Source organism: Eublepharis macularius, chromosome 7, assembly GCF_028583425.1.
Source record: "Eublepharis macularius isolate TG4126 chromosome 7, MPM_Emac_v1.0, whole genome shotgun sequence".
Taxonomy (NCBI): Eukaryota; Metazoa; Chordata; class Lepidosauria; order Squamata; family Eublepharidae; genus Eublepharis; species Eublepharis macularius.
Genome location: NC_072796.1, coordinates 65902469 through 66190826, shown reverse-complemented (window position 1 = coordinate 66190826; position 288358 = coordinate 65902469). Strand labels below are relative to the sequence as shown.

The window sequence follows — 288358 nt, the reverse complement described above, 5'->3', positions numbered from 1 at the left end:
GGACTTTTTAATGTTTTGCAACTACTGACTAACATGGCCAACTCCTCTGGATCCATTAACAAAGGGTGACTGTTTAAAATATTTTTATACATACCATCATGGCAATCAAAGCACAAACATAACTTTGTTTCATAATAAAATGGAAAACTGTGACCATCGCATGAACTTTAGAATTTTTTTCTTCCTCAATATTTTCTTCTTCCTCTTCTTCCTCCTCTTTCTTTTCTAAGAAGATAAAAAGGATTTCTCAACTCATGTAATAAATGACTCTCCAGAACCCTTCATATTATTTTATGATACATCAGCAATTGATTCTCTTTACAGGCAATTGACATACTTTCCTAGCATATATAGTGCTCTAAAGTTTTGGAGAGAAAGATTAATGGATGTAAAAAGAGCAACAAAAGGAATCTAGATTCCTCTCCACGCAATTCTCACTACTACCTGAGTCATCATCTGTTGGTTCCAATTTGTATTGTGGTGTTGAGTACATATCTGTCTTAGAAGGCCCATTTTCTATGGGCATGAGATAATTAACAGGTGTACCATTCACTGTAACCAACAGAACCTGTTGAATGAAGATTAGAGAAAGAGGAATGTTTTAAAATGGACACTTGCTAGACCAAACAACTAGTGCTTTTGTAAAAATATTAATGATATGTGATACTAATCATTCAGGTTTATTTCCAGTCACTTGATATTAAATAGTATATATATATTATTAGCAACCATCCAGATGCACGTGGCATTTTCACACATACAAAATTTTCACAAATACAAACTTCTAGCTTGGTCCTAAAGCTGGAGGTAAATGCCACTTAAATCAATAGGATCTACTTCCAAGTAAATCTGTTTACAAACAGAATGTAAGCCCTGAAGAGTAATTTACTTTAAAATGTCAACAGTTTAAAAAAAGAGCATGTTTTGTCAAAGTTTCTCTCTGGATAATATGTCTATAATTTTTTCCCCTGATGGATAACCATGTTGGTCTGCAGTATAACAGCAAGATTCGAGTGCAGTAGCACCTTAAAGACCAACCAGAATCCCAGGGCATAAGCTTTCAAGATGCAAAGCTCCCTTCGTCAGATGTTTTGACTCTCAAAAGTTTATACCCTGGACATCTTATCAGTCTATAAGGCGCTACTGTACTCGAATCTCGCTGTATATATATTAACATGGCATGCTGTTATTTTTTTTTTACATTTGCCAAAGACCTGTACGAGGAGCTCTGTTGGTAGAATGGATCTTCTGCAGCCCACTTCTGCACCTAAAAGGCTTCTCCTGTTGATCAGGAAATCCATGGCAACAATGTGGGCTGCAGCTTCAGAAGAAAATCCATAAAAATCATGGAACCTCTCTCCCTTCAGTGAATGAAAGTGCCTTCAGCTTACATAAGAACACTTATGGATCCAACCCACAGATGTTTGTTTTGATGCATTCTGGAGTAATTTTTGATTATGAGAATTATAGCTATTAAATTATATCCATAAATTCTCTAAATCCTTATTTTAAAAAAGTGGTCAGTCGTTTGGATAATGAAAAGCTATTTCAACAGTTGAAAAAGAATTGCATAAAGGTCTATTTGTAAAGCAGTGATGAGTCATATATGTAACCATTGTTAACATACAAAGAATAAGTTTGATAACTACAGGGGATCAAGAATCCAGGAAATACTACGTGGCTCAGTTCACAGGGCAAATGACAGCTGGTTGGATAGAAACCATCTTTTGGCATTTCTATTTGCATGCACTATTGTCAAAAAGAAGTCGTGGCAATTGGAACAGTCACATGAACAATAAAGAATAGAAATATCTGATTGCTCATTACTAGAGATGGGCATGAACAACAATATGAACTTTAAAAAACCACGAATAGCCCAATCTGCTGTTCGCAAACAAGCTGTTTGTGAGGCCCCATTCTAAATGAACAGGAGGTCGTTGCAAGCCTTGTTTGTTGCTGTTCGTCAAGCCAGACAGTCTGGCACCTGCAATCAATTCCCTTGGCAACTCAGGCAGGGATTGTCTGAACTCCTGCTATTGCCCTGGAAACCCCAATCTAAGCCCAATTTAGCTTGATAGGCTGGTCTTCCTTCCAAGTGTGGACTGGAGCTCCAAATTTGTTACAAGAGGAAAAGACCAAGGGGGAGAGGGGGCTCCCAGCTCTGGCTTTCAGGGAGAGACAGCTGCTGTTAGAGAGACAAGGTAAGTGCATTGAAGTTTGAAGTTTCTTTGTGTGTGTGTGATAGGGATCTACCCCTTCAGGTTCCAGGGCTGCTGCCGGGCTCTGGGGCCAAGCTATTATTTATTACTGGTACCTTTCCTGCTGCCTGCTCAGGTAGGGTTTCTGAGAGTGGTGCAGTAAGGGATCTTGATGGCTGGAGGAAAGCCTGCTGGCCCCCAAGAACAACGAACAATGAACATGTTCGTGAACAGGATCATGTTCGTCAATGTTCATTGTTCGTGAAAGGCAATGAACAATGAACACCATGTTCATTTTTTTTTCTGTTTGTGCCCATGTCTACTCATTACTACTCTTTCCAAAGGTCTTGAGGAGGCCTGGCAGGAAGCCAGGTATCTGTCATTATTTCCAATTGATTTGAAAGCAAATAATTATATCAGTGAATTCAGGTATCTTTAGCTGTTCCAAACAGTCCTGTTTCTACATAAATCTATCAGGAACGGTCAGCATCTAAACAATATAACCATATTTACAAATGTGCACATAAACTTGAAGAACTAGACAGTGTACTAACATCAGATGGCTTGTGTTCAACTTCAGTCATTGATAGAGGCTGTAAAAGCAAGGTAAGAATGGTTTATTAGTTGGGAAGCATAGGTGAAGCATAATATATTCTTGTAAGATACTGGACTTCAGATCGACTAGTTGCATTTGATGTTATTACTATTTTTCTGGAAACATATAGAATTATACAAGTTTCAGTAAAATTATATTAATAATGTAGTACAATTAATATACACTTCTAAATGACAAACATATAACAGTTAAGGTTATAATGACATCTGTGGAAATTAGCATTAACAAATAACATCAAATCTGGAAGTTAGTGACGTAACTATTCTATCTGATAAATAATTGTTTCTTGTGGTTTTCTGTGACTAAAAAGACAAAAAGTTCAGTGATCGATTTCTGTGGGAAGCCAAAATCGCAAAAAGTCTATCCTGAAATGTTTCATGTAGGTGCTTAAGTTTGCACTGCAAAACAAAACAAAACTAAGAACCCAAAACTTATCTTGTATCATCATATTTAGAAACAAGTAAAGTTTCTAGAAGCAGTTTCTAGAAGCAGTTTCTAGATCACAGAATGTTGTCTATTACATATCACAAACGTTTATTGGGAATACCCTAATTTACAATTTCCATGCTTTTTGGTACATTTGTGAATTCATAAGCACCTCAACTTTTTCCTTAGAGCTTTCTAACCTTAGAAATTCCACTATTTTTGAAAAGATGGTAGGATAGAGACAGAAAAAGGGGCTTCATCCACTACAGGATTTTGGAACTTTCTGCTGCAAGCTGGGGAGATGGCCAGTAGTTGGCTTTAAAACAGGGTTAGACAAATTCATGGAAGAGAAAGTTCTCAATGGCTACAAATGACAATAACTCAGTAAAGCCTCCATGTAATGGGATGGGCATAGGGTTCCCAGTCCCCCAGTGGGAGAGGGAGATCGCCCACTCCCAGCCTCTAACCCATACTGCCTCTTACCTGGCTGATGGCGGTGGGGGAAGGTGTGGGGAATGGACCCGGGGCGCTGGAGCATGTGTTCATTCCTAATGCAACAATAAAGGGAAGGCTCCCGCATAGGGGTATTTTCCTTAAAATCAATTGAAATTGGCTACTTTTAAGAAAAATACTTGTCCGAAGGGGTACATGTACAGTAAGTACCCTGCCGAGGCTCCCCTCAGGACCCCCCATCTCCCAGTTTAGACTCCAGGAGACCTGTCAACCCTAAATGGCCATCCCTGTTGTGCCCTGCTTGTGAACTTCCAGTAGTATCTGTTGCAAATGGAATGCTGACTTCAGTAAACTTTTCTCATTTGATTGCATGAGTCTTCACAGAATGAAAATCATGAAAATCCATGTCACAGATCACAGAACAGATGAGATTAATTATGGGTGCACTCCTCAGTGGGTCTACTCAGAAGGAAGTCTCATTTTATTCAATGGGGCTTACACCCAATAAAGTCTTAGGATTGCAGCCTAACTAAGTCATACCATATATTACAACTGAAATTATAAGTGGGGACCCATAAGGACTGGACTTGCAGGGAGCATTTCATTTTCTCCTCTTCCACTATTTTCTTTTTCCCTTCCCTGAAAGACCACCTCTTTTCCTGCTTCCTTCTCTACTTCACACCCAGCAGCTGACCTATCTTTATCTGCCCCTCATTCTTTAGAGTTCCCTCCTTCCCTCCCCTGGCAGCATCTCCCCAGAAAAAGGCTGGCCCAGCTGTGCAATGACTATCTGTCAGCCTAGGCCCAGGTGTATTGTGCTTACCAGGCGGGGCCCAGTTGCATAGAAAGGAACTTGCAAGGACTTGCAGAAAGCACTTTACTTTCCCGTGCATCTCCTACTCACACTATTCTCTCCTCCTGGCAGCCGACAATATTCTCAGCTTTCCCCATTTCCTTCTCTCTTTCCCAGCTACCAATTAATCTACCTTTAACTGTCCCCCACCTTCAACTATATTTATTACTTCTTTATTTCATTTACAACTCATCATTCTCCCCAATAGGGGCACAAAGTAGCTTACGTCATTCTTCTCTACATCATTTTCTCTTCATAACAACCCTGTGAGGTAGGTTAAGCTAAGAGAACGAGTGCCTGGCCCAAGGTTACCTTGTGAACTTCCACAGAAAAGTGATGATTAGAGGTGGGCACGATCCAAAAAAAATAGCGATCAAGCTGTTCATGGATCAGCGCTGGCGACGATCCCAGATCACTGATCCACACCGAACAAGTCCTGTTTCCAATCAGGGATCGGAGAGGCCAAAGCGGAGGGGCGCCCCCCCCACACTTAGAGCAGAGGGGGGGAGTTTTTAACCTGGCGACGAGCCGCCTCCCCTCAGGGCGGGGACGTTTTCACACACACACACACACAACACACACACACACACACACTTAGGGAGGGGTTGTTTTCACACACACACATGCACTTAGAGCAGGGGGGGGGAGTTTTTAACCCGTCCCTGCCTCTCCAAATAGAGAGGGAGAGACACCCCGTCAACATGTTTCAGCCAGCTTTTTTAAAAAAGCAGGGATAGAATCCTCCATTCCTCCCCACCCGATTTTAAAAGCAAGCAGCCAGTCTTCCAAAAGCATATTTTAAACAGGAAGAAAGTAAAACCAGGATCCACATGGATCCTCGCGGATCCTATGGTTTTTTAAATAGGAAAAACACAAATGAAACATCAAATCACATATCACAGCCAGGTCCACAGACTGAAATATAAAAAAACACAGATCCAAAAATATTTGGCGCTGCCACGGTGAAAAAACATGAATCTGAGACACAGATCCTCATGAATTCATATGATTTTTACATTGAAACAAAACAAAAAGGCTGTCATATTTTAGATCTTTTGGTCCTGTTTGTGGCATTGGACATGATCTGGGACAGTATACTGGATTTTGGGTGGCCTCATGTAAAAATCAAGAGGATCCATGAGGATCCGTGTTTTTAGACCATGTTTTTGCACCGTGGGAGTGCCACGAAGCGGTAGATAACTGATTTTTTTGCCCCTTTTGTGGCAATGGACATGATCTGGGATTGTATGGTGGATTTTGGGTGGTCCCATGTAAAAACCTAGAGGATCCATGTGGATCCGTGCTTTTGAACCGTCTTTTTGCGCAGTGGCGGTTCCACGAAGTAGTGGATGGCTGAATTTTTTGGTCCCATTTGTGGCAACAGACATGGTCTGTGATTGTGTGGTGGATTTTGGGTGGCCCCACTTAAAAATCAAGAGGATCCATGCGGATCCGTGCTTTTTTAGCATGTTTTTGTGCTGTGGCAGCGCCACGGATTAGTGGATGCATGATTGTTTTGTTGCTGTCTGTAGACTAGGACATGATCTATAATATGACAGCCTTTTTGTTTTGTTTTGTTTCAGTATAAAAATCATATGAATTCATGAGGATCCATTTAAAAGCATCTGGATCCAGCTTTTATCCACTCCCTTTTAAACACACACACACAGCCGTGAATTAGGTTTTCCCAGAAAATACAGTGTTTTAAAAGCAGGTTAAAAACAGAGAGTGACAGACAGAAAAACAGCCATTCCTCCTATAAGCCCCATTTTTTTAAAAAGCAAAAAACATTTGGCGTGCCCGTTGTGGCTACAGAACACCCCCTTCCCCCTCCCTCCCCTCTCTTCTCCCAAATGGTGATGCGTTGCTGGCTGCTCTGTGGTTGGAAGGAAGCCCTGCTGATCAAGGAAAGCTGGGCTTCCATTCACGTTTCCAGGGCGACAGAAGGAGGGCAAACACAGCTCAGGCATTCCCCTGGCTCCGTTGCCCCGGGAATAGATTACTGGCGCCTGAGTGTCTGCAATCCTGAACAGAAACCAATCAATCCGATCAAGCCCCGAACAAGCAAACCTCCGACCGCTGGATCGGTTGCCGTGGACAGCTGAGTCCCGATGGCGCGAACGCCATTATCCGTTTTTTTTTTCAAATCGTTATGCTGATCGTGCCCATCTCTAGTGATGATTTGAACTTTATATCTTTTAAAGCCATATTTGAAGATCATCATATTAATGCAGCCTTAGCTCTGACAGTTCTGTTATTTGAGCAATTTCTTAAATTGGACTAATGGTATTACAAAATTGGTTTGCATTAGACCCTGATTACACCAGCCAGGTTGTAGCCAACTACGTTAAGCATATAGTTGTCACTGTACATTCAAACAACCTACATGACCGTGTACCCTATTTGGTAGAAAACTTGTGCACCTCTTTTATTTTATTTATTTATTTTATTACACTTCTAGACCGCCCTCCCCGTCAGACAGGCTTGGTCATCTCTTTTATTCTCAGGCATATGTCTCAGATATATTGCCTTAGATACAGGATGAGCTACACAACGTGAAATTATAGTGATAGCATTATTAAGACATTTTTGAGTTTGTGGAAATCTTGGCCAAAATTTGGAGAGACATTTTTACCTGGCCTGGCTATATTCACCTAGTCAGATAGTGCCTGAGTTGCCATAATTGTTGCCTCTGCACTATGGGATGCAGACCTGCCAGCTTTAATATGGATAAAAATATATGGATTGGCTTTGGCCTATGGCTTTTTATTCCTTGTGCAGAAACAACTAAATTGTTTAGGAAACAGCTATTTTAAAACTCCATGCTGTGTTTAAAACTTGTGGCCAAAGATTCAACTACAGCACTAACAGCCATATTCTCCTAACAAATTAGACTAATGATATAATGGTTTGCCCTAGACTTTGTCATAGCTTCAAAGGGGGTGTATGTGCTTTAACTGGATCTGAATGCTGTGTTCATGTTCATGACACTAGTGAGTTAGTAGAAAAATTACACCAAACACATGACTTCCAGTGCACATTTTGACAATGGAAAAAATCCAACATGGGATAATTTGCTTTGCTCATGGCTTCCTGACCTTCCTGAATAGGCTCAGGCCTGCCTTAAGGGTCTTGTTATTGCAGGTGGAGGCCTGTTGATTTTACTTATGGGATTTTGGCATTTTATTCGTTGTTCACCTATGCTGCATGGAAAATTACAGAGATGTTTCCACCTGTCTCTGGAGGTTCCACAGAACTGCAGTAATGACTTCTATGCTTTGAGCTAGAATGATGCTCAAAGGGGGAATCTGTTAAAGGATTTTTTAGACCTTTTTCTAAAGCATACATCCCAGCTAAACGCACACAGACATATAAGGTAGCCTTGCTCTAGTGTTACAGTTCTTTCTGAGATACCCTGCAGGTCAGCTAGATCTCGGGTAGGTGAGAAGGGTCACTGAGCAAAGTATAAACATCCTCTTGTTATGATTAAGATTTAACCTCGAATAAGCTTCTTCCCAAAAGTATAATCAGAAATATGGCTTCAGCTTTTCAGATGTTTGTATAATTTTGTCACTCAAGTATGTCAGACGCCATGCATTCTGGGAAATGCATCATTTTGCATCATTCTGGCGGGGTGTTTATATTAACCTTTTTGATCTCTTATTCTGTAAAGATTAGCAATTATTCTGTAAACAACTAGCACTAAGGGTATGTAAGATCCCCTGATCTAATTGGTCTTTACGCATATGATCCAGAAAGAGACAATATGCATCTGGGTTATTTATAAACAATAAATGTCTCATATTTCTTTATAGATTGTTGCTTTGGTGTCTTAATTCTGTGCAAGGTTATTCGCTGAAGGAGTTTGAATTAACACACCGAGTACTCTAAATTAAATCCCCTTTCAAAGGCCCCTGACATTTCCCTTACTATTTACTAACAAGAAGGCTTGCAATACTGTTGTTGTTATCTAGGAACAGCCATCGACAGCATCAAGTTCTTAATGCTACAGATGCTGCTTCTATCATTTTGGGGAGATTTAAACATCCCCAATGTACTTTTTTAAAATTTCAGATTTTTCTACAAACCTGGGGCTTTTTCCAGATTTGTAGAAAGATCTCTCTTGACTATCCATGACCCTAACCCCTGTATTTAAGTATCTATAGATTTGACCATGCTGAGAATGAAATATAATGAAAAATGGGGGACTGCAAGAACTTGCAGGGGGAATCTCATTTTCCACTCCCTCACTATGCCTTCTTTTCCTTCCATGAAAGCCATCACAGGCTCTCACCTTTTCCCGTTTCTCTCTCTCCTTCCCACCCACCAGTCAACATACTTTTATCTCCCTGCCCCAGATCTTCAGCTTTCCCTCCCCATGGCAGCATCTCCTTGGGAAAACTCTTACCCAGTTGCAGGAAGGGGAACCTATACAAATTTGCAGGAGGCACCTCACTTTTCCCTGTATCCTCTCCACATATTATTTCTTCATTCCCTCCTCCTGGTAACCTTTCCCTGCTTATTTTTCTCCTTCCTACCCGCCAACCTTTTGTCTGTTCCTCTATCTTCAGCTAAATTTGTAATTTACTTCTAGGGGTGCCATTGTCTCGCCCATGGATCCCCTGCTCCCACCCTTCCCCCTCATGCCCACTTACTTGGCTGGTGGGAGGTGCTCCCCAGGGCACCTCCCACAGGCAGTGTGGTGTGCCCCCAGGTGGTGTGATGCGCCCCCAGGTGGCACAGCATGCCCCCACACCCACAGTGCCCCGAATCGTGCCCCGCAGTGGGCCGGTTTGTGACCAAATCATGCCCATCAGGGAGTGCAGGGAGCACCCTTTTCTCCTGCTGGGGAAGATAAGGGACCTGGCAACCCTATTTACTTCATTTATACCCCTCCTTTCACCACAATGAGTATACAAAGCAGCATATATCCTCATTACCTTCATTTTATCCTTACAACCCAGTGTGGTAGCTTAAGCTGCAAATGTGTAACTGGCCCAAAGTCCCCAAGTAAACTTCTGTGGCAGAGTGGGTATTCAAACCTGGGTCTCCCAAATCCAAGTCTAAAACTCTAATAACTTCACTACACGGGTTTTTGTGGGGTGGCTGTTGAAGAACAGTAGCATGCAGCCTATCCAGGGTGAGTCACATGATATAAAGTTGCTGGAGGATTCTAGTGGGCCTGGCTCCAATGAATCCTTGAAAGGCCAAAGCAACTCTGAAAAAGGCCCTGTCCCCACCCCCTGTCTTTTACTGACAGAAACAAGGCTTGAAGGCTAGCAATACTGTTGCCTAACAACCCCTACAGTGGCCACTGCAGAGGACATTCACCTCTTAAAGGTATAGGCACCATTTCTATTTTAGTTGTTTTTTAAAAAAAACAAAACATTTTTTAAAAAAAATTACAGATTTCTCTGGATCATTTTTCAGGTTTGCCGAAAGATCTTTTTTGTCTGTTCATGGCTCTAAAGTCTACATTTGTCCATGCTGAAAATTAGATATATTGATAATGATATATATGCATTGATTGATGTAAATTACAGTAATAGCTCTATTCTCTCTCATACAAGCATGCAGCAGCATCATTCTTGCCTCCATCACCCCTATCAGAAACAAATATAAACCTTTGAAATAACAATTTCAAAATAATTATGTTAAGACATGGAAAGAAATTAAAAAAGACATGTTAAGATGTCTTAACAGTTGTCTTTGTTGGGGAGAATATCTGTTATGAAGATGAATATTTTATCTAGGATGTTATTCCTCTTCCAGACAATACCTGTGTTAACTTCAAATGCACCATTTAAAGAGTGGGAAAAGGATATTTCAACATTTTTATGGAAAGATAAAACATGAGTTATCTACCAAATTTTACAAGATGTGAAGGAGAGGGGCAGCCTAGGTTTTCCGGACTTGAAGGTGTACTGGCTCATGTCTAATGTGGATGAAGGAATGGATGCTTCTGAGAAATAAGAGGCTCTTGACATTGGAAGATCGTGACTTGAGATTTGGATGGCATGCTTATTTGTGGTATGATAAAGTAAAGGTCAAGGTAGACTTCAAAAATCATTATATTAGGAGAGCCATCTAGAAAATTTGGAAGAAATATAAACTGAGATTATCCCAGAAGACACTGCTTTAGATTTCTACACAGGAAGCATTTTATAGAGGTGAAATGACTACTAAACAGGGATGGTTGACTTACAGAGACTTGCTAGAATTCTCACAAGGAGATTGTAAATTGAAGACAAAGGAAGATTTAATAGCTAGAGGTTTATAAATGTCAATGGTTTTTCTATGCTCGACTTCTAGAAAGGTTTAAATGAGATAAAAAATTAGGCAGTTTTGGTTACGAAAAGACAGTTTGAAAAAGAGCTTTGTACAAATGGTGAACGTTATTTAAAAAAATGTATAACATTTTGTTGAAATTTGAAACAGAAGAAGAATCTGTGAAAGTTTGTATGGTAAAATGTGCTAAAAATTTGGGGTATAATATACCAATGGACCAGTGGGAAAATATGTGGGTAAAGGGGCTCAAATTCAGTTTGAGTTCCACACTTAAAGAAAATGTCTATAAAATGATGTATCGGTGGTATATGTCTCCTGAAAACATGAGTAAAGGTATGTCAAATGAATGTTGGAAATGTGAGCAACATGAAGGAACATTTTATCATCCTTGGTGTACTTGCCCCAAAGCAAAAAAAATTTGGTCACAAATTCAAATAATAATACAAAAAATGTTGAAGATCAATGTATAATTTAAACCAGAAGCCTTTTTGTTAGGACTAATGGATAAACAGTTAGAAAATAAACATGGTATCTTATTTCTATATATATGACTACGGCGGCTAGGCTTTTATATGCGCAAAAATAGAAAAGTATAGTATTGCCTTCAATCGAAGACTGGATTGTGAAAATGACAGTTAGCGGAGATAGCTAAACTTACAGCCCTGATCAGAGATAAAACATTGTCTACTTTTATGGTTAACTGGAAACCCCTTATTGACTTTCTATGTGAGATGAGGAAAAATGAATTGATGGTTTGTGGTTTTGATTTTTAAGAAGATAAATTTGGAAAAATAAATAGAAGGAGGCAGTATCGAAATGTAAATTTTGGAGATATTAAAATTAAAGTATAATACTTATTAAAATATGACAAATGTAGAGAAAAATGGAAAATGAAACGTATTATTTTTCCTTGTTATTTTCAATCTTTGTTCTTTTTCTTTCTTTGTATTCTTTTTTCTTTATTTTTTTCTTCTATTTTTCTGCTCTTTATACTGGGCTTTTAATCTTATTAATAAAATAAAAATTTCCTGAAAAAAAAGACATAAACATAAACCTGCCTGTCTTCTGGAAGACTGCTCCATTTACTAACAGTCATTTTACTTTGGGACAGTTTCAGCCTGAAAGAGTTAATCAGATGTGCTGCATTTGCCAGGACTTCCACTTTCCCTTTTTGTCTACAGGACTCTTGACATGTACTGCACAAATGCAAATAGATAACTTTCTATTTATAATAAAAATATTTTGAAATTTCATAAAATTAGGAATATACAACTGATTTTTACTATAACAAGGTGAGATTGAAGGCAATCTCTGCAATATTTTTGGATTTTTGATACAATATAAATTGGCGAAGAAATAGAAGCTATGTTCAGATACAAAGTGGAGAAACAAGGGGACACTCTTGAACTTTTATGACGAAAACACTGATACACAAACATACTTTAAAAGCTGCTCTCATGGCAGTATGTTACTTTATTATTGACATAATTAAATAGATTTATTTCTTTTTATCTTACTTCTTCATCAGTTGGGAAGCGACCTGTACGCCACAAAATGCGTCTTGTATCTGCAGTCATTGGAAGTCGGCTGCAATCTGTTTCTTCTTCTCTGTTATCAGATTTGTCATCATCAGGTGCTTGCTAAACAATGAACAAACAAGTCCAAAAAATAGCTCTTGAATAATTCTAAAAGACAAGTTATATAATTGCTGGGGGGAGGGAGTGGTTGCCAAAAACGGGGGAAAAAATCCTTATACATGGAATAAACAGGACATTAGTCACTAGCAGAAGTGGGCTCAGACCAGAAAATTGACCAAAATTTAACACAAACCGGGCTGGTTTGGCGTTTGCGAACTGGCAGGTCATGGGACACCCATGTTCCACAGACCCCACGGACTTTTTGCCAGTCTGTTGGTCCATGGTTCATTAAAGCCTTCCCGTCCCACTGGCAAGTGGCGCTGGGAGCGCTTTAACATTTAAATTCCCCCTTGCTCCAGCTGACTGGTGGGCTGCCAGTCAGCTGGAGCAAGGGGGGTTAGAATGTTTCTGGTGCCACTGGCAAGCGGCGCTGGGAGCACTTTAACATTTAAATCCCCCCTTGCTCTATGAGCTCTATAGCCTTTTCAGCATCAGTGTCCACCTATTGGCATAGTCTTCCAGAAGATGTACAAAGAGCACTTTTGTGGATTAGATTCCACAAGATAAGGTAGCTTTATTCCAGAAAACCTTCAGTTAAAACCTTGTGGTTTGTTGAGTTCACTGTATTTTGTGTCCTTGAAAACATCCTACTAAAATGGTTGTGGTTTGATATATTTTAATAATTTTATTGTATTTTAATTGTAAGTGACTTCAAGAGAAAGAGTAGCAAGGTATACAATTTCTAAATAAATAAATAAAGTCGTTAAACCCATAGTGAAACAATAAAGTTCAGAGAAACAACATTCTATATGTAATTAAAGCATGAGCAAATGAGATGGATTTCAAATTTTATCTGAAAATATTAATAGGTGTATAGGGGAATCTGCATGGGGAACAAGATGGCCTTGTCTCCAACAGCCACCCATCTAAGCTCTGACAGTAGAAGCATCCAAAGAAGGGGCTGCTAATGATCTTAATTAGCATTTGATTAAATTGTTTCCAGAAACAAATGGGAATCCCATTAAATTCTTTCAAAACTGGGGAAATATAATTACAGGGAGAACCCTAGTTAATAATGTAGCTTCCATATTTTCTTCATAAACTCTCTTGGCCAAGCTAATGTTATGGTTCTAGCAGAGGGAAAATTTGAAACAGTGTCAGTAGGGTGTCAGAGCTTTGCTTACTTTCTCCTATGCCTGCTGATTCTCCTCTACAAATACTATTAGGGAAGCATTTGCAGAGGACAATTGGGACTAACTACTGATTCTAGACAGCCAGTTCTCCCAAGCAAACATTTCTATTCTCACATTTATCTTTCAAGGAAAGTACTGTTCTGGGAACCAACAATTCTGTCTAATATAACAGCAAGAGGTCTCCCTTTGGCCATTCATGATGCACATTTATTCACTTATATGCATATGTCTCATACAGCCTGAAGCAGTTTCTATGTTCCACTCTAACAGGTCTCATGAACAAACAGGAAAAAGAAAATTATTCTACCTGATCAATTGGTTCATGTAGCCAAAGTCGAATGAGAGTTGCTAGAGTGTAGTACAATACCAATAGCAAGATGGGGTTGACATGATGATACCAGACCAATTTTGGATTGGTGATGATTTTCCAAGTGCTCGAACAGTTGGTCTGAATAACTGAACTGACACCAAACAACCTGTTGAAACAAAAAAGGAGCCATTAAAGAAAAAAACCACAGTGGAATATCAATATTTAAGCCATAGTTATCCAAATCTGTTGATTATATAGCCCTTCCCCATAGTTCAAAGTCCCTGTAAAATTTGTGACACTCCTTTTCATCAGGTTTCTTACGCAAAGACTTGTTCTACTTGGGCATAAAACCTCTGAAAATACATTTCAGCACAAAAATATCATTTTTTCCTGTTTCATTGAGGAATATTTTTATAGCTTCCTTTTATTTGAACTCCAATTGCTATTCTAAAAAACATGGGTACACTTACTAGACTTCCAGTAGTTCTATGCAAGCAAGTGATCCAATGTGTGTATGGTACCAACATATATACATTGACTTCTATAAAACATCAATGCATGTCTTTCATTCTATTCAGGAAACTGAATAAAACACTTTATGGAAAACTGAGGGCATAAGATTTGCTCCAGAAGTCTTTGAAAGAATTTTTCTTGTTGCTCACTTGGGGCATAAATATTCACTACCAAAAATTTTCTTTGGCCTTTCGGGAGTTCAGTCATTAGAATTCTTCCCTGGTCACAGGAATAAATCAATTTTGGGTTCAATCTTCCCTGTATATATGTTACTAGACCTCTTTTTTTTTTTTTACTTTGTCTGCTGCAATGAATGGGTGTCCCAGGTTCTTACAGTTCAGGAGCCTTTCCTCTTTATCTCTGATATGGGTTTCTTGAAGGCATATAATCTCTGCTTTAAATTTTTTCAAGTATGTAAATATTCTTCTTCTTTTTTGAGGGGAATTCAATCCATTAACATTCATTGAGAGTATTTCTAGAGAGTTACTGGCCATTACTTCTTGCCTCTCTTACTACCTTGTTTGTTTTCTTCTCTGGTTTGCTTCCTGGTCTGTACTCCTCCTCTTGCTCCATCTTCTATTTCTGGTTCTGATTCAGACTGTGGTCTTACGTTTTCTTTTTCTCCCTTGCCTTCCTTGGATTTCTGGCCCGCCATCAAATTCTTTTGAACAAACGCTTGTGCTTTAGGAATCGAGTTGATGTTGAACCTTTGTCCGTTGAAGTTAAAAAGTAGTCCCTCTGGTATCAGCCATCTATATTGTATTCCATTTGTGCGTAGTAAATCCGTCAGAAATCCATATTCCCATTGCTTCATCTGCACCTCCCATGGGATATTTCGTAGGACTATCACTTCATCTTGGCACTTCAAGGTAGTCTCTCGTGTTGCTTTAAGAATGTCACCTCTGATTCTGTGTCTGATAAATCTTGGATTTCCGGTGGTTTTTTATTCTTTTTTGCATAGGATGAACTTATCCTATAGACCGTGTCTATCTCTGTTTCCATTTCTTCTGGTTGGATATTTAGTGCTATTGCCAATAGCCCTGATGAAGGTATTTTCTCCTTCTTCCTCCTTCACATTCTGCAGACGCAGCATCAATGCAAAGCAAAAAAGAAGCAAAAATCACACTGTAATCCAGAGAGTCTTGATCAGTAACTCAGAGGTCTTTTCTCTTTTTCTGCCAATCCCAAAACCTTTCTAAAAATTGTCAATGTAGATCATATGCTGATGTTACTAAATATCAATTGGTGGCCATATAGAAGTCTATTGAGCCTCTTCTTCTCTTGTTTTAAATGTAGTCTTAATTGCTCACTTAGTATAAAATAAGCAAAAGTCTCTCCTTATGGTACCTTGGATCTTAAGCAGTTAGTTTCTTCTCCCTCCCCCATGATTCAAACAAGGTAAAAAGAGAAGCACAAAAGGAGAAGGGGGGGGGGAATACTTGAAATTTCTCTAGGTTGGTGGCCACTTCAGTTAAGTTGAAAAGAAAAAAGATTAGATCTCACCCATACATTCAGAACGTGTTAAAAACGTTTGCTGCTGCAGATTTGTGGTGCTTGTCAATTTCACCGTGCTAGGTTATACAGAGTTCGGGATTCCCAGCTTGTGAGCCACACGGCTTCCTCTTCCACCCTCCGCCAAACGAGCAGGCTGGGGGTCGCAAGCCGAGCCGCCGCTCCACCTGATGACCCCCACCACGCTCCAGCTTTATCCCCCTCTCCGGGGAGGGGGACTTTAGAAGCTCGAAAGCCAAGCCTCAAAGAGGGTGCAAGGATTGGGTTTCTGAGCTGAAGCTCAGCAAGCCCGACCGGGCTGCGCCATTTCCCGGAAGTCCGGATTCGGGTTTCTAAGTCACTCTGGTACGCTCCGTAAAAATTTGGAGCATACTGAAGTGATGGGGGAGGGGAGGCCCACCGCCACCCTTAAACTCCCACTCTCATGCTTTAATCCCATCCCTCATCCCCCACTCCACTTACCTGGTTGGGCGGAAGGCTGGAGGCAATGCCGTGCTGGCCAGCGGAGAAGACCTTCCCTGCTGCCACCGCGCAGCCACGGCTGGTGCGGCTGGCTGGCAGAGAGGGCCTTCCCTGCCACCGTCGTTTTGCAGCCATGGCTGGTGCGGCTGGCCAGCAGGAAGGGCCTTCCCTGCTGCTGTCGCCGTGCAGCCACGGCCGGTGCAGCTGGCTGGCAGAGAGGGGCCTTCCATGCTGCTGTCATTGCACAACTGCAACCGGCACGGTCAACTGGCCAACAGAAAGGGCCGCCGCCACCACCACTGGAGGCCAGCGGGGAGGCAGGAGGGCCGCCTCCTCCAGCATGGTGCCAGGTAAGTGTGTGTGGGGGGGTAAGGGCGGGGAATGGGTAAGTTTAAAGGGCCCTACTTCTTGAGAAAGGTCTCTTTAAACTTAACCCCTGGAGCCCGGAAGCATTATGAATGCTTCAGGAAGCTTTGATTCGGTATTTCCAAATAGGGGCCAACATTCAGAAATACCGAAGCTTTCTGAATCGGGCCTGATTCAGGTATTTTACACGAATCAGATACCCGAAGCGCACAACCCTAATTGGAAGGGAAATTGTCCAGGCAATCAGTGCAGATTCAAAATGAAACATGAACTCGTGTTGCATTGCTGGTAACCCCTGGAACTTGAAAAGAAATCACACATTTTTCAGGGAGGGGGTTTCATGATTTTAGTTACATACACTCCTGCTAGAGTCTACACTACTTTGTTTTATCTGTTGATGTAGATATGCTGCTATTGGATAGTTTCCACATTGTTTAATATGTCATGTTCACATTATGTATGTTTCATCTCTGCATTCCCATATTTGAATTTATTCTTCTGTATTTCTGTATTTGAATTTATGCTTCTTTTCAAATTTCTGCAGTGCCTATCCTGTTGTATTGTTTAATGAACATCTTAGTCATTTTGACTTACACTGTGTAATCCACCTTGAACCTCAGTGAACAAGTCAGACTATAAAATAAATTAAAAAAATAATAATTTCTTTAAAAATGTGTTGGATGTTTTCTGTTTGGTTTGTTGTGAAGGAAAACATATGTAGTGAGTTCAAGGCAGAGGCAGAGCAAGATTCAGGTCCAGTAGCACCTTAAGGACCAATTGGATTTCCAGGGTATGAGATTTCGAGAGTCAAAGCTCCCTTCTTCACATACATTTAGAAGTGGAAGTATGTAGGAGTTTATCCAGCCACATGGTAGTGGTGCTGTTACTATTTAAAGTAAGGGTGTAAGGTATAATATTATAATTAGCTTAATAGATTTGAGGTATGATATTCTGCCAGTGTAGTGAGAGAAGATGGTTTCAAGTGGGTTGCTGTGTTCGCCTGTGAAAACAGAATATTTTCATTTATACTTAAGAACTCTTTATTTATCCCTTTTCAACAGAGGTACAGTGAGCTGAGGGAAATGGCAGGTATAGATAAACATTACTTTACATTACTTTATGTTTAGGTAGACACAGCAGGTATATACAAGCTTCTTATTCTTCTATCAAAATCAGGAAATATTACTCTGAGTAGAAAACCATGGCAAAGCTAAATGTAGTAAATATCTTTGTAACAGTCCAATTATCTCTGCAACTAGCTGCACTACATGAGTGGAAGCAGAAGGAAATTCCTGTTTTTCAGATAACAGCACTATTTCCACTCTTACATCAGAAGGTTTAACAATACATCAATAGCATTTATCAGGGTCATAGGTTGTGACTGCCAGGAAGAGAGGATCACAGTGCATATACACCAGAGACATGATTTCATTAATTCATTAACTTTTTCTGGGAAAAGGGATATGCAGACAACACTGGACAACTACCTGTTCCTTTTGAGTTTTCAGCATACTATATGTATGGTGTTTCTCAGAACAGTAATAAAATTCTTCTTGGGTTGCATGTGCACACACACACACAGACTCCCGTGTATTTCTCCTTGTTCATTTGCACTCCACTCGATCACATATTTATTTTTATTTATTTTATTTTATTACATTTCTAGACCACCATCCCCGTCAGACAGGCTCAGGACAGCTTAACAACAGTTTAAAACAGTACGAACATTATAAAAACATTAAAATATTATATCATAAACAATTAAAATTGGCGGGTATAAAATATTAAAATACAGCATTTTCCTGCATGGGTGGTGGAAGGTCTTCAGTGGTATGGCCGGCGAGTGGACAGCCTAGCCCCCACCAAATGCCTGGTGGAACATCTCCGTCTTGCAGGCCTGGTGGAAAGATAACAAATCCTGCTGGGCCCTAGTTTCCTCAGACAGAGAGTTCCACCAGGTTGGAGCCAGGACCAAAAAGGCCCTGGCTCTGGTAGAGGCCAGGCAGACCTCCCTGGGGCCAGGGACCATCAGCAAGTGCTTAGTGGCTGATTGAAGCGACCTCCGGGGAACATATGGGGAGAGGCAGTCCCGAAGGTATGCTGGTCCCAGTCCGCATAGGGCTTTATAATCAAAGTCAAAAGTCTATAGCCATAGGCCATCACAATTCACCAAACATTGACTAATAAACAATTAAGTCCCTTATCACAGTTTATATAAGTTATTAAAAATAAATTAAAACAATACAGTATGTCAAACTGTCCCAGGGATCATGAAGCAGCCTCATTCAGTACCACCTTAGATCTTATCTTTTTGGCTGCGAACGGAGAGACTCTATAGGACACATGATTATCAGTGTCGGATATCAAAAACACAATCTTCTTGATTTCAGAGTATGTGTTTGTCACTGGTAGGATTCTGGCCAAAAATTTAGCTCTGGGTACACTATATAATGGACAATAAAGTAGGTAGTGGGAAAGGTTCTCCACTGTAGGTAATCCACAAATGCAGGTGTGATGTTCCATAGGGGTGTGAGAATAATGGCCTGCCAAAAGAGCTGTCTGTATCATCTGGAAGTGCAGAGCAGTTAAAGACACTCTGAGGTTGTAATGAGAAATACTGGCTAGGTAGGGAGATCTTGAATGGTTAAATTTGATTAGTTTATACCAAGGAGCTGCCTTAGATTTTGATATTGATAGCCGATCCATCACTGCATCTGACTTATAGATCCACTCCTTAAGTGGGAGGTTGTTGGTTGAGACCCCTAACAGGTCATCCAGGATTGTATACCTTTGGCAAATGGTGGATAGAAAGCCAGGGCGTGTGGGGTCTTTGGATAGTAAGTAATTTACTGATTGGCAACTCAAGGAGTCAGAACTGGAAAATTTGATCCTTTTCCAGTATTTTAAAACTGCAAGGTGTACCCACACCCTAAGGGAGGGGAGTCCTGTTTCGGCCCTCATCAGGGTGGCAGGAGCACCTTTGGGTAAAGCCAAAATCTGTCTCAAGAACTGGTTTTGGATTACCTCAAGGCTGGTTAGAATGTCTTCCTTCCAACCCCACACTTCAGCTCCATATAGGAGGTGAGGGACTACCTTGCTCTTAAATAATTTCAGTGCTGGATCTATCAGTTGACCCCCTCTTTGTATAAAAGAAATGTATGATTGACCCTACAATCCTTGATGCTGATTTAACCGACGCAAGATGTATCTTCCAATTCAGAGTCTTTTTAAAGGTTACCCCTAAATATTTAAAGGAGCTGCATTGTTGGATTGGGTTGCCAAGGATGCTCCAGCAGGAGATTTTTGGCTTTCTCCTGAAAACCATTACTTTTGTCTTTGTGTAGTTGACATTGAGAGTTTCTTCATTACAATAATGGCCTAACTGGTCTAAGAGTTTCCTCAAGCCGATCTTGGTCAGGGAGGTTAGGACCATGTCATCTGCGTAAAGGAGAACTGAAATCTTCTGTTGTATATGGCTTTATAGGTCAACACCAAAACCTTGAACTGGACCCAGTACTCAACCGGTAACCAGTGCAGCTGATGGAGGATAGGTGTTATATGAGTCATGACTGGTGCTCTGGCAACCACCTGTGCAGCTGCAGTTTCTGGATCAAGCCCAAGGGAAGCTCTGCGTAGAGCGAGTTGTAGTAGTCTAATCTGGAGGTGACTGTTGCCTGGATCACTGTTGTAAGGTCATGGGTCGATAAGTAAGGGACAAGTTGTCGAGCCTGTCTTAGATAGAAAAATAAGGATCAAACAACCGCTGCAACCTGTGTCTCCATAGACAAGGAAGCATCCAGGACCACCCCCAGGCTCCTCACTCTCGACACCGGCATAAGTGGCGCTCCATCGAGAGTGGGGAGCCGGAGTCCCGCACCCATGGACCCTAGACCCACATGCTGGACCTCCGTCTTTGAGGGATTCAGCCTCAGCCAACTCTGCTTCAACCATCCAGTCACAGCTCTGAAGGCACGTTCCAGGACATCTGGGGCAGAGCCAGGCCGTCCGTCCATCATCAGATACAATTGGGTGTCATCTGCATATTGATGGCACCCAAGTCCGAAACTCCGTACCAGCTGGGCAAGGGGGCACATATATATGTTAAATAGCAGGGGGGAGAGTATTGCCCCTTGAGGGACACCACACACCAACGGGTGGCAGGATGACAACTTCTCCCCTAGTGCCACCCTCTGTCCCCGACCGTGGAGAAAAGAGACAAACTACTGCAGAGCTGTCCCTCGAATCCCCACATCGGCAAGGTGGTGGATCAACAGGTCATGATCGACCGTGTCAAATACTGCTGATAGATCTAACAATATCAGCAGCGCCGACCCACCTTGATCCAGCTGTCTACGGAGATCGTCCATCAGGGTGACCAGCAATGTCTCCGTCCCATGTCCCGGACAGAAGCCAGAATGGAAAGGATCTTGGGATGAGGAATCATTCAGGAAGACCTGCAGCTGCTCTACCACCACCCGCTCAATCACCTTGCCCAGGAATGGGAGGTTCAAAACTGGGTGGTAACTGATCAGGTCGGTAGGGTCCAAAGATGTTTTTTTTCAGGAAAGGCCTAACCACAACTTCCTTCAACGCTTCCGGAAAGATCTCGGAGCTCAGAGACATGTTGACAATGGCCTCCAGGGCATCCTGTAGCCCATCTACGCTGGCCTTCACCAGCCACGAAGGGCACGGGTCCAAGGAGCATGTGGTAGACCTAACTGCTCACAGGATCCTGTCAATCTCATCCCCAGAGAGTGGACTGAAATGGTCTAATATCATCTCAGAAGGCGGCCAAGGGGTCTCCAGTTCGCACACTGTATCAACTGTGGCTGGGAGATCACAACGGAGAGACAAAATTTTATCAGCAAAAAAGCTCCCAAAAGCCTCACAGCTAATATCCGAATTTGAATTTTGACATTATAAGACTGTAAGCAGTTATAACAATAGTAATAAATAAATACCAAGATAGCAATAACCATTGCTATAATTTTTAGGTACTATTAAACCATTAAAAAGCAGGGTGGTGGTGGAACATCTGGTGGGGAGGGTTAAAACATTTATCAAAGAAGGTATCAAAAGTGTCACTAAGATCCTCACAGTTTAACAGCCACAATAGTTTTATGATAAACAATGGGGACCCACAAAGACTCGGAAGAGCCACCTAATTTTCCCCTCAATCATTATTTCCTCTTCCCTTTCCTAAAAGACCCCATAGCATCTCCTCATTTCCTTCTCTCCCTATCATCAGCCAGCCAACCTACCTTTATCTCATCTGCTGTCTTCAGCTCCTTCCCAGCAGCCTCTCCCTTGAAAAATGCTGACCGAGATGAATGGGCCCAGTTGCACAGGGCTGGGCTATGCTGGGCCCAGCTGTTGGTGGGGAACCTATGAGGACTTGAGAGAGGACTTTCCCCTGTATCCTCCTCCCTACACTATTTCATTTTCCCCTCCTCTAGCAGCCCCCATATCTTCAGCTTATTCTCTTCCTTTTATCCTTCACACTTCCCACCAACCTACCTTCTATCTACACTCTATATTGGGCTATATTTCTTATTTAAATACTTGATTTATACTTCACCTTTCTCAACAATTGGGACCCAAAACATATTACATCCTTTGCTCCTCCATTTTATCCTCACAACAATCCTCTGCAGTAGGTTAGGCTGAGATGTATAACTGATGCAAAGTCACACAAATAAGCTTCCACGACAGAGTTGGGATTTGAATCTGGGTCTCCCAGATCCTACCATGAAACTACCTATTGCACCACATTGGCTATCATGGGTTGGCTGCTGTTGAACAGTAGCAAGCAGCTAGACCTGGGAGATCATGCAAGTCACATGGTAGCAAGTTATCTAGGTGATGCTGATGGACCTGGCCCCGATGAGTCCTCTTTTAAAGGCCAAAAGAGTCCTGAATGGGCCCTGCCCACTCCCTTCGCCTTTTATTGACAGAAACCAAGGCTTAAAGGCTGGCAATATGGTTATGGTTGCTTAACAATGGCCACTGAGGGCCTTTGTTTCTTAAAACTACAGGCTTCTATCAATTTGGAGGGCTTTCACCTCCAACATTTTTTTAATATTTAGATTTCTGTTTTTTCAGTAAACCTGATTTCCCCCCCTTAGGTTTGTAGAAAGAGCTGTCTTGTCTGCCCATGTTCCCAGTCTTCAAATTTAAGTATTCACAAATGAGGCCATATTAAAAATTAGATATATTGTTCAGTATAAGTAAACAAATTAGCCAGTTTGTATGTGAACAAATTAGCCAGTTTGGTGTAGTGGTTAAGAGCAGTAGGACTCCGGAGAGCCAGGTTTGAGTCCCCACTCCTCCACTTGCAGCCAGTTGGGTGACCTTGGGTCAGTCACAGCTTCTTTGAGTTCTCTCAGCTCCATCCACCTGAAAGGGTGATTGTTGTGGGATAATAATGACATATGGTTGTTGTGGGTTTTCCGGGCTGTATTGCCGTGGTCTTGGCATTGTAGTTCCTGACGTTTCGCCAGCAGCTGTGGCTGGTATCTTCAGAGGTGTAGCACCAAAAGACAGAGATCTCTCAGTGTCACATTCTTACAGGATGACTCAGCTCAACCCCACCCCTCCTGAGTAGATATAAATGACCTGCCAACATCTTTTCCACACTGTGACACTGAGAGATCTCTGTCGTTTGGTGCTACACCTCTGAAGATGCCAGCCACAGCTGCTGGCGAAACGTCAGGAACTACAATGCCAAGACCACGGCAATACAGCCCGGAAAACCCACAACAACCATCGTTCTCCGGCCATGAAAGCCTTCGACAATACATCAATAATGACATACTTTGTAAACTTCTCTGAGAGGGTATTAAGTTGTCCAGAAGGGCAGTATATAAACTGAATGTCATTGTTATTATTTATTTATTTATTTATTTTGCATTTCTACTATTATTTATTTATTTATTTATTTTGCATTTCTACTTCATAATTACATCTATTCACTATCCTAGCCAAGAATTGTTGCTTCTTGTACAAGCCATCACAGTATACTAATAATTAAAAGCACATTATTTTATTCTCTTTTCATTATAGCTTGACAACATGAAGAAGATTGCTGTCCTTCACATCAAGTGTAAACCTTTCAGCATCAGTTCCAAATACTCAGCAAACCTTTCCCTTTCATATTTTCCACTTGCTTATTGTGTTGGCAGTACTACTACTGTTCCCACAACAAAGGAAGCCAAATTTGGCAAATTCATCAAAAGCAAAATAAATTATGCAAGTATTATTTAATGTAGTAATTTAAACAATTTGGATTGAAATCAAAACTCTTATTATTTAAAATAAAATCCAGAACTGTAGGGAATCTAGAGGATGTAGACAATACCACAAGAAAAACTATATACTGTAAGGCACAGAATTATCACAACTATATACTAAACAATTGTTGCTGTCAAGAGCATGTCAACCACTTGTTGGCTTTTAAGGCATACTTACCTTTAGTTCCCCTCTCTTATTGCTAAAAGCATGTGTAAGAATACAATCAATTTACAAATCTGGCTGAATTTTTTTCTATTGCCATATTTACAAGAAACTATAAATTAAAACTGCTATGAAGAAAACAAATTGCACGGCAGGTCCACATATGAATGAGCGCCGCTGGATCTAGTATTTTTGTACATATTGTTAATATGGTTAATATGGGCCACAAAGCAGGTAGAAAACAGAAGAGAGCTATTCAAAATCACTTGCACACTGTGGTCAATAAAGAATTTACATTTATATTTACAGACCAAGGAAATGCAAAAAAGGAACTCTTTCAGGACTGGACTGGGATTGCGACACCAAATCATGACCTGAAGGGCGTGTTCTCTTGCTCAAGGTTCATGAGGTTAATGGCTTGAGATGGAAACTGAAGCCTAGTTAAATAAGCAGAAAGTATACGAGTGGAGGCAATTTCTGCTTGCACCCGGCACACTGTATCCCATCTATTGACATCAGTGTTCAGTACTCAGTTCTTTAGTCCTGATAGAGCTCTGATTTCTTATGAAAGCAAAGCTTTTTGACCAAATCAGCTTCAAAAGTAGAATACAGTGAACTTTTTGTTAACAAAACAGCATCTCTTCCTCTGGGACAAATGTATAAATTAAGGGGAACTCTCAAGACTGGTGGAAAAATAAAAAAACTCTCAAGACTGGTGGAAAAATAAAAAACTTACTTTTTAAATATTGTTCAACAAAAGAAAGCATTCTTCTTCATCATTAAATTAATCTCTTGCTTTGACTTTTCATTTTTTAAATCAGAGGCAGCCCAAGACATGAGACATCACTGTCAAGACATTTTGTTATAGATTCTCTACAATCAAGCTAATTAAAAACACAAGCAGTATTATTCTACGCAACAAATTAAGAATACACGAAGTATTTCCTTATCCTCGTTGCTCATTTTTAAAGTATCTTTGGTTTTTTGACACTAAGCCCATGTACTTTCTTAAAGAAATTTGTCTTGATTTCACTTTACTAATCTGTAACAGATGAGATCCAAAAGTTTACTAGTTTTATTATTTGAGGAGGCCCCAGAAAACACCTATCATCTAAAAGAGGTAGGAGTCAAACAAATTTTAGATGATCTAAACAAAGCTTATTCCAAAGTCATTCCACTGAACTTATTAGGACTGTTCTACAGGTTTGAAGCCAACCCCAACGCAATTCCTAGAGCTTATCTAATACTTAAACTGAATGAGAGGTCATGAGGATAAGGAGATTATGGCATAAACAAATATATGATTAAGCATTGTATGAATTTGGTGTAGTGGTTAAAAGTGGCAGGACTCTAATATGGAGAACCAGGTTTGATTCTCTACTTCTCTTGAAGCCACCTGGGTGACCTTGATACAGTCACAGCTTCCTGGAGCTCTCTTAGTCCCACCCACCTCACAGGGTGATTGTCGTGAGGATAATAATAACACACTTAGTAAACTGCTCGGAGTGGGTGTTAAGTTGTCCCGAAGGGTGGTATATAAATTGAATATTATGTTATTATTATTATTAATTCTATGAATTCAAATGAATTAAATTGTTCTAGTTACATTCCACCTTGGAAGGAAGCTCACTTTCCTAACACAGGTAAACAACTCCTTTAAAAGATCAGGAAGCTTTGAGTACTATTCCTACTTTCAATGCTGTTTATCTTTTCACTGTATGCACTGGCTTCAACATCATTTTATTTATTAATTATTTTGTTATTAGATATGTCATAACTCTATTATTATTGTTGTTGTTGTTATAACTATTGATTACAAATACAATATAATAAAAATAAAAAATATTATTCAGAATAAATGAGTATTTGATTACAGTGATCTGTTAATTAGTATTAATTCCAACATTTCCTTTTTACAGCAAAACTGTATAATTAAACAATCCATAGATAATTGTAGTTCCTTACACAAAAATTCATAAACTGTGGTCTTTCATACTCAGCCAATTTAGAGTCAAGCTAGTCGTGCAGGCCGTTTGAGTTCTCTTTTATTTTTTAGCAGCTATTTCCCCCCCCCCTCTGCCCGCTACTGTATGGTTCCATGGAACATGAATTGGATCCAACTCAAACTTGAACATCTGTCTTGATCTTTAGATAATTTTGCTTTTTGTCAGATTTTATATGGCCATGATTTAATATTCAGACATGTAGCAACTTCAACTTTTGGTAGTAATTATTTTAGCAGTGGGGGGTGGGGTGGGGATCTCAAATTGCACTTCTGTGGACTGGTGGTACACAATTTATTAGAAAGGCTAACAGGAGGATCTTAGAATAATCTGACATCTTAAATCCCATCACTTGATATATTTCTACTAGTATTTGTTTCCAATACTTTTAACAAGTAGGTATGTCTACAATGTGTTTAAAATCTGTATATTTCATTCCATATTTTCAATATACATATTTATATACAGATTTTATTGATCTATCTGGGGGTCAAATATTACATCTGCTTTGTAGAGATTTTCTTTCACAGTAGTATAGATAACTGATGTAGAGCTAGATTAAAACAATGGTTTGCCATTCTCTCTCAGAAATAGAATATTTTTGTTAGATTTGTATAAGAAATATACAACTTATCCAAACGTATATTTAAAAACTTGTATATTTGTTATTTGTCCAAATATACAACACACAGGGGGTTTTTTCTAGGAAAAGAGGTGGCGGAACTCTCAAGAAGAAAATGAGGGAGAAACACACGGGATTCTTTGAAATAATATTATTTTCACGTGCTATTGCTGAGTATTTTCAAGAGGTCCCGGAACTCCGTTCCACTGTGTTCCCGCAGAAAAAAAGCCCTGACAACACATATCTACAAATGAAGTAGATACTAGTAGCATAACCTTTCATTCAAATTACTGATTTATTCAAAATGTAACAATTGATTCATTATTGCTTTAGAATTTTAAAACTTGGATGAAAAAAATAGGATAAACACATGAAATAAACACATGAAAAGGAATAATATCAGCTGTCATCAAAATGATATTTTTCACTCTGGCCTCTAGATGGCAGAAGCGAACCTATATATTTAGAACACCTCTAATTCACAGAAGAAATAATACAAATACCTACAAACACAATGATATTTAGCAAGTTCAGGATCCCATAGCACCTTAAAGACCAACCAGATTTCCTAGGTATAAGTGTCAAAGCTCTCTACATCAGATATTTAGAATACAATTAGTAATTTCTACAATGGTTGTTGTGGGTTTTCCGGGCTGTATTGCCGTGGTCTTGGCATTGTAGTTCCTGACGTTTCGCCAGCAGCTGTGGCTGGCATCTTCAGAGGTGTAGCACCAAAAGACAGAGATCTCTCAGTGTCTCTCAGCTGGCCTACTAAAGTGACACTGAGAGATCTCTGTCTTTTTGGTGCTACACCTCTGAAGATGCCAGCCACAGCTGCTGGCGAAACGTCAGGAACTACAATGCCAAGACCGCGGCAATACAGCCCGGAAAACCCACAACAACCATCGTTCTCCGGCCGTGAAAGCCTTCGACAATACAACAATTTCTACAATGTTTTTGACAAATGCAAGATAAAAAAACCAGAGAAAAATTATGACGTTAACTCTAGAGAGAAAATTGTTTTTCTTTTTTGCTAAAATAGCACAAGCAGAAAAATGATTATTTATCATAATGTTGTTCTTTCAGTTGTCAGATAAGCATTCACACTAATGTGCTTTTTCCCTGCAGTCTCAATTTAGAATGTCTAGATCTAGCATGTAGGCATGAATCCTGTTCCATCAATAATGCCATGCCAACTGAACATGCCCAAGTAATAGTTGTACATTCCATCTTAGTTCCTTCCAAAACGGAGCATGCCACAATTAAAAGCACCTGTTGCAGAAAAAGTGGGTAGAATACGTGAAGAACAACTACAGGTAAGCAACCTTTTCTTACGTTTTCACTGCCATGAGATTTAAGAGATTTTGGATCTTGCCAGTTGCAATGCAGTTCTGATGCAGAGTACTGTGAGTTCATGCCCTAGTCCTGGGTTTCAGAGAGGTAATGTGAACCATGCGCAGTGTCATATTGCATGGTATCTTCTACAGTCTTAATCCTACAATCAGCTGAATGCTTCAATGTCACCAACTGCTGCCATGCAAGACATTGTTCTTCATCCCTGGAGACTAGAGCAGTTTGCTTTACCTTCTTGAGAAGGGGGTCAAACACTAGTGGGATCTCCTACAGAAAGTATTGATCATGCAGGCCAGGGTCACTTTGACACTCTGAAGGATAATGCAACCAAGGGGTACGCTGTCTTCCCATTCCATCTAGCTTTCTTCCCTTGAACTGTCGGAGATGAATCAGAAATGAGAAGGTATAATTGGAGATTCTTTGATTTACCCTTTCAACACTAGAACAATGGGCATCAGTGAGTTTTCCGTCATGGGTGACGAGGGCAGTAGATGTTGTCTCTAAGATTGGTTCTAAGCAGCCACTTCTATGCTTGGTACTAAAGATGACAGTTGGGCCTTGGACTGGTGATTTTTTTGGTTTCTTTGCCTTGACTGGAGATTGGGATTGATCCTTCCTCTTGGAGGCCTTATAAGGCCCATGTGAAGCTGGCCTCAAAGTCAAGTCTCCACTGCCAGGCTGCTGAAAAGCTGCTGAGGTGGGAGAAGCCAGTAAAGAGGCAGCAGAGCCTGCCAGTTTATTGGCTGCCATTAGGACTTCCTTCCAGAGGTCAGTCCACAAGCACAACATCCAGTTCGTAAAGTTCTGGTATTAGATGCAGGTATTGACTTTGTGTTGTTCCTCTCAGCAGAGGAGACAACAACTATGCCCATCTGAAGAAGAGTTTTCTCTGCTCTGTCAACAGGACTGAAAGAAGGTCTTGTGTGCCATGGGCACCTAAGCAGTGCAGCACACTGTGAAGAAGACTATATATACTATAACTATTTACAACTACTAAACAGAACAAACTATCTCTGAGAGAAAGACTTTCATGGTGAAGTTTCCCGACTGCTGCTGCTGCTGCTGCAGTAGACAGAAAAAAACTGAGAGGGGCGGCTTGATTTGGGTACTCATAGCCCAAGTCACATCTCTTCAGGGAAAGGATTTCGGCACCTAAGTACTAGCTCTAATTTCCAAGGAGAGGCTGTGTACAGGCACAACACCATCAGTGTGATGCCCACAGAACAGAAATAATATATATTTATTCACTGCCATAAACTAAACAGTTCCATGGGTATGAGAATTTCTACCAGCAGTGCACAATTTTCCGGTCTCCCCTCTCCCACAGAAGCTCACAATACCTCCTGAAATCCAGTTCCTGGGATTCCCCTCTCCCACAGCAACAAAATTTTAGGGGGGGTGGGGGGTGCAGAAGCCAAGGCAATTGTGCCTGTCATGTCTTTTTGTAATACATTAAGGCTGAAGACGGACATAAACCAGGTTGGTGTGATAGCCAACTTGGTGTAGCGATTAGGTGTGCAGTATTCTAATCTGGAGAACCAGGTTTGATTCCCCACTCCTCCACTTGAAGCCAGCTGGGTGACCTTGGGTCAGTCACAGCTTCTTGGAGCTCTCTCAGCCCCACCCACCTCACAGGGTGTTTGTTGTAGGGATAATAATAACATACTTTGTAAACCGCTCTGAGTAGACATTAAATTGTCCTGAAGGGCAGTATATAAATAGATTGTTATTATGTTGTTGTTATTATTATAATGTACACAGAGCCTCACAATGCATTCATGGTTCTATGAGCCTGCCTTTATAATTGAACTGTCAGGTGAATGTATTGCAAGATGGGTACAGAAGCAAACTTTACATTGGTAGACGCTTGCTAGTTCATTTTCTATTGCCTTCTCTTCCAGCTGGGAAACATGGATATAACACCATTAGTTTGGCACCTGAAATGGCACATAATTGCACCACAACCCAATCGAACTTTCCTCATCTGGACATGGCTACAGTAGTGAGGGAGAGAGCAAGCAGGTGGGGATTGGTAAATTGGTGAGCTTGAACCAGCATTTGATTTGTTAGTGTGGTCATCTTGTAGTTTAGCCATGAAAGTAGACTTGTAGAATGGCTGCATTGTAAGGCATTGTATTGTACTGTGCAGTTCTATCAAACTAACGGACTTCCACTTGCCAAAAATTAGCTCTGGATTTGCCATTGAGCTTAATACACACATGGAAATGATTTCCCAGGGCAAGCTGTATCAGAGAGCTGCTATCCACTTCCCATTTTAACTTGTTGCTAACTGACAATGTCCTCAAAATGGCTAAGAAACCCCACATTGATCATATAGAAAATACCTTTTGGATGTTCAAAATTCTAATAAGAACACCTCTGATGATTTTAATATAAATCTATCTCCTGGAAAATCTGTACACTATTTAGGAGGTTCATGTTATTTATCAACACAGCACAGTACTCAATAGCACCTGTTAAGCTCTTTTGATTCATTATATCATGCTGTGATAATGGCTTAAGATACAACACATATCTTAAAAATTTGTTTCCTATTTAGACATATTTATAATTTCTTCTTCTAACTGTGGAATCAATAATAAATATGGTTACAGAAGCTTCTTCTGTAATAACAAATGGAAGGGGAAACAGGCCAACTAGAGTTTGTCCCAATTTCTTAAAGATGTATAGAAAAAAACTCTTACCTGGCATAGAAGTCATCTGGTGGAATAATTTCCTGGAAGAATTGTAACTGGTACAGGTAAAGTCCAACTAAGTGGCCTGCGCTAAATATAGCCATTAGTACACAAAGACAGCTGAATATCAGCGGATCAAATACTCGGCAACAGGACCACCATGTACACAACCCCAAGAATACAAAGAAATATACAGCTGAGGTCAGTGATGGCAACATCATTCCTATAAAAAAATTAAATGAAGGGCAATTAGCATTTTATGTAGTCAAGATATTTGTAATACATGGAAACAGAACAAGATGATTTTAAAAATTAGGCAAAATCAGTTATTTAAAATAATCCAAATTTACTAATTGAAATCTGTTTTTATAATCTACTGCATTATATTGAAAACTACTTATGGAAAAATACATTTTGTTCACAATTGGAAAGTTTCAATCTTCATAACCATCTTAAATTTCCACCAAAAAAGGAATTTCCATAAAAAATGGAAGCTTCCTGCCCACCCCATCTACAGTATTATGAAATTCAAGAGTGCGTTTCAGTCATAGCATTCAACTTAATTGATTAATTCAATCGCAAATACTGAGGTACTTTAATACAAAAAAATACAATATTTACATTCCAAATCTTAAACTACCTTTTAAAAAACAGAAATTACCCTGAAAGTATTGGCAATCCTGCTACCTATTGTTTATAAAAGAGATGGGAGCAGGCGTGAAATTGCTCTATAGGTTTTACCCCAACAAACTATGACTTGGATTAATTTTCACTACTTATTTTAAGAACAGAATATATACCATTCTCAGTATATTAAATTACAGATATATGACTGCATGTTTGTCTGAAACAGTTAAAGGGCCTTTACTTATCAACATGCCAGCTCATTGCGTAATAAAACAGAAAATTTATATGAGAGGTCCACACACCACGGTCCATTTCTGACAGCTTTTCCTGGAAATCACATTCACTATTTGTAGTTTTGAGGAAAATACTTTTAAGAATTTTCTTAGAAAAAAATTAGCGTGCACACATTTTTTGATGCCTGGCCCATTAATGCATAAATGAATGGGTTTTTAGCTGTAACTGTTTTATAATAAGTACAACCAAGCCCACTGTGAAATTAAGGTAAAGGCAAAGGTGCAAGCACCGAGTCATTACTGACCCATGGGGGGATGTCGTATCACAACGTTTTCTTGGCAGATCTTTTATGGGGTGGTTTGCCATTGCCTTCCCCAGTCATCTACACTTTACCCCCAGGAACCTAGGTACTCATTTTCCTGACCTCAGAAGGATGGAAGGCTGAGTCAACCTTGAACTAGCTACCTGAACCTGGCTTCCGCCAAGATCGAACTCACGTCGTGAGCAGAGCTTGGACTGCAGTACTGCAGCTTACCACTCTGTGCCACGGGGCTCTCTACTGTGAAATTAAACATCCTATTAAACATTTTGGAAGCTACTGAGACAATTCTGCATAGCAAGGTTTAACAGTGGGGTACATATTTAAAATTAAAATTAAAACAAACAAATAAAAATGACACCTGAGTAAAGTAACACCTTTAAGACTAATGAAGTTTATTATCTGGCAACCCTGGGTCTCTTTCAATCCTGGGTTTATGCATAAAAGAGGCTGGCCACACCTTGGCCTTAATATTTTGCATTGCACCTTCATGAGAAAGTCTTCTTTCAGCCTTGGAGATTTTGCTTGAACCATGGTCAGACCCCCATCTGCTGAAAGCAAAATGGGGGGTGAGAGTTAAATGGCCCCAACACCCTGAAAAAGGGGAAGGCAGTTAAAATGATTTGTCCACAAAGCTTCATATATCCTTCTAGATTCCAAAATGCCTTGGGGAATTTTATCATTCCAGACACATGTTCCATGGAAGCAGTTGTAGGAGCATGGAATGCAAAACTCCTGTAACTTCTTGACACCATTACTTCTTTTCAACCCTTTTGGCCTTGGAACTGAAGCCAGCCCCGGGGTTTACCACTGAGCTGGGTGACCTAAAAAAGGTTGGAAGATGCCTGAAAAGATGCTGGCAGAAAACTTGCACAGAAACTGATAGAGCATGCTACAGAACCCACTGGAGGACCTATGAAGCAGAAATGAAAGTGGCAAAGAAACGTTATTTTTCAGCAACTATTGCATCAGCTAGTTCATGACATCCCAATGGTTTACTATATCCCGACATCTTCTAATCCCTAAATTTCAAGGCCAGACAGCTAATTGTCTCAAGAATGGACAATTAGCTGTATGGCCTTTGCTGAGTTTTTCGTCGAAAAAGTAGCATGAATATGCTCTGATCTGGATACTAGATGTAATACAGACGAGATGGAAGAAATACTTAATATACCGTCTGGCTCACATATGGACTGCCTTGAACCAGTTACAATGACAGATCTTAACAGGATCCTGACAACTATAAAAGCTACTACTTGTGCACTGGATCCTTGCCCATCTTGGCTGTTAAAATCAAGTAAGGACCACGTAAGTGAACCCCTGAGGTCTATTGTAAATCAATTGCTAACTCATCATGGCACCTTCCCCTGGCTGCTCAAACAGGCAGTTGTCCATTCACTAATTAAAAAACTATCCCTAGACAAAAAGGACACGGTCAGTTATTGCCCAGTCTCTAATCTGCCCTTTCCAGGCAAAGTGATTGAGAGGGCAGTAGCTGACCAATTCCAGGTCTTCTTGGATAACTCTAGTGCTCTAGACCTTTTCCAGGTTGGATTCAGACTATGCCATGGGACAGAGAGGGCTCTAGTAGCTTTAGTGGATGATCTCCATCTGAATATAGACAAATTGCTTTTATTGCTCTTTCTGGATCTATTTGTAGCCTTTGACACAGTAGACCATGCTATCCTGTTGAGGTGTTTAGAGACAGAAGTGGGCATCAAAGGGTGTGTCTTGGATTGGTTTAAATAATTTCTCATGGAACAGACTCAAAGAGTTGCCATCGGAGATCAGCTATCCCCAAAATGGAAATTATTTTGCATGGTTCTGCAGGATGCAATCTTATCTCCCATGTGATTCAACCTCTATGTAAAGCCTTTAGGAGAACCCAACAACCCAAGAGAACCCAGACAAGACAAAAGTGATGATCATTGAGAAAGCAGAGATCTTGAAGGAAATTGTACTCCCCACTTTGATGGAGTTCGTCAGACCCTTGAAGACTCAGTTAAGAGCCCAGGCGTTATACTGGATCCAGCATTTCTACTAAAAAAGCAAGTTAAGGCAGCCACAAAAAAAATACTTTCTACATCCTCACTGTAGCCTGGAAGATGGCTTCCTACCTCAAGATGGCTGATCTGGCCATCTGGATCCATACTATGGTAACATCAAGACTATTGTAATGCACTATATATAACTCTCCTCTCTAAGTTAACTAGGAGATTCCATTTGGTGCTCAGCTGTTGTCAGGAGTGTGCAGGAACATGAATACTCCCATCCTGTAGTCACTCCATTGGCTACCTATCAGTTACCATGCTCAATGCAAGGTATTGGTTATCACATACAAAACTCTTCACAGCCTTGGTCCTGCACAGCTATGGGATCACTTCTCTCCTTGTGTTCCTCCATGGCAGCTTCGCTCATCTGAACAGAATTTCCTGCAGGTGCCACCCTGCACAACAACTGCCCATACACGTGCATTCTCTGTGGTGCCCCCTGCCCTGTGGAACAGTCTGCCTGAAGATGTCAGGAGAGCCCCCACTCTCATGGCTTTCTGTAAACAGTGCAAAAGTGAATTATTCAAAAGGGCTTTTTCACAGAGAGAAGGGCTGTACAGTTGGGAGGTGGTATCAAAAACAAGCTTCAGTAATGAGAACAGACCATTGAGTTCACCACTATGTTGCTGTGACGGATCTTATGACAAGATCTGAAATCAGAGTCTGACAAAAAAGTCAGACAGGTTCACCTTTAGAGTGACAGAAGGAGACTCCTTTGTCTTAACTGTAGTATTATTGTCCCAAGGAAGAATTTTATCTAAGAATTCAAAGTCTAAGTGTCAGCATAAGCTGAAGTATGCTTTACACAGACACTAGAGAACTGGGAGTGTGTTTTAACAAGAGTAATTGGGTTGGGCAGTGGGTTGAAATTCTCTTTCAAGCCAAAAAGGGGTTATATCTTCTGAAAAGAAGATTAATTCCAGCCCAGTTTCAAAGGGGTTTGGCTCTAAGGAGGACCTTGGGTCTGTTGTGGAAAACAGTTTTAGCCTACTCAGGAGATAGAAATATTCTCTAGTTTCAAGAAAGGAGCGAGTTAGGTGCAAAGGAAAAGTGACTAAATCCAGAAAACCTAAACTGTCATAGGAAACTTCCTGAAGAAACGTTGTTGTACCTAAATTACTATGTAAAACACCTTTCACTGTTAAGAACCAAGAAGATATGAAAATAAGCTTCAAGGATACTATTTTGCCTATTACATAAAGTGTATTCTGTAATACCAACAAAATTTTAACTCCGCATTTCCATCCCATGTGTACACTTATATAATCCCTGCCTATTAAATAAAGTTGTTGTTTCTTTTTCAATATTATACAGTATCTGGTGCCTTTTCCAACAAAGAGGAAAAGGGCTCCTGCTTTTCCCCATCAAGTTCCTGGGCTGGGCTAAAAAGCCAAAATTATATCTGCATGTCAGGGTGAGAGAAACAGACTTTCAAAACCACATATATTAACACGCTACTTGGGGCAGCTGAGACAAAGCAGGGAAACTAAAATTGGGTGGAAAAATCTGCCTAATAGTGGGGAGAGTGAAAAGGGGTTTATTATAGTTGCCTTATAGCCTATCTGTTGCTTTATGTATGTGCTCCTATGCACTGCTGCTTTAAATATGATCCTACTGGGTAGTTCTATGTTTTCTAATGTCCTAGAATTGCTTGTGCTCTGTTTCAGCATTTCTTCAATTATATATTAGATTTTTGCTAATGTTATATCTTTTAAAACTTGCATTTATATACCCTATGGTATTGTTTATTGAAATGTCCTTGATATTGACTGTACTAATCTCACATTCTGTAATCTGCCTTGAGTCTCAGTGAGAAAGGCGGACTATACACGACATAAACAAACAAACAAACAAACAACAGCATAAGCCTTCATGTGTCAGAACTCACTTCTTTTGCTTTACTAAACGACTAATCATTGGTCTCAATTTTATATAAAGCAGGAGGCAGAGGGGATGTTACAAAAAGAGGCCACTGTAAAAGATATTACACTGACTTGTTGATAGTTTTAGTATAGTCAATAAACATACAGCAAAAGCCCTCAGACATGTGGGAGGTGATATTTAGGCAGTTATATCCTATCCTTGATATAAGACAGGGATGTCTCTGTCAAGGATGTTCCCCTAGTTTATCCTTGAAGTGTTGAAGAGTACTGATGATGAAATTCTATTTCAGAGATATCATATAAGATTTTATCAGAAAACTGCCTGTGAACCATGAACACCAGCCATTTACAATGACTGAACTTCTCACCATGTATGTCATTTCTGTTGAAAGATTCTGCCGGGTGGGCTCTAATAGCAAAGGTAGACTGAGCTGGCCAACAGTTAATTCTAAAGGTACGTTCATATTAGGGTTACTTCCTATATGCACTAAATTACCCTATAGCTTATTAGTACTATCTATATTGTACTTCTCATTCAAAGTTTAGACTACTTTTGCTTTCTCAGTCTGCAGGCAACACATTAAGAAACTGAATATTATTAATGTTCTTGGAGTATTCTCATGTGGTCAGAATCAGGGTTAAATTATCAGCAAACGGTACATGTCTTGATTCTCAGTCTGACAAAGAGCAAGAAAATGTTATTCTGTAGCACAAAATCAGCTCTTACGGTGATCTGTCCGGATTTAAATACTACCAGATGGTTCATGAACAAGCACATTCCACTTAGGATCACACTAATTAGGATTCCTAACTGGGCTAAAAATGCTGAGGATAATGGCTATTAAACTATGCTTAATATAAAAAAATAAAGTAACTAAAATATTAAAATGTACACTTAAAGCAACTGATATATATATTAAAAGGGCTATTTGCCAAAGCTCCCAAGCACTAAAAGCTAATTTGTATCTTTAATCGGCTTTTGAGGAATTATTCAAAAGAACCTACCTGTTGAACCAAGTAAAATTGTAACAACAACTTTTCCAGCTGTGGTTATAATGTTGCCAATAATCTCCTTTACTTTGGAAGCTATTGAGGCAATTTGGCGTAGCAATTTTAGTTTGGTGGTTTCTTCTTCTTCCCTGCATTCTGCATCATCAAAATCTTCATATATCAATGCATCATCTGCCTCTATTCCCTCTCCTTCATTCTGCAAATGAGAGAAAAGTATAGTGGTATACAGAATTCATTTAATGCAAGAAATTACTTCACTTTTTAAATATTCATTATTAGTCAATGTCCCAGTATTAATTCATAAATATTCTTCTTTATCCTAAGCATGCACCATAACCACCATTTTTCCGTTCTTCCCTTTTCTTGTAACTGCAATATTATTTATTTATTTATTTATTTATTTAATCACATTTCTAGATCGCCCTCCCCGTCAGACGGACTCAGGGTGGTTTAACAACAGACCAAAAACAGTAAAAACATTATTAAAACATTATAAAAACATTAAAACATCATATCAAAACAATTAAAATTGGCGGGTATAAAATATTAAAATACAGCATTGTCCTGCATGGGTGGTGGAAGGTCTTCAGTGGTATGGCCAGCGAGAGGACAGCCTAGCCCCCACCAAATGCCTGGTGGAACATCTCCGTCTTGCAGGCGGGGTGGAAAGATAACAAATCCTGCCGGGCCCTAGTTTCCTCAGACAGAGAGTTCCACCAGGTTGGAGCCAGAACTGAGAAGGCCCTGGCTCTGGTAGAGGCCAGGCGGACCTCCCTGGGGCGAGGGACCATCAGCAAGTTCTTAGTGGCTGATCGAAGTGACCTTCGGTCCCTCTCCCCTTCGGTCCCTCTCCCCATTGAACATATGGGGAGAGGCGGTCCCTCTCCCTATTGAATATTCCTTCAAACTATCCTGTAGTCATACACTGCTAAAATTTTACACTCACTTGACTAGAACACAAACTAGTATAAAGGTTCTTGCTGGCTCTGTCCCCACTAGGGTTGCCAACCCTGGGTTGGGACATTCCTGGAGATTCAGGTGTGAAGTCAAGGGCAGGAGGAGGGGAGCTCAGCAAGGATGTAATACTATATAGTTCAAAGCCACCATGTTCTCCAGGGGGCCTGCTCTCTGTAGTCTGGAGAACAGTTGCAACTATAGGAGATCTCCAGGCACCACTCGGAGGCTGGTAATCGTTCTCCCTACTAGAATCTGTTATCATCAATCCTTTCAACCAAGTATACATCTGATAAAATAATCTCTATTGCTGTACTATCCCTACCATTCCTGACAAGATACTGCACTGCCTTTGATCAAATCCATTCCTTCTTTTAAACTGGCCCTCATATAGCAGTCACCGTATCACTAAGACATCAATATGACATTTGCCATTATTATACTACACTCTTAGTGAGAATTAGAGAGGTATATCTTCTGCTTGTCATAAGGTACACAGATTACAGGATTTTGACACCATACCTGGAGGGCGGGGTTTAAGACCTTGAAGATTTATTTTGTACTGGACCTGCGTCTAACAAAATCTGTGAAGTTCCAAAATAAATCTGGAATATAACGTTGGTCTGCTTGGAATGCTTTTGGCTCTACTGCATTCCATAAAATGCTCCACGAAGTATTAGACCGCCTAATCTTCCCCATTCATTCCAGGAAGTTTCCTGGCACACAGGAACTACATCAAGCCATCATGAGGTCTGAATATGCTCAGAAGCTTCAAAGCTTCTGAATATGCTCAGAAGCTTCAAATAATGCAATCTTTGGCGTATCAGTACTGGTTAATGGTAATTAATCCAACAGCCAATGATGCCTAGATTAGGTACTATTGAATGTGTATACCAATATTACTATTTGGGTCCAATAGCACCTTAAAGACCAACTAGATTTCTAAGATATGAAGACAGCTTTGACTCTTTAAAGCTCATACCTTGGAAATGTAGCTGGTCTTTAAAGTGCTTTTGGACCTGAATGTTACCTTTTGCCTACAGACCAACAGGTCTGAAAATATTAATATCAACACTCCATCTAATAGTAAAGTGGCATCTCCTAACATCTGGAAGGCAGCAAAATGGAGCTGCCCACACACCAGGCAAGGGATTCTATATACTCTAAAACATAAGAAGAGCATTGTTGGATTGGACCAGTGGTCTATCTAGTCCAGCGTCTTGTTTCACTGTGGCCAACCAGTTGGCCTAGATGCCCAATGAACAGGGTATAGAGATGTTGGCTCTTAGCTCTGGAATTCAGAGGTTTGCTGTGTCTGGATGTGAAGATTCCCCTTTAATCACTATGACTAAAAGCCACTGTCTCCTCCATAAATCTTTCTAATCCCCTTTTAAAGCCATTTACACTCGTGGCCATCCCTACACCTACTGACAGGGAATTGCACAATTTAATTAGTCACTGAGGGTCAAACTAGCCATCTTGGTGTTCCTGATGATGACCTAGGGACACTACTGCCATTTTACTACCGGAATTCCTTCACTTTACAATGCTACAAGGGTCCAGTTCTGCTCAGGACTGTGCTGTGGGGAAGGAGGAGTTTCTGTTCCCCCCTCCCTGGCACTATTTTTAGGAGCCCAAATTATCCTGTGAGGGGGGCAGGAGATCCCCCTCCTGCACCATGGTCCCAAGCAATATCAGGACCTTGCAGCACTGTAAGCCAGAGAATTCCAGCTGTAACATGATCGTGGCATCACTGGACAGACTGTATTGTCTTGTTTGGCCCTGGGAGAGAGGAAGTGAGAGTAGCTTGTCAAGACACTGAATGCTCTCTGAATCCTCCTGGAGGGGGAGATTTTGGGGTGGGTGGGGTAGGATTTTAAAATCCTTCATCGTGTGACTACCTGAATGCTCCTGTTATGTAGTAACTATATTCTAACGTGACATAACTCTGGGCCCTCAATATGTCAGCAAAAGAGGCTGTTGGAGGATGACAGTTTTCATTTAGGTGTTGTCTCAGGATGAACACCCAGAATTAATCATGGGTTGTACGTTCAACTCTGTGTTACATGAGTGGTTCCCTGTAATTTATGTTCTCCAAGACAAAAGATCTATTATTGCTGAACAAACACCTAGGAAGTGATAGCATGTAATGCATACAGAGAACCTGTAAACTAGTATTTTATAATTTGTTCTTGCAGAGTGATACCTATTAATCTGTCCAAGAACAATGGAACAAATTGATGTCTTATCCTTTTGGTGCTGAGAAAGTAATTTCATGAGGAAGAGAGATTTGTTTCCCCTTTCACTAACATCTTTGTTCACCAACTGTATCTTTCTCCTTCAGATGATCACATAGTGGCCGTCAATGCTCAGAAAAATACTGGTTCTCCCAGATCCTAGTCCAACACTCTAACCACAACAGAAATGTGAAATGCTAGGCAGTACTGGGGGGAAATAATAAGAGTAATGAGTGAGATTTTACAATTTCAAGTTAACAAGAACCCAGAACTCCTGCTACTGAACTTGGGAATGGAAGACATCCCAGCACAACATAGGACATTGATATTCTATATGACGGCAGCAGCCAGACTTTTGTATGCGCAGAAGTGGAAAGTACAAGAAGTGCCAACTACTGAGGACTGGATTTACAAATTGCTGTACATGGCAGAGATGGACAAAATGACAAGAAAACTGAGAGACCTTGATCCAGGGCAGTTTAACACGGACTGGGGAAAGCTGAAACAATATTTGGTGAAAAAATGGGAGGTGGGAGGAGAACTGTGGCAGTTTGAAAATTATTGAGGTACACAGGAGGAGAGAAGTGACTATACTGAGGGGGTGGAGAGTTAATGGAAAAATTCTAAGCAACTTTATATGATTTTTAAGTATTATATTAAGTAGCAATAGCGTTGATACTATGAGAATTAATGGGATAGAAATTAACTAATCTATATTTTTTGGAAAGATAACCGTATAACATAGAGTGAATATATACATACATACGTAAATTCAACAATAAGTGTGTATAATAAGTATGTGTATAGAAGTATTGGAATTGATGTATAAAGGGGGGCAAATTGTTTGTCCCATATTGAAGAGAATAGAAGGAGTAAGATAAAACACAGGTTATCAAAATGAATATTATTAGTAGTTTTAATGAAGAAGATAGATTAAGAGGATTTTATTTATATGACAATTTATATGACAATTTATATGTGAAAGGAAGTGGAAATAGTGCTTAGAAGAATCTGAAAGTATATTATAATAAACAAATAAAATAAATATGAAGGAGTAGAGCGAAAGTGGATAGGGGGTTGGAAAACTGTTGGAAGTCAATAAAAAGGGGGGGGAAAGGGAGGGGGTTAGAATTAGAAAAAATTAAAGAATGTGATTATAATTGTTATTATATGTTTCTAATCCAATAAAAATTCTTAAAAAAAAAAAAAAAGAAATGTGAAATGATAAAGAGTCAGTCTGACTACTTTCAGTTACCTCATTAAATATTACTATGCCAAACAGAATGGCCTCATCACCAATGAAAACTTTTATTTTTCCATAATTTCAATTCATTTCCATGAATTTCAATAAGTAATAGATTTCAGACCACAGTCAGCAGGGTATAAACTCAATAGGCACATCCTGAAGAGATTAATGCTAATCAGAAGAATTCTACTATATATGAGGGGTTGTTGAATATCATTGCTACATAATGGTACTTTGCTTAAACAATTAACCATAAAAATGTTCTTACTCTTATTACAGCTAGAAATACATCAGTGGGAAAGTCAGGGGGGAAACAAACTACACAATTTAGCAATGTACTGCAATTACTGGAATATCTTGGGATTCCAATGGCCCAATCCCTTTGATTTCTCCCTCCTCTCCTAGAAGTATGATGGTTTCAGTGGGCAACCTGAATATGGCTTCAGTTCTTGCAAGCTTTCCGATGACAGGAAACCAGGGCTTTCTGAATTGCTGCAACATGCTGTCATGATACAGACAATCCTCATCACGGTTTGGAAAAGAGATGTGGGTTTGCTCATTCTCTGCTTCCCTCCAATATATGGTTTTCAATTTCCTTTTCATCACTAGCTTTGCTGTGATGCAAAAATTAACAAATTAAGATTTGTATTTTCGTTCAACATCAAAACTATGAGACTATTTACTTCATTTATACCCTGTCTTTCTCCCCGATGGGGCTCCAAGATGGTTTACATCACTCTCCTCCATTTTATCCTCACAACAACCTTGTGAGGCAGGTCAAGCTGAGAGGGTGTGACTGGCCCAAGGTTACCCAGCGAGCTTCCATGGCAGAGTGGGGATTCAAACCTGGTTCTCCCAGATCAAACCTGGTTCTCCTAGTCCAACACTCTAAGCACTACACCTCACTGGCTGTCTGGATTACTAGCCAAAATATAGATTTCCCTTGTCTAGGATTATGACCTGCACTGCCGTGGTTTACCCACATGTGTATTGAAACAGCTGCTGACAAAAGCCTCCAACAGCCACCATACAAAGTTGGTGGCTACCTCTTCAATACCAGATTTATAGGGGGCACAAGAAGATGGCAACACCTCAGCCACACACAAGACTCTCAGTCTCATGAATCCTACAAACCAGCTATTAGTGGGATGTGCAAAGAATGAGAGATCTAAAATTAAGAGAGGAAAGGAAGGAAGAATAAAAGAGAAAACAACAACACGTGCCCAGAACTAGGGGAAAACACAACATTATGGCTAAAGTCTTTCCTGCAAGTGTAGGGTTGCCAAGTCCCCCAATAGGGTCGGGGGATCCTCTGCTCCCAGTCTATGACCCCTGCCACCACTTACCTGGCCAGCCAGGGGGAAAGGCCTGGGGAATGGGCCCAGGAGGAAAAAACCCTCCCAGTCCAGCACGCAGTGGGCATGCTCTTTCCAGCAGCGCCAATATCACCTCCTTAAGTGATGTCATTGCACCCAATGATAGGCATGCTCCCGTGCTTCACAGGGGCCCAAATTATGGAAGTGATGTCATCGTGCCTGCTGGGAGCATGAGTGCTTGAACACTGGTAAACCTATGCAAGTGTGACCACTTAACACAGCTTGCGAGTGCACTCATTTAACTGCTCAAGAAATGAAATGAGAAGTGAAAAAGAGACAAGTGGCCATCAAGAAACTAAATAAAAAGAGAAATAAGAGAGTGGAAGAGCGATGGACTTTTAATTGGTATTTGGCTGCTCCTTTTTGTTAGGCAGATAGAGGGCAGCTATGCTGTGCTGCACCAGACATGGCAAATGGAATATTTGCCTAGATATAAATAGAAAGTGGGCATGCTTCCTCTCTTTTGTTACTATTATACCTCCACGTTCTGGGCCTCTCTCTTCCCCTTGGCACTGAGACCAGCCCTCCTTTGCTAGACCAGAAACCAAGTTTTGTGAATTTTCTAATACGGAGGCTATGATCCAGCAGAGAAGTGGCAGGATCAGGTGTAATCTCATCATGTTTCCTTGAAAAAAAAAATCAGTATCTTAGGAAAACATACTTCTCCCTTTGCCTAGCCTTTGATTATTAATTAGGTCCTCTCAGTAATGAATCAAGATACATTTAGACACTACAGTCCTGATCCTTAACTAGCAAAAGGCACTGTGAAAGGAGAATGAGTTGCAGAAGGGGAGGAAAGGAGAGCCATTGGCCAACTGAGACCGAATCCTACGAAGCCAGAGGATCTGCATCTGGGTCGGGGGTTGTTAGGTTCGGGAATCCGGTTCCCAGCCTTAGATGGAGTGCCTTTGACACCTGCGTTGATGGTGAAGAGCCTGGGTGTGACTCTACATGCCTCCTTATCAATGGAGGCTCAGATCTGCGTTATCAATGGAGGTTGCCAGATCTGCGTTTTTCTATCTCCGAGAGGTCAGGCAGCTTGCTCCCTATTTCTCTGCCCATGACCTAGCTACAGTGATCTATACAATGGTCACCTCCAGATTGGGCTCCTATAAAACAGAGTTGCGCTTAGTGTAACTACTGTTCATTGACGTCTTCTGTGCAGTCCCACATGGGGACTGCATCTGCGCAGGCCTGCCGACCGGATTTTTCTTTTCTAGCTAACGTCCACTAGGGGGCGCTTGTACGCACCAATGCGCCTGCGCGGCTTTTCCCGCCCGAGCGACATTGGGCGACATCGCCCCCTTCACCCTCAGTTTCTCCTTTGCCGCCGAATGCCTTCACATTATCTGGAAGAACACAGCGAGGTAGGAGGGAGATTTGTGTACCTGCACAGAAGACGTCAATGAACAGTAGTTACGGTAAGCGCAACTCTGTTTTCACTGTCCGTCTTCTGTGCAGTCCCACATGGGAGACTCACAAGCCACTTACCCAGGAGGCAGGCATGTGTTCTCATTGAAAAAGAGACTGAAGTACTGCTTGACCAACAGCAGCCTCTTTCCTATCCCACACATCTAGAGCATAATGTTTAACAAACGTGTCGGAAGACGACCACGTTGCAGTCCTGCAGATGTCTAGCAAAGGCACTCCCCTAAGCAAGGCCACAGAAGAAGCTTGCGCCCTAGTGGAATGAGCTTTCACTTCCAAAGGACAAGGTAACTTAGCATGTAAGTAGCAAGCCTTAACAGTCTGAGTAACCCAGCGAGAGATTGACTGAGCTGTAGCAGCTTTTCCCTTCCTGGGCCCATAGTAGCAAACGAATAGTTGTTTGGCACATCTAAACTGTGAGGTACGTTGAAGGTAAAATAAAATAGCCCTTCTCACATCCAAGGAATGTAGGCCCTTTCAGAATTATTAGTAGGGTCAGGAAAGAATATAGGCAGGACAATGTCTTGCGAGGTATGAAATTGAGTAGAGACTTTGGGTCTAAAATGAAGGTCAGGTCTCAGAACTACTTTATTTTGATGGACCTTCAAAAAGGGAGGATCCGATCTTAAAGCTGCCAACTCGCTAACTCTGCGGGCAGATGTAATGACGATCAAGAAAACCACCTTACAGAACAACCATTTTAACTCACAAGTAGCCAGAGGCTCAAAGAGCGATTTCATAAGCCCCGCTAACACTACCTGCAATGACCATTGAGGAACAATTTCCTTGACTTGTGGGAACATGTTATACAACCCCTTTAAAAAGGATTTCGAGAGGCTGTAGGAGAAAACCGTCTTCCCATCTATCTTAGGGTGGAAGGCCGAAATGGCCACTAGATAAACTTTAACAGAGGAATTAGAGAGTCCCCCATCTTTCAGAGACAGAAGGAACTCAAACACAGATGACAATTGGCAATCCCAAACATTCACTCATTTGTCACTAGCCCAGGCCTCAAAACGCTTCCATTTAGCAGAGTAGAATCTGCGAGTAGTGTCCCTACGTGCATTAAGCAAAATCTCAGCTACTCTGTCAGACATTCCTTCCGACCCAGAATATGCCAAGCAGTGAGGCTCAGTTTGGGTAGGTTGTGATACCAAACCCCTTTGTCGGACAGAAGGTCCGGGTTCAGAGCGAACCGATAACATGACCCCTGTGAAAGCTGCATGACATGTTGGAACCAAGCCTGTCTGGGCCAAAAGGGTGCCACTAGAATTATGTGAAGCCCATCTGAATTTTGCTGCCGATTCGAGACAACAGTGGGAACGGAGGGAAGGCATAAAATAGGTGCCCTGTCCAGCGCATTTGAAACGCGTCCCCTAGGGAATGGCGACCTAGGCCTCCCCTGGAGCAAAATTGTGGAGCCTTCTTGTTGTCCTTTGACACAAAGAGGTCTATCTCTGGGAACCCCCAGTCCAAAAAGATGGCATTCAGTTGTCTGCTATGGTCCAATCGTAAACCGCATACGACTCAGTTTGTCTGCAATCACATTTGTGGTGCCAGGAATGTGGACCGCATGAATAAACACGTTTCTGTCCATGGCCCATTCCCAAATCCGAATGGCCTCGTCGCAGAGTGCCTGGGATATAGTGCCCCCTTGCTTGTTCAGGTAGAACATCGTGGTGCAATTGCCCGTGAGCACCTGAACGGATTTCTGCTACAGCGTGTCTGTGAATGCAATAAGGGCATAATGGGCCGCTCTCAATTCTAACAGGTTAATGTGATCTTCCCTTTCCTGCTCTGACCAAACCCCATGTGCCCTAAGGGCCCCACATTGGGCCCCCCATCCTATAGTGGAGGCATCAGTCGAGATAGTGATCTCGGTTTGGATGGACTCAAATAAAATACCCCCAAGGAGATTAGTTTCACTAAGCCACCATCGTAAGGAACGAAGAATCCCTCTAGGGATGGAATATCTCTTGTTCTGAGATTCGTGTTCAAAATCATGAACCGAGAGGAACCACAGCTGGAGAGGTCGCATATGCAACCAGGCCATAGGGGTAACTGCTGTAGAAGAGGTCATAAGGCCAAGCAGTCTCTGGATAGCAGTGACCGACTGGAATCTACATCTCGAAAAAAGATTCACCATCCTGCCAATTTTCAATGCACGTTCTCGGGGCAGGAAACCTGTTTACCTCACCATCCAGTATCATACCGATGAACAGTATTCTCCTGGATGGGGTAAGATTAGATTTCTTGAGGTTAACCAACAGTCCTAACCGGGAGCACGTAAGCATCACCTTATTAATTTGGACGAGAAGTGCATCAGCAGAGGGTGCTGCCAAAAGTCAATCATCAAGATAGGGATAGATCGTACAACCCTGTTCTCTCAACCATGCAACTACAACAGCCATACATTTAGAAAAAACTCGGGGGGCTGTTGACAGTCCAAAAGGGAGTACCTGATAATGGTAGGCCTTACTGTTACAAAGGAACCTAAGGTATTTCCTATGGTCAGGATGGATGGCAATATGGAAGTACGCGTCCTTGAGATCCAGGACGGCGAACCACATGTCCTCGGGCATTAGCTGGAGGACTGTATTCAAGGTAAGCATTCTGAACCGTTTAACGAGAACAAACTTATTCAATTCTCTCAGGTCTAAAATGGGCCATACACCACCATCCTTTTTGTCTACAAGGAACATCCTAGAGTAAAAACCCCAGGAGGGGTCTTGAGGGAGAACCTCCTGAACCGCTCCCTTCTGCAGAAGCGCTATAACCTCCGTCTGTAACTTATCAGAAGAGGATTGCACTGCATAATCAGGAAGAGACAACACCGGGTAAACATCAAACTGAATTTTATAACCAACTGTAACAACGTTGAGCACCCAACTATCATGGGTAATCTCTGCCCATGCAGAGACAAACTGAGCCAATCTGTTTCCAAAAACGACAGATGGTTCAAATTCTAGTCAGAACTGTTTAGGTTGAGTTGCTGACTCTTTGGCATCGTGGCCTTGTTGATTGCGATGTGGGCGGTAACTAGGTCTCCTGCACTGGAAGGCATTCACAGGGGGCTGGAATTGCCTGTAGGAACCATAACGTGGATATGGTTGATATCTTTGCTGTTGACCACGATAGCTCTGAGACGAACGATATTGATACCGATTGTCGGTGAACTGCTTGGATGGGAGAATCCCGTAGGAGCGAGCCGTCAGTCGATCTTTACGCTTTTGCAAGAGGTACTCATCCGTTCTGGTTGAGAATAGAGATTGACCCTCAAAAGGTAGATTCTCCACCTTGCTTCATGTTTCAACAGGCAATGCAGTTGTGCGGAGCCACGAGTGTCTGCGAAGCACGATAGAAGATGCTAGTGCTCTTGCAGAGGTGTCAACTGTGTCGCGACCCGCATTAATCTGTTGTCGTGAGAGTCGTAAGGCCTCATCGAGTATAACTTTAGATAACACTTTCTGGTCAGCAGGAAGCTTCTCCATGAAGACCACCATACGATTCCACAAAAAAATCTGATAGGCTCCCATGATAGCCGAGTAGTTGCATATTTTGAGCGTCAGGGCAGCAGATGAATATAACGTTTTGCCCAGCGAATCCAACTTCCTGCTTTCTTTGTCGATGGGTACGGCATGGGACCCTTGGCATTGATGAGCCTGCATCTCCTCTGTAATGAGGGAAGAAGGTGGTGGATGTGCAAAGAGATACGTACAGACGTCATCTCTAGTTTTATATAGAGCTTCCAGTTTACAAGATGTCGGGTAAACTGATGCTGGCTTCTCACAGATAGTGGTAATGATTTCCACTAATCCCTCAGTGAACGGGAATGCAATGGTTGGAGGATTCCCAGACTGGACATACTGCAGAATTTTATCCTTCGGTTTCGGATCTACAGCCGAAATCTCAATGTCCAGGGAATGGGCCATTCGGACCATCTGCTCTGTGTAGAGCCGGTAGTCTTCCGATGGAGAAATACGACCAGTCCCAATAATGACGTCCTCAGGTGACGGGTCAGACGGAGGGCTAGGGCTTGGATCTTGGTAAGGCCCAGGCTGCTGGTAAGGCGAACCATGCCCGGGAAAGCCATAGCGCGAGAACTCACTCCAAGTGTCACCCCAATACTTTCTGCCAAGAGATGGGGAATAGGATCGGTGAGACCTTGCATAAAGGGAGCCTTCCTGTTCATAAACTCTCTTTGACGAGTGATAAGGTAGATTCTCTCTATCAGCATAGTCACCAGCAGACCATGCATGGGCCACAAGAGGCGGAGCGTCGGGCAGGTCACCACCATCAGCAGAGGAATGGCACGATGGGGAAGACAGGTGCGGAGAAGGAGTCTTGGGCTTCTCCCAGAACACCTCATCAGTTTGGATGGAAGTCGATTGTCTGTGCTTCGACTTCTTTTTTGCCTTCTTCTCACCATGAGAGGCCAAGACACGGTCGGTGCCACGACTCTGGCCCACCGGATCCGGTGTAGATAAGTCAGGCATCGGATCCGAAGCTTTGGGTTCCGACCTGGCACTAGTCCTTGGACCGAGGCTAAGGCGAGTCGACTCCGTAGGCTTCTGAACCGATGGTGTCGGTTCTGGTGCCGGATCCGACGACTTCGGAGCCGATACAGTTGGGATGTTCGGATCCGATGAAGTTCTCCGTACTTTCAGAGTCGGCGTAGAGGGCGGTTCTGACCTCGCCGGAGACTTGGAGCGGTGTTGTCGCTTCCGAGTCGGATCCGACTTCGGAGGATTTTTGCAATCCGAAGTGGAGCCCGAGGCGTCTTTTGGATCCGAAGTCGGAGTCGGAGTACGTCGGAACCGATCTGGTGAGCGGGGGCGAGAGGTGGAAGTGGAGCTACGGACAGACTGTTCGACCACCGAGGGAGGTTCAACTGTCCCGCTCACTGGTGGTGGCCCTTGAGGGGTATCCGTGGCTCCCGATGCCCACATAGCCCTTCTCCAAAGTAGGGCATTCAATCTATTCGCCCTCTTAGCCCTGGCCTTAGGCGTGAATCGTTGGCAATGCTCACATTTCTCGACGATGTGTCCTTCACCCAAGCACTCAAGACAGACGGAGTGGCCATCCGTTCTAGTCATCTTCATCGAACAAGTCGAACAGCGTTTAAATAAAGCTTTCTCAGCCATCTCTGAAAAGACGAATGATCTCCTCACAAAATGGCATTTCTTCACAGCGGACAGCTAGATCTTCACCGGTTGGCGGCAAAGAAGAAACTGAGGGTGAAGGGGGCGACGTCGTCCAATGTCGCTTGGGTAGGAAAAGCCGCGCAGGTGCATTGGTGCGAACGGGCGCCCCCTAGTGGACGTTAGCTAGAAAAGAAAAATCCGGTCAGCAGGCCTGCGCAGACACAGTCCCCATGTGGGACTGCACAGAAGACGGACAGTGAACTCACTCTGCCCTTGAAACTGACACAGAAACTGCAATTGGTCTAGAATGCAGCAGCATGTGTCCTTACGGGAACCCTGTTTAGGACACATATTCGACATGTATTGCACCAGCTGCACTGGCTTCCAGTTGAATTCCAAGTCAAGTTCAAGGTGTACTTGAACTTGGGGTTAACCTTCAAGGCCCTTAGCGGACTGGGACCTGCATATCTACAGGACCATCTCTTCCTTTATGTTCCCCGGAGGGTGTTATGCTTTGCAGACCAACATTTTCTAGTGATCCCTGGATCTCCCAGTTGAGAGCCATGTTCTGTGGGACTTATTTCAGTTCCACCAAGCCTGCAAAATGGAGATGTTCCACCAGGCCTATGAGAGTGATTGAGGAGCTGGCAAACTATCCTGCTGATCACTTGCCTGCTCCGCTCCGCTCCCAAAGACCATCTGAGATTTCTTGTGCCTATCCATGGTGATATGTATTTGAAGTTACCACTCTGCAACATCTTAGAAGTCCTTATTGGACTGTGTTCTACAGCAGTGGTTCTCAACCTGGGGTCATATGCCCCCCCCAGGGGGGCCCAGGATATTCCAAGGGGGCCATGGGTAAAAATTGCATAAATGGGGGGCCATGGCAAGAGACTAGGGGGCCACAGAGGGAAGTGAGAAGTGAAGAAAACAGAAAAGTGACCGAGAAAAGAAAACAGAAAAGACAGTATGTGGGGTGCTGTTTCTTCATGCAAGTGTAACCCTGAGTCCACTAGGAGGAGGTAAAAAGCAGGGGTATTCCATATAAGGAAGAAAAAGTGCAATTTCCCCAGAGTTATTGGGAGGCCTGAAGGACTCCAGATTTTGTTATAAACCTACATATTTGATATTCTAGGCATGAGAATTCCTATACTTATGTTGATTGGCTATCAGTTTGTATTTTGATTGTTGTTGTGAATGTTTGTAATTGATATTATATGAATATTCTGAGAGTTATTGGAGGGCCTGAACTGCCCTCCAGCTTTATTAGAAAAGCTTGTATTCATAGGCCAGGGCTACATGGAACTCTTGAAAGGAGGAACAGACAGACCAAGACAGCGCAGAGCTGCAAGTGTGTTCACCTTCAAGGGACTATAGAAGTCAGGAAGGACTGAGCCCCTGGTCTGGCTGAACACAGCAGGCCTGAACTGTTACATGTTAATCAAGGTGGGATCACATTGTCAAAGACTTGAACTCCCTTAGTTCTTAACTGAAAAGAAAAGCTTTCTTTGGTACCCCTCTTTTAATTAAATTAGAGTTACACAAGTATTACTGTGAGAAGAGGTATGCTGCTGCATGCAAGAGTTCTGCATGAAATCTTCAGGTATTTTTAGCCATTGTGTTGCCATTCCTTTCGCGGTTGCCACGTTCAGTTGCTTCTCATTGTAAAGATCTATTGGGATCAGACATAATTTTTCATTTGTGTTTGTTCAGATTTAACCTGCATTTTGAGTGTCTGTTTATGCTTATTTGTTCCTTGGCTATTTACAAACAAGACATTGAAATAGCTACCTTCAAGTACAACACCTTTATTGGCATATAAAATAGCTAACTTTATACCGGTAAGACGGGGGGCCACAGGAAGGAAACAAGGTCAGAAGGGGGCCACGGTCGGAAAAAGGTTGAGAAACACTGTTCTACAGTTTTATATGGTTTTAAGTTATATTTTATAGTATTTTATGGTATTTATGTATTGCAGCAATTGCTGCTAATATGATGATATGACCTGCCCTGACTCCGCTTGTGGGAAGGGTGAGATATAAATCCAATATATAAATAAATATAAAATGTAAATTTATGATGCTCTGTCTCTGTAATGGAGTTGGGGGTGGGGAAGGAAGGCCATAAAAGGCGCTAGTATCTTTCAACCCATTCTTGCCCCTTGCTGTTTTGGCTGGCAGACACCAGCACAGATCTTGGCAAATGCACTTGGCAGAGGCAAGAGGTCCCTGCAAACATTACCATGCCAGATGAGTTGGCATGCAGGGTCATGCACAGATGGGGGCTACAATATTCTCTGGGAGATCTGTAGCAGGGCCTCCTGAAAGCTATCAGAAGTAGATGGGGAAAGAGTTGACGAAGCAGCAAGCTGGTCCCCCCTTGTGGTGGTAGCAGTGTGGGTCAAGTTGCCTGAATGGTAAACTATGGACTAGTTGAGCACCCTATGGCATCGTTTAGATTATGAAGGACCCCAGGCTTCTCAGCCTTTATGGACCTGGGACAAGAAGCCCTTGAGTGGTGTCATTATTCTTAACCCATAGACCCTACATCTAGGGGTACAGAAAGTGGCACACCTTCCCCAAACATCACGAAGGCTCGGCAAGGCGGACCCTAAGCCATTTGTATGTGATAGCTCAAGGTTTGGAGCCAGGGTAGACTTACCCGTACGTTCAGGGATGCACACACAAGAAGTGGCCTGACTTCTGCATCCCGCCAATGCCCTGTGCTGTATCTAGGTTTGGAATGGGGTTTGGCCTGTGGGTGCATTAGATTCGCTTTGATCAGTGTACAATAAATAAAATTGACCCTTTTAACTACCCATCTGAAGGCATTGGAACTCCTTATTCTGTGACTGTAGGCAAAGGATCCTGCTGCGTCAACACTACTGCCAAAAGACCCAGATTCATATTATTGTGCTCAGCTATAAAGTAACCCAATCATAACTAGGTAGCTGAAATCCTCACCAAAAATTCCATTCCAGCTCTATACTGAAATAATGAAAACTGCCTTGAAAATGTCCATCCATAGACCCCTCTTCTCATTAGTTATTCACAAATGTTGCCAAGGCCTCCCTCTCACATTCAGACAAGCAGGAAGTATATCTGTTTCACCATCAAAACTCCATATACTCCTAAAGTCTATGCAGCCAAAAGTGTGGGCAGACTCCATCTCAGATCAAACCAGAAAATCCTGACAGGAAAAATGCAATAAAACGGCCCCTTGGATACTCACCGTGAAGGGTCCTTCTCCTCTGAGGACAGGAGGACATCTTGGGTGATTCCCACCATCCAATCGGGGAGGCAGGAAGTTGATAAACCTTCTTCCTCTTCCTCTGGAAGGTGGGACCACCCTCAGCTTCTCCAGTTCGGGTGAATCCCCTCAGCAGTACCTAACTATGCTCTTAGAAAAAACCCATTGTGTTAGAAAAACTTCAACAGCAAGGAAATAACAAACAGGCATGCGAAGAACAGCAATAACATATATACAACATAACTGCAAAAAACAGCGTCAGTTATGTGACTGGTCACCTGGACCCCAACTTAGGGGGGGGACTTCAGGCGATCACACACACAAGGAGGAGTAGGACGAAGATCAGGGAGGGCAAGATGTCCTCCTGTCCTCAGAGGAGAAGGACCCTTCACGGTGAGTATCCAAGGGGCCGTTCTCCCTCTGAGGCGGAGGACATCTTGGGTACTCCCAAAGCTGTGCCTCATATCCTGGGTGGGGTTGTATCTTCGTCTCCTATGACGTGTTGTAACACCCTGCGTCCGAAGGCCGCATCAGCTGAAGCACTTGTGTGTAGCCGGTAATGTTTTATGAACGTTGACACAGAAGACCAAGTAGCTGCCTTACAGATATCTTCCACCGACGCATTTCCTCTCAAGGCCGCGTTGGTGGCCGCACTCCTCGTCGAATGTGCCGTAATACCTGATGGGACATCCATCCCGAGGGCTTTGTAGGCCTCTATGATGCAGGACTTAATGCTATATGCTATAGCTGACGGAGACATACGGAGTCCCTTCTTTGGCTGTGAGATGTTGATGAACAAGGAGTCCGTTTTCCTGAACTCCTCTGTCCTGCAGAGATACGTCTTGAGAGCTCTCCTCACGTCCAAGTTATGCCAATCCCTCTCCCTAGGATGCCGAGGTTCTGGACAGAACGATGGAAGGTAGATCTCCTGGGAGCGATGGAAGTTGGAATAAGCTTTCGGCAGAAAGGTTGGGTCTGTTCGTAATACCACCTTATCCTTATGAAAAACGCAGAGTTCTGGTCGCGTCGACAGGGCGCCCAGTTCAGAGATCCTGCGTGCTGAAGTGAGTGCCACCAAGAAGATGGTTTTGATCTTCAACCATCGGAGGGGAACGTACCGTAGTGGTTCAAATGGAGGTTTAGACAAGGCTGTCAGGACCACGTTTAGTTTCCACATGGGGAGACGATGAATCGTCGGTGGTTTTAGCAGTGTGGCACCTCTGAGAAACCTCCTAATTAGCACGTGAGACGTGAGCGTCGCACCGTTCCTGTCCGTCCAGACCGATCCAATCGCTGCAATCTGCCTCTTAAGGGTCGCTGGACTCAGGCCCCTGTCCAGGCCTTCTTGTAGAAATTCCAGCAAGGTGCGTACAGACATGTCCAGAGGGCTCACTTTTTTGCGCCTGCACCACCTATGGAAGGCTTTCCAAGTGCTGTTGTAGATCCGCACGGTGGATTTTTTGCGGGATGCTAGAAGGGTGTTGATGACATCGGAATTCAGACCCTGGTGTTGAAGGTGGTTCCGCTCAATTTCCACCCTGTCAGCGCCCACCACTCTGGGCGTGGATGCCAAATCGGGCCCTGCTGGAGCAGGTCCGGGTAATTCGGCAGGCGAAGAGGAGGGGCAACCGACAAACGTTGAAGAGTAGAGAACCACGGCCTCCTGGGCCACCAGGGGGTGACCACTATCACCGTGGCTCCGAGTTCCCCTATTCTCCGGAGTAACTTGGCAATCACAGGCAAGGGAGGAAAAGCGTACAGGAGGGTCTCTGGCCATGACGCCGTAAGCGCATCTGTGTCTTCCGCCAGTGGGTGGAAATATCTGGAGTAGAACCTCGGTATCTGTCTGTTCTGGTGAGATGCGAAGAGATCCACCTCCGGACAGCCGAAGCTCTCTGTCAGTAGCTGGAAGGCTTCCCTCTTGAGTGACCACTCTCCTGGGTGAAGCGACTCCCTGCTCAGCCAATCCGCATGCGTGTTCTGGACACCCCTGATATGTTCTGCTTGAATGGATGCCAGGTTGTTTTCTGCCCAAGACATGATCTTGACCGCTTCCGTCTGCAGACGGGATGATTTGGTCCCCCCTTGCTTGTTGATATATGTCTTGGCCGCTACGTTGTCTGTCCGGACCAGAACATGGTCCCCTGCCAGCATGCCCTTGAAGCGGATCAGTGCCAGGTAGACCGCCCGCATCTCCAAGACATTGATTGGAAGTAAGCTCTCCTGTTCTGACCAGGTCCCCTGAGCCGGAACATCCCTCAGCGTTGCTCCCCAGCCCCTCAGACTGGCGTCTGTGAAGATCTGAGTGAGTTGTGGTGAAAGGAAGCTCCTGCCCTGGCGCAGGTTGTGGTCGACTGTCCACCATCGGAGACTTTCCTTCACTCGTTGAGGGATCTGAACCTTGGTGGTTGACTTTTGGGCTATTTGCCACTGGTAAGGGCGTAAGAAGGTTAGGAGGGGTTTGGCATGGAATTTGCCCCAGTAGATAGCCTCCGTGTTGGCCGTTAGAAGCCCACTGAGCTTTGACAGCTCCATCAGTGACGAAGATCGTTGTTGGATCGTTTGTAAGGTCAGCTTTCTGGTCTTGGCTCTCTTGTCCTCTGGGAGGAAGAAGGCCCCCTCTTTGGTGTCTATGATTAACCCCAGATGTTCCAGTCTCTGGGTTGGGGTTAGTGAGCACTTGTCTCGGTTTATAAGAAAACCGTGAGACTCCAGGAAGTCTATCGTGTAGGCCGTCTCCTTTTCTGATGAGGCTTTGGAGGAGGATCTTATTAGAATGTCGTCCAAGTACGGGTGCACATGTACGCCCCTCTCTCTCAGTTGGACAATGGGCACCACTAGGAGCTTGGTAAACACTCTGGGTGCGGTAGCTAACCCAAAGGGAAGTGCTCTGAATTGAAAGTGGTCTGTGTGGATGGCGAATCTGAGGAACTTCCGATGAGCTGGTGCAATCGGGACATGAAGGTAGGCCTCGGTCAGGTCGATAGACGTCAAGAACTCTCCCTTCCGTAGAGCCTCTGCAATGGAGCGGAGTGTCTCCATTCTGAAGCGTCTCAGTTTGATGTGCTTGTTTACGTATTTGAGATCGAGGATGGCACGCCAGTCCCCGTTCCTCTTGGGTACCGTGAAGAAGATGGAATACACACCGTGGCCCTTCTCGGCTGGTGGCACCGGTTCGATTGCTCTTATTTCTAACAGGTGGTGAACGGCTTGCAGGGTAATGGTCCTTCTGTGTTGGTTCCTTCTCAGTGGGGAGATGATGAAGCGCTCCCGTGGAATGGAGGCGAACTCTATGGAGTAGCCCTTGGAGACAACCTCCAAGGACCACGCGTCCGCTTTGGAGTCCGTCCAAGCCTGGTGAAATAAGAGCAGTCTTCCCCCCACCGGGGTTCGAAGATAGTCAGGGTTTGTGACCCTTGTCCTCCTGATCTGGCCTGGTGCCTCGCATGCCCTGAGCCCTGTTGAATCTGGGGTGAGGGTTGGACCTTCTAGGTTGGTTTCTGGTCACATTCCAGGAACGTCTTTGGTCTGGTCTGTTCCTAGGAAGCGTATGCTGGGTTCGGAAGGGATGATAATTGTAGGTTTTCCTTGAGGATTGCTTCAGAGCCTTGGGCAAGGCCTTCTTCTTGTCCCTTGTTTCAATCAGAATTTTTTCCAGTTGGTCCCCAAACAGTTTTCCCCCTTGGAAAGGGTACGAAGCCAGTATCAGCTTTGCCTGCAGGTCAGCGGGCCAGGCTCTAAGCCACAGGAGCCTTCTAGCTGCTACTGAAGATGCCATGGCCCTGGAAGACAGCGATAGTGCGTCCAGTGTGGCATCAGAAACGAAGGTGCACGCCTTCAGAATTTGGTTGGCTCCCTCCATGAGTCTTCTGTTGTTGTCTGGAAGCAACTGCAGTAGCCTTCGTATCCACACCACCGAGGCCCTGGACACCATGGACGCGATGGCAGAGGCTTTTATGGAGGTAGCCATGCTCTCATGAGCTCTTTTTAGGACGGCTTCCCCTTTTTTATCCAGACCGTCCCTGATGTTGCCTTGACCATCCTCCGATAGTAGTCCTTGAGATTGTAATGCGGCCACTGGTGCATCGATGGCAGGGACCTGTAAGAACTCGTCCACAAAATTAGGCAACACATATAGCTTTTTAAGATAATTGGGCACCTGCTTTGTAGCTGCCGGTGCAGACCACTCTGCCCTCAGCTGGCGCTCAAAGTACTCTGGGAATGGAAACACTTTGGCTCTGGTATCAGATCTAGGGAAAAACTCCTTGTTTCCCTTGGGCCGGGATTTGTGGCCTGATGGTTTTGGAGCCTCCTCCTCCCCCTCTACTGGGTCTTTTAAGTCTAAGGCAGATAGAGTCTTAGCCAGTAGATATTGATAGTCTTCCATCAGGAAAAGTCTATTAGATTGCTGTGGAATATTGGCGTCAGCCTCCTGTTCTTCCTCAGAGAGGAATTCTCCCTCCTCAGAAACCTCACTGATGGACTGTTCCTCGCTGACCCAGCCGGAGGGCTCCCTGGTAGAGCTTCGGGTTTGTTTTTTAGCTGCCTTGGTGGGCCAGGGTCTATTCGGGGAGGGGAGGCCTGAGGGTCCCTGTTGTGCAGGGAAGGTGGTGGGAGAGGAGGGGTCAGGAAGGTGCGCCTGACTCAGAGCCAGGATTTCTTCCCTGAGGGACTTCCTGATGGCTGCCAGGACCTGGGGAGACACGCCATCCGATGGATCACTTACTTGTGCTCCTGAAGCCTCTGCGGAGTGGCCCTGTCCGCTGGAGCTCGTCCCGGGTCCAAGATCTCCCGCCGGGAGGTTGGGAACCGCGTCGTTCGTTTTTGGCGGGAAACCGCGGCTAGCCGCGTTTGCCGCCGAATCCGGACCTCCCTTCTTGTGGCCACCCTCTCGGCTCTTCTTCTGAGATCCTGCCCTCTCTGGCTTCTTGGAAGGCAGACGAGGGCGTTTCTGGGGAGGCTGCCCGGTCCCTGCAGCTTCTTCACCGGGAAGCCGATCGTGACTGCATGGCACGTCGGCACCGGCAGGGCTTTTTCCCGCCGTCGGCAGAACGGCCCCGGGAAGGCAGCCCTCTGCCTTATCCAAAAAGGAGTCTTCGGAGTCGGAGTCTGACCCCCTTGACATCATCATGGCTCCTGGCTTGTCTCCTCTTCTGATTCCCCAATTAGAAGGGGACAGTAGTGAAGACACAGAAGGGAAACAGGAGCACAAAAACACCAGAAAGGCTGAATCAAGGAAAGGCAATAGGAGTAAGGGTAATAGGAAGAGGTAAGTAGAATAAGAAGGAAAAAACAGAGAAAAAATAGCAAGGATAGCCTAGCTAGCCTAAAGGCAACTGCTCTCCCCTGAGGCAGGAAAAGAACTGGAGAAGCTGAGGGTGGTCCCACCTTCCAGAGGAAGAGGAAGAAGGTTTATCAACTTCCTGCCTCCCCGATTGGACGGTGGGAATCACCCAAGATGTCCTCCGCCTCAGAGGGAGAATTTATGTTTCATGATGAGATGGCCTGGGAGAAACTGTCATACTCCATCAAGGGCTTGTTTTGTGATTCCATGGAATCTCTCTAAACCATACCAAACTGAATGACCAATACTTGTGAGTAGAGATGGGCACAAACCGAAATACAAACCAAAGTTCGTGATGAACCGGGCCGGTTCGTGGTTCACGAACCGGTGGTTTGTCAGAGCCCATTTCTGACAAACTGCCACAAACTTTAGGCTGGTTCTTTTGGTTCGTCACTGCAGATAGCCTGGCACCAATCAGATAGCCTGGCAACAGGGGATGGACTTCTTGAAGACCTTCTACTGACCCGGAAGTGACTTTCTACTGACCCGGAAGTGACAATTTGCTGAGCTGGATGTGATGTTTTCACAAAACAAATGAACCATTTCGCAAACCGGGGAACGTTCATGAAAGTTCATGGTTCATGAATTGCGACGAACCACATTCATTTTTTTCAGGTTCGTGCCCATCTCTACTTGTGAGACAATAACATCAACTTCCATTTATCTGAAAGAGTGTCCCAAATAATACAGTCCTTCCTGGTAACCCAATTATCTTCAGTCAGGAAGATAACTTCATCTACTGCCCCATCAGTATCCCCTACTCAGAGTAACTCAAGAAAGCCCTGTTCTGCCAGTTAGGAAAAAGTGTGAGTTTTAGTTATATCATGGTATTTTAGGTTCTATTTCACTCAGCCCAGGTCCTACAATCTCACTTCCAGCTCCTTTGCATGCTCTCCTTCCTCTTTCCTCTGTTCTGTCTCCTCTTCTCCTTTTCATTCCCAACTAGCTCCTGCCACTTCTCTTCCTGACTCTTTCCTAGCCTTGTCCACTCAGTCACAAAGTTCGATCCTGCAACTACCTGCTTTTTCTCTTTTCAGCTTCCATTTCAAGCATGGTTTCTTCACTCCACAATCTGCAAAACTTCCTACTCCCTATATTGTCGAAGGCTTTCACGGCCGGAGAACGATGGTTGTTGTGGATTTTCCAGGCTGTATAGCCGTGGTCTTGGCATTGTAGTTCCTGACGTTTCGCCAGCAGCTGTGGCTGGCATCTTCAGAGGTGTAGCACCAAAAGACAGAGTGTCACTGAGAGATCTCTGCCTTTTGGTGCTACACCTCTGAAGATGCCAGCCACAGCTGCTGGCGAAACATCAGGAACTACAATGCCAAGACCACGGCTATACAGCCCGGAAAATCCACAACAACCATCTTCCTACTCCCTCTCCTTTCCATTGGGGATGCTATATACATCCCCATAGCTGGGGTCCACTTGGACTAGTAATGTGCTCATCCAGTTTAACCTAACTGCTTATTCTAAGAATTGTTTAATTACTTTTAACTGTATTCTTTGAATCACACATTGCATTTTAAAAATTTCCCTTCCTCTCATATTTTGCTATCTCTGTACCCAATAAAGATTGAATTAAAGGTCTTGGTGTCTCTTTGTCTTATTTTTCCAGATATTACCCAAAGTCCAGACCTGTGCATACACAGAGTGGATCCAACATGAGGGTTTGGAGGGTGTATGTATATAGGCCATGTATATGTATTCTCCCTAGGCATTCTGGGTAACACCTGTTGGCTCACTGGATTTCCCTCCTCTTTCTCCAACCCTGAAGGAAATGAATTCAGGCATCAAGCCCTATAACTAATGACAGAATATGTCTCAAATTGTCCTCAGCATATTTGCACTCTGCTGTTACTGTATGCCTGTCTTAATCCTTCCTTGAAGGTTCTGCGTACTTCTGCTGGTTTTAATCTTGAATATAGCCACAGAAGTTTTATAGCCATTTGTTTTTTTCACTGAGACTGGGCACAGCAGCAAACAAGAGTGGCTGGCCTGACATGGCTGTGGAGGACAGAGCAGGGAAAGGCCTCTCGAGGAATCCACAATACTTTACTTCATGGGAAAGTGAGAAAAAATGAGGCAAGTTGACTGCCTGGCTCCCTGGTTCCTCAGAACAATCCACACTATGGAAATTTTGTACCTCTAGCCTCCTCCTTTTAGTTCTCTTGTATTAACAAACGGAAATATGTCTGCAATTACTCCAAACCAGGTGAAGCCCAGACTTACTCAGAGGTGCTTCCATAAATCTGGAAACTGATGATTCTAAGTGAATTTTTAAAATGAAAGATGGATGGTCTGTACATGAAACTGCCAGTGTATCATGTATACTGATCACCATCAGATTTCAAGTTTAGGTTCCATTACACTATAACTGTCAATCATAAAACATCATCAAGCTTGTAAAGCTTGTATTAGCCTGCATGACTGATTCTGTGATTTTTTTCTTTTTCTGAAACAGCATAAGCATCCCTTCTCCCAGGCTACATGGCAAACTGGTTTTGAAATCCACCGGGGTTTCAGAAATTTGTTGCATGTCACAAGTGATTGCTTCAAGAAATGAGAGAAAAAGATTTTACTGAAGGAGCGTGCAAGCTGTTCAGCATTTACGTGTTTCTTTGGATCCCAGCCCTTGAACATAATTAAGGGGGAAAACAAGAATTTTTCACCCATAGCAGGATGACTTATTTTGTAATTGCAAATCTCTGGGTATACTTATTAAAATCAAATAAACATCACAAAGCTTGTAACATTAGTCAAGTAATAACATTGCATTGCTATGACCTTTTCTAGCATCTCTGTGATGACTTTCTAATAAAATTAAATGTAGTATAAGATTCTTCAGACATTTTGGGTTAGCTCCCAAAACTCACCATTAAATAGAGTTTTTTAAAAACTGCCAAATGCAGATAAAACACAGGCAGGAAGCATCAATGTTTCTACAGCAGCTGTGGCTGCTACTGCTGTGTTCAGGGCCAGAATATCCATTAGTTATGTTTGAGGTTGCTTTATTAACATCCAGCTTTTAAATGTTTCCTCTGGTATAGTATAAACATTGATGTACTGAGATAGCCTCTCAGATCTCATTGACACATGCACTAACAAGCTGCCCTGGTCAGAAATCCATTCTTACAAGAAAGCAATGCATTCATAAGCATGCCACATGTTAACCATTAAGTAATGCTTGGATTTGGGAAAGAATGTGAGACCAGATTGTGATAGGAATGTCAGACAAGGACTGAGAAGGCCAGGGTTCAAGTCCTTATTTACCCTCATTCACGTGGACCAGCCTCTCTCTCACACACTCATACTCACAGACTAGCCTACCTCACAGAGAGAACTTTCAATTCCTTTGATAAAGGAAAGACAAAATGTAACAAACAGGTAAGTAGATAGGAGAATAAACATGACTGTTATGATTTAGTATTTTAATTACTGTTTGAATCAGCTGACTTGCTACAATTTATTATTTATTTATTTATTTTGTATATTTTTATTCTGTTCTTCCTCCAAGGAGCTCAGGGTGGCATTCATTGTTCCCCTTCACTGTTTTATCCTCACATTCTCAACAACCCTGTGAGGCAGGTTAGGCTGAGATTAAAAGACTGGTTCAAAGTCACACAGAGAGCTTCCATGGCAAAGTTGCGATCTAAATGTCATCTCCCAGATTCTATAACACTTTAACTGCTATATCATACTGTAGTACATATGAGACTTATACTAATTGTCTTAACATCTAGGTGTTTACAGTTGGTTTACTAAGCTTACAACAGGGTTTGTAGGGATACAGATACCACCTTCAGGTATTTGGACAATCCAAGTAAGATGAAATGTCTACTTCAAAGCCTCTGTGAAGCTCTGTAAATTTCTCTCCATTCAGAAATCAGGGAATTGAATTTTAAAAGAAACAGCTCTGATACATTTATTTTATTATTTATGTCACTTACAGTCTGCCTTTCTCACTGAGACTCAAGGCGGATTACATAGCGTGAGATCAGTGCAATCAGTAGCAAGGACAAGGGTAGGCATTTTCATACAGTGTCAAGGACATTTCCATAAACAGTGTCATAGGGTAGATGAATACAAGTTTACAGAGACATAGCATTAGCAAGGATCCAATACAGGGTTAAAGGACTGTTGAAACAGAACATAATCCATTCTAAGATTGACATGAGACAACATGTAGCACAAGCAGTATATACAAGTACATATTCAAAGCAACAGATAATACGTAAAGCAACATAATGGTGGAGCCTGTGGTTCCCAACTCATTGGCAAAACATCCGATACCCCCTCCCTACAATACCGCCCTCCTATCTGAGTAAAAAAGCCTTTTTGAATAATTCAGTTTTGCATTGTTTGTGGAAAGCCAAGAGCGTGGGAGCTCTCCTGACCTCCTCAGGCAGGCTGTTCCATAGGGTAGGGGCCACCACAAAGAAGGCCCATAAACGGGCTGCAGTTGATTTTGCCCATGTGCGGGCTGGCACCTGCAAGAGACCTTGTTCGGATGAGCGAAGCTGCCGTGGAGGAACATAGGGAGGGAGCAGGTCCCGTAGGTATGTCGGGCCAAGGCCATGAAGAGCTTTGTATGTAATAACCAGTACCTTGAGCTGAGCACGGTAGCTGATAGGTAGCCAATGGAGTGACTGCAGGATGGGAGTGATGTTCATGCTCCTGCTTGCACCTGCTAACAGCTGAGCTGCAGCATTTTGCATCGATTGGAGCCTCCTAGTTAACTTAGATGGAAGATGTATCCTGGTTAGAGGTGGGCATAAACTGAATTACGAACCATCCCCCTGATCCTTGGGCTGGACCAGGCACTGGCCAAAGAACTGGAGCAGTGGGAAGCCCTTCTCCCCAGGGTCAGGAACTTGATGAGGAGGTTGCAGGCAGGTGTGGCCGCTATGGACGCAGGACCTCCACAGAGAGGTGCGCAGTTTCCAGGAAAAATGATCTGGCCAGAGGAAAGAGGGCATGAAAGAACTGTTGGCAGCAACGGCAGAGGAGATTGACCAGCTCAGTGCCCCAGGCCATGAGAGCCCACCCAACAACCCCCCTACTGGTCCTCAGTGGTTGGTGGCATCAGGGAGCCCATGCAGGGGAGCCCCCTTGTAGAGGACTTGGCGGAGGTGACGGTGCAAGAGTGCCTTGCTAAGCCCCACCAGCCCCATGACTCTGATCCCCTGGAGTACTGGGCATGCAAAGCTGACATCTGACCTGACTTGACATCTGTGGCCATGAACTTCCTCTCTTGCCCCCCCACCAGTGTCCAGAGCAAGTGGGTATTCTTCCACCTGGGAGAGCGGCTCACGCCTGGCCCTGGCGGTTCAAACTCCCCTGCTGGGCTACCCCTCATTGCACCCTGGGGATTGAAGATCCAGATTCCCCCATATTGGAAGTTAACCTTAGCCCCCCACCAACAGCTGTCTGGGGGTACCATGGCTCCGACTCCACCCCAGCCTCTGTTCCCTTGTCAGGCTTAGGGGCTCCTCATTATGGAATGCAATGCTGTTCCCCCAAGGTCTGCTTCCCCCAGGATTAACCTCCCCTCATGAATCTTCTTTTTCTTTTCCTGTCAAATATCCTATCTCCCCAAAGAACATCTTCTCCTGCCCCCCAAGATTTACCTCCTTTCATAGACTGTCTCTGTCCTCCTCTCCTTGAAGACAATATTCCTGTGTCCCCAAGAACATCTCCTTGCCTGGGGGAGGGTGCCAAAGGGGGCCTTTAAAGGTGGGCAGGGACAAGTTGCTGGTGATGAGTAGTTGGGAGCAAGCCAGTGAGTTGGAGAGAGAACATGACAAGGTCAGAGAGAGAGTGGGAGCGACACTGGCCATCCCAACAGAAGGAGAGAGGGATCCAGGGTGTCTCCACCTCCCCTCCTCCCTCCATATCTGAGGCTTTTCTTGAGCCTTAGCCACTGCCCAGGCCAACATGGAGGGTGTGCCACCTCCAGGCTCTGACAAACCTGGCCAGGAACCTGACACAACTCAACTGGCATTTGTGGCTGGCTCCCATTATATCTAGTGGACCTGCTCTGTGCCTGCTGCTCACGCCTTGACCTGGACTCAGCCCTGGTGGATCAATTGTCCTTCATAAGGTTAACTTCCCCCTGCTGGGCTACCCCTCCCTGGACATTGGAGAGGTAGCAGGGCTCTGAGCCACCCCAGTCTCTGTCCCGCTGCCAGACTCAGTCGCCCACCCTCAGGCTCCCTCGCAGTCACCCCATCGGTGAGGTGGGTTTTGGCTGATCTGAGGTGGGGGACCACCCACAAGATCTCCTTTTCCCCTGGGCTACCAATTACAGCCATTTCCGGCTGCATCTCAATTGTGGGAGTTGCCTTCCCCGTCAGGGAATATGGCATGGCCATCAATACGCCGTGGCCATCAGTGCTCCATATGTCAAGGAGATCCCGTGAGGAGAGGGCGGCCACTGACAAAACTCAATGTAATGAAGTGGTGGCCGCCCCAAGGCACAAAGGGGTTGCTATGGGCCACCCCCACCCCCAGAGACCATGGCCCCTGGAGGAACAGAAGGGAAGCAGTCAGGTCCATTGACCACTTCCCGGGTCTGAGAGGAGACGGCAGCCCCCGTCATAACCCACATCTGGGGGCCGTCATTCCATTCTCAGAGGAAAATTCTCTTAACTCTGTCACATAAGTTTTGGGTGCTGCCTGCAATATATTCCAAAGGAGCCAATGTAAGTCAATTGGCATTCATGGGTCCCATTATATGCAATGGGTACTTTCCTGGGGGCACCAGCGTTGGGAGGTCTATAACTTGGAGATCCGAAATGCAATCTTCGCCAAACTTGGAGGGTGGCTGGAGGAGAACTTGCTGAAGAGTCCCTGCGAGTTTGACATCTGTGAGTGTGAAGGGGGCCATTCTAGGGCCTCGGGAATGGAAGATTTATTACTTATCGAGAAGCTTCCTTTCTCGGTGGTCCATGAGTGGGGCAGTCAAGACGCTGGGTAGCTTCTCCTCCTTCTTTGCAGGGTCAGATGAAAAAGTTGTGATCCTAAGGGGGAGGGGCTCCCAGGCTCTCCAGTTCCTTTCCAAGCCCTCACAGTTCCCCAACCAATCAGACCAGGCTCTCACCACCTGAATAATACAACTATAATACCAGCAAGATGAACTTTATTCATTGTTATATAACGCAAGAACATTTCAACCATCAACGAAACACAAACTAGTTTACTTGGATCTATTCTCTCAACTGCTCATCCCTTCCCTTTCCATGACTGGGTGGGTTACGACTGCCCCACTCATGGATCACCGAGAAAGGAAGCTTCTCGGTAAGTAATAAATCTTCCATTCTCCTGTGGTCCTGAGTGGGGCAGTCAAGACGCTGGGATATATTCCTAGCAGTGAAACATAGGGAGGGTGACTAAGCTTCCAGGACGTGTTGGAGCACTCTTCTGCCGAAAGCAGCATCTGCAGAAGCAATCTGATCTATTCTATAATGTTTGGTAAAGGTGTGCACTGACCTCCAAGTTGCTGCCCCACAAATTCTCTCCAAGGAAGGGAAGGACTTATATGCAGCCAAGGCGGCCATTCCTCTCAGAGAATGGGCCATAATCCCTTTAGGAGGGGTTACTTTCCTAGCCTTGTATGCTAAACCTATACACTCCCTGATCCACCTGCTGATGGTCGAAGAGGTCACCTTGCTCCCCATTGCGCTCTGTTTGAAAGAGACAAACAAGTTTTCTACCTTACGAAACTGCCTGGTTCTATCAATATAGAAACTCAAAGCCCACCTTAAGTCCAATTTATGCCATTCTTTCTCCTTCTCATGCTTAGGGTTGGTACAGAAGGATGGCAAGACTATAGCCTCCCCCCTATGAAAGGCAGAGTTTACTTTAGGAATAAAGGAGAGGTCCGTTCTAAGGACCACTTTATCTTGATGGAATGTACACAGTTGCCTATTTACTGATAGGGCTCCTAACTCTGACACCCTTCTCGCCGAAGTCAGGCCCACCAAAAACACTGTTTTAAGAGTCAATTCTTTAAGGGAACAAGTAGCCATAGGTTCAAACGGTTCTTTTGTAAGTGCCTTTAGTACTAAGTTTAAGTTCCAAGTCGGGAAACGATGCACTTGGGGCGGATTAAGCAAGGCCGTCCCCCTCAAAAAGCGTTTCACGTGAGGATGCTTCGTAAGAGAGGTCCCTCTTTTGGATCCCCTGATGGCTGAGATGGCTGCCACTTGTCTCCTCAATGTGCTTATACTGAGTCCCTTGTCCAGTCCATCCTGTAGGAATAGAAGGATCTGTTGTATAGGTGCTGATACAGGGTTCAATCCTTCTTTCTCACACCACTCATGAAACACCTGCCACGTCCGGTTGTAGCTGTGATTCGTGGAACCTTTTCTTGAAGCCAGCATGGTGCAAATCACCCTCTCAGGGTAACCTAGGGCCTCAAGCTGTCCACGCTCAACTTCCAGGCAGTTAGCTTTAGCGCCTTGGGGTTCGGGTGTAGGATCTCCCCCTGAGTTATAAGATCCTCCCTGCAAGGAAGAGTCCACAGTTCTGCACATGCCAGTCTCATTAGTTCCTGAAACCAAGGCCTCCGTGGCCAGTAAGGGGCGACTAGTATGACCTCCGCCCCCTGATCCACTATCTTCTGTATTACCCGGTGAAGAATTTTTGTTGGGGGAAAGGCATATAGAAGACCCCGAGGCCAGTCCTGTGACAGCGCATCCACTGCCATGGCCCTCGGGTCTCTGTATCTTGACATGAATCGTGCCACTTGGTTGTTTTGGGCCGAGGCGAAGAGGTCCACTTCCGGCGCCCCGAACCTGTTGCATATCTGTGTAAAGACCTTCTCATTCAGCTTCCATTCTGACTGGTCTATCCTGTTCCTGCTCAACCAGTCGGCTAGAACATTGTGTTGCCCTGCTACGTGGCTTGCTTTTATGGACCTTAGATTTTCTTCTGCCCACCGAAAGATCTTGTCTGCCTCCTTGCTCAGAGTCCTGGACCTGCTGCCTCCTTGCCTGTTTATATAGGCCTTTGCCGTCATATTGTCGGTGAGGACCATCACATGCTTCAGTCTCAGACTGTCCGCAAATTCCAGGAGCCCGTTCCGTATTGCTCTGAGCTCCAGGAGATTTATGCTGACCTGTGCCTCTTCGGGAGACCACTCCCCTTGAGCTATCTGCCCTTCGATGTGAGCACCCCAACCTTTCAGACTCACGTCTGTAGTGAGAATCACTCTCTTGGGTTCCCTTAGGAGAGCGCCCTCTGTGAACCTTCCCGGTTCCGTCCACCAAGACAGATCCTGCGACAGTTGGATAGGAACTTCCACTTTCCTGTACCACCTGTGAGTGATGACTCTTTGAAAGGGTCGCAAGAACCTCTGTAGAGGCCGGGTATGAAATCTGGCCCATTGCAAGACATCCTGACACGACACCATCATTCCTTGTAATTTGGCCAGTTGCATAATCTCCATCACTTTCCTTGTCTGGACTGTCTCTAACATAGTCAGGATCTTTTGTTGTCTTTCTGGAGATATAAACATCTTGCCCACCATGGTGTCTATTATTACCCCCAGGTGAGCGATTCTCCGCGTCGGGGTGAGAATGCTCTTCTGGCGATTGATGATGAAGCCGTGACTCTCCAGATAGTTCATGGTGGTCTCCACCACCCTCAGGGCCGACGCCCGAGACGGCGCCTTTATCAAGATGCCGTCGAGGTAGGGCGACAGGGCTATCCCCTGTACTCTGAGGAAGGCCACTAGGGTCACCAGGACTTTTGTAAATACCCTTGGTGAGGATTTCAGATCAAAGGGGAGGGCCCTGTATTGGTAATGCTTCCCGTTGTAGGCAAAACGGAGAAATTTCCTGTGCGAAGCCCTGAAGGGAATATGCAGATAGGCCTCCGACAGATCTATGGAGGCCAAGAAGTCCCATTGCTGTAGGGCCCCTGCAGTGGACTTCAGGGTCTCCATCTTGAACCTCCTGGATTTTATATGAAGGTTCAACCATTTCAAGTCCAGAATGGCCCGTATGTCCCCGTTCTTCTTTGGAACCAGAAAAAGGACCGAGTACACACCCTGCCTTTGAGAATGTGCAGGTACCAGTTCTATCGCTTTGATCCGAAGGAGATGCCTGATCGCTTCCACCATTTTCAGGTGCTTCGTCTGAGATGGATTTGTGAGGACTTGAAGAAAGTGCCTTCGTGGCACCCTCTCGAACTCCAAGGAGTAGCCCTTGGATACTACTTCCAGTACCCAATTGTCTGAGATTGTGATACTCCACTGGGATATAAAGTCCTGGATACGGCCCCCGACCTGTCCAAGCATCCACCTTGTCGGATAGTCATGCTTGGCCGCCCTTCTTTTGTCCTTTACTCTGAGTGGACGACTTTCTGAAGCTGAAGGATCTGCCATCTGACCTAGGCTTCGGTTGCCATCTGCCCTTAAATGGTCTGTCATTAGTTTGCCTGGCAGGTCTTTTATAGTCACAAAAGGAATGTTTCCCTTTGAACTTGGAGTCCCTTTTCTTAGATGGTAGAACCTTCTTTTTCTCAGCATTCTCCACCAAGAATCTATCCAGGTCTTCCCCGAAGAGTTTAATGCCGGAAAAGGGAATTGCTGCCACCTTACTACAAGCTGGAGGGTCCACATCCCAATTCCTGAGCCACATGTTCCGTCGTGCTGCCACGTTTTTTTTTTTTTTTTTAGAAAAATTTTTATTGGGTTAGAATATTATTATTTTTACATTACATTCAATTTTCCCCAAATTTTTCATTTCTAACCCCCTCCCTTTCCCCCCCTTTTGTTGACTTCCAACAGCTTTCCCCCCCTCTGTCCCTTTTCCCTTACTTCTATTAAATTCCTCTATCTAAAACAGATATACATTCTCCATTATATTAAGCAGTACATCTTTAACTCCTTTACTTACTATACACCCAAACTGTACGTCCTTGGATAAACAATTTATCCCCTTTTCCCATTTTGAATATTTCTATATATCATAAACCTATATATCATAAACCATAAAAATTTCCCACATTTAAATCAAACAAATCAAACAATTTGATTTGTTCTCTATATGTTACTCATTTCATCTTTTTATGGTAATTCTATATAGCTCATCACATAGTCAATCAATTTAACTCTTCTGTACATTCAGTTTGGTGCATATAAATCTTATCAAAGAAAGAAAATATTGTTAGTTACTCAATCCTCATGTTTAAACCTTATCATTAATTATTCTCTATCAATGTTCTATCAATTAACCTATACATATCTATATATATATATCAATCTATTAATCTAACTGCTTATAAGTTCACTTTTCTCTTCCTCCCCCGGTAAAGTCACCCCTCTCTTTTATACTTATATTATACTTCAGTAGTTCTCAAACTGCCACAGTTTTCCTCCCACCTCCCATTTCTTCTCCAGATGTTGTTTCAGCTTCTCCCAGTCCGTGTTAAACTGCCCTGAGTCCAGATCTCTCAATTTTCTCGTCATCTTGTCCATTTCAGCCATATACAGCAATTTGTAGATCCAATCTTCAATAGTTGGCACTTCTTGTACTTTCCATTTTTGCGCATACAAAAGTCTAGCTGCTGCTGTCATATAAAATATCAACGTCCTATGATGGGCTGGAATTCCCTCCATTCCCAAGTTTAGTAGCAGGAGTTCTGGGTTCTTATTTATTTGAAACTGTAAAATTTCACTCATTTCTCTTATTATTTCCCCCCAGTACTGCCTAGCTACCTCACACGACCACCACATGTGGTAGAGGGAGCCCTCATGTTTCTTACATTTCCAGCATTTATTAGAAGTATTCAAGTTCCCTAGCGCAATCTTCTTTGGTGTCATGTACCAACGATAAATCATTTTGTAAATGTTCTCTTTAATATTAGTACATGTCGTTATCTTCATTGTAGTTTTCCACAAGTATTCCCATGCCTCCATTGTTATTTCTTTATTAAAATTTATAGCCCATTTCACCATCTGTGTTTTAACTGTCTCGTCCTCAGTATACCATTTCAGCAGTACTTGGTATACCTTGGATATTCTTTTCTTATCTTCTTTAAGAAGGGTCTGCTCTAGTTCCGAGTTCTCTGTTCGTATGCCCCCTTTTGCAGAGTCCGAATTGTATAAGTCTCTGATCTGCCTATACTGGAACCAATCATAGTTAGGTGATAGTTCCTCTTGCGTCTTTATTCTAAGTTTAGATACTTCAATTTTAGTTATTTCTTTGTACGTTAAGCATTGTTGTTCATTATCAACAGCTCTCGGGTCTATCACCTCATATGGAACCACCCACAAGGGGGTTCCTTCTTGTAGATAAATTCTGTACTTCTTCCAGATTGTATATAAACTTCTCCTTACAAAATGATGCAGGAACATCGAGTTGACCTTCACTTTGTCATGCCATAGGTATGCGTGCCATCCAAAAATTTTTTTATATCCCTCTAGGGCTAATAGTTTCTTATTCTTTAATGTCATCCACTCTTTTAGCCAAACTAGGCAGATTGCATCATGATAAAGTCACAGGTTGGGCAGTTGCATTCCGCCTCTTTCCTTTGCATCTTGTAAAACTTTTACTTTCACTCGAGGCTTCTTGCCTGCCCAAACAAAATCTGATATTTTCCTCTGCCATTTTTCAAATTGTTTAGAGTCTCTGATGATTGGTATTGTCTGTAGCAAAAACATTACTCTTGGTAACACATTCATCTTAACTGCTGCAATCCTGCCCAGCCATGACAAGTTCAATCTATTCCATTTGATCAAGTCTCTCTCTATCTGAATCCATAATTTTTCATAATTATTCTTGAACAAATCTATATTTTTTGCAGTCAGCTCAACTCCCAAATATTTCACCTTACTAGTTACTTCACAATCCGTTGTTTCCATTAACAATTGTTGTTTCTGCTTAGTCATGTTTTTGCATAGTATCTTTGACTTCTTTTTGTTAATGAAGAAACCTGCCAAGTCTCCAAACTCCTTAATCTTATCTATCACTTTTGGCATGTTCTCCAGTGGGTCTTCTACAATTAACATTATGTCATCTGCAAATGCTCTGACCTTATATGAATAGTCCTTTATTTTTATTCCTCGTATTTCCTCGTCTTGTCGTATTTGTATCATCAGAATCTCCAATACTAAAATGAACAACAATGGAGATAACGGGCAACCTTGTCTTGTTCCTTTACTAATCGTCAATTTCTTGGTCAGTTCATCATTCACTACAATTGCTGCAGTCTGGTCTCTATAAATTTCCTTAATTGCTTTGACAAATCTTTCTCCCAGTTGTAGCTTTTCCATAGTGGCAAACATAAAGTCCCAGTTTAAATTGTCAAACGCTTTTTCAGCATCTACAAAGAAGAAACCAACCTCTTTGTCACAACGCTTGTCATAATATTCAATAGCATTGATCACTGTCCTTAAATTGTCTCTTATTTGTCTGTCTGGCAAAAAGCCTGCTTGTTCCTCCTCTATAACTTCCGAGAGCCACCCCTTCAATCTCTCCGCCAATATCTTCGCAAAAATTTTATAGTCATTGTTAAGTAGTGATATAGGTCTGTAATTTTTCACGTTGGTCAGGTCTTGGCCCTCTTTTGGGATCAATGATATATTCGCTTCACTCCAAGTATCTGGAATCCTTTGATCCCTAAAAACTCCATTCATCACCTCTTTTAGGAATGGTGCCAGTTCATTGGCCATTATCTTATAAAATTTAGCCGTAAGTCCATCTGGCCCTGGCGCCTTTCCTAGATTTGCGGATTGTATTGCCTTACTTATTTCCTCATCAGTTACTTCACTGTTCAACTTATTTCTCCAAGCTTCCGAGATTTCTGGAAGTTTGGTTTTCTCCAGATATGATGCTATTGATTCTTTGTTTACTTCTTTTTTATTATACAGCTTAGCATAAAATTTATAAAAGGCTCTACTGATGGTAGTCTGCTCCAAGTACGTTTTATTTTCTTCACAGATTTTATTTATTGTTTTCTTTTCCCTTTTCTTCTTCAATTGCCATGCCAAATATTTCCCAGGTTTATTGGCACCTTCAAACGCTTTTTGATTCAATCTTTTAAGGTTCCACTCCAATTCTTTATTACTCATTGCTGTTAGCTGTTCTTGAAGAATTTTGATTTCCTGGTATATTTTCTTTTTTCCTGGTCTCTTTTTTAACTGTGCTTCTTTGGCTTTTATTTTCTCCTCAATCTCTTGTCTTTTCTCCTCTTTCTTTTTCCTTGCTCTACCATTTAAGTCCATTAGTATGCCCCTTACAACCGCCTTGTATGCATCCCAAACTTTGTTGGTTGGTACTTCTTTGTTCACGTTGTATTGTATGAAAAACTTTGTCTCTCTTCTCAATATTTCCATATTCTCTCTTTCCTGTAACAAGTCCTCATTTATTCTCCAGGCTTTCCTTTTTCTCCTTTTTCCAAATTTCCATATAATTGGGTTGTGATCTGAGCCTACCATCGGCATTATTTCTACCTCCTTAGTCCATAACGCTAAGTCTTTTGAGGCCCAGATCATGTCAATTCTTGATAATGTAAGATGCCTTGCAGAATAAAAAGTAAACTGTCTGGTTTTAGGATATTCTCTCCTCCATACATCTTCGAGAATCTCTTGTTGAATCAACTCAAAAAAAAGCTTTGGCAATAGTCCTCTTTTCTTTTGTGCTGTTGTAGTCTTTTTGTCTAATTCCAAATCTGTCACTCCATTGAAGTCTCCAGCAAGAATTATCTGGTCATATGCAAGATCGTCTAAATGCTTCCTTAAATCCTCAAAGAAGCTTTCCTTTGCACCATTAGGTGCATAAAGTCCGACTACCAACACTCTCTTTAAATTCCAATTACATTCCACTGCTACAAATCTAGCTTCCACATCTCTCATAACAAATTTTGGCTGCAGCTCCTCCTTTATGTACAACACCACTCCTCTTTTTTTCTTGTTGGAGGCCGCTACAAATTCTTTGCCCAATTTTCCAGATTTTAAATATTTTACATCCTGTTTTCTAATATGGGTCTCCTGCAAACAAACAATATCACATTTTTGTTTTAGTAGCCAATGAAAAATATTTTTCCTCTTATTCGGTGAGTTTAGTCCATTTACATTCCAAGATAATACTTTACACTCCATATTCATAGTTTTGTTGGTAAGTCTTTTTCATTGTCCTTAATAAATCGCTCCATCTCCTGCTCAGATCTGATGCGTTTTTTTGCCCCTCCAAACTCAAAGGACACTCCTTCCGGTAGCTCCCATCTGTACCTAATATTCATGTCCTTCAAAGTCTGAATTAGCACTTTATATTTTTTCCGGTCCAATAACACTGATCTGGGCAGTTCCTTCATTATAATAATCGTCTTGCCATCAATCTCCAATGGATCTTGAAACTGTTTTGTCACAATCCTCTCTTTCATGTTTCTAGTTGTAAACTGCACAATCACATCCCTTGGTAATTTCCTCTGGGTTGCAATTCTCGAGTTCACACGGTACGCCACATCTAGGATAGCCACAACTTCCTCCTCCTCCTTCCCCAGGTATTCAGCCAACACCTCAGTCATCTGTTCTTGCGCTGACTTTCCTTCCACTTCTGGCAAGCCACGAAAACGTAGCTGCTTCTCCATATGTTTAGTTTCTGCAACTGACATTCTCCCCTTCACCAATCTCATCTCTGTTTGTTGCGTGTCTGCTAAATTCTCCATCGCGTCTTCTACTGTTTTAACTCTCTGCTGCGTTCCTTGTAGTTCACTTCGTATTGTTTCCATACCTTTTTTCACTTCTGACAGCTCCGATTTTACTGTCTGTGTAACCTCTTTAACCTCTTTTATCAGCTCCAATTTCGTGTCCTTAAGTTCTTTAATCATATCTAAAAGTTTTTTGTCCAGGTTTTTATCCAGGTTTTCTATTGCCGATTGCCACTCTTTTTTTGACATCGTGGGGCTTGCTTTAGCTCGCTCCCACGAATCCGCTCTCTTCCTTAACTCCGTGGCGTAAAATTTAACGTTTTTCTATTTTAAATGTCCCGGTCTTCTTATAGAAATTAAGTTTTAAAGAGTCCAAAATGTCGGGCGTCTTTTCTCTATGGTTTCTCTATGATTTTGTAATCCAAGATGGCCTACTTCCTCTTCCGCTGAAGCCGCGACCCTTCCCCTTTCAAAAATGGCGATTCCCTACTTCCTGCCCTCCAGCAAGGGCCGCTTCTCTCCAGCCACTCTATTGTTATTACGCACTTCCTGTCTCCCGTCTTCCCACAGCAGATCTCGCGATGGTGTCTTTTTCTCACAGCTCCAAAGCCACAGGTATTCAAAACAATAGTCCCATTTCTTTAATAACTTCTTTAAACTTAGTCTCTTTTTAAATTCGATTCCTGCCGAGTCTTCCCCTCCTTTTCACTAGTCTGTTGCAGTTTAAAAATCTACTTTTTTTCCTCTCTGTTTTTATCAATCTGTCCCGTCTCAGAAGATAATGATCTTTACCTTCTCTTCACTTTTCTCGGGTTGTAATCGCTGTTTCGATTTTAAGTTCTCCTCTCAGCTTCTTCCCCCAATCGATGCTTGGGTATGTAGGTCTTATGCCAGCCGAATTGGCCCCAAAACTGCCGCAGAGATTATAGCCGACCCGTCGCAAGGTGGGACCTCAAGGATCGGGGGGAGACTCGCTGTGTAGAGCCCCCCCTCGTCCGAGATCTAGCTCACCCTAGGGTCTTGAGCGTTCTTTGCCTGCTCCCCGCCTGAGAGCAGTCGGCCGCGGGCTATTTTCACCCCGCCGGCCGGTTAAAACGGCAGTCCGGTCAGCTCCGCAAGTGGAGCTGCGTTAGACCTCCATGGATCCCAAACAGGAAGTCCGTCGTGCTGCCACGTTAAGACCCATGGCCCTGGAAGACATCTGAAATGAATCCAGTGTGGCATCTGCAGAGAAGGCCGCCGCCAACACTATTTTCTTTGCTTCATTCCTGATTTCCTTTGGTACCTCCTTACCAGCAGATGCCAGATCTGATGCCCACGTAAAGACTGCTCTTGCGAATAAGGATCCCATCGCTGAGGATTTTAGGGAAGCTGCCGATGCTTCGAAATTCCTGCGCAACGCTTACTCAATCTTTTTATTTGAAGGGTCCTTGGGCATACCCTCAGCATCCATAGGTAGTACCGAAGATGTTGCCAAGCTGGCGATGGGATCATCTACTGTGGGAAGTTTGATCTTCTTGGAGTCGTTAACTGACGAAGAATAGAACTTATGGAAAACTGATTGATACAGCTTAGGTTTTGCTGGGTTATCCCACTCTGTTTTGAGAACATCATGGAAAATAGCTGCTTAGGGCCCCCTTTAGGCAGGGCTCTTTCCAGGCCTTGGGGATATGAGGGTTCCACTTCTGTAACTCCTGTAGCAGAAGGAGAAATTTCTAGAGTTCTCAGCACCTTTGCCAGCAGCTTAGAAAACATTTCTGGAGGGAAAAGCCTGGTTTGGGACTGGTTAATTTCCATAACTTCCTCTTCAGACAATTCTCCTTCTTCAGCATCAGAGGAATGCTGAGACACATCAGAACCCCAGGGGGATTCATCAGAGTCACTGGAGATGTCCTCCAACAGGGGGTCCATTCTCCTCTTTTTTGGTTTGGTCTGGGTAGCTGGATTTGCAGGCCTTTTGCCCTTCAAGGTGCTAGGCCGCTGCTGGCTTTGTTTCTGAGGGACCAACTGTGTCTTAAGATCTTTTACTGCTGAGTCCAGACCTTTCTTGATCTCTGTGCTTAGCCATGCTAAAACGTTGGCTTTGGCCTCTGGCCCAGACAAATCCAGATCACCACTCCCCAGGTTCTCCCCTTGATTGGAGTAGGCAGGCCTTGATGCCATCGCAGACTCTAAATTGCTGGGCACTGAATGAGCCTCCCTTGCCTCAGACATACTGGCCTCTGAATTCATTCCCGCCAAATTCTTTGCGCCTGAAAGTGAAAGTAAGCAGGAGCTGTTTTAAAAGAGAGGCCCTTTCGCTCTTTTTTTTTTTTTACAGACGTTCCCCAAACAGCGCTACTGAGGACCCAGAAAAACAAAAAAACTCATCCCCTGGGGGAGACTGTGGGCTCCTTTAAGCCAAGAGGGTAATTCAGTCCTAGACCGATTAGAACCCTGTCGCGACGATCAGGGCAATATCTGGCTTCACTCGCACTTTCCAGCCCTCCCAATTCATATACCCGTGGCTCCCCCCACCCCTGCTTTTTAGCCCCTTCGGAGGCTTTGAGCAGGCGAAAGCCTTAACTCACAGTTTCAGCGCGGCAAGCGAGGCTTCTGCCGCTTGGGAGATGATCGCCTTCCTCCCCGGTTGCAGCGGCGGCGGCATTCTTCTCCCGCTCTCTGTTGCCTCAGCAGACGCCGGGACCTAGCTGGCTAGGTTCGTCGGCTCTGCAGCTTGTTCCCCGCAGCTTCTGCCACAAATCCAATGCTGGAAGGGGGGGAGGGGAAGGAGGAACCAGTCCTTCCTTTATTCCCACGAGCCTGTGGCTTTTTTTCCAAACATCCAAGGATCGCTGCTCACGAAGAGCAAGAAAGATACGTCCCCGGCTGAGCAGGGCCGGACAAAAACTGGAGAGCCTGGGAGCCCCTCCCCCTTAGGATCGCAACTTTTTCGTCCGACCCTGCAAAGAAGGAGGAGCTACCCAGCGTCTTGACTGCCCCACTCAGGACCACAGGAGAATTGATGAACCATGAACTGAAGGAACTAGTTCACGAACTAGGGCAAGTTCATGAAAGTTCGTGGTTTGTAGTTCATGAAACACAACAAACCATGAATTGCATGGTTCGGTTTTTTTTCCAGTTTGTGCCCACCTCTAATCCTGGTTATTTAAGTATATTCATAAAAATTAGCCATCAGATTTAATAATGGTTTTGTATCACCTGTCCTCTTAGAAACGTTTTATAAAATGTTAATAGATATGGGATTTATACAAATACATATGAATTCTGTGTGTAACTGCTTGAATTTGGAATGAAACATTTCTGTGAATTATCAAATTGTTTTAATAAAAATACATTTATTCATAAATTAGGATACCTATAGAATTCAGCAGAGAATTGTATGCCTGCTATATAGAACTATATAGAACTTGCAGCGAAGACTGACATGCAAGTATTTCAACAGACAGGAGACAATTTTCAATAGTTTTATATCATGATGAATGGCTCACATTTCCACTGCAGACAGTTGGTAATTAAAACACTCTGAAAAGCAGTATGTTATTAATTAAAACGGATTAACTGTTAATGTATTTCAAAGGAGAATAAGATTATTGTATTTGTTTTCAACACCTCTCTTTAAAATTATAAATTGGACATACAGGGACATGAAGAGCCAAATTATTCCCCAAAGGTAAACGAATATTTAAATCTATCACTCTACCAAATAACTCCCAAAGGAACTTGACATAGGCACTACAGTGTTTCCCCTCACATCACTTTTTGTACTGAAATAATAAGGAATGGACATGATTAAGTGAATATGATATTTCTGAAACAGCATAAAGGTCCTTTTATACTAGCACCATGTGCAGCTTTGTTTGCCGATTCCTGACTCTCCTCCCAAATTTAGCAGCAATGTTGTAAATCACAACTGGAACAACGGTCTCCCATACTGCATTAGCAGCCTCTAATGCATGTTTGTTTCAGAACCCAAATCAATTAAGGCCAACCATAGGATGCAGGGCATACATCAATGCCAAGCTTGAATACAATATTTATCAGTTCCACATCCTTGCTCAGTGGAACAGCTGCTGAAGGGCAATTTTTTTTTAAAAAAAGGCACTCTTTTGCAACTCATTAATATACTTTTGTTATTTTTAAAAAATGGAATTGAATATAAAAATATTTTAGCATTTTTACTTGGTGACTTTTTTATCGTAGAGCTGGTTAGGAACTTATCTATAATTTTAGACACTTATGTTTCTTTGCTCAGGAAAGAGCCATACATACGCTTCTATGTACACTATCTCTTTTGTAGAACATGGTACAAGTACTACTAGAGTAATGAATTTATGTAATTTTAAATTGCATTTTAACTATAATTCATTATAATTATAGTTAAATTTTAGAATTTTATTTGACACTGAAATAATAGCTACTGCATTTCCTGGGGATTAGAATGAATAATTTTTTCATGCTTCTTATCACATTTGTGAAGAATATGATTCAATTCAGTTTGATCCAGCAGAAATAAAATGTACCTGGTAAATACTGGAGATAAGAAAATGCTGCATGTTTCAACAAGACCCTAATAATTAGGTAGGTGCAAATGGTTTGGTTGGGCTATTTTGCATATTTTAGAAGCAGGTGCTGACCAATGCTCTCTCAAAACCACTTTGTGTTCCAACCTGTTTAGAAAAGATGTGAACCTGACTTTTTTAGGAAACAACCAATAAAGGAAGGTATGCTAGCCTATATTTTACAGTTACAAAGATCAAAATCCATGGTTTACATATTCAGCATTAGTGGGTTTTAAAAAAAATGTTAGTGCTGTTGTTAGTTTATTGTTAGTTTGTCCTTGATGTTAAATAAACACTTCAAAGCATTTAACATATTTGCCTTGATATTGCAGAAACTGAACCATACCTCTAAATAAAAACTGTCTACCTTACTAATTTTCAAGAGAGTAGAAGAGTAGGTGGTACAGAAAAGGTAACTTTCACTGAGATTCATCACAAAGATATTTACGTTTGGCCCAGGAATGTTGGTTAGAAGTGGATGGGACCTTTAAAAATCGGGTGTATTAAGAATTTATCCTAAAGGAATATCAATTAACCCAACAAGATAGATGCATAGGCACTCTGTGACTTACTGCTTGCGTTTATTTTCCTTATCATCTGTCAATCCTGAAGGATTTAATGCAATGTTAATTTTTTTCAGTGAAATCATTTCTTGTTGTAATTATCACAGAGCAACTACTCACACAAAGATTTATCACATGCTGATTGTTTATCTGAGACTGCCTTCTCAGCACCTAAAATCATTGCCCTTTCAATGGTCTGGAAGATTACTTGAAACAATCTCAGTATAACTTTAAAGTATCATTTAGACAACTTCCCAATAGACTACAATTTTAAAACCTATGGGAAATAATGATGATGATAATAATAACAATGACAATAACATTCAATATATATACTGCCCTTCAGGACAATTTGCCCACTCAGAGCAGTTTACAAAGTGCGTTATTATCCTCACAACAATCACCCTGTGTGGGGCTGAGAGAGCTCCAAGAATCTGTGACAGACTCAAGGTCACCCAGCTGGTTTCAAATGTAGGGAATCAAAGCCGGTTATCCAGATTAGATTCCTACCTCTCTTAACCACTACACCAAACTGGCTCAAAATGTATGATTTGACAGTGGCAAACCTGTTTGAAAGAACTGCCCACAATTTCCCAAGAAACACAATGGAAGGATGAATTTGAAGAACAGAATAAGGAAGCCTAAGTGGGCAGGAGTAAGTACTGAACTCTTTCCCTGTCTGTGCTATGCTCATGATGAAACCACATCTCCCAGCGCCGTCTTCTCTTTCAAGCCTAACACATGATGCAATCCCATCTATGAAAAGGAAAAGCAGCTGGGAGAAGGTTTTCTTTTTTAGGAAGGACAGCATAGAAACATGTGGCACTTCTGTCCACCTATCTCTGTGGGCTTTAAATTGCTCCTCTACAAACCTTGTTTACAGGAAAGCTGGCACACAAGTAATGCCACTGTGATAGATTCGTCCTTTAAAAAGCATGTGCAAGGAGTGGGTTTGAGAAATAACGGTGACAAATGGGGAGTAAACATGCAATGGAAAACAAAAGCAGACATTACCATTAAAATCAGCAGGTTTTAGAAGTTAAAGCTATGAAACTTTATCATATAGATTGTACTTATTTCTTTATTATCAGGGTTTTTTTAAAAGACAGCCAGTTTGGTGTAGTGGATAAGAGTGCGGAACTTTAATCTGGAGAACTGGGTTTGATTCCTCACCCTCCACAGGGTTGCCAGGCCCCCTCAACCTTGTTTTGGGCTGCTGTGGAGCGCAGGAGCGCTCCTGCCCTCCACAATGACCCAAAATGAGCCCAATCCATGCCAAAACAGGCCCCAAACAAGCCCATTTTGGCGTGGATCGGGCCCGTTTTGGGCTGCTGCAGAGTGCAGGAGAGCTCCCCCCCTCTGCAGCGCCTAAAATGGCCCTATTTGGGCGCATCGGGCCCATTTTTAGCCGCTGCGGAGTGCAGGAGTGCTCTCGCGCTCTGCAGCGGCCCCGATCCGGGCCAAACTGGGCCGATCCAGGTGGCTGCTGCACATGGAAGCATGCAGCGCCACAGGGGAACGTGCACAGAAGGCATGCCCCCCCACCGGCCAGGTAAGTGGGGGCGGGGTGTGAGGGATGAGGGCAAGGGATCCCCGCCCCCACTGGGGGTATGGTATCCCTACTCCTCCACTTGAAGCCCGCTGGGTGACCTTGGGTAAGTCACAGCTCATCGAAGCTCTCTCAGCTCCACCCACCTCACAGGGTGATTATTGTTGTGGGGATAATAATAACATACTTTGTAAACCACTCTGAGTGGGTGTTAAGTTGTCCTGAAGGGTGGTATATAAATTGAATGTTGTTGTTGTTATAAAACCATGCTATTTTTCCGTACAGCCTCAAGAAAGTTATGTTCATTCCAAAGTCTGTTCAACAGTTAACTTGGTAGAGAATGTTTAGCCTCAAAGCCAAAAGGCCTACTACATCTGCATTCTGTCTCATAAAAATGGCCATCTGTGCCACATCAATACCTTAATTCTTGCTTGCAGCTGTGAAGTTAACTGTTCTCTCTTTTGCTTTTTTCACCTTTTACACCTTTGAATCTCATTGTACTTCCCAGAGTCTGCAGTCTGGGCATTTCTCCAGATGAATTCACCTGCTTTAAATTTTCTAAGCCTTAATAAAAAGGGCCTGCAGACATGTTTGCTCCAAGTGTGTAACCATTTAAGGGTGGTAATGAATTGGAAAGAAGCCTAGGAGCATGCAGATCTTTTTTATAATTCAGTACTAATTAAAAACACACTCTTTGCTCGTTACTGGGGCTGCATTACTTCTATCTTCTGATTTCCCTGGCTACAAGCAATTCTCTCATGTATATTTTCTTTTGTTCTGGGTGGAGGTATATTTTACTTATGGTTGTATGAAGTACTATGAATGAAAATGTCCATATTCCCACTGAATGTCCACTAGAGAGCTTGGGCTTCATATCTATGAACAATGGCCCTTCTCGTATCCTGTCACAATCCACAATACACTCTTGATTCAGAAGAAAAGAATGAGGAGCTCTGAATAACCATTACTTTTGACCTCTTTTCCCCTGGAACCTTGTCAAAACTTGAATAACTTTTTGATACACTACAAGAACTATTACACAAATTAAAATATTCCTACTCAAGAAGACTGCCCTCCATACAGGAAATTATAAAAAATCTTAAGTGAAAGTCACTACAAGCACAAAGAAGTAGTTCACACAGTGTATAAATTAGAAAGCCTTCACTAGCTGCCATTTCCCATGTATGGGTTTAAAAACCCATGAGCGTGATCATCATGCATCACTTAAAAGTAAGTTTCATGTACTTCGTACAAAGAAAAACATGTACAAAATGTTTAAATGTCTGGAGTCTAGTAATAATATAAAAGGAAATATTTAAACTGGCTTTGAGTAAACAGGATATCATTAGTTGGGATTGTGAGGGGAAAGCAGTGGAGAGATAGCAACAGAATCTGCCAAAGTGTATAAAATTTTGCATTCATGCAGTTAATGGGGATGGGAGAACGAGAGAACTTTTCCTCCCATTTCAATAATACCACAACTTGGGGTCTCCTAATAAAATTGATTGGTTCAAGACAGCCAAAAGAAAATATTTCTTCAGACTGTGCATAATTATTATAAAGTCTTTGCTGCCACGAAATGAGGCAATGGTTGCTTGCTTAAATGTCTCTGAAAAGGAATAAAATAAAATAGAGGACAAGAGACCTGTCAAGGGCCTTGGGCCATGATGGGCAAACAGAACTTCCATGTCACTGCAGGTAGCAGCAGAGGCAATGCCCTGCTTGTGAGTTTCCTCAGAGGAATTTTGATGGCCACTGTGATAAACTCGATACAGGGGGGGGGGGTTAGTAGGTCCAATCCAGAAGCGCTTTTATTACATTATAGACTCTCTGTTTATATTGTAATTTAATAGCCTATTTTGATGAGCTGCTGCAACGAGACCCCAGATCATAAGAGCAGCATGCTGAACCCAGCACATAACAGCAACAACAGCATAATTGCTGTTACATCAGCATATCCCCTTATAACACTTTTAATTAGGTTTTATGAAAGAACCCAGAGAACGTTTTGTACTCAAAAGTTTTTCCTCATTCATTCACTGAAATGTCTGCATAGAAAAAATTATCCCATACTATACTAGACCAAAACATGGTAAAAAGAACATATAAATTACTTACAAAAATCCTGAATTAATTACTTGTCTTTTGAAACTAAGCTTTATTGTAAGGTTAAGATAAAAGCTTCTCTTGTACAATGTCCTGGCATTTATTAATTTGCACAATGCTTGAGGAATTCTCATGAGCAAAAGATAGAAAAGAAACCACAGGCTCTTCCACTTTGCAATAAATTCTACTTTACATACCAGACAAGTGTCTATGCAATATTTGTAATATGGTCCTGTTACTATTTTCAAGATTCATGGATTTCCTCACTTTGGATCCAGGCAGGCCTCTTTCTCCACTTCTCAAAAGCCAGAGACTGTGATGATGATGTCAGGGACAGAAATTATACTTTGTACTGTCATCTGGTACTGTGCTCGCTTACCTTGTGTAATTTCCTGCTGTCCACATTCTCTAACAGAACAATACTAAGTAGAGATACACCCTTTTAAGTCCACTGAAGTCAATGGGCTTAGAAGAGTGTAACTCTTAGAATAGTAGCCTAAACATTCCATCAGTTTCTCTCTGCTGCTGCAACCACAGCAAGGTAGGGCTGTACAAATGCAAAGCAATTAGTATTCTAGATCTGGCCAGATTTAGGCTTGTAGGTATGCATTCTATTAAAAGAAATGCTATTTATCCATGGTCTGTGGTAGCGAAGTGCCTCATAATTTTATGGTATGATAGAGATTTTCAGTGCAGTCCTCAGGAAAATTACTCCAGTTTAAGTCCATTGAAGTCAATGGGCTTAGACTGGAGTAATTCTTCTCAGGATTGCACCCTTTGTTTCCTTATTACTAAGACAAGATTATACAGTAGGTATTGCAAACCAAAGATATGTAACACTTTGCACACTGTGTGTCCTGGCTTTTTTGCCACATAAAATTCTTTTGTTTCCTGAATGCTTTCGGAGCCATGTTCTATTGTATTATAAGACTAATCCAGTTTTCTCAGTGTATTTTATATTGAACTTTCTAGATTAACTGTTGTTGGATTGTGTATTGATTCATTGATTGATGTTTTTTAAGTGACCTTGTGTTAGAAAGACAGGACAGAAATATTTTAAAGCAAATAAGGTATTTTATACACTTACGTGTCTGTTGAAAGAAAACCACATTTTATCAACACAGTACAGAGTTCCTGGGAAAATGTTATTTTACCCCATACAATCACAACTGCTAGGAGTATGGATAATTTACGAAAATGTGTTGAATGGATGGGATGGATGTGGATTTTCCCCTTCCTCCGCTTCCCCCAGCAGTCCTTCCCAAGCTGGAAAAGTTGGCTCCCAAGGTCACAGCACTCACATCATCTCTTAGCCACATAGATCAGGGCTACTACTGAGAAAGGGGGGAGGGTGAAATCATCCTTCTTATTTCTGGCAGTGGAGCTGTGGTGATGGGACGAGGCGGAGAGGGTGTTATGCCCCTTTCTCCCCTTCAGTTCAGCCCTCTGATATGTGTGGCTATTATTCCACACAGGAACCACAGGCCTGGCACTCAACTTCCCCAGGGTCAGAAAGGACTGCTGGGAATAAGAGAAAGATGATTCGGTTTCGTTTTCCCGGCCATGTCGGACGCTCCTCTCCGCAGGTCCGGGAGGAACCGTCTGAGCAGCCTGACCGGGCAGTTGACCCGCGAGGGTTAACCCCCAGGACTCCCAGTGAGGGAGCCAGGGTCCGGGGCACCGCGGGAAGAACCCCCTGGAACCAATGCAGGGGGTAAATTGCCCGTTTGCTCCAACGGAGGCCAGCAGACTTGCGCTGTACTCCGTGTGCTGCCGGGCCATGGAGAACGGCAATAAGCAGATTTAAGGTGAAAACCCGTAAGTAAGCGAATCCCTTCTGATTTTCAAGCGTATGTGAAGGATTGGTGGGAGTTGAAGCTAAAAAGGTGCGGATTTCTTCCCCTGCACCGAGTTTCGGAATTTAGTTGGCGTCCCCCCCCCCCCCAAGATGGCGACGAGAAAGCAGAGCCCAGCAATGAGTAAATCGGTGATGGCGACGTTACAGGGGAAGGGGGAAACTTTAGAAGAGATGGTGAGACGAGCAGTGTTTGATGCTGTGCAGCCCTTTGTTGCGAAACTGAATGAAATGGGGCAAAAGGTTGATTCAGTGGAGAGCGAAGTGAAAGCCATTAAACGAACAGCGACCGGAGCAGAGCAGTCTGCACACGAGAACACAGTACTCATGAAAGCAACAAGTAAGGAAGTGAAGCTTTTGGAGAATCAAATAATAGGATTACAAGTGGACCGTGCCTAAACGGTACTACGTCTTCATAATGTAAAAGAAGAGCAAAGTGAAAATTTAAAAGACTTGGTGTCTGGACTTTTGGCGCCATTCGCAAAGTCAACTAAAGAAGAGCTAAAAAGCGATATTTTGGAAGTCCGGCGGACATCTTCAAAGTATGTAATGAAGCGTCAGCTGCCTCGCGAGATTATTATTGACTTTTCATCTAAGAAGATTCGGGACACCATCTTATATAATTCGTACAATGTGGACTTGGATTATTTGGGCAATAAGGTTAAAATATTGAAGGATGTTCCATTTTTGGCTCGTAAAAGAAGATTCAAGTATAAGGGACTTGCGGCTTTCTTGAGGAAATGTGATGTAAAATATAAATGGCTGTTTCCAGAAGGCGTCTGGTTCAGATATAAGGATCAAACTTACAAGATTACATCAGACGCGCAGCTGACAGACTTTTTGTTCAACCATCAGGAGTTTCAGCAAGAAGGAAGTTCGAAGTCTGAAGGGGAAAGTGGGGGGGAGGAAAGAACGGGCGCAGCTGTTCCAGCTGCGCAGAGAGAACTGAGACCGAGACGCAAGGGGGGGGGGGAAGAAGCCCTGATCCTGAATATAGTCTGTATTGTATAAGATCTACCAACCTGATAGCATATTAGAAAGTTAATTTTAAAGAAAAATTGTAGCATGAAGGGAATACAAGACACGTAGTGTAGCGTTTGTTGTTTGTATGTTGCTTTTCCCTTTTCCCAGTCCCCCCTCCCCTTTTTTCCCTCCCCCTTATATTTTTGTAGTTTTTTGTAGTTTTTTATGTTAGACATTAAAAATAATTTAAAAAATTTCAAAAAAAAAAAAGGAACAAGAGAAAGATCTGGAGTCCTTGCAGGCATGGATCCAACACAGTGATTGCGCTAATATAATGGCTATATGTTGGCTGATGCCCATGACATCATTGGTGATAAACACCAAAGGGGGGAAAAACACTCCACCCTCACCATGCCTTTGCTCTGAGTTTATTTTTCTTCAATTTTACATTAATTTCTGCCCACTCACCATGGGGCTCAGCACTTTCTTGCTATGGTATTTGAGGAAGGTTGTACTATCCAGTCCTTATAAAAAAAACTAGACAAAATTGCCCACTATTTGGTAGGCCTTATTTCCTTTAGTAGATATTTTAGTCACATTTTGGCATTTACCAAGTTTACAAAAAAGGCCAGGAACAAGAAGAGCTAACACAGCAAGACTTACTCCAGCCATAAATTAGGATGGAAAATAGCACAGATGGGGTTGTTAATTTCTATCTGAAAATTACAGTAATTGTTAAAACACGTTATTGTCTGAAATTTCATAGTTCTGTATTTAACAGGGCCTCAAGGGAAAAATCCTTCTTGTTCAATGGGTAAATATGCACACATACCATTTCTTCTCCTTCAAACTGCTCATTGTACTGCCCAGAATCTTCTTGTACTGCCTTTTGAACGATGTTTCTGCAGACGAGCCATATGGTCAGACTGGCAATGAACATACCGATATCAGGAACAAATATTCTAATGGCATTGCCAGCATCTGCCCCTTTGACACTGAAGGGAATTAAAAGAGAGAAAATCAATGTCATTTTTCATTCCAATATTTAAGTCTAGCTTGACAGTACTTTTTAATAGAAAGAATAATTGAAATAGTATTTGTGCTTTTCTCTGTTATTATTTCTATCTGAGTTATACTTGAACTGTGCTGCTTCTACTGGAATATAAATTAGAGAAGGGCAAAACAAATGATGTTATAGTACAAGAGCTCACAAACACAGTACCATTTTTATGCAAACAGGTTGAGTGCATACTCATGTGAGTAAAAATGTCTGAACCATAAAACATTTATCTGCAGCAAAGTCAAAAATCAATATCCAACAATCACTGACTTGGTTCCATATGTTGGCAGATTTTCCACAGAGTCTGAAATTACCACCTGTGTGCACGTGAAGCGTGATCGCTCTCTCGGAAATGCATGATGATGTCACTTCCAGAAGTGATGTCACTCCTGGAAGTGCTGTCATGCCCAGAAGTGGCGTCACCCAGCACAATGCATTATGACAAGATAAATGTTAGTAAGCTTGGAAAATTACACTATTATGAGAAATGTTTTTTTCCCTTTCTGTATCCTCTAAAAAAAGTGAAATCTTCTATTTCCTTTCCCAAACATTTCATTTCTTTGGAATCATATTTTAAAATATGCAAGGAGGGGGCCTCTAAAAATCCAAAACCCATCTCACAAATCTAAATTTTAACAGATTCCCTCTGCCAGCGTAGAAATTATTTTCCCAAAAATTCTTTCTCAAAATTCCAGAGTCTGAAATTCTTAATCTAATGAATATTGAATTTTCAAATTTTCAAAACAATGAAAGCAACACACACGCACTCATACATGCACTGCCCCACCCACCCACCCCCATGAAAAGAAAGCAGAATGAACTCAAAGCAGCACACACACACACAGCCCCACCCCCCATGAAAAGAAAGCAGAATGAACTCAAAGCAGCAAACACACAGCCCCACCCCCATGAAAAGAAAGCAGAATGAACTCAAAGCAGCTCACACACACAGTCCCACCCCCAAAAGAAAGCAGAATGAACACAAAGCAGCACACATACACACACAGCCCCACCAACCCCCAATGAAAATAAAACAGAATAAACTCAAAGCAGCACACACATACACAGAAACCCCTGAATGAAATAAAAGCAGAATGAACTCAAAGCAGCTTAACCTCCTCTGGAGAACTGGCCACAGCAGCTCTGCTTGTGCACTCTCTCTCTCTCTCTCTCTCTCTCTCTTTCTCTGTCACTCATTCACTCACTCACACACAGAGGAAAGAAAAGAAAGCAGAATGAACTCAAAGCAGCTAGCCTCCTCTGCAGAGCCCGCGCTGGGCCCCAGCTCTCTCTCTCTCTCTCTTACTCACAGAAGAATGAAAAGAAAGCAGAATGAACTCAAAGGAGCTTAACCTCCTCTGAAGAGCCTGTGGGGCTGAAGGAGGAAAAAATCACATGGGCAGATTCCAGAGCTGCTGGAACACCATTCCAAGGCGTTCCCCATCAAAAAAAGCCCTGGTACTTCCACTGAGAACTTTGCTTTGGGTCACACTTTCTTGGGGAGAAAAATCCAGAGCATAGCATTTCGAACATATGCAAAGTGATTTATTGTTAATGACTGACGTTAGAACTGAGTCTTTATGAAGTAGGAAACTCAACAAAGATTACTCTTTTAAAATATGTACTCTGCTACTAGGATTGCGAGCCTCCAGGTAGGGGCTGGAGATTTCCCAGAATTACAACTGATCCGCAGCCTACAGAAATCAGTTCCCGTGGAGAAAATAGCTGCTTTGAAGGGTAGACTCTATGGCATTATAGCCCACTGAAGTCCTTCCCTTCTCCAAGACCCACCCACGTCAAGGCCTATCTCCAAATCTCCAGGTATTTCACAAGCAGGAGTTGGTAACCCTATCTATTACATATCATAACATGATTTTGGGTATCCAAGATCTCATTGGTACATAGTCCATATGGTATTTACAGTTGTGTAAACTGGCGTTTAGTTTCATGCTGTGCAGTAAAAATAGAATTCAAAGGGGGGGAAAGCCTTCTGATCCCCCTACATTTCCACGGTCAGTCAGTCAGCCAGAAGCCAATTTATAAGGTGGGGGGGGAATCCCCTGCATTCTGCACTCTACAGGCATGCCAGATCTAGGCACCTCTGATGTAAGGTCTCAGGTTTCATTGACTAAACTGAAGCTTGGGGGCTGGGAGCTGAAAGTAGGGGGCTTGGAGCATAGGGCTCACACCTAGTGAACCAGCTGACCCAGCAATGTAGCCTTCATGCTGTGCCCAGTTCAGGTTACCAAGGCCTACCTCGCCCACAGCACTCAGGCCCTCTTCTCATATATGCAGACTGCCCCCTCCAACGCAATCCCAGTTCTCCAGTCTTCTCAGATTCTGCCTGGCAGCAGCCAGTTTTCCACCCAACAAGTTTAGAACCCAATCCTTCAGATGGCTTTGGTAGCTGGGGCTGGATGGAGCCATCAAAGTTACCTGGATTGGCATCAGAGGAATGCTTTGGGATGCATTGGTGCCAATGGTTTATCATGGCAGGCACTACAGCCCCCCAGATGCCCTGGTCATTCAGCTGGAGAATTGGGTTGCCAACTCAAGATGGAAAATTCCTAGAGATTTTTGGGGTGAAACCTGGGGCAGGAGGTGTTTCTGAGGAGGAGGGACTTTAATAGGAACTAGAAAAGTTCCTTTTGGATAAAATTGTGTCACTGGGGACAGATATTAAGATAATTCACACTATGGTATTCTCCATTACTATATATGGATGTGAAACTTGGACAATAAAGAAAGTTGACAGGAAGAAAGATGATTAATTTGAAATGGGGGCCATTTCCACACTATTCGCCTTCAATCGGAACGCCGTAGAACATTGCAAAACAAACACGGAAGATAGCATTTTCTCGCGCGAGTTTTGTGTGACATCGCGCAAAACTCGCATGTGAAAACGCTTTCTTCTGGGTTTTGTTAACGTTCCGCGGCATTCCGATTGAAGGTGAGTAGTGTGGAAATGACCATGGTGTTAGAGAAGAGAACAGAGTTTCACTTGCCATAACTGCTGTTCATTGACGTCTTCTGTGCAGGCACACGCGCAGGCCTGCTGACCAGAACTTTTTTCTCTAGCTAAATGTCCACTAGGGGGCGCTCAACCGACTAGTGTGCATGCGTGGCATTTCCCGCCAATACGACATCCGGTGGGCGCCCCCTCACCCTCCAGTTTCTCCTTTGCTGCCGAACCCCCAGAGAACAATTTCCAGGACGAAGCAAGCAGGGTAGGATTTGTGTGCCTGCACAGAAGACGTCAATGAACAGCAGTTACGGTAAGCGAAACTCTATTTTCATTGTCCGTCTTCTGTGCAGTCCCACATGGGAGACTCACAAGCCTCTTACCTTGGAGGTGGGTCTGCTTCCTCATTGAAAAAGTGATTTTAGAACAGTTTGACCAACAGCCGCTTCCTTGCGCTCCCGCATATCCAGGGCATAGTGCTTGGTGAATGTCTCGGAAGAGGACCAAGTAACCGCCCTGCAGATATCTCTGATGGGAATCCCCCTCAGGAAGGCCGCTGACGAAGCCTGCACCCTGGTCGAATGAGCTCGAATCTCTAGAGGGCAATCTACATTAGACTGTCTGTAACAGGTCTTTACAGCCATGGTGACCCACCTAGATATAGATTGTGAAGTGGCAGCCTTCCCTTTACGGGAGCCAGCATAACAAACAAACAAATTATTAACCTTCCTAAAGGGACTGGTTCTCTGAGGATAGAAAAGTATGGCTCTACGCACATCTAAGGAGTGCAGAGCCCGTTCAGAACCTCCTGCAGGAGAGGGAAAAAACACGGGCAGAACAATGTCCTGTGAGGTGTGAAACTGTGTAGAAACCTTGGGGCGAAATCTAAGATCCGTCTGAAGAACTACTTTATAGGGATGAACCTTAAGGAAAGGAGGGTCGTGCCGAAGGGCTGCCAACTCACTAACTCTGCGGGCTGAGGTGATAGCCACCAAGAACGTCACCTTAAAAGATAAGAACTTCAAGTCACAGGAAGCCAATGGTTCAAAAGGGCACTGATGAACCAGTGCATGGTTCATCAGTGCAGCCAACACCAGTTTAAGAGACTACTGAGGGACAATTTCCCTTATGGAAGGAAACATATTTTGTAACCCCTTGATAAAGGACTTAGATAAACTATGGGAAAACACCATTCTATCGTCAATCTTAGAGTGAAAAGCAGAAATGGCCGCTAAATAGACCTTTACTGAAGAATTCGAAAGGCCCTGATCCTTAAGATTCAGCAGGAAATCAAAAATGGCCCCTAGCTGGCAGTTCCAAACATCTGGTCCCTTATCCGAGGCCCAAGCCTCAAAACGCCTCCACTTAGCTGCGTAGGACTTACGGGTGCTATCCCGCCTGGTATTAACCAAAATCTCAGTCACCCTGTCAGACAACCCTGGTGGCCCTGAATGAGCCACGCTATCAGTCTCAGTTTGGGTAAATCGTGATACAGAACCCCGTTGTAGGAGAGGAGATTTGGGACCTGCTTGAATTGATAAGACAACCCCTGAGAAAGTTGCATCACTAGGTGAAACCAAGGCTGAGGTGGCCAAAAGGGAGTGACTAGGATCACGTGTGTCCCGTCCCGAAGGATCTTGCTGATTGTCCTGGCAACTAGGGGAAAAGGAGGGAACGCATAAAAAAGACAGGCGACCTGAAAGGCTTCCCCCCAGAGAATGTTGTCCCAAACCTCCCCTGGAACAGAACTGAGGGGCTTTCCTGTTGCTCTCTGACGCAAACAGATCCACCGTGGGAAAACCCCAAATCCGGAATAACCCGTTTAACTCTGAGTCTGCAACTGTCCACTTGTGGTTGTCTGCAGTCAAACAGCTTAGCTTGTCTGCTATCACGTTCGAGGTCCCGGGAATGTGAACTGCTTGCAAGGAGATGCCCCTGTCCAAAGCCCATTCCCAGATCCACATTGCTTCTTCGCAAAGGGTTCAAGAGGTGGTGCCCCCTTGCTTGTTTAGATAAAACATGGCCGTGCAATTGTCTGTGAGAATTTGCATTGTCTTGTGTTGTAGAGTATCTGCGGATGCGATAAGGGCAAAACGAATGGCCAACAGTTCCAACACATTAATGTGAAGTTCCCTATCCTGGTCAGTCCAAGTCCCATGGGCTCTAAGAGGGCCACACTGAGCACCCCAACCAATAGTGCTAGCATCAGTGGATATGGTGGCCTGACATTGAATTGCTCCGAAAGCAACCCCTCTAAGGAGTTTATCCTCAGAAAGCCACCAAGTAAGGGAACGAATTACTCTGCGAGGGATAGAATAGTTCCTATCCTGATAGGTAGATTGAAAATCATGGACTGAAAGAAACCACAACTGAAGGGGTTGCATGTGTAATCTAGCCATAGGGGTCACAGCTGTGGCAAATGCCATCAGGCCCAATAGAGTCTGGATAGCAGGCGCAGATTGAAAACGACATCTAGAAAAATAAGCTACCATACGTCTGATACATAAGACACGTTCATGAGGCAAAAATCCTCTGTTCAGTACCCCATCTAATATCATACCGATAAATTTTGCTCTTTGTGAGGGGACCAGAACTGACTTCTGAAAATTAATTAGGAGGCCCAAAACGTGTGCAAGTACGCACTACCAGTCCTACATGTTCATAAAGTAGGTCCAAGGACGGGGCTGCCAAAAGCCAGTCGTCCAGGTACGGGTATATGGAACACCCCTGCTTTCTAAGAAAAGCAACCACTGGAGCCATACATCTAGTAAAGACTCTGGGCGCCGTAGATAGCCCAAACAGCAATACCTGATACTGGAACACTTTCCCATAACAAACAAACCTCAAGAACTTCCTATGGTGAGGATGTATAGAAATGTGGAAATATGCGTACTTGAGGTCCAGGATGGCAAACCACATATTCTCCGGCATTAACTGAAGGACCATGTGAAGGGTCAACATCCTGAATTTCTTATGTTTCACTGACTTGTTCAGGCCTCTAAGGTCCAAAATGGGACGTAGTCCCCCATCTTTCTTGTCAACTACGAACATTCTGGAGTAGACCCCTGAAAGGACTCCTCCTGAGGGACTCCAGTAATTGCCCCCTTCTGCTGTAAAGCCAACACAGCAGCATGAAGCTTTTGTGAAGGGGAATCGAGAGAGAAATCAGGGAGAGACAACTCCGGATAAACTTCAAACTCAATTTTATAACCAAACTTTATAACATCAAGAACCCAACCGACAGCCTGAATGTCAACCCAGGATAAACTAAACTCAGCTAATCGGTCTCCAAAGACAACTGATTGTTCAACGGCTAGTCAGAACTGCTTAGGCTGGGCAGCCCGTTCCTTATTAGCCGGACTCCGACGACTCTGCCGTGGACGGTAGTTGGATCTACGTTGTTGGAAAGAGCCCAACTGGTGATGGGGCTGTCTGAAAGAGCCATAAGGAGGATACGGCTGGTACCTCTGGTTCTTGTTCCGATAATAGTAAGAGGAGTGGTATGGAGGGCGGTTGTACTGAGGCAGTTTTTTGTGGACAATGCCATATGAACGAGCCGTCAGGCGGTCTTTTCGTTTCTGTGACAGATATTCATCCATCTTGCTGGAGAACAGGGTCTTCCCCTCAAAAGGCATGTCCTCGACCTTGCTCTGAGTTTCTGGAGGCAGGGTGGTCGTACGTTGCCAGGCGTGCCTTCGTAGAACGACAGCCGAGGCGAGGGCTCTGGCAGAAGTCTCCAGAGTGTTGCGGCCAGCACTAATCTGTTGTTTGGATAGGCACAGTGCCTCGTCCATGATCACCTTTGCAAGGACCTTCTGGTCATCAGGGAGCATGTCAAGGAAGACAGCAATTCGATTCCAGAGAAAAATCTGGTAGGCACCCATTATCAAGGAATGATTAGCAATCTTCACCGTCAGTGCTGCTGAAGAGGAGATCTTCTTTCCCAACGAGTCTAACTTTCTGCTCTCTTTATCAGCAGGGACAGCCTGAGAGTCCTGTCTCTGACGAGATTGCATCTCCTCAGCAACCAGAGAAGATGGAGGAGGATGGGAAAAGAGGTAGGTGCATATATCATCCCGGGTCTTATATAAGGCCTCCAACCTGCGTGAAGTAGGATGGATAGAAGCAGGTTTCTCGCACACCGAGGTGATAACTTCCTCCAGACCTTCGATGATTGGGAAAGCAATAGAAGCCGGATTGCCAGAATAGATATGATGTAAAATCTTATCCTTGGGCTTCGGGTTCACTGCTGACACCTCCAACTCCAAGGATCTTGCCATCCTCATCATCTGTTCTGCATAAAGGCGGAAATCCTCAGTTGGCGAAATCCTGCCAGAACCAATAATGATCTCGTCAGGTGACGGATCCGATGGAGGACTTGGACTCTGGTCCCGTTCAGCCTCGGAGTGCTGGTAAGCATATTCGCGCCTTGGATAGCCATAACGGGAGTATTCACTAACTGGTAGCTCCCAATCCTCCTGAGCCGAGGTGATTGAGTAGGCCCGGTGAGGACGAAGGAGGTCGGAACCGAAAGCCTCAGAGGAACAACAGTACTGGTGAGGTGAACCCTCCTGGGAAAAACGACGGCATCCCACTCGAGAGGGTGAGCCAAGCCAAGGCACCTCACGGAGATCCCCTTCATCAGCGGATGATAGGTAGGAAGGGGATCGGATCCGAGGGGAAGGTGTTTTAGGTCTATCCCACTTGAATTCAGTCTGAACAGAGGCAGCATGCTTCTGCTTGCTCTTCTTCTTGGATTTCTTAAGAAGTGGTTCTGCCAGGTCCTCATCTCTGGTTTGCTTCCGTGCCTTCGGAAAGGAAGATCTCGGATCCGAGGAGTTTGTTGTTCTTGTCGGATCCGAACCCTTAGACTCCGACTGAGTGGGCTCACCCGAGGGACGATCGGCGCATATTGGTTCCGAACTCTTCGGTTCCGATGCTCTCGGTTCCACTCTTTTCAGTTCCGACTTCGAAGTTGCCGGTTCCAAAGTGCTCCTCGGACTCGGGCTCGGAATCATGGGAGATTTTGGAGTCTGGATCTGAGGAGTGCCCACCGATCTATCCTCGACAGTCGGATACGAAGCGGCGGTCTCTCGCACGCGTACTGGGGAAGTCAATCTGGCTGTGGAGGAGGCGCTTTGGGAGGACTTCCCGTTCACAGAAGGGGGCTTAGAGGGGGTCTCAGAACCGTTAGTAGCCCACATCACCCTCTTCCATAACATCGCCTCCAGCCTGGCCTTCCTTTTGGCCCTGGCCTTGGGAGTGAACTTCTGGCAATGTTCACACTTAGGAACGTTATGCGTTTCTCCCAGACATTCAAGACAGACCAAGTGGCCGTCGGTCTTCGTCATCTTAGTGGAGCAAGTCGCATGCCTCTTAAACAAAGCCTTATCAGACATCTCGTCTGAATAAGGTACACTCACAGTTCGAACAAAAAACAAGCACTTTCACTTTCTTCTTTCGCAGCGGATGAGCTAGCTCTTTACTGGTCGGCGGCAAAGAAGAAACTGGAGGGTGAGGGGGTGCCCACCAGATGTCGTATTGGCGGGAAATGCCGCGCATGCACACTAGTCGGTTGAGCGCCCCCTAGTGGACATTTAGCTAGAGAAAAAAGTTCCAGTCGGCAGGCCTGCGCATGCGCAGTCCCATGTGGGACTGCAAAGAAGACGGACAATGAATTTTACAGATACTATGGATGCCCCCCCCCAATAAGTGGGTTCTAGTTCAACTCAAGCCTGAATTCTCCCTAGAATGAAACTGGAGTTATTGTTCTTTGGTCACATCATGAGAAGACAAGACTCACTGGAAAAGACCATAATGCTAGCAAAGGTACAAGGCAGCAGGAAAAAGGAAGACCTAAACGAGATAGCATGTCTCAATAAAGGAAGCTGAAACCTCCAGTTTGCATGATCTGAGAAAGGCTGTTAACAATAGGATATTCTGGACGTCATTATTCATAGGGTCAACACAAGTAGGATTGCCAGGGCCCATTAACCTCTTGGCAGGAGGAAGGGGGGCCCAGCACTTACTCCCATTATCTTCTCATGTGTGTGTGCACCTAACAGCTGCAATGACATCATTTCCAGAAGTGACTTCATCATGTCCAACAGCAAGCATGTTCCCACCATTTCACAGGGGCCAAGTGGGGACAAATTTTGGCCCCTGTAAAGAGCAGGAGCATGTCCTCTGTCAGGCACAATGATGTCACTTCTGGAAGTGATGTTATTGTGCCCGGCAGGAACATGCCTGCTGTGTGCTGGCTGGCCTGTTCTCAGGGACCTTCCCCCCACTGGACAAGTGAGTGGCGGTGAGGGGCAGAGGCTGGGACCCCGCCCCCACTAGGGGACCAGCTGTCCTAGCCACAAGTTAGAAACAACAACAAATACGATAGAGTCCATCTTTCAAAACAGCTGTTATTTCTAGAAGAACTGTAATATGCAGATCAGCTGTAATTCTGGAAGGTCTCCAGGCCCTACCTGGAGGTTAGCATCCCTACACTTGGGAGCACCTACAGGTGAGGTCTCAGGACATATGACAGGAGAAGAATGGAGAGGAGACTACATTAAAGGTCAGCACTATTGCTTCTAATCAAGTGGCCTGTGAGGTACTCTAAGGAGGGGCCTGATCAAGCTACTGCATGTAAACAACGTGAGAACATGGAGCTTCTTTTAAAATGTTGGTCACTATTTTAAGACCAAAGGATGGGAAAAGAGGCCCTTGGGAGCAGGGCACATTGAACAGCAGCCCTAGTCTACTAGTGCCGGCCACCTGAGAGAAACAGTTGCTGGTGCTGGAATAAGAAATATCTGAAATTCCTGCAGACAGCACTTTCAATACTTCACACCTTCTTTCCTGATTTAATTTGAAAAAGCCATATATCAAATATCAGTTCCTGTATGATCTTCAATCAAAACAGGCAATAAAAACAGAACAATTTTTCTTTGGATATATTTCCATTAGATCTCATTATTCTCTCTTCAATCTTCAATCAATAACAAATGTTCGTGCAGTACAGATGTAAAATACAATCTGATTTAGGATGTCAGAAGGTTTAGTCAAGTGGAAATAGTGGCTTAAAGTTTAAGGCAATAGATAACCATGACCATTGGTATCAATAAGGGTTTTGCTGAAAGTAGGGAGTAGTTTGGAATTTAAAGATAGATCAGGACAAATTCTGATAAAGGGGAAACCACATCCTCGATATGCTTATAATCCAACAAAGGCAACCCTTAAAAATGCTATTTGAAATTAATGTGAGTTTGCCAGGACTCACTCTTGGTAGAAGTACATGCCTAAATTTTCTTTCTTAGGAATGATATGGGAAAGGAAAGGAAAGGAAAGGAAAGGAAAGGAAAGGAAAGGAAAGGAAAGGAAAGGAAAGGAAAGGAAAGGAAGGGGAGTATGGACTGTGTTAATGTCATTTCACTTGGAAAAACTGGTAATTTTTCAAAGTGATCTAGAAGTGATTTGTCCCACAGTCTTAGTAGACTCTCTCAAACATTACCTTCTCTAGGTTTCTGAAATGAACATGCACAACAAAATAATTATTTCTAAATGTAGATGTCTGAGTCTTTAAGATTCAACTCCACCTTTCAAAGAATGGTTCCTTCTCCTCTCTTTTTCCACCACAGCTAACTAGTTAATAAGTGGTGGCTGCTAAGAGTAATAATCCCTGCTCCACTACCTGTCAGTGCCTGTCTCAGCGTGATATTTTAGCAACCTTCATGCTATATGTTGTGAAAGGACAATCTGAGAGAAGGCCATGACATCTTCTAGAATTCCCCCTCTGGTAAAAGGAAATGCTTTTGCCTTTCATGTGGTTCTGACTCTGGCCAATGGCCCTGAGGCCTCGCCCATAGCTGTTCCCAGGTGCCTGTTAGCTATTCTGAAATCTAAGTAGGAGATGTCATGCCAGTAGCTTCAGAGCACTCCATGTAGGCTACTGCAACTGTGTTAGGATGCTGATATTAGGTATTGAGAAATTGATGGGACAGCAAGAGGTACTCCTTGCCTGGTGAAGTGGATAATCAGGAAGTCTTGTCTCCGTTCCTGCCACATGAAACTACAAGGCTATCCTTCAAAGGCCCTGACAAGGATGGTGGCTGCCAATCATTGCCGCACGTGGCACGGGCTATTTGTCACCCCAGGCAATGACCACTGATATTATTTATTTAAACCCTTTTGATTTTGTCAGCCATGCCTAAAAGGTCTGCAGAGAAAGGGTCTATACATTTCCTAAATAAATACATAATTTAAATTTACACATGCACATCTTTCAATAGCTCAGAGTGGTTTACAGCAAAAAAAAAAAACCCCAAAAAATTAAACACAATAATATACTAAAGGGGAAGGATGTCAAAACAAACATCAACTTGATTATATGACAACCATTATAAGTACAGCAACAACAGTTAAAGATTCTCAAAGAGGATTGGTTTAAAGGCCTAAAGAGCTGCAGAGAAGGAATCTTCCTTACCCTCTCTAGGAGGCTGTTCCACAGTTACAATTACTTAGCTGACATGGCACACACAATCATTTTGTAGCAGTTGATCACCCAAACAGAATCCTGTAGAGGGATCAGAAATGAACAGAGCGAGGAGACTGTACTGGAGCCTTGCAATACTTGCACCAAGTAATTACTGGGGAACATTACAGACCTGTAAAATGTCTGATCTGTAGCTATCCAGCTTTATGGCCACATATTATGTGCTGTGCAATGGAAGTTGTTTCATGGAGTTTAACCCTTCACCGAGGATGCCTCTGGTTTTTCTACATGGGCCTTCTGCTTAGCACATCCTAGCACTGTGAACAACGGGGGAGGAGGCTATGGGTCTTTCCTACAGCCTGGCTGTAGATGGAGAATATGTCTGTACTGGATTTGATGCCTATTTTTTAGACAATAGAGTGCAATGCTATGATTGGTAGAAGAATGGCCAGGACTGTTGTGAGTGTGTCTGTTGGCATTGTTATGCTGGCTTTAGTTTCTTCAGCTGACATTATAGTGTTGCTTCCACAAATACATAGGAATGCAATGTTACACTAGGATTAGCAGTCAGCACATTAGCCAGCTGGCAGAGATGGGCCATAGCACTGCTTTTGGCACAAACCAGAGATGTGTAATGACAGAATCCTTCCTTTGTTCTTACTGAGGTCCTTTGATGGTGAAAAGCAGAGAAATCACAAATTTCTTCTTTCAAGTGTATCATATCTGCTGATAGAAGTGTGGTGGAGGAGAGTGCCCTCAAGTCATAGCTGACTTATGGTGACCCCTGGTGGGGTTTTCATGGCAAGAGACTAACAGAGGTGGTTTGCCATTGCCTACCTCTGCAAACCTTTTCTTCATTGGAGGTCTCATCCAACTATTAACCAAGGCCGACCCTACTTAGCTGCTGAGATCTGATCAGGCTCACCTGGGCTATCCAGGTCAGTGTGCTGCTAGAAATACTGGATTATATTTATAAAAGGATTCAAGGCACCATTTTCAAAGTAGAAGTCTAAATTTTTAAAAATGTATAGGAACACAAAGTTGCTCTGAATTTTACAGCAGTGCTCACTTTTGAGAGCAAAGAGAGAGAAGATTCAAACGGAAGACTTTGCCAGCTAGTTGAACAGGGTCTAAAACATAATGAATCTGTTCATTTTTTCACATTATGTGCACAATCTCAATTAAGAGTTCATCTCAAAAATGTACTTTGTAATTGAGATTTCAAAATTAAATGCACATAAAATGCTCAACCTGCAAAGTTTTAAATCTTCAGTTTTCATTCTGGCTGTATTCCAACTTCATGACAACTTCTAGTTAAAAGAGGATTGTTGACATCCGGAATTATCATTTGCTATGACCAAATGCAGGAACTTCAGTGAAGTGGAGTATTTTTCCCTCCACAAGCCTAGATTCCAAATCTTAGTTGTATCCCAGTTGAAACTCATGGTCTATTTGCTGAGGTGGCTGAATTAAGATATCTTGGCAATTTAGAGCTTATTCAAAAAAGGAAATGTTCCATCAGGCTCCATAGATGGGAGAAGGAGGAATGTGGGACGAGTGAAGGAGGCATGCAGGCACAGTAAACCAACTGGGATTGTGCCTGATGCTGACAACCTTCTGTTTAATTAGAGTTTGTCATGACATCTGAATGCGGGCACTGTTTAACAACCAGTTAAACAGTAGATTAGTAGAAGTACTCTTCTTCTGGCAAGTGAATTAATTGCAAAATATGATGGGCTTCCAAACAGAATGAATCACTTACAATTTTACCAAATGAGGGCTCAGATACATGTTTTGTTTTCAAACTCTGGTTCTGAAAACCGTTTTCACTAAGCCTGATTTTCCTGATGACCTATTAACTTCTCATTTGATGACGCTGGATGACATAAGCAAGCCAGTACATAATGCAAGTAAGGAAAAATATGTTCCAAATATTTTACTAAAGTGACATACTGACCAAATTTCTGTCTTCATTAAATTAAGATCTACTTGTCAGATTCATGCTATTAATTGCCAACAATTAGCTTGCTGAGCAATATATATCTCTGGCACCAAAACTATCAACTAGAAAAAAGTCAATGTAATTTGATTGCAAAGAAGCTGTTTCATCAGAAAACTCAACCATACTGAAGACTCACTAACATCATAGCCTTTCTAGAGACCCCTGGATGGCAGAAAGAGAAGCTTGCAGACTTATTGCGGCCTGTGTTGGCACCGAGGGCTGAGGTGGAGGCATGGCCAGTGATGGAAGAGGAGGGGCTGCCAGAGATACAGCGTGGTGGGCATAATTCCTGGAAGAAGATAGGCAGGAGTATCCATGCTGGAGAGGAACAGGAAATCTTACCAAAGCCCAGTATGTCCTTTCCCAGCAGCCCCTCAAATCACATGATGATAGAATTGCATATTCACGGCTCTTTTAAAATCCTCCCTCCCCCTCAGTGAGATAGTGGACACTGGAAGGAAAAATTTTGTTGAAAGGAGGGGAGTTCCAGCCTTTCTCTGTTCCTGAAGTTCTGCACTTCAAAATTCACAGAGTTTGCTGGAAAATCTCTGGAGCAAATCCCCAGGAGCAGAGAGGAAGTTAACCCCAGATTTTCAGATCTGAGCATCTGAAAATATGTGCCACTGATTCCGATAGATTGTGTCAAAATTGCAGCTAATTTCTGTAGTTCCAATACATGTCCATTTTCAATCAGACCAAGATAAAATTCTTAGCTGTTACCCAACATTAAACCTTCCTGTTCAAAAATTTCTCAGATTATTTTACTGTGAACATGATTGATTTATAAATGGAATAATATATGAAATAAGTGAGTTGAGTAATATATTGTCAATGAAAGTAGAATATGCTTTGATGTGCTTGTGCCAATCATACTGGGAAAGAGGAGAGCAAGATGGTAGATTATTTGGCCCATCGCTTAAAGCAAAGAAAGAACAAGAATTAAATTACTATGATTGAGGATGAGGAGAATGTAATGCATACTACCTCAACTGAAATAAATTTGCAGTTTCCAAAGTTTTACTCTGAATTGTATAGTAAGGCCAAAGAACCATCTGAAGTAGACTTGGAAATGTTTTTCTCTTACCTTGATCTTCCATATTTAGATATGGCTTAGCAACAGCTACTTGCTGAGCTTTTGCATATGGATAAAATTAAGGCTGTGATAATGAATATGAGCACTGGTAAATCTCTTGGACCAGATGAGTTCCCTATTGAATGGTATAAAAACTTTTCAGATTTTTACTTCCAAAATTATATCAATTGTACAATGAGATATTTTAATCTGATGTATTGCCAGCATCACTGAAGATGTTTATATTACTGTCATTCCAAAACCAGACAAAGACCACACTCAATATGCAAATGTTTGATCTATTTCTCTGATGAATGTGGATGCTAAGATATTAATTGCCATTTTTGCTAACAGACTCCAAGAGGTTATTAGAACCTTGGAGCATGTAGACCAGGTAGGATTTATACAAAGTAGGCAAGGAGCTGATAATCTTAGATTGGTCATTAATCTGATTGTATTAAATAGAAAGAGATCTGATCAAGTTGCTGTTCTTTCACTTGATGATGAAAAGGTGTTTAACAAAATATATTGGAAATTTATTTTCTCTATATTGACTAAATTTGGCTTCCCTTACAATTTTTTAAATATGAATTAGAATTTTGTATTCATCACCTAGATCTAGGGTACACACCAATGGTATTTTTTCTATATCATTTCCTCTTGAAAGATGTACTAGGCAGGTTGTCTTTCACTGCTCATTTTTAATTTATGTTTGGAACATCTGACTTGTGCTATTAGACAAAATAATAATAATCACAGCTTTATACATAATTATTTAGAATTCAAAATTATTTTATATGCAGATGATCTTTTATTATTTATTTCTAAATCTGTCTTCCATTCTTAAATTAATTAGTTTGATTAATAATTTTGGTTATCTTTCTGGTTATTCAGTTAATTGGACAAAATCAGAATTGATGTCATTGGGAGACAATATATCACAAATAATGAAATCTTAAGCAGTATTACTCCAGTCTAAGACCATGGATGCTATTAATTATCTTGGAATATTGATGCCAAGGAATATTAAGGGCATGATTTAGTTGCATTTTAATAAACTGATCTCTGTAGGCTTGTCAGTCCCCTGGTGGGGGATCTCCTGCTCCCAGCCTCTGCCCTCTGCCACTACCCATGTGGTCAGCAGGGGGGAAAGGCCCAGAGAATGTGCCCAGGAGGCAAAACACCTCCCAGGTTAGTGCGCAGCAGGCATGCTCCCACTGAGTGTGATGATGTCATTTCCGGAAGAGATGTGATTGTGCCTGGTGGGTGTGCTCCTGTGCTTCACAGGGGTCCAATTTGGCCCCTGTGAATTGTGGCAGCATGCCCACCACTAGGGTGATGACATTGCTTCCAGAAGTCATGTCATTGTGCCTGCTCGGAGCATGTGCACCAGAAGATCTTACAAGTATGTGCCAGGTCCCCCCTCTCCCACCGGGAGGGTAAGGGGACCTGGCAACCTTAGATGTTGGGTATATCCTTGGATTTGGATAGATGGGCAACCCTAAACCTGTCATTATGGGGTAAATATACTCAAAATGAATATTATGCCTCAAATTATATATGTTATGCGTGCAATCCCTTTTTATATACCTTGCAGATATATTCATAAAATTAATACTTTGTTTCGGAAATTTATGTGAGAGTCAAGATTTCTTTAAAGAGGATGCAACTTTCAATTAATAAAGGAGGATTTGTTCTTCCAGACCTTAGTGCTTATCATCAGGTATATTTGTTAGTGTGTACAATTTATTGGGATCCCTCCCCTTAATTGATCTCTGTAGGCTTGCCAGTCCCCCATCTTGGGCTCTTTTGAAGGCTTCTTTTTTGGAACTACTTTTTAAGTGGAATGAATTAGGGTCTACTTATATTAAAAAGTGTTTTCTTCCTCCAACAAATTTTGCAGCTAGAGAAGTATGGCACATAATATCACAACAATATATATTAGACCCATTAAGAACATAAGAACATAAGCAAAGCCATGTTGGATCAGGCCAGTGGCCCATCCAGTCCAACATTCTGTCACACACAGTGGCTAGAAATCCAGTGCCATCTAAAGGACTGTCAGTGAGGCCAGGACACCAGAAGCCCTCCCACTGCCTTCCTTCCAGCACCAAGACAACAGAGCACCACCTCCCCACAAAGAGAATACCATCTATCTCCTGTGGCTAATAGCCACTGATGGACCTCTGCTCCATATATTTGTCCAGTCCCCTCTTGAAGCTGGCAATGCTTGTAGCTGCCACCACCTCCTGTGGCAACGAATTCCATGTGTTTATCACCCTTTGTGTAAAGTAGTATTTTCTTCTATCTGTTCTAACCCGACTGCTCAATAATTTCATAGAGTGCCCACGAGTTCTTGTATTGTGAGAAAGGGAGAAAAACACATCTTTCTCGACCTTCTCTAACCCGTGCATTATCTTGTAAACCTCTATCATGTCTCCCCTCAGTCGTCTTTTCTCCAGGCTAAAGAGCCCCAAGCGCCTCAATCTTTCCTCATAGGGAAAGTGTTCCAACCCTTTAATCATTTTAGTTGCCCTTCTCTGTACTTTTTCCAGTGCTATGATATCTTTTTTAAGGTGTGGCGACCAGAACTGTACACAGTACTCCAAATGAGGCCTCACCATCGATTTATACAGAGGCATTATGATACCGGCTGATTTGTTTTCAATCCCTTTCCTAATAACCCCTAGCATAGCATTAGCTTTTTTTATGGCAGTCGCACACTGTGCTGACGTTTTTAGTGAGTTATCTATCATGACTCCAAGATCTCTCTCTTGGTCAGTCTCCGCCAGTTCAGACCCCATCAACTTGTATTTATATTTTGGATTTTTGGTTCCAATGTGCATTACTTTGCACTTGGCTACATTGAACCTCATTTGCCACATGGATGCCCACTCTTCTAGCCTCGACAGATCCCTTTGGAGTGCCTCACAATCCTCTCTGGCTTTCACCACCCTGAACAATTTCGTGTCATCTGCAAATTTAGCCACTTCACTGCTTAATCCCAATTCCAAATCATTAATAAACAAGTTAAAAAGCATTGGACCCAATACCGACCCCTGTGGCACCCCACTGCTCACCACCCTCCACTGTGAGAAGTGCCCGTTTATGCTCACTCTCTGTTTCCTATTAATTAGCCAGTTTTCGAATGCTTTTAGTTAAGCATTCTCACATGCTTAACTAACATTATGGTCAAATTCAGGCTTTTAAAAATTGGGAAAAAATCATTGACTTGGACAGATAGGGAAATTTTTAGTTTAGATCAATTGATAGGTAATGAATTGATGAATTCTTGCCTTTTTTTCAACTGAGGTCTAAATATGATTTACCAACTTTTGCTGAATGGAAATATTTATAATTGTAACATTTGTTGGTGTTGAAATATGGTCTGGCAGCTTCAGAATCTCTCGCATTTGTGGAAATTCTTATTGAATCCATACAGAAGATGAAATCTACAATATTTGTATATAAATATTTGAAATTGGTTAATAAATATGATACACAGTGCCTTAGTGATGAATGGAATAATGATCTGGAGCATCCAATTTTGCTAAAGCGATGGGATAAAGCTTTAAGTCATATACCTGTTATTTATTTATGTCATTCATTTATATTATTTACTACAATAGATCTTAAGTTGTGACTTATTCAGCAAAAAAATTATGTTTAGGGTATATTGGACACCACAGCATCCTTTTACTAAAGGCTTAAGTACAGTGACGAACTGTTGACAGTTAGCCATTCAGCCCTTTTGGGAGGAGGTTACTAGACATATTAATTTTGTGTTAGAAAACTCATTTATTTTTGAGGATGTTAATGTACTGTTAAACTACTTGCCTGTCTCTTGGAATCTAACCAATGGTCAACGAAAATGGACCCTCCATGCCCTTATAGTTGCTAAAAGACTTATACTTCAATATCGGAAAGACAAAAGCCTACTTCCTCTAAATCACTAGATTGAAGACCTTATAAATGTATCAGCATTTGAACATACCGCATATAGAAGGTATGTGTATGGAGATTTGGAGATTTTTAGAGATTTTGAAATCTTTTATAGATACCTATATAATGACTTGCCAATAGTGTTTTTGTTCCTGGTTGCTTTTTTTTCTGTTTTGCACTAATACAAAATATTTTTTAAAAAAGGGATTGATTTAGGTGGGAGAGTAAGGATCCTTGTGATAGATTTACTTCTGTTGTTGGTGAGATGGGCTGAAGGAGAACAGTAATTAACTCACATGAATGCATGTTACCTTCTGCTGTACTAGTGTATTTGACAGTTTACAGACAATTCAAGCCAATGTAGCCAAGAATCAAAAAGCCTCTTCCATTAGTCAAGTGAAAAGAGCAATCTGGAAGAACGAATGACTCTTGTGGTGCATTAAAGATGGCAGATGAATACAAAATTCCATTGATATAACCCTACCTTTAAATCAGGAGGTTAGTAGGGTCTACATCCCTCTCCTGAACACTACTGAGCCATCTTCTCTCCCTCTTTCAGCAGTTATTAATCACATTTAGAAGAGAGAGTGCATTATTAACATTTTGCGTTTTGGTGGTAGGTTTGCAAATGGAAAGTTTCTGGCAACAAAATCCACCATCTTGGCCTGTTTTGTTGCCTGCTACAGAAGTTGCCCAATTTCTTTCTGGAATTACTCTCCCAAGGTCAAGGATGGCAAGGATGGGAAATGGAGAAAAAGGCAGATGAAAAGGTGTGCCCTCTTCCCAGATGTTGGCAGGCAGAAGCAGACAAGAGAAATATGCCATAGATATAGTGACGGGGCTTTACATTAACCTAAAAGAAACTTAAGAGTGTGGGAAAAGAAAGAAAATGGGCGGCAGGGTAGGTGGGTGGAAAGAATGCAGGTTGAAGAACTAAGAAAATTGCCCTTGGGAGTGGGAAGCCAGAGATTAAATTCAGATGCCAGCCAAAAAGCAGAAAAAGTCACTTCAGTAGAGAAACTGCCCTTGTCTGGGAACTAGGGAAAGGGAAAACAGTCTGGGAAGAAAAAAAAAGAGGAAAGGCACACAAAGCCAAGTGCAGCAAGCTCCCCAGAGCAGAATGTCCTCCAGTAAAATAAATCTCTCTGATTGGCCTTGTCTATATTTACCTGTATGAATAAAGATTATTTACCTGCTGGAATGGTCCTTTGTCTTTGTATAAACGAGTGAAAAGAGAAGCAGGAAAAAGAATGGAGCATGCAGGGCTCATTCTTACCATAATCCCCACTTTAACTTCATGTTCTATATATGTCCCAGGGTATGGCTAGAGAGCACTTGATACAACAACCTTGCCAGAACTAACCAAATATGGGTCTGGGCAGCACCTGGATGTGAGACCTCCTGGGAATCCTGTGCTAGCCACCTTAACTTCCACAATGGTGAGAGGTCTGGAGAGTCCTATGAGGAAAGGTTGAAGGAGCTCAGTATGTTTAGCCTGGAGAAAAGATGACTGCAAGGTGATATGATAACCATATGTTTATGATAACCATATGATACTTGTATGTACTTGAAGGGCTGTCATATAGAGGATGGTGTGGAGTTATTTTTCATTGCCCTAGAAGGTTGGACCAGAACCAACGGGTTGAAATTAAATCAAAAGAGTTTTTGGCTAAACATTAGGAAGAACTTCCTGACAGAGTGGTCCCTCAGTGGAACAAGCTTCCTCAGGAGGTGGTTGACTCTCCTTCTTTGGAGGTTTTTAAGCAGAGGCTAGATGGCCATCTGACAGCAACACTTATTCTATGAACTTATGCAGATCATGAGAGGAAGGTCAGGAAGGGTTACACCAGTGCTTAGTTCCTGTGATCCCTTCTTACGTGCCCGGGGTAATGCCAATTGCCACCGTGGGGGCAGGTAGCAATTTTCACCAGGCCAGTTTAGCTAGCAATCCTGACAGTGTTTTGCCATCTTCTGGGCATGGAGCAACGGTCACTGTGTGTGCGCGCAGGATGGAGAGGTAGTTGTGAATTTCCTGCATTTTGCAGGCAGTTGGACTAGATGACTCTGGAGTTCCCTTCCAACCCTATGATTCTATAATTCTATAAATGGAAGAAAGGTGTGTTATAAAATGCAACAAATAAAAAAATGTGAGAGCACTGACTAGTAACTCCAAGATGGTCAAGGTAAGGTCACCAAACAAAGCAAATGGAAAAAAGAAAGAAAATGACACATCATCGTCATCTCATACAACACTAACGCTATCTCTCACACCACAGATTCCATGAACCCATTCCAACAAGAAGAGAGCCAGCCATTTCTACATTAAAAGCATGTTTTATCAGCTGAAGTAAACTACCAGGGACGTATAAATGCAAAACTTTTTTAAAAAATCTGGCACAGGACTCAGCAAGAATAAAAATTACAAGTCTCCAGAAGAATTTGCAAATCAATAGTTATTCACATACTTTGAAACCAAATGCACAACCAACTCTCTGGACAGCTACATTGTGAACTTTAAAAAAAAGCTGTTTGGCAAAAGTTCTCACCTACATATCAACCAAACATGTGCCAAATGTTTGCTTTCCAAACATCATTATGCAGAGTACTGCTATTTAACAACTTGAATGCACGTGCCAAGTTTGGCAGCCTCGTTACTGACATAAAGCATGCAACATTTATAGGGTTGTGCTGCACACAAAAAACAGATTCATGCCAAACTTAAATTCAGACACTCCCTTCCATAATATTTCTCAAGTCTTATTTGTTTTTCTCTTCTTGAAAGCCAGGTGTTAATTGCAGTATTTAGGAATAAAAATTAATATACCTCATGTTGAACAATGACTGCTCTAGCACTGTAGTCCTGGAAGACTGAGGTACCTTCTGTTGAAAGTCCTATACTCAATCAGCTCTTCGTAAACAGAGGAACAACATTTGTATCTGTGCAAAAAGTATAATTAGTTTCTCATGTGCCAGCAATGTGCTTGATGCTCTAAAATACAGTACTGAAACAAGGCAAGAAAGAGGACAGGCAGAGCGAGAAGGAAATTAGATGTCATCATAATTGCAAAAATTATAGCTTGCAATTAAGAAAACAAGTCAAAGGGGGCTGGATAATTTTGGGAGGAAAGGAGCAATGGAAAAGGAAAAGGGATCAAATTTTAAGAGATTTGAAAGAAATTGTGACGAGGCACTTCTAATGTGATTTGGAAAGGAGTTCCAGGAATAGAAATAGAGACAAAAATGCCAAACAGCTACAGTTGAAAGGAGAAGCCATACCAACATCATAGACATCCAGGAGGATGTTAGACCTCTGAAGGAAAAGAGCAGAGGGCAGAGGCACAGCACAGAGAACATCCAAGTCTTGGAGAAGGCCACAGATGAAAGGAGTGAGAAGTGCGTTTCTGTTGAGATTTACAGCTTAGTGAGAGCCAGCTCTTTCAACGTTGGCAAAAGCTAGCCAATATGAGAAGCAGTTTATATCAGAAGTAGTTGGAGGCTTGGACTAGGTTGAAAAGGTGATACTTGTTCAGAGTTTCTTGATGTGGGATCTTATCTGCTAAGAAGATATTTGTTCTTGCAGCACTGAAAACATTTTTAAATTCAGAAAGAGAGAGAGAGAGACCCAAATAGGTCCCTAGGGTGAGTCCTGGTGATTTCTGGCAAGCACAGAGGTAGAGCCCAGCACAGAAGATCCTGACTTGCTTAAAGCATGCTTTACAGGATATTTGCTTCAAACAGTAACATCCATATCTGCACTTTGTAGTGCATGGATCAAATATAGTGCAGACTATAGGTGGGTGCCAATGATAGGACACCTTCCACTTATTTGCATCTACCTGATTAGACGGCACATGCAGATCAGGCTGCATGCAACCCACTTGGGCAAGTAGCCCTGGTGCTAACTGCACCAACCCAAAAGTGGTGCCTTTACTGCCTTATGTTCTGCATTAGCACTATACAAGTAAGGCACTACAGAATAAGCAAGTTGGCAGCTGGGTGGTCAGGCTAGCTCCACAGGGTTTGATCTCTTCTTATTCAACCTATTCTGCAAAGGCCAGACAGACCAATATCTCAGGCTCTGGACTATGCACCCTCTATATAGAAGCTGCCCTGATTTACTCAGCCTGAACACCAGCATGAAGCAGAGAGGAAGCAGTGGTTTTTAACAGCACATTCTTGCAGCCAGGACACACATCCTGCTGGAATAATTTAGGACATATGTATGCACAAAATAGCTGTGTTGAAACCAAAAACTGTTTTAAAAATATTTTAGTAAATAAAAACTTCTCTCCTTTGCTTTTCTGGAAACCACCTAGACAGAAAAAAACCCAACTACATTTCCCCAAGTGATGTAACATAGGTGAAGACTAGAGTTCTCCCAGAATTACAACTGAGCTCCAGATTACAGAATCAGGTCCCCTGGAGAAAATGGCAGATTTGGAGGTTAGATTCTATGGTATTACATTCCTGCTGAGCTCCTTCCACTCTCCAAATGCCAACCTCCAGAGCCTTCACTTTCCCATCCTGGAGTTGACAGCTCTGCTTGGCAATCCTAACCCATATAAGGAGCTGGAACTAGTTCTGAGGATGAGCTCCAAGAAAGGCCATTTCCGCACAATCTGTTGTTTCCGCCTTTTTTCTGTTTAGGTCTGTGTTTTTCTGAATCACCCCAACAACTCCTCCTCCACATGCCATACCCACAAGCACTTACCTTTGGTTAGCAGGAAGACCTTCATATGCACCCCCCCCACACACACAAAAGTGATTTTGGAAGGAAGGTAGGCGCTTTCATCACCATTGACAAAAGGTGCCCTTCTCCTTTTCACTTTTTTGTTTTTGCACGTGTTATTGTGCTAGAATGCTGAATGAAAAATCAGAAAAGGGGAATGAGTGCAGCTACTATTGCAAGCAAGCTTCTGCAACTGGACAAAAATGTAGAGGAGGAGGGGCAAGAGCTTTGGGGGAAGAACTTGGCGTAGACTGAATGAGTAGGGAGAGATTTCTTCTGAAATGCTTTATACTGTCATATGCTAGAAAGTGCAACAACAACAAAAAAGCCACCAGAAACCCGCAACAACAACAACAAAAAATTGGTGCAAGCGCATTACCAGTAAATCCACGGAAAACTTGGCATAAAAACACTATGCACATGGCTGGCAAACAATAACATGTGCATTCTTGGAAAAAAGCCGCCACAGTTCTGTAGGTGAACCACACCCCTAATGACATGCAGAAATGACCAAAGTCAAACTTCTATTTAAAATTCCTTTTAGTGAAATATCTGGTAATCTCTAACTGGGACCTCACAATCATCTGAAAAATTAACATGGGAGAATGAAAGTTTGAGTCTTGCAGAAAGCTATTAACATAAGGAAATGAATATTCTGAATTAGATTAATACCAAATGAGCTGATATAGAGGTGTAAATGAAATATAAGTTATTCCACAACACAAACAAATCCAACACACACAGCACTGTTTTCTTCAGAAGCTTCACTATTGTAAGTCTACTGTTCTAAAAAAAAAAAAAAAAGATAATCATTATATTTTGTGTGCCAGTTCTTTTGAAACCTTCCATAAACAAATTATTAAGACCAACAAAATTAAAAAGACAGTAACATCTATAAAAATAAAAACATTTGCAGTTACTCCAGGTGAGTTTCTAAATTCAAACAACAATCAGTTACATTCTCCTGTGATGACTGTACCCTGGATGTTCCCAAGCTACTGTTGTTCACAGGCGGAGAATATACCAACAAAAACATTGGCAAGAGTCAAACAATTCACTGCTCAAACAACAGCAGCAATAAAACAGCATGTATCAGATGCTTGTTCTTTCCCATCCAAGCCTGTGCATTAGATGTCATACGGAAAACTGAAATGAATTTAGTTGAAAACGAAACAAGTTCATCCCTTAGAAATCCCATGCAAATATTTTGTCAAATGCATCACTAGTACACAGAGGGTAGTGGTAGAAGCTCTATTTATTACATAAGCCTACAAAAACTGGTGCACCAGATTTGACTAATGTCTCATCTAGTCTAGTGTGTGATATCTGACAACAACACCACACATCTAATTCTTGCAAGTTACTTAAACTCATAGCCAAATTACAAAATTAACACATGGCAGCATATTCATTTTCTCTGCTTTGCATTTTATATGATAGCCATGAATGCACTACACTTACATTCTTAATTTTTGACAATATTTCATATTTGACTACCATATTTTGCATATTATATAAATATTTACAAAAATAACAATAAACAAGTGATAGTTCTTAAAGACATCGCACTTTCTTGGTGCCACTTTCTGCAGGGGTTTTTGGGAGGGGGGCTGGTTGGTAGTTTTGTACAAGGTTTACAGCAGTAGTATATCAGCAGGCAATACAGAGAAATATTTGTAAATATTTTACAAAGAAACTGAAATTATCTCTTTTGCAAAGTCTTACGAATTCAACAAAACCATGATGTCCAAAATATTTCCCTCTTTTGTTTAGGACTTGAACAGAAGAGACTCGAAAGAGCTAGAAATGCCACTACTAAAAAAATTAGTACTGGGTGAATAGTCACTGGGGTACATGCAGAAATCAGCCACCACTTTTCTGCCTTTGATATGCCAGAAATCCCTACTGACTTGATCTGAGCAGCAATCTAGACAGGGTATGATAAGAAAGGACCTCAAATGACTCCTGTAGCATCTAACACCCTTTTAAGTGCCACATATATCTGAAGGTATACCAAAATGCTTGCAAGTGTCATGCCATCTTCTAGGCCCTGATTCCTTGATACAAGACGGCAATTTCATTGCCCCCCTCCCCCTGTAACCCCCCCCCATCCCCTCACAGGACCTAGCAACTCTAAACCTACGTGACTGAAGCTATGTTTTCTATGGAACATTGACTGTATTACATTTGTTCCACTCTTGCACCTCCTACAGATGTGAGTTAAAAGTTATATGAAGTCTAATATAAGCAGACACAACTCTATTGGAAGAGACGGAACATTTGAATGAAGAGCTGGTTTTGCCCAGTGGGTTAAAAAGTGCCTTCAGGGGAGGGTTGCCAGCCTCCAGGTCGTGGCTGGAGATCTTCCGGCATTACGACTGGTTTCTAGGCCACAAAGATTAGTTCACCTGGAGAAAATGGCTCCTTTGGGGGATGGACTCTATGGAATTATGCCATGCCAAGGTCCTTTCCCTCCCCAAACCCCGGTTTCTCCAGGTTTCACCCCTTAGATCTCCAGGAATTTTCCAATTTGGAGCTGGCAACCCTACTTCAGAGGCCTGCTCCAGTAAGTAAGATATTGCAATAAAAGCTTGGAAACAAGTTATGAGCTGTTTTGCAACATCTACAAGCATGGTGACATGCAAAACTTAAGTGACACACATTGTATGCCAAGATTGTTATCCTTAGACATGCTGTGGCTCTCTTGGCAGGACCTCTTCTTTATGTCATCTAAAAAGATGCATTGTGAATCTGGAATGTTAAGCTAAGATTCTCAAGAGCTAATATTTCTGTTTCACTTGGCAACTGATCTGCTATGTTTAAATTGCTAATGACAAAAATATTAACTGACTTTAGCAGAGGACAAAGAAAATGCCTGACCAATGTACTTACTGTACAAATATAAATTTATTTATTTAAAATATTTGTATTCCACCTTTCTACCCAAAATAGGATCCCCAAGGCAGCAAACATTAAAACACTCCTAAATCTGTAACATACAACTTAAAACAACATTTTAAAACAATTTAAAACAACATTTTAAACATTTAAAATGTCTTGCCACCTCAGTGGGGCAAACTGCTGGACACCTGAGAAGCCTAGGATGTGTCCATGGAAACTGTGTCCACACATACAGTGATGGCGTGGAAGGCCAGTTCAGGCTAGTTCACACCAGATTGCTTCCATGCAAGGACAAGGTGCCTGAAAGCAGAGGGATGGTTTGTGTGGATCCATATGGTATACTTACTGTTACGAGCAATATGAACTGGCCCACAAGACTGTGATGGTTCCCTCCATTTTTGCACACAAAAACAGATGGGTAGAGTTTGCATGAAGAATGTAGAAATATGGATAAAATTACAGCTTGTAGGTGAAATACCACATCCTGTGTCACTAAAACTGGGGAAACAGCAAAAGATTTTACAGGGGTTCTGCTGACCTTCCTGTTTATATTGATGTAATCCACTTAATATAAACATTATATCCCATCCTTCCTCTAAATATGGTCATACTCTGTAGAGTTACTTCACATGTCCCTTTAATTATACCTTCTACAAACTTGTCAGGGTAGCACTAATCAGTAGTAGAACATAGTGATAGAAACAAGGGAAAGTCAATGTGTGTGGTATGGACTATGATCCTAAACAATCTTATAATGTTATGCATGTAAATAAGTTTGTGTTTTATTTCTGGTGGTTAATGTGTGGTTCTTAATAAGGAGCCTGGATGGTAAGTGAGGTGTACTGTGATTAGTAGCTGTACCACAGGGGAACAGAGTGAATTGTAGTTTTCAGTCAGAATGCTGGCAAAAAAGTATTCATTCTGTCAAGTTCAGTAAATATTTGTGGAGTTCTGAGAAATTCTGCCTAAGTCAGGGAAACTGTGTGTGAGCCTGGGTCAGCCTGTATGTATCTCAGAGAGAGGTTATTCTATCTAGGTCAGGCAAGCTGTGTGGAAAAGCTGGAGTACATCTATCTCACTGTGTTACATAAGATATTTGAAGGAAAATTAATCTTTGTGATTGGGTCTGTGAATATACTTTAAAGAATATATAACTACAAGTGGGAGCCTGTGAGAACTGTGCTGGGGGGAGGGGGAGGAATTGCTGGGAACCATTCCAGGCTCCCCTCTAAATTTATAAGGTATAGCAATGGTGGGAGGGAATCCCATTCTCCCGTCTCCCCCACCCCTTATCTCTCATTGTACCCACTTCCTGCTACCATTCCTCCTTTGTCACTTTTAATACTTATTCCCCCACCCCTTCTGTCACTGTTCCCCTCTTAAGTCCCCACTTTTTCCAGTCTCTGTTCCTCTTTCTCCCCTCACATATTCTCTATCACTCTATCGCTGTCCCCAATCAATTCTCTGTATTTCCACTACCCCATCTCACCCACCCCTTATGTCTTTCCCCTTTCACCTCCTCACCTTGTCTTCTCCCCATTGCTCCAGTGCTTATCTCTTCCTCCTCCCCCCTTATCTTTTTCTCTCTCTCAGCACCCTGTTGGTCTTTCTGACCTTTGGGCAATGAGGCAGGAGGGAGGAGGTGCCTGTTCCCAGTATCCATATATTACTTGGCCAGGTCATTGGGACGTGGAAGGGGCTTGTCTTGGTGCCCGGTAGAGGTGAGTTTCCTATGGCTCTTGGGCTGTGGTTACTGTGGCTTGCATTTGGTGTGGCAGGACTCACTGCCTCTCCCAGCCTCAGGGCTGTTTACTCCAGCCACACTCGGCCTTGACTGGACTTGCTGTGGCAGTGCCTAGGCGAGGGAAAGGTGAGGGCCAGTGGCCTGGATAGTTAAATCTGTGGTAAGCCCACCTCCTATGCCTCTCAAGAACATTGTGCTTGTGTAGTAAACACCCCTTTTTCTGCTTTCAGATTTGTTTGCAACCCTGGGGATTTTTTCAGATGTGTAGGAAGATCTGTCTTGTGCATTCATGGCTCCAATTTTCAGAGCTAAGTATCCACAGATCAGGGCCACCACTACCAGTATATAAGATTCTGAACTCAGTATGCTTATCAAGACTGCAACCATCATGTATACGTACGTATAAATAAATTCTACTTTTGGTTAAGCAAGAAAGATCCCTTTTTTACCTCACAGGTACCTTCATGTGCTGACTTTTCATACTGCCTTCTGTTAATACCAGTTAACAGAACAGATCTAAAGCAAAAGCTTTTGGTAACGGCAAAAACTTTTTGGGAAGCAGCAATATATAGATCACACAAACAGGGCAAACTGCCACAGATGGTATTAACAGTGGGATTCAAACCCTAAATGGAAGGTGTTCTCAAGTTAAAGTGGAGAACACCTGAAGCTCTGTATGTGTAGAAGGAGCATTGGTTGTAACGCTCCTTCCACACTTTTACCATGAGGTAAAAGTTTAAGGTAACATATTGAGAAGCTGAATTGAAGATCCAAGGCAAGATTTAAAAATAAACAGAATTCTTACAAACTTTAAATAGTGAAATTCCTCATGTCATGGTATGCCAAAAGGAGACCTTATACCAGTTATGTACTCAGACCATACAATGTAACTATGTGAATGGTGGCATACACTTGTTAGGCAAAAAATGCCATATCCAATATTTTACTACACTGACAGTTGTAGGTATTTTCAGGGCAGTCAATTTATTTACTTCCATTTATCTTATCAGAAAATGTTTCAGCTGTCTGAATACTTTTCTATTTAACAGTTCCAAAGTATCGTTGTTCTTTCCTGTTACTTAGATGCAGTGCATTACCTTCCGCTAAGATGAAGGGCCGTTTTAGTAGAACTCCTCCAGAGAGGATCAACTTGATCTTTACATTTAGCACCGAAATAAGATCAAGTTGACTAAATCGTCCATATCCTTTTTAGTTTCCCGTTATATCTCACTTCATAACCAATAGGACTGACTGGCTACAGAACATTTCAGAACAGAAATTAAAGTTCTGTAAGGCAAGATAAAAAAAAAGTGCACATGTGATTTAGCATATTTACCTATGCAGTTATAAATTACTCATAAAATACTTTGATGTATGGCTTGCAGGCTGTTAAGTTACAGGGAAAGGAAATGGTAAACAAACATAATGGTAGATGCCAAAAACCAACTACAGTGAGATAATGCATCTTTTCTATTATAATACTAATACTGTTTCTGTAGTCACTGTTCTTAACATGTTACGAAATGGATTGTCACTAAAATTAGAAAGCTATTTATTGCAGTAGATATACTGCATTGTCACAGAATGCACTTAAGGTCCACAAAAGTGTTTAATTCACGTCAGATTTCATGCTGCTGGCAAAGCATCAGTCCTAACAGTGCCCCTTCCTGATCTCTGCAGAAGGGAGCGGGAAATGGAGGAGAAGCTGCATGCAGCTTTATATTGTCAATCCAGGAATATGCCTGGTGTATGATAAATACACACACAGTTAAATGTTAATGTTATTGCTAATCTTATATATTAATAATCAAGCGCCCCTGGTCTTGGATACTTAAATTCAGAGACTGGAGCCATGAATAGACAGACAGATCTTTCTACACACCTGAAAAATGTTCCAGCTTTGCAGAAAAAACATGAAATCTAAAAAGAAAAGGACTGGGGTTAAAAAAAACCTCCCAAAACGATAAAAGGAGTATCTCTAGCTTTAACCAGATGCCCTCAGTGGCTATTGCTAGCATCTATAACAATTTAGCCAATATCCCAGTCTTGGTTTCTGTCAGTTAAAAGATGATGGGGCAGGAACCTTTCTAGGGCTGTTTTGGCTTTTGAGGGACGGGTCAGGCCCATAAGCAACCACTGGGCAACTTGACAAGATGATTTGCATGACTCACCGAGGCCTGGCTACTTGCTACTGTTCTACAGCAGAAAAGCCAGTTAAGTGTAGTGATTAGAGTTTCAGAGTAGGATCACCACTCTGCTGTGGAAGTTCACTGGTTGACTTTGATCCAGTCACATACTTCCAGCCTAACCTACCTCTCAGGGTTGGTGTGAGGATAATATGGAGGCAAGGAAAATGATGTAAATTGCTTTGGGTTCATACTAGAAGTGGGCACAGACCAGGAAAAAACCACGGGCCATTGGGCCTTGGTCCATCACAATTCATGGACCATGGACCACAAGCTTTTCACAGACCTGCCCCAGTTCAGGAACCGGTTCATCGGTCTGTGGTCTGTCACTTTGGGTGAACTGTCAGCTGAAAGCTTGCAAGTAAGGGGCATGGAAATGGGTACTTTAAACCCCGCGTCTTGCTTCAGTTGGCAGGTGGGGAAGTCCCCACGGGTCAACTGGAGAAAGCCGAGGGTATTTAAAAGTTAAAGCACCCCTTACCATGTGACTTTTAAGCCATGGGGAAAGGGGTGCGTTGCAACCCCCCTGGACTTGTTCCAGCTGACCCACGAGGGAGTCCCCATGGGTCAGCTGAAGCAAGCCGAGGGGGGTTAAATGTTAGAGCACCCCTTTCCCTGCAGCTTGCAAGTCACGTGGAAAGAGGCGCTTTACAACCCCCCCTTGACTTGCTCCAGCTGATCTGCAGGGACTCCCCCGCGGATCAGCTGGAGCAAACTGAGGGGTTTAAATGTTAACGCACCCTTTCCGCACAGCTTGAATGCTTTGCAAATCCAGCACGACTTGCTTCAGCTGGCTGGCCAGGGAGGAAGCTCCCCCGCCTGTCAGCTGAAGCCAGCCCTGTGAGGGAGTGCCCGTTTCCATGCCCCTTGCAAGCAAGGGGCAGGAAAACAGGCGCTTTAAACCTCGCGCCTTGCTTCAGCTCGCTGGCGGGGAAGTCCCAGGGATGGCACAGACCAACGGACCAACAGACTGACCCAAAAGTCTTCAGGTTCATGGAAAACGTGCATCCCACAATCCTCCGGTTCGCGAACACTGAACCAAACTGGTCTGTTTCAAATTTTGGTCCATTTTCCGGTCTGTGCCCACCTGTAGTCCACACTGTAAAAATTAAGAAATATAGGTGAAAATTGGGGGGGGGGAATAAAATGTAAGTTGTTTACTGGGTTTGAAGAACAGGACTTGTGAACATATGGAGGTTGCCAGAAGGAAGGAAAGAGGAAATAACGCACGGGAGGCGATAAGGGAAAAGTGAAATAATACCCACAAGTCCTTGCAACAGGATCCTGCTCAGCCAGCAACATACAAATGGGCCATAATGGAAAGGCTGCTGGGGGGGAGGGAAAAGGTGAAGACAGGAGGGGCAGACTAAGGGGAGTGAGAAAGACAGAAGGAAGGAAGGAGGAGACACTATGGGAGGATGGTGGGTGAGGGTAAAATGGAATGCCCACCACTAGTCCTTGCGAGTTCCCCACTTGTAGGAATCTAATTGCAAGACTGAAAAAATTTCCCCCTTACTTGCCTTGGAATTGTAGAACTTCCTTGATTCTGCAATTCAGAAAAGATTTTTCCTAAACAGGCTATTAGTAAACATAGGGTTTTTAACAGCTGCATATTGTACTTTAGAATTATAAAACTGCTTTATAGATGGTGCATTTCACTAGTGTCTGAATAAGAAATATGTAGCAGTTATCTTAAAGTAGCATAATACTGTTCATTTAAATTTAATTTAATTTAACTTATTAGATTTATATTCCGCCCTCCCCACACCAGCAGGTTCAGGGCAGATTACAATTTGCATACAAATTTAAAAGACATCTAACAATTCATAAAATTTAAAATTACAAACTGTAAACATCCAAAGATAGATAGATAGATAGACAGACAGACAGACAGACAGACAGACAGACAGACTGACTGACTGACTGACTGACTGACTCAGCGGCACGATAAAATGCACTATACACATACACAAAGGCACCACCCTTTCGCCTTCACCAGAGCATTTTCAGGGAATATTCAGCAGGTGGAGGGTCACTAGTGGGGAGGGCACAGACCATGCTTGACTGGACGGGGAGGCTCCACCTAGCATCAACCATACACCTGGCATATGATAAGAATCTTTTTAGTTAGTTAATTATGAGGGAAAGGGGGAATTACAACTCATTAAACATTCTTACTCATGGAATATATCTTCATAAGGAATTTTAAGTATAACCCATTCAGTCTCAATTATGTAATATAAACTTGTTATCTAGGAATCTGAGGACACATCTGCTCAGCTCCTATCCTCATTGTGTCCCTTCTATCTACTATCCTGCCTCCAATTCCCCATTAATGCGACCAGCTTACACACTACTTCTCATGATACATCTCTTTCCTAGCTCAGGCTCATCCACTCCACTATTTCATTTCCTGCACAAAATAACAAGACATGTATTGTCAGGGACATGTAACCATACTCCTTTATTTCAAGCACTCTTGGTGTAGATGTAACCGACATTTTAGTAAACTATGAAGCCTTAACTGTTTCTTTAGTCTTATGTTATGACTTGAAAGAAACAAGAGGCTTGGGGTTGATGATCATTTCTTTGGCCCCTGCTCCACATGTAATTCAGCAGACATACCAAATCTTAATAACCACTTCTATTGATCACCACTGCCACTGTATATTATTCACAATCCCTATGAATGCCAACAAATACTTAGTCATCCTTCAGTTTTTGTCTGAACAATAGATTAATGCTGTAGCCTGAGCACTTTCAATTCTTGCTGTTATTACTCTTTTTGTTACATAGTTTGTCCTGCCTGATTCTCAATTCCAACTACCAGATTCTCTACTTAGAGGGAAGAAGATTTGCTTTCTACTGTTCTTCTCAGTACATAATACAACTAGAACGCACACAGTTTCTTTGACTACCACCACTTTAGGGTACTTTAAGAAAATCAAAACGCTTAATTTCAAGTACAAACCAGTAACACTTGTATGTTCTTTCCTAGAGATCAACAGGACCATATTTCTGGAAATTACAACATATCAGAACCATAAAGACAATTGTATGATTTTGTTCATTTTTGTATCTATAGCCTGCCTTTTAGTTCAACAGAAATTCTCAAGGCGGGCCCCAAACAATCATTGAAACACACTGGACATTCACAGGCTAGCCTTTTAAAAGTCCCAACGGAACAGGCTGGCAGGCTTTCCTAGAGGGATGAATTCCACAGAGAAGGCTCCACTCTAGAAAACGCCCTTGATGCTTTCCATTGTGTATAAAGTATAAATGGATGTTACATTCAGCAATGTAACAGGAGGCAGGAAGTTTCCTGGCACATTTTTACAGCCTATAGGGAACAGCAATAGTCTGTATGATTACTTTATCTAGAAACTGTTTACATTTGATATTCCTTAGACACAGGGATAGTTTCAATTGCAGACTGGAAACAAATCAAAGTCTCACATCCTGCTCTCTTAATAGCAAAGTCATGAACGTCTATCAGCCATAAGTTAGTAAAACCAAATAACCTTGTTCCTAATAAAGTGTGTTTATTTTCAGCAGAATGAAATCATGGATATTTTAACTCAGACATGCTAAAGAGGCTGAGATATGACCACTTTAAAAAAACTTAGGCCAAAGAAGATTTGGCAATTTTTTAACTGAGTCTCATATTCTGTTTTTCAGTGATCAAGAAAGTAAAAGCATTTCTGGATGGTACATCTTTCGATCTCCTTTTCACTCTCACTTTCTACTGGTTTATGGTGCTGGGAGTGCATTAGTGGTGCTTCTATATCATCTCTCTCAAAAGAAACAAAGGGGGAATACTACTTTGCTGATCTTGCTGGAGCTCTCAACAGACTTTGATACAGTAAACCATTTTGGGTCAGCTTGCAAAATTTGTTAGGTGTTTCCAGAAGTCTGACCCAATTGTTAATTTTTAATATGACTTTAGGGTTAAAAACACTGAGCATCTATTGCTTAACTGCCAGATATACAGCACTTGTAGAATCATGTCCACTTTATCTGCATCACATATTCATCCCTTGGCACCAGAAACTCTATTCTATTTCCTTACTGGTATTTATTTGTTTGTTTGTTTGTTTTCAATTTTTATTCCGCCCTCCCCACATTTCCAGCAGGCTCAGGGCGGATTACAAAATACATAAAGGTTAAAATATATAAAACAGTTATTATAATTAACAATTCTAAAAACATCCAATTTACACAGTTAAAATATAATTATAAATATCAACATAGCGGCACAGAATCCCACTGATCAAATTTAAAACAACTTCAGAGCACCTCTGCATTAAAGAGTTTTTAAAAATGGGGATATTGGTGGTAGGGAGGGCCCACTCCCTCATCAACCGGCCAGGGGGGCTCCGCCTAGCACTGCCCATATGCCTGGCAGAACAGCTCTGTCTTGCAAGCCCGGCGAAAGGATAGCAAATCTTGCCAGGCCTTAGTCTCTTCAGACAGAGCGTTCTACCAGGCTGGGGCCAGGACCGAAAAGGCCCCGGCCCAGGTTGATGCCAGGTGGGCTTCCCTGGGGCCAGGGACCTTTAGCAGACGTTTCTCACTAGAACGGAGAGTCCTTTGGGGTTCATATGGGGAGAGGCGGTCCCGCAGATACGCTGGTCCCAGTCCGCATAGGGCTTTATAGGTTAATACTAAAACCTTGAACCTGATTCGGTACTCCACTGGTAGCCAGTGCAGCTGACGCAGTGCCCGTGTTATATGCTCATGCATCGGCAAGCCCTTAATAACACGTGCCACTGCATTTTGCACCAGCTGTAACCACCAGATCAAGTTCAAGGGAAGCCCTGCGTAGAGTGTGTTACAGTAGTCTAACCTAGAGGTGACCGTTGCCTGGACCACTGTAGTCAAGTCGCGTGACAAAAGATAGGAGGCAAGCTGCCTGGCCTGTCGACTCAACTTTATTTTGGAAGGGCCTTCTTCAAACTGGCCTGGTATGACCCAACTTTATTTTAGAAGGGCCTTCTTCAAAAGAAGGTAACTCAAGAATACAGTCAAACAAGCTACAGATAGCAAAGGCTTTCATTCATCTTTTAATGGCCTGTAACTAGTGAGTTTGAATTCAAAGATTACATATTCCGTTACTAAGCAATTTCTGCACTACTTTTGGAATGCAATTGTTAAATTAGAGAATGCAGGAAACAAGTTTCTCAATGATTCATTTGATGTAGACTGCTTAACTGCACTGCTAATATGTAGGGTTACCAACTTCCTATACTCTTCAAGCAGGAGAGGGGGAGACCTGGAACTTACTTTGTGCCAGTGGTGTCCATGCATGCATTCTGGCGCCTGCATGATGACATCACTTCTGAAAGTGATGTTGTCGTACTGGTGACAGGAGCACTCCTGCACTCTGTGCGGGGCTGATTCAGCCCATTTAGGGCCAAAATTGGCCCCAGCTGAAGCACAGGAGCACTCCCGCGGCCAGCATGATGACATCATTTCCAGGTGTGATGTGATCATGCCACCTGGGCACATGTGCCGCACGTGTTCCTGGGGTGCCTGCTGGTGGTGGGCGACCTCTAGGGGCTTGCTACCTCCCATCAAACACTGGTGGATCAACGGGCAAGGGGGCAAGCCCCAAGGAGTTTGTCTGTCACCGGCGGGCATCTGGGAATCCTACTAACATGCTAAGTCACTTGGAATAATTCTTGAAGAAATCAGGGTATACTTTAGTTCTCTAAAGATATAACAAACCTATTCATGTTCTAGTGGTAGTATCAATAAGATTCATGGCATAAGTGCATGTTACAATACAATAATTCCAAACTATGACAGTACAACGGTCTCCCATCACAATTTTCTAAACTCTTTGAAATTGCACATGTAAGAGATTTTTAAGAGTGATGACTACTACATTGTATTATCTTACTTCTACTGTCTCAAAAAACAATCAATAAATATAAGAGCTTCATTTAAATCTCTCAAACCCAGATACATTCCATTTAATTGAAAGGCTCTTAACGCTAGCCATTTCCTGGATATGGAGCTGCTGTGCTCAAGCTCCAACATTTTTAAAATTTATCTCGTGCAAGGAAGCATGCTGGACTCAAAGAGTGGGCTTACATAAGGGTTCAGACAACTTCACTGTCAGTATTACTGGTTTCCAAAATTAGAAATTCAACAACAACAAAAAAGAAAGAACCAAAGAATAAACATATAATATAAATAACAACAAAACTATGATGGCAAGCCTACAGTATAAATACTGTTGCATTTCCTGAATACTGTAATCATACGGATTTATATTTCTTTCTTTAATCAATCACTTTGAAGAGACCTTGGGAGGGACAACCGTCTTCTTCTTTATGTGCTCTGTTTCTCAAGCTTCAAGCACTAGAGTCCATGAAATAAAGCTATAGTTCTTTTGTGGTTCAGTTGGGGTCCTTCACTGTACTGCTCATCAGATCAAATCCCAGCTTCTGAGAACTGAAATGAATTTGTAGGTTTGTTTACCCATTGTTGTTCAAGTACTATAAGCATGCACTTTAGCTAACCTGTGATTTACAATTCATAGGGAAAAGTACCTTCATGTCACGCTTCTAATGTTATAAACAACTACAAAAAGCACTGAGATAATTGCGCTAAACACAATTGAAATTCACTTTATCCAATTATAAGTGTGTATATTAATGTAAAAATTGATCCAACAAGCAATACATCCAATACAATCCACAAATATGTTTAGATACTAAGAAGTAACCAATAAATATTATAACAAAGTAATTATAACCCATATACAATCAAATACATTTCATATTGAGTCCAAATATTCCAAACATATACAAGAATTTTCCTTTAATCTTTCTTCTTCCTGACGAGCTTCCAGATTAATTCTCATTTTGGAGTCTTCCTCAAAGGAGGAGTAAATACTTGTAAATCATGCACAGAGAGTCATGAATATTAATAGTCACAATGATTCTTTCTTAAAATTGCATAGAAATATAATACAAACACAAAGAAGATAAGCCAGACAAACAACACTTACCAAACAACGTAATCAGGAAAAAATAACTAAATCATTACACGTCAGTCTCAGCTCTGGGGACATCGCCACCTGGGAGGTGGACCTTCCAGGATGGCCTCACCAGCGCCTCAAAACAGGAGGGACAAGGGGGGGCACCTTAGAACAGGAGGGAGGCGGGGGTTTACAGCACCCATGCCCCTTTCTCCCTCTGTCATATAGATAGTATTCCCCTGGCCTTTTCTCTCAGCTGGTCTCACTTCCCACTTCCCACTCATAAGGTTGGGAGACCTTATCTGTCTCCCAACACTCCTCATCAGCTTCCCCTTCCTGCCTGCTTTTATGGGGCCATCCCTGGTTGTGGTTCCTGCCCTCCCCAGGTGTTGACCTGACTTTGACGTTCACTTCCTCCTCCCTGCTGTATTGCCAGCTGAGCTGGCCTATCCCAGCACACCTCCTGATTCCCTCTAAGCCCTGGCCCCATCCCTGGCTCTCTCCTTCTGCCTGCCAGGTGGGGCTGGCTGATTCCTGGCTGGCATCTCTTGAGAGTCTTGATGCCGCTGGTCCACCTTCTGGAGGTTGGTGGGCCCTGCCACCCATTCCTGTTGCCTTCTGAGCTGCCACCGGGCTGGTAGGTGCATCAGGGGTCTCCCGAGCTTCTTCTGCCGTGCTTGCGGCTCCTGAGGCTGCCCCAAGGTGAGCTGCCACTCCTGTGGCCTCCTGGGCTTGACCCGCCTCTTCTGCGACTCCTGGTGCCATCACAGGCTGGGCCATTGCGCAGGCTCCCGTCACCACCCCAGAGGTGGCTGTGAACCAGGCTGCTGCACCGGTTGCCTCTCCAGTTCCTGCCTCTGCTCCTGTAGCTCTGGAGGTGGCTGCAAGCTGGACAGATGAGCCAGCTGCCTCCCTGGCTCCTGCCACCACTCCTGCAACTCAGAAGGCTTTAAGCTGGGCCACTGTGCTGGTTGCCTCCTCGGCTCCCGCTGCCGCTCTTGCGGCTCCAGATGGGGCCATGAGCCAGTCCGCTGCGCTGGCTGTCTCCGTCTAGGGCTGCGCTGGTGATTCTGGGCAGGGGCTGGGGGTTCAGCTCTGGACAACACGGAAGGCACCAATCAAATCTTCTTCCAAAGACGCAACTTCAAATATTCATTCAAGTATATGTTTGGAATGTTTGGACTCAACATGTATTTGATTATATATGAGTTATAGTTACTTGAAGTATCAAATACATGATGTGTATTTGATTGTAGATGAGTTATAGTTACTTTGTTATAATATTTATTGGTTACTTGCTCATAACTGAACATATATGTGTATTAGCAAAGCGTCCAATAGCATCTTTATGACTAACCAACTTTATTGTAGCATAAGCTTTCAAGAGCCACAGCTCTCTTTATCAGACGCATCTGATGAACAGAACTATGGCTCTCGAAAGCTTATGCTACAATAAAGTTGGTTAGTCTTAAAGGCGCTATTGGACTCTTTACTATTTTTCTATTGTAGACTAACATGGCTAACTCCTCTGGATATATGTGGATTGTATTGGATGTATTGTAGTACTGGATTGTATTGGGCTGTACTGGATTGCTTGTTGGACCAATTTTTACATTAATATACACACTTATAATTGGATAAGAATGAATTTCAATTGTGTTTAGCAATCCTTATTTTTTGTAGTTGTTTATTTCAAACACTGTGCTCTCTCTTGACTGTTTTACCTCTAATGTTGTCTGTTGTCTACCACATCTCTAGAGAGATGTTTTTAATATCAAACCAGAGAGTCACTAAATTCACAGCAGCAAATCCTAATGTACATGTTTTAAGAAATCCCATAATAGTGAAAGCACTGAGATCTTACTTGGTGGACAATGCAGGAACCTGAGAAGAAAAATATAGTGGTGATTTTCAGAATCACAGAATCACAGAGTTAGAAGTGGCCATACAGACCTTCTAGTCCAACTCCCTGTCCAATGCAGGATGAGCCATTTTACAACAATCCCTACATCAGAAGATCATAGCAGTACACACACAAGGCATTTTAAAGAAATTCTAGGAGGGTGAGAGAATGTGGCATCATTTAAAAGTCTGATGAGAGGAGGGGACCGTTATCTCTTTACTTCTCAGAGCTTGTGAACATTGGTAGAAGGTAGCTGGAAAGAATCCTTGCAAGTAGAGATTGGCTGTAAGTTGGACAGGGCTCATCCATTCATCTATCTTCATAGTTATTTAACAATTTGACCTCATTCTGAAATGATGAAACACTTTAAGAGTCATGGCCAATATTCCTAAACTGATAAACAGTTTTACATCAACAGTCTGTAAGCTGCTAAACCTATTATATTCTGCTAGCTTAAGGTATGCTTCAAAAGGGATGCTTCTGTAAGTACTATATTCATCATAAGGCATGCAAGCATGTATAGGAAGGACTATATTTTATAAGAAGGTCTATAAAGCATAGGAAAACTTGAAATTTCCTTCAAAGCACGTGCCTTGGGTATACAGCTATCCCTAATAAGTATCATTAAGTATAAGACAAAGAAGTATAAGTATCATAAGTATAAGACAAAGAAACATGTCCTTTTGCTGATTCCATCAAAAATGTGTGTCTTAACCGGGATAGCCATTCTCAGTCATACAACATCAGGCTTCTGCACAACCTGATATTTTACGTAAAGATTCACCAGGAGGTATATATTCTCTGTATTTATCTTCAAAACGTTTCCTTTAAAGTAATACACTCTCTTCAGTGACCGCAGATTCATTCTTTAGCAATATACTGGGAATATTTGCAACTTCCTTACAAAGGATTGGCTTCAACGATTAATCTATATATAGTAATTGTACATGCAAAAAACTAATGCATGGAAGTAACAAAGGAAAAACTGAAAATTGCAACAGTGACATCCTAAATTAAATCTTATCAATAACTAACATTTCTGTTAACTATAATAACATTATAAGGGGAAACTACATAAATTTCAAAAGAATGAATTAAGAAATATTTCTTTATTGTTAAATATGTCATATGCACAAAAATGAAGAAAGAGGGTTGACCTGACAAGAGTTTAAAAAATAATAAAGTGATGCCCTTGATACTATTAAGTAGAGATGAGCCAAAATGGGTTTTGGGTTCTCTAAAATGTATCACTTTTTCTACAAAGCTCAGCAAGAAATTCCACTATGGCACCCGCCAGTACCTTTCTTGGAGCTTAATGTTTCTTGAAAGTGGGTGGAGACAGGTGGGTCTCTTGCCCAACATGGCTTCAGACTGGCCACTGAAGATCCAATTAGCTAGGCAGATTGAAATATTGTCTCAGCAGCAGCTGCCACCACAATCTTTATTTTCTCTCACTTCTGTTTCCCAGTGTATCTTTTTCTACTTGTCACAAAATCGGTAATAAAACTGCAATCCCATAGATTGTATAACCTAGCAACTACTGTAGTGCGTGGTAAATAAATTTGCCTTTCAAAACAGTCTGTAACTTCTACCTGGCATAGAACATGATGATCTTCACAATATACTATAGCTCCACTACGTTCTACAGTAGCTTCAAAGAGCCTTCTGGGCAGTTATGCTTTAAACCTAAAAGTGCCAAATAATTGGGGCCAGAGATACCTTACGGACTACTAAATTAATAATTCCTTGGTATAGAATATGAACCTCAATGGCTCATACTACACTTATTTAATACAAGGTAAGCACTACAGACTCTGAATGTAGAGCTCAGGCTTTAATTCAAGCTGGGGGGGAGGGAGGGAGGGGGGGAGAGAGAGAGAGAGAGAGAGAGAGGTCTGTCTCCTCCTTCTTTGCAACCTGTGGCTGCAATATCATCCTTAGCAGGAGGACAGGGAAGAAAATCTTTTTCTTCATCTGCCTACCTGAACACTATTACAATTGTGTTAAGGGAAACGAGAGCCCAGGAAATTTAGTCTGCCTCCCCCTACACACAAGATGTATAATGTCCATAACAGCTTTCAGGGTACCAGGAAACAGGACAAGGGCAAGGCAGAAAAAGATCAAAACCTCCTTCCCTCTCCACCAAGGCCATCTCTGCAACATCAATGATGTGGCCTCAGGGAGTGGGGTAAGGGGAGAGAGATTTGCCTCTTTCATGTCTCCATTGGTGAAATAGCAGCAACCAGTGGGAGGAGGCTTAGATGCTCAGGAAATCATGAGCAACTTTAGAATTCTCAAAAAAAGATTTTTCTTCCTGAGCATTCTCTGGTATTGCTTGCAATTGTCAGGGCTTACCCAAATTGAGCCCAGGAAAGTTTGCCCATCACTGGATAATGCCTCCTTTTCTATGCCCATTCAGAGTTTCTGGTCAACAGAAAAAGCCATCTTGGTCTCTATGTGGCAAGTTAAAACAGAAAAAGAATGTGAAGCAAGCACCCTTATATGATTCCAACCAACTAAAGTTGGTCATAATGACTCTGTGAAACAGCCACCACAAATTAAACAGCACCACCAGAGATTCCCATCACCTTCAACACAATACATTTCAATAATTTCATAGTCAGCTGTGAGTTATCAGATGTTGACTGATCAATTAATTGAAATGCATATGTAAAATAAATCACCCTTGCCATTTTTCAGCTTTGCAAGACCCGTTCAATAGATGTTCATTAAAGTTTTCAGGAAATGATGTAGCTCCTTCAGTTTACAGAAACATTTCATGACTAGGAATGAAAAAACTCACTTCATTTATATGAAAAACCATATACTTCATTTATCTTCTAAATGCATTTCAAAAAGTTCTTTTCCCTTCCCAAAGCTTCAGGTGTCTGACATCATAGAAGTCTAAATTCATTGAACTTATTTATTCATTTAAAATACCTTTAACCCACCAAAAGCGTACAAAGTAAACTCTTACAGGATGACTCAGCTCAACCCCACCCCTCCTGAGTAGATACAAATGACCTACATCTTTTCCACACTGTGACACTGAGAGATCTCTGTCTTTTTGGTGCTACACCTCTGAAGATGCCAGCCACAGCTGCTGGCGAAACGTCAGGAACCACAATGCCAAGACCACGGCAATACAGCCCGGAAAACCCACAACAACCATCGTACAAAGTAAACATGAGATATGAACATTTACTAATTTTTATATGTTTATTCACATTATCAGTTCAAGCATAGGAGTGGATCCAGACACAGGAGATCAATGTTTGATACTTACCTTTCAAAACCAATTTGCCGTAGTGTTTTTTCCCATGTTAAACCTATAAAGATAGAAGAAAACTTATTAAAATGTAGTTTTCTATTTACCTATCATTCTTCTACAGAGAGGCTATTTAGACCCAATACATACAAAAGTCCACATTTGTGAAAGTGACAGCACTGAGAATGTCTCATATTGTTTAGTAATACAACTCCCCCCATCATGTGGCGGGGGGGGGGAGAGCAATCACACCTTGCTTGTTCCAAAAACTTGTTTAGTTGTCAAATAATTCCCATTGCTTTTTTGTGTCAACAGAATGTACCATTCCGTTGACACAATGGCTACATTCAGTTGTCACAATATACTGTTATTGGTTTAACCTACACCTTGTTGTTAGGGTTGCCAGGTCACCTTACCCTCCCAGCAGGAGGGGGTGACCTTGCACTCACCTTTGGAATGTTCTCACTTGAGTGCTCCCAGTGCGGTGTGATGATGTCACTTCCAAGAGTGAAGTTATCACACAGGCCACAGAAGTAATCCTGCACTTCACCCCAATCAGCCTGGCGCGAAGAGCAGAAGCACTCACGCAGCCTGCGCAATGACATCACTCCTGGGAGTGATGTCATCGCACCTAGCCAGGAGTGCACCCCAGGAGGCCCATTCCCACCCCTTTTTCCACACCAGCCAAATGAGTGGAGATGAGAAGCAGTGGCTGGGAGCAGGGGTCCCCCGCCCACACTGAGGGACTGGCAACTCTAGTAGAAACTATGGTTTAGAATCCCATTTTACCACATACAATCAAGTCACAGTTTGTTGGGCCACCTGCATGTGCACACTTTAATCACACCATGCCTAAAAACTATGGGTTATCATGACTTCTGGATGAAGCTTGTATGTAGAAGTAGGCAAAACAGACCTTGCAACTCCAGGCTTCTCTATTCCATATGCTTCAACTTTACCTATTAGCAGACACAAGTCCTATTTTTCGTCCCTAATTAAACACTGACTCTGTTTTGTTCATTTATTCAGAAACAGTAATTTGCTTCTCATATAATTAAAATCAAACTGGGAAGTCATACCTGAAAAACAAGGCTCAGAAAGAGCCTATCAGGTTTAATTGGGACCAAAAAGGGCACTGAGTCATGGGAAAGCATTTTCAGTATTTTATCATCTTAAATCACCATAAAATGGCTTTTAACAGATTGAAAGCTTATCATTAACTGTTATTCCATACTCAGTGGAAACAATTCAAAGCCTTTAAAAACATCTGAATAAAAGCATTTTTTCATTCGTTGGGCAGTACATGGCCTTTTAATGTAGCACAAGTACCATTGCTGTTTATGCTTTTGTCCACTTTGCTTAAGATGCACTAATTTTATCTGAATGCATAGTCAAAGGCACAGCTACCAAAGCCCACTCAGCTGTCCAATTTAGATTAGCTTGGCCTGACCATTCTCTTTGTAATTGGACAGGAGGGCAGTTCCCATCCAGTCTGGCTGGAAATTGCTATAGAAAACTTTTACCAAATATTAATGACTTCCATTAGAATGCAACAAGCATCACAACAATAGTTAAGCGCATTAAAGAAGAGTAGTCAACATTTTTCAAACTGCCTAGAAATTCTGTCTTGCATGCTTTAGTCAGCAAAAAGGCTTTCATTAGAGTTGTTTCCAGTAAAATGTCTGCAGATTGCATACCTGCACAAAATAGACAGATTGCAAGAAACACCTAGAATTAACCCCTTCTCAGTATACTTGTATGTGGAAAAGTACATACAAAAAACACGGGCTTTGTAAATTCATCCTTATTTACATGGTGAAGAAGTTCTAACTTTGTAATATCTGAGAAGTTTTTATTGTATGCAGTGTTTTAAATTTTATTGTAATGTTTTAGCTGCTTTTATGTGTTTTTGATGTAAATTAAAATGTTGTGCTCCACCCTGAGCCCGCTCAGCGAGGAGGGCGGACTAAAAATTCAATATAATAAATAAAATAAAAATAATTAACATCTGCTCTAGTAAAGATTCAATATACACATTATTTTCAAAGCTCCCTCCCCAGTTGTTTAATTTTTCTAGATCCACAAGCTGCAACAGAAGTTCATTCAAAAATAGTTCTAAATGTCTTATCTTCCAAATTTCATTGACAACTTTAGGAACAAATTAGTGATGACACAATCACCTTTAGACAATAAGTAGGAAACTTAAAATCCAGAGTAACAGCTATGTAAGTTGACCACATCAAAAAACCTTAAAGATGAACAAATTCATTATGGAATAAACATTTGTAGATCATGAAAGCTCATGCCAATATGACTCTCATGATTCACCCAGGCCTGGCTGCCTGCTGCTATTCCACAGCCCTTCCCCCAAGCCAGTGCAATGTAGTGGGTAGAGTTTCAGAGTGGGATCTGGGAGACCCATGTTCAAATCACTGCTCTGCTGTGGAAGCTTACTGGATAAATTTGATCTGGTCATACATTCTCAACCTAACCTACCTCTCAAGGTTGCTGTGAGGATAATAGGGAGGCAAGGAGAATGATGCAAGAGTCTTTGGATCCCCATTACATAGAAAGGCAATATATAAATGAAGTAAATTAATAAATATAGATGAAGATTAATAAATATAGATGAAGTAAGTTGTTTAGTGGGTTTGAAGGAAGGCAGGACATAGGGAAAGGTGAGTATATGGAGGCTGCCAGGAGAAGGGAAAAGTGGAAATAATGTGGAGAAGGTACAGGGAAAAGTTAAGTACCCCTCACAAGTCTTTGCAGGTTCCCCATTATGCAACTGGGCCAAGCTGAACTGGCACCATGCAATTGGGCCATAGAGGAGAGGCTGCCAAGGGAGACAGGTAAGGTGAAGACAATGGGGCAGACAAAAGGGGAGGGGAAGGAGAGAAGGAAGCAGGAAAAGGGGGAGAGGCTATGGGGGACAGGGAAAGGAAAGAGAACATGGTAGGGGAGATGAGATTTCCCCCACAAGTCCTTGCAAGTCCCCACCTGCCTTATATACTATTAGCTGAGTGGCCCTGATCTATGGATAGTTAAACCCATGGATTAGGACCACTAGGAAACAAAAGTCTGTTTCTACGACCTTGGGGAATCCCAGAAAAATCTGAAACCTGGGAAAAACATTGGGGGCAGTGTTAAATCCCCTCAAAACACTTCCCTGAGGTCCACACATGCACAATACAAAGTTAAGAGGATTTACCACATAGTCAGCATCACTGTCTGGCATACACAATCCTCCACTGGATGACCAGACAGGCCCCACTGAACGTGGTGCACTATGGTAGCCACCACCAGAGGACCAGAACTCTTCCTGGCTACCAGCTATATCAAAAGCCAGCAGCCAAACCGGCAGCCTTATGGTCTGAGAGCGGGCCTTGCCTCTTCTTGGCCCAGGCGCCACTTACCTCTACTGTCATTGACATTGGCAGCAGCAGAAACAAGGAGATGCTGCCCCAGAGAAGACTTTGGAGAAAACAGCCACAGATGTACCAAGATGGGGGGGGGGGAAGCAGGGGGTGATTGAGGGAGAAAAGAGATCGCTGCAGCCACACTGAGAATGGGGGAGAGGGTGGAGACGAGAAGCTGCTGCCACTGTGGTAACAGGAAAGCTTAAGTCTACTGGGAGAGAATAGCCTCAGCCATGCCAAGGATGTTGGGGATAGGCTGAGCTGGGAGATGGGTTGAGGGCAAAGCCACTGGAGCATCCATGCCAAGCCTGTGGGGAGGTAACGAAGTGAGACCACCTGATGAGGGGACAGGGAAGCCTGGTGTGGCTCCCTGCAATCCCATCCATGATTTTTATAAATGATCTGGACAAGGATGAGAAGGGATTACTCATTAAATCTGCGGAGGACACCAAACTGGGAGGAGTAAAAAACACCCTTGAGAATAGAGATGGAATTCAACGAGATCTGAACACAATAGAAAATTGGATGGATTTCAATAAGATACAGTTTAACATGGATAAGTGCCAGGTTCTGCACCTGGCTAACAAAAATGCAAAGTATGCATACTGGATGAGGAATACACTTCTGGGTAGCAGCATGTTCGAACAAGATCTTGGGATCCAGGTTGATGGGAAGCTAAATATGAGCAGACAGTGTGATGCAGCAGCAAAAAAGCTGAATCCAATCTTGGGGTGTATCAAAAAAGGCATAACATCCAAATCACAGGATGTCATTGTCCCACTATATACCACATTGGTCGGGCCCAACCCTGAGTATTGTTTGCAGATCTCACTTCAAAAAACAGGACAACCAGGATGATTAGGGGCCTAGAGACAAAGCACTACAAGGAAAGACTGAGGGACTTGGAAATATACCGTTTGGGGAAGAGGAGGTTGAGGGGAGACATGATTGCTCTTTTCAAATATTTAAAAGGCTGTTACTTAGGCGAAGGAAGACAGCTGTTCTTGTTGGAAATAAAGGATAGGATAGGACTCAAAATAATGAGTTTAAACTACAGGACGGAAGGTACCAGCTGGGCATTAGGGAAAACTTCACATTAAGAGTAATTCAACAGTGGAATCAGCTGCCTAGGGATGTGGTGGGTTCTCCCTCATTGGCAGTTTTCAAGGCATGGCTGGACGAATACTTGTCAGGGATGCTTTAGGCTGTTGCTGCATTGGGCAGGGAGTTGAACCAGAATTCGTCTGTAAAGCCCTTTCCAACTCTACGATTCTATGATTCTCAAGGGAGCCTGCTTGTTTGCTTTTATTAATTATATGTTTATATTCTGCTTCATCTTGCACTCGAGGAACATTATAACAATTAAGGAGGGTGACAGATTCAGTCACTAGTGAGAGGTTAAATTACCAGAAATGTAGTTATCTGCAACAGATGCTATTAGTACATATTTATTTGCCAACCTGATACTTTGGTTACTGTTATCTCAAAGCATTTAAATTTACTGGAAAGAATTCAGTTGTCATAGGGCGGTGGGTAAGGTACTGTGGATATTTGAAATGCTTGATGAGGTTCATGAGGAAGTTCAAGGGCAGCACCTCTCTGGAAACACCAGAAATCCTTCCTGTCCCACATACAAAGCCTTCTGAGAGATCAGCCATTCTCTGCCCAAATCTAGCAATCAATGGAGATTGAGACAAGAAGTGCTACTGGACCCGAAACTTGGAAGAGAGGCCTGATATCCATTTGTATAAGAACGGGAACTGTTACTTGCTAGTACTTAAAAATTATCATATGAGCTGCTTTAAAACTGGCTTCAGGAATCGAAGGAAGAAAACTCATGTCAAACACAGGGATGACAATAAGGCAGACTTAGAACTTAAAATTAAACTGTGTTACCTCGGAAAGGAACTTCAAATACATAAGAAAACAGAATAATGAGAGGTGATAAGCTATAGCTCAAACTAAACCACTGGATTAATAAAAGTGTAGCTGGTATACAAAGACTGCATGCATATGGGCAGTCAAAGTTACAAACAACCTATGGCAACCCCAGCAAGGGGTTTTCAAGGCAAGTGCAAAGCAGAGGTGGTTTGCCATTGCCTTCCTCTGTCGAGTCTTCCTTGATGTGGTAGTTGCCTATCCAAGTACTGACCCTGCTTAGCTTCCGAGATCGGGAAATACCATGCTGCCTTCCCTCAGTACACTCATCCAGTAGTAAATATATCATTAACCGGGGGAGGGGAGAGGCCAGGATGGCTTATAGACAGAATGCTGAGCAAATAACTGTCGGTATACCGAACATGAGAACTGCTGTGCTAACAATTAGAACAATCAATAATGAATGTATTCAGTATGAGACTTCAGGATTTATAAATTGTTAACAACATATATGATTCATAGTATCCTGGCTGCATTTGTAGATTGTAAAACAACAACAACCACAACAACAATAATGGAAGAGAACAGAAACCTCAAAACACTCTGCTTTCATAAGATCTGTGTAAAGAAAGGATGGAGAGATTATGAGAAACATTTTGTTTACTTAATCTTCAACTAATATTAATCGTTTTTAAACTGTTTGTTTAATGTTCCATGCCTAAATCTTTTAAAAACCCTGGTTTAATTTCCTGCAAGTGCAAAAAAAATTCTCAGTTTTTGCATGATGCCAGACAGAACAGAGCTGCCGCATCATTCAGATCAGCAGGAGACCGGCCGGCAGCAGCCCTCTCCCCATCACTCGATGGGTTTGGTGGGAGGAGAAATGGGGGTGATTAACATGGCTGGCAATGAAGTGACATCACTTCTGAAGTGATCCATAAGTGACAACATCACATAAGGGTGAGCTCTAGCATCTGCTCCAAACTCTATGGTTAAGCCACAGAATTTTGGGGGAATGCTAAGCATCACCCTTATATGATGATGTTACTTCCAGGCTATGCTGGAAATGGTGTTGCCAGCAATGTCAGGATGTCAACAGAGAGGCCCCTCAAGCCAATAACTCTCCCTCTGGTTAGCAGCCTCAGGCTGGCAACCTCTGAGAGAACCCTTTAAAATATTTTAGATGGAGATGACTGCATCTCTGAAGGATAATGTCACAATCCATATTATGAGGTAAATATCTGAAGTATATTAATCTCAAAAAAACAATGTATCAAATTCATCAATTTAACTCTGTTCTCTGTTTCTTAAGTGCAAGTAAAGATATGCCTTATAGGAGGTAAAAGAGCAACCTGACTAGCAACTACCTTGAGACAGCTGTGTAGTGGTGTAACAGAGTCAGGACTTCATCTTAAGCTCTTTCCCTATTTCTCTAAGCAAAATTATTAAAGAAGTCCTAACCTTCTTTGTTATGTGCCTTACAATTATAGGAATACTACTAAGTTTCTGCACACTTCAAGTAATTCACTTAAAGATCAATATAGTTCAGTTAGGAGAGCCCAAGAAAGTCCAATCTCGCCAGATCTTGAAAGCTAAGCTGGGTTCGCCTTGGTTAGTAATTGGATGGGAGACTTCCTACAAAGGGTTCCAGGGTTGCAGAGGCAGGCAATGACAAGCCACCTTCTGTTAGTTTCTTGCCTTGAAACCCCACCAGAGGTTGCCATAAGTCAGCTATGAGTTAATAGTACTCACTACCACCAACTTTGTGATTACATTGTTATTGAAAACAAAAATAAATCAGTAGTAGGTGGAAGGATTAAGCTATATATAATTTAATGATATGACAAATAATAAGAATAACAATAAGAGAATGATTAGCAATTTGGGAAATCCATTCTGCAATTAAACAAAAACTACCTGCTATTGGAATCTTTTTAAAGTTTTTTTGAAAAGCAGCCTGGTTATTTGATTGTGGCTCTAATTTTGAATAAAATATTAATTATATTAAGCATTCTAGTACAGAAATGGCTTCTTGAGCCTTTAATAACACTCAGAGTTGATTCTTATGGTAGGAGTATCAAGGATACGATAAAAGTTCAGTATCCTTAAAATTCATGGCAGATTCTCTAACCTGGTTCAGTAGAATTAGAGAATTCCAAATTTATCTGGCATTATTCCCTATGGGAAAAACTATCTGGGAGGCTGAGGGGCATTTTTCAAGAAAACGCCACCAAAATTTGCAGGGATCCTTTAAAAAAATTCACATTTCAGGAAGAGTGGACTAATGGACAAAATTAAACTCCTTTTAATCTTGTCCATTAGTATATGGCTTCCTGCATCTAATCCAGGGCCCTCCATTTTGAACTGGCATAGTCAGATTTTGCCAGATTGGCATAAAGCTGGCTAATTAACTGATTTATAAATGCCAGATTGCACACCTCTATCCTATGTAATCTCACAGATCTCACAGACCTCTGATGCATTTCTTCTCCTCTGTCCAAAATGTCCTAGAGACGGATTAAAAATACAAAATTGTTAAAAACTTCCTTATGTTAACTGTTGCATCAACATAAAGTAATTGTGTTGTATTTAAAGAATTTTCATCTAGATAGCGGATACTTTGGATGCAGAATTTTTTTTTGCATTCCATTCCCTTTAATTTGGGTCTGTTATCTGAATAATGTTTTAGTGAAAGCCTAAAATTAAATCATGCATACAGATGCATACGTATACTTGCCCAGGGATGGAATTAAAACACTGCCCTCAGTCCTTTGGGAGAATACGTGAAGCATTATATTTTTATACTCTTTTGGGGTCACTTACAACCTCAAAATGTATAGGCAATCATTAATGTTTGGTTCGCTTCTCACAGTTTCTCAATTTTGGTCTCTGTCTTGTTCACTGAAATCCTATTCCAAATGGTTTACTAATTCTAGGTTGGCGTACTTGTGAGTTTCAAGTGTAATATTTTTAATTACATTTCATTTGAACACTTTTCCTCATATCCATTTTTGAAGAATTTGAATGGGATTCAGCCAATGAACTGCTGCGTATATACATTCTTACTGAACAGCTAAATCAAAATCTTGATTATTCATTGTCTTTGGCTGTGAGCATTAAACAGCTGCTGACCATTATTCATTGCCTTAACTTTGAAAAATATATTATTGGTAGCACTTTTTCAGAAAATGTTTGGCAACTGGAAAATAAGTTCAGCCATTGGTCACTGGCTTCAAAATGCAATGTATTTTATTCCCTGTGTTTTCAAAAAATGTTTCATATATTTAAAATCTTTTTTTTAAAAAAAATGAGTTGAAAGCTTTGTACTTCTTTACATGACTTTTTTATATATATATTTTTTTATTTTAATTTCTAACATAGAAAACTACAAAAAACTACAAAAATATAAAGGAAAAAAGGGGACTGGGGAAAAGGGAAGAGCAACATATAAACAGAAAACACACACTACATCTACATGTCTTGTATTCCCTTCATACTGCAATTTTTCTTTAAAGTTAACTTTCTAATATGCTATCAGATTGGTAGATCTTATAAAATACAGACTACGTTCAAGATCAGGTCTTCTCCCCCCCCCCCCCTGCGTCTCGGTCTCAGTTCTCTCTGCGCAGCTACAATAGCTGCGCTCGTTCCCTCCTCCCCCCCACTCTCCCCTTCAGACTTTGGACTTTCTTCTTGCTGAAACTCCTGATGGTTAAACAAAAAGTCCCTCAGCTGTACTTCTGATGTTATCTTGTAGGTTTGATCCTTGTATCTGAACCAGATGCCTTCCGCAAACAACCATTTATATTTTACTTCACGTTTCCTCAGGAAAGCCGCAAGTCTTTTATATTTAAATCTTCTTTTACGAGCCAAAAACGGAACATCCTTCAATATCTTAACCTTATTGCCCAGATAGTCCAGGTCCACATTATACGAATTATATAAGATGGTGTCCCGAGTCTTCTTAAATGAAAAGTCAATAATAATCTCGCGAGGCAGCTGACGCTTCATTGCATATTTTGAAGATGTCCAACGGACTTCCAGAATATCGCGTTTTAACTCTTCTTTAGTTGCCTTTGCGAATGACGCCAAAAGTTCCGACACCAAATCCTTTAAATTTTCACTTTGCTCCTCTTTTACATTCTGAAGACGCAGTACCGTTTGGGCACGGTCCACTTGTAATCCTATTATTTGATTCTCCAAGAGCTTTACTTCTTTACTTGTTGCTTTCATGAGTACTACATTTTCGCGTGCAGACTGCTCTGCTCCAGACGCTGTTTCTTTAATGGTTTTCACTTTGCTTTCCACTGAATCAACCTTTTGCCCCATTTCATTTAACTTCGCTACAAAGGGCTGCATAGCTTCAAAGATCACTTGTCTGACCATCTCTTCCAGGGTTTCCCCCTTCCCCTGTAACATCGCCATCACCGATTTACTCATCGCAGGGCTCTGCTTTTTCGTCGCCATCTTAGGGGTGGGGCGCCAGCTAAGTTCTGAAACTCCGTGAAGGGGAAGAAATCCAAGCCTTCTTAGCTTCAACTCCCACCAATCCTTCGCATACGCTTAGAAATCAGAAGGGATTCGCTTACTTACAGGTTTTCACCTTAAATCTGCTTATTGCCGTTCTCGATGGCCCGGCGGCACACGACGCGCTGCGCAAGTCTGCCGGCCTCCGTTGGAGCAAACGGGTAATTTACCCCCTGCATTGCTTTCAGGGGGTTCTTCCTGCCGTGCTCCAGACCCTGGCCCCCTCACTCAACCGCCCGGTCAGGCTGCTCGGACGTTTCCTCCCGGACCTGCGGAGAGGAGCGTCCGACATGGCCGGGAAAACGAAACAGAACATACTTCTTTACATGACTAATTGCTTTGAAAGCCATCTGTTAAGACCCCCTTTCTGTCATGTAGTTAGATTTTGCCTTTAACCGTTTTCTTCTTGCCCCCTCTGGGTAGATTGCTGCCACCAGGAATTATCTTCCAAACTAGTTAATTTAAAATTCCCCCTGAATAACATGCCCAAGCATCAGACTCCTTCATGAGACTATGTGGCCCTGAGGCTAGGAATGGGATATATAGGAATAACATATACTCTGGGATGGGGGGGGGGAAACAAAATAAACTTTTATTTTTACATGAAGCATATCAGTTTCACACTATTACTTAAGCTTGATGGTTTCAAAGATAGTTATCGGTTCTTAAAGTTTCTTTACATAGGCTCAATCACACAGATACACACAAACTTTCTCTCTCAGGCGCACACACAGTTTGCCTGTCTAAACCAGAATCAATGTTCTCTCTCAGAAATACAGAAACGCTCTCAGGTTGCACACAGCTTGCCTGTCTAAACCAGAATATCTCTTTTTCTCTGTGCTCAGTAATTAAAAACTGCAGTTCACTCTGCCCCTAGAACGGCTACTGTTCAACTCTACCCACACTCTCAATTATCAATCAGTCATCTCACTCACTCATCCTTTTCTTCCACCCCCACTCTTCATCTATATCACACCAATCATTGAAAGAAACACACTTAAAATCATTACAAATCCCAGCCCCTTGTCCTTAAGCAGAACGCATCTCTTTTCCAGAAGAGTTGTGTGCAGCTTCCTCTGGCTTAGGGAATATTTTATAGTCTTTGCAGTTTCTGTCAAGTTCATTTCTCACTCTTCTGTGTTTTTTACTTTAAAGACTTTGGTTTACTTTGAAGTCTTTAACTTGTGTTCCTCCTCTGCTGAGGTGTCATCTTCCTCTTTGGGATGTTCCATTGCTGGGCTGAGATCATCTTGACTTTGGCCTTCTCTATTAAGTTGTTTTTTGCTTCTACTGGACATTCCTCTATCAGTATTCTGTTCAAGTCTGGTTTCACATCTAGATAAGGCATCGGCTCCTACCTTATCTTTGCCTTTGATGTATTGGATGTTGATATTAAATTCCTGAATGTTACCTTTGTAACCAGGTATTGGTATTTTTCATTGCTTGAAGCCAAGTTAAAGAATGATGGTCTGTTAATAGGGTGAATTCTTGTACCCATATGTAACTTCTCAACTTGTTTAAAGCCCACACTATTCCTAGACATTCATTCTGCACTGAGGAGTAGGTCCTCTGTCTGTCAATTTCCTGCTTTAAAAAGCTACTGGGTGTTTGATATCATCTTCTTGTTGTAATAACACTGCACCTAATGTTCGTTCTGAAGAGTCTGTGGCGATGAAAAACCTTTTTCTGTAGTTTCGTGCTCTTAAGACAGACTTTATGTGAGTGCTTGTTGTAGAGTGGTAAATGTTTCCTGGCATTTTTCATTCCAAACTATTCTGTCTAAGTTATGTTTCTTGGTCAACTCATGTAAGGGTATTGCTATATCACCCAAATTAAGAATAAAGTTTCTATAATAGTTCAACATTTTGAGAAAACTTCATACTTGTTTCTTTGTCTGGAGAATATCTAAGGGCCAAGCTACAAGTGACAAATAACACTTGCATGGCAAGTGAACAGACTCACATGTATTCCTCTCTGTTCACTTGCGCTCCACTTGCGCTCCACTTGATCACATGATATTATTCTTGTTGCTGTTATTATATGGATGATCAAATATCTATTTTCCCTATTTAACTCCTCCGGTATTATATTCAGTAGGAGCATTTCCAGTTTAAAGGGTATATTTGTTTCTAGCATCTCTTGCAACAATTCATGTATCCCTTTCCAGTATTTCTTCGCTTTTTTCATAGCCACCATATATGGGAAAAGGTGCCCATTTTCTCTTTACACTTCCAGCACTTATTGGGTACCTCGGGATACATCTTTGCTAATTTTTCTGTGTCACATACAACCTATAAAACATTTTATATAGGTTTTCTTTAAAAGTGGTTGATTTTGTTATTTTGATGTTTGCTCTCCATGTCTGTAGCCATTGGTCCAGATTGATGCTGTGCCCCAGATTTTGTTCCCACTTTGCCATATGGACTTTTAAAGCCTCCTCTTCTTTCTCCAATTGTTTCATGAAGGCATATAATTTTCTTATTAGTTTTCCATCTGTTTCTAACAGCAGCTTATCAAAAGGGCATTGTTCCATGTAAAATCCCTGTGTTTTATCTTTAGTAAATCTGGATTCTATTTGCGCTCTTAGCCACCATCCTGTCTTTATGCTCTGTTCTTTTAGTTATTCAGTTGACTTTAGCTTGCCATTCTCCCCCAATAGCTGTTCATAGGTGTACATATTCTCCCACCTTAGTAAATTTGGTTGGGTGAATGCTTCCACTGGTGGTATCCATCTTGGTGTTTTGGTATATATTTGGGCTTTTATTTTCTCCCAGACATTCATCAGGGATTTTCTTATTATGTGATCCTTAAAATATTTATGTGTATCTTTTTTTGGTACCAGAGGTAGGCATGCCATCCCAATTTAAGGTCATGTCCTTCTAATTTTAAAAGTCTTGAATTGCACAATAAGATCCATTCCTTTACCCATACCAACGTACAAGCCTTGTAGTATAACTCCCAGTCAGGTAGGTCACATCCTGCTTTCTCTTTGGAGTTCTGTAGGACTTTGAATCTTATTCTTGGTCTTTTACCTTGCCATATGAATTTTGAAGTTATTTTATTTAATTCTTGAAAATATGATTGCTTTTTTATAATTGGAATAGTCTGAAATAGGAACATGAGTTTTGGTAGTATGTTCATTTTAATTGTAGCTATTCAGCCCAAGAGAGAGATATGCATGTCTTTCCATTTATTCAGATCTTCCTTGACTTCTTTTAGTAATTTCTGATAGTTGTCTTCCATTAAGGAGGTAACTCTATTAGTTATGTGGATTCCTAAGCATTTCACTTTTTTCCCCATGGAAAACCAGATTTGTCCATTAACTTCTTGATTTGTATTTTTGTCATATTCTTGGTAATTATTTTTGGGTTTTGGTAGTTAAGTTTCATTCCTGCCATTTCACCAAATCTTCTTAATTTCTCCATCAAGGGATCTATTGCTTCTATATGTTCTTCCAAAATACATATCAGGTCATCTGCAAATGCTTGTATCTTACATTCTTCTCCTTTTTATTCCTTTTATTGCTTCTGTCTTTCTAATTTCATTGTTTAGCACTTCCAATGTCAGGATGAATAGAAGTGGTGATAGAAGGCATCCCTGTCTTGCTTCTTTTTCTATTTTTATCTGTTAAGTCCCCATTCACACTTATTTTTGCCATTTGTTCCATATATATCATTTGGATCATATTTACAAATTTGGCTCCACATTTCATCTACTTTAGTTGTTCTACCATAAACTTCCGGTTAACGTTGTCGAAGGTTTTCTCCGCAACCAAAAAAATTAAAGCCACTTGTTTTTCTGGATGTGCTTCGTAATATTCTAGGATATTTAAAACTATTCTAACGTCGTTTCTTAACTGTCTTCTTGGTGGAAACCCATTTGGTCTTGGTGAATTATTTGATTTAATATCTTTTTCAGCCTAGCTGCTATTATTGTGGCAAATATTTTATAATCCACATTTAACAATGAAATGGGTCTACAGTTCTTGATTTCGTTGGGGTCTGTATCTTCTTTATGGATTAGTGATATAGTTGCTTCATTCCATGAATCCGGAATCTTCCTTCTTTCATAAATTTTTTCCAACAGTTGTTTAAAGGGTATTGCCAAGCATTCTTCAAATGTTTTATAGTATTCCGATGGGAGTCCATCCGGTCCTGGTGTTTTACCTCTATTTTGGTTTGCAATTGCTTCAGTTGACTCCCTTACAGTAAATGGGTCATTTAATATTCTGCATTGCTCATCCATTAACTTCGTATTTGTAGTTAATTTCAGATAGTCCTGTTTTTCTGGGTAGATTTCTACCTTCTGGTATAGTTTTTAATAAAATTTTCCTATGATCTTTTTAAAATCTTCTTTTCCATATTTATCTATTCCTTGTTCATCTTTTAATGTATTTATTATTCTTTTCATTGATTCTTTCCTAATTTTATATGCTAACCGCCTTCCTGGTTTGTTTGCATTTTCGAAATAATTTTGTCTTGCAAATTTAATCTTTTTAGCGATTAAATTTTTAGCCATGGCAATTTCTGGTTGTTTATTTAGCTTGACAAATACTTAAATTTCTTTTTTTGTTTCTTCCATGAAGTTTTTATTTTTCAACTGGAATATGTTCAATCTCCAGTTATACTTTTTAATAGTTCCTATCATTGTCACCATTCGTGGGTTGTGGTCTGCAAAGGTTCTTGGCAATATATCTACCTCCATTACATCCTTCATCAGGGTTGCAGAAGCCCAGCACATGTCTATTCTTGACCATGATTCATACCTCTGTGAATAGAAGGTATAGTCCCTTGTTGTTGGATTTTTTGTTCTCCAGACATCTACCAAGTTATATTCTTCAGCCATTTGTAAAAAATTTCTTGAGAGTTGCATTGATCTGCTTTTTGTCAGTTTGGAAACTGCTCTGGCTATTGTATGTAAAAAGGAGGCCTTCTGGCATGAGCCATCTGTAGGTGATTTCATTTTGAGTCAATACTGAGGACAGAAAATATTCTCTTCTCTTTTGTCTCATACTCCATGGTACCTCTTTAAGTATCTTTATTTCATTTCCTTTTATATTTAAGGTTTTGTCTCTCATTTCCTTCAATATTATTTCTCTCATCCTCCTTGTAAATTTCACATGCACCTCTCTTGGTAGCTTGTTTTCCCTTGTAAAGGTTGAGTTCACTCTATAGGCAATGTCCAGTTCTTTTTCAAGTTCTTCATTTTCCATGCTCAGTATAGGGGCAATTGCTTCACTCAGTACATCATCTAATATTTCCTCTTTATTCTCTGGAATATTCTGGAACTTCAGTATGCAAGCTGCTCTTTCCATTTCCATTTTCATTATAGTTTCTTCTGAAGCTCTTTGTCTATTTTCAACCTCCTCTATTTTTTGATTTACTGAATCCACTCTTTTGTCTACTTTAACGATCGCTTGTGTCAAATTGGTTATTTCCTGCTTGTTTTCTTTCAGCTGTTCCTGTAATTCATCCATTTTTCCTTTAGTTCATTAATTTGTTCTGATACCTGTGTAATACTGTTTTGCACCTGCACTATACTTAATGTAAATGTCTGTTGTAAACTTTGTCGAAGCTCTTTTATAGCTTCTTGTGTCAACATTGTGCCTATGGATTTTGTTTGTCCTGGAGAAGGATTCGGCTTTGTAGTTTTACTCATTTTTTAATCTCCTCCTTATATACGTTGTTACTATTAGTACTTTAAATTTACGCTACACGATTATTGTGCCCTCCTTATTTTGTCTTTACTTGTTAGATTGCCTTGTTAGAGCCTTCACCCTTAAACAATAGTTGCATTACATTCAATAGTACTAACTTCACTAACCTCTCATTATCTCACGCATTGGGAAAGATTTCTAGGAACAAGCACAACCAAACTCTCACATTTTATGGAGCTCATAAGACCAACTTTCTTTTTGTTTAGCACACTTTAACACACTTTAGCACACTTTAAACTAAATAAACTAAATTAGTTACCCAGACCTCCTCCTCCCCTTTCTTTCCACCCTTTCTCCCTCCCTCCGCTCATCCCTCTTTAATCCAAATGACTGTTTGTCTTTGAGTAATCACTCCAAGGAGGGGGAGAGATTTCCCTCCAATGCTCTCTCTCCGGTCTGTTTCATATACTCAGTGTCTTCACAGTCTCTTTCACTTTCAGCTTCCAACTCACAGTTAAGTCGTCCTTGCGCCTTTCACATGAGTATTTTCCTCTGCTCTCCTTCTTTAAGTCCTTAATATATTTTCTAACGTTGCGGACTTTATTTTCTCTCTCAGCAAATAATTTCCGTCTTGGTAATTTTATAGTTCCAAACAGATTTTGCCATCCCTTTTGGAAGCCTCTTTTAGACTTGTAAGCTCCCGGCAAGAGTTATTTCTGAAGAATTATTTCTTCAGGAGAGGGGGAGAAATCCAGCCCCACCTTCCCACTCCCTATCTTAGTCCTTTTCAGAAGACCGGTTCTTGGTCTCCTTTCATTTACCAGGCACTATTCTCTTTGTTTCATCGGACTTACAGTTTAGTCATATCATCCACTCTTGTTTGTAGAGGTATTTCTGTTGTGTTCTATCGTCCCGGTGTTTGCAGCTTGATGCCTGAAAATGGTGTCCTCCATGATCTGTGCTGTGAGGCAAAACTCCCAGGGTTTCAACTCCAGCATCTGGAATGCATCCCCCCGGTTAAGCCCCTTGCTTCAGAGGCCCCTCTCCGTGGGGTCTCCCTTGAACTCAGAACCAAGCCCCCAGACCACAGTGTTCGACTCTCCTGACAGAGACAAGTCTCTCGGAGCAGTCAACCTCGCTGCACCATGCTGCAGCTCCTCCAGTTTTACTAATTCCTAAATGATTTGCACATGGAAAGTCATGTGCCAGCTCAATCAAGGATTGTCTGTATATTTTAGGAGTAACCAGCTATTTTACAGGCTCCCAATTTTACTTGGTCCCTCTTTGGTTTCCAAATCCTTTAAATTAGCTCATTTTCCCACACAAAAATGTCCTTTTCTGTGTTCATCAATTTCTGCCTGGCTTTCTCTCTTACGTCTTTTAACTCAGGGTCTGTCATAATTTTTTTTAATGTTTCAGAGTTTTAATTTATGCCTCTTCCTTTTTCATAGGACATTTCTGCAGAACTGAAAGGAGTTTATATGTTTCTTTTCCCCTACTGCAATGTATCAATTGCGTCTGTTGCTAAGATACCTAGGGGCCTGTTTTCTGCTCCCCTTGGTTCAACTTTTAGCAATTCTTTTGAATCAGTGCATTCTTGCCTTTGCTCCCAATACATCTCTTCCCAATATTACTGGTATTTTCTGTTCTTTAGAGAAATATTCTTCTTTTCCTCTCTAGTTAATTTTCAGTTGTGCTAGTGGCACCCTTTTAGGATTTCTCCACATACCTTGCAAGGATTTACGCTTATCTGGAATCAGATTTTCATTGTTAACCAAATCATCCCTGACCAGTGTTACTCATACTCCCATGTCTAGAATGGCTAAAGTATCTCTCACATTTATTTGTACCACTTCTTTCAGTTCAGTATTCTGTGCAACCTTATCTATCTTTACCCCACACAAGTAAACTGTTTCTTTAGTATTTATGGGTAAGGGAGTGCTTTTACTGGATTTTTAATTTGTGTTTGTCAAGCTGTTGGATTCTCTAACTCTCATTCTCTGAGTTAGTTCTAGTGACCCTTTGTACATGCTCAAGTGTTGTTTGCTTGGGTTGGTTCTTTAGACATTTGTAAGCTCAATGTCCCTTCAGACCACATACAAAATTTTTTCTATCTTTCCAGTATCCATCTTTGTTTCCTTCTATACTTTTACTGTCTTTTTGTAATCTCAGCTCTCTCATATGTTCCTTTCTTTCCCCCCTCTTGTCCTCTTCTTGATTTAAAATCTGGTTTATAAGGATAGTCTTTCATTTCACAGCAATCCCAACACCCTCTATTAAGTATTAATCTATCAGCCCATTCTGATGTTTATTTGACATTCTCTGGAAGCTTATTTTTAACCCAAAGTCTAATCTCTAAGGGAAGATGAAATAAAAATTGATCCAAAATCATTAAATCCCTTATTCCCTCTTTAGAGTTCGCTTTGGCAGATGAAATCCACTTATCAAAATAGTATGTTAATTTGGTGTTAAAAGACTTAAATGATTTCTCTTTTTGAGATACTAGGCTTCTAAACGTTTTTCTAAAGTAATCAGCACCTAAATCTGTCATATAAGGCCTCCTTGTATTCGGGATAAACAACATGTTTATCTGAGGGAAATGTGTTGTAGATCTCAGCCAATTCCCCTCTAATTAAGTTGGGTAAATACTTCATATATTGTGTCTCTGGCATTCCCCAGTTCTGAGCAGACCTTTCAAAAGTTGACAGGAAGATTTGTGGATCTTCTCCTGATGCATACATCATATCTTTTGGAGCAACTCTAGGAAAATCAGCTCTGGGTTCAGGTTTCCCTCCTTTTTATCCCCACTCTCAAGTCTCTCTCTTTCTAATTGTAATCTTTCTGCTTCCAAACTGGTTTGTCTTTACATCTCTTGAGTTCTAAGTTCTATTTCATGAGTTCTAAGTTCTGTTTCAACTTTCCACTTTTCCTTCAGAAACTCTAAATAATCTGGGCTAGGGTTATATACTCCCTCAGTTTCTTTCAGCTGCAGTTCTATTAGGCTCCATGTGACTTTGTATTAGTATAACTCTGTTTTTCTAAACTTTTCCCCTCATGAGGTAAATTTAGCTCTTTGCATTTCCGAATCACAGCCTCCTTTTTCATCCACAGAAACTGCAATTTTTCTCTTTTAATTGTATTTCCTTCTATAATTTTACTAAACTTCACCAGATTATGTTCTCTCTTATAAATCAAACTAGATTCTCTGCGTCTCTTTCCTTTCTACCAATTCTATTCTCCTCATAGAATTGGATTGAACTCTCTGTCTCCTTGGCTATCTGTCCCCTCAGAACACCTTCACTCAGAATTAGAGATGGGCACGAACAGAAAAAAAATCAAACATGTTTGTCGTTCGTTGCTATCCATGAACAGGGACTCACAAACAACCACGAACATGGCCCTGCTCATGAACATGTTCGTGGTTGGCTGTTCATGGGGGCCAGCAGGCTCTCCTCCAGCCATCATCCAAGTCAAGATCCCTACTGCACCACTCCCAGAAACCTGACCTGAGCAGGCACCAGGAAGTTACCAATAATAAATAAAAGCTTGGCACCAGAGCCTGGCAGCAGCCCTGGACTTGAAGGGGTAGATCCCTATCCCACCACCCACAAAGAAAATTCAAGCTCCAATGCACTCTCTCCATCAAAATGCCAACAGCAATGGTCTCTCTCCCTCTCCACTATCTGCAAAGTCAGAGCTGGGAGCCCCTCTTCCCTCCTGCTCTTTGCTCCCTTGTTGTAACAAATTTGGAGCTCCACACTTGAAAGGAAGACCTGCGTATCAAGCAAAATTGGGCTTCGATTGGGGTGTCCAGGACAACAGCAGGAGTTCAGACAGAGTTCAGAAATCCCTGCCTAAGTTGCCAAGGGAATTGATTGCAGGTGCCAGACTGTCTGGCTTGACAAACAGCAACGAACAGCAACGAACAAGTCTTGCAATGACCACCTGTTTGTTTAGAATGGGGCCTCACAAACAGCTTGTTTGTGAACAGCAGATTGGGCTGATCATGGCTTTTTTTTGTCGGTATTGTTGCTTGTGCCCATCCCTACTCAGAATGTACCTTCCTTGCAGTGATCAATTTTTCTGATCACTTCCTTGCAGTGATCAATTTTTCTGATCACTGCAAGTTTTCAGTTGTTCTTGTCAATACTTTTTGTTCTAAAATGGCGTTTGAATAGGAGCTTTATTGCTAAGCTCCACAGCCTACTCTCTTTTTGGGCTTTTAGCTAAGTAGAATGCGAAAAAACAACCTGAACCTGCCTATTACAGATAAGAGGTACCCAAGCTGGTGCACTGGTCTAATGGAGAGGGGTTATTGGGCTGTTTCTATTGAGACAGCTGGATTTCTGCCCCCCAAATTCCACAGCCACGGTGACATCTCAGCATAGGAAAGCAATATAGGCTGCCAGATCACTTAGATTTTTTTCAATATGTTTGAAGAAGGAGTTTACAATCTCTCTCTGGATGTAACTGCTTACATATATAGTTTTGAGCATTTCCTTGTGTGACTGCAGATTCGGTTTATTATTGACTTGCCTTAATTGGAAAAAACATTGAGACTGAGACTGAATAAACATTGCACTAATTGGAATGAGCTTATCGGATCCAAAAAGCAAAATATGCAGTGAACAATTTGAGGAATTGTTGGAGATATAGCCAACTACTGACACTTTAAAACTTGCTAACTTACCTCGTTCATTAAGAGGATTTTTTTCTATCTTGCTTGTTTTCCCCGGGATCTCTGTTTGGCTTCATTTGTGGATTTTATTTTACCTCTGATGGATTAAAAGACCTTTCTCTCTATCTTGTACTGGGAGTTAACTGTTAATGGATTACAATAATCGCCTGATCATCTGGGAGATTGGATTATTGGGGACTTTGGATGATAACATTGACATTACTTAATACCTAGAACGGATTTAAGGTAAAATTTTAAAAAGTCTACAATTGTCTTCCTGAAACTAAATATAGTTAATGAAATGAAGCAGACAACATGGCCAATATTAAGTAAACATTCAGTTAATAAAAAAACTGACTGCTGTTCTTCAGTCAGGTGCTGCCATCTGCTGGTTATCTGAAGAACCTCTAAATTAACTGCTTATCACCTCCTGCTTCTAGAAAGAAATTTCCACTGTCATCTGATATATTATTGTGTCTATTCAGTATTTAATTTATTATTATATATTCTGATCTTTTATATGTACTGATATCATTATTATATAAGACCAGTTTTTAAGAAGATTTTAATTAATGATTTAATTAAATATTGAAGGATTTAGCATCTCTTTGTTTAATTGATGGACTGTGGGTTGGTGGGATTGAAAATATATACTGTTTCTGTTGTATGGATTGTTAGCAGCTGTCAGGAGATGAAGGAGGTTGGCAAAACTTAAGAGAATGGCCAATGGTAAGAGAAAAGGCAAATTTGAACTCTATTCTGAAGATGAAATAGAATTAATAGCAGAAAGGGTTTTATCTTCACTCTCACAGCAACTTCAGGCCCTAATGACAGACCTGTTACAAAAGACCAAAGACACAATCAGAGAGATCCAGAAAGAGGTTCAGGAATTGTCAACACAACTGCAAAAAACAGATGAGAAAACAATAGACTTTTTTAGAAATCAGGAAGAACGTACAAAACTTAAAAACTGAGGTCTCAACTGGATTGCAAGAAATAACTAAAAAAATTGAGCAAAACAAGCAAAGTATTCAAAAAGTTAAAGAATATAAAGAACTGAAGAATTCACAAGACCAAATCGAAGCATTACAACTACAACAGTCACTGTCCCTGACAGATGTTGACCAAAGAATAGAGACGTTTGAAATACAACTTAGGAGTAAAAATTTGAGATTTCATGGCATTTCAGAAACAATTGGGGCCCAAGATCTTGAGAACGAATTTCAAAAGTTGATCCAGAATTATGTGGAAGTACAAGGAGACTTTCCAGAAATTGAACAAAGCTTTAGGATTAATTTCAAATACACAACATGATATAAGCGCCTAAGAGATATATTAATCACATAAGAAAACAAAGGACATTATTCTCCAACAACACAGGAAAGAACCACAGAAAGCAGAAGGAAAAGAAATACAAATATTTCAAGACCTTCCAACAAAAACAATAAAAAACCAAAAAGAATTTGGGACCCTGGAGAAAGTTTTGCAACAGAAAGAAATAAGGTATCTTTGGAAAATGCCTTGTGGATTGGAAATATTCTTCAGTCAAGGCAAAAAAAAACAGTAACATCAGCTACAGAAGCAGAGGCTTTACTACAAGACTTAGAATTGGACCATACTGAACAATCATCGAGCTCGGATGACGTTAGTTCTCCATCTAGAGACAAAGAAGGAGCAATAAGCAAGTGGAAGCAGAAAAAGAGGGAAAAAAGAAGAAAAATGAAAGGACAGGATAATTTCAGTAAATGTGAATGGATTAAATTCCCCTTCTGAAAGATCAAGAAGCTTTCATCAACTGAAGAAACTAAAAACAGATATTATATGTACTCAAGAGACTCACATCAAAAAAGACCCAAGAACACTTACTAAACTGTAAAAAATTGGGCAAAGTTTATATATCGTCATCTCAATTGAAGAAAAAAGGTGTGGCTTACTCATTCATCCCCTTCTTTCACCCTCACTCTTCATCTGTATCACACCAATCATAATAAAGAAACACATACACATTTAAAATCATTACATCTTATTTGATACCATTACAAAATTGTTGTTTTATCTTAAGTTAGCAATGAAGCCAACTTAAAGGAAATAATTCTCCCCTTGCTTAAACTATTTAGTAGTTTGTGCATCTTCATCTTCACACCTTATTTCAATACATGGCACAGGACTAGGTACTGTTTGTGCTAGCTCTGCTGTTGACTGTCACATGGTTATTCAAGGTGCAAATAAAATACGTATATACAATTGTACACATGCAATGGACTCTCTGTGGGTTTGGGCATCCTCTTTTTCGTGGCTCACATGGAGAATCCCCTATTAAGATAGGTATTTACTGTATTATGTTAAAGAGCAAGCATAAGGTAAGCAAACTTTGCTATTGATCCAGATATTCTATCTGGCAGGAACAGATCAAAATATTTGACAGGGAATTTCCCCTCAATTGCAGCCATTTTTATAAGTGTACAGTATATTTCCCAAAACAGAACCACGTGAAGCAGATAGAAAACCACGCTTGTTTCTTGGTGACTTGATTTACCTTTGTAATTAAACTAGTATCAATAGTTATACAGACATATTCACCAGTAGCCACAAAAGCTACACCAAAATATATTTATAAGGCAATATTTTGATGTTATGAAGCTAAAATTGAACACATTTAAATTCCATTTGTATCACTGACAAATATGATCACATGTATAACACTCTCATTGAAATCAATGAGATTTAAATGTACTTACATTTGACAGGATCATGCCATTGTATTATCTATTAAGAAACTAGTGTACTGGTACTTGCTCCAATACGTGTTATATGAGGAAATCAAATTCAAACTAAAATAGTTTCATTTTTGATGCTTTAAAAACATTAATATGTTATCCTTGGTCGAATCCACATTCACCCATTACCCGCATGTTTATTGGATATCTTCCGTTTGCCTCCAATCCGTGATTTTTCCCTCTTCGTTCACATTCCTGCTTCCAATCCGTCTTTCTCGCGCGTCCCTCAGGTCACACGGCTGCTCGAAAACCGCTTTTATGGGCAGGACCTTTTTTCCCCGCCCATTTTTTTTTATTTTTTTGAGCACACTTTTCCATTATTTCGATCTTGCCTTATAAAGAAACATCATTGAAGATAATGATGCCTCTCTTTCCCCCACTGACAGCACTGATGGCTCTCTCCCGTTTCTTTTTTGGAAATTTGGAAGCATGTGGGAAGCTTTCGTGGGCATTTCCTATGCAGGACAGTTCAGTGCCTGAATTTTACTGAAATTTCACTTCCTTTGAGTGTCATTATGTTCCCAGTAGTCACCGGCCGAATCCGCATTCACCCCACACCCACATTTTCCGCTTTTGAGGGAGGGAACAAATCTTCCCACCTTTTTTTTTTTAAATTACTTTTCCGTTATTTCGATCTTGCCTTATAAGGATATTGTATTTCCTTATAAGGATATTGTAATTTCGATATTACAGTAATATAAAATAAAAAAAAACAGTTAAAAAGGAAGTTTTGCGAGTCCGTTCTGAGGATGGATTCACCCCAAAATGATTTTTCAAACTACCAGATTTGATTCAGAAACAGCATAATCAATAAATCCAATGCTATGAAGTCAAAAACAGTCTTTTGCAGACTACGGAGCACTTGCAAGTTGAATCAGCCAATAGGAACGCTCGGAACGGCCGGAGAGACAGGAAGGGGGGGTGGTTTTTAAAAAACCCGAGTAAATTGCGCATTGGCCCATTCACGGCCACCGTGAAACTGCCGTTGAAAACCTGTGACCACATATTCGGGAGAAATGCGAATGAAATGTGTCTGTTTAATGAGGTAATGTGACCGGCACTCGGGATTGCGTGGGGAATGCAGGGAACATGCGACTTAGAATGAGTAATGTGGATTCGCCCCTTGTATATATTTTGAAAGGTAAATGACTTTTTTTGCAAAGAGGCTTAAGAGTAATTGTTGGCAACTCATAATTTCAATTAGAAATAGCGCATATAAAATCTTTAAATTATGTTTTACTCCTTTACAATGGCAAGATTGTAGCTGTTCTCTGTGTATATACTTTGATATGATTAAAAATAATTTAAAGTTAATAAACTGAACAGAAACCCACTTTGATTTCATGTTTCTAATGACTGTACTCAGCCTTTTCTTGCTGTAGCTAGTGCAGTAGATTCTACCACATTGAGGCATATGTACTGGAAGCTCCGGATTCTGAGCCTGTGATTAAAAGTGTTTCCTCTTAATTCTGACATTTTATCTTGTTGGATTGCTGATATCCAAGTTGTGCAGGTGAGGGAGATAAGGCTAAAATAGAATATTCAATTTTATCAATAACGTGAGGATGGGGGAGTACAAATCTAAAGTGGCCCATATTTTCTAAATTCTGAACAAATTAGCATTGACTTCTGTTGTTCATGGTCACAATCTCATACTGAGTCTAGCATACTTAAGTTAATTAGCCCCAGATGTCCTGGAACATGCATTTGCAGCAGTGACTGATTGGTTGCAACAGAGTCGACTGAAACTGAACCCAACAAAGACGGAGGTCCTATACTTGAGCCATGGGGGACTGGATTCGGGACTCCGGCTCCCGACCCTCGATGGGGCACAGCTTGTGTCTGTTCCAAGGGTGGGGGTGATCCTAGATGCCTCCCTGAAAATGGAGGCACAGGTCACAGTGGTTGTCAGGTCTTTTTTCCATCTGCGGCAGACCAGACAACTTGTCCCTTACCTGTCTACCTGTGACTTAACTACAGTGATCCAGGCAACGGTCATCTCTAGGTTGGATTACTGTAACGCGCTCTACGTGGGCCTACCCTTGTGCCTGACCCGAAGATTACAGCTGGTGCAAAATGCAGTGGCGCGCATCATTATGAAAGCACCAAATAGGGTGCATATTACACAAATACTGCGCGAGCTGCATTGGTTGTCAGTGGAGTATCGGATCAGGTTCAAGGTTTTGGTGTTGACCTATAAAGCCCTGTGCGGACTGGGGCCAGCGTATCTGAGGGACCGTCTCTCCCCGTATATTCCCCAGAGGACCCTCCAATCAGGAGAAAAGAAATTACTATCAGTCCCTGGCTCCAAGGAGGCCCGCCTGGCCTCGACTAGAGCAAGAGCTTTCTCAGTCTTGGCTCCTAGCTGGTGGAACACTCTGTCTACCGAGACCAGAGCCTGGCAGGATTTACTATCTTTCAGCCGGGCCTGTAAGACAGAGTTGTTCCACCAGGCTTATGGCTGAGGCTGGGCCTCCACTGGCTGGAGGATATAACATCTACTCCCCTCCCTATGAGAGCTGCCCACCACTGTTCTGACAAAACGAAGTATATAACCGCACCCTACTAACTACGCTGTATCAATAAAGAACTATTCAACAGTTTTTTAATCAAGAGCTTTCATGAAGCAAATTGTGCCCAATTGATACAAGTATATACATAATACAATTTCACATCACCTGAGGATAATCATCTATCATAAGAAACTTCATAATATGTATAAGTATATACAATTGCTATCGTGCTACAAAAAACTTAAATACAATGAAAGTAACTGCTGACGGGTCGCCAGCAGGAAGTTCCCATTCCGGAATCCCCTTTCTCAAAGCAGTTACTTCTGTAAAATATATACAAAAACAGTTTATAAAAATTCATACACAATGCACAATAAATTACATACAACTACATTGCTATATACTCATATATATATGCTATATATTTGCTTCATGAAAGCTCTTGATTAAAAAACTGTTGAATAGTTCTTTATTGATACAGCGTAGTTAGTAGGGTGCGGTTATATAGTTCGTTTCACCACTGTTCTGAAGCTGCTGCCATGTTTCAATTGCATTGCTGCACTTTCTGTAATCGCCACTAAAAAAAAAAGAGTGCTGCTATTTTTAATATCTTTATACAATGCTTTTAATGTTTTATGATAATGTTTAATGAAATGTTTTAAATGTTTTTAATGCTGTTATCCGCCCTGAGCCTGCTTGCGGGGAGGGCAGAATATAAATATGATAAAATAAAATAAATAAATAATAAATAATAATTGAAACTAATAGCTTTAAGCATCCTTATACTCTGCACAAGTCTCTTGAATTGTACGGAACAGTTAAAATGAAGTGTGAATAGAATGAAATGAAATAGAGATGGAAATACAAGCCTCAGGATCTGAATAACTGTCTGTTGGATTGTTTGTAGTCTGCTTAAATACTACAACAGACACCTCGACAAACATGTTCATTTGGAATTAAGTCAATGATGTCAATGGAGATTACTTCCAAATGTCCCTCCTTTGGACCACTGCCAAAGGAGGATATGAAGCTCCTGTAGTTCTGTTTGTAGATTTGCCAAGATTTAGGGATGGCACATTTCAATTATGGTATAAAGTGGAAACTGGAAGAAAATTTCCCTTTTTGTTCTTCACTTTATTCTCATCTTTTTGGCATGCTGTTTTTTTATAGAGGTGGCTTATGCAGAAGTGATTGTATTCATCATTGCTTTTTATTTATCCAATTACTCAGTATGCTTCCATGATCTGGAAATCAGCAGCCACAGTGAATATTCCTTCTTATTGCACCTTGAGAGAATGCCAAAGGCTAAAAGCAAAATGTCTCATTTTCTGATCTGAGTTCTGCAAAATATACTTTTTACACATCTGGTAAACTTTTCTTTAGAAAACAGTGGGCCACCCTTGTGATTTTTGTGGCTCCTTGATTCAGAGTTTCTATATCTGGGTTTTAAATATACAACCTCTCTAGTCAGAGAGTCTGGCTTCTGTACTGCTTTCTATTAAAAATTCTACTGAAGTCATCCTGGGAGTACAGGATGCAGTAGACATTCCAAAGTGAACTCCTCCATTATAAATTTACCAATGGTTTATGAGCTGCAAAGTCTGAATTATGGAAAAGGAATTGGGGTCTTGCAATTTCTAAGTCCTGATGCAAAATCCATTTCTGTGTAAAGAAATAAACCTGCCAGACGCACTGTAACCTTGAAAACAGAGGTTCCCAAGTGTTTTAATAAAGCATGTTTTAATAAATAAATGGAATGTTGTCCTGCTCTCAATTCTAAAAATTTAATTTCCACTTTATCTTTTGTTCCTCATAGCATTTATCTTGCTACTCTTGAATCTAGTCGTTGCTGCATTCATAGTAGTAGCCTTCTAAACCTGTTGGAAAGCTGTATGATGTGATGGAAAGTAAACAAGAAAGTAGAATTGATAGAATCACCCCCCCCCCCCTGCAAGTTATTGCTCCATTTGTGGTAGACCTTGTGCAGGAAAGAAAGAGGGTAATTTCTGCCAATTTCCTTTGTATCACTTTGCGTTGTATCCTGTTCGTGATGGTCTCCAGTCCTCAGGAGCAACTTCCTTGGAGTGGGAATTAGGGAACTGCAAGGAGAAGAGATCCATTCTGAGAAGGTGGGCCATTCAGTTCACTGGATCCAAACCTAGGCATTTATTTCTGACTTGGTAGTGGTAGCAAGTGCCATCAAGTTATAGCTGATTTACAGTGACCTATGGTGGAGTTTTCATGGCAAGTGACTAACAGAGATGGTTTGCAATTCCTGCTTCTACAACCCTGGTCTTTGTTGGAGGTCTCTCATGCAATTACTAGCCAAGGCCAACTCTGCTTAGCTTCTGAGATTTGATGAGATTGGGCTTGCCTGCGCTATCCAGGTCAGGGCCACATGCTGAGTGGAAAATGTCTACCCAGGTACCCAGCATCATATGCGGTTATAGTATCATTACTTTTTACTTTATAAATATATAGTCACATTATATTTCATATCTGAGTTTGTTGGTCAAAGTTTGTTATAAACAACAAACACTCAGATTGCAGAAACTCCTGATTAAAGGCCTTGCTTTTCAAGACCTCAAAGGTTGTTGTATGACAAATCTGACATTTCACAGAACACAATCATGATCCTTACACCAGTGAAGAGTCTTGAAATTCACAAATAACAGACAAAGAGTTCAGTAATTTGCCAACATTCTTTAAAATACAGGCCTTAGTTAAGGAGTCAAAGTCAATTTTTAATGGTCCCTCAAATTCTTATTTCCACCTGGTAGGGTGTGGTGGTCTAATATTTAACTATACACAGCTGTGACATAAAACTTGTGTTTCTACAAGACCTACTATTTTACATTTTATTTCCATGTCAGGCTTCTTTACACCCCAGTGTTTATATAAAGAATGTTTTTTAAAAAATGTGTGCCAAAGAAGATTTTTAGACAACTAGCTATTTTTGTAACAATACTGCAACTCTATCCTCATGGGTGTACAAGCAAATGTAAAGCAGCAAATATTTGTACTTGGAAAGTATTTTCATGGTTCTTTCACTGCATTGTGAATTTATCTCAAGAAAAATCACTCTGGAAATCTGTTGCATATGTAATTCTTTTCTGTCTTTACAAAGATCTTACACAGTTATCAGAGGATTTTGGATCCAGGTACACATGAAATAATTTTAAGACCTTCATAACTGACTTTAAGGCGGTACACTGAGAATATCTTCTAGAACCCTATCAAAGCATATGCCACTTCCTAGCATTTGCTGAATGGCTTCATTCATTACAGAAAGAACTTTTTGATATTCTTGCGTTCCTGCTTTGAACACCAGCCTGACTGAAGAAGTATGAAAAAGCAGATCAGGTTACCTAATTAGTATTAGTAAATAGTAACTATGTAAGTGAGGGACTTTCACTGTTAAGTAATTAACTTGTCTCAGTTGTATACATACTTAACTGCAAGAACAGATTTTGTTAGAGCAAATGTGCTTAGAATGGGGTGCTGGCTTTAAAAAATGCTAACAAAAAGCAATATTTGTAGAAAGACACAGCTTCTGGTTCAAAAACAGAGTGCATACACTTTAAAGCAAGCACAATATATTGCCCCAAAATGACTTTTACTCATAATGTGTTGGGCATGCAATGTTTTTATTTTGCCAGAGTAATCCTTAAGTACCATCTTGAGATCTGTCTTGTTTTCTTTTCATCCAGAATAGCTTCTCTAAACACTGTAGCTTCCCTTAGCAGCCTTTCCTGCTTCCTTTTCCCTCTGGATATCTCCCGAGAAACAGAATAGCACCACTACAAAAAGTATTCTACTTAACCTCTGCTTTTGTACTATCCAGTAGAGAGTTTTTCTTTTAGCCTGAAATATTTGATACTGACTAAAAAGTTTTGGTCAGGAAACTTCAATGAAGTTATATCTGATCATATGCATATTTACAGCGAAGCAAGTCCTATAGGATTTAATGGGGCTTACTGCCATACAGCTGTGTTGAGAGGATTGTAGTCTCAAAAATATGAAGCTAAGTCAGACCACTACTCTATGTAGCTCAGCACTGTGTATTTTGACAGACAGATGGTTTCAGGAAAACAACTACTAATCATTCCTAGCCTTGCTATTGAGGGTCCATTTACCTGGGGTTTCCCAGAGATCAGTTCACAAAATTGGGAATACGGCCCTCCCGGCTAGCAACCTCCACTTATAAGGCCGGGGGCCGCTCTTTGCCTCCCTTGGAGGAGGAGGAGACAGAGCATTTCCATGGTATCTGGGTATCAGGCCGGGGGGCGGAGACAGGAGCCTTATGAGGCAGCTCCGCCCAGCTGGCTGGCAGTTGCTGTCAGTCTATGGAAGACAGGATATGTTGAAGTTGACTCCTAACCCTTGTAGCAAGAAATCCAAGCTCTCTTGAGTAAATGGGTCTTTATTGAGATATCATAGGCTTCGCCATACATATGTCCATAGACTACACAGAAGCAATTAAAGGCGTCTGGCTGTACACAGGTCTCTTGTTAAGAATGATACATTGAGCACAGGATACATTATATCAACCCATTCACATTTTCGCCCATCCCTCCAGCTCTCCCAGCCAAACACAATCAGTAGCGGGACGGAAGGAGCTGTCCCAAGGCCGTTGCGGCAAGCCATCCGAGATAAGGGCTCTCTCGTCTCAGAATCTGGAAAGCAACAGGGAGCAGGTACAAGAGGCTATTGCAACATATCATAAACTGAATAACGAGATGGAGGGGCAGTGGGCAACAGACCTGACAGCTGCTCTGCATGCTTGGCCTGAACAGAGCTCATCTCAAGCTCTCTCAGCCAAGCTCCTCTGAGGCTGTTTTACTGAAGGCCCTCATGGTTATGCAGTGATAGCTGCCTTGGAGAAGCTGTGATATTCCCCTGCTTGCTACCTTCAAACTCCAGGAGGAGAGTCAGGGCCCAGTGCCAGGCTCATTGGTTTGGCAGCGACTTCTTCTTATTTACATTTGGGACCTGTTGTCTGTCAGTCAGGAGGGCTAAAGCAGGATTATAATCAGCCCTTGCAGGCTTCTGGCCTACCTAGGCTCCTCTTCCCTCCCCTCCCCCCATTTTACTTTGTTGTGAGATAGTACTTCCAGCAGCAGCAACAGACTTTGCTGTAGGCCACAGGGGTGAGTTGTAGCCATCTGAGGGGTGGATTAATTCATACTTTATTGCTACTGGCCTAGCAGGGTGGATGCTGGTAGCCACCCTTCCTCCATTTAAGCTTTTACCTCTCCTGCCATTACACTTACTTGGGAGGGAATATTACCAGCAGCAATAGCTTGGCTTAAGGCCTTCAGGCAACAGGGACCATTTTGTGGGAGGGCTTGGCAGTTTATTCAGTTGGGTATGACCATTTTGAGAGTAGACCTGGGGGCCTGCTTAGCCTCCTGGCAGTAGTGGCCATGTTGTGAGAGCATTTACAATATGCACAGCTGTGGGGGTGGCCATCTTGAGTGTGGCATTTGTGTGGCCTGATTTGCCTCCTGCTTACTGGCAGTAGTGGCCATTTTTGTGGGGCTTTTGCAGCTTATCCTGTGCTAGGGTGGCCATTTTGAGAATGGCACCCAGTGGTCTGCTTAGCTTCCTGGCTATGGTGGCCATGTTGTGAAGGCATCTGCAATATGCACAGCACCAGGGGTGGCCATTTTGAGTGTGGGCTTTGTGTGGCCTGATTTAATTTCTGCTTACTGGCAGTAGTGGCTGTGTTTGTGGGCTTTTTGCAGCTTATCCTGTGCTGGGAGTGACCATTTTGAGTGTGTCTCACGGTAGCCTGCTTAGCATCCCTGCACTGGCAGACATTTTATAGAGGCTTCCGCAGCCTATGCAGTGCTTGGGTTGCCATTTGTTGGGTGCTGTGTTCCTATTGGGCTTTGAAGCTCTAAAAGCAGTCATTTTACAGTACATTACATTACATTACTGTACATTTCCATCATGCCACCCAGAAAGGGTAGTAGTCCTGCTAAGGGCAAGCAGCCAGCGAATACGCCTCCTGTAAAGTGGCCCTGCAGACTCTTCCTTTGAGGATGATGAAGTGGTCAAGGGGAGGAGGGAAATACTGCTATCAGTATCTCTCAGTCAGGAGGGCTGAAGCAGGGTTAGGCCCAGCCCCTGCAGGCCTCCAGTCTATCTAGGCCTCATTCACTGTTTTCACTTTATTTGGACAGAGTACTTACAGCAGCAGCAGCAGTGAAGGCCTGACTGAGGCTTGGGAGTGGGGCTTGCAGTCATCTGAAGGGTGGTTTGTGGCACACATTATTTCTACTGGCTTAGCAAGGATCTACAGTCCCAGGGTGGTGGCTGGTTAAACCCTCCCCCTTTTCCCTGCTCAATTTGCAGCCTTTGTGGGCCTAAAGAGCTGTTTTCCATGTTTTGACACACAGGCCACCTAATGGCATGCTGAGTTATTGCATCTGCTGAAATCAGCAAAGCTGTCATGCAGGGCACCGAAGTCCAAGATGTTATCCGATCTTTCTACCAGATTAGCACAATTGACAGCCGGTAGTGGATCTGGCCTAGGCTGCTGTAATCCAGTCATGTTGAGGTGACAGTGGACCTGATTGACAAGGTAGGTAAGTCCACTGGCCTCTAGTGCCTGGCTGTGGGGGCTCCAGGGGGTCAGGAGACAGCATTTCGACTCCCATGTTTAGGCTCCTGGGTTGTATCATCTTGGGTCTTGCCTTTGGGTTTTGCAGTCTGGCCACTGGGTTACTTGACTCAGTCCTAAAGAGACAGTCATAAAGGGAGCAGCATGTTGGGGGTTAACTTTCCTCTTCAGGAAGCAGAGGAGAATGATGAACTGGACCTGAGGAGGTGACAAGTAAATGAGACTTAAGAAGATTTACTGCACCTGGGCCAGTCGGCTGCTAGCCAGCCTTCTTGGCCGAGCTGCTACTTCTGTTTGATGGGATGTGGGGTCCTTTGCCTCACTCCTGGTCATTCACCTGGGGGCAATGAGCTGGGCTTCCCAAGAGCACAGCTCTTCCGTTAAGGGCCCCACAGATGTGCATGCATAGGCAAGGTGGCCCAGTGCGCTCAAGGGGAGGAGCAGTCCTCCGCCTCACATACTGGTCATTCACTTGGGTAGTAATGACCTTGTCTGCGGGGCATGGCCATTCCGATATAGGCTCATGCAGATTTGCACACATAGGCATGGTGGCCTCGTGAGCTGGAGGGGAGGAGCGGCCTCCATTTCATGTTCAGATCATTCAGTTGGGTGGTATGACCTTGTCTCCTTACAGGCTCACACAGGCTTTCAGCACCCAGGCAAGTAGTGGCCTGATGGTTTGAGGGGAGGCGCAGTCCTCCGCCTCACATCCTGGTCATTCGCTGTGTGGTGTTGACCTTGTCTCACAGGAAATGGCCCTTTCTTTACAGGCTTGCAGTGCCCAGGCATGTAGTGGCTTGATGGTTGAGGGGAGGTGCAGTCCTCCACCTCACCTCCTGGTCATTCACCACGTAGTGTTGACCTTAGCTCGTGGGACATGGCCTCTTTCCTTACAGGCTCACACAGGCTTGCAGCGCACAGACAAGTAGTGGCCTGATAGTTTGAGAGGAGGTGCGGTCCTCCACCTCACGTTCAGATCATTCACCACATGGTAATGACCTTGGCTCACTGGGCATGACCTTGGCTGCAGCGCATGGCCCTTTTGTTACAGGCTCACACAGACTTGCAGTGCATAGGCAAGTACTGGCCTGGTGTGTTGATGATTGGTCCGCAATGCTTCCACATCAGTGCAGCAGGAAGCTTGGGACTCGTTAGCCCCTGAGAGGGCCAGGTGAAAGGCTAACAGAGCCATAAAGCTTTGGGGGATGGTCTGGGCATTTATTTGCCACACCCCTACATACTAGGCTGAATTTGCCAACCTCTACCAAGGTAATGGAGGTTCACCTGGCCACTAAAAGCAAAGACATCTTCCTCAATGACCTACGGCAAGGGCTGAGGTTGACACTAGACCACCTGTGGGGCGCTAGGGCCTAAGAGCCGAAACAGACGTGACGAGTTACCTCAATTCAACCTGGGTTGAATTGCCTCAAGGTTTGATGGGAAATGTAGGCGTCCTTGCCTTTCCTCCCGCTCTGCCGGCGCAGCCCGGTGTTGCTCTGTGGGGGCTGGCCCAGGGAGGGAGGGAGAGAGGAATGCATCTCAGGGTGCCTCCTGAGCTTCGCCTCCTCCGCTTCACGGGTCCAGCCTCTCCGAGCTCTGGCGCCCGCCGCCGCCGCCGCCCTCTTGCCCACAGCAGCGCCCAGCCACACTCCCCGCGGCGGCATCCGTTCCCTCCAAGCCTGGGCCCGCTGGGCAGCAGCCGCCCCCTGCCCCAGCCTCTTCCTCTTGTCCTCCTTCCTCTCGGCTTCCTTCTCCAGCAGTGAGAGAGGCGGCGGTGGCAAGCGGCAGCAGCAAGAGCGCCGCTGCTGCGCCCTGGCCTAAGAGCATCCCCCAACGACTCAAAACAGAAATGTAGGCATTTCTCCTTCCCGTCGCTCAGAGGAGGAGGGGGGAGGAGGAGGGCTCATCTCACCCGGCCTCCGACGTTCCCGAGCACAAGGGACTTGAGGAGCCTGGAAAGTGGAAGGGGGATGTTCTTAGGCCAGGGCGCGGCAGCGGCGCTCTTGCTGCTGCCACTCGTCGCTGCCGCCTCTCTCACCGCTGGAGAAGGAAGCTGAGAGGAAGAAGCTGGGGCGGGGGGCAGGGGGTGGCTGCCGCCCGGCAGGCCCAGGCTTGGAGGGAACGGATGCCGCCACGGGGAGCGCTGCTGGGCACTGCTGTGGGCAAGAGGGCGGCAGCGGCGGGCGCTAGCGCTCGGAGAGGCTGGATTGGTGAAGCGGAGGAGGCGAAGCTCGGGAGGCGCCCTGAGATGCATTCCTCTCTCCCTCCCTCCCTGGGCCAGGCGAGGGGGGGAGATGAAGTGATGTTCAGTGCAATGGGGGGAGGCAACTCCCCCCCTCACATGGCCCAGCCCCCACAGAGCAACACCGGGCTGCGCCGGCAGAGCGGGAGGAAAGGCAAGGACGCCTACATTTCCCGTCAAACCTTGAGGCAATTCAACCCAGGTTGAATTGAGGTAACTCGTCACGTCTGTTTCGGCTCTAATCAGAGGCTTGGCCCTGGTAGTGGTAGGATAGAGTTTGGGGATAGGGAGCGGGCCGGTGTGTATCCTTGGCGTTTCCCCATTGGTGGGGAAATGGGGTATGCAAGGAGCAACTGGTACTCCTTGTGACGGCTGCCAGCTGCATAGGTGGACTGCCTGGGGGAACCCCACATGCAAGTCCTTCCCTCATTGCTGTACAGCTGAGGCGTTAGGAGCTTGAAAGGGGGGACTCAGATTTGCCTGGATGGCTTGCACATGGATGGATCACACCCAGGGCTTTGGGGCTCACCCAGACAGATCAAGGCAGACCCCGTAGCTTGACTTGTACTACTAGTTGGCCCTTGCCGTATTAATGGTTGATGTTATGTTTAATAAAGTGGTCCTTTAGTTCCAAGTCTTGCGTCTGTCTCATTTTTATGACTAGGGTGGCAATATTCCCTGCTTTCCCCTCCCTCCAGCAGCCATTTTTTATCTCAGAAAAGTTGTGAGATCCAAATGGAGTAACAGCTGTAGCCATAAAACACTAACTCTGCTCTATAAACTCTTGCCCTCCAGAAGCTGTTAAGTCTTTAAGGAATCACAGAACTCCTTGTTCTTGGAAAAACTGCCAGTCTTCTCCAATTCTATAATAAATTCTTTTAGACAGAAATTTGAATAGTATGCTAGCACCTATAACAGAAAATGCTTAGTGTTTATAAAAAACCCCAAAACATTTCGTTGTATTAGCAAAATCTGAAGCATATAGAACTTATGGATTGGTTCACAGTTCTTTACATCTTGTAAAATAAAAATTATCCTCCCCAGGAAATGTATATGATGTGCTGTATTTGAGCTTGTTGTAAATATGAATTTGCTTAAAGAAAACCTTGAAAGTGTAAGATGTCTAAAGTTACATATTTTATCAGACAATGGTAAAAAATAATTTGATACACTCATGAAGTAAGGTAAGATTGAAGATTATGAATAATGAAGATAGTGAGTTTAGTAGAAAAATAACAGCAGGGTACCAAAGTTCAGTCCAGTTTTGAGGCCCTTGTCTGGACCACCATGGTGATGTGCTGACACAATGATTAATACTGGGACTTATGAGCATGTATTTAATCCAAGTAGATGGTACGTAGGCAGAACATTCAGCCTGTCTGCCCTGCTCCCAAAAGTGCTGCCAGCTCTACCAACATCAACACTAGATACAGTTAGCACTGCAAGTCCAGGGGAAAGATTGTTATGTGTGGATTTTGTGTATTTGTATGTGTCGTGGGCCAGCCTCGGCCTGCCTCCTTACCACTCGCCAGAGAGTCCTCCACAGAAGACAAGGGACTAGGGGAGCCAGCAGAACCAGCAGCACAGCTGGCTGCGGCACCAGAGGACCTTTTGATGGAGTGGCAGGCAGTGCGGCCGGGAGCCTCTGGAGAAGCTTTTGGGGGTGAGGGCTTGTGCAGAGAGGAGGAGGAACCGGCACCCAGGAGACCCAAGCCTCCCAAGCTGGCCTCAAGGTGGAGGAACTGGGCAAGGGAGGTTGTATGGGAAAGGCATAGGAGTGTGTGCTTACAGGCTCAGCATTGGATAGACCTGATCTCGGAGACTGGTGAAGAGGAAACACCTGCCCCTTGCTCTCTCACCCAGACCTGAGCATAAAAGGAAGATGCTGAGCAGAGTTCAGTGTGCGAGCAACTGTTCACCACTCCCTGCGACCAGCAGCTCTGTGCCTGGAAGCTTGTGATCCTGCCTTGTACCTTCCTCCAAGAAGCAGGGATTAACAAAAACGAAAGCAGATTTTGGACCCTGCTGATGGCTGGTTTTGAGAGTGAATCTATAGGCTCAGAATCTCTTATTCAGGTTGACTCTTGGTATAATCCTTTTTTGTACAGCTGTGAGTACAGGAACACGATTTTATGCGATTTATTACCAAGAGTGCCGAATTGGCCCCTTGTGTCAGAATCTGAAGTGAGATCCTTGGTGGAATCTTTGCCAAGAGGTAAATCCTCAGGAGAGGACCTGATTTTAGCAGAATGTTTTAAAATGCATATCGATTGGTGGGTCTCTCTGTTGTCAAAACTTTTTTGTCAGATTAATGACACGGGTAGACTTCCTAAAGGTTGGACTACAAAGGCGATAGGAGCAACCTTCATAATTTTAGGCCGATTAGCTTATTGTCCATCGCTTCTAAATTGTATAGTAGATGTTTGAAATTAGAGGACAGTGTTACTGAGAACAACTTAATTCATCCCCTGCAGATAGGGTTTAAAAAAGGACACTCTACAATTGAACACTGTCAAACATTATATTCATTGGCTGTGGATGAAATTAGAGGCCCAACAAAAGTACTTTCTGTGACCTTTATAGACCTGGCCTCAGCTTTTGATTCTCTTGACAGGGATAAATTATGGTGGAAACTGATTAAACTTAATATTGATCCCAGGTTGGTCTACTTGATAAGTCAACTGCATAATAACACTATTGTTAAGGTTAAAGTTGGAAAGGAAGGTGTGTTAACCAATGATATTCCAGTACAGAAGGGGGTAAAGCAAGATTGTATCTTGGCTCCTACCCTGTTCAATCGGTATATTAATGACATAGTATATAGTTGTGAGGGCATGGAATTTATGCCCTCGGCAATGGGTCGAACTAAGGTACCAATAATGTTATATGCAGATGACATGGTTTTATTGTCACTGGCCAAAATTGGCCTGAGAAGGCTATTGGATAGAGTGGGTCAGTATTGTAAAGAAGGCCTCAGTATAAATTATGCCAAGTCTAAGATAATGGTTTTTAGGAAGCGCCCTAGGAAGTCAGTTTGGAGAATTTTAGATGTACAGATCGAACAGCGTAGTACATAAAAATACTTAGGAATAACCTTTTCAGAAACTCTCTCATGGTGGCCTCATTTAACACTCTTAAAGTCTGCTTCTATGAAGACTGTGGGGGCACTAGTGAATTTTTTCTTTTCCAAGGGAGATGGTATGGTTGATCCTGTTATCAAGCTGTTTGAGAGTAAGGTGATCCCCAGTTTGTTTTATGGGAATGAAATATGGGGCTGGGAAGGAAAGATTCTGGATCAATTGGAAACAATTCAAAATTACTTTATGAGATGGATCCTCATGTTGCCAAAGGGTTCTCCAGTTGCACTAATGGGGGCTGAGCTTGGTATTCCTTCTCTGAAAGTTAGGGCAAATTTTAGAGTTCTATCTTACTGGAAGAAAAATCTAGAGTGCCATCAGGATTTACTGGGAGGCCAAAGTTTCTATTCTCTTTTGAATCATGTTAAAACCTGTAAGGAATATCTGGGATTTATAAAGTCCAAGTATGTAATACTGAATGACCGGATCAGCTCTAATAGATCAGGTCATGAACTGAGGGACTGGGTCTTTAAAATGGATGGGAATATAGATAGATAAGCAATTGTTCAATCTAAAGTGGCCCCTTCTTTCAAATTTTTTTTAAAAGATCATACTAGGTCACCATATCGTAGGGCCTTAACAACAATGAAATTAAGGATGGCCTTTACCAGTTTAAGATTTCAAGCTATGCCTTCTGTGGTACGTATGGGCCGCTTTTTAAATGTTCCCGCCCCTCTACGACTTAATTTGTGTGGTATGGGAGAAGTAGATGATTTGATTCATGTCCCGAGATGCCCTCTCCTTTTGGACTCCAGAAACAAAATTATTTCTAATATTTTGTCCTTGCAGGAAGGGGTTTCAGATATGGAAAAAGTAATATTTTTGTTAGCTGATGAGGACTCTTATGTTTCTAACAGACTTCCTTTATATGCATTAGCAGCCTTTTGTGGGAGCTGTACCCGACAATTGAGTCACTGTTGTTTGAATAGGATGTGTTTGTAATGGTGTAAATGACATGGGCGTGATAACCATCTTTGACAAAGAAACGGAAACGGGACCTCCCAAATGAACCGGTCTGCCCATTAGATGGTCTACTGCACTCTGCACAATCGGACCTATACTTGGATTTGATCTTATGAACTTTTTGAATGAATTGAAAATTGTCTTGACTGACTTTTTGAATGTTGTATTAACTTTGCTCATAGGAATTGCACTACATGCACCAGCACTTTATGTATAGGTCTGGATATGAGGCTTGCATGTAGTCTTATTAACTGAAGGCAATTGGATTATATTGTGAATATATTAGTAAACTGGATTTGTAATGGATTTGTAATTAATTGTATTGTCGAAGGCTTTCACGGCCGGAGACCGATGGTTGTTGTGGGTTTTCCGGGCTGTATTGCCGTGGTCTTGGCATTGTAGTTCCTGACGTTTCGCCAGCAGCTGTGGCTGGCATCTTCAGAGGTGTAGCACCAAAAGACAGAGATCTCTCAGTGTCACAGTGTGGAAAAGATGTTGGCAGGTCATTTATATCTACTCAGGAGGGGTGGGGTTGAGCTGAGTCATCCTGTAAGGGTTTCCCAGGGTGTGGAATGCTAATAGCGGGAGGCTTCACTGTATCCTGAGGAGTTCTTTTGCATATGGATTGGTGCTTGATGTGCTAATCTTCTCTTCAGGGCTATTGTCGGGTGTCGAGTGTTTTGTTAGCCTGGTGTTTTTCAGAACTGGAAACCATGCTCTGTTCATTCTTAAGGTTTCTTCTTTCCTGTTGAAGTTTTGCTTATGCTTGTGAATTTCAATGGCTTCCCTGTGCAGTCTGACAAAGTAGTTGGAAGTGTTGTCCAGTATTTTGGTGTCCTGGAATAAGATACTGTGCCCTGTTTGAGTTAGGCTATGTTCAGCCACTGCTGATTTTTCAGGTTGTCCAAGTCTGCAGTGTCTTTCATGTTCTTTTATTCTTGTCTGGATGCTATGCTTTGTGGTCCCGATGTAAACTTGTCCACAGCTGCAGGGTATACGGTATACTCCTGCAGAAGTGAGGGGGTCTCTACTGTCTTTTGCTGATCGTAGCATCTGTTGTATTTTTCGGGTGGGTCTGAACACTGCTTGAAGGTTATGCTTTTTCATAAGCTTTCCCATCTGATCAGTAATTCCTTTGATATATGGCAAAAACACTTTTCCTGTAGGAGACTGTTTTTCCTTGGTTGTTTGATTCATCCTGGGTTTGATTGCTCTTCGGATTTCATTTCTGGAGTAGCCATTTGCCTGAAGTGCGTGGTTTAGATGATTAATTTCCTCATTGAGAAAGTGCGGCTCACATATCCGTCTTGCGCGATCCACTAATGTTTTCATTATGCCTCTTTTCTGTCGGGGGTGGTGATTGGAGTTTTTGTGTAAGTACCGATCAGTGTGAGTTGGTTTCCTGTAGACCTTGTGACCTAACTGAAAGTTTGCTTTGCGGATGACCAAGGTATCCAGGAATGGGAGTTTTCCCTCAATTTCTTTCTCCATTGTGAATTGTATGTTCTGGTGGATGTTGTTGAGATGATTCAAAAACCCCATCAATTCTTCCTCCCCATGGCTCCAAATGATAAATGTATCGTCCACAAACCGGAACCATACACTAGGTTTGTGGGGTGCTGATTCTAGAGCTGTTTTTTCAAAATGTTCCATGTAGAAGTTTGCTATAACTGGGCTGAGAGGGCTCCCCATGACCACCCCATCCATCTGTTCATAGAATTCGTTATCCCATTGGAAGTAACTGGTTGTCAGACAATGATGGAATAAGGCTGTTACATCCTCTGAGAAAATCTGATTAATAAGTGCAATAGTGTCTTTTACTGGAACCTTGGTAAACAGGGATACAACATCAAAACTGACAAGTATGTCTTGTGGATTGAGTTTCAGAGAATTGATTTTGTTGATGAAATCTGCTGAATCTTTGATGTAAGACGAGGTTTTCCCGATGTGGTCCTGCAGGAGATCGGCCAGATGTCTAGCTAATTCATATGTCGGTGAACCAATGGCACTCACAATGGGTCGGAGTGGGACTGAATCCTTATGTATTTTAGGGAGTCCATATAGTCTGGGTGGCTGTGCTTCTGTCTTGCATAGTTTTCTGTGCGTATCAGGATGTAGTGAGGAATTCTTGATCAGCGCATTTGTTAGCCTGGTGATTTTGCAGGTGGGATCTCGTTTTAGTTTTTTGTAGGTGGAGGGGTCCAGGAGTTCCTTAATCTTCTTTTTGTATTCCTCTGTTTTCATGATCACTGTAGCATTGCCTTTATCAGCTGGTAGAATGATGATGTCTGGATCTGCATTGAGGGTCTTGATGGCATTTCTCTCCTTGTGTGTTATATTGCTGGTGGGAAGCTTTGCCTTTCGCAGACTACTTTGTCAGACTGCACAGGGAAGCCATTGAAATTCACAAGCATAAGCAAAACTTCAACAGGAAAGAAGAAACCTTAAGAATGAACAGAGCATGGTTTCCAGTTCTGAAAAACACCAGGCTAACAAAACACTCGACACCCGACAATAGCCCTGAAGAGAAGATTAGCACATCAAGCACCAATCCATATGCAAAAGAACCTCCTCAGGATACAGTGAAGCCTCCCGCCATTAGCATTCCACACCCTGGGAAACCCTTACAGGATGACTCAGCTCAACCCCACCCCCCCTGAGTAGATACAAATGACCTGCCAAGATCTTGTCCACACTGTGACACTGAGAGATCTCTGTCTTTTGGTGCTACACCTCTGAAGATGCCAGCCACAGCTGCTGGCGAAACGTCAGGAACCACAATGCCAAGACCATGGCAATACAGCCCAGAAAACCCACAACAACCATTGTAATTAATTGTTTGTTACTTTAATTCGTTAGAATTCACGATAATTGACTTGGCTATTGTATGCATTAGTGGCAAGAAAGATTAGATTGAAATGTATAGTATAATAGTACAATTGTGTTGTGAATATGTTTTAATCTGGTTCTGACCCTGTCCTGCTATGTTTTGTATTTTGTTGTATTAAATTGTTATGACCTATGGTCGATAGAATAAACTACAACTACTACAGTAAAACAAAAAAATAGCCAATACCTTGAACTGAGCACAGTAACTGATAGGCAGACAATGGAGTGACTGGAGAATGGGGGTGATGTTCATGCTCCTGTTCACTCCTGATAACAGTGTTTTGTAGCGTTTTGGAGTCTCCTAGTTAACTTAGATGGGAGACCTATGTATAGTGCGTTGCAATAGTCAAGTCTTGTTACTCTTGTAGTACACAGCTACGTGTTCATTTTTCTTGTCCCCTTCCTTTGTCCTTCTTTTTTAACTATATCCCCTTTTCTGTTCTAATAAAATAAAATACTATTTTTTTTAAAAAAAAGTCTTGTTGTTACCCATAGCATGGATCCAGGTGGCCAGGTCAATCATGTCGAGGTAAGAAGCCATCTTCCGGTTTGGGATCTATGGAGGTCTGAAGCAGCTCCAGTTGCGGAGCTGACCGGACTGCCGTTTTAAGCGGCCGGCGGGGTGAAAATAGCCCGTGGCCGACTGCTCTCAGGCGGAGAGCAGGCAAAGAACGCTCGAGACCCTAGGGCGCGTTGATCTCGGACGAGGGGGGGCTCTGCGCAACGGGTCCCCTCCCGATCCTTGAGGTCCCACCCTGCGACGGGTCGGCTACAATCTCTGCGGCAGTTTTGGGGCCAACTCGGCTGGCATAAGACCTACATACCCAAGCTTCGATTGGGGGAAGAAGCGGAGAGGAGAAGTTAAAATCGAAACAGCGATTACAACCCGAGAAAAGTGAATGAGAAGGTAAAGATCACTATCTTCCGATACGGGACAGATTGATAAAAACAGAGAGGAAAAAAAGTAAACTTTTAAACTGCAACAGATTAATGAAAAGGAGGGGAAGACTCGGCAAGAGTTGCATTTGAAAAGAGACTAAGTTTAAAGAAGTTATTAAAGAAATTGGACTATTGTTTTGAATACCTGTGGTTATGGAGCTGTGAGAAAAAGACACCATCGCGAGATCTGCTGTGGGAAGACGGGAGACAGGAAGTGCGTAATAACAATAGAGTGGCTGGAGAGAAGCGGCCCTTGCTGGAGGGCAGGAAGAAGGGAATCGCCATTTTTGAAAGGGGAAGGGTCGCGGCTTCAGCGGAAAAGGAAGTAGGCCATTTTGGATTATAAAACCATAGAGAGACCATAGAGAAAAGACGCCCGACATTTTGGACTCTTTAAAAACTAATTTATGCAAGAAGACCGGGACATTTGAAATAAATAAGGTACTAAATTTAACGCCACGGAGTTAAGGAAGAGAGCGGACTCGTGGGAGCGAGCTAAAGCAAGCCCCACGATGTCGAAAATTGCAATCGGCAATAGAAAATCTGGACAAAAAACTTTTAGAGGTGATTAAAGAATTTAAGGACATGAAATTGGAGCTGATCAAAGAGGTTAAACAGACAGTAAAATCGGAGCTGTCAGAAGTAAAATCGGAGCTGTCAGAAGTGAAGAAAGGTATGGAAACAATACAAAATGAATTACAAGGAACGCAGCAGAGAGTTAAAACAGTAGAAGGAGCGATGGAGAACTTAGCAGACACGCAACAAACAGAGATGAGACTGATGAGGGGAAGGATGGCGGTTGCGGAAAGTAGACACATGGAGAAGCAGCTCAGATTTCGCGGTTTGCCGGAGATAGAAGGAAAGACAGCGCAAGAACAGATGACTGAGGTGTTAGCTGAGTACCTGGGGAAGGAGGAGGAGGAAGTTGTGGCTATCCTTGATGTGGCATATCGCGTGAATTCGAGAATTGCAACCCAGAGGAAAGTACCAAGAGATGTGATTGTGCAATTTACAACACGAAACATGAAAGAGAAGATTGTGACTAAACAGTTTCAAGATCCATTGGAGATCGATGGCAAGACAATTATCATAATGAAGGAATTACCCAGATCAGTGTTACTAGATCGGAAAAAATATAAAGCGCTAATCCAGATGTTGAAGGACATGAAAATCAGGTACAGATGGGAGCTTCCAGAAGGTTTGTCCTTTGAATTTGGAGGCGCCAAAAAGCGCATTAGATCTGAGCGGGAGATGGAGCGATTTATAAGGGACAATGAAAAGGACTTACCAACAAGATTATGAGTATGGAGTGTAAAGTATTATCTTGGAATGTAAATGGACTAAACTCACCGAATAAGAGGAAAAATATTTTCCACTGGCTATTAAAACAAAAATGTGACATTGTTTGTTTGCAAGAGACTCATATTCGAAAGCAGGATGTAAAATATTTAAAATTGGGAAAATTGGGCAAGGACTTTGTAGCAGCCTCAAGCAAGAAAAAAAGAGGAGTGGTGTTGTATGTAAAAGAGGAGCTACAGCCAAAATTTGTAATGAAAGATGTGGAAGCCAGATTTGTAGCAGTGGAATGTACTTGGAATTTAAAGAGAGTGTTGGTAGTCGGAGTTTATGCACCTAACGGTGCAAAAGAAAGCTTCTTTGAGGATTTGAGGAAGCATTTAGATGATCTTTCATATGACCAGATAATTCTTGCTGGAGACTTCAATGGAGTGACAGACTTGGAATTAGACAAAAAGACAACAACGGCACAAAAGAAAAGAGGATTATTACCAAAGCTCTTTTTTGAGTTGACTCAACAAGAGACTCTCGAAGATGTATGGAGGAGAGAATATCCTAAAAGCAGACAGTTTACTTTTTATTCTGCAAGGCACTCTACATTATCAAGAATTGACATGATCTGGGCCTCAAAAGACTTAGCGTTATGGACTAAGGAGGTAGAAATAATGCCGATGGTAGGCTCAGATCACAACCCAATTATGTGGAAACTAGGGAAAAGGAGAAAAAGGAAAGCATGGAGAATAAATGAGGACTTGCTACAAGAAGGAGAGAACATGGAGATATTGAGAAGAGAGACAAAGTGCTTCATACAATATAACGTGAACAAAGAAGTACCAACTGACAAAGTCTGGGATGCTTACAAGGCGGTTATAAGGGGCATACTAATGGACTTAAATGGTAGAGCAAGAAAGAAGAAAGAGGAGAAAAGACAAGAGATCGAGGAAAAAATAAAAGCCAAAGAAACACAGTTAAAAAAGAGACCAGGGAAAAAGAAAATATATCAGGAAATTAAAATACTCCAAGAACAGCTAATAGCAACGAGTAATAAAGAATTGGAGTGGAACCTTAAAAGACTGAATCAGAAAGCATTTGAAGGTGCAAATAAACCTGGGAAATACCTGGCATGGCAATTGAAGAAGAGAAGGGAAAAGAAAATAATAAATAAAATTTGTGAAGACAATAAAACGTATTTGGAACAGACTGCCATTAGTAGAGCCTTTTATAAATTCTACGCTAAGTTGTACAATAAGAAAGAAGTAAATAAAGAATCAATAGCGTCATATTTGGAGAAAACGAAACTTCCAGAAATCTCGGAAGCCTGGAGAAATAAATTGAACAGTGAAGTAACGGACGAGGAAATAAGTAAGGCAATACAATCTGCAAATCTAGGAAAGGCGCCAGGGCCAGATGGACTTACGGCTAAATTTTATAAGACAATGGCCAATGAACTGGCACCATTCCTAAAAGAGGTGATCAATGGAGTTTTAAGGGATCAAAGAATTCCAGACACCTGGAGTGAAGCGAACATATCATTGATCCCAAAAGAGGGCCAAGATTTGACCAACGTGAAAAATTACAGACCTATATCGTTACTTAATAATGACTACAAAATTTTTGCGAAGATATTGGCGGAGAGACTGAAGGGGTGGCTCTCGGAGGTTATAGAGGAGGAACAAGCAGGTTTTTTGCCAGACAGACAAATAAGAGACAATTTAAGGACAGTCATTAATGCTATTGAATATTATGACAAGCGTTGTGACAAAGAGGTTGGTTTCTTCTTTGTTGACGCTGAAAAGGCGTTTGACAATTTAAACTGGGACTTTATGTTTGCCACTATGGAAAAGCTACAATTGGGAGAAAGATTCATCAGAGCAATTAAGGAAATTTACAGAGACCAGACTGCAGCAATTGTGGTGAATGACGAAGCGACCAAGAAATTGACTATAAGTAAAGGAACAAGACAAGGTTGCCCGTTGTCTCCACTGTTGTTCATTTTAGTATTGGAGATCCTGATGATACAAATACGACAGGATGAAGAAATTCGAGGAATAAAAATAAAGGACTATTCATACAAGGTCAGAGCATTTGCGGATGATATAATGTTAATTGTAGAGGACCCATTGGAGAACATGCCAAAAGTGATAGATAAGATTAAGGAGTTTGGAGACTTGGCAGGTTTCTATATTAATAAAAAGAAGTCAAAGATACTATGCAAAAATATGACTAAGCAGAAACAACAATTATTAATGGAAAGAACGGACTGTGAAGTAACAAGTAAGGTGAGATATTTGGGAATTGAACTGACTGCAAAGAATATAGATCTATTCAAAAACAATTATGAGAAACTATGGACTCAGATAGAGAGAGACTTGATTAAATGGAATAGGTTAAATCTGTCATGGCTGGGTAGGATTGCAGCAGTTAAGATGAATGTGTTACCAAGAGTAATGTTTTTGCTACAGACAATACCAATCATCAGAGACTCTAAACAATTTGAAAAATGGCAGAGGAAATTATCAGATTTTGTGTGGGCAGGCAAGAAGCCTCGAGTGAAAATGAAAGTTTTACAAGACGCAAAAGAAAGAGGCGGAATGCAACTGCCCAACTTGAGACTTTACCATGATGCAATCTGCCTAGTGTGGCTGAAAGAGTGGATGACGCTAAAGAACAAGAAATTACTAGCCCTAGAGGGATATAAAAAAATATTTGGATGGCATGCATACCTATGGCATGATAAAGTAAAGGTGAACTCGATGTTCCTGCACCATTATATACGGAGAAGTTTATATATAATCTGGAAGAAGTACAGAATTTACCTACAAGAAGGAACTCCTTTGTGGGTAGTTCCATATGAGGTGATAGATCCGAGAGCTGTTGATAATGAGCAACAATGTTTAACTTACAAAGAAATAACTAGAACTGAAGCATCCAAACTCAGAATGAAGACGCAGGAGGAACTATCACCTTATTATGACTGGTTCCAGTACAGACAGATCAGAGACTTATATAATTCGGACTCTGTAAAGGGAGGTATACGAATAGAGAACTCGGAACTAGAGCAGACCCTTTTTAAAGAGGACAAGAAAAGAATATCCAAGGTATACCAAGTACTGTTGAAATGGTATACTGAGGATGAGACAGTAAAAACACAAATGGTGAAATGGGCTATAAATTTTAATAAAGAAATAACAATGGAGGCATGGGAATACTTGTGGAAGACTACAATGAAGACAACGACATGTACTAGCATTAAAGAGAACATTTACAAAATGATCTATCGTTGGTACATGACACCAAAGAAGATTGCGCTAGGGAATTTGAACACTTCTAATAAATGCTGGAAATGTAGGAAACATGAGGGCTCCCTCTATCATATGTGGTGGTCGTGTGAGGTAGCTAGGCAGTACTGGGGGGAAATAATAAGAGAAATGAGTGAAATTTTACAATTTCAAATAAATAAGAACCCAGAACTCCTGCTACTAAACTTGGGCATGGAGGGAATTCCAGCCCATCATAGGACGTTGATATTTTATATGACAGCAGCAGCTAGACTTTTGTATGCGCAAAAATGGAAAGTACAAGAAGTGCCAACTATTGAAGATTGGATCTACAAATTGCTGTACATGGCAGAAATGGACAAGATGACAAGAAAACTGAGAAATCTGGACTCAGGGCAGTTTAACACAGACTGGGAGAAGCTGAAAAAATATTTGGAGAAGAAATGGGAGGTGGGAGGAGAACTGTGGCAGTTTGAGAACTACTGAAGTACAATAAAATGTAGAGGGGGGTGACTTTACCGGGGGGGAGAAGAGACAATCGTGAACTTCTAAGCAGTTAGATTAATAGATTGATATATATACAGAGATATATAGACGAATAAACAGAATATCGATAGAAAATAATTAATCATAAGGGTTAATTATAAGGACTGATTAACTAATAATATTTTCTTTTTGGTAAGACTGGTATAATGTAACAAACTGAATATGTTTATTTGAAGATATATATGAGTCAAACTGATTGATTATGTGATGATAGTTATATAGAATCATTATTGAAGGGAAGCAGAAATATTAAAGTAATTATATATAACTAAAAGAATGAGTAACATATAGAGCATAAGTTAAATTGTTTGATTTAAACGAATGTATGATCTATATGGTTTATGATTTATAGAAATATTTGAAATTGGAATTATGGAAATTGGGATAAATTGTTTATCCAATATGGAAATAATGACTCATAGTTTGGGTATAGAGTATTAAAAATAGTTAAGAATGTATTGCTTAGAACAAATGGGAGACCATATATTTGTTAGATAGAGGAATTTAAAAGGAGTAAGGGAAAAGGGACAAAGGGTTGGAAAACTGTTGGAAGTCAACAAAAAAGGGGGGGAAAGGGAGGGGGTTAGAAATGGAAAATGGGGAAATTGATTGTAATGTATAAATAATTGATCCTAACCCAATAAAAACTTTTCTAAAAAAAAAAAAGAAGCCATCTTCTAGGCAAGAGTGAAGTTGTAGAAAGCATTTTTTGTGGCTGCCTTAACTTGTTTTTCTAGTAGTAGCACTGGATCCAGTATAACCCCTAGGCTCTTAACTGAGTCTGCAAGGGTCAAATGAACTCCACTGAAAGTGGGGAGTACAATGTCCTTCAAGATCTCTGCCTTCCCAACAAGCATCACTTCTGTCTTGTCCGGGTTCAATTTCAATTTGTTTGTTTTTAGCCATTTTACCACAGCTGTCAGGCAGCAATCCAAGATAGTCAAACATGTTCACAGCAAAATTCACAGCATCTCTAGTGTGGGATAATTCCTGCATGGGATCTATCCTATGGATGCACGTAGTCTGTGGTTTGGGTTGCTTTCTAAGTGATCTGTTTTGCCTGGCTTTTGAATAATCTTCCATAGATTCAGTTCTCGTCCTGCACGATGGTTTATTTTTTTGAGAGATGTGTTTTGAATCATCGATTCATTAAACATTGGAACTAGAGATTCTGAGTCTCAGTGTTTTTTCCATCTGTAAAACTCATGGCTTTTTCTATGTTGTAGATGCTTAATTCCTTAATGATATGCTGCATGTGAGTATTTGCATTGACCTGTTTGGAGAGTATTTATTGTTGGGCCTTGCAACTTGCATGTGGAATAACTATCTGTTCACCTGAGATGAGCAGAGCATTTTCTGTTCTGTTCCGCATCTTTTAGCACTCAGTTCTGTCTCTAGGTACATGGTTTCCATCCAATGACCCTACTTATCTCACTATTGGGCCCTGTCAGATTTATGCCTTCCAACTTGACAACTCTACCTGAATGCAGCTGATAGCTGAGTCACAGAATCACAGAGTTGGAAGGGGCCATACAGACCTTCTAGTCCAACCCCTGGCCCAATGCAAGATGAACCTAAAGCATCTCTGACAAATATTCATCCAGCCTCTTCTTGAAAACTGCCAGTGAAGGGGAGCTCATGACCTCCCTAGGCAGCTGATTCCACCTTTGAACTACTCTAACCGTGAAAAAGTGAAAATATCCAGCAGGTACTTTTCAGCATGTAATTTAAGTCTGTTGCTTTGGGTCCTATCCTCTGCTGCCAGTTGGAACAGCTCCTTGCCCTCCTCCAAATGACAGCCTTTCAAATATTTAAAGAGAGAAATCATGTCCCCCCTCAATCTCCTCTTCTCCAAACTAAACATTCCCAAGGCCCACAGCCTTTCCTTGTAGGGCTCAGTCTCCAGACCCCGATCATTCTCGTTGCTCTCTTCTGCACCCTCTCAATTTTGTCCACATCCTTTATGAAGCTGGGGCCTCCACAACTGCATACAGTACTCCAGGTGCAGCCTGACCAAGGCAGTATAGAGAGGGACTATGACCTCCTGTGATTTCGATGCAATGGCCCTTTTGATACAACCCAAGACTGAGTTTGCCTTTTTGCCACCGTATCACGCTGACTGCTCATATTTAGTTTATAGTCCACTCTTACCCCAAGATCTCTTTTGCATACACTACTACCCAGAAGTGTATCCCCCATCCAGTATTTGTGCTTCATATTTTTGTGGCCCAGATGTAATACTGTGCACTTATCTATGTTAAATTGCATCCTGTTCACAACCACCCACTTCTCCAGGGTATTCAGGTCTTGTTGAAGGAGTTAGAGGAGGCGACAAATGTGCCATATCTATATGTGCTGTTTTTTGTGCAATCAGGGCATTAAAGAGATAATTTCAGTCCACTGAATACTACATAAATTTGAGCAATTTGCTCCATCACATATTTTCCCAGAGTCATATCTGTGCACACAAGCCAATATTGTATTTATATTGTCCTTTATATTATTCAACAAAAGATGTTAAAATAGTGTGGTGTACATGTAGGTCAGATATCCCTTCTGTACCAGTAAGCAATCTATCTGGTAGGGTTGAGGAGGAAAAAAAAATCTCTTTTGGCTACCATATTTTCAGTTCTTAAAACTTCCCCTCCTCCTTTCAACAAGTCATCTTCCTGAAAGTCATTTTGATGAGGGCATTCAAATATTTATTTAATAAATATGCAGCCTGAAATGTTGGCTGAAATCTATGAAAGTTACCTAAATAAGGAAATTGATCAGATATGCAGCTGCATAAAAGAAAGCCAGAATGTGAAATTAGTTCCTCTGCCATCTGGCAATGTTAAAGATGTGTTCACACATGGATTTTATGTCATTTTAGATAACAATAGAAGTGACTTCACACATCCTTTTCATAACTTCCTTTTGTTCTCAATATACTGATATCTGTACAATTTTCTTAAAGATATAGAATGAAAAAGTCTTCTAGCAGGTAACAACTTATGCTAAAAATTAAATCAATGTACATTTGCTATATAAAACTTTGAAGTACTAACTAAATAAAACTACACACTAAATCATCATAATTCCCATGCATTGTGTTGCTTTTATGCTGTGGAAATAGTTTAATGTATAGTTGAGTAGTAATTTTCAGAGAGATGTTAAAAGTTGGGGGTATCAGTGTAGTTTGTTCAAAAGGAAATATGGCCTCGAGCTCCCATTAGGGTTGCCATATGTCTAGTTTTGAACCAGACAGTTCAGTATTTGCATCTTTTGCCCAGTAAATAAACTGAGAAAATATGAGGCATATAAATGTCCATGCATGCACTTTCTTTTCTCTGTAGCTTGATAAAATAGCAGCACCCCTGTCTCCCATCCACCCAGTCTCCATCAGAGCCAACAAGGTTTGAAAATGGCTGTTGTGGGTTTTCCGGGCTGTATTGCCGTGGTCTTGGCATTGTAGTTCCTGACGTTTCGCCAGCAGCTGTGGCTGGCATCTTCAGAGGTGTAGCACCAAAAGACAGAGATCTCTCAGTGTCACAGTGTGGAAAAGATGTAGGTCATTTGTATCTACTCAGGAGGGGTGGGGTGAGTAGATACAAATGACCTACATCTTTTCCACACTGTGACACTGAGAGATCTCTGTCTTTTGGTGCTACACCTCTGAAGATGCCAGCCACAGCTGCTGGCGAAACGTCAGGAACTACAATGCCAAGACCACGGCAATACAGCCCGGAAAACCCACAACAGCCATCGTTCTCCGGCCGTGAAAGCCTTCGACAATACAAGGTTTGAAAATAATTGAATCCACCATTCAGTAGCTAGGCAGGATGCTCCAGAACTCCTATTACCTCAACTGAAGAAAGCGAGAGAGACTTTTGCACCTGGCCAATTGAATTCCCTTGATGGTTCCAGCTGACTATGGTAGCAGGATTGAATTTTCTAGAAAGTGAAAAAAGACCTTGAGGGGTCATAGCAGGAAAAAAAAGCTGGAGACTGTGAAGGCAGCGAGTCCCTTGGAGGGTGGTATGTGGACAGGGCTTCTGGTTGCATTTTTATCTTTTGTAGAACGCTAGTGATTGCAGGTACTTTATTGCTTTAAGTACTTTAAGGCTGCAATACTATGCACATTTACCTATGAGTAAGTGTCATTCAGCTTACTGACACTACTAAGTAAACATGGCTAGGATTTTGCAGTAATTCAGTTTTCACTGGGAGAATTAAGCATATGATCTTTCCCTTTCTGGACAATGGGGGATTTAAAATGGTTAGCTTTGAATGGATTGTGTGTTTTATGTCCCTCTTATACTGTACAAAATATAATTTTCTAGCCTATCTGTGTAATCCTATGCAGATTTTCTAATTATTTCATTGATTTCAATGGGTTTAGACTGCAGTAACTACATAGGATTGCACAGGATATTAAATTAAATATATTCATGATGTTAGATTTGTTATTAATTGAGAAAGTTGTAACTACCAAGCTATAATATGTTTGTTAGTCTTCAAGATGCCACAGGATCTCTAGCCTAGTTCTCACGGGACTGCACCACTTTCAGAACACTCTTCCATATTCAAAAAGAAACAAATTGAGCCAGTGTAATTAGTGAGTCAAGTGTAGAACTAGAATCTGGGAGACCCAGATTCCACTTCCAGCTTTGCCATGAAAGTTTGCTGGGTGACCTTGGGCCAGTCATACACTCTCAGCCTAACCTACCTCACAGGATTGTTGTGAAGATACAAGGGAAGAATAGGGAATGATATAAGCAGCCATGGATCCCCATTGGGAGACAAAAGTGGGGAATAAAGTAAATCAATTAATTAAAACACACCCATTAGTACATAGAAAACTAGTTGTAAGGGACACAGGGTTGCCAACTCTGTGAAATTTCTGGAGATTTGTGGGTGGAACCTGGAGAGGATGGGTTTTGGGGAAGGGAGGAACCCCTCCCCTCAAGCATCCATTTTATCCAGAGGAACTGACCTCTGTAGTCTGGAGATTAGTTGTAATTCCAGGGGATTTTTTATTTTATTTTACTTAATTTATACTTCACCTTTCTCTCCAATGGTGACTCCAAGAGGCTTATATCATTCTCCTCCCCTCTATTTTTCCTCCCAACAAACCCTGTGAGGTAGGTTAGGCTAAGAGTGTGTGTGACTGGTCCAAGGTCACCTTGCATGCTTCCATGGCAGATCAGGGAATTGAACCAGGGTTGCCCATCTGCTAATTCATTACTCTAGCTACTACACCAGAGATCTCCAGGCCTCACCTGGAGATTGGCAACCCTACAGGGAGAAACACTCCTGCTTAAGTCTCCCCCTGCAACATGCTAGTTTTCTATGCTTACCATGTGCAAAGATCTCTACACAGATGGTTGGTGCTGTGTTATGCCCCCTGGAGGTTGAATAAAGTTGGGGGAGGCAAGCTGAAAGTCTGAGAGAAACTGACTTGAAAGAACAACTGTAGCAATTCGGCATGCCTGGCCAGCAGCGCAGCAGCATAGGGCCGGAGGCCACTTTTGCTACACTGCTGGAGGAAGAGTAAGGATGCTCTCCCAGCATATGGGGAGGGAGTGGAGCAAGGAACATATAAGGCAGCTCCGCCCCTATTCCTATGCAGTTTGTGTTGTGCTCAGTTGAAGAGGCTCTCTCTTTCTAAGCAGGGCTGCTGAAGGCTGTGCGATGTGACATTACGAGGCTGAGGCAGCAGAGTAGGGGTGAGCAGCACAGCCTGTGGCAGCTGGGAGCAGCTTGTTGTGGTCAAAATAATTGCATCTCAGGAAGAAACAGCCTGGCACAGCAGCAAGAAGTGGAGCGACTGTGAGCAGTCATTGTAAAAGGCACGGAGCAGCAGGAGCGGCCTGGCGTGCCTGAGCATGGACAGGCCTCAGTGATAGTGGCAGCAGCAGGTAGAGGGGCTGGAGCTGGGCGGCTGCGGACTGTGCCTATCTCCTACTGGCCACTGTCTCTGGGGATTGTCCTTGGCAGGGGCGGCTGGTGAGCTTCTCTCACCAACAGGTGGAGCGTTTTCGTCAGCTGGCCCCCAAGGCCAACTTGCTGCCGGCTCGGATGCCCCAGGAGTTGTGGAATCTTGGAAGATGGAAGTATACATGGTGATCCAACTAGCCATCGCCTCCAGCACACAGAGGTTGTATGATCGTGTGGTCCGTCAATTCATAGGTTTTAGGTGGGATGCGGGACTGCATCAAACATGGCCAATTCCAGTGGAACACATGATGCAGTTCTATGTGAATTGCAAAGGTAAGGGCATATCGGTTAAGTCCATTAGGATCCAACAGGGGGCCTTAGCCTTTGCTAGCAAAGCTCAGGGTATGGTAGAGTATACCGGAGACTTTAGACTTTGGAAAATGTTAGAAGGGTGGTCCAGGGAGTGCGGACCTTCCAGAGATCAGAGGCTGCCCATCTCTCCTTCCATCCTCTGGGGGCTTGGGACAATATGGGCTGAGGTTTGCAGTTCAGGTTTTGAGGAGCCGCTATTTCATGCAGTGTCTTTGACTGCATTTTTGGAGTTCTCAGGGTAAGCGAACTGGTGGCCCAGTCCCTTAAGGACAGGTCTGGAAAGGCCTTTTCTGCAGCATAGGATGTTAAGTTTCTAGGTGATAAAATGGCAATTTGAGTTAGGAGCTCTAAGATGGATCAGAGGAGGAAGGGTTCAATCTTAGAAATAGGCCCCTGTGCTGAACAGGAGTTGTGCCCAGTGCAAACCCTAAGGAGGTATGTTGAGGCATGGGGCGATGGTGCAGGAATATTCTTTCACCATGTTGATGGCACACCCCTCACCAAGTACCAGTTTTGGGCAGTCATGGAGCATGCCTTTTCTAAGCTGAGCTTGGCGGGTGTTAAATTTGGCACCCAATCCTTTAGGATTGAGGCAGGTTCAACGGCAGCTGCCATGGATTTCCCCAGGTCAGCTATTCAAAAAGTGGGCAGGTGGCGGTCGACTGCCTATTGATCCTACGTTTGCCCCATGCCTCTGTGAATATGTTACTAATTTTGTTTTCCTTAGGTGCTGTGTCTCACCGTGAGAGGCTACGGATCCTCATCTGCGGGCACAGTATGGTGTTCTGGGCAGCCCAACAAGCCAAGAGGATGCTGATCAAGTCCCAGCTTGGAATTAATGAGTGAGCCGCTGTTGAATGGCAGGGACAGCATGGTTTGAAATGGGCTGGTTTGCTACCATTGCTGTTTGAGGGGAGGAGTGGTCCTCCGCCTCACATATTGGTCATACAGCTGGGTAGAAATGACCTAGGTTTGGCGCAGGGCAAGGCCCTGTCTTCAGGGCCCTGTCTTCATAGGCAAGTGGTGGCCTGGTGTTTTGAGCATATGGTCTGCAATGCTTCCGCATCATGCGTAGCGGGAAGCTTGGGACCCAAGAGCCATTGAAAGGGCAAGGCAAAAGGCCAACAGTACCCTGTATAAGTTGCAGAAGGGTGGCTTAGGTGATTATCTGCCCTATCTGCAAATTCGGGCCAAATTTGCTGACCTCTACAAAGGGAAAAGGGTCTACCTTTTGGTGAAGGGCAACTTTTTCTTAGACAACCTGCGGCAAGGGCTCGGGTTGGCAGTAGGTCAAATGTGGGGTGCAATGGCCTAAGCTAAGGATTGGCCCTATCATGGGCAGGATTAGGAGGGGGAAAATGAGTGGGCTGGTGAGCATCCTTGATGCATCCTCATTTGGGGGGGAATTGGGGTCTGTCAGGATCTTCTTGACAGCTGCTAGCTGAGAGGACAGACTGCTATGTGGCTCCCCCGTACAAGTAAGGCCCTCCTGCTGTATAGCGAGGTGCTATAGGCTTGGAGGGGAGAACCATTTGCCTGGCCGGGCGGGTCACAGCCATGCGAATGGATGGCTCGTGCCCAGGGCAGCAGGGCTTGCCCAGACATGTCAGGGTGGAGGTCCCAAGTGACCCCAAGGCCTGACCTGTACCGCTAGTTAGGCCCTTGCTGTTTATATATGTTCAGTTATATGCTGATACAGCAACTGGATAGCCAAAACTATCCATCTGGATATTGTTCAAGGTGTGGTGTGCTTGCCCTTATTTTGACCACCATAACACAGGAAGAGATGACGATCTGTACGAAACAAGTGTGTTCTCTGCAAACAGATAATACCCTTTTTGCATCTAGTGAATGTAGTGTTTTTAAAGCTCTTGTTTGAGCCTTTGGAAAGAACACAGGTAGTGTTATGTCCTGACACAGGTGAAAGTAGGATGACACTTTAGGCAAAAACTCCAAACTAGGTCAAAAGATGACCTTTTCCTCATGGAACTTGATGTAGGGAGAATCAGCTGTAAGACCTGCCAATTCACTGACTCGTCTGGCCAAAGTGATGGCCACCAGAAAACTCACCTTAAATGAGAGCACGTCTAAGAGGCATGTGGCCAGCAATTCAAATGGTGTTAACGTAAGTTGGGACAGCGCCAAGGACAAAGAACATTGTGGGATGATCTCCCATTTAACTGAAAAGAAACCCCTGGCTACTGATATGCAATTTTTTTTGTAATTTTAAAGTGCAATGCATAGCCCTTTAATGTTAGTAACATGTAACAGATTTTATTACAACAAGAGACATGATTAATAAATAGATTAAAACACACACTAAGTTTGGACTTAATCAAACTCTGGAATTGTCATGTTTTATTTTAATATTATCCAATATAATATTGGGGTATCCATTATGTGTCCAAACATTCATAATAATCTTTTCCTGGATTTGTCTAATTCATATGGTGTCTTGAAGTGTGTTATTTACATAATTGCTACTGTGTGAAGCCCAGCTGAACATAATCAAGGGAGCTCAGTTCTATAAACAGTAAATTAGCTCTATACTAATTGAGAACTTTTTGCCACCTATGGATAGTGTGGAGACAGTTTCTTGTCCTTGCAAGTTACTGAATTGGCTACACAAGTAATTTACTTTTAGGTAAGTCTGTATAGAGTTATATTTTAGAGTCTCTTTGTTTTTAACTGTGCTTCACACTTAGTAAAAATCTTTTAAAAATATCTTTATTTAGAAACAGTTCCAGTTCTGAAGAGATTGTTTTTGTATTATTGATGGTGAGACCAGGGCCGGATTGAGGGGGGGCAGGGGGGTAGCCAGCCCCCAGCACTGCCAAAAAGGGGGCACCAGGCACGGCTGCCAGCTGCCAGAAGTGCGCCACGGCTTGCTGCGCAGGAGGCTGAGCACAGGGTTGGGAGGCCTTCGCCTGCCCTGTCAATGGGGGGGGGGGTTGGCTTGCCGCACATGCAGGACCTCCCAGCCCTGCGCTCAGCTTCCTGTGCAGCAAGCAAGCCGCTCCAGCAAACACCCATGCTGCCACCGTTGCCGCCAGCTCCGCAGCGCACTGAGCGCTGGGACGGGCGGCTTGCCCTGTGGGTGGCACAGGGCAGTGGGACAGGCGGACTGCGCAGAGGGCCTCCTAGCCCTGCGCTCAGCTGCTCGCTTGGCAAGCCAGCCACCCCAGCACACACCCACGCTGCCGCTGCCAGCTCCGCAGCGCACCAGGCACTTGGGCAGGCGGCTGGCCACGTGGGCGGCATGCCTCCCGCCCCTGCGTGATGATGTCACAGAAGTGACATCATCATGCAGCGCCGGGAGCATGCATGAGCTGGATAAGGGTTGCACCGGGCGCTGGCAACCCTAGATCCGGTCCTGGGTGAGACTCTCTGAGGAAGATCTGATGGAAATGGGAGCAGACCTAGGCACCTCGTTAGCAGTTCACCTTAGAATATAGCTTATTAGCTTCATTTATGGTTTGGCTTTACTCGCAAATAAGCCAATAGCTTATTGTACTACTCTGGTTACCAACTTCTTTTACTGTTCATCCCTACTCTTGATTCAGTCCCTTGTGTGAGGTTGGAGGCTATTGCTTCAGCATAGCCCCAACCAGTTGAATTTTTTGTATTATTGTCATTATATTATGTATATTGTGTATTATGTGCTTTTCTATACATGTCTGTATTGTTTTCATTGAGTTTATTTTATTGTATAGAATTGTAATATCAGTGTGCATTTGTGTTAGTGTATAATTAATACTCTTGTGATTTCATTCACAGATTTAAATACATAACTTGATATACAATTGTTCTATATATTATTCTCAACATTAGTGCAGTGTTACTTTTGTTTCTGCTACTGTTTACACTGCTCCCCCCCCCCTTTTTCCTTGATCTGTTTTGGTTCCAATGCCTGGAATGCAGAGGAGACGTTTCAAAACCTTGCAAAGCCATAAGAAATCCCTTCCTGAGTCCCAAGGTGGTCTTACTCAGAAAAAAGGTTACTGTTTAGAAATACAGAAATCTTTATTAATTAACAATTAAACAAAATTATTAAAAGCCAGAACAATCTCAGCAGATAATTTAGCAGGTAAAATAATAAAGCTAGCTGTGTAGATAATACATTTGGTACCTAGAGCTTAGTTGGTAATTAACTCCACAGCATATAGCAATACCTTGAGTGGTAGGATAAGAACATAGGCTAGCAAGATGTAACCCGTCATACAGATGCAGGTGGAGCCCCACAGAACAACAGATGTGTTGATGATATTGAGGAAAAATACAAAATGACTCCTGCTTAGATAGAGGTTTTGGCTTACTCTACCAGACGACTTAACCGCTGGAACCCTTGCTTTAGGGAATCTTCCAGATATACCACATCACTGTTCTTCTCTTCCTTCTCCCAACTCTAAAATCAATTAGCACTCTTCTAGTTGAAGGTCCTTGAGGAGATAACAACAGCTTTTTTTGACCAGGTGCAACTCATTAAGAGAGCTGAGCATTTAAGTTTCAATTTAACCCTTAGATGGAATAGGGCTCTATTGCATCACAGAGTTTTTAAAATATTACCTTTGGATATACTATTGATGATCAGGGAGATGACAGAATCAAAAGCTCTGAAAGAAGCAAACAAAGGTGATCTTCCTCAAAGAAAACCACAATGGAACTGAGTGACAAACAGAGCTACAAAAGAAAGTTCTCCTTGTGACAGCTAAGAGAAACTTGAGGGAAGGGGTCACTTCTCCCTCAGATGACATGACCATTTAGGCAAGAAAATGGGCTTTCACGTGCTGGGAGGAAGTGGCCCTTACTGGAACTCTAAAGAAGCTAAAGAAAACGTTTCTGAGCAACAGGCCTGTGCATGCTCAGGCCCAGTGTGGGACTGCACAGAAGAAGGAAGACGAATTCAGTGGTTTTGTTTTTCAGAAGCTATAAAGTAGCAGTATAAAGAAAACATCATCTATTATTAGCTATATTTGTTGAATTTCTACAAGAAGGGCGAACGTGTTGTAATAGTGCTTTCCATGTCAGACTAGGACTGGCTAGATCCTGCTTTCGTTTGCCAACTGCCTGGAGAAAAATGTCTTGTCCCATTAACAGATGCTTAATAGGATTTTATTTACTTCCATGTGCCCCTCTCTTTCAATATACAGACAACAAATATACACCAGTCACCAAATACATCATTTTGGTGTAGTGTTTAAGAGCAGCAGGACTTTAATCTAAAGAACCAAGTTTGAATCCCCACTCCTCCACTACAAGCCAGCTGGGTGACCCTGGGTCAGTCACAGCTCTTCCAGGGCTCTCACAGGGTGATTGTTGTGGGGATAAAAACAACATACTTTGTAAACTACTCTTAGTGAGTGTTAAGTTGTCCTGAAGGGCGGTATAAAAATCAAATGTTGTTGTTGTTGCTATATAGACAATTTTTATCAAGTGTGTCCAATATTTTTGTTGAAACCATCCGGCAACCCTAGATCCCATTGTGTGCCCACATACACCCTATGATTCTGGACACAGTTACCAACCACAAAACCTACAGATGTCCCAATAGGTTAGGAGTCAGTTATATATTTTTCAAACATGTCAAGAACCTAAACCACATGAATAGTAATCTTTATATATATACCTGAACTGGTCTAGAAGCCACCACACAGAAGTAGCAACTGTTTTGCACCATAACAAATGTAAAAGAGGGAAGGCGCCTTGGACAGTGATCCAAAGAAACTGTCTGTGAACAGAGCTAAAACCTGCATGTGCATTCTGAGATTTATTTGAAAATTTAAACCACAACACCCCCACTGCACTGTTTTTAGAGGAACTGAACAATGATTTAGTTTTTTAAAAAACAGCTTCTCTCCATGGCTGTCAGAGATGCTAAGGATTTCAAGAATGCACTGCTTCCACGCTGCCCTAGAAAGCACTGCTTGCTTGTGTCAGGTGCTCAGGATCACCTGTCATATTCAATACCTCCCTGCACCTGAAGCTGACGCTGTTGGGGTGTTTTCTGGGGTGTTTCTGTTATTTGAACCCAGGGTGGGAAACTGGGAACAGAAGGTGTTTGTTCCTGTTGTGATATCTCCCGGCCCTGACAGCCTGCTTGACCTTGAGCAGTCCATGAATCACACAACCTGTTTTCCTGAATGCCGAGTTAGAGGACTGTTAGGAGAAAGGGGCGGGGGAGAGAATTAGAAGTAGCCTTAGGGAACCTATATATGTGTGATACTTGTCTGTAGTCGCAGTCCTAGCAAGGATAGCATAAGTGTACGATACTGGCATCTTATCAATAAAGAACTTTACTCATGAAATGAAGTCTCTTGAGAGTTGCCTGACATCCTTACAGCATGCATGATTCTTCTTTTCAGTTTGTATTATAAACACTAAGAAAATTTACAGTTCCAATGAACATACAGATGGTATTTTTAAACAATATGTTTGATTTATCAGCTCTAAACATACTTAGTTTTCAGTAATTAAATAATATAATCATACCATGAGAAAAAGTAAATATTTTTTTCTGTAGAGAAAATTTGACATGGAATAATAATAATAATGATAACATTTGATTTATATACCGCCCTTTAGGACAACTTAATGCCCACTCAGAGCGGTTTACAAAGTATGTCATTATTATCCCCACAACAAAACACCCTGTGAGGTGGGTGGGGCTGAGAGAGCTCCAGAGAACTGTGACTAGCCCATGGTCACCCAGCTGGCTTCAAGCGGAGGAGTGGGGAATCAAACCCGGCTCTCCAAATTAAGAGTCCTGTGCTCTTAACCACTACACCAAACTGGCTCCATATGATACTTGATCCATATGATAGTTATTAAATATAAGTATAAATACTGCTGGGTTTCCATGTGGTAATTAATGGGTCATGGAACTAGTCTATAACTATTTCAAAAGCATAAATACAATGAATACCAACATTCTCAACTGTTAGCACAATGCAGGAAATAGAACCTATGATACCTTAAAAAGCAGTTTTAGACGTTCCTGTTTCCTATGCCATAACTTTATTAGTTATTTAAAAGCAATGTAATGCTGTAAACGTACCTTTATTCTGCAACACAGTTTACTTCTATTTTGAAATAAAAGGACATTTACAAGTAAAATCATCTTCAGTCCAACATTATCATAAAAAAATAAACATTGGGATGAGTCTAGCATTAACTATTATCACAAGTTCTTAAAAAGGATAAAACATTATCTACCCAATAAATTGCTCCAGCAGCAAAAAAGTCAGAAGGCACTGATTTGGCTAACCATCAGCCTTGCTGCTTTATGCCAGACTGCTGAAAGCAGCATGGACCTGTCATAGAAAGGTATTATGTAGCTGAGGACAGTAGCTCCTGTACAGCCATTCAAAAGGAAAAGTGAGCTAAATTGGCACTTGCCTAATGAGATGGGAAATGCTACACGAAAAGGGGTATCTGCTCATGAACAAGAGGAGCTTCCCAGTTTTTACCCTTCCCACTGCAGCGTCTATCTAATTTACATCCCACAAGATTCTGATTTTAAGAGCATTTTTTGCTAAGCAAAGGGAAACCATAGCAGGAAGAGGGAAAAGGAAAGATCCGGTTTGTGGCACGTAGAAGCCAAAACATATACCTTTTCAATTTCTCTATAATTTTGACTGTTACACGCATGCAACCCTTATATAGGTGACCCTTCTGAATATTATCGAGAACTGTTACTAAGATAGCATTACCCTGGCTAGTTTATTAAACTAAATACTACTCAAGTTTCTCTCCAGAGCTGAGTTAATTTGATAGTTTAAGGCCACTAAAACAATCTGTATAATGCAAAAACACTTAATTATTGTTTAGCTGAGGAAACAGTAGCCCTTTGTTTTAAAGGGGTAACAAGTCAGCCCAGAAATAACATAGAATTGAGAAGTACAGTATCGTATCAAAGCCAACAGAGACTAGTTCAAAACTGTAGAAGTACAAAATCTACTAGAGCAGAGATCAAACAGATCTGTTAAAAGTCCAACAATGGGCTCGTTTTTGAATATGCAGCAATGTGTGACATTGAATTGACTCTTTATAAATATTGTGTTTCTTGATATTTAACAGAAGCCAAGAGACACTTTCGCAGAACTTCCAGCAAAATGAAATTTAAAAAAAAAACTCACCAGAAATTCCTTATAGGTTTTGATAACAAAAGACAAACAGGGAATATCAGGTGGTAACAGCAGTCAGTTATTGCTCAGGAATGACAACATGCTCAAACATCTTTTGAAGACTGTTCACATTTTCTAGGATAAATAAATGCCATTTGCCAGGTGGCAATAGGGGATCTCCCACTCTGAGCCCTAACTTCCCACCATGGAAGATTCAGGCAGAGGTAGAAAAAGCAGCAGTGACACTGGCATTTTGCCTCCTAGTCTCCACTGTAAGTATAGTGCAACAAGGGGGCAAGTTATAGCATTTCCGTAAGTTTTAAATGCTGGCATGTTCCTAGCCCATCCCACACTCAGCTATAATGTGAGTAGAGAGAAGGAGATAGGTTACAGTTTCTCCTCTCTCCTTCCTCCCCTCCTTGAACTTCTCTTAATTTTTGGCTACCTGCCTGTTTGGTGTGGTGGGCCTAACAGTAGTACCCCTGTTAACAGTGTTGTTGCTGCTGTGGCCACACCTATGCCAAAGACCACCAAACTCACACCATCTGTTACCATGGCATCCAGTTGATTGCCGTGGCATTACAGCTTCTGCCTGTTGGGAGAGGATGGTACCTGGCCAAGAAGCAATGGACCAGTTCTGCCCAGTTTATGAGGTGGGACCCACCATGCACTGCCTCCTGGGCACCAATGCTCTAAGCCTCCTTGGTGCAGTGATGGGCTCGACTGGCCATGCCCCTGAGTCTTAGCTGAATGCTCCTTGCCCCACCTAACCACCTCTTTTGGTCTGTCTGAGAAGCCCAGTGCTGTTCTAGCTGCCTCCCATCAAAAGTACTTACTCCACCTTTTCAAAAACAATCCTGCCTGCCTCCACAGCAAAAGGAAAATTTATGGGGAAAACAAAGGTCTCTTTGGGTGGGGTGAGGGGGAGAATTGAGCCAATCATTCATTTTGCCTGCTTGCCTGCCCTCCCACCCACCCAGAATGCCCTGTTTTGCAGTAGAGCATCAAAATGAAAGATGTGAGAGACTGAAGGGGTGGCTCTCGGAAGTCATAGAGGAAGAACAAGCAGGCTTTTTGCCGGACAGACAAATAAGAGACAATTTAAGGACAGTGATCAATGCTATTGAATACTATGATAAGCGTTGTGATAAAGAGGTTGGTTTCTTCTTTGTAGACGCTGAAAAAGCGTTTGACAATTTAAACTGGGATTTTTTGTTTGCCACTATGGAAAAGCTACAACTGGGAGAAAGATTCATCAGAGCAATTAAAGAAATTTATAGAGACCAGACTGCAGCAATTGTAGTGAATGATGAACTGACCAAGAAATTGACGATTAGTAAAGGAACAAGACAAGGTTGCCCGTTATCTCCATTGTTGTTCATTTTAGTATTGGAGATTCTGATGATACAAATACGACAAGATGAGGAAATACGAGGAATAAAAATAAAGGACTATTCATACAAGGTTAGAGCATTTGCAGATGACATAATGTTAATTGTAGAAGATCCATTGGAGAACATGCCAAAAGTGATAGATAAGATCAAGGAGTTTGGTGACTTGGCAGGTTTCTTCATTAACAAAAAGAAGTCAAAGATATTATGCAAAAACATGACTAAGCAGAAACAACAATTGTTAATGGAAATAACGGACTGTGAAGTAACTAGTAAGGTGAAATATTTGGGAGTTGAGCTGACTGCAAAAAATATAGATTTGTTCAAGAACAATTATGAAAAATTATGGACTCAGATAGAGAGAGACTTGATCAAATGGAATAGACTGAATTTGTCATGGCTGGGCAGGATTGCAGCAGTTAAGATGAATGTGTTACCAAGAGTAATGTTTTTGCTACAGACAATACCAATCATCAGAGACTCTAAACAATTTGAAAAATGGCAGAGGAAAATATCAGATTTTGTTTGGGCAGGCAAGAAGCCTCGAGTGAAAGTAAAAGTTTTACAAGATGCAAAGGAAAGAGGCGGAATGCAACTGCCCAACCTGAGACTTTATCATGATGCAATCTGCCTAGTTTGGTTAAAAGAGTGGATGACATTAAAGAATAAGAAACTATTAGCCCTAGAGGGATATAAAAAATTTTTTGGATGGCACGCATACTTATGGCATGACAAAGTAAAGGTCAACTCGATGTTCCTGCATCACTTTGTAAGGAGAAGTTTATATACAATCTGGAAGAAGTACAGAATTTACCTACAAGAAGGAACCCCCTGGTGGGTGGTTCCATACGAGGTGATAGATCCGAGAGCTGTTGATAATGAACAACAATGTTTAATGTACAAAGAAATAACCAAAACTGAAGCATCTAAACTTAGAATAAAGACGCAAGAGGAACTATCACCTAACTATGATTGGTTCCAGTACAGACAGATTAGAGACTTATACAATTCGGACTCTGCAAAAGGGGGCATACGAACAGAGAACTCGGAACTAGAGCAGACCCTTCTTAAAGAAGACAAGAAAAGAATATCCAAGGTATACCAAGTACTGTTGAAATGGTATACCGAGGATGAGATAGTTAAAACACAAATGGTGAAATGGGCTATAAACTTTAATAAAGAAATAACAATGGAGGCATGGGAATACTTGTGGAAAACTACAATGAAGATAACGACATGTATTAATATTAAAGAAAACATTTTCAAAATGATTTATCGTTGGTACATGACACCAAAGAAGATTGCGCTAGGGAACTTGAACACTTCTAATAAATGCTGGAAATGTAGGAAGCATGAGGGCTCCCTCTATCATATGTGGTGGTCGTGTGAGGTAGCTAGGCAGTTCTGGGGGGAAATAATAAGAGAAATGAGTGAAATTTTACAGTTTCAAATAAATAAGAACCCAGAACTCCTGCTGCTAAACTTGGGAATGGAGGGAATTCCAGCCCATCATAGGACGTTGATATTTTATATGATCGCAGCAGCTAGACTTTTGTATGCGCAGAAATGGAAAGTACAAGAAGTGCCAACTATTGAAGATTGGATCTACAAATTGCTGTATATGGCTGAAATGGATAAGATGACAAGAAAACTGAGAGATCTGGACTCAGGGCAGTTTAACACAGACTGGGAGAAGCTGAAACAATATCTGGAGAAAAAGTGGGAGGTGGGAGGAAAACTGTGGCAGTTTGAGAACTACTGAAGTATAATAAAAGTATAAAAGAGAGGGGTGACTTTACCGGGGGAGGAAGAGAAATGTGAATTTATAAGCAGTTAGATTAATTAATTGATTGAGATATATATAGATATGTAAAGGTTAATTGATAGAATATTGATAGAGAATAATTAACGGTTTAAACATGAGGATTGAGTAATTAACAATATTTTTTTTTTTTTACTTGATAAGACTTATATGCACCAAACTGAATGTATAGAAGAGTTAAAACGACTGATTATGTGATGAGTTATATAGAAATACTATAAAAAGAAGAAATGATTAATATATAGAGAACAAATCAAATTGTTTGATTTAAATGTGGGAAACTTTTATGGTTTATGATATATAGAAATACTCAAAACTGGAAAATGGGATAAATTGTTTATCTAAAGAAGTATAGTTTGGATGTATAATAAGTAAAAGAGTTAAAGATGTACTGCTTAATATAATGGAGAATATATATTTGTTTTAGACAGAGGAAGTTAATAGAAGTAAGGGAAAAGGGACAGAGGGTGGGAAAGCTGTTGGAAGTCAACAAAAGGGGGGGAAAGGGAGGGGGTTAGAAACGAAAAATTTAGGGGAAAATTGAATGTAATGGAATGTAAAAATATTAATGTTCTAACCCAATAAAAAATTTTTTTAAAAAAAAAAAAATGAAAGATGTGAATTTTCTCCTCATTGTGGGAACCAAACTACAAAACACAAGAAAATTTAGCCACAACAGCAGAATGCAAAAGTAATGTTATTGACACTTGGGGGGTGCAATTCGGGATTCTGATTCGGAATAAATACCCAATAATAAATACTCAAATAAGAAATTATTACCCAATAATAAATACTCAAATAAGAAATTATTACCTTTCAATTCAAGGTAAAAATGAATCAAGGTTCTGGAATCTGGTATCATTTGGCATGGACAATACATCACCCCTGATTGATGCCCAAATCAGCACCAAAGACTGGTTTTCTCATTTTAGTCAGATCTTCGGCAGTTACACCAGCGAAATTTATACTGACAAGTCATCTGTTCAACAATTCAGCTTCCAAGATGCTCCCCAATGGCCCCCAGTTACAACCAAAGAGGTCAGAAATCTTATAAACTCCCTTAAACATGGAAAGGCCCCAGGCGAAGATATGATTCCTCCGGAGCTCTTCAAGCAATTCCCTGATTAGTGGGCACCTGTACTGGCAAAGGTGTTCACTCAAATTAATTCAACTGGACTCCTTCCTGCTGGATGGAAACAAAGCATCATGGTGCCCATATTCAAAAAGGGCAACAAACTGGATCCCCACAACTATTGACCCATGAGCTTGTTGGACATCACCTCTAAACTTTACAGCAATTTTTTATTGAGAAAACTGGAAGTCTAGGAAGCAGACAACCAGGTCATTCTTCCAGAACAATCTGGCTTTAGGAAAGGCCAAGGTACCATTAACCACTTCCATATCTTATACAAGTTAGCCACCATTTGCGTAAAGGGTCCTACCAAACACCTATACGCAGCCTTTGTTGATTTAGCAGCAGCCTTTGACTCAATCGATAGAGCAAGGCTGTGGACTAAACTGGAAAGAACCAACATTGATAGATGTCTCTTGCATCTAATAAGGGAACTCCACACCAGCACATCATCAAAAATAAGAGTGGGCATCTCAGGCTCAGTGACTGATAGTATCCCTGTAACCAGAGGCGTGAAACAGGGCTGCATTCTTGCCCCTCTTCTCTTTAACCTTTATATCAATGACATCATCAAAAGGCTTTCAGTTCCTGAAGTTCTTCCTCCTCGCCTCGGTACACGGAAGATTTCTGTTCCTCTTTATGCTGACGACATGGTCCTACGGTCCATGACTCAAACTGGCCTTAGAAGATCTCTGTTGAGACTTGGAGATTTCTACAAAGAAGAGTGCCCAAAAATAAACTACTCAAAAACCAAGGTGATGGTCTTCGGAAATCGGAGACTCACTTTCCGTTGGTCAATAGATGGTGTTCCAGTTGCTCAAACTCAAACCTTTAAATACCTGGGAATTACATTTAGTGACACTCTTTCTTGGAAGGCACATACAAAAATCATAAAATCATCAGCTCTCTGTTCAATAGGGGAAATTTTAAAATTCTATTGTACCAAAGGGGGCTTTCAGATCGATCCAGCTTTAAAGCTTTATCAGAGCAAGACAATTGCCCAACTTCTCTATTGTGTAGAAGCATGAGGCTGGAATGACACTACCATTGCCAGCCTGGAGAGAATTCAAAATCTCTATGAAAAGGCTCCTTGCATTACCTACAAATATGCCAGCTGCATTCTTAAGAGCTGAATTGGGCCTTCCTTCTCTCCGGGCACATGCACATAAAGCCTTCCTCAACTATTGGCACAAACTGAAGAGAGCCCCCGCAGACCATCTTTCAAGCATCTGTTACTTAGCCAGCCGGAAAGACCCTAAATGACAATTGAAATATAACAGTATTCTTCAAACATACAACCTCCCAGATTTAATCTTCGGGCCTTCCCAGGCTGATTTCAACAGTAGGGAGCAAATATATACACAAGACGCTGCCCTTGACAGGCGAGTTATACAAGAAAATAAATCCTTGCCTCGGTTCAAATTAATCAAACTAGATCATACAAGGGCACAATACCTAGTTAAAATTTCAGTTAGCAAACTACATGTAGCCTTCACCTCAATTCGTTTTGTCAATGCAAACAGCCATGCCTGAAGGTCATTATACCAAGATCCCAGTTGCTCAGCGCCTCTGCTTGTGTGTAGGCTCTGAGCCAGAAGACTTGTGTCACTATCTGCTACACTGCCCACTCTATACATTCCCTAGAAAGAAATTCCTAAGCCCAAGCCTAGCCAGTTTAGGCTCCAGACAAGATAATGAAAACATCGTATTAGCAGATGCAGAGGAGTTAGCCGTGTTAGTCTGTAGTAGCAAAATCAAAAAGAGTCCAGTAGCACCTTTAAGACTAACCAACTTTATTGTAGCATAAGCTTTCAAGAATCACAGTTCTCTTCGTCAGATGCATGGAGGGCAAGAAGAAACTGGTCAGATATATAGGTGGAGAGGGGAGGGCGGACTAGATGCAAACAGTAGCTTCTGATATGCAGATCAGTTTGCTTCTGTTAAGGAAGTCAGTTACTTCTGATAATGAGATAACCATTCATTCAACAGAAACCTTTCAAAAACAAAATCCAGCGGGAAGCTGCTGAATTGGAATTCATATGTAAATTTGACTCAGTCAAGCTGGGATTGAATAGAGACTATGAATGGTTATCTCATTATCAGAAGTAACTGACTTCCTTAACAGAAGTTACATGTTACATTTATTCTTAAAACAGTAGGTTGATATATTGATATGAAAATGATGATTTTAAAAAATTGTAAAAGTCTTGGTGGCCCAGAGGAGGAGTGGGTGACCAGTTCTGGTGCCAAAAAAAGCAGCGTGGTTTGAAAAGCACACAGCCACTGCTAAACTGAGGAGGTTGGACTAGATGGTCTGTATGGCCCCTTCCAACTCTATGATTCTATGATTCTATGAAACTGGACTTCATTCTAGAGGTGGGACTCTCCTGTGCCAGCCTCTAACACCTTCAGAAGTGAGTGTGGGCTCTTATAAAAATAACGTTAATAATATTTGATTTATATATCATCCTTCAGGACAACTTAACGACCACTCAGAGCAGTTTACAAAGTATGTTATTATTATCTCCACAACAACAATCACTCTGTGAGGTGGGTGGGGCTGAGAGAGCTCTGAAAGAACTGTGACTGACCCAAGGTCACCCAGCTGGTTTCAAGTAGAGGACTCCAGATTAGAGTCCTGCTGCTCTTAACCACTACACCAAGCTAGCTCTCATTATATGCTGATGGCACCTATTCCCTGTCCACATGTGTGTGCCTTCCTCCAACCTTTGCTCCCTCCAAGTTGGGGGTGTGCAGCCACCCAGAGAGCAAGCATGGAGGGAAGGAGGGAGGCAAGCAGCTGGGGTGCAGAAGAAGGGAGGGAACTGGTCAAGCAGCAAGTAGAGAGCTCTGAGGGAATCCCTCTCATCCCCCAGTGAGCCCATATGACTCTGTCATTGAACACTACCTTTTCCAGATAAAACTGTGTCACCGCCCAACAGAATGAACCCATGCCCGGTGTCTCATTTAGCATGACCCCGAGGTGAAGAAGGTGAGGCACTTCAAGCCAGACAGCCAACAAGCGGTCCATCGGAGCAAAGCTGAAGATGTACTTCCCCCCCAAAGCAGCATGTGTCTCATCCAGTGCAGCACAACACCAGCTGGCTCTGTCGTCCTTGTCCTCCTTTTTCTCATCTTAAGCAGAAGTTTTTGCAGAGATGTACTAAAACAAATGCCCCCAATTGGGAACAATGGGGATGCCTGAAGGGATATAATGGCAGCCAGGAATGCCAATTATCTTGCATGTGTGCCATTGAAAGACGTGATTACAGCACACAAAAGTTGCAAAGAAAATGAGGAATGGTTCCCAACTTGTTTGTAATAAACCCAAATACGTTACTTTTTTTTTTTTTTACAGAAATTAATGGGTGGAACAAATTCTTCCTTCATAGAAATGCCTTCCTTTTATCAATCATTATAGCAATGCTAATATTTAATTGACTGGCCATTTTTACCACAAAGAAACAGAAGTTTCACTAGATGCACTTACTCACTTTAACTGAACAAATGTTGATATAAAAGGTCTTTCTATAGTTTTAATTAATATTCATTATATTTATTATGTATTAATATTTATTAATATTAATTAATATTAACATGGCAATCTTGTAATACTAATTTGAACAGCTTTTTTCTGGAAGAACAAACACACTAACACAAATTTAGGGAAATTTTCTAAGATTCGCTATCCCTTATTTATCTATCAATTTCTTAGTTTTCTTTGTGAATTTCAAATCCAAACAATACATCCTTTAGCAAACCAGAAATCTGGTATAAAGCTAAGTATTTAAAGTCATTTTTTTTCTGGTGTCAGGTAATATTTATGGTCTCTAAGAAAACAGGACCCCCTTCCAACGAATCTGTACTTCTAAATACTACAGTTGTTCTAACAACAAGTCTTTCCAAAAGTTTAAAGTATTTGAAATAGATTACCTTTTCCTCTTTAACCAAGATGGCCATGTTTTAAATAGGCAGCGGTCACAGATAGGAAAGCAGGTTACAAAAATAAAATGAATATATTATATAAGTATTCAATGTTTTTGTAATGAAATGATAATTGCCAAAATGTAACAGAACATGCTGAATTTCAGTTTGTATGACTGTATTTCTCAATAAATCATTTGTCTATATTGTTTTAGCTCTTGCAAATTCCTTAGAAAATTATGCTGCTTGAGGTGACTGTCTACATTTTTCATCGCTTAAGGTTTTTTTATAATCAAACTCTACAGTCTTTTCTGTGAATCTTTACAGAATATATTTTGCCCTCGGCCTAGATTACTGGTCTGTAGCACTAGGTAGGGAAAGTATATAAAAGTATTATAAAAGTATTACAATCATTAATCTTTTCAACCTCTTCTTTTCAGCCACTGCAGGGAAAGATTCGAATGAATAAATCAGAAATTCCGCATATGAACATACAGAATTTTCAAGAAAAATTGAATCAGGGAAGTATGTGAATATAATACTATACTGGTTTACCTTCATTGGAAATTGCTCACCTATTCATAACTTATACATACACAGAGCTTATTCGTATATTGCCTAGGACAGCTTGTTGTTTGTACGAGAATGAGCATGCATAGTTTAGTGTTGCCAGCTCTGGCTAGGGAAATTCCTGGAGATTTGGGGGTGGAGCCTGGAAAGAGCAGGGTTTGTGGAGGGGAAGGGACTTCAGAGTAGTATAATGCCATAGAGCCCACCCTCCAAATCAGTCATTTTATCCAGAGGAACTGATCTCTGTCACCTGGAGATCAGCTGTTATTCTAGGATATCTCTAGCTACCACCAGAAGGTTGGCAACCCCATAGTTTGGGTTCTTTTAGGATTTGCCAGTTTTCAGGCAATACATATCTATCTATCTATCTATCTATCTATCTATCTATCTATCTATCTATCTATCTATCTATCTATCTATCTATCTATCTATCTAAAGACAAGTGTCCTGACTGATTCATCAACGCCCAGCCCAACCCCCTGGACCTAGAAATGTGAAATTTGGGGAGAATGTTCCTTTTGTGATGTAGAGGCTCACTAAGAAGGGATTTTAAGAAATTCGCCCCCTAAGGGGGTAAAAAGGGGTAAAATGTGCTTTCCCATAGGGATACAGCTTCACTGTGTGGCTGGCAGGCGGCTGCCTGCTCCCCCCTCCCCCCCCCCCACACCTTCCAACTGGGCCACTCTTCCCTGATTGGGCTGGCTTTCAAGATCATTTGCATATATGGCCTGATTGGGGCTCAGCCCAACATGCTAAACAGTATGCAGTTGGTAAGAAAATCATGGAATGTGTCCTGAGGTAAAATGCACCTCCCAGTCTTCCCCTAAAAGTTCACTAGGGTTGCCAATCTCCCTGTGGTGTAGGGTTGCCAGCCTTCAGGTGGTGGCTGGAGATCTCTCGGAATTACAACTGATCTCCAGGTGATAGAGATCAGTTCCCCTGGAGAAAATGGCTGCTTTGGAGAGTGAACTCTATGGTATTATACCATTCTGAGGCCTCTCCTCACCCCAAACCCCTCTCTATCCAAGCTCCATCCCCAAATCTCTAGGAATTTCCCAATCTAGACCGGGCAACCCTACTGTGAGGCCTGCCTGCTTGCAACCCACTCTCTCTGATGGGTCAGCTGTAGAATTCTATGTTCTGAGGTAAAAAATCAGGTCAGGGAAAATGCAGACAATTGAAGAAAGACAGTAGAAGACTTCTGAATAGAGATTTTATATAAAAGTCAGTATGGCAACTGAGAGCGGTACTACAAGTGACAAAAGGCACAGACTGGACACTTGTCAGCTTCCCTCAAGTTTTGATGGGAAATGTAGGCATCCTGGTCTTGCAGCTTGGCTCTCTGACTGCTGTCCAATGGACTTTTCAACTGTCACTTGTCCAACATTCCGCCAAGCTGCCTACATTTCCCATCAAAACTTGAGGGAAGCTGACAAGTGTCCAATCTGTGCCTTTTGTCACTTGTAGTTCCGCTCTGAGTTTTTAAATGTTCATGGGGAGATGGTGTACAACCTTTCTAGGGGCCATTTCAATGCGAACATCTCACATGAACCTGTCAAAGTGCCCACCGCACCACCCCTCCCTCAGTCCAACTCCACCTCACACCTCTCACAGCCATCACTTCTTACTGCTCCCAAGAAGCCTCCTGGCAGACTTCGTGCAAGATACACTGATGCTAAAAGGAGGAAGCAACTTAGAGATGCAACGAAGAAATATGCACATCGTACTCCTGTGGTACACCAAGCAGCAGTGGCCAAGTACCAGCAAGATCACCCCGAGGTGCACAGAGTGGCAGAGTTGAGAGGCACTCACTTTCATGGAAGGTCAGGGCTCACTCAGGCATGGCCTATGATCCTTCGCTACCTTCAAGCTGCCTCTTAACTAGAGGTGGGCACGATCCAAAAAAAATTACCCATCAAGCTGATCGGGGATAGGCGCTGGCAACGACCCCAAATCACCGATCCACACCGATCATCTCCCGTTTCTGATCCGTGGATCGGATCGGGGAGGCTAAAGCGGAGGGGCGCCCCACTGTTCCCAGCTATGTGGGAAGGTGGGGGTTGGGGGTGACCGCTGGGCCCAGCGGGCACATGGAGGGGACGTTCACACACACAAACACTTAGAGCAGAGGGGGGAGAGTTTTTAAGCCGGCAACGAGCCGTCTCCCCTCAGGGAGGGACGTTCACACACACACACACACACACACACACACACACACACACACACACACACACACACACACACACACACTTAGAGCAGCGGGGAGTTTTTAAGCCGGCGACAAGCCGCCTCCCCTCAGGGAGGGGACGTTCACACACACACACACACACACACACACACACACACACACACACACACACAGAGCAGAGGGGGGATTTTTTAACCCGCCCCTGCCTCTCCAAATAGAGAGAGAGAGAGACACCCCGTCAACATGTTTCAGCCAGCTTTTTAAAAAAAGCAGGGACAGAATCCTCCATTCCTCCCCACCCGATTTTAAAAGCAAGCAGCCAGTCTTCCAAAAGTATATTTTAAACACACACACACAGAGCCGTGAATGAGGTTGTCCCACAAAATACAGTGTTTTAAAAGCAGGTTAAAAACAGGGAGTGACAGACAGAAAAACAGCCATTCCTCCTACAAAGCCCCGTTTTTTTAAAAAGCAAAAAATGTTTGGTGTGCCCATGGCTACAGAACACCCCCTTCCCCCTCCCTCCCCTGGGTCTCTTCTCCCAACTGGTGAGTGCATTGCTGCTCCGTGGTTGGAAGGAAGCCCTGCTAATCAAGGAAAGCTGGGCTTCCATTCCGGTTTCCAGGGCGACAGAAGGAGGGCAAACACAGCTCAGGCATTTCCCTGGCTCCATTGCCCCGGGAATAATTACTGGTGCCTGATTGTCTGCATCCCTGATCAGATCCCGATGGCCCGAATCAAGCCCCGATGAAGCCCCTCCCCCCGAACGCTGGATTGGTCGCCGTGGATGGCACCGATCTGCCGGGTCCCGATTGCGCAAACGGCATTATCGTGGGTATTTTTCTATCGCAATGCCGATTGTGCCCATCTCTACTCTTAACCTCATCCATGCAGAAACATCCATGTTCAGCATCTCAAAACAAAGCAACAAGGCCCAAGTGATGCAGAACTGTAAGCTCATTGTTTGGGATGAGAGCACCACAGCACACAAGGGGTGTTTTGAGGCACTGAGCATAACCCTCAAAGATGTCAGGGGCAATGAGAGAGTGATGGAGGGGAGTCACTGTGCTGCTGGCTGGAGACTTCCAGCAGACTCTGCCAGTAGTCTGAAGGGAAACTTGAGCTGACGAGGTTACCATGTGTGCCAAGGCATCATATTTGTGGCCCCTCATCAGGAAACTTTCACTAAGAAAGAACATGAGGGTCCACTTGAGAGGCAAGGGGTCTGCTGGGGAATTCCCTGAACTCCTACTAAAAATAGGTGATGGAGAGTATCTCAAGTCCAAGGGAAAGGTGACTATCTCTGCAGGCCTGGGCACAGTAGTGACAACCCCAGCAGACCTAACAGCCACAATATACCCTGATATTGCCACTATCACAGATAAGTCCATGGACTGACTGTGCAAGCATGCCATTCTGATCCCCAAGAATGACAAGGCTGCCATCATTAATGAAATACAACAACTCCCTCGAAGGGGCAGAAATGGAGTACAGATCTGGGGACTCAGTGGTGCAAATGGATGATGTGGCCCACTAACCCGTGGAGTTCCTCAACACGCTCAACCCTCCTGGCTTCCCAGCCCACAAGCTTCTCCTCAAGGTGGGGGCTCCAGTGATGCTGCTCCAGAACCTCAACCCACCCAAACTCTGAAATGGCACCAGACTGCAAGTGAAAGCCCTCCAGAGGAATGTCATCAAGGCCACATTGTTCACCGGTAGTGCTATGGGGGAGTCGGTGTTCATACCACGCATACCACTCATACCATCAGAGAGCCTCTTTAAGTTCAAGAGAGTGCAGTTACCCCTCGAGGCCTGCTTTGCTATGACAATCATCAAGTCCCAGGGTCAGACACTGAAGGTGACAGGAATTGACTTGAGGGAGGACTGCTTCTCTCATGGGCAGTTGTATGTGGCCTGCTGCAGAGTAAGCTCACCCAGCAGCCTGGTGATCCTAGCACCTGAGGGGAAAACCACGCATGAGGTCTACAAAGAGGTCCTTCAGTAGGGGGAAAAAAACCCGGTTGTACGTATTTTTTACTTTATTTATTGCACTGCAATCTTTTTTTCCGTTTAAAATCTCTTCAATAAATGTTATATTTCGAAATTCACTTCATCGGCTTTCAGCATCAATGTGCTTCTCTTTATTCAAACACCTTTGTGAAGCTCAGGTACTATACTATTATACTACAAAACCAACTCAACCTGCTCCCCCCCTCACAAACCGAAAAAATGTTACATACCCATAAGTATTATAACTGGATTCAAAGTAGTTAAATACCGTAGCAAAGACAAGTGTCTTGACTGACTCATCAATGCCCAGCCCAAACCCCTGAACCTAGAAACATGAAATTTGGGGAGAACATTCCTTTCATGCTGTAAATACGCACTAAGAAGGGATTTTATGAAATTTGCCCCCTAAGGGGATAAAAGGGGGTAAAATGTGTTTTCCCAAAGGGATACAGCTTCTCTATTTGCCTGGCAGGCTGCTGTCTGCTTGCGCCCCCGCCCACTGCCAGCTTGGCCACTCTTCCCTGATTGGGCCAGCCTTCCAAGGTCATTTGCATATGTAGGCCGATTGGGGCTCACAGCATTCCACACTTCATTCCACCACCACCACCACCACCCCAAGACAGTTGGAACACAGATGTCATTTGCGTATGCGGCCTGATTCATTCTCACCCCTCACATTCTAAACAGTATGCACTTGCTGTTGGAAGTCATTGAATGTGTCCTGAGGTAAAAAGCATCTCCCCGTCTTCCCCTAAAAATTCACTAGGGTTGCCAATCTCCCAGTGGGGCCTAGCTTTCCTGTGTGGCTGGCAAACTCTTGCCTGCTTGCACCCCCTCTCTCTGATTGGTCAGCTGTGGAACTCTGTTCTGAGTTAAAAATCAGGTCAAGGAAACTGCAGACAATTGAAGAAAGACAGTACAAGACTCCTGAATAAGGATTTTATATAAAAGTCAGTATTATGATTGAACTTAAAGTAGTTAAATACTGTAGCGAAGCACCAAGCACAGCTATCAAGCTAGGGCGGCAGGCACTGGTGGACTAGGGGACAGGAGGACCCATGAGGAAGGAGGTTAAATATTTCCCTGGGAGGGGTGGGTGCATTTGCACTTGGCAAGGACAGAGGGTGGTCCAGAGCCCTGACCCACCCAGGCACCTTCCCAGCCGGGACAAGTGCTCTAAATAATAATGATACTGTAAGAAGTATAATATATAAAAGTATTCTGTGGGTCCTCACAGGCCTAGCCCCTCAGCCTGGTTGTGGAACAGAAACAGCCAGAATTTTCAAAAGTTTCAAATACCTTCCTCTGTGATTGAAAAATCCACCCTGAAGTTCACCGGGTCTTACTTCCTGCTGGAAAATGAAACCACTTGCCTGAGAAGTGGGGGGTGGGATTTACTCCTTCTGCTCTCATGGAGAAGAACAGGAGCTCTGTTTGACAGCCAGAGAAGGTCTGTAGACGTCCTCTCCATTGCCTAAGGAACTGATTGCTCAGCCCCAGCACATCTTGTTTCATGGACCGGCTCAAAAGTAGTCGCGTGTGTGAAAAACGCCTGTCCCAAGACCTGCCAGTTTGTGAACACCGAACCAGGCTGGTCTGTGTCGAATTTTAGTCTGTTTTTCAGTCTGTACTCACCTGTAGTCTTGATTAATATATGGTGAAGATTTCAAATTAGGTATTTTCAACATGCATATAAAAATGTAAATCTAAAGGACTAAAGGGAAAATATCCACAGATTTTTGTTGATGCAGGATGAGTATCCATTCAGATATAACGCAATGATTGCAAGAGAAGCCTAAACTGTGACTCTAATTCCAGCTTTAAGGGGTAGATATTCCAAAACGGCAGCAGTTACCTTCACTTTTCAGAACTTCTGAAGAGGAAATGTCCAGGCTAACTGTGTTATTTTTATATATTCACTCTATGGAGATTTCAATCTGAGAAGCTTGGCAAACTTAAATCTTTTTTTTTTTGTTACACCAAGCCCAAGGAAAGCATTTTTCTAGCAGCACACTTATTATACAAAACTTAGCAACCACAACAACAAAACCACTGTTGGTTACAATTCTGCATATCCATGTAAAGAGTTATGTTGGTAGTTAGAAAATGGAAAACAATACTTACAATGATAGCCAGGTTCGATAGTTTTTTGGGCTTCAAGGCTGTTGATTGTGATTTGAAAGATAATGTGCAGAAGCAGAAATGTTAGACTCATGAAACATAGGGATTTTAGTAACCGTCCAGTATGCCCTGGAAAAAAAAAGGGAATGCAATTAATTTTACATGACAGAAGTGGCCTGCATAAAAAGATGCAAAGAAATTGTAAAACGGTGCTATTCCTTCATATACTAAAGTGTTTCTAATCACAGACATCAAATTGCATGACTTCATTGTGCAACATGCTATGCATTGTCACCAAAGAAAGTCACAACATGGGGGGAAACAACCTCCCCCTATATACAACCTAGAAACAAAAGGAATGGTTGAAAGTAGCATAATCATGAAGTGTGATGCCCTGTTCCCCTTCATTATAAACTTCCAATATATTTCATATGAAGGCTGTATATAAGTTGAGTAAATAGGGCTGACAGGTCCCTTGGAGTCCAAACAAGGTGGCAGGGGGAGTACTCACCCTCGCACACATGCTCCTGCACTCCCACATGGCACCACTAAATGACATTATTTTCCAGTGCAACAGGGAAGCTATGGGTCACACCAGGGGGGTGATAAATTAAAAATCACCCTCAAACACTACGTTTGGGGGCAATTTTTAATTACTCTCCCCCCCCCCCAATCCATAGCTTCTCCATTGTGCTGGAAATGTCATTATTTTTCATTGCCACAGAGGAATGAATGTGCTCTGCATGCAAGCCTCCACCATAGGTACATTCCTTCTCTGTTGGCAAGTGACTGGAAGTGAGGAGATCCCCCACCCCCAGTGGGAGATGGCACCTCTATGAGTAAAACAGCAAAAACAAAACAAAGCATTGGATACAATCTGTATAATCTTCTGAGCTGTAGCACTAAATTTCACCAAAATTAGCTTTTTTCTGCAAATGTTGTACATTTGGGTATTATGTCTGACTAGCAATTCTTTATGATTTTGGGCAGATCCAGATTTGACAGTAAGTAGGGAAAATACTTCTTTTAAACACACAAAATGCAAAAAATTGATTTCTGCATACTGTTAGAACTATTTTCCCCTCTATTGCAAATAACATTATTGACTATTTCCACATGGAACAGAGATTTTTTTAACCAACATTTTCCCTTCGATTATAGTAATTCAAGAAAGTTGAATTAATGCAAAATAGAAATACTGTTATTGACAAGAATACAGATGAAGCTTGGATAAAATTAACAGTAAAATATGATTAAAAGAAATCTGGATTTAGAAATACAAACAGAAAAGAAACACTAAATAGGAGGGAAAAATCCTACTCTAAACATTTTGCACAGCTTCCTGTTTTTTTAGAGGTTTTCGTGCCCAGAATAGTGCTGGGCTGGGCAGAACTGGGCTGCATCCTTCCATCAATAGACAACACCACTCTTCAAGTCAGTAATACTCCTTACCTGGCATGTTTGTATAAGCAAGGTACCCATTTTGCTAGCAAAATACTTTGTCAGACTGAACATGGCCATACAGCATATGAACCACTTACTCCTTAACTTGTTTCATGGATTTCTAGTAATGTAAATAACAGTATTTATACAAGAGTATTAACAATATAAAAACATAAGAACAATGTTTTAATCAAGTCCTTATATATCATTTATTCAAAACTTGTCTATGCTGTCTTCCCACCCGAATAAGGTCCCCAAGGTGGCGAACATTGTGAGTACTAGCACCTTTTTTCAAAACTGAAAAGAGCACTGCAGGTACATAACCTGTTTTGTTTCTTTGTCTCTGTGCAAGTTCACACATGGGTAATCATCTAACAAAGTGATCCATCTGTGTTCAAAAGGTTTCTCTAGATCCAGAGGAGTTAGCCATGTTAGTCTGTAGTTGCAAAATAGTAGAGTCCAGTAGCATCTTTAAGACTAAGCAACTTTATTTTAGCATAAGTTTTTGAGAACAACAGCTCTCTTCATCAGATGCATGGAGGGTATGAAGAAACTCCAGAGATATATAGGTGATGAGGGGAGGAGGGAGAGGTTACAGGGAGTGAGGGTCATGTAAATGTAAATCAGTTACAAAAAGTCACGAAAGAGGTGGAGTGCACAATCCAGGCTGGGTGTGACCCCTCCCCTCCATAGCAGAATCTGCATGGAACACCTTAAGGCAGTTACTTCTGGTAATGAGACAAACCATTCATAGCCTCCATTCAATTCAAGTAAGACTGGCCTGCAAGAGTAATTTGTTTATGTTGTGTGAACAGAAACAGAGAAAGGAAAATAACAAAGAAATCTTATCTTCAAGGTTCTGGTATTAACCTATAAAGCCCTATGCGGACAGGGACCTGCGTATATGCGGGACCGCCTCTTCCCATATGAGCCTCAGAGGACTCTTTGCTCTAACGGCAAACATCTGCTGAAGGTTCCTGGCCCCAGGGAGGCCCGCCTGGCATCGACCAGGGCCAGGGCCTTCTCGGTCCTGGCCCCAGCCTGGTGGAACGCTCTGTCTAATGAGACCAGGGCCCGGCAGGATTTATTGTCTTTTCGCTGGGCCTGTAAGACACAGCTGTTCCGCCAGGCGTATGGTTGATGCTAGGCGGAGCCCCCCCCGCCCCCGCATCCAGTCAAGCATGGTCTGTGCCCTCCCCACTAGTGACATCATCTGTTGAACTCCACTGTAAATGTTCTGGTGAAGGTGAAAGGGAGGTGCCTTGTGTATGCGTATAGTGCATTTTATTATGCCATTGAGTATACGTGTATGTATATATATGTATTTTAAATGTTAGGATGTTTATATATTTATAATTTTAAACTGTGTAAATTGTTAGATGTATTTTAAATGTATGTAAATTGTAATCCGCCCTGAGCCTGCTGGTGTGGGGAGGGCGGAATATAAATCTAACAAATTAAATTAAAGTCTATACAGAACTTACAGAATTTTCAAAGCCCGAATTAATGTTATTTTCAGGCAACCAATACCCTTGCAAGTTGGTGCACTGCTATCATTTTTCATTAAACTGTGTAATTTATCAATAGATGCTTCAGCATCTAGGAAGCAAGATGACAGGAAGAAGGGTTCTAAGCCTAGGCTTTGTGATATACCATTTTTCTAAGAGTAGGGAATTTGCATGTGTATGGTATTATTCAGCCTGCTGATTCCCTGTACCCATGCACACCTGAAGAGGAATAATCTAGAAACAGGTTTACCATTTCATCTGCTATTTAAAACGATTAGGCCTCAAGTTCTTAGTCCTGGGCTGTGACAGAACATTTAAACCTAAAAGTGTGTTGTATCTTCAGAAGGTAACACTTTCCATGGGGACCCTTGAACAGATCCTCTCAACACAGAGTTTGGAGAGTAACAGAAATCTTCTGTTCTGTTGTACTATATAATTACAGAACAGTAATTTTGTACTTGGTTTAGCTTGCAGAAGATAAACAGACTCTAGAAATGTGAACAGAATCAACATGGAAATACACATCACTGCTACAAATTGCCATTTGCATTCTGCATTTAAATATTACTCAGCATTATTAATCAAGAATTAAAAGGTCCAAAGAAAATTACTTCTTTACTTCAGCTCCATTTTCAAATCCAGTTATCTGGAGAGTAAGAGCTAAAGACAATTTCAAAGGCCTGTTTACAATTTTATCATTTGATATGGTAGCAAAATGATAAAGATACCAAGTTGATCTTTCTTAAAGAAAAATTAGCAAATGATCCAAGATCTTACAATGCAAGCCTTAACAAGAACAACAGAAGTAGAGTAATAGTTATTTTGATCTATGCATCTCAGTCACAATCCAGACCACAGTTGTTGCTGTATTAATGAGCCTGACAGATACAGCAAGCCATAGTTGAGGCCTTTCATCCACATTACCAACTAGTTCTTTTTCTTCCAATAAGGATTAGACTAAGATTTGGAACCCTTGTTTGGAGAGAATACTGCCATCCCAGCCAGGGGCTTTAGCCCCTTAGGCTGGTGGCAGCCATTTGCCTCCCTGGCTGGAGGGAGTCGGGGGTTGACAGCCCTGCTTATTGGGCTTTGCTGTGGGGGGCGGAGCTTCCAGGCAGTAGGCTGCCGCTCCGCCCTCTCACAGATCAGTCTCGCCTCGTGCTTGGAGAAAGTGAGACCGTTTGTGTCCTTTCTCCAGCACGAGGCCTTGGGAGCTGGGTTTGCCTGCGCCGGTCCAGCGGTTGCCGGGATCGTCGACGGCTGGCGCTCCTTAAATTGGTTCAGGCTTAGTATCAGGGGAGGGTAGTCCACCCCCCCCCCGTTAATCACTCCAACTCATTCCCCGGCTCCCAGCCATATTAGGGGGAGCGGGGACCGTGGCTTAAGTGGGGCGGGTGCCTGGCTTGGTGCCCCGCGGCGCCGCGGCCGCACAGGGCCTTATCCCGGCCGCCGTGGTAGCTTTAGACGTTTCCCCGGCCCCGTTTAGCAGCAGCGGGGAGCGGGGGTTGAGTGGAGGCGGCGCCGTGCACGGCGGCCGTGCGCTCCGCATCCGCACGGGTTTTTCACCCGGCTGCCGCGGCTGCGCAGGGCGTTCCTCCGGCCCCCCGCCGCGTGTAGCGGCGGTTTAGTGCGCGCGCCTGGGGTAGCCGGTGACTCCGCTCAGCGCTCCAACGCGCCGGCGCACGGGGCTTTTGCCCGGCCATAGCGGCGGCGCCGAGTAGTTTCCAGATCCCCGGCCGCGTTAGAGGCGGCGGGTATCTTTAATTCGGCCGGCCCTGCAGCAGCAGGGTTTTTCTACCACCTTCCCCCTGCACTGGTGTTTGGCCAGTGCACGGCGGCCATTTTGGCTGGTACAATATAATCCTCAGCGTTCGGGAGGCAGCAGCCATTTTGAGGGCGGAGACGGATGAGTGGCCATTTTCAGGGCAGGGTGGATTAGACTGGGAACGGCCATTTTGTGGGCTTTATTGCCAGACGGACATTGCCAGCTAAGTTGCCCAGTCTCCTTCTTGCGCTGCCTGGGTGATTAAGGGTTGGACGGCAGACCATAGCTATTGCTGCCTTTTTCCCATAAATTTGGTGCCGGTGAGGCTTGCACGAGGTGCCGGGGAGGCTTGCGCGTGGCATCTTTGCATACCTGGTTGCTTGGCCAGGTCCTTGATTGCCATGGGCCCTAAAAAGGGGGCGGGTGTTTCCAAGGGGAAGCAGCCAGCTCCGCGTCCTCCCAAGAGGCCTGCAGTGGCCCTCTCTTCTGATGAGGACGAGGATGGGTCAGTGAGGAGGAACATTATGGCGCGGATTGCGGCTATCGAGCAAGCCAGGGCTCCGCCCACTGGGGGTGCTGGGAACCCAGGGAAGAGGCCTGTGCGGGCAGCTTCTCGGACGGCTTCTTTGGCTAATATTCTGTCCCGCTTGTCTGCTTTGGAGGGAACTTCTGCCGGTGGTGTGGCGTTTCCATCGACTCCTGCGGGTACCCAGGCCATGGAGGATGGAGTGGTAGAGGCAGCGGCAACAGAGATAGAGGCGAACTGGCCAGAGGAGGCCGGGCAGTTGGCTCTGGTGGTGCAGCCTCCGGAAGCTGAGGGTAAGTGCTCCGGGCCCCAACAGGCCAGTAGTTGGCCTTGGAGCCAGTCGTCTCAGACAACATATCACTCTGAGTTCCCGCAGGGAGGGGCTCCTGCGGGTACGTTTGGGGGTGGGGTTACTTCCGATTGGGCCCAGTGGACTCAGCCCCCCGTTCCCTATCAGAGGCCTGGGTTTTCAGGCTGGCCTGCGGCCGCCAGCCAGCCCTCGGGGGGTCTTGGGCCGGGTTCCTCCTGGGGCAGTTACTTTGGAAACCCGTGGCCCAACTACGGATCAGTGCCCTACCGTGCCTTGCCTGTGGGCGACACAGCTATGCCACTGGGGGATCACCTCACCCCGGCGACGCGGGAGAAAATTCTGCGTGGGGAATACGTGGATGTCTTTACCCTTCTCTTCAGGGACCTGGAGAAGAAGGATAAAGAGGACCTCGAGGACAGGGATAGAGAGCGCCTTAAGCGCCGCAAGATTGACAGGACCTGGGCCAATTGGCTCCCAGGTTTCTTCATATATGCAGGTGTGATTGCAAGGGTTCAGCCGTGGAGGGCGGCCCCGCTCATTCAGTATATGGACATTATATACAGAGCACATACTGACTTCGGCGGTGCAGCGTGGCTGCAATACGACGAAGAGTTTAGAATGCGGGCGGCTCTTAACCCTTCATTGCCGTGGGACCAGGTGCACCATCACCTGTGGATCCAGATTATGACCCCAACTAAATTTGGTTCGGGGGAGAGGTCCGATAGTGGCCATATTGTTCAGCGATCCGGTTATGGACCGGCTGGCCCAGTTGCATCTAATTCTGGCCCCCGCGCGTTCGCGGGGCAGTCGGTTCAGCCCCGGCTGCTCTGCTTCGAGTTTACCTCGCGGGGGGTCTGCAACAGGAAGAACTGCCGGTATGGCCATGAATGCCCCATATGCCGAGGGCCACACGCCATTAGTGCGTGTAAAAGGCAGAAGCCCTTTGGGAAAAAGGGTGGCGGCCCAGGCGGGCAACAGGGTTTTGGAAAAGGGCCCCAGCCCAGTAAAGGTGAGGGTACTTGAAGCCATGTTGGCGGATTACCCCAGGAGGGCTGAGGCTCAGTTTCTGTTGGAGGGTTTTTCTTTTGGTTTTCGCATTCCCTTTCAAGGACCGCGGTCCTCCTTCATGTCTGCCAATTTACGTTCTGTAGTGGGCATGGAGGACGTAGTTAGGTGCAAAATTGCAAAGGAATGTGAGGAGAGTTGGGTTTTAGGCCCTTTCCCCGCCCCTCCCGTGCCCAATTTGAGGGTTTCCCCCCTGGGTGTGGTTCCTAAAAAGGCTCCTGGTGAATTCCGGTTGATTCATCACTTGTCTTACCCCAGAGGTGGGTCTGTAAACGACGCAATTCCTGAGCACTTGTGCTCAGTGCGTTATACATCATTTGACCAGGCCGTCAAGGTGGTCAGGCGTTGTGGCCGGGGAGCTGAGATGGCGAAATGCGACATTAAGTCGGCATTCCGTCTTCTCCCCGTGCATCCGGAGGACTTCGAGCTCCTCGGGTTTGCCTTTGAGGGTCAATACTATATGGACAGGGCCCTTCCCATGGGGTGCTCTATCTCCTGCGCAGTATTTGAGCGCTTTAGCACCTTTTTGGAGTGGGCATTGCGTCAGAGGCAGCGCTGCCGTGACTCCGCCCACTATTTGGATGACTTTATCCTGGTTGGGCCCCCGGGGACGGGTCAGTGTGCGCGCCTTTTGGCTGACTTCGTCAGCCTAACTGAGGAGCTAGGCGTTCCACTGGCGCATGAAAAAACAGAGGGCCCGTCTACTGTCCTGACCTTCTTAGGCATCGAGCTAGATACGGTGCAACAGTCTTCCAGGCTTCCCGTTGAGAAGCTGTTGGATTTGAAGGAGCGATTGCGCACCATGTTGGTGAAGCGCAAAGTTTCCTTATTAGAACTCCAGCAAGTAGTGGGCCACCTTAACTTTGCCTGTAAGGCAGTGGCTCCCGGTAGGGCTTTTCTGCGGCGCCTTTGTGATGCCATGGGGTCCCTCCGGCTCCCTCACCACAAGATACACCTGTCTGATGGCATGCGGGAGGACCTAGGGGTCTGGCTCCGGTTTTTGCTGGGTTTCAATGGGGTGTCCTTTTGGAGGCATGAGCTCCTTTTAGAAGGGGAGCTGCAAGTGTCTTCGGACGCTTCTGGGTCCATTGGCCTGGGGATTTATTTTAGGCGACACTGGTGTGCCGCCACTTGGCCCGATGAGTGGGTGGCAGACGGTCGGTGTAGGGATTTAACCTATTTGGAGTTTTTCCCAATCTTGGTGGCGGTTTTCCTTTGGGGGGCGGAGCTTGCCAACCACTCCGTGCACTTTTGGTGCGATAATATGGCAGTGGTGCAAGTGGTGAACTCCCTTACCTCTAAATCGCCCCGGGTCATGATTTTGGTCCGCGCCTTTACTTTGAGGTGCTTGCACCTTAACATATTGTTTTCAGCCAGGCACATACCTGGGGTAAACAATGAGGTGGCAGACGCCTTGTCTCGTCTGCAGATGGACCGGTTTCGACAGCTTGCCCCCGAGGCCGATTTGGTGCCAGCTCTGGTGCCCCAGGAGCTGTGGACGATTGGCAAGTGGAAGCCTCCAGGGCCATCCAGTTAGCCATTGCCCCTAGCACCGGGAGGGCTTACGACAGGGCGGTAAGGAATTTTGATACCTTCAGGCAGGCTGCTGGCCTCCGTCGTGTTTGGCCCCTTCCAGTCGAGCATGTGGCGCAATTTTGCGTGGCTCAAAGAGGTAAGGGGCACAGTGTGAAATATATTCGCAGCCAGATTGCGGCCCTAGCTTTTGCTGCGAAGGCCCGAGGGTTTGCAGATACCACGGGTGATTTCCGCATTCGGAAGATGCTGGAAGGTTGGTCAAGGGAGTCCGTCACTCCCAGGGATGATAGGCAACCCATTTCTCCTGACATCCTTCGGGGATTGCAGGCGGTATGGTCGCAGGTTTGCAGCTCTCCTTTTGAGGAGCGGCTGTTTCATGCTGCGTCCTTATTGGCGTTTTTTGGCGCTCTTCGAGTGAGTGAGCTGGTCCAGCAGTCCCTTAAGGACGACTCTGGCCATGCCCTCACTGCGGAGGACGTTAAATTTGTAGGTGAACGGTTGATCATTAGAATTAGAAGGTCCAAGACCGACCAGCGTCAAAAAGGGGTGGACCTGGCCCTCGGCCGGTGTTCCATCTCCGAGTTGTGTCCCATAGCAGCCTTGAGGAGCTATTTAAACGTTCGGGGTGATCACTCAGGGGTTCTTTTTCGGCACTGCGATGGCGCCCCTTTGACTAGGTACCAATTTTGGGCGGTCACGGGCAAGGCTCTTCATCGGTTAGGTCTGGATGGGGTCAAATTTGGGACCCACTCATTTCGCATTGGGGCAGCATCTACTGCTGCTGCCATGGGTTTCTCAGGCCCCGACATCCAGAGGGTAGGCCGTTGGCGTTCAGGGGCTTATGCGTCGTACATCAGGCCGCTCGGACGGGGTAAACCGTGTTGAATTGTGTTTCTTGCAGGTGCTGTGGGTCGTCAGGAGAGGGTTCGGATCCTCATCTGTGGCCACAGCATGATCTTCTGGGCTGCGCACCAAGCAAGAAGGTCCTGGATCGGGTCCCAGCTTGGACTCAGCCGGTGGGCTACCATCGAGTGGCAGGGCAGAAGAGGCCTGCGTTGGGCGGGGCTGCTGCCACTCTTGTTTGAGGGGAGGTCCGCCCCTCCTCCTCATATTCTGGTAGTTCATCTTGGTGGGAACGATCTGGGGCTCATGAAAGGGGTAGCCCTCTCTTTGCAGGCGCGGGACGACTTCTTGGAAATCAGGAAGCGATGGCCCGGTGTCCTGATTTTTTGGTCCGCTATGCTTCCGCGCCGTGTGTGGCGGGAGGCATTGGACCACAGAGCAATTGAAAGGGCTAGGCGAATGGCCAACAGAGCCCTGTTTAAAATGATGACAGGTGGGTTGGGGATTTATTTGCCCCATCCGCAGATTCGGGCCGAGTCTGTTGCCCTCTACAGAGGGGATGGGGTGCACCTCTCTTACAGAGGCAACGGCATGTTTCTAGATGACCTACGGCAGGGGCTGAGGCTGGCTTTATGCCATTTGTGGGGCGCTGAGGCCTAAGCAGAGGCTTGGCCTCTGCGGTGGCAGGATTTAGTTAGGGTTTTATGTGTGGCGGGCCGGTGAGCACCCTTGGCACCTCCCCATTGGTGGGGAACAGGGGTCTTTCAGGAGCGGCAGGCTGCCGTTCGGCCCAGCTGCGAGGTCAGACGCCCTTGGGTGGGGAACCCCTGGACAAGCCGTCTCCCCCCGCTGCCGTGCGGCCGGGTGGGGGAGCTCTCCAGGGGCGATACACTCCGCCTGGCCAGGACGGGTTGCAGCCATTCATGGGATGGATCGCACCCGGTGGCAGCGGGTGCTCGCCCAGACAGGTCAGGGCGGGGTCCCAGTGATTGACCCCAGGGCCTGACCTGTACCGCTAGTTAGGCCCCTTGCCGTAATTGTTGTTTTGCTGTTTCATTTAATAAAGCGGCCCATTTTACCCAAACCTTTGTGTCTGACTCTCATTCCAACTAGGGGGGCAATACTGCCATCCCAGCCAGGGGCTTTAGCCCCTTAGGCTGGTGGCAGCCATTTGCCTCCCTGGCTGGAGGGAGTCGGGGGTTGACAGCCCTGCTTATTGGGCTTTGCTGTGGGGGGCGGAGCTTCCAGGCAGTAGGCTGCCGCTCCGCCCTCTCACAGATCAGTCTCGCCTCGTGCTTGGCCCACCCTCCTCACCCTATTTCAGTGCGGGACTAGCCGGTCGCTAGTTTACGGGACCAGGTAGGAATTTTTTGTCTCCTTGCCCTGATTGGCCTTGGGTTAGGAGTTTTTTCGCCTACCTCGCACTGGTAAGGGGTGTAGTTTGGTAATGTAGGGGTGGACCTTATTTGCTGCCATGGGTGCAGGATTTAGTTAGGGTTTTATCTGTGGCGGGCCGGTGAGCACCCTTGGCACCTCCCCATTGGTGGGGAACAGGGGTCTTTCAGGAGCGGCAGGCTGCCGTTCGGCCCAGCTGCGAGGTCAGACGCCCTTGGGTGGGGAACCCCTGGACAAGCCGTCTCCCCCCGCTGCCGTGCGGCCGGGTGGGGGAGCTCTCCAGGGGCAATACACTCCGCCTGGCCAGGACGGGTTGCAGCCATTCAAGGGATGGATCGCACCCGGTGGCAGCGGGTGCTCGCCCAGACAGGTCAGGGCGGGGTCCCAGTGACTGACCCCAGGGCCTGACCTGTACCGCTAGTTAGGCCCCTTGCCGTAATTGTTGTTTTGCTGTTTCATTTAATAAAGCGGCCCATTTTACCCAAACCTTTGTGTCTGACTCTCATTCCAACTAGGGGGGCAATAAGACCAAACCATAGTGTTTGTGATTCAGAAGTGTTCTCCTTTCTATTTTATCTCAGGAAATGTTGAGAATGTGGAGTGGATCTTTTGTCTGCCCACATAATGTCTAGCTTGGTCATCAACACTGATGCTATAAAACAGGTTGAGCCAATGAGCCTCCTAATACCCCTGATTCTCCCCAACCTAATTTATAACTGTCCTTCTCTGACGACTTATGCCACTAAATGTCCCAATCTAAACTGTTGAGTTTCCATACAATGCTGAGTTGGTGTGCATGTTCTTTTATTTGGATAGAGGCAAATTGCACCTATTTCACTTTAGACAGATCTATCATTATCCCCAAAGTGTTCATATTCAGTATTATGAAGAATTTGTATTTATTAAGTATCACTAATATCAATATTAGTAAATTAAGCTGACTTGATACAGGCATTTGTTCTGTAATCTATGTGTTGCCAGAATTTATTAAAAGTGGCTGTAAATCTCTAGAAGTACACTAGAATATGGATTACATAAAATAATCTCCAAGGAACTGATACATGAAGCAGCACACATGAATATACATCCATGTGTACACATGCAGACACAAACATACTCCTGGGATTTATTGGTCCTGACAACCTTCTTGTCTCTCATTTTCATTGTAAGATAACCAGTTAACAAATTACATGACAGTTGCTTGACGTTCATCTCCGAACACAGACATTAAATTTAAAAAACAGCAATGAGGTGGTAAATGGGCTGGGATTAAAAAAGAGCGAACAAACCTTGCCTTATGTTATGTGTTTCAAAGTAAAAGATAAAGCAGAAGAACACAATGTGGTACAAAGCACTATTAAACACTGTTGTTGGTTGCCTCTGCAGACACAAATGAATTGGCAAGAAATTTTTACTGCTAATAAAAAGTATCCCTTGGGCACTTTGGGAAATCCTGGCACTGCCACAGCCTTTTCTACTCTATGCTTCAACAAGGTTGTACTAAAATCATTAAAGAATCAATGCCTTGTAAACAGCTTGGTTTCCAGCAGGCATGTAAGTGGGTGGTGCACTTCCTGTTTCCAGGGGCCCTTCAGATTCTATGGGATTAAAGAGATAGTTGTATGGTTGCATATTCAACAAAATTACAGGAACTAATGTTTAATTTGAGAAAACTAGTTTTGAATTATTTATACTACCAAAAATAAGAGGAAGAATAAAAAAAATTATAATAGCAGCAACTACAGTAAAATATGGACTAGAAAAGTAGCACTGCTCATAAGATTAGGCCATGGGATCTGAATCAAATACCATGAATTTTCAGGACATTTAATAACTTCATAGTTGTGCCTGTTTTCCAGGGTGCCTGGAGGCTATTAAGTGAGGTCACATTCAACACAATACACACTAACCTCTTTGAACTAATCATCAGGTTCCCATGAGAGCAGGAAGCACCATCCCCTGAAAGAAAAGCCCTGTCAGACCAAGAGATGCGGAACGTGCAGACACATTTCCCCAACATCAAATAATTGTAAATATATAAGCTCAACAGATGCCAAGTACAGCATGTGATTTTTCAGAGCCAATGCATTATCTTCCATAGAAGTACCAAAGTAAGTAAAATTTAGGCCATAGATAACTTGAATATAAATGTAAAATTGTAAAAATGTAAAAATGTGAATGTAAAATTACTTCAGAACAACAAAAACTTGATATATTGTCGAAGGCTTTCACGGCCGGAGAACGATGGTTGTTGTGCGTTTTCCGGGCTGTATTGCCGTGGTCTTGGCAGTGTCACTGAGAGATCTCTGTCTTTTGGTGCTACACCTCTGAAGATGCCAGCCACAGCTGCTGGCGAAACGTCAGGAACTACAATGCCAAGACCACGGCAATACAGCCCGGAAAACCCACAATAACCAAAAACTTGATACCTATGCATTAGTAGTTACCCCAAATGATCACTAAACGGCCTCTTGAGTAGTACCCAGAAGCATATGGCGGGGACTTATCCACACCGGCATTTGCTGGAGCCGCTCGGGGCAGGGAGAAAAGGCAGGCTGGCATCTCGGCCGGCCCAGCATCAAAGCCCAGCCCCAAAGCATGCTGGGCATTGTAGTCCAGCAGCCCCGCCGGCCAATCAGGGCTGCTGGCCGGCCCGGAGGGAACCTATCAGAGGGAGCCTGGCAATGTCCGACCTGAGAGGGGAGGGCTTCACCCAGGTCCTCCCTCTGGAGACTTAGGGCTGGGCCGGGCCTCCACTGCGCAGTTGGAATTGGAACAGCGATCCCCACCCACCCTCCGCTTGATCTACAGTTGGGGTATATGCATTCTTTGGAAGTTGTGTTTGGTATGCTGATGTTAGTATACGGACGGTTACAGTACGGTCATTTGTTAGCTTCTGTTAGGATAATGGTTGAGTTTCTGAAAATAGCAGCGTTTCTCGTCACAACTTTTGGTGGGCCGTTTGTGCGTAGGGCACCGATCCCGTTGGGTAAAACAGGGCCTGCTGGCACTGTTTCCCCATAGAGGGGGATTCCCATAAGGGATCTTGGACCAGGCTTTGCAGTGGGAAGCCCAGCTCGGGGGACTGACAGAACAGGCCTGCGTCCAGGTGACGGGGGAGTCACGCAGAGGCGACCGCCCAGTGTGACTCCCTTAACTGTCATCCCGTGGTTTTCCCCCTGCAGCAAGCGTGCTGCAAGGGTGAGGAGTCATCGGTGGGCAGGCGGGCCTGCCGATGCTGGGATCCGTACCCTTACGCAGCCATAGCTCTTTAACTCTGTAACCAATAAAGTTGTGGCCAATATTTCTCCAAAAACAAGCGTCAGCGTGGTTTTTTCCTGCCTTACGAATCCCTGTCCTTAGGGATGGCACAGCAAGCTCACACAAGAAAAGCTCAGTATTTCCTGTTAAAAATATAATGTGCAGTACATTACACTGTCAGTTTGCTCAGGCTGTGAAGCGCTACCTAAACCTGGCTGGTGAGGGGGAAGGGTGGGGAAACAGGCCTCCTGTACATGCTTCTGGGGCAGTGCAACAACATAACACCCGTGAGTGCAAGGAGCACTCTCACGGCGGTGCAAAGGTGAGTGCCAAGCTCCCCCCTCCTACCAGGAGGGTTAGGAAACCTAGCAACCCTACTTCTCCCTTAGAGTGGGACCACAAGTGACGCCTGACACAGGTTGGACACTAGTCAGCTTCCCTCAAGTTTTGATGGGAAATGTAGGCATCCTGGTCTTGCAGCTTGACTCTCTGACTGCTGTCCAATGGACTTTTCAACTGTCACTTGTCCAACATTCCGCCAAGCTGCCTACATTTCCCATCAAAACCTGAGGGAAGCTGGCAAGTGTCCAACCTGTGTCAGGCGTCACTTGTGGTCCCGCTCTTAGTCTCCCAGACCAGGCCAGAAACCGTGTAATTTCCATAACTATAAAAATATTAACTTCAACAGCCAATAATTAAAAAGAAACAGCAAAAGAACAGGGAAAAAGGCCATGCTCTAAGATTCTCCCTCCAAGTCTCTCAGGGTATGAAGGGAGTGACTGCCCTACTCTAAGACAACCGGGAAAGGAACTTCCTTGGTAAGTGAACAAACTTTCAATTTTCCAGAGGTCCAGTGGTGGAGCAGTCATAATTACTGAGATATACAAAAGCAAGGAACCCCAGGATAGGCCGCTTGACATTTAACCTGTCAGCTCTTGTTGGAGGACTCTTCTCCCAAAAGAGGTGTAAACAGAAGCCTCCTTGTGAATACAGTAATACCAGGAGAAAATATGCACTGAATTTCATGAAGCTGCTTGACCCACCTCTATGGAGGGAAACACCCTGTAAGCTGCAGAGGTAACCACTACCCAAGAAATGAGCCATAACCCCTATTAGGGTTCCCAGTCCCCAGCAATACAGACCAGAGCAATATAGCCCCATAGCCATCCTCCCAGGGGAAACACTCAAAACTCTGGAACCCACAGAGGTCTTTCTGAAAGAAAGAAAAAGTCAATTTCCTCACAGCCTTAGTTCTATCAATATAAAAATCCAGGCCCTCTTAACAGGCACTTCTTGTGCATGTTTAGGATTAGGGCAACAGGACAGCCAAACAATCTCCTCTAATTTGTAAAAATAAGAATTGGTTTTATGAAAACAGGAACAGGTGTCTTCAATACCTTGTGAGATGCAAAAATCTTTATCCACAGAAAAGGCATGAAGCACACTTTATTAGTGGACTTCCTTCTGGAAGCTGTCAGGGTCTTAATGATTTGATCATTAAGAATCTAGGCTGCCATCTTTAACAGGTCCACTTGAGGATGGAATATAGGGCCTTAAGAGAGAAGATCCCTTCTGCTCAGGAGTTGTCACAGGGGACTAGAGGACTATCAGATCAGATCCTGGAACCATGATCAATGAGGCCAGTATCATGCTATCAGAACCACCTCTGCTTTGAGATTCACCACTCTTTGGATCATCTTCTGCAAAAGTTGCACTAACAGAAAGGAATATATAAGCCAGTCCAGCCACCAGCATTTTAGAGCACCTGTTCCCATAGCTTTAGAGCATTTGGACCTTGAGAAAAAGCTGGGAATCTGATGATTGTTTGCCAATATGAATAGATCTACTTGCATCTTCTTGAACCTCTGGTTGGAAACAGGTTGGAAAATCCTGTCAAGACACCAGTATGCTCAGGAGATTTAGCAGCATCAGAATTCTCTCCTGGAATCTCCTGGACTAGCACCTCATTCTTGAGTCACTGTTTCTAGGACAGGAAAACTATGTCCAGAGACGTATCCATTACAATCCCAAGGAGGAGAATTCTCTGATAATGATAACAACTACGTTCGATTAATATACAGCCCTTCAGGACAACTTAATACCCACTCAGAGTGGTTTACAAAATATGTTATTATTATCCCCACAACAAACACCCTTTGAGCTGTGACTCACCCATGGTCACCCAGCTGGCTTCAAGTGGAGGGGTAGAATCAAACCCAGTTCTCCAGATTAGAATCCCACACTCTTAACTACTACACCAAACTGGCTGACAAGGCAGCATTTCTCCCTGTTGATTACAAAGCCATGGGTCTGAAGGCAGGAAATGATGCAGTGGTCCATTCCATGTCTGCCAGCTCCAGGTGGAAAGAGGAAGACCTGATGAGAATATGGTCCAGATACTGAAAGACTGAAATTCCCTGTGTCCACAATCAGGCGACTTTTATTAAGTCTCAGGGGCCTGAATTCAACATGAAGGGAAGAGCCCAGGACTGAAAACTGAACCCGGTAAGCAAAGTAAAGGGATTTCTGGTAAACCTGATGGATTGGGATGTGCAGGTAAAACTTCAATGAAGTCCACAGAGGCCAAAATTGACCTCTGTAGATTGTACAAAGGTCTCCATCCTGAACTTTTAAAAATCTGTCTGTTCAGCCATTTCAGCATGAGAATCACCAGCACATCTCAATTTTTCTTTGGAACTGGAACAAATGTCCTCTAGGCCTCTGGGACCATTCTATTGCCCTAATTTGAAGGCGAGTGTCTATGACTTGGAGAAGGAAATGATACTTGGCTGAGTAGTGATAGTGGGAATTTGCACTAATTTATTTGGAGACAAGTACTTGAGTTCCAGCAAATAACCCTGGGATACAATGTCCAAAACCCACTGGTATACATGGACTCCAGTGTTCTGAGAGGCTACAAGGGGCATCAAGCAGAGGTTTTATTTCCTCTTTGTCTGGGCTATGAGGAGGGCTTGCAGGACCTTGTAAAGGGCTGAAATTGCTGTCGTTTGACTTTAGTTCTGAGGGATCTGAAGATAACATTGGGTTTGGAATCCCAAAAGGACTGGAAATTCTTTTATCCCGCGACATAGCAATACTTTCTTTTTACCCTTGTCCTCCACCAGATATTTGTCTATGATATCACCCAAAAGACTGACCCCTTTGAAGGGAACGCTGGATACCTGAGACTGGGAGGTGGGGATTCGCTTCCCAGCTATGCAGCCAGGTATTACAGCACACTGTGATGCTGAAGCTATCTCCTTGGCTGACTGCCGGATGTCATTGAAAGAGGCATCTGCTGTGAATGGCACCATCAGGGCAATTTTTTTTAAAACATCCTTCAGCACTTTAGGAATTTCCTTACTGATAGTAGATCTGAGGTCTGGTGACAGATCATTCTGGCAAAAACTGCAGAAGTTCACAGGGCAACAGAAAAAGCCTCAAAGTTCTTACTCAGGGCCAGACTGATCCTTTTGTTGCAAGGATCCATATGCCTTAGCAGAAATGAGAGCGTTGGAAATCAGGTCTGTTACTGGAGCATCGACTATTAGGAGCATGAAACAGCTGACAGCTTCCAGAACCAGAAAATACAGCTAAGAGATAATTCAGTGGTTGGCCTCAGGCCTCATGGGGGGGTTCCCATTCTGTTTAGACAAATTTATCAAAAACCAATGGGGGGAAATCTCAGGAAGTAGTCCTTGCATCAGAGAGAGTTCTAGTCAACTCAGCAGGTATAGCTGGGTCTGGTTCCTCCAGCTTCTTCTTGCTGAATGATAGGATTGCCAGTAGGGGAGTGCAGTTTGGGAATCAGATTCGGGAAAAATTCCCAAATCGGACCCGATCCATAAAGATTCAGGATGCTGGCCCCGATTTGGAAATCACAAATCAAAGCTTTTTGAACCATTCAGAATGCCTCGGAAAGCTTCGGGGCTTAGTTTAAAGGGCCCCACCACTGCTTGCAAGCAGCGGTGGGGCCCTTTAAACACCATCCAAACAGCCCCCCATCCCCACCCCACTTACCTTGGCCCCACGGTCAGTGGTGGCTCTGGCCCTCCCCGCCACCCATGGGGGCCGCAGAGGAGGTGGTGTGGCAGGAGGTGGTGCGGTGGCAGAGGAGCCAGCTGGATACAGGCCGCCATCGCCACATGACACTGAGCAACACCACTGCCGCCACAGGTGCTGCTGAGCTACGCCACTGTTGCCGAGCGACGATGCCGCCGACGCCACCGAGCAACGCCACTGCCGCTACGGCCGCCGCTGAGCGATGACGATGCCACCACCGAGTGACAACGCATCCGCTGCGGCCGCTGCAGTGATGTCCCCCCGCCACTCAGCTGATCCCCCTCCCCCTCTCCCTCCAGTGCAAGGTAAGTGGTGGAGGGGTTGCCCCAAGGGGGGTAGGAGGTGGGGGTGGGGAAGTCGCTTCAGTATGCTCAGAATGTTTACGGAGCATACCAAAGCAAGTAAAATACCATAATTCTGAAGCAGCTTGCCACTTCGGAATTATGGTATTCCTAATTTTTTCCCCTGCTTCGGGTAAACCCGAAGCGGGAAACCAGGATCAACCTGGCCCTGCACATCCCTAGTTACCAGGTCTCCTTACCCTCCCGGTGGGAGTATTAATTTAATTTAATTTCTTACAGTTATATTCCGCCCTCCCCACTTTCGCAGGCTCAGTAGGGAACAGGCACTGACCTTCTCCTTGTCCCTCGCTCCCATGCTTTGCACAATGTTACTTCTGTGAAGTGACATCTTTGCACAAGGCATAGGAGCGCAGGAGCATGCGTGAGCCTGCTGCAAACTGTGGGCGTATTCTCATGGTGGTGCAATTATATCACTTACAGGAGTGATGTTGTCATACCACCCCCAAGAGCATGCCCGGGAGGCCCGTTCCCCACCATTCCCCCTCCCCACCAGCCAGGTAAGTGGTGGCAGGGTATAAAAAGTGGGAGTGGGGGATCCCCTGCTCCCACTGGGAATGGGATCTCTAGAATGGGATCTCCAAGATGTGGAGAACCTTGGGAAACAATTTGGGATTAACCAATTTACAGAAATCTAAGTTTTCATAGTTGTCAGCAGAGGTTTATTAAAAACAGGCTGCTATAGCAGGAGTCCTCAATAGGCAGAAGTACTATACCTAATTAGAACAAATCTTTTATAGATAGAAACATCTTTTTTATAGATAAACATCTTTTTGTCATGTGCAAAGAATACAAAGGGCTTGTTTAGCGTGTACTAAAACCTCTGTTCCCACACTGATAAGAATAGCAAATTCTACTGATGTTGTGGGAAATCTACATTGCTGAAACTGCTTGCTCTAAGAAAAGCACTTTTGCAGAGCTAGGCTGCTCTGGTACAAAACAGTCTCATTTAGGCCTATTGCTGATTTTGTTCCCAGAATCCTTTTCAACAGGATAGAGGCAGACTCCAGTTTCTTGCTATTTCTTCCTTTATTAGGGCACTGTCTCTGCCCTGGTCCTTCTTCATCTCAGATCCTGAGATTCTGTGAGAACCCTGTAGGCATAGGACCTTGGTAGGGCTTTTGAAGTGGCTCTAGGTCATTGGAAGATGCCAACAGAATGCAGGACTTTCCAGGTGGTTCCTCGTCTGATGGCTCACTGGGAGCAGCATCCACAACTGGTTGCTGTGGCAGTATGATGGGGTCTGCCTGCAGGGCACTCAGAGGGCCCTGACTGAGTCTTGGAGAACTCAGGGCCTGAGAGGGATTTCTCATCATCCCCTGAAGAGTCTGCTCCAATGTAACTGGCCCCTATCTCTGCAAAAGCACTTTGGCAGCCTAGGCTGCTCTGAAGAAGTGATCTGTGACTCAAGAAAGCTCATACCCTACCACAAATTTTGTTAGTTTTATGCTACTGGACTCTTTGCTCTTTTCTACTGGTATAGACAGACTAACACAGCTACCCATCTTTAAAAAAAAATTCTTTTACATCAGGGTTGTGGGAGAGGGGGGTAGATGGGATCTTGTCTGGGGAGACAGGGTGGCACTTGGCAGTCCTAAAAATTTCTACCTGTCAATGGCCCCGTAAGTCACTGCCTACCAAAATAAGCTCTTACCATAACATTAATTATAAACAAATTGCTTGAGTTGTTTTTACCTAAAATATGGTATCAGAAAGCAATTATGATGGACCGTGCTTAATAGTAGGTTTCCTCAGTACAGCAAAACCAGAGAGCTGGGAGGAGAAGGATTAACTATTCCCTAGAATTCAGAGATTCAGTGACAGACTGCTCCCTCTGATGAGTCAGCGCCTGCTGAAAAAAAATCTATATGATCAAACTAATGCTGAGGATCAGGAAGGAGTCTATTTTTTATTCCATACCAGAGTTTCTGTCAGTTAGAACAGTCTGAAGGCTGTTGGTTTCAGACAGAATTTGGAGTCATGGAGCCTGCCATGAAAAGTCAGACAAGTTCACCTTGAGCGTGAAGGGAGGAAACTCCTTTGCCTTAACTGTTGTATTACTGTCCTGAGGAAGACTTCTAAGAATTCAAAGTCTAAGCATCAGCATAAGCTGAAGTATGCTTTACATAGACACCAGAGTACTGGGTTTAGAGCGAGAGTGATTGGGTAGTGGGTTGGGACTCCCTTTCATGCCAAAAAGAAGAGAGATTACATCTTCTGAAGAGAAGAAGATTAATTCCGGCCCAGTTTCAAAGGGAGTTTAGCTCTGATTCCAGGTCTGTTGTGAAGGAGAAATGGTGAAGAATTAACCCTTCACAGTCCTTCAGCTGTTTGTACAGCTTTCCTAAGCTTTTAAAAAGTACAGTTCATCACAGTATCATTATAATATCCACTACCATATACTGAGATATCCTAATATGAATGTATGTGTGGGTGTGTGTGGAGAGAGAACGCAAACAGAACTCACTCCTTACAAGAGCCACTATAAGTTAGGCTTTTTTTAGTCTTCTGAGAAGATTATTGTTCTCTCCACCCATCGATGCCTCTAGAAATGTCCAAATGCAAAGAAGACAGAGAAACCCCAAAGGAAATCTATATTAGTACAGTACAGGTTTTAAATTGATTATTCTACTATAAACAGGATGCTCTGCTGTTTGGGGTCATGCAAAAGCATCACCATTTAGCTCGGAGCTGCCTGCCAGACAATTCATTTTTCATATTGATAGCTCAACAGCCAAGAGCAATTGTATGTGTGATGGGAAAGAGAGAGGGAAATGTTATCCTAGCATGAAAATTTTAAAAGCTGTTTGGATAACATTATAAAATACTAAATGAATCCTGGACTTTCTTTCACGTAAACATGAAGGACTGCGATACCAGACATTGAAACAAACCACCTCCAAGAGAGAGCTAGAATACTAAAGAGGTAGCAGGAGCACCACATATTCTAAAAAACTGAATGTAGATACTGATAATAAGATCAAGAATATAGTCACCTTGTGAGCATTCCACCTAGCTCTCCACCATCTTAATATCTGCTTATGATTGAAAAAAATCATAAAGCCTTAACTAATGTTCTTCATGCCACAGTAAGCAAGCTGCCTAGAAGGGCAAAACATTGCTGGCTCCTGCCCGGGAGACTGGAATGCACATGCAATGTGAATGGAATTCTGAGTGATTAGGTGCCATTGATTCCACTCCGCCCATGTCTTGGAATGTGCAGCTCTCTGACAAGAAAAGTGCTTGAGACAACTACCCTCGGACATTCCAATCTCCTTTTTTCCCTACTGACTACAATCACAGCTAAAAACCTATCCATTAACCTAGGGCCATCAATCAGCTCTCATAAGTTTTTCCTGGGAACATTGAATCAAAACTCTAAATTCATCAGCCAGGTCTGGACACACTTTATTAAATTTACAGTTTCTTTGTCAGGCACCTGGAATAGGCAAGCTAACTCCTTTGTCCCAGCCCAGTAGGCCAATCAAAGGCAGCACATTGAATGTTTGTTCTGCTTACCACAAATTCCTGTAACAGATGCCAAACATAGACAAAGCTGGTATTTGAGGGCAGGTTGTTTTAAAAGTCAGTAAAAGTGTGATAGTTACACACTGGTTGTTTGTAATAAGGATTTGCTTGTTAAGTTTATTTGACTGAGTCAATTAGAAAAAGGCTAAAATGCTTTCAGTATAGAACATCCCCTTTACTCCTGTTTCCTAATACTTTTTGTGCTTATGTCATTCACAATAGCTAAAAATTGGAATTGAACTTTTCCACGCCAACTAAAATCACATCAGCTGTGTTGCTTGTAAACTGATTCTTAGACCTCTTGTACTTCTGCACTCTATGAAATCCCAAAATCAGGGTTAGAAGAGAAGTTTAATTGTCTTGTTTTGCCACTAAACCAATTATAACACACCACAACATTATTATTAAATTAGACTAAGTCTTCAAACAAGACTTTTTTTACTTTCAATTTTTGTATAGCACATAACTTATTTAGGTGGTTTTAAATGACTGCCACTTCCAATAAAATGCTCATAGTGCTACAGATACTAATATATAATTAGCAAAGTCACAAGGCATCTACCCTCTTAATTACCTACCCTATATATTTTCTCCTTTATAATTTCTAGACTGCTTCTCAGCCACCGAAGTAGGACTTAATATGTTGCACGACTCCAAAACAATAATAATCATAACAATAAATTACAGAGCAATGAAAATCCCAAACCCCTTTTTAATAATGCTTGACGTTTTCAACCGTAAAATAAAACATGTCAGCTTCAGACAACCAGGCGGTTGCATGGAGAAAGGGTGTGCATATGGGGCTGTTGTCTATATCAGGCTTACACACTTATCCTTCAGATGAAGTCTAACCTTATCCAGTCATAAGTGCAACTGAAACCCTTGAACTAATCCAAGTCTGAAGAGTAAGCTCTTCTCTAAAATAGGTTTCAATTTAGTATCCTTATTCAGTCCTATCCTTATTCAGAACTGCTGCTTCTAGAATTGACAAATATGAGATGGAGAACTGCACATCATTGGCATATTAATGACATATCATGTCAACTGATAAATGTGGTCTCTAGTTATTTAAAAATGATAACCTGCACAAAACTGTAACCCAAATAGCTTCCAAGACAGTTTCCATAAAAACAAGAAGCAATCATCATTAAACTAACCACATGAACATGAGAGAGAGTGAGGAGGGAACACAGTACCCCACATGTTCTTCAAAAATCAACAAAAAGCCAGAGTAAACCGAACAATTATTACCAGGTACCTAAAGCTAATTAAGATAGCGGCCAAGTGTGCAGCTATGTGGAAGGACCTTCAAAGCTGAGGCGCTACTACAAAGAAGGCCCTGTCCCTAGCCACCTGCCATACTGGGGATTCACAAGAGCAGAGCCACTGTAGATGATCTCAGCTGACTAGTAGGTTCATAAGGCAATGAGCAATTCTTTAAGTATCTGTAAGGATCTGCCAAGCAACTCTCAAAAGACTTCACTGCAGGCAGTAAAAGAACTTTATTGAAAAGCTGCTAGTATCATGAGCTTACTCCATCTTTGCCAGGAATAATATTTACATGCAAGCATCAAACATGTATAGGCGTCCTCAGTGCGGGCAAATTCTAAAATTCCTACCCCCAGTCTAACGGTCAGCTAAGCTCAGCAAGAAAGTATCTAAGTGGGAAAACAGCAGAAATTATGTATGGGATTTTCAAGGTCATAGGGTCTGTGCAAGCGCCTCTTCCCAGATTAAGGAGAGAGGGCCCTGGTGCAGTTCAGAGGAATATGCAGGTAACAGCAGGAACAAATGCCTCCCTCGCATAGTTTCACATCACAGGTCCGAAAGACAAGTAATATTAGCAGCTCAGTCAAAGAACAGCCTCAGCATTTAACCACAACTGTAATACAAAGCATTAGACTACAATCATAACAGCAGGGTGTTGCTGGCCATGACATGTGATGCTAAGCACCTGACAGTATCCTGATCCCATACCATTTAGCACTTGAACTGGTATTGCTTGTATTATATTAAAAGCATAATTTGCTTGGCTCTTTCAGGATGAGAAAGTATTGCTCCTGGCAACTTATGTCAGCCAACAAACTTGCTGCTGCATTTTGCACTGACTGAGGTTTCCAGTCTTCAAAAGATAGCTGTGCATAAAGAATATGGCAATACTTCAATCCAGATTTGATCAAAACATGGATTTTCGTGGCCAAATCATGCCAGTATAGGACAGGTCATAGCTGAAGCTGAGTAATGACATGACATGCCACAGATGATGCCCATGTTACTCCACAGAAACCATATTTCCACAAAGCATCTGCATCTACACTAGAAGGATTCCAAAGCACCGAACCAAAATAAAAAATGCCAGAGCGCACACGGGAATGAGACACTGTAAATAATATTACAAATTTCAATCAATGCCTAACAACTGAATACAAACATTTTATATGCAAAACATATTTACCTGCAAACCAAAGCAAACAAAAATATACATAGGAACACAGCAGGATACTCGAGCATCCATCTGCAGACATGGACCTATCAACAACACCAAAATGTGAACTAAAACTCTGTTCTGTGTTGGACCCTAAAATATATATTATTAAATATTTTACCAAGTAATATTACAAAAGTACAGAGTGTACTTTTTAAATATATGGTGATGGCAGCGAGAGTAGTACATGCAACAAAATGAAAGGCAGAATCTTGGCCAGGTGTGACTGAATGGATGAACAAATTGTATGTATATGCGTCAATCGCTAAATTAACTTCTTACATACACAACAGACCAATTTCAGAATTTCAGGAAAAATAGAAACGTTTTATTGACTACGTAGCTGAAATTTAAGAAAAACTAAAAGAAAATTATTAACAAAATAGACTAATTGTTAAATCAGTAATCTAAACGAATTTAAAATGTTGAATAAAATGTTAAATGCGGAATATAAAATGTCGAATGTAGTGTATTTTAGTATGAAGGAGAGGGGAAATAATTTGTAGCTTTAATACTCTGCTACATATTCTGTTTCTGATATTTTGTCCACTGTCTAATTCTATTTTCTGTGTTAAACAAAATAAAAAAAATGTGAACCTGCTCATTAAGGCTGAGTGCAACCCCATTCATAACAGGCTGACTCCTTAAAATCTTGCTGATGGCATTATCTACTATGAGTACTCAGTCTTGTCTGGGTACAGCAGTAGGTTGTTGGTCTTCATCTGATTCATTAAGTTCTCTAAACACCTGTTCAGACTACCTGCTGGCTAAGGTGAAGCTGGGCATCATCACTAAATGGACAATAATCCAGCTCTCTGGATGATATTTCCCAGTAGTTTCATGTAAACATTAAACAGCATGGTGACAAGATGGAAACCTATGCTGTTTTATATCTTTGCATATACATGTTGACAAGCACAGCTTTCTAAAGTATATTTAGTATAAAGTATATTTAATTTGGACATCAACAAGCAAGTGTTGAGGAAACCACTGAGATCAAATTTCCAAGTGCCTTGCACACAAAGACGGATAAAAATCTTTTCACTCTGCAACCAAAGCTCCTCCAAATGTAATATTCAGTGTACCACAGTCTGCACTGTGATGCCTGAGAAGGCATCTTTTGGAAATTTGAACCTTTTTTAGTTGAATAAAGGCTAAATGTCTTTAATTTGCATTTTAAAGTAAAATATATTTAAGAAAACATTCCTTTGATATGTTATTTGTATTTTATTAAAGACTGAAAATGCTTCTTTGCATAGTGTAAATACTCTCTTTGCATAGTGTAAATACTCTCTTTTAGGTTCATTCTCCACTTTGCAAAACAAAAATTATTTTTAAAAGCACTGAACAGCTTACTTAGACTTGCCCCAAATATGGAATCCAAGATACAGCTGACAAGACTTTTAAAACAAAAAATCTTGGAAACTGGGAGAAGCAGGCCTCGGTGTTTTTCTCTTCTAATATGGGCAGGTACAACAATTCTATTATTAACCCCCCTCCCCAAAAGTTCATTGGCCAATTATGCCAAAGTATGGTAGAGGCACAGTGGTAGCACAGTATAGACCTGAAAACAAATACTAAAGTCATGAGAGGCTGGTTTCCTTTCATCTGTGTTCCAGCCTTCTCCCTTGCAACTTCAGACCCTGACGGTTTGTAGAAAACAAGAATACACATGGGTCTGTTGCCTATTAAAAAAACATGTAGTGCAATTGTGTCAATAGCCTAAATCAGAAGGTTACTCCATTGGTTTATCAGAGTAATGCAATTAAGTTAGCATCAATACGAAAATCTGCCAGAGCATCCTGGAGACCAAATAAATCCAGTAGTCTCCAAGAGCAGAACATTCTAAATTATTTCCCTACCCTTATGGACACCTGAAGACCCCAAGATCCAGTTCCTAAACAAGTTACAATCTTTCTATGATAATACTACCACAGAGAACCTCCCACACGGAGAACAAATCAGTATCGTTTTGAACAGTAGAGAAGATCAGGTTCAGAATATTATAATAATCATCAAACATTGAGCAACACCCATTAAGAAAGATTGCAGTTCCCCAGGTGCCAATTTCCAAAGGTCCACAGAATCAATCCCGAGATCACAAGAACTAGATCAGTCAAGGAGTTTGCTGAGCAGCATACTGGTAGTACACCAACAAAATCCTATCACTTTTAAATCCCTTCAAGCATGGGCCCATATATCTGAAGGACTGTCTCCTCCCATATGTTCCAGTGAGTAATCTACAGTCTTCAACTGCCACCTGCTGGTTGTTTCCCCACTTAGGTGGTTCACCTGGCATCAAGCAAAGCTTGCTGAAGAAGGGAGCCCTTGTGGGAGAAGGAGGTACTGCAAGGCTTGTTTGTTTTGGCAGGGTATGAACAGTGGGCATCTTTTAGGGAAGAGGACAGGTATCTGGGGTTTGTTATTTGATTTTAATTTGTAATGTTATAATTATTTCTTATAAGCTGCCTTAAGCCAAGAGGAAAGGCTGAGTATAAATATTTTAAAACAAGCAATCAGTCACAAAAGGGAAAGAGTTTTCTTTGCTGCTCTAGAAAACAAGTCTAGATCTAAGGGGCTTAGGTTTCAGCAGAGCAGATTTTGGTTGAATGTTAAAATAAGTGTCGTTAAAGTATGAGCAGTTTGACAACTGAACCATTTACCTGAGTAGGAAGGAGGCTCTCCTTTGCTACAGGTCTTCAAAGCACAGGTTGTTCAAGAATTCATTAGCAGGGCAGGTATTTAGACGAGATGCCCTTTTAATTCTAGGACTGTATTACTCTATGATCTTGTAGCTTGGAATTAACAGAGACACTAAATCATATTTTATGATTGGCAATGCAGCATTAATCTAAGCACATACGCACCACAATAACAAAGTATAGTGATGGCCTTGACCAATAACATCCCACAAGACCAAATATAGGTAGAATGAGAAAGCACTGTAAAATCAACAATATATATGTCCAGAGGCTCCTTCATAGTCTTTTTTGTGCCTCATGATTATCAGAATTCTGTTCCATTAAGCAGATATCATTCTGCTTTGTTCCACATGCAATGTTTAATTAATGCCCCCAAGAGCAGATTCTGTCTGTCTTTTCTTGTCACAAGGCCAGCTCACTCTTATCCCCTGCAAACTAGAAGTTAAGCACATGCATCAATGCACAAGACAGCAGAGTAAGCGTAACCCTATGCTCTTGTATTGATTTATCTACCAATATTAGCGCATCAAGCTTAGTAACCTTTTAAACAGACAACTGGAAATTTCCTTAACTGAGAAAAAATTCCCATGATTGGCAGGCTGCTTGCCTCAACTCTTGCACACAACACAAGCAGCCTTTGAGATAACATCCATTTCCTATTTAACAGGATATAAGGGACAGGTCATAAAATATGCAAAGTCCCACAGCTCTGCAGAAAAGGGCACTTTTTGATGCAGCAGTTTCATTATAGTTGTCCTAAAGCAATATGCCATACATCTGCTTGGACATTTCCTACCATATGCCTATTAATGCAAGGAAAACAGGGTTGCACTTGCCTGTAACAACCTGTTGAAGTTACAGAGAATGCTGTAAAACCAGCTGCTTATAGACTGAGGGAACTGAGCTGGGAAAGAACTGAAGTAATGACACAGGACGTAAGGGGAACAGAGGTCAAACAGCAGCACATGTGAAGGAAGAGAGAAAAGCTGCTTCCTGCCAGCTTCCCCTTCCCAAGTGATAGTCCCCAGGCTGTCCAGAGGTAGATTTTTGTACTCTTGGCTCTACCTCATATTGTAACCGAAAAATACAACTTATTAACATAAATTTTGTTATCTGTGCATGATGTCTATATTCCTTTATCAGTTTCTTAATATAAACAGCTCATTGCTACACTAAGCATAAAATCAGATGTCAGCTGTAAAAATTTCTGCTAACAGACTGGAAGGGGAGGATTTGACTGATTTCTCTGCTACTACAGTCCTCCAAACACCCTAGAAGCAGCATTTCAGGGCTCATGTTGGCTGTAGCGGGATGGAAGAAGTCCTGTTCCACTGATGGAAATACCTTCCATCAGCAGAGATTTACCACAGGATCCAAGTCATCATCTACTGCCAAAATAAGATGACTTGAAAAAACAATTAATTACCGCAAGCAGTTTTATTTTTTAAAACTTACATTGCAGACAAATCAAAAAGAGTCCAGTAGCACCTTTAAGACTAACCAATTTTATTGTAGCATAAGCTTTCGAGAATCAAGTTCTCTTCATCAGATGCATGATACAGAGACTGGTCAAATACAGAAGAGGAGGGAAGAGAACAGGAGGAGAGAGAAGAGGCAATTAGGGGGGGAGGGGGAGGGAGCAACCAAAACATTCCTTTGCTAGTATATGTAAACATCTCCTTTTGGTGTGTGGATCAGTAGGCTTCAAAGGAGTTTGCCCTGTTAGTTTGTAGCAGCCAAACAGCTAGACCATCCAATTCCAATGCAGTATGAGCCTTCGATAACCACAGCTCTCCCTGCCAGATGCATCGGACAAAGAGATCTGTGGTCCCCGAAAGCCCATGCCAGGTGCCACTGAGCTCCCCCAGACCCCGCCTCTGTAAAGGAAATCTGTTACCTGTGATAATGTGATAACCATTCATAATCACCTATTCAGTCCCAGCTTGACAGAGTCAAATTTGCATATGAATTCCAGTTCAGCAGCCTCCCGTTGGATTTTGTTTTTGAAAGGTTTCTGTTGAACTACAGCGACCTTTAAGTCTTTGATGGAATGTCCTGGTAGATTGAAGTGTTCTCCCACTGGTATCTGGACGTTTCCATTTCTAATGTCAGATTTGTGTCCATGGAAACGTCCAGAAACCAGTGGGAGAACACTTCAATCTACACGTTGAATAATGCACTTTCAATGCACTTTCGCAATCCTTTTGAAGGGCATTTTTTGTTCCACACATGGAAAATCAGTTTCAAAAGTTCACTAAAGAGTATTGAATGTGGATTATCCAACATGTGTGGAAACAGTCCAGGTCTCCCCAATAACAAAACAGAACTGCCAGCAACACTGGGAATTTATCTTGAAGTACAAATCTGAGTGAGCATTGCACAAAATGCCTTCATTGTTCACCAAGCTCTAAAAGGGGGAAAGGAAGCACATGTTGTTAAGAGAGTCTATACAAATGCAGTTGTAAGAAATGTGAAGCCACAACAGTATCCCCTGGCAAATGCAGTCCTTTTAGTTGGGATAATAATAATGACATCTGACAAATAATGGCTGGAAAAATTGTCCATTTTAAGCAGCTTTAATAGCAAAAGGGGATTTTTACAACAGTTAATTTTAAGAGACTTTTAAAAAAATCTTCTCACCCCAGTACTTAAATATGCATTCAAACCTACAAAACTAAGCCAAAAGTGACAAAACGAAAGCATGCTTTGCTAAGACAAAAAAGCCTTAGTTTTAGTAGTATCCAAAATAAACTTTTGACTTTGCACAACATTCTTGTACAAAATAAACTCAAGTCTTTTGCCAGCAATAACCTATATACTGATGTGGTATTAAAAGAAACTTGGACGCTTGAGCTGGGAGACAAACTGTCAACCAACCACTAATTGGATTTTATGATGTGACTCACAGCTTAGCAATTTCCCAGAATTTAATCACAGTGCACCCAAAAAGATCAATTAAAGAACAGCCTCAGAATTTGTTAAGAGCCTTGTGTAGAATGAGGCAAAACGATGACCTCAGTAACTTCACCACAAAATTTTATGAATGAACAAAGAAAGGATTTCTAAAAAGAAAAGATTCATCTTGGTCAACTTTATTGTATTTTTTAGTAGCCAATTTTTTTTAATTGCACTACCAAACTCAAAGAGGAATACATTGGTTGTTCCTGTTTAAAAATACTTTCCTACACTCTGGTGTAGTTTTTTTCTGCTTTAATGCCTATATTTATGTCCCATATTAATGATATCAAATGAGAATTGAGGCATATTAAAAGTGTTCCTTTACATTGGAGAATGCATCTTAAGACTTCAAGACCTCATTGAGTAACTACAGCTCCTCCCCAAAGGATTACCTCCACTAAATGACTTGCCCACTATTGCCCACACACCATCAGCAAGCAACTATGCTGCTTCAGCCAGCAAATGTTTTGGTGAGTTTGTTTTTTATCAATCCTCCCCATCAAGAATACAAAGTGGATATCACATGTGGGAAGTTCTCAGAAACAGACCTGCTTAGCTTTAGAAAAAGAAATGTATGATGCATCTGAAAAGCCACACTCTGTGCTTACTTATTTATTTAAAATATTGATATGCCTACCTTTCTCCTAACCGATTCAAGACCCATTACCAGTTAATCTTACATTTCCTACTCCTCCTTATACTAGTAAGGAAAGCTGGAGATGCTGCTAAACTGCACACAGAAATAAAAGATTCATCACCTCATAATGCTCACCTTCAAGTATTAAGAGGTGTATTACAGTCCTGAATTCCTTTCTAGCTCCACTAGCCAGTCAGTCATACACGTGGAGTCTCTCTACCTGGCCTATTCAGATGCTGAAGGGCACAGTGGGAAATGTAGTCTACGGGGTGCATGACATAATAATGAATTACATTTTCCAGGGTGTTCATCAGCACTGTATTTCTGGAGCTGGCAAAACAACATCTTAAGTACTGGGGAAGGTGAGAGAAGTAGCCTGTCGATCTGCCACTGCTTCCAACCTGGCCAAACAGCCCATCAGTTGGCTAGAAAATTTGCAACAGCATTTAGTTGGTTTGTTGTCTATTGATAAACTAACAGGGAGGACATACATACATATGCAATGAAAACAAATACAATAAGGTATGGTAGCCACAAATTTGGAATCCAGCATAAAGCCCAACACAAAGATGAAAGTTTTCTGGATTAAAGCGTAAGTAATTATCATGATATCTCTAACAACATTCAACTACCCAATAGGAGAGTATTGACATCAGCATACAGTACCCAATAGCCTAGTCTACACTCCTTATCCCATACCAAGGTATCTCTTTGAGCTATTTCTTATGGCACAGCCCCATAATCTGAGTAGAAAGCTCTCCTGAATAATTCAGTCTTGCATAGTTTGCAGAAAATCAGGAGATATGGCTGTACATTGTGCTGTATGGAAATAGGAAAGGCATGTATAGGCTTTGCAACACCTGAATGGCCTGTTGTGCTGCTTACAGGCACATCTGTGAGCAGAGAAAAGCAAATGTAGAACTCTGTGGGGACCCCTTGTTATGAACTACAATGTAGTGGTACTACACATTAATTGAGTACAAGTTTGGTAAATTAGGTACCCAGTTTAGAATATAAGCATATGGTAAATTGTTATTGTCTTCTGATAATGTCATCACTGGACTCGGAAAACAGCACTTCCTGAGTAAAGGAAGCAAAGGCAGGAACGAAAAAATGGAAGGCATATTTTAGAATGGTTACAGGTTGCAGTTTATTAATGCTCTCCACTCAACATTTTCATTCATTTGCATTGCTTTTTATGTCTGCTAAGATAGTTCATCTGTTAGTTGGCCCAGTACCAAAGATCAAAGAACCAATTTGTTAAATAAACACCTTATTGATGGATTAATGCAATCTGGCAAACAATGCCTCACACATGTAATAGTATTAAAACTGGCTTGTTTACAGTTTGTCTGAGAAGCATTATAATGGCACCACTGAGAACAGCCTTAATTTTTTGTTCATTTTAATCCATAGAGAAAATAATTTTCTTATTCCACTAAAATGGAAATACTTTGTAAATGAAACAATTGAGTTTATTAGAGTCTTACACTTAAAAAATACTTCTCAAAGTCATACTCTTGCTTAATTATCAGTGTTTGCATGGCCTTTAAAAGCTCTCCGGATGGACTACATATTAAATATTTTATGGACAACATCTGGTTTGATGACAGACCATTTACCAGTGTTCAAATGAAAAGACATACATCAGCACGTCACAGCTAACTCCCTGACTCTCATGCGCAGGCAGGCAAACAAAGTAAGGCATCCTGCTGAACTCCTGACATTTGACAAGAGGCAAGTGAAGAGAGAGAGGCCAACAGAAAGAGCTAGCAGCAGCAGTATGGAGGAGAAAGAGGAGAAGATCCTATCAACTGGAAACAATTTCAGAGAATTCCTGAGGTTGGGAGGTATCTTCTGCCAGGACATAGGGCCTAAGAAGATGTGCAACTAGCCAACCCTATGCCTATACAGATCTATATATATATATATATATATATATATATATATATATATATATATATATATATATCAATTCAGATATCAGTCAAAGGGGTGACAGGAATAATTTTAACACACATTCTACCGGACCCTTATCCTCCATTAATCCTGCTGAAATTCATGGAAGTTGTGCAGGTGTTCAAACCCATTAAAATAAATGGGATTCATCTGCAAAACATTCCAGCTGAACTGTGTCTTCAGTTCCTCGCCATCAAATTTAATTGTCTTCTGTATTAATATTCATAATGATTTAATACAAGATCTAAAAGGAAACTTGAAATTCTGAATATAAAGTACAGACAATGGGAGGCCTCTCTGAGCTTCTTGGAAAAAAGGCAGGGTATACAAATGTACTAAACAAAATAAATAAATTATATGAGGACATATAAATATGACTTAATACCAAAAATCAAATGTTGTTTCGGTCATTCAGACCATGCTACACAATACAATGCCTTCAGCCAAGCACTACAATACATCCTGGTCCCAGACTTACCAGATGCTCCAGTTTGCAGCCCACAAAGAGGGAGGAGTGTGGAGAATAGCAGCCACCATTAATTCTGCGGCACAGTAGCTCCCAGCAGCTTCCTTGGGGCTGAGTGGGCAGCCCACAGTTTAAAATGCCGAGCCAGCCAATTAGCAGCAAGTTGGCCAGGTTGCAGCTGGTGGGCCTGTACGACATAGTTTTCCCTTTTCTGCCAGCTGGGTCTACACACAGGAGGAGCTGGCTGGACCGCTTCAATACTTGGTTCATAGCTGGTTTCCCATCCGTCCCTCCCTCTCTGCATTGCTGGTGGTTGGGGACTAGGTACAGCTGTTAATCTGGATAGAGTCATATTCCTCAGCTGGTGGTTGCAGATTCTGTGGCTTGCACTGTGGTTTGGGGTGTGCTAATTTTTTGTTTGTCTGTTTTGTCACAACCATAGGTAGGGGCACTTTTGGCATTTGGCACATATCCTTTTTAGGGATCTGTGCCAACAAGCCCAGTTTCCCCATTATTGGAGATCCCCTAAAGGGATCTTGGAGGTGATGCATGGCAGGAACACACCCAGCTAGGGGGCTGTCAGGGCATGTTCACTAGGCTACCTTCTTAGCCTGCATTCCAGATCTGTAATATAGGAATAATTGTGACCAACCTCACAGGATTGTTGGGAGGGTAAAGAAGGAAATTTTAAAATACTTCAGGTCTTTTAAACTTTCTGTTCTGGAAGAACTTCCAACCAGGAAGCCTTGCGCCTTGAGGATCCTTCCTCTTCAAGGGAAGCAGAAAACAGCAGATTATTCAGGTTGTGCAAAGTTTATTCGACTAACATCTCCAAACTGGATCCATCCCTGGAAAGAAAAGGGGCTTGATATAAGATACCTAGGGAGACGTATACTCAAATAAATATAGCACAAATCAGTTCCTCCATGGGGGGATGGGGTTCACATACCAAATTGAAAACAGTTTGACAATTGTCACAACAAGGTAATGCCTGAAAAGGCACCGGGTGAGGGGAGCCATTGACTGGTCTCAAGAATACAAATGGAGTGATCACTAGCTATTTTCCCCATTGCCCACTTAATATGCAGAACAAGATCAATATTGTTTATGACAAAGTACAGAAAAGGTGAGTCCTTCAAGCAAGAGAAATAAGCTGTGAATAAATATAGTCTATTTATTTACTTAAGAGAAAGGAAGTTTACCACAGCAGACAAATTTCAACTAGCACCAGGCAGACAGTCGTCCAACGGAAAAGAGATTTACAGAGCTGCAAGCAGTGCAACAACAAACGATGGCATTGTCCCCCACCAGCTTGCTCACCAGGAGAGTGCTGAGCCCTTTTAAAGAGCTCCTTCAGGCATCCTTCTGGCTAACTGTAGTAGTGTCTGCATGGCAGAGCCAGACTCCACAGTGTGTTCTTCAGCAGGCCATATCAACAGCCAAGTAATGGGAAACAGCTGCTATTCTTTTCTGGAAAAAAACCCTGGCACAATCACAGCTTTAGGACTGTATCTTGTCTTTACATTGAGCATAACAATTAAAACCCATAATGCAGCAGATCTCCCTCCCTCTTTTTGGTGACATAATAAAAAAAATCATTGTTTAAAATATAATATTTTAAAAGAGGAGGCCCAGGCAAAATGTTTTAACATAAAAAAGATGTGCATTGTTCTGTGTTTGCTACCATTTCATTTTTTCAGTATCTGAAAGTGTCACAGAGTACCAACTTCTATCTCCTATTTGGGTTCTGTCACAGAGTACCAACTTCTATCTCCTATTTGGGTTCACATGTGCCAAGCATTTCTTATTCCCCCTACTACCAAGTTCCCTCACTGCACACAATTTACAAATCCTCCCAAAACAATTAATTGAAAGGAAAGTAATAATCTTCCATTATAACTTACTTGCTAAGGGGAAAAAACTTTCACATACTGACAAATACTTCCTGAGCCACAACACAGCTGTTGACATTTTCCCAGAAGGAGGGCTTAGCCAGTTGTTGTGCACTGCCCACCTTTCCCATAAAGAACCATAGTCCTAACAAACCCTTACCACATACACACCAAGAGGATTGCCTCACTGATATCTCTACTAGGGGTATACAGTTCGGTTTGGAATTTGGATTAAAATACCAAATGTTGGCTGATTAGGTAAAATCTGGGTATTTCTAATAAATAAACAGGTGTCCTGAATTTTTACCGAATTTTCAGAAAAAATAAGGTAAAATTTGGCCATTGTTTTCTACAGGAAAATCATACTGCTTCAGTTTGGTTCTGTTGGGCTTTCTCTGGGATGAGTACAACTTGCATTTGGGAGTGTGACTTGCCCATGGCAGTCTTGCCCTAGTATGTGTCTGCAATGGGAGACAGCTTTGACTATTTCCCCACGTAGGAAAAAATAGAGTGGCTGGTGGCACCATCTTCATAGGCCCACAGAATTAGACCCCAGCATCCAATCTTCCTGAAACTTGGGGGGGGGGGGGTCCTTAGAGAATAGTCAGGTGTAGGTACCCTGAAAATTTTGTGGCATTTGCTTGAAAAATGCCACCTCCACGCCCCAATAGCCCCCAAACATTTTACCCATATGGAATAATGGTGGGTGGCTGGCAGCACCCTTTTTTGAGGGTTCCCTCCAAATTTGGTGAATTTTGTTGAAAAATTACCCTCCTTTAGTCCACTGGATAGTCCCCAGAGTGATTTTCACAAAGAAAACAACAGCCATGGGGGGGGGGGGATAGCTGAACCAAATTAGAGAATCACACATCCTAATCTCTATATGAATGAGTATTTCAAGAGAAACAACACACAATATTCCACTGATAGCATGTCATTGGGAAAGGTTAGAGAAAAGGTTGACTCTCTACTGCCAACAATCCATAGTTCCCTAAACAGGACCACATCTCCCCTTAAGAATCACTGCTACAGCACATAAATTCACTTAAAATATTCTTACATATACTTTTGAAAAGGTTCATTCATCAGAACGCCTCAATCTGAAAGAAAGGACAATATACTTTTAACAAGGGGGAAATGTCAAGCGTCCAGTGTTGGGCCACGCTGAAAAGAACTCTTCAGTGTTTCTTTTCACCAAACAAACTTCAGAGAAGTATTAACTAATGGATGTTAAATTTTCTGTGTAACAACCATACTGCTGGAAATGGCTATCACACACACCACAGTACTGAAAACACGGAAACTCAGCTAAAACACAGATTTGAGATAAAAGACTAGAAAAAGAAACAGGTGCTCAGCCAAGTGGGCAGAGCTATTCTTAACTGAACTTTGAAATTTGGACGATGAATTTTAAGCCACTCTCTCAGAGCAACAATTCCATTCCCACCATAATGATTACCTAATTGTATTAATTTAGACAATAAGTACACAAAAACTTTCTGAAAGTAAAATTGACACTGTTGCTCTAGTAGGTATTATTAGTACGCTATTGAATGTTATTTAGTTCCGTGCTCATCTGATCATCTCTATTTTCTATTTTCTTTAATTTAAGATTAGCAGAGTATTCAGCACATTTGTCCTCTACAATCCTAAACAGCCCAAGCTGTTTTTATTATGAATAATGTAAAAATAAATTGCATGTATTTTAATGATGAAAATTTTAAAAGACCATTGTACCTTGGGGAAGGCAATGGCAAACCACCCCATAACAAAAGGAAAACGTAGTGATGCAACATCCCTCCATAGGTCAGTAATGCTTGCACAGGGGACTATCGTTACCTTTTTACCCTAATGATATTTTTTAAATCCAACCTTTTTGGTCAGCTTGTACAATGATACAAGCATTACAAGATTTTGGTAAAGAGTCTGGCTACAAAATCAATTTTATGAAACCAGAATGGATGAGATTCATCATGTCAATGACTCAAAAAAAGAACTGTCTGAAATTCTTCAGATCAATTTGAAATCCAACCTGTTAAAGTATCTTAGATTTTGGATATGCTACTTAAGTTAAATCTAGCACTTTTATTTTTCAGCTGTAAAGTAAATCTGTCAAGGTCTGCATTAATTTAGTCATTTTGGAGGCAACTCAAAGGCTTGAATTTCAATTTAACTGAGTATGATCTACCAGACCCAATAGGTATTTTGTTGTGTTATTTGAAGAACCATAGCAGTGTTGCGGGTGTTAATAGCCTAATTATGGTATATGCTGGGAACTGAAAGAAATCCCATCCACATCTGACTGGCCAGCTCTGATCTGGAAACTGGCTGTGATGCCTAAAATTAACATTTTACAGCAGAAGTGCTAAAGGTGTGTGGGGAAGCCCCCCTCCCCAGCATTTGCAGGGAGCTCCTAGGGAGTGGTGGCTACTGGCAGAGATGTTGGGACAACTAGAGGAAATAACTACAACCGAGAGGTTAAGTATAATGAAATACAGTAATGTGAAATCTTATGAAAGCCAGTTTGGTGTAATGGTTAAGAGAGCGGGACTCTAATCTGGAGAGCTGGGTTTGATTCTCCACTCCTCCACTTGAAACCAGCTGGGAGACCTTGGGCTAGTCACGGCTCTCTGGAGCTCTCTCAGCCCCACCCACCTCAGAGGGTGTTTTGTTGTGGGGATAATAATGACATTCTTTGTAAACCGCTCTCAGTGGGCATTAAGTTTTCCTAAAGGGCGGTATATAAATCAAATATTATTATTATGAAAATATTTTTGTATTTTTTTATCAAAAAGTGCAAAAAGTGCAAGTGCTATTAATAAATATATACTATAAATAGATTCATATACAAAAGATATACAAAAATCCTCTCTAGAGTATCAATAGTCATTCTCATGTAAGGCACAGTATGATGTACAGCTGCAAAAGTCCATTCCAAATTGTCAATTCAGTCCAATAGCATTTCTTACTTGCAGGTGCGCAGAAAACTCCAACATGAAGACAGAAGATGTCAGCACTGTTTGGAAGGTATTCACAGGTAATTAATTTCTTCTTTCTTTTACAGGTGGAGACAAGCCAGGGGAATCAACAGACCCTACGACCCTACAAGGGGCCAGCTAATGACTTGTTTCATTTAAACTTCATCAGGGGTCATACACCGAATCTCTCTAAGGTGTTAGTGTGGCACACCGCAAAATGTTGGCTGTTACCTCCTCTAGTTGTGCATTGTACCCGAGGGAGCTTTTGGGGGGAGGAGCATAGAGATGTTGGGATGGCAAGCAGCCAAGTCATCCCAGCTGCCACCTCCTCCCGTGCCACCTCCTCCCTTCTACAACCCTCTGAGATTGGGGAGGACAGGCGAGCCTGCTATGGAGGCCAAACCACCACTGCTGCAGCTCAGTGAGAGCAAGCAATGCATGGGCCCCAGGTAGATCTTGGGCACATCTTTCCCGAGGCAGGAAGAGGCACACACAGAGGAAAGGGAAGCTGAGACTTTTCTGCCACTGCTATAAGAGGATGAGCAGCAGCTGAGAAAGTCCAGAGAACGTGCTCACCCCAGCTGGGAGGGGGCACATCTCGAAAGGGCAGGGCCCATGAGAGGGCTGAGGCTACTGGTACCAGAGCAGCCACAAACAAAACCCTGAGGCAAGTGAGGCCTTGGGGAAGGTGGGGTCATACATCGAGGGAGCAAGACAGCTGCCCAATAGGCTCTTGACTTTGTCCTTCAGGTGCAGATGGTCACTGGGAAAGGGTGGCAGGGAGAGCCTGGAGGAGCCTCCACCTGACAGACCTTTTAAAAAGCCAAAAGTAAAGAGGCTTTCCCCACAAGTAAATGCCAAACAACAAGAAACCCACACCAGGGAAAGATTAAGTGAATAATATTTCTTAAATGCACTTAATGCAAATATTTCTCAATTGCTATACTTGATACAAAAATAATGATCAACTCTCATACAATATTTTCAAAAGACTTATCATAATACACCCTTCAGGGTGATATTCAATGTCCCAGTGTCCAGAGGGGTGCACTTTGTAAGCCCCCCAGAGTCTTTAATGATGATTCTCCATGTTGCAGACAGAAATTCATCTGGTGTAGCAGACAGAAATCTGTCTGTGTCTCCAATGCAATAAGATTGATATCTTTTTTGTAGTTGTCGTTTCTTCTTTTTCAGGTTGGTGGAGCAGTGAAGCTGGAAGGGGCCCCAAAGGGGTCCCCCCGCCCTACAAGCTGCCAGCAAAATTAGCTTGTTTCGTGTGATGTCCACTTCCTCAGGGGCCAATCAAACGACCACCACACAAGCAATATTCTATAAATAAACACAAAATTTTCAAAGATACAGTACAAGTTTAACTTGTAAATGGCTGTGATGTATTTAAGGTAATGTTGGGTGTGGTAGAAACACTGACGAGTGCGCTGAAATGTATGCACGTGAGAGTTTCTCCGGTGATTCTTTGGTGAGTGATTGTCTTTGGTTCTTTGAAATTTTCACTGTAAATTTAAGCTTAAATGAGAACAGAAAGCACTGTATCTTTGAAAATTTTGTGTAAATGGCCTGATGTCCATTTATCCAAGTCCTCTTAAATTTAACTAAAATTATTACTAATACATAAGCCATATCACTAATGCAATCATGAAGTTATGAAGGATCATACTGAATAAGATCTGTCAACTAAATTAAAATGAGTTGTAAACAGTGAGATCTTTGAAGTCCATTGAAGTCAACAATAAGAACAATAAGAAAATATTTTATAGCAACCAATTTTGAAAGCAAATTTAAAAACCCAACATTTCAAATTTGTTTCCTTAAAAGAATCCAATTATCCAAGCACAATGCACCTGGTAACATTACTCTCCTTAAAAAGAATTAGAAATTACTTGTTAGGTAAGTTCATGCCTGACACTGATAATCCAGGTGAAGAAGACTGTTGGACGCATTTATCAATATTGATCCAAGTACGATATACTGCAGGTTTGCTTCCTCTAGGCCTGACTGGGAGGTAGCCATTATATTATTGCATGGAAGCAAACTTAAGTCCAAATCTAAATGCTCCATATTGGATAAAAATGTAGGTGTGCAGGAAGAATGGCTCTTGGCTCGGAAGCCTGGGTATAAGGGTTTTGGAGAGCCTTCACAAAAAATTCTGTAAGGGAAAATTTCAAAAGAAGCTAAAAAAAAGGTTTCATCTTAAATAGCATTAGTGGTATTGACGGACTTTCAAAAGGTAACACTATTCTTCTCCCAGTCTTAAAATATGGTAAAAATGCCATGTTATTAAGACCAATAAAACAAAGTTCCATTCTGAAAAGCTGGCTCAATGCAAGACGAATTTTATTCTTGTTAGACCATCGATTTACATTCCCACAGTTAGATAGCACGTGGAGTACTAGTTCATTTTTAAGCAAACAACGCATCTGAACTGTATCCCTATTACCATTTTTATGCGATCTGAGGCACGATTCCTTTGCTGAGTTTATGTGATTTAAAGAGCTTGGAGAAGAGGGAGCTAGAGGACTGAACCAATGTTCATTCTCCTTGGAACCAGATGCAGCAGTGATGGAAATAGAAGCAAACTTCAGGGAAAATGTCTTAAACTCAGCTGTTAAAAGAGTTTAGGCTATTAAGGATACAGTCTAGCCTTTGATAGTTGTTGTGGGTTTTCCGGGCTGTATTGCCGTGGTCTTGGCATTGTAGTTCCTGACGTTTCGCCAGCAGCTGTGGCTGGCATCTTCAGAGGTGTAGCACCAAACGACAGAGATCTCTCAGTGTCACAGTGTGGAAAAGATGTAGGTCATTTGTATCTACTCGGGAGGGGTGGGGTTGAGCTGAGTCATCCTGTAAGAGTTTCCCAGGGTGTGGAATGCTAATGGCGGAAGGCTTCACTGTATCCTGAGGAGGTTCTTTTGCATATGGATTGGTACTTGATGTGCTAATCTTCTCTGCAGGGCTATTGTCAAGGATAGAATGTTTTGTTAGCCTGGTGTTTTTCAGAACTGGCAACCATGCTCGGTTCATTCTTAAGGTTTCTTCTTTCCTGTTGAAGTTTTGCTTATGCTTGTGAATTTCAATGGCTTCCCTGTGCAGTCTGACAAAGTAGTTGGAAGTGTTGTCCAACATTTTGGTGTCCTGGAATAAGATACTGTGCCCTGTTTGAGTTAGGCTATGTTCAGCCACTGCTGATTTTTCAGGTTGTCCAAGTCTGCAGTGTCTTTCATGTTCTTTTATTCTTGTCTGGATGCTAACAAAACATTCTGTCCTTGACAATAGCCCTGCAGAGAAGATTAGCACATCAAGTACCAATCCATATGCAAAAGAACCTCCTCAGGATACAGTGAAGCCTTCCGCCATTAGCATTCCACACCCTGGGAAACTCTTACAGGATGACTCAGCTCAACCCCACCCCTCCTGAGTAGATACAAATGACCTACATCTTTTCCACACTGTGACACTGAGAGATCTCTGTCTTTTGGTGCTACACCTCTGAAGATGCCAGCCACAGCTGCTGGCGAAACGTCAGGAACTACAATGCCAAGACCACGGCAATACAGCCCGGAAAACCCACAACAACCATCGTTCTCCGGCCGTGAAAGCCTTCGACAATAGCCTTTGATAAATGACTATCATTGTGTCTCCAATGAGTAAACAATGATCACCTAGTAGATCTAAATAGAAGTTCTTCTTTAGGGTTGAATTAACTTCCTCTTCTTCTGGAGGAAACTCTATGAGGTTGCCAGAATTTGGAAAGGCACGTTGCCTACTTAGAGGAACTGAAGTGTCAAGACTTTCTGAGTTCTCAGGCTTATCCAAAGATGCAGAAGATGCAGAAGTAATAATAGTAGGAGAGACAGGAACCTCCACTGGCTCAGGTAGAGCTGTCAAAATTTCTGTACTCTCCATACCAGGGCGAGTAGTCACTGCTGGTACTGGTATGAGGTCTTTTAAAACAAGAAGCTCATCGATGTGAGGCTGCTTTGCAGATTTAGGAGGAGAATGGTGGTCAGAAGTATCCCTTGCATGCTTCTTTTTCTTCAGCTCACCCAGCTGGCCCTTTGCTGGAATATCTCCAGGGTCATGGGGAGGGAAATCAGAATGTAAACAATCACTCCCAACTACAGATGCCAACAAACACAGTTAATCAGGTGAAATAAGTTGGGGAGTGGTACTGTTAATTAAAAAAAACACTCCAAAGTAGCAGCAAGGGAGGTCTTAAAACTGGATTTAGAAGGGATATACACAAAAGTTAAAATTAATAAGATTAGTAAAATTCCTCCTTCCTCAGACTGTGACATCGATAATCAATTAAATATGGTTTTATAAAAGAGTTGATGTATGACATTCTTTGTTTTGGAAAGTGGCATACACTAGTGACTGATACTTACAGCTCCATATTCTTTTTTATCTATCTTGTGCTATCATTCTCCAAGTTTCTAGGCAAAAACCAAACTCTATTAAATACAGTATAGAATAAGGTAGACAGAAATCTGGCACACCTTGTAGTTTTCAAAATGCTATTTCCTAGGCAAAACAGAAACAATTAGCAAATAAGAAATCAGGAAATTTCTCCTTCCCACTTTCCAGATGTGGGTAGTGGGTGCCTTGGCCCTTACACCAAAGGGATGAGAAAATGTGCAGTGCCTAGCAGGGGATTTAAAGTGAATCACCCCTTCCATCCACAAACTCTTTTACCAGTCACCTCTCAACTGGATATAACCAACAAAAAGAATGAATAAACAGGACAAAAATGTAGATGAGCAAGTACAGAATGTCTCTGAATTACTTGACCATTGATTCTGTATAAATATGTCTTGGGTTCAATGTTCCATTAGAGATGAAGATCGCTGCTGAAGAAAGCTGCAATACAATTTAGTATTCCAAGGACTTCCACTTTTGGAAATGCCTAAATCACCAGGATGTAACCCAAAATAAAGTTGGTTAAATGAAAATGCCAGTGTCAGAGACAAGCCTGAATTAATTCTGTCAATGACAGCTTTCCAAGAACACTCAATGAACAAGGCATTTCAAAGAATCACTAATGAGCCACACTATATCCGGCGCTCAGCATTCTTAAAAATTCCCAAATCAACCATCTTGGAGCAGACAGTGATGGGAAGGAAAGGAATATAACCACGGACTGTGTAATATAATTTTCCATTGAAATCCTGATTTGTAAATTAACTGATTTAAGAGCAGACCTCCATTGCAGATGTGTACATTTGTTCTGAATTTTGAATCTATGTCAGGTCAGAGACCATATAAAATATATTTAGATCAGCTAACAGCTTGAGTCCGGAGAATAGACAGAACCTTAACATGATAAAGTATTTTGGAGTGTACAAGGCACTTCTGCATCAGGGCCAAGCTTCTAAAACAAGCATTACTGTAACTGATTATATTGACATTTAGCTGTTTTGGCAATACATGAATAAAATTTATCATCAGGAGAATTAATTGTGACAAGGTCAAAATTCCACATTCGGCCCATTTTTTTCATAGTATTTGCGATACAAAAGTCAGATTCTTCCCCATACAGCTAGTTCCTCATGTTAAAAACCACTGAAATTAAGATCGGTTAGGGGCTTCCATATCGTAAGACTGCATATATTTGAATAATTCAATTAAAGTTTTGAAAAGTGGAACTAACCACCTAATCGATACCAGTCTAAGGAGAATGAGAAAAGTCTCACACTTCCCACTTATCAGTAAGAAAATTAAGCGAAATAAAGCACCCTCATTTTTTAAAAAAGGTCTTGCATAACTTTCACGAGTAAGACAAGATGATTGCCTATGCTTCAGTTTGTCCATATAATGGCAATTTTGTCACATAATGGCAACCTTTATTATTCTGACAATGTATGACGCTTACAGCACAATCCTATGTACCATGACTAAACTTGTTGAAATCAATGAGGGTTGATGCTCCCAGGACCTGCACCTCATGGGGACCCCCAAATTGATTCCCATTTTGTTTCAACATGGGCCTAGAAATAAAAGATGAAATCTGCATTAAACCAACATCAAATTATAATGAGTCACAATAAGGGCATAACAGAATGCAAGGCAACTCATTCATCACTTATGCAGAAGCCATCTCAAGAGAGATTCAATAAGAGGCCCCTCTCCCCAAGGGCCTTGGAACCTCCTCCCTGAATAATTTGATCCTAACAAATTACCTAGATTTCCAAAACAAAAATTAACAGACCGATTCCCTCCAGTCCCCCCCCCCCACACACACCTTTTACTTAACAATTGTACAGGAAGATTTCTGACCTTTCCTAATGCTGTCAGTCACCCAGAAATAGCTCTATTTCTCCAAATCTCCTCAACGGTGCATTTTTGATACGTTTATGAAAACCAGGAAAACTCCCCTTTCGCAATATTAACAGAACTTCCTTTTCAAATTTGCCCATCTCTGGACTGAATTTTTATCACTCTTCTAAGGGGTTGCTAGATGCAAAAATACTAGACATGTGGGAAAGGTGGGAAGTGCTCACATGAAGAACGATCTTTGCACATGTACACTTCTGGCCCTGGTGTGATGACATCACTGCCAGAAGTGACATCCACAGCTTTTGATGCTGCGGAATTGGTGCCTTGCTGTGCTGTGGAGAGAAGGCTGGAGGAAGCCCTCCCACGCACAACTTCTGAAGCCAAACCTAGGGAAGCCACACAAGAGCTCAACAGAGTCTTTGGCATCCAGTGTCGTGCTTGGAAGCTCCCTGGCCTCTCCTCCCTCACAAGCCTGTTACGAGGAGGAAACGGAGGCGCGGATATGGCAAGAGATGCTTTGGGCCCTGCTGGGGAAAAGTAGAGGAAAACAGCAGCCAGGCTGCCTCTGACCCATGGGCATTTAAAAGGGGCTTGTTTTGTGGGGTGGAGAATCTTGAAGTGTAAGAAATCTTTAAAAGATAGTGGGATGTGAGATGGTGGTGTTTCTTCAGTAAAGTTGCCAATGTCCAGGTGGTAGCAGGAGATCTCTCGGAATTACAACTGATCTCTAAGCCACAGAGATAACATCCCCTGGAGAAAATGGCAGCTTTGGAGGGTAAAGACCTGCCCCTTCCTGAACCCTGGGCTCTCCAGGCTCCACCACCAAAACCTCCAGGAATTTCCCATCCCAGAGCTGGCAACCCTATTCTTCTAGTCAACTCTATCTATATAAATGCTTTAATAAAAAAAATTAAAACCCTAGAGCTCGGCTAAGGATGAGAAGGGAAGCCACTTTATTATATTAAAGTCCATAAGGGGTACAGGGAGCACATTCTTATTCATGAACTACAACTCCTGGAAGGCAACGCCAGTAGGGGTCTGCAAAACAAAGCATGTAAGCTGAAAATATACACAGAAATAGCTGTTTCAAATCATTACTTTGCTTGTCTGGAATGGTAACACAAATTCAAGATGCTTGCAATAATGAATCCCCTCCCCCCGCAAAATCCGTTGTTCCTTCAAGTTCGAAGGCTTACCAGCCATGCAACATGAGCCAGTTTGTTGTACTGGTTAAGAGCAGCAGGACTCTGGAGAACCAAGTTTGATTCCCCACTCCTCCAACTGAAGCCAGCTAGGTGACCTCTCTTAGCCGCACCCATCTCACAGGGTGATTGTTATGGGGACAATAACATACTTTGTAAACCGCTCTGAGTGGGTGTTAAGGTGTCCGGAAGAGCAGTATATACATCAAATGTTATCATCATCACCATCATCATCATCATCATCTGTATTGATTTCCTGGAAATGGCATTTCTCCCTTCCAAGCAAAGAGCACTGCCAGCCAATTCAAACTGTAGACAGTTACCACGCTCCTCCCCCACCCTCGTGGGGTGATTATTTTTTCTCTTGTAAAGTAGAAATCCCTTGGCTTACTCAAGTGCTTGTAGAATTCAAACTCCCTTTCTGCACAGGCCTTTCTTGCAGCCTTGAACACCTTGCTTGCACAGGTTGTAACTGAGCTTGCTGAGCTGATATACACTTTGCAGAAGCTGAGGTATGCTTTGGGGAAGATTCATTTACTGCAGAGAGCTGGTTGCTTAGCAAACACTCTGGAGCTTGTAAATTACTTTGTTGCACTTGATTCTCTCAGCAACTGCTCAGGTCTTTGCAAACTGTCTGCTTTTCTTCTAAGGTCCTGCCCTTCTATCTCCTCAGATCATTGCGTCGGAGAAGCCAGGTGTCTGGAATTTTACTCCATTTCACCTAGGAAGTCCAAGAAAATGCAGGATTGTCATGGTGAAAACCGGACACCTGGCAACTGAGCTCTCCTATTCATATGTCAACAACCTTCCCCTCCTCATTTCAAGCACAAAGGTATAAACAGTTACCCCTCAGTCCTAATTTTTGTAGCCGTTTTGGAACCACTCCAGTTACCTCAACTGTCTCTGACCCATTTTCCTGTGCTTTTTTCACCTAGATGATTACTTTCTAAGTTCTCACGCTGTTTCAGTCACCAAGGAATCCCTCCTTCCTTCTTTGCCAAGATCAGGCTTGTATGTCTTTGAGTCTCCCCTTCTTGTTTTTCCCTCATAGACAGCTGTCAGGGAGAGGTTTGGGGAGTTTTCTGTTGTAAAATATCTCTTGCTCTGTCTCTCTTTGCTAACAGTTATTTTATTTGGCTTAAATCAATAGAAAAAACTTTTAAAATACTTATTCCCCCTTGCTGTTTTGCGTTCTGTGCTGAATCTTGATCTCCATATACATTTAAGATCTTAAATATCTTTTAAATATCTTGCCGTACACGAGCATGTTCAGTGTCAGAAAAAGGGACATCTTTGCTGATTACAAAGCCTTCACATAGATAATGATTTGGGTAACAGGTTAGACTGAAGTAACTGGATAAATTTGAACTCTTACAGTGCAATCCTAAGAAGAGTTACTCCAGTCTAAGCCTACTTATTTCAATTGGCTTAGACTGGAGTAATTCTTCTTAGGATTACACTGTTAGTGTCTCAAGATATAGTCAGCATGCTTTTAACAGTAAGACAAGAAAGCAGGAGAGGAACCACCATACTACCTTCCACTTTATCCTTTGCAGTCAGAAGAAACTTTTAACAATGGTCAAATCCACATTCACCCATTACCCGCATGTTTATCAGATATCTTCCGTTTGCCTCCAATCCACGATTTTTTCCTCTTCGTTCACATTCCTGCTTCCAATCCATCTTTCTCGCGCATCCCACCGGTCACACGGCCGCTCGAAAACCACTTTTTGGGGCGGGACCTTTTTTTCGCGCCCATTTTTTAAAATTTTTTTGAGCGCACTTTTCCGTTATTTCGATCTTGCCTTATAAAGAAACATCATTGAAGATAATGATGCCTCTCTATCCCTCACTGACAGCACTGATGGCTCTCTCCCGTTTCTTTTTTGGAAATTTGGAAGCATGTGGGAAGCTTTTGTGGGCATTTCCTATGCAGGACAGTTCAGTGCCTGAATTTTACTGAAGTTTCACTTCCTTGGAGTGTCATTATTTCGATATTTCGTAATTTCGATATTACAGTAATATAAAATAAAAAAAATAAAAAACAGTTAAAAAGGAAGTTTCGCGAGTCCGTTCTGAGGATGGATTCACCCCAAAATGATTTTTCAAACTACCAGATTTGATTCAGAAACAGCATAATCAATAAATCCAATGCTATGAAGTCAAAAACAGTCTTTTGCAGACTATGGAGCACTTGCAAGTTGAATCAGCCAATAGGAACTCTCAGAATGGCCGGAGAGACAGGAAGGGGGGTGGTTTTTAAAAAACCGCGTAAATTGCGCATTGGCCCGTTCACGGCCACCGTGAAACTCCTGTTGAAAACCTGTGACCACATATTCGGGAGAAATGTGAACGAAATGCGTCTGTTTAATGAGGTAATGTGACCGGCACTCGGGATTGCGTGGGGAATGTGGGGAACATGCAACTTAGAATGAGTAATGTGGATTTGCCCAATGTCTCATTTAGGAATTCCGGTAGTAAAGAGGTCACCACTTTCATCACTACTTTATGATTTTTTTATTTCAATGCAATAATATACTTAAGTGAATCTGGATATATGCTTTGATTTATTATTACTAGATTTTTAATACAGAGCAGATCAACCTTCAGTAATCAAAGAAGATAATTTTTATTTATTTTATTTATTTATTTATTTATTTAATTTATTTATTTATTCAAAAAGGATTGGACAAAATCGAGAGGGTGCAGAGGAGAGCAACGAGAATGATCAGGGGTCTGGAGACTGAGCCCTATGAGGAAAGGCTGAGGGCCTTGGGAATGTTTAGTTTGGAGAAGAGGAGGTTGAGTGGGGACATGATTGCTCTCTTTAAATATTTGAAAGGCTGTCATTTGGAGGAGGTCAAGGAGCTGTTCCAGTTGGTAGCAGAGGGTAAGACCCGAAGCAATGGGCTTAAATTACATGCACAAAGGTACCGGCTGGATATTAGGAAAAACTTTTTCACAGTCAGAGTAGTTGAAAACTGGAATCAGCTGCCTAGGGAGGTGGTGAGCTCCCCTTCACTGGCAGTTTTCAAGAAGAGGCTGGATGAATACTTGTCAGAGATGCTTTAGGCTTATCCTGCACTGGGCAGGGGGTTGGACTAGATGGTCTGTATGGCCCCTTCCAACTCTATGATTCTATGATTCTATGCCATTATAGCTCACCTTTCTCACTGAAATTCAAGGCCAACAACAGTCAGTACGAGTCATTTCACTAAACAATGTAATAGGGTATATACATGGAAGTTTGCAAAGATTCAAATCCAATACACAGTTAAAGGAATACTGAAATAGAGCACAAATAATTCTACAATTGATATATTAAAAGAACACAGAAACTACCCAGGAACATACAGTACATAGTAGTAAAATCTATCCTTTTACAAAAGCATCTCTTTGAGACCACCTCCTTATAGTACAGCTCTCCGAGTAAAAACCCTCTTGAATAATTCATCTTTGCATCATTTGCCAAAAGCCAGGACAGTGGGAGCTTTCCTGACCTCTTCAGATAGGCTATTCCACAGAGAAGGCACATGTACAGGCAGCTGTTGATTTTGCAAAACTGCTGTTGCCCAACAAAAGGGAGAAAGGTGATCCTGCAGATATGACAGACCAAGGCTGTATATGTGATAGCCAACACACTGAATTGAAACTGATTAGTAGCCAATGAAGTGACTGGAGAGTGCAATATTCATATTCCTCCTGGCTCCTGAGTTAACTTAGGGCCAAGCTAGATGTCCAGACCTAAGACTGTAAGGTCTTGATGTTACCATGGCATTGATCCAGGTGGCCAGATCAGCCTAATTGAGGTAGGGGCTAGTCTGAATTTGAAGAAAGCATTTTTGCAGCTACTTTAATTTGCCTTTCTAGCAGTAGTACTGGATCTAGTATAACTCCTTGGCTCTTAACTATGTCTACAAGGGTAAGATGAACTCCACCAAAAGTGGGAATTACAATATCCTTTAAGATCTTTGCCTTCCCAATGAGCATCACTTCTGTCTTGTCTGGGTTCAGTTTCAATTTGTTTGCCTTGAGGTATTTTACCACGGCCGTCAGACAGTAACCCAAGATCTCTACTGCATCCTCTGGTGATTTGGATAGTGAGATATAGACCTGGGTGTCATCTACATATTGATGCATAGTCCTCCTAAAGTCTTTACATAGAGGTTGAGTAACATGGGGGATAAGTCTGCACCATGTGGAACCCCACAAGATAATTCCCACTCTGGAGATATCTGGTCTCCAGTAACAATCCTTTGAGTCTGTTCCAAGAGGAACTATTTAATCCATTCCAAGACACAACTTTTGATACCCTTGCCCAAGATACCATGGTCCACTGTATCGAAAGCTGCAGACAGATCCAGGAGATGCAACAAAGAAGTATAGCTCTGTCTACATTCAGGTGGAGATCACCAACTTAGAGCCACTAGAGCCATGTCTGTCCCATAGCCTGGCCGGAATCCATATTGAAAAGGGTCCAGAGTACCAGAATTATCCAAGAAGTTCTAGAGTTGGTTAGCTGCTGCTCTGTCGATCACTTTGCCCAGAAAGAATAGGTTAGAGACTGAACAATAATTGGCTATGTCATTTTTGTCTAGGAATGGCTTTTTAATTAGTGGGCGGATAACCGCCTGTTTGAATAGCCAAGGTGCCTAGCGTTAGTGATTGATGTATGATGAACCTCAAGGATTTATGTGGTCTGTGATGGAATGCAGCACCCAGAGAGTGGAAGAGAAAGGATTAAAATACTGCCTGGAGCATGGTTGATAGACTGCTCCCCCCTCTCTGTGATTGGCCAGTGAGAAGGTAACAATTTGTGCTGACAGAATTGTTAGACAAGTTGAAGTCTGGAGTCTGACAAGGAGGATCAATCTAGTAGACCTCATGAGAGGGGTGGGGGTGGAGTTTGCCCTAACTGGAACAGTTTTAGGTACAAAGAACTAATTAAAGTACTTAAGTGTGAAAGCTAGCACTAATTTACACAGACAAGATAGAACTGTTGTTGGCAGAGGAAGTCGATAGTGAAAGGAGACTCCCCTTCAGCCAAGTGATGTCTTTTGGAGAAGAATAATTCCTGCTTAGTGTCTAGAAAGGGGGACCCTGGGTCTGATGTAGAGGACAAAGATTGCTGTGTTCAAGTCAGAACACCTAAGCTGTAAAGTGAAGTCTGTGAAGAAACCTTGTTAAAGTAAAGTACCCTGAGTCTGAAACTACCAACCTCTCACCTTTAAGATCTGTAACTACTAAAACTAAGCTTTAAAAAGATTATTTTGCCCAATGCTTGTGAAGTATTCTGTTCTGTGAGTGTTATGTGCCGTCAAGTCGTTTCCGACCTATGGCGACCCTATGAATGAAAGACCTCCCAAACGTTCTATCTCTAACAGACCTACTCAGATCCTGCAAACTGGAGGACATGGCTTCTTTTATTGAGTCAAGCCACCTCGTTTTAGGTCTTCCTCTTTTCCTGCTGCCTTCCTCTTTTCCTAGCATTATTGACTTTTCCAGAGAATCTTGTCTTCTCATGACGTGACCAAAGCACGATAGCTTTAGTCTGTTCTACAATCATAATTCTGTTCTACAATCCGCCCTGAGCCTGCTTGCGGGGAGGGCAGAATATAAATACGATAAAATAAATAATAAATAAATAAATTTTGTTCTATAATCATAATTTGCCTCAGCTTTACTTTCCCTGCCTACCTATATACCAACCATGCCTGTTTAATCTACTGATTCCTTTTGCTCATCCTCTACTGCCATTTCATTTAAAGACGACATAGGCTCTTGCCTCTCCCCTACCAAATATTTAGGCTAAGATATAAACCAAAAATATATATGTTTTAAAGTGTGGGACAAAAGGAATGTAAGATTATAGCAGAGACACATGACCAGAGGCTGCCCAGCCACAGCAAGCAATCTTAACAGTTTTGGAGGGAAAATTTGCCTCACAGTGGGGCTTATATCATATGGTCCTTACATGATTTTAAGAGCCAAGATGAGCAAGGATCCAGTGCACCATAGTGGCCTTCACAGACGCCAGGATCCTGTCAATATCCATCACTGTAACTAGGACAAAGGGGTCCATACATGAACCAGATGGTGTAATAAGCATATCTTCCACCTCACCTATATTACAGCTGGCATCCAAATAAGAACATATTTATGTTATTTTATTGGCAAAAAAACTTTGCAAAGGCATCACAGTGAAGTCACTAAGCTAGAGAAAACATTTGCCACAAAGGAGCAACCACTAAAAAATGTGAGCTTGCTAAAATATACTAAAGAAAACACCATCTCAGCAAGTCAAATGGAATCATGTATTCTGTGAAATATGTTCCCTTAATAATTTTGGGCTGACAAATATTATCTTTACTGCTTATTTTCTTTGAAATAATAAAAAAACAAAACAAACAATCTTGGCAGTTTCAAATACTCTTTGTTTTAATCTGTCAGGTCTGGAGTCTTTATATGAGAAAATATCGAAAGAAATTAGTATACAGATGAGAAATCCAGGTGGAACGGAAAATAAGAAAGGTGAAACAGCTGTTTGTAGAAGAGCAAAATGGAACAGGAAGGAACAGGAAAAAAGGAAGTAGAGTTTAGCATTAACAGGAGGAAGAAAGCATCACCTTCCAACATCTGCATTATACTATATGGACAAAAGAGTTTAAAGAACAATTAAGTGAACAATATGAAGCTAGTCACCGTATAGTAAGCCAGTGAGTAATGTGAATAAAAATAGCACAAGGACTAGCCTGTCAGGTAAGAAAAGGCAGGAAAGAAAAGTGATGGCATAGAAGCTGTTTAGTTTCCTAATTTACAACAAAATTGCTCTATTCATATTTGACTGCCATTGACCTATAGTTTTACAGCTTCAAATCAGAACAATAAATATTTCAACTTCCTATTCCCTTCGGAGATAGAAGCAGATAAAACGTGGTGGTAGGCATACATGTAAAGGAAGGGAAATTTTCAGAAAATCACTTTCAACCCACATCAATCTATGTTGGTTGTAGCATAAAACCAATGGACATTAGACTCTGTAGAGAGGCAAGAAGTTTGGTAGAAAGTAGAGTGCTGGATTTGGATTAGGATTCCCAGGGGCCCACCAGTGGTGGGCAAACTCCCAGGGGTTTGTCCCATTGCCCGCTGATCTGCCAGCAATCAACAGGATGTGGTAGACCCCCGGAGGTTACATGTCACCAGCAGGCACCCCTGGAACATGCACAGTGTGCACGCTCCCGGGGTGCATGACAACATCACTTCCTGAAGTGAAGCTGTTGTGCCAGTCATGGGTGTGCTCCCATGCTTCACTGGGACTAATTCTGGCTTCAAATGGACCAGAATTAGCCCTGCACAAAGCACAGTAGCATGTCCGAGACCAGTATGATGATGTCACTTCCCGTAAGTGACATCATCATACATCAGGAGCATGCATATAAGCTCCAGGTCCCCTACCTCCCACCAGGAGGGTAAGGCCAATTGTTCTATCCTGTGCAGCAATTTCCCTCCCACTGTTCTTCATCTGCTGTTGGCTATGAAAAAGCCTTGGGTTACTTTGCAGGCCCTTGTCTGGACCTTGTCTGGAATATTCAGACTCTCATTTGGACTTCAGATTGGTCTAATTGTTTTGATTATTAGTAGCCAGCTTTTCCTTTTTCCCAAAAGGGTGCCTTATTTACAAAGGAGACACACTTGTGTTTTCTGGCTGAAATTGCTTTGCTGTTATTAATATACTGTTCTTATTTTAACTGTTGTTTATTTGTTGTGGGGTTTTTGGGGGGGCATGCCATTTAATTCAAAATAGCTGCTCAAGAAATCACTTTCACATAGGGGGAGAAAGATGGCTAATAGTACCTTCTTCAGGGGTCTGTAAAATCATAACCCTTTGTGCACTTAACTTGAAACTGAGAGAGGTGTCTTTAGTAGAGAAGGAAGACTTGAACAGCTACTTCAGAAAACCTGCCATTCTCACCTCTACAAGAAAATAATGAGCAGACATCCAATCTGACATGAATAAAAACGGAAATTTCCCCTATCATGATTTTTTTTTAGTTTTAAATAAATTTTATTTCACCAAAAGAGATACATATTAACAAAGTTATAAAATCTAACATACAACCATAACATTCAGAGTGACCTTGTCCAATTACCAAATACAAATGTAGGGTCCATCTATCTCAATTCAAATTGTATTTACAATCAAAGTCAGAGGTTCATTCATAAATATAACAATTTCCTATAGATCATATTGAGAAGGATATTTTGTTCAGCCATATATTTCAAAATAGGAAGCTAGGTGAGTTCAAAATCAGATTGATAATCGTCATAGTCGGATTCGGTTTCGTTTTCTCGGCCATGTCAGACGCTTCTCTCCGCAGGTCTGGGAGGAAGCGCCCGAGCAGCCTGACCGGGCGGCTGATCTGCGAAGGTTAGCCCCCAAGACTCCCAGTGAGGGTGTCAGGGTCCGGAGCGTGACGGGAAGAACCCCCCGAAGTCGATGCGGGGGGTAAATTGCCCGTTTGCTCCTATGGAGGCCGGCAGACTTGCGCAGCACATCGCGTGCCACCGGGCCAAGGAGAACGGCAAAAAGCAGATTTAAGGTGAAAACCTGTAAGTAGCAAATCCCTTCTGTTACTACAAGCGTATGCGAAGGATTGGTGGGATTTGAAGCTAAGAAGGCTCGGATTTCTTCCCCCTCACTGAGTTTCGAATTGGCTGGTGGATTCCCCCCCCCAAAGGCGACGAAAAAGCAGAGCCCCGCTATGGGCAAATCCATCTTGGCTGCTTTGCAGGGGAAAGGAGAGTCTCTTGAGGAGCTAGTAAAGCGGTCGGTCGTCGAAGCCATAAAGCCCTTTATTGACAAGTTAAACGAAACTGATCAAAGGGTTGGCTTAATTGAGAGTGAAGTGAAAACCATTAAGGAAGCAGCGGTGGGGGCGGAAAAGTCTGCTCGGGAAAACGCAGCACTCATGAGGGCAACAAACAAAGAACTAAAGCTGTTGGAGAACCAACTGATCGGGTTGCAAGTGGATTGTGCTCAGACAATATTGCGTCTCCAGAATGTGAAGGAGGAGGAAAATGAGAATTTAAAGGATCTGGCGTCGGAACTTTTGGCGATACCCGCGAAGGCAACTAAAGAAGAGTCCGTCGGGCTTCTTCAAAATATGCAACGAAGCGTCAGCTGCCTCGCGAGATTATTATTATTGACTTTTCATCTAAGAAGATTCGGGACACCATCCTATATAATTCATACAATGCGGACTTGGACTTTCTGGGCAATAAGGTTAAGATATTGAAGGACGTTCCATTTTTAGCTCGGAAAAGAAGATTTAAATATAAAAGGTTTGCAGCTCTTCTGAGGAAACGTGAAATAAAATACAAATGGCTATTTCCGGAAGGTATCTGGTTTAGCTATAAAGATCAAGCTCACAAGATAACATCGGAAGACCAGCTAAGGGACTTTGTGTGTAAACATCAAGTTCCAGCAAGAAGAAGAGGATTTCAAGCCTGAAGGGGGAGGGGAGGAGGGAACAAGCACAGTGACTGTAGCTGTTCAGAGAGAATTGCGACCGAGACCCAGAGGGGGGGAAAAGACCTAATCCTGATTGTAGTTTGTATTTTATAAGATCTTCCAATCTAACAGCATTTTACAAAGTTCTAATGATAAATAATTGCAGTATGAAGGGAATGCATTACTTGTAGATGTAGTGTTTGTGTTGTTATGTGTTGTTTCTTCCCCTTCTCCCTGTTCCCACTTTTTCCTTTTTGTAGTACTAGTAATTAAAAAAATTAAAAAACTTTCAAAAAAAAGATAATCTTCATAGTCTGATCATTTCAGATCATCATTTATTTTTTCTATAACAATTTGATCCCAGATTTTTCCATGCCAATCATTTAAAGTTAGTGGGTGGTTAGGTTTCCACCGAGAAGAGATAGTTAACTGGGCAGCTCCCAGCAGAATGACAGCGAGGTTCCTTTTTTGGCAAGTACATCATATACATAAGGATGTACATCAATGACCATGTAAATGGTGTCAGTTTATTTAGAAAACTGTTTTGGAAAATTGTGTGTAAATCTGAGAAAAGAATAAAACAAAAAAAGAAAATACATTTTGAATATTACAGTTCTGATTAACCCTAGTTTTCTTCTTCAATTTCTCTTGAATTAACAAAATCGTCACAACATTTTTGAGCTGTCTAGTATAGACAGACTGCATTCAGATGACCAAAGAACCTCTTCCCCCCTAACTTACAAAGCATGTTTTCCTACTGGTTTTCAAATGAGAAAGAAAACAGTCTGTCATTTTCTGCTATTTGGATAAGAACATAAGAACATAAGCAAAGCCATGTTGGATCAGGCCAGTGGCCCATCCAGTCCAACATTCTGTCACACACAGTGGCTAGAAATCCAGTGCCATCTAAAGGACTGTCAGTGAGGCCAGGACACCAGAAGCCCTCCCACTGCCTTCCTTCCAGCACCAAGACAACAGAGCACCACCTCCCCACAAAGAGAATACCATCTATCTCCTGTGGCTAATAGCCACTGATGGACCTCTGCTCCATATATTTGTCCAGTCCCCTCTTGAAGCTGGCAATGCTTGTAGCTGCCACCACCTCCTGTGGCAACGAATTCCATGTGTTTATCACCCTTTGTGTAAAGTAGTAAAGTAGTGTAAAGTAGGATGTCACAAAGCAACCTGCTTTGTTACAAGCAGGGACGTTTTCAGACTGTGAGTCTCATGTGAGCAGAGGAGGACTTCTGAGGCTTGCTTTTGATTTACTTGGTCATCTAATGGTCATCAATGTACATTCAAGCAAACAAACCAACAATATCTGCCAGAACATTCTTACCTTGCATTGTTGTTTTCGTAGGTTCAGAGAAGAGAGGAATGAGCAGGAGGTAGATGAGGTAGACAAATGAAAGCCCATTGTAGCGGAATGCACATGCTGCATAGATAATGAGAAAAAGTCAGTTTATGCAATGAATGCATCCAAAAACTAATTCAAATGGATTAGACAGAGAATTGACAAGTGCATCATATACATAAGGATATACAAATTCTCCACATACAAATACTTGTACCACTTAATAAGTACATATGAAGGAGTCAGAAGTAGAGATGGGCACGATCGGCATTACGATAGAAAAATACCCACGATGATGGCATTCGCACGATCGGGACCCGGCGGATCGGTGCCGTCCACGGCGACCGGTCCAGCGTTCGGGGGGGGGGGGTTCATCGGGGCTTGATTTGGGCCATCGGGATCTGATTGGGGATGCAGACAATCAGGCTCCAGTAATCTATTCCCGGGGCAACGGAGCCAGGGGAACGCCTAAGCTGTGTTTGCCCTCCTTCTGTTGCCCTGGAAACCCGAATGGAAGCCCAGCTTTCCTTGATTAGCAGGGCTTCCTTCCAACCACGGAGCAGCAATGCACTCACCCGTTGGGAGAAGAGACCCAGGGGAGGGAGGGGGGAGGGGTGTTCTGTAGCCATGGGCACTCCAAACGTTTTTTGCTTTTTAAAAAAACAGGGCTTTGTAGGAGGAATGGCTGTTTATCTGTCACTCTCTGTTTTTAACCTGCTTTTAAAACACTGTATTTTGTGGGAAAACCTCATTCACGGCTCTGTGTGTGTGTTTAAAATATACTTTTGGAAGACTGGCTGCTTGCTTTTAAAATTGGGTGGGGAGGAATGGAGGATTCTGTCCCTGCTTTTTTTAAAAAGCTGGCTGAAACATGTTGACGGGGTGTCTCTCTCTCTCTATTTGGAGAGGCAGGGATGGGTTAAAAACTTTTTCCCCCCTCTGCTCTAAGTGTGTGTGCGTGTGTGTGTGTGTGAACGTTCCCTCCCTGAGCGGAGGCAGCTCATTGCTGGGTTAAAAACTTTCCCCCCCTCTGCTCTAAGTGTGTGTGTGTGTGCGTGCGTGTGTGTGTTCGTGTGAACGTCCCCTCCCTGAGGGGAGGTGGCTCGTCGCTGGGTTAAAAACTTTTCCCCCCTCTGCTCTAAGTGTGTGTGTGTGTGTGTGTGTGAACATCCCCTCCCTGAGGGGAGGCGGCTTGTTGCCACCTTCCCGTGCCCGCCGGGCCCGGCGGTCGCCGCCACCACCCACCTTCCCACATAGCTGGGAACAGCAGGGCGCCCCTCCGCTTTGGCCTCCCCGATCCAATCCACGGATCGGAAACTGGAGATGATCGGTGTGGATTGGTGGTTTGGGATCGTTGCCAGCACCTATCCCCGATCAGCTTGATCAGTAATTTTTTTTGTATCGTGCCCACCTCTAGTCAGAAGACAACACAGATTTTCACTCAAGGTGATATGCATGGTCCTTCTTTTTCACTCTGTTGTCAGCTGTACCACAGGCTTTGAAATGTCAACATAATAGCATTGTGGCTAATCTTACTTAGCAAAATTGGAAAAGTAGCCTATTCCCCCAGCGTATCCTAAAGATTCTCTCTGACAAACACAGGCTGTATCCTTTCTCTCCACTCGGCAAAGTTTGAAGCCTGCCTCCAACGTTAAAGATGAAGGTAGGCTCCTTAGGCTGAAGGAACTTACTTCAGCTGAAGGTACTATAGGAGACAACCTGCTATTCTCTTTGGATTTTAAAGAAGTTTGTTTCTTTTCAAACAATAATAATAATGACTGTGAAAAAGAACAAACAGAAGATGTGAACAAAAATGCATACACTCCAAAGCATGAATATGAACTGCAAAGTCCTGGTTTCTTATGGACAGCATAGTATTCCAGACCACTGCACTCATGTTTTACTTTGTGATTCATGTTGTACTTTATCTTTAAGATTATCATTCAGTGACACACTGGACCAAACAGCAGCTTCACCAGATAATACGTATCTTTGGAGTGGGCAATAAATGCACACTGTACTACATGGCAAGTACTGTATATGAAAAAAAAAATTAAAGGCAGAGGAGGTGAAAAAACCCAGCTGTAATCCAACCACACAGCAGATGTTGCAACGTAATGAGACCCACCACATTCAATGTTTTCTCATGAGATAAGCCAAATGCAGAGGTGTCAGCACTGGAATAGATTCATTTACACAAAGATGTAACTACCCTCTGTGAAATGCAAAATACTTTTTGGACTAGAAATCAGGTACAGAATCTCAGATCTGAACAAAAATATTTACCTACAAAAATTGGAGCCTGTCATCTTAAAGCTTATTAATGCTGTTATTCCTGAGAAGAAGAACAGTTGATTTATATACCATGCTTCAGGATGACTTAACACCCACTCAGAGCAGTTTACAAAGTGTCATTATTATCCCCACAACAACAAACACCCTGTGAGATGGGTGGGGCTGAGAGAGCTCTGGAAGAGCTATGACTGACCCAAGGTCACCCAGCTGACTTCAAGTGGAAGAGTGGGGAATCAAATCCAGTTCTCCAGATTAGAGTCCCGTGTTCTTAACCACTACACCAAACTGGCTCAATGTTATAATGTCATTCATAATAAACCCATTTTGAACATTGCCAGAACTATCTTAAATAAATTATACTTAAAATCAAACCTCAGATACTCTGGGGCCCTTTAAACATTTCACTGGCTGCATGGGAACTTTTTATCCCCATGAATGGGCTCCTGCACAGCTCGGTCACCTTTAAACCCAGGAAGGGTATCACTTGGATCCTGATCACAAAATCAGCACCCCTCTCTGGTGTGTGTTTGTGCTGATTTCATGTAATTTGCATTCCAAATAATTATCATGCCCAAAGTATTCTGATTACAGAACACTCTTTGTCAGAGGCAGCTCCCTGTTTTCAAACATCCGCTGGTCAACCTTCGTCCCCGAATTGGAAGCCTCTTTCCTTTTCTGGAACCCTCATTTTCTCTTCCATTTAAATGTTACCCAAAAATTTTCCCACAGAGGAGGAGTACATTTGAAGGCCCCTTCTTATCAAGGAAGAACAAGCAGTCTCCGAAAGAAGGGAGTAGGCTCACTTTTCCAACAGCTACTGCAGACTGCTGTAGCTTCAAGAGATATTTTTCCAATATTCTCTCTCTCCCTGTTCAAACAGAAAAACTTTTCTAGGCACATGGCTTGAACGACACTGCTGTTTCCCATTAGATCTCAAGTCTCATTCTCCCTAAAGCATGATGCAAAGCACAGAGATGGATTCCGTGCAAACAGCACGCTTGCCATTTGGTTGTTTGCCTAGGAGCTGCAAATTCTTACACCAGATGAGCAGCAAATTACAAATCTGGTGAGAGTAATCAATCACTATGATTATGTTTTAAATGAACATTTTATAAGAAGGAAGCACCACACATCAGCTTCTTGCATAACGTAACGGCAACTCACCACATACACACATATACACAAACATTGAACAGATATTACAAAACCAGAAAGCATCATTTGATCACGTAGCAGTTACTATTTTTCTTTGAGTCCCACAGTTATTAACTGAAATTGATGTGATATGCTTTATTTTCACTACTGATTTAAAGCTTTACTTTGTACTGTCAAACTTCACAAACCTCTGTAAGTCTTAAATTATACTTAGGAAAAATGCAGCTGCATAAAATTTTCACAGCAGACTGCTAATGTGCAAATTACAAAACTGACAGATGTAGAGTATTACAGCTTCATGTCATGACATCATTTTTCAAAGAGCTGAAAATTAAGCTTGCAGCTAACCAAGACTTATCCTTATGCTTCTATTACTGCCAATCAAATTACTCAGAACTAATTGAGCACTGCTGTTCAAGATTCAGCAAATAAAGAAACTTATTCCACCATGATACACAAAAATGGGTTTGGTCAACAAGCCCAATAGCTTCAGCAAAAAATGCCGGTAGTGGATCTGAAAGTGATCAAGGAGAAGGCATCATCTGACCCTTTCAGACTCGGTTAAGAGCCTAGGGGTTATACTGGATCCAACACTACTACTAGAAAAACAAGTTAAGGCAGCCACAAAAAATGCTTACTACAATCTCACTCTATCCTGGAAGATGGCTTCTTACCTCGACTCGGCTGACCTGGCCACCTGGATCCATGCTATGGTAACATCAAAACTTGACTATTGTAATGCACTATACATTGGTCTCCCATCTAAGTTAACTAGGAAGCTCCAATTGGTGTAAAATGCTGCAGCTTGACTGTTAACAGGAGCGAGCAGGAGCATGAACATCACTCCCATCCTACAGTCCCTCCATTGGCTACCTATCAGTTACCTTGCTCAATTCAAGGTATTGGTTATTACATACAAAGCTCTTCACGGCCTTGGGCCAGCATACCTACAGGACTGCCTCCCTCCCTATGTCCCTCCACGGCAACTTCGCTCACCTGAACAGGGACTCTTGAAGGTGCCAGCCTGTATATGGGCAAAATCAACAGCAGCCCACACACAGGCTATCTCTGTGGTGGCCCCTACCCTATGGAATGGCCTGCCTGAGGAGGCCAGGAGAGCCCCCACTCTCCTGGCTTTCCACAAACGATGCAAAACCGAATTATTCAAAAAGGCTTTTTACTCAGATAGGAGGGAAGTATTGCATGGAGGGGGGTCTCAGATGCTTCGCTAATTAGTTAGGGACCATAGACTTCACCACTATGTTATCATGCATATTATCTGTTGCTTTGAATATATACTCCTATATACTACCTGTGCTTCATGTTGTCTAATGTCAGTCCTAGAATTAATTATGTTTTGTTTCAGCAATTTTTCAACTCTGTATTGGATCCTAGCTAATGCTATGTCTTTATAAAATCCTATGACATTGTTTATGGAAATGTCCTTGACACTGTATGGAAATGTTCTTGATACTGATTGTACTAATCTCACACTATGTAATCCGCTTTGAGTCTCAGTGAGAAAGGCGTACTATAAATGAAATAAATAAATAAATAAATAATCTTTGCCAGGAAGAACAACAGTTCAGTGCTGTAACACGCTGAGTTTCAGATGGTGATAAGATATCCAAATAAAAAATACTATACAGGAAGCTGAAGATGCTTAATGGTGAAAGCTCAGAGATCTACAGCTAAAAAATTGGACTATAAAAGAAAATAAATAAAATAAAACTTCTTAATTTGGGTAAAAGACTCATTTTGGACCAGCACATAACCTTGGCCTATTCCACAAGGCACATTTTAAGCTGGCAATGCTGAGCATTCAGGCCAATCATTTTGCACTACACAACCTCGAGGCAATTTGGTGTCTGTTGATGAGTTGAGAAGTGTCTCTTTGGAGTTGTATTTTGTGAGGGCTGGAGCCAACATGTTTTTTTAAAAAAATTGCACGCATGGTAACATTGCAATGTTGGAACCCTTTCCTGGATTTTAAAGCCAGCAGGGAATAAGCAGCAACTTTGCGACTTGTTCCTGGCTTTGAAAAAAAATAAATGAGAGCATGTGCATACTCCTGAGGGAGGAAGGGAAAAGAAGCCATTTAACCCTTTCCTGTCTTTTAAAACTAGCAGAGAATAAGCAGCAACATTAGGATTTATTCCTGTCTTTGAAAAAAATGAGAGTGTGTGTGCATACCTGGGAGAAAGAAAGAAAATGGAGAAGCAGCCTTACGACCCTTATCTTGCTTTACTGGTAAAAATGATAGAAAAGGAGTTCAGAGAGCTGAGGATGGTGGGAGTAATTACCAGCGGATAGACCAACCAGCTCCTGGGGGAAAGGAAGAGGGGGGGGGGCACGAGAAGCAGAATGGGAGTTTTTGATTCTACACAGACATAACACACGCCAGCAGTGACTGGGCAGCTTGCTTCAAAAAAATCACAAGAGGGAAATGTTTCTGCTTCCCATGACTCCCTTGCACGTACGATGGAGAACATGGGAAGCAGAAAAGATTCTGAAATGCCGTTAGGGAAAATTGGTATAAGATTTTTTTAGATGGTATATTAAACCAAAAGACATTTTAAAAATGGACAAGAAATATGTAGGCTTGTGCTGAAAGTGTAAAGAAACAGATGGCTCCTTCTTTCAGATGTGGTGGACATGCAAAAAAAGTAAAAAATTTTGGAAAGATATACATGCTGAGATTCAGAAGATTTTAAGTTAATTTTGCCATGAAACCATGTTGGGAATAATACCAGATAACATCAATAGAACATTACAAGAACAGTCGTCTCCTCTCCAAGATAAACATATCAAGCTCCTTCAACCTTTCCTCATAGGACTTGGTCTCCATACCCCTCACCATTTTTGTTGCCCTCCTCTAGACACATTCCAGCTTGTCTATATCCTTCTGAAACTGTGGTGTCCAAAACTGAACACGATACTCTAGATGAGGTCTAACTAGAGCAGAGTAGAGCGATACTATCACTTTGTGCGATCCACACTATGCTTCTGTTGATACAGCCTAAAATCGCATTTACCTTTTTAGCTATCACATCACATTGCTGATTCATGTTCCGTGTATGGTCTACCAAGATCTGGAAAACACGACTACATTTGATTTAGAGTAATTGATGGAAAGTAAATGACAGTAGTTGTAGAAAGCTTCTAAATACCTTCAAAGGCCAATTTTGGTAAAGGATAGAATAACAGTATTGTACTCATAAAGAAGAAGAGGTATTGATTAGACTCTTAATTTGGGTGGGTGACCATTCACTGATTCCAAAAACTGAGCTAGATCAGCAAGAAAAAGATTAAAAAGGAGGGGAGCTAGTACACACCCTTGCTTAACACTTTTCTGAATTGGGATTTTATTGATTAACTTTCCATTCGATATATATTTGACTTGGCACGTAGTAGCCATTATGTAATTTCTTCATGAGAAATAATAAGCGTGAATCAATTCCTAAATCTGACAATTTATCCCACAATCTTTCTCTGGGGATTGTATCAAAAGCACTTTTTAAGTTAATGAAGGCTACAAAAAGTTTTTTATTACCTAGTTTCATATTTTTCTCTGCTAAGCTAGTTTTAAAGAGGCAGTGGTCTAAGGTCAACTTATTTTTTGGAAAATCTATTTGTTCTGGGCCAATGATAGCACTAGATTGAACCCGGTCCAAAAGACAGCTTTCTAGGTGTTTGGCATACAACTTACCCAGAACAGATAAAAGGCTAATAGGGCGGAAATTTCCATATAAATTAGGGCCTCCTTTCTTATAAATTGGAATTATAATTGAACTAAGCCACGAATTAGGGAGAATGCCATAGTGATCAATAAGTGTAAACAGATTAGCTTGTAACGGTGCCCACCAATTGACATATTTCTTAAAAAGTTCAGCGGGAAGCCCATCAGGGCCAGGGGCCTTACTCGGGTTTCAAACTAGCGATTAAATCCATAATTTCATCGTTATTGACTGGAGGCCATCTAGGAATGTTAGAGGAGATGATCTCATCGTAGCTAATGGGGCAGATAGAGTGAGAGCTGAATGTCATTGCAAAATAATCAACCCATACTTGGGGAGAAATACAGGGATCAAGTGGGGGATTATTATTTAGTGCTCCTGTGATCGCATGCCAGAAGGTCTTACTATCTCATGATTTGAGAGAAAAAGAGAGTTGGTTCCATCAGTCTTTCTTTTCTTAGCAAGTAAATCTTGAAATGTCTTTTTATGGATAAAAATAGTGCCTCAGATTGTTAGTTCTCCCTGTTTGGTTCTCCTTAAACAAGGCCCTCAGTTCTCTTTTCTGGGCCAAACATTCTTGGTCGAACCAAGTTGATGAGATACATTGGCTTGTGTTCTAAGAAATTGGTGAATGAAGTGGACCTCGCAGAATATGACTTTCTCATATCCCATCATGCAGCAGCCTTCTGAGCATCACAAAAATTGTTCCTGGGGCTTACTTAACTGTTATGAACAGCATAAGAGTGGGAGTCAGAAGCAAGAAGAGAAAATAAGGAGTCACCCCCTTGCGATGATGCAAATGTCTTTCTGCCATTGGAAACAAAAGTTAAGATACAGACTATTTTATTGTTATTTATTGAGAATGGTATCCTACCATGAATATAGTTTTACAAGAATATAGTTTTACAGAGCCAATGAAAATATATCCAATAATAAATGCTTTCTATTTATCAGACATGGTAGATACATATAAGATGATCCCACTTTATTAAATAAATTGTGTGGCTTTTTCACAGCGTGGATGAATAGTATTTCCATTATACGTCACTAAAATTAGTAAACATAGCCCAAATCAGTGACAAAATACATCTATCTGTTCACACTGTTTTTGTACTTGTATACCCTTGTACTACTAGCTGTATGTTTAGTGACAGGCATGATTATTAGCTTCCAGTTTTAAAGAACAATGTAAATGTGTGTGCATATACAGTTTTTGCTGAAAGGCATGTATCCGCCATCTGTGTACTTTGTAGATGGGGATAGATCTTCTTCTGAGAGGAGAATTTCCCTATCCAGTCAAACAGGGAGTTAGCTCTGAAGAGTGATGAGACCTCTGGTTAGAAACTACCTTTGGAGACCTTAAGAGTCAGTTAAAAACTGAATACAAGTACTAGTGTTTCAAGAGAAGGGTTTCGGGTACGGGAAAGAGGTTATCAGCATTCTTGAAACCAAAAGAGTAAGCTAATACTCAAAGAAAGTGTACTAGAATGATTGGGAAAACACTGGAACAAAAGCCTCTCTACCTAAGGACTTAAGTAACTGAGAAAAGCTTAAGAATTCGGCCATCCTGGCCAGTGGCAATGGCCACTCAGGCTGGTAGACGCTCTTTGCTTCCTCGGAAGGAGGAAAGCAGAAGGCACACCCTGGCATCCAGGGCTTAGCATTGGGGGCGGAGCCTGTAGCCTTAGCTGGCTTCTCCGCCCCATTGCCTTCAGTTGTGCCTCATGCTCGGCCTGAGCAGAGCTCATTTCAAGCTCTCTCAGCCGAGCTCCTGTGAGGCTGGTTTTACTGAGGGGCCTCAGGACTTGGCAGCAGCAGCTGCCTTAGAGAAGCTGTGCTATTCCCCTGCTTGCTACCTTTGGACTTCATGAGGAGAGCCAGGGCCCAGCACCAGGCTCACTGGTTTGGCAGAGACTTTTTTCTCCTTATTTACATTTGGGGCCTGTTGTCTATCAGTCAGGAGCGATAAAGCAGGATTATGCCCAGCCCTTGAGGCCTCTGGCCTACCTAGGCTCCTTTCCCCTCCACCCAACACTGTTTTACTTTGTTGAGAGAGAATACTTGCAGCAGCAGCAGCAATAGGCTTTGCTGTAGGCCACAGGGGTGAGTTGCAGCCATTTAAGGGGTGGATTAGTTCATACTTTATTGCTACTGGCCTAGCAGGGTGGATTCTAGTAGTCCCCCCCCTTCCTTCCACCTATGCTTTATCCCCCCTCACCATTTACACTTACTTGGGAGGGAGTATTTCTAGCAGCAATAGCTCAGCCTTGGCCTGCAGGCAGCAGGAGCCATTTTGCAGTTTATTCAGTGGGTGCAGCCATTTTGAGAGGGGCACCCAGTGACCTTCTTAGCCTGGCAGTGCAGCCATGTTATGAAGGCATCTACAATATGCATAGCTCCAAGAGTGGCCATTTTGAATGTGGCATTTGTGTGGCCTGATTTGCCTCCTGCCTACTAGCAGTTGCAGTCATTTTGGTGGGGCTTGTGCAGCTACCTGCAGCCTCATCCTTTGAGAATGATGAAGAGACCAAAGGAATGAGGGAAATACTGGGCTATCAGTGTCCATCAGTCAGGAGGGCTGAGGCAGGGTTAGGCCCAGCCCGCCTCAGGCCTCCAGCCTATCTAGGCCTCCTCCACCCCATTGTTTTACTATATTGGTGAGAGTACTTGCAGCAACAGAGGTGGATTGCAGCCATCTGAGAGGCAAATTGCTTCACACCTGGGCTGGTAGCACACATTATTACTTTCTCACTCATGCCACCAATGGCATATTGTGTTATTGCATCTGTGTTAGCAAGTACTGGGTTTTTGTGCAAAGAAAGAGGCACTGAAGGGTGAGAGGAGGTTAACCATTTGATTGGCAGTGTGTGGGATTTGATGAATAACATTTCATTTATAAGAAACAGAACAAATTGATGTTGGAGAACAATCATCATGGTTGTCACGCTTTGTAGGTTGCTGTAAGAGCCCGGTGGACTGCCACCAAAGAAAGCTATCCTAAGCTTCTCCAAAGAAAGGGGAAGCATGTATGTGCCCCACAACCAGGAGACCCCGAGGCAAGTTTCTTCCTCTGCTGAGTACTAGTGGCATCAGGGACCTAGTGGCAAATCTAGATGCCAGGAAAGGCCCGGGTCCAGAAGAGGAAGCTAGGTGGGGAATCTTCTGGGGAGGGGGGAGTGCAGAAAACTGCGAAGTTGTCATGTGGAGCACAGAAGTCTAAGATGTTATCTGTCCTTTCTGACAGTTTAGTGCAACTGATCGATGGTAGCTGATCTGAGCTAGCCTGCCTTAACCCAATCCAGTTGCATGGCAGTGAACCGAGCAACAAAGCTGGGTCCATATGGCCTAGGAGGATTGTTCAGCACCCCTGGCAGTGATGAGTCTGGCGAAATGTGAAAAACAACATGGATATGGCTGAAGGAGGCTGGTAGCAGCAGCAGTGCAGCCACCTAATAAGGAGGTAATGGGAGCATCTGCCATGCTGGCAGTGAGGGAAGCAGATTCCAGACTGTAGAGTGCATGGCTGTGAGGCGGTATCTATGGCAGGTATCCGATGGTCAGTGATGGTAGGTCCATTTGGCCCTGGCTGGGGTATGCTTGGCCATTGGGGGCCTTGTGGGTCAGTCCCTGCCTCCTTACCTCATGGCTCTTTCCACCCAACATGGCCTGGCTAGCACATTCCAGGGTTAGTCCCGACTGGTTATGTGAATGGGCTTATATGGTGGGGTAGCTTAGGTGCTGTCCACTCAAGTTCCTATCAGCACACACACACACACCCTTCATTGAAGCACAGACTGGCTATGTCATGCCTATCCAGGTCCCTCAGGGATGGCTTCAGTCCACCATATCCTGCCCTAGGTGGCTAAGTGTGGGTGCCAGGTGCTGGTGGATCTGTGGGAAGCCCAGCAGTAGTCTGGTATGAGGACCCAGCCCTATACAACTGAAGGTACCTCGGCAGCATGGAGCATCTCCCAAACGTGCCAATGCCTTGTTTTGGGGAAGAATGTTCCTAGCGACAGGAAACTCCCTCCTTTCTGGCTGGTCTCCCCCACTTTTTGGTCAGGTACCAGACAGCCTGCTGTAGTTCATTCCATTCATCACCCTTCCCACCCAAAGAAGCCCAGTAAATGATGCCTGTGCGGACACATGCTTCGACTGGCCATCAGGTTATCAGCGGTGCACAGTTGCACAGAAAGGTGACACTGAGTTGGCATTTTGCCTCCTCCGGGGCCTGCCTGCGGACTCTTTGCTTTTTGGTTGTCTTTCAAGGACCTACACGGTCCTACACGGTCCTACACGGGCAGCCAGACAAGGCCCCAGACAATCTGGCCAGGACTCTGGAGGCTGTGATGGCATGGTTGAAACAGAGCAGGCTGAAATTGAACCCGGTGAAGACGGAGGTCCTGCAGCTGGGATGGGGGCTGCCAGATGTTGGGATCCAGCTCCCTGCCCTGAATGGGACAAAGTTGCCAGTGGTGAAGAGTCTGGGCGTGCTCCTGGATGCCTCCCTGTCGATGGAGGCCCAGGTCACGGCAGTTGCCTAGTCTGCATTTTTCCATCTCCGTCAACCGGGTGCTCTGTCTCAGGTGTGGCTTTTGGCCGGTTCAGCTCTTTTCTTGAGGGGGCATGTAACACTCACCCGCAGCTTATCCCACGGTTTCCATATCTGTTTTAGGATTACAGCAGGCATGTGGGAGGACCTCTTAAGTATGGGGGGTTCTCAACTCCTTTAACTGAGACACTTTATAGAGGGACGCCTGTTGTTAGTTGGTGTGCTTTAGGCCTTCTCCAATGTCTGCTTGAAGGTCTTTGATGGTGGCCCTAGTTAGCTTGCCCTAGAGGCCGATGGATTCCTGGCCTGGATTCCTCAGGATTTCCCCCCTCCCCAGCTTGGAAAGCAGAGGTGTACAGGGCAATCTAGTATGCCATTTTACTCAGCACTCAATGGGCTTTCAGTACTGCTGAACACCTGTTTAGGTCGAGGGGAGGCATGGCAACTTTGGTTTAGCGTGCCTCCCAGCTTTGATGTGACACTTCTTTCAGCTGTTCTGCCTTGTTGTGGCCTAATCCCTTAAGGATGGGTCATGAGGAGCCTTTATGGCTCATGACACAAATCTTACAGGTGTCATGTTTGCAAACGAGCCAATGGCAATAGGGCTTAGGAGGCTATTGGGCCCCCGGGTGGTTGGGAGCTATGCCCAAGGGTCCCCTTGACCTGTACATGGAGGTCCAGCGATAGGATGCGACTGTTATGACATGCATGGCACACCCCCATCTCAGAGCCCGAGTGGCCTGGTGGCTGGAAGGGAGATGTAGTTCTCTGCCTCACCTCCTGGTCATATAGGTGTGGTCCTCCACCTCATGTTGGTCATTCACTGTGTGGTAATGACCTTGTCTCACAGGGCATGGCTCTTTCCTTACAGGCTCACACAGGCTTGCAGCACCCAGGCAAGCGGGTGCTCGCCCAGACAGGTCAGGGCGGGGTCCAGCAGTGACCCCAGGGCCTGACCTGTACCGCTAGTTAGGCCCTTGCCGTAGTTTATATTTAATTGTTGTAATTTTAATAAAGCGGCCCATTTTAGAACCCAAATACTGTGTCTGCCTTTCGTTCCGACTGAGGGAGCAAATGCTCATTAGTCTAAAACATAAGAACTACAGTCTGTGCATGTACTGAGTTTACCTCAAGAGTTATCTGTACTGAGTTACCTCAGAAATTTTTAACTCCTGATTTCTCCTGACCTTTTCCTTTCTGTGTTAAATAAAATATGTTATTTTTTCATTTAAGAACGCCTCTAGTGCCATTTTAAGTTGTTTAAGTCAAAAAGTGGAGAGGGTATTATAGCAGGCATCTGAATGTGACTGGCAGAACCCTCAGGAGCATTCAGTAATTGAACTTAGCTGAGTCCAGGCTGGATCAGAGACAATTGACTTTATATGCCAAGCACTTCACTAATCAGACTCTGGTGGTTGTCAAGGTTTTTATCAACTATCCTGGGGTTCAGGCCACATACCACATAGAATTTCTGGTTGGCACTGAGTAGCCACAACAGTAGCTGCCATCAGACAGGGTGGATTTGATTTAAATCAAACTGATTTAAATCACGATTTAAATCACTAGTCATTAAGGCTTGATTTAAATCATAGTTTTCTACATAAAGACTAATTCTTGCTTGTATAACTTTAATATGCAAGTAGATGCCTGCCTTACTGATAGGTAAAGGAACTTCATTAAAGTATTCCCAAACTGGGTCTCTTTTACGGCCTGCTGCCATTATAGATTTTTTCCTCCAAGGAAAGAATGTGATAAACCTCAGGTCATACACACAAAAGATCCAAAGACTTGTGCAGTATTGTGCTCAAAAAGTTTCACTTTCATTTTGCACTGCTTGCCCCTCCCTCCTCACACTTAGTTTCTTCTTGTGCAGATCTATTCCACTCCAAACAATCAGAAAAATATTGTTTCTATTCACTGAACTTCTTGAAACTTAGCACTGGAGGGGTTGATTCTGTCTTCATAGGTTTGTAGAACAATAGGATTAAGGTCTTTTTCTCAACTCTGTTCATGTTATAACATTTTTGCTGTGAAGAGGAGGCATGTGATCTCTGCTGAGCTGACACAAATTCAGTTTTGAGAACTGCAAAACCAAGCATCTGTGATAATATCTTGTAGGCAGAGAAACTGCCCAATAATCTTACAAAAACCTCTGGAAGAGCATGACATTGTGAATGGATTAATGGAATTTATTTACCAAAAAAATTAAACATATACAGCCTTATTCTACATAATTAAAAACTAATCTTTATTTCATGATGGAATAACCTTTGGATGGTAACATATTTTCCTCAAAAAGCATTTTATTTAAAAAAATCCGATTTAAATTAAAAAAATCTGATTTAAATTTTAAAAAATCCGATTTTTTTGATTGTTTAAAAAAAATCATTGATTTTTATCCACCCTGATCAGAACTACAGAGTATGCTCTAACACAATCTCTAGCCCATGTTCAATCTGTCACTACAGTCATTGCTCTATTTTCGTGTTGAACTGGAAGCTGAATGAGTTTGTCAGTACTTTTCAGGTGCCCAAAGTCTATGAGAAGGATAATTAACATTATCCTAACAACACCTTGTAAGGTAGGCCAGCAGTGTTATCCTTATGTTGACTAGGAGAAGGGGGGGGGCACTACGGAAGGGGCAAAATAGCAGGTTGCCCTAAACCTGTGAGATTTGAAATGGGGATTTTCTCTATTTCTTTGTGGCACAGCTAGAGATCACTAATGGCAACTTTTCCTCCAAAATATTTATTTCTCAACTTGATTTCTGACTGTCATAATCTATGGCAACAGGAGAGGACTATGCTATGTGGTCAATATATCTTTTATATATTTTAAAAGCTGTATTTTTTCTTTAAAATTTTAGGATTCTGTCTTATTATATCTTCATTTTCAGGAATAAGCTAGAAAAATTGCAGTTTCTTTCTCAATTTTACTTACTTTTCAAATGCATTGTCTATGCAGTTTTAGATCTAGAGAAATGTAAGACTATGAGGACAGGCTTGTAACTACCCAATATTTAACCTTCATTGAGCAGTAAGTTTTTAAAATAGCCAGAAATCCTTTCTGCTTCCAAAAGCTTCATAATGCATGTAGCATATATTTTCTCATCATGGGCACGATTGGAATTACGGACTGAAAATTGCCCCGATTTTGGTGTTTGCGCCATCGGGACCGAGCTGATTGGTTCCGTCCACGGCTCCCGGTTCAGCGCTCAGGTGGGGCGCTCTATCGGGTCTCGATCGGATCGATCGGTTTACGTTCAGGATTGCAGTCTGCAGACAGTCAGGCGCCAGCCATCTGTTCCCGAGGGAACGGAGCCCTGTGGAAACGGAGCCTGGAGAATGCCGGAGCTGTTTGCCCTCCTTCTGTCGCCCTGGAAATGCGAATGTAAGCCCAGCATTCCTTGATCAGCAGGGCTTCCTTCCAACCACAGAGCAGCCAGAAAAGCGCACGCCCGTCTCGTCCATTTGGGAGAAGAGAGGGGAGGGCGGGGGAAGGGGGTGTTCTTCTGTAGCCATGGGCACTCGAATCTCATCCCTGCAAAGCCTGAGAGGCAGCTCTTACGGCCAAACACAGCCCTCCTGTGTAGCAGACCCAGGCTTTATAAATAGCCATGTGCTGTGCAACAAAGTTTCACTTTCCGCTCGCGGGTGGAGTGGGACAGAGGCGAGCTCTCACTTGCCGCTTTTGGAGAGAGAAAGCGCAAGAGAGAGGGGGGGAGCTTTAGCTTTGGGCTTCAGCGGATAGGGGATAGGGAGCTATCTCTTCTGGTTCCCCCCCCCGTGACAGTACCGGCACACTCCCGTGGGGACAGACCTCCCTGCCCCCTGAGGGGAGGTGGCTCGCCGCCGCCTCCATGGGCCTGCCGGGCCAGCCGCCATCCTCCTCACCCACCATTCCTTTAGCACTGGAAACCGTGGGGCGCCCTCCCGCGTCGGCCTTCCCGATTCCTGATTCCCGATTCTGTATCGGAAACAGGACTTGATCGGTGAGGTTCGGGTACCTGGGTTCGGCGCCACCGCGGAATCACGATCAGCTAAATCGGGATTGTTTTTTGGATCGTGCCCATGTCTACTCATAAATGACTAACACTGATTAACAGTTTCACCATAATGAAATAACTGTACCAGCATTCTCTTTTCTGAAAGATTTAAACTGCATAACTAATAATGACCTTTGACAAACTATCAGTCAAATCTTAACACGAGACAGGATATCCCAAATGATTTATTACCTCCTAGTTTGTTTATAATAGCCATTGCATTCTTTTCACATAACATTTGCATGTACAGCAATCTTCCCACCAAATTAATTCCTCTAATATGTTTATTTTTAAAAGTAGCAAAAAGCACAATTATGTATTCTTCTGGATCCAAGAACAGTAGAATTTAATTCTGGGAAGCAATGAAATAGCATAGGAACCCAAAATTTAAGCGTCACCTCTGATAAATTCAAGCAAAAAAACCACATTGAAATTCATTCTTGCTATTTTCAGAAATTTCCTCTCCTCTCTGAAATTACTAAGAATGGGGATATTGCAAGACATCACTGTATATTTGTCACTTTCTTCTTAGGACAGTGTCTTTAATGTAAAGTAAACTATTTCTCTATTTGAAAGTAAACTATTTCTCTATTTGAAAAAATACAATTCTTTTGAAAAGTTAGTTTAGTGAAAACCAGTACTTTGTAACAATCCTACTGAGGACAAATATACCTTTCACAAATTTCATCCGTGTATAAATCTCAGTTGTGTTACTGAAAAACCTATTACCCCATTTGAATTCAAAGTGCTGGATATCAGCTGGTATAAATGAAAGTAGCCTCATTGGTGTTAGCAGAAACTGTAAATCAGACTCCAGAGATGCCAAGAGAAATATGCTAATGTATAGCAGCTGAACCTGTAGCCTTTTGATTCTGTATGGTTTGTAAACTACATACCTAGCTTCACCACAAAGAAGGGTTTTAGTGGCCTGCTGTAGGTAATCAGGCAAGACTATGCTCAATACTACCTTCTGATAAAGCATCCTGAGAGACGGCTTTCTTCAGGAAATTACTCTCCATTTCACTATGAAAAGCTTTTTAATGTAAATAGTTCAAGGTTTGATCCATCATTTCAACATTTGGGGGACCAAGGGATGCAACAATTATTTGTGTTTTTATTTTTTAAAAAGACTCTGGCAGTAAAACTGAATTTGAATATAATTTCATGTATATCCAGATCATGTTCGTGTATTGGTTTGAACAGCTAATATATAATACAACACAGTAGTATTTCATTGATGCCAGTCCACTAAACAATAAAGACCAGTACAACCGAAGAGACTATAGTAAAATATTCCTGTATTAAAATATTTTCTGAGTAAGAATTACTAAGTTCAATGCTGAAATCCGTTAGTTGACACCATGGTTATAAATTGCTGCTCTTCAGCAGAAAATATACAACAGTTGCAAGAGAATTATTATGGTATCCATTGTCGTTCTAGTACTACCACACAAAGATGATTAGCCAATCTGGTGCAGGGTTTAGGACCATCACTCGCCACACAACAGAGCAATCTCACACCATACAACAATATATTGTAGATATTCAGGGGGAAATATGTAGCCATTATCAATGAAGTACAATGTAGAATGATGCGAGCTATGTTCGATCCCCATTAAGGAGAAAGGTGGGGAATAAATGAAATGAAATAATTAACTAAACGCAATTGGATCCCTGCTATCTTTTTTGCATATGCAAGGCATAGCACAACATATTTCTTCTAGTACAGTTTCAGAAAAATGAACAAGCTCATGCAACCATCTCTTCTATATTCCATTGCTCCATTATATATCTTGAAGCTGTATGTGCTGCTGTCATCTTTTGCACTATTGCTTGCACAACTGAAACTGCACTAAGTACTTTTTCTTTTCTGTTTGTGTATTGCTGGATGCAAGACAATGTGTTTAGAAGCTTTCTAAGTGTTCAGACTTGGGTAAAAGACACAGGGAACCTAGCAGGTAGGTGTCAGGGCCCTCACCTCCCGCTGGGAGCACAGGGAGACCTCACAACCCTAACTACACGTCTACTCAATATACTTTACAATTTGTGTGTCCTTGCACACATGAAGTCCATCTAAAATACAGATGTATGAAACACATATCTACAGTTTTGCCAGCTCAGCTACTACAGCAACAGGAATAGTTATATTTGTTGAAACAGAAATTCTTAGACAGAGAACAGAGCTTTTATCAGCTTCCTGAATCGACAGATAAGCACACATTCTGTTTATGCTGAAGAATGAAAACAAAACCATGTGCCTTCTTTTTTTTAAAGTAGTGGGGTTTTTAATGTAAAAAAAGGATCATCATCAAGATTATAAATAGACAAAAATCAATTTCAGCACTTAAATTATTCCTGGAATTTGTTGGAACAACAACCCTTGCTTCTAAAGTCAAGAAAAGTTATATATCAGTATTTTAAAAACATTACTAATGACTCTGAGGTTGCAATCTTATACATACTTTTTTGGGAGTAAGACCCATCGAAATACTTTTGCATACATTATTCTGTTTACTCAGAAGTTAAAACTAAACAACTGCATTTAAAGTATGTGTAATATGTATAATATCTAGTTTGCTTTCTAGGCAAATATTCAGCTTAAGAAAACAAGCTCTCTCACAATATTCACAAAAACTAGAATAATGCAATTTTTAGTACATTTCAAGAAATGAAGCACTGGTCTTCTGCAAACCCCAAGTAAAAATTTTGTCATATAGATGAAATAGATATAGATAAGATAGATGAAATAGATGAAATTTCTTATACCAAGGATGTGACTATCTAATGTTACTAACTTTACAAAATCATAATAAGATTACTGTGGAGACATACATATCCAAATGTCCTTGACAATAACTAAGTCTCTATTCATACCTTCTTTGTAATTGGCTCCACCCTTATGTCTGTGTTACTAATTCATGCAGCCCTGCAATGTGGGATCATATTACGTAGAAGTGAAAATGAAAATAGCTACACCTTCTTGTAAAAGAACTATCCAATTCCAGGAGATAAATCTGTATAGTTTTTTTTATTAATAACCAAAGGAGTGCTTGCTCCGAAATACATACCTTCAGGGTACAAAACATAAACATAATTAGAGACACTATGCATACAAGAAGGCAAGGAAACACTGAAGTGAAATTAGAGACAAAAATATGGATTATTAGTAACAACATCCTGGCAGCAAGGTGGAAGTCACGCTCCCTAAGGCTTTGATAACTAGACATGGCACAGGACCAGAAAGTATACTCTACAGGAAAAAAGAAACAATGCATCAGCAGAAAGATGCAGGCTATCTTTCTGCTGAAGCTGGCTTCCACTTCCTCTTTAAATCTACAATAAACTCTAAAAGGAATACTATATAGTCTTACATAGATTCATAGGACCGTCAGTAATACGTCACCATGATGGATATGGCAAAATGTATATTCTCAGTTAATAAAGTCTCAGTGGCGGATTACTAAACAACTAGAAAACACAAACACTATCATGCAATGCTGGTTTAGAAGATGATGGTCCAGTAAGTGTATCAAAAAAAATCCGAGGAAAGCAGCAACACTAGAAGACTTTAGACATCTAGTTTGTAATCTCCACTCTTGACTGTGTGAAAAGCATTAAAAATGAGGTTTCTGAATCTATATACGGCTTTAAAAATTAAGAATATGACCAAGGAAAACCCAAAGACTCAGAAACATCCCAAAAAGGCCTAGAAAATGCCTCACCTGGAGCTTCTAATCGTATTTGTCCTTAGGCAGGAAAGCTCAGAAATTAAAGAAAAAATTGCCAACACCACTAAAAGCCTGGCCACCAAGGAAGATACTAAAAGGCAAAGTTGAAAGACTAATGTTATTTTGGAGTAAGTAGAACAGATCTTCAGTGTGGCTCCCTTTATGAGACTGCTGGATTGTAACCTATAAAGCTCTGAAATGGCCTATATTATGCCGCCTCCCTTAGTGTTCCCAAATTATTTTCGCTGCCGCCAATGGCTCTTGCCTTAGTTTTCTCAGTTTGACTTCTAGTATAGGAAGGCTTTGTTATATTTGTTAGATTGACAGAATGTGGGGGTGCGTGGCTGTGGCTGTGAGGTAAAAAGAGATCCTTTATTCGAGATAAAACAGAATTTTAATTAAATAGACGTAGAGATTATTTGTAAGTTCCTAAGCGAACTAGTTTCAGAGGAATTCATAAGTGTACTGGTTTCAAGATATGTACAAATTTCCAAACATTTCTAAGTAGACTCAGTTACAAAGACCTATTTTCCCCCAGTTGCCACTTAGGCTAATAATTAAGAGTGTGCACCAAGAAAATTTCCATTTCAGTTTCTGTTCCAGGGGGTTCTGGAAGAATTCCATTCCAGTACTGTTTGTTCTGACTGGGGCGGTGCCAGCTCGGATCTGATCTGTTTGATTTTTTTTTTCATTTTCATGAGTTTGGGCCCATTGCGCGTGTGCAAAGTGGGTGTTAGCTATGCATGTGGAAAGGCATACTGTTCTTTTCAAGAGGGGTGGAGAAACGAGACTCTGAGGCAGCTATTTTTGTACCCAGCAGTTCCAAAATTGTACAAAATAACAGTTCTCTCTCTAAACTATTGATCCACCAAGTTTAAGAGCACGCAACAACACGGTTCCATGTTTATGGATCCTGAGGTATGCCTGGGGAAGGTGCGTGCCAAGCGAGTGTTCGGCCGCTGAGCACACATGCACACACTGTTCTTTTCAAGGGGGAAAACTAAGGAAATGAGGCTCTATTCAAGCTTACCCAAAAACTGCATCAGCCAAAAAACCATCAATCCAATGAGTTTCTCCTCAAGCACATGAAAACTCCCACAATGGACCCTGAAGAAGGTGCATGTTGGTGGGTACAAACAGTGTCAGGAAAGTTACTGGTAAACTGGCACTGGCACAACACATCAGCATGGCATGCAAACAGGAAAGTGCTCCATTGCCAACCAGCACAGTGCAGCAAATGTTTCTTTATGATACTAACAAAACCAATAAAATATTAACTTTGAGTCCTGCGGTTATGCCATTTTCCCTGTGCCTTGTAGTTTTGTTTCCACAATGAGATGTGAATCCTCCTCACCTTGCTTTGCAGCAGCCTGAGACTCCCTATTTAACCCCGCCAGCTACTAGCCTGTCCTTGCACTGTGCGTCAAAGAGCATAGGAAGGGAGAACTAGATGTTGATTTTTATTCCATGGGAAGGGAAGTAGAGGGAGGACAGTCATCTTTTCCCCCTATTTTTATAGTAAAAGTGTGAGACTGAACAGGTTGCTGACTACCAGTCTCCCTTTCTGACTAAAACTGTTAACCCAGAGTTAAATTAAAAGGAAGAAGAAATAATGGCAGGAACAGCTGAAGGAGAGAGTCCCGTCGTTGGGCCATAAAATAAAAAAATCTGACCAGATCAGTTCTTCCACATGGAATCCTGACCCAGGAAGACTTCGGGGTGCATGTGTGTGCAAGTGTGCAATGCACACACCTGCTACCTCCATATCATTACTGCTAGATTAACAGTTTTAATTAGAAAAGCCCCCAAAGCCAGAACACTTCCTTGGCAAGTTGAAATTTTTCCTGGTCTTCCTCAACCCATTATCTTTGGAGGGCTTCTTTAGTCACAATGGTGTTACTGGTACCATGACACCTACACTAGTAGCCAAAATTGTGGAAAACTTTTGGAAAAAGTGTATTTTTGAGGTTTGATGGCTCATAACCACTTTTTTTTTGGAGTAATACCATAAAATTATATATCAATGGAAAGATAATTTAATCAAGAATGTAATGCAATAACATTTATGAAGGAATTTTTTTTAGAACAGTAGTTATTAAGAAGAAAATTGAAACACATAGGAAAAATGAGTTATACAACAATTCTCACCATGTCAGTCAATGCTTAGTTGGGTAACCTTTTGCTTTAATTACAGCCTTACAATGCCTTCCCATGGAGTGAACCAAGTTTTTTAGTTCTGCAGTTGAGTTATTGCTTCTGTTAATTGCGGTTTATTGCTGGGTTGCTTCTCACTAACCAGTTTCTTTAGTCAGCTCCATAGATTTTCGATGAGGTTAAGGTCTGGGCTATTCCCAGGCCATTCCAACGGTGGAATATGATTATCTTGAAACCACTTTTTGCACACAGCAGCAACATGACATGGAGCTGAATCTTGTTGAAATATAAATGCTTCATAATCTTGGAAAAGATCACGTGTGGAAGGCTTCAGTTCGGGCGCAAGTATTTCATTTATGTATTTTGGGGCATTTATATTGCCATTTATCACGCAAATTCTGCCCACACCTTTTGATGTCATACAACCCCATATCATAACACTAACTGGGTGTTTCACGGTAGGTGTAATGCAATCAGGATGCAAATCTTCTCCGATTCTTCTTCTCACGTATTTTATGCCATCACTACCAAACAGGAAGATTTTGGTCTCATCACTCCAAATAACACTGTCTACTTCATATCAACCTAAGCAAGTTGTGCTTCCTTTTCCTGGTTATTTGGCTATAACATTTGATAGACTACAGATAATTGAACAAACTTTGTTGCATTACATTCTTGATTAAATTATCTTTCCATTGATATATAATTTTATGGTATTACTCCAAAAAAAAGTAGTGTTATGAGCCATCAAACCTCAAAAATGCACTTTTTCCAAAAGGTTTCCACACAATTTAGGCCACTAGTGTAAGCAAAAGACAGCAGCAGCAGAAGGCCACTGAATGAGCTCCACATGACTGGAACCTCCTCAGTCTTAATAAAGAAAATTATTAAATTTTCTTTCCAATTTTCACCCTAATCTGTATAACATGAGCCTCTGTGGCAGCTGATGGCTCACAGGCTGAAGGAAACCCTTCCTTCCTCAAACCAGGGCTTTTTTTCAGAGGGAACGCAGGGGAACAGAGTTCCGGAACCTCTTGAAAGTGGTCACATGGCTGGTGGCCCCGCCCCCCTGATCTCCAGACAGAGGGGAGTTTAGATTGCCCTCCATGCTGCTCCAGCGGCGTGGAGGGCAATCTAAACTCCCCTCTGTCTGGAGATCAGGGGGCGGGGCCACCAGCCATGTGACCATTCTCTCTGAGGGCAACCCACTGAGTTCCACCACCTCTTTTCCCAGAAAAAAAGCCCTGCCTCAAACCCATGTATGCATACCTATGTGGATGTTGCCGGACTTTCCTTGAATTCTGCACAAAAACTCACAGAAATGGATGGCAATGATGACGCTGAGACCAATGGCACCGGGCCATTGGATACTCTCCTCCCCAGCACAAAGCACACCTTTTTTGATTTGATCCCTATGAGCCACTTAATGCCAATGCCATTGCCCAGGAAGTACTGAAGAAAAAAGGCATTCAGGCATGCCACACATACAGGCATTCAAGCATGCTCAGTCCTCTTTGGATCCGACTGGTTGCATGATAAGTGCAGACAGACTTGCCATTAAGGAAAACAAGATGCTGTCAGATGGTCCACCCCACTGCCTGGCCTACTTGCATGGCCTATGTGTGGTAAGAACAGAAATAAAACACAAACTTTTCAGCAGAGGGGGAATCGTTACAGCCTCATTTCCTGAATTTGTTTTGCTGTGCTGGAAGTCGCTTTAAGAAGCTGAACCCGCTATTTCTGCATGTATTTTCAGCTCTTTTTTTGTTATGCATACCCCTACTAATATCCATAAAGAACATAACCCACATACTTCCCTCAGATTACAGCACTTCACTCCTTCATCCTCTTTCCACACAACAGCCTTGAACATCACTTGAACAATGTACTGAACTTTTCCTCACAAAACATCTAAAACCTCTCTCTAAAGTGCACTCTGCCCCCTAGGCTACCATCAATCACTTCATGCTTCACTCATCCAGCCCCCCTTCCTTCTTTCTTCAAAGGACTGCATTTTAAATACAGTAAACATTCTTTCAACACTTCACAATAATTAGCAGAAATAAAAAGCATTTACATGGCAAAACACGGCTGTTCAAATTAGATCTCTAATTGCTCCTAGAAAGAAGATCTCTACTAACTGATCCTCTAGCTGCTCAAATTAGAGAAACTGACAAATATCTTAAAGATACAGAAAACAGCAATGCAGCTCAGTATCACTGATCAAGAGAACAAGCAACTGCAAAAAACCCAAGGCTGAATTAACAAATTAAAGGTGGAGGATCTTGGAAATTGCAGCATGATGAATAAGTTACACTTTTGTAGATTTCAGAATCTTTGAATGACTCATACCAGGAAGTCTTTCTCGCAAGATGGGATTCACAATTTATGCAACTGCAAGGTGATGTTGAACCACTTACTGAGAGGGCACACAGTTTGCCTCATAAGACAAATTCAGACCAAACTATAGCCGAGTCTAAACAGGTCTATTTCACTGTTTCAGTTTCCATACTGCAGTGGTTTTTTCATGACCATCTGCACCAAATTTACCACCATGAATACTCAGGCCACTATGTGGCTTTTCCGTGGCTTTCCTGGGAGCCCTTATACCTTGATTTTTAAAAAAAATTGCTTTGTGGTCAGCTGTTTCCCATACATAGTCTTTATTACATTTTTTGGAGTTCCACTCTTTCCCCCCTGCCCCCTGCCAGCCCCCTGCATTTTAACTGGCTACTCTCATCTATCCAGCCACTCCCTCTCCCCTCCCTTCCATCCTTCCCCCTCCCTACTTTCCTCTTTCTTAAAAAAAAAATGTAATCAAGCACAGGATCGATGAATCACAGGTTTGAAACACATGGCGGGAGGAGTTCTTTTTTTATTCTTTTTGCTTTGGCACGGGAAACAATATTATATAGGAGCCTAAATATCTGGGTACCAGAAATAAAGATTTTAATATGGAGTTTAAGATTCTTTTTTATCCCAGAAACAAATTATCCCAGAAACAATATTATTTCTCTTTGTTTCTGGGAAGGAACATTTCCTTGTTCATGCAAGTGATTCAAGTTCATGTTCGAATCCCCCCCACCCTTTACTGTTTCTACTGTTTGGCTGGCCAACAGGTGATTCTCACAGCCAATCTCATGGGTTGTTCCTTAAAAGGAAAAAGAGGAGCATAGGCAAATCAGCAAATCTGGATCAACAAAAGGAGGGGTGGAGAGGCTGAATTCCAGGAAATAGGAGATCTAGCATTCCAGCAATGCATCAATTCAGTGCATGCACACACACACAAATAGGAAAAGGATGGCACTGTGATGCCACAAATGACGGCATTGGTGATAACAACAGGCACTCATGATCCCAACTCATTTTGGCATGGTGCAGGCCTCTTCTGAAGAAATCATCATTAGATCCTACTGAGCTGCTCAATTACCGACCGGTTTCCAACCTTCCATTTTTGGGGAAGGTGATTGAACGGGCGGCAGAGAAGCAACTGCAGAATTTCCTGAAGGAGACCTCGGCCCTAGACCCCTTCCAGTCGGGTTTCCGCCCGGGACATGGGGCTGAGACATTGCTGGTCGCCCTCACAGACGATATCCGCAGACATCTGGATCAGGGCGGATCAGCACTGCTCATTTTGCTGGATCTGTCAACAGCGTTTGATACGGTCCATCATGAGCTTTTGACCCACCGCCTTGCCGATGTGGGGATTCAGAGGACAGCACTGCAGTAGTGGCTGGTCTCCTTCCTCCATGATCGGGGACAGAGGGTGGCGCTTGGGGAGAGAGTGTCATCTCGTAGGCCACTGGTATGTGGTGTGCCACAGGGAGCAATACTCTCTCCATTATTATTTAATATCTATATGCGCCCCCTCGCCTGGCTGGTGCGGAGTTTCGGTCTTGGGTGTCACCAATACGCGGATGACACCCAGCTTTATCTGCTGTTGGACGGGCGGCTTGGATCGGCCCCTGATGCCCTGGAGCGTGCTTTTGAGGCTGTGGCTGGTTGGTTGAGACAAAGTCCGATGAAATTGAATCCCACGAAGATGGAGGTCCTGTATGTGGGTCGTGGGGAGATGGCTTTGGGACCCCGGCTTCCTACACTTGATGGGGCAGTACTTACACTGGCCCCGAGAGTTAGGAGCCTGGGGGTGATTCTGGATTCCTCCCTGAAGATGGAGGATCAGATCACTGCAGTTGCCAGGTCTTCCTTTTATCATCTTCGGCAGGCCAGGCAGCTTTCCCCTTATTTGTCTCCCCGTGACTTGACTACAGTGGTCCAAGCAATGGTCACCTCTAGGTTGGATTACTGTAACGCGCTCTACGCTGGGCTTCCCATGAGCCTGATCCGGCGGTTACAGCTGGTACAGAATGCAGCAGCGCAGGTCATTGCTGGAGCACCGGTGTGGGAGCATATTACACCGGTGCTATGCCAGCTGCATTGGCTGCCAGTGGAGTACCGAATCAGGTTCAAGGTTTTGGTGTTAACCTACAAAGCCCTACGCAGATTGGGACCGACGTATCTGAGGGACTGTCTCTCACCTTATGAGCCCCAGAGGACTCTCCGCTCTTGTGGAAAACATCTTTTAAGTGTCCCTGGCCCTAGGGAGGCCCGCCTGGTGTCGACCAGGGACAGGGCCTTTTCAGTCCTGGCCCTGGCCTGGTGGAATGCTCTGTCTTGTGAGACAAGGGCCCGGCAAGATTTGCTTGCATTTCGCCGGGCCTGTAAGACAGAGCTATTCCGCCAGGCATATGGTTGACGCCGGGTGGTGCCCCCCCCATGGAGGGGGGGTTAAACCATTGCCCCTATGCAAACACAGAGGCATGTATGAACTACTATGCAGTATGAACTGTAATATTTAATGCTATTAAATGTTTTTAATGGTTGGGTGATGTTTTATTTGTTATCCGCCCTGAGCGTGCGAAAGCGGGGAGGGCGGACTATAAATATAATAAATTAAATTAAATTTAAAAAAATCAGCACCACACTGATCAAAACATGAGAGGTGTGAATAGCCATATACAAGCCAATTCCATTCCTTTTGGCTTGACTTTAGAGAAAGTGAGGAGTTATGTCCCCGGGGAAGAAGGGGCTAAAGAGTCTGCACTATTGTATTAATGCGGCAAGATTCAAGGAAGCAAAATTCTGAGGATTACTTCTCTTTCAAG

At 42.6% G+C, this 288358-nt stretch overlaps 1 protein-coding gene across 1 annotated transcript in view; it reads right to left on the bottom strand.

The window, feature by feature from the left end:
- Positions 1–2782, bottom strand: part of PIEZO2 (piezo type mechanosensitive ion channel component 2) — a 138434-nt gene extending 135652 nt beyond the window's left edge. Inside the window, exons 1-3 of the mRNA XM_054984822.1 lie at positions 2753–2782; positions 445–568; positions 95–225 (exon numbers count right to left, since the gene is read on the bottom strand). Of these exons, the coding sequence (XP_054840797.1) occupies positions 95–225; positions 445–568; positions 2753–2782 (285 nt within the window). The remainder of the gene's footprint in view (positions 1–94; positions 226–444; positions 569–2752) is intronic.
- Between the last annotated feature and the right edge of the window lie 285576 nt (positions 2783–288358).